The sequence below is a fragment of the Bos javanicus genome, chromosome 16 (assembly GCF_032452875.1).
Source record: "Bos javanicus breed banteng chromosome 16, ARS-OSU_banteng_1.0, whole genome shotgun sequence".
Lineage (NCBI taxonomy): Eukaryota > Metazoa > Chordata > Mammalia > Artiodactyla > Bovidae > Bos > Bos javanicus.
The window spans coordinates 26,969,670-27,258,027 of NC_083883.1; the positions used below are offsets into that span (position 1 = coordinate 26,969,670).

Genomic DNA, 288,358 nt, shown 5'->3' on the forward strand with positions numbered 1-288,358 from the left:
AAAATAATTGATGAAATGATAATATCGGAGTCTACTTTGAGTTCATTTACATCAAGCAAAATACATTTACACACACACAGGCTTTTCCCTAGATTTCTCTTGGACAGTTAGGCTCATACTAGGTTGCTGCTGCTGCTGCTGCTAAGTCGCTTCAGTCGTGTCCACCTCTGTGCGACCTCATAGACAGCAGCCCGCCAGGCTCCCCCATCCCTGGGATTCTCCAGGCAAGAACACTGGAGTGGGTTGCCATTTCCTTCTCCAATGCATGAAAGTGAAAAGTGAAAGTGAAGTCGCTCAGTCGTGTCTGACTGTTAGCAACCCCATGGACTGCAGCCCACCAGGCTCCTCCATCCATGGGATTTTCCAGGCAAGAGTACTGGAGGGGGTGCCATTGCCTTCTCTGCAGGAACTAGGTTATCTGGTTGAAACTCTCACTCATTTCTCATTAAAGTAATGGCGGCAGATGGTCACTCAGCTTCTGCTTGAAGGCTTCAAGTAATTGGCCACTCCTTCTGCCTGTTTTGAGTTGCTTTTATTTCATTGACTTACTTATTTGTTCATGTATTCATCATTTATTGAACACACTATGTCGATCACTGCATTAAGGCAGTGCTGTGAAAAAGATTGTCATCTTTTTTGATATATTTCTTGTCTCCCTGGAAGTCTGAATTCCTATGCTGCTGCTGCTAAGTCGCTTCAGTTGTGTCCGACTCTGTGCGACCACATAGACGGCAGCCCACCAGGTTCCCCCGTCCCTGAGATTCTTCAGAAAAGAACACTGGCGTGGGTTGCCATTTCCTTCTCCAATTCCTATGAGGAGAGACAAATAGTGTGGTCCTTAAAGTCTTCAAGATATGAAGTCCTTTAGTGACAAGAGTCGTTACTTGTTCTGGGAGGGCACTGGGAGGCTTCAGAGTCATATCTGGGATGGTCTTGAAGGTTGAGTGGGCACGTGTGAGCTGAAGAAGGGGCAGAAGGAGGACATTCCAGGCACAGAGGAAAACACATGTGCAGACATTCAAAAGGAAAGACTCGGAAGACATTGGTAGTGGTAATAATGGTGGTTAGAGGTTCATTTCATGGGAGCTTTTAGCAGGGAAGTAGGTTTTGTCAGAGGGAATGAAGAGACAGAAAAGTATGGGGAAATGTAGAGAGGAGAAAAGTGGAGGATAAATCTGGAAAGAAAGTTAGAATTTGGAAAGAAACCCATACCTGCTAAGGAATTAAATTTTACCCCATAAGCTACATGAAGTTGGCGAGTGTTTTCAAGTGTAGTGCCCCTTGGACTGCAAGGAGATCCAACCAGTCCGTTCTAAAGGAGATCAGTCCTGGGTGTTCTTTGGAAGGACTGATGCTAAAGCTGAAACTCCAATACTTTGGCCACCTCGTGCGAAGAGTTGACTCATTGGAAAAGACTCTGATGCTGGGAGGGATTGGGGGCAGGAGGAGAAGGGGACGACAGAGGATGAGATGGCTGGATGGCATCACCGACTCCATGGACATGAGCTTGGGTGAACTCCGGGAGTTGGTGATGGACAGGGAGGCCTGGCGTGCTGCAGTTTATGGGGTTGCAAAGAGTCGGACACGACTGAGCGACTCAACTGAACTGAACTGAATAATTGCTGTCACCTATGTTGCAGTTTCAATATGCTAGGCATTGTCTTTTAGATCTATTAACTTATTTAACTTTTATACCAATCCTATGAGGCAAGTACTGTTATCATCCCCATTTTAAGATGAAGAAGCCAAGAACAGAGAGGTTAATCAAATACTTAAAGCCACGCAGCCAGTATATGACAAAGCTGAAATTCGAACTAAGTGAAGGAGTTTTGGAACTGAGAGCGATGTGGACTGTGATCCAGAGTTAGTGGTGAGAAGTCCAGTCTGCAGGCTGTTATAAACTGCAAAAAATGGAGTTTATACTGAGACAGCAGTTGAGATGGAAAAGTACATCAAAAGGATTCTGTGCCAAAATTCTCTCTCTCACATGCTAGTTATGGGATTCAAAGCACTCTGAGTTCTCTAGGATGATTTCATCGTCGATTATAACCTTGATAAAGAGTCTCATTAGAAGAATTTAAAAAGTATTCATTACATGCTTGCTGCATGCAAGGCTCTGGGCAACTTTGCTTTACTTTCAGGTATCATTCGCTTCATTTTTATTACAACCGATTTTCCTTGCAGGAATATAGTTTAGATTTAAACTGTGGCTCTGTATTTTCTCAGTGCACAAGTATTCCCAGAGAGATGTTCTTTTATACTTTCTGACCAAACTAAAATAAGCTGCTCAGTGTCTTGCTACGAATCCCTGTCAGTAAGAGGCTAGGGTTTTGGCAGGGTTTTGGTGGACAGTGGACCAAACACTAATGCTTTTAGTAAGTAATTTTAGCCCAAACACTCTCTTCTTGTTTCAAACTTTCCCTGGGCTAGTGGTAGCCTGCCTAAGGACTGATTGTTCCTGACTTCATTCTCTGCCCGTGCCCTCTTCGTTCTGCACAAAATCCCTCTGTGCAGGGAATGGGAATGGGAGGAGGTTGAGTGTTGCTGCTCACATTAGGATCCTCCAGTTGGTCTACTCTGAGGAGGCAAACCAAGGCGATTGTCTGACTTTTCTTTAAGGAGATAGGTTGGCTGTCACTGTCCAGGCATTGGCTCAATTTATTTTGCCTGTGAGCAGATATGATATTTGTTTGAGATCCTTTCAACAAATGTTGACTGAGCACTATTAAATGCTAGGTTTTCTGCTCAGTGCTTTGAGTCAGAGATGAATAAAACATGGTTAGTGACTTTAGGTAAGTTACATTCTAGCTTCCTTATCAGCCAAGTTCCAGTCAAGAGAAAGGAACCACACTAGTTATCTCAACAGAAAGAATTTAGTATTGGAAATGTGTTAAATGGGTGATAGACCACTGCAAACAGAAAAGGGAGCCTTGAAATGACAGAGAGATAGTGGATGCAGGAAGCAGCTCAAGACTTTAGGGCTCTGGAAACAAAGGGAGGAACAGAGTCTGTGGAACGAGGGTCTGGGACTTGGAAGTGAGGCGGCATTTCTGTAGGGGATACTCTGAGGGGCCTGATGAGGCTGGCTCTGGGAGTTGGGTGAAAGGTGGTAACTCATTGCAACAGCCATTCCAAAGGGAAGGGCCACCATAAACGATGCTGACAGGAAATAGGAAGTAGACAGGAAGGAACAAGTCCCTTCCTTGTCTCTTTCTAATGTCCCCTACTGGCAAAACCTAACAGAAAGCAACTGCCAAAGGAGAAATGTCGGCCAGGGCTGACAGTGGAGACAGAAATGCAAACAAATCAGTCCTTCTAGGAGGGAGTCCAGGGTGAGCCTAAGCTGGAACTGAGACACCTTGGAGCATGTTGCAAGTTGGATTTCCAGAATTTGATTTGTATGCTCCTGTGTCAGAGCCTTTGCCCTGTCTGTTCTTTCTGTCATGGCAAGCTTTTTCCCAGACATGCCTTTTTTTCACTTTTCAACCCTCTGCCCCAGTGTCACGTCTTGATGGCTGTAATTGCAACCTCCTACTCTTTTGTTGTGCCCTATTTTTCCCTAAGTTGTTTATCACCATGTTACATAAATGTTGTGTTTAGTTGCTAACTCATGTCCAACTCTTTTGTGACTCCGTAGACTGTAGCCCACCAGGCTCCTCTGTCTATGGAATTCTCCAGGCAAGAATACTGCAGTGGGTTGCCATTTCCTTCTCCAGGGGATCTTCCTGACCCAGGGATGGAACCCACGTCTCCTGCTTGGCAGGCAGATTCTTTACCACTGAACCATCAGGGAAATAAACATTAAATTATAATAAACATTTATCATCATGTTAAATAAATTAATATATTAAATTGTAACAAATGCAACATATTTATTTATTCCTTTATTGTTTATTTCCTTCTCCTCTCATCCCCTGCCCTTCCTATTAGAATGCAAATTCCACAAGGAGCTTTTGCCTCTTGTTTACCGATGGATCTAGAACTGTGTGCTCTCTGGATATCTGTTGAATGAACAAATGAATCAATGCATGCTTGGTTGAGGAGGAATAAAAATGTTGTATGGGGCAAAAGACTAATAAGACTGATTTAAGAGTACTTCCCTGGTGGTCTAGTGATTAGGGTCCTGTGATTCCACTGCAGAGGGTGTGCATTTGATCACTGGTCTGGGAACCAAGAATCCGCATGCTGCGGGGCCACTGAAAAAAAAAAAAAAGACCGATTTAAAAAGACTAACAAGGACAGTATGCTGTCTTCGATAGAGTGATTTCTGTTCTATGGAGAGAGAGAAGTTGCAAGAAGGAAATGAAGGCAGTGTTTGACAAACTATATTTGCTGAGATGGGTTTCAGCCGTGCTCCCTTGTGTTTAGGGGATAGAGTGAAACCTGAGTGGGCAGAGGACGTTGGCAAGGACCTCCACAGTGGCGCCTCAAGGCCTGGCATCTTAGACGACAGATGTAGACAGGTTCCTTGGCCCAGGGTAGCAGCAATGTCTCAGAAATTATTTTATATATAGTTTATCTCTCTTTGGGGTGAATACTAAACTGAGTGTGGAGGCACATAGGTCAGCAAAGATCATATCTACTTGTTAATGCTTTTTAAAATTTTATTTCCTAAAATTTATTTATTTTTAAGTGGAGGATAACTGCTCTACAATATTATGTTGTTTTCTGCCATATATCAACATGAATCAATCATAGGTATATGTCTATTTGTTAATGTAATCTCACTTCTCCATTTTCCAAAAATGCCGTATAAATTTCTCCAACATTCTTCGGGCTATAGTCCTCTGATACCAAATTTCTACTTGATTGCCAAAAGAAAAAAAAAAGAACAAAAAATACAGAAAATAATTAAAAACAAAACAAAACCAACCAAATCCCCCGTACAGAAAAATACTTTAAAAGTAACTACAGTGAAAAGACTAACCTGGTTCAGTAGTACTCGTCCACTCTGTGCTTAGGTAAAAACTAGACTCACATACTAAAGAACACCCAATCCGTAAGTTATTACCTTTTAGCTACATGAAAATCAGATCGGTTTCTCTAATTCAGTCTTATATAATTTCCATTAATCCTTAACAATATTTACCACAGATCTTTGATCTTGCTTCTCTTCTTTTATAATTGTAAAATGTTAAGATGGATACAAAAGTGGGCACTTGCCATGTAGTGTGTTAACAGTCCAATAGTCTGTTCATGGTTTTGTGGGAGAAAAGTGGCCTTGATGTATTTAAGAAATCTTTCCTTTAGTAATGTTTAACAAATTTTCTTGTGTGCAAAAGGGGTACTAGATTTAGCAAGCAAAAATACAGGATTCTCAGTTAAATTTGAATTTCAGATAAGCAATAATAATTTCTTGCTAGAAGTATGTCCATGCGATATTTGGGAACATATTAATACTTACATGAAAAAATAATCTGAAACTCAAATTTAAGTGGGTGTCCCATATTTTATCTGATGACACTGTGCTCAGGGTACTTTCCTGGGCAGTGAGTATTTGCCATGGAAAAAGTCTACTTCAGGATGAAAAAAAAGAGGACTCAGAAAATAAAACCCTCTATGATTCTGTCATGGCTACTCAAGGCAGAAACATTCAACATGTACAGTATTGTTTGATTTGTAATGTTCAGGAAGCAACAGTTAGAACTGGACATAGAACAACAGACTGGTTCCAAATAGGAAAAGGAGTACGTCAAGGCTATATATTGTCACCCTGCTTATTGAACTTATATGCAGAGTACATCATGAGAAATGCTGGGCTGGAAGAAGCACAAGCTGGAATCAAGATTGCCAGGAGAAATATCAGTAACCTCAGATATGCAGATGACACCACTATTATGGCAGAAAGTGAAGAACTAAAGAGCCTCTTGATGAAAGTGAAAGAGGAGAGTGAAAAAGTTGGCTTAAAGATCAACATTCAGAAAACTAAGATCATGGCATCCGGTCCTATCACTTCATGGCAGATAGATGGGGAAACAGTGGAAACAGTGTCTGACTTTATTTTTCTGGGCTCCAAAATCACTGCAGATGGTGATTGCAGCCATGAAATTAAAAGACACTTGCTCCTTGGAAGGAAAGTTATAACCAACCTAGACAGCATATTAAAAAGCAGAGACACTACTTTGTCAACAAAGGTCCGTCTAGTCAAGGCTATGGTTTTTCCAGTGGTCATGTATGGATATGAGAGTTGGACTATAAAGAAAGCTGAGGGCTGAAGAATTGATGCTTTTGAACTGTGGTGTTGGAGAAGACTCTTGAGAGTCCCTGGGACTGCAAGGAGATCCGAGTCCATCTTAAAGGAGATCAGTCCTAGGTGTTCATTGGGGGCACTGATGTTGAAGCTGAAATTCCAATACTTTGGCCACCTGATGTGAAGAGGTGACTCATTGGAAAAGACCCTGCTGCTGGGAAAGATTGAGAGCAGGAGGAGAAGGGGATGACAGAGGATGAGATGGTTGGATGGCATCACCGACTTGATGGATGTAAGTTTGAGTGAACTCCGGGAATTGGTGATGGACAGGGAGGCCTGGCGTGCTGCAGTTCATGGGGTTGAAAAAAGTCGCACACGACTGAGTGACTGAACTGAACTGAACTGAAAAATAAAGGAGGTGCAGTCTTCCCTGGTGGTTCAGTTAAAAATCCTTCCAATGCAGGGGACTCAGTTTCGATTCCTGGTGGAGGAACTAAGATCCCACTTGCTGCAGGGCAACTAAGCCCGAGCCCCATAACTAGAGAACCTGTCTGCCACAACTAGAGAAGCCTCCTTGCATGGCAACTAGAGAAACCTTGCACATGGCAACAAAGACCCAGTACAGCCAAAAAAAAAAAAAAAAAGGAAGTGACTTCTTACCAATTCATCGTGATACTTTTGTAGAAAGGGCATATTCCTCTTTAAGACATACTCCTATTGTTTTCACAAGGAAAGTTTTATCTCAATCTTCTTAGACTGTAGTTTATTTCTTCTTGGGAAATAAGTTTGTATAATTGAGACCCTGAAGTAGAAAATGGTGACCAACTCCAGTATTCTTGCCTGTGAAATCCCATGGGCAGAGGAGCCTGGAGGACTACAGGTTGCAAAGAGTTGCACACAGCTTAGCGACTAAACAACGGAATTGAGATTCAGGGCTAAACATTCAGTCTATTACTCTACCTAATGTAAGATTTTTAAGTTAGAAGTAGAACTGTGTGTCTGTTTCAGTTACCAGGCCAGGTAGAGAAATCTTTATTGAAGAGGAAAGGCTTATTTTCCTAGACTTGTTGGAATTTAGCAGGTGAAGCTTTTTCTGGCAGGAGCATTCCTGTTTAGTTTTGATTTTGTTGGAAAGAAAACAAAGTGAGGCTTGTGCCCCAGTCAGATGTGTGGAATGTCCACGGCTTTTGCAGAAAGGAAAACAAGGCTTGCAGTTTAAAATCATTAACATGTATAAAAGTCCTTCCAAACATACCCACCCAAACTTTCAGTTCATGAGTATCATGTCAAGTGTCTCTGGTGTGTTTTTCCTTTACATGTGGAATTCCCATTGGTGTGGGTTTTAAAGAAGTAGAAATATCTGATTATTGTACAATGTGTCCCCATGGAAATGATATGTTACATTTGAATTCCACAGGGGAAAAGAGGTGAAAAAGGCATTATTTTATTTCTGGTTTATAAATATGTTTACTTCAAGACAGTATGAATTAGTGTTGAAAATATTTTAATGAAATATACAAACCTATAAAATTCGACCAAAATTAGATTTAGGGGAGGGGAGAATGGGGAATCATTGTTTAATAGGTATAGAGTTTCAGTTTTGGAAGATGCAAAAGTTCTGGAGATGGATGGGAGTGATGGTTATTCAACACTGTGAATGCACTTAATACCACAGAAATGCGTAACTGAACATGGCTCAAATGAGCAATTTTATGTTTTGTATATTTTACCACAAAAAATTTAGACCAAAATATAAAAGATCATGTTTTCAAAAATATTTCAGTTAAATTGAAGCATTTCTGGGGCAGCTCCCCCTTTAGGAAGAAAACACCACCCTCAATGTAATAAGACTCATCTTTCACTTTAAGTGATATTATTTGAGCACAGAAGACTGAAGTCTTCACAGAAAACACCTTTATTTGGTACCTTGCAGTAGAGCTGGGAATTACTAACTGGAGAGCATTGGATGACCTTAATTGTCATTCAATTCATAATCTTTTACTAATATAATTTTATTTATACCTCAGAGAACATGCTATTGTGATTGCTCCCAACTATAGGCTAGTTTTGCCTGGAGAATCCCAGGGACGGGGGAGCCTGGTGGGCTGCTGTCTATGGGGTTGCACAGAGTTGGACACGACTGAAGCGACTTAGCAGCAGCAGCAGCATAGACTAGTTTGGGCTTCCCTCGTGGTTCAGGTGGTAAAGAATGTGCTGGCAATGCAAGAGACCTGGGTTCCATCCCTGGATCAGGAAGATCCCCTGGTGAGGGGCATGGCAACCCACTCCAGTATTCTTGCCTGGAGAATCCCATGGACAGAGGAGCCTGGCAGGCTACAGTCTACAGGGTTGCAAAGAGTCAGACACGACTGAAGCGACTTAGCACACACGCAGGTAGACTAGTTTATTTTGCTACAAATTACTAAACTACTGCAGGTGCAAGGGGAAGAGGATGTGGTTTTGGATGTGACTCTTAATGACATTGTTGTTTACACTGGTGGTGAAACAAACAAAGAAAGACGATCAGGTATGAACTAAAGAGAATAGAGAATCTGTGAGTAAACTTCTTAAACATCTAACCTTATTAGCTCTGTTAATTAACCCTTCTATCTGTCTGAGCCAGTCAGAGAGTACTGAAAAAAAAAAAAAAAAAAAAACTAGGAAAACATTCCTTAGGATGTTCTTTCCTGGTTCAGAGGAACTATCTATTACCAGTGACACTCACAAGTGTCTTCTAAACAGTTGTCATGGTTCTGCAGTCAGACTGATGCCATTATATAGACATGAGTGAACTCCAGAATCCAGGAGAGAGCAGGCTGGATAGTAGTGTACTTTTTTAAAAATATATTTAATTATTTTGGCTGCACCAGGTCTTAGTTGTGGCAGGAGAGATCTAGTTCTCTTACCAGGGATCCAACCTGGACCCCCTGAATTGGAAGTGCAGAGTCTTAGCCATTGGACCACCAGAGAAATCCCTATAGTACACTTTTAAGGTTTTCACGATAGCCTTTTGAGAGTATTAGACTCTTTTACACCAAATAATCAGGTAAGTGGACTGGGAGAGAGATTTTTGAACTAGTCCTATCTCTGGGACTATTGAATTATTCAACCTTAGAGAAATTGCTATGTTTAGCTGGACTTTAGCTCCCGCCTCTGTATAATGAAGAATTTGAAATACTGGTTTCTATAGAAAGACTCATAGACTTAGAAAACGAACTTACGGTTGCTGGGAGGAGGGGACAGTTAGGGGGTTTGGGATGGTCATGCACTCACTGCTATATTTAAAATACCAGCAAGAACCTATATAGCACATGGAACTCTGCTTAATACCTTGTGGCAGCCTGGATGGGAGGGGAGTTTGGGGGAGAATGGATACATGTATATGTATGGCTGAGTCCCTTCGCTGCTCACCTGACACTATCACAGCATTGTTAACTGGCTATACTCCAATACAAAATAAAAAGTTCACAAAAAGAAGTGTGGGTTTCCAAAATCTTCCTCCATATTTACATACTGATGGTGGTATGATTTGCTCCATTAACGCCATGGTAACTCTGACAGTTTTCCTGTAGGCAGCAGTGGAGGTGTGAAAATCTTGCTCCTGCTGTTAATGGCAACCCACTCCAGTACTCTTGCCTAGAAAATCCCATGGATGGAGGAGCCTGGAAGGCTGCAGTCCATGGGGTCACAAAGAGTTGGACACGACTGAGCGACTCCCCTTTCACTTTTCACTTTCATGCATTGAAGAAGGAAATGGCAACCCACTCCAGTGTTCTTGCCTGGAGAATCCCAGGGACGGGGGAGCCTGGTGGGCTGCTGTCTATGGGGTTGCACAGAGTTGGACACAACTGAAGTGACTTAGCAGCAGCAGCAGTTGGGCCTGGGGTGAGAAGCTGACTCCAAAGTTCTGGGGAGAAGAGAGTGATGCAGAAAAGAGAGTGAACAGGCAACCTTGTGTCTTGTGGACTGATGTCTTGGAATTTCATTTCTAGGAATAAAAAGCTACTAACACTAAGCCAAGTCAAATGGGAAATTTACTGGAAGGACACAGAATTTCCATAGAATTTAAGGACAGAAAGTTTAGCTGGACCCCATAAGGGTTTGGATTAAAAAACTGAAAAGATAGAAACTAAGATGACCTAATTATTTTTCAGATAATTATGTCTTCTCTTTCCCCTTCTTTCTCTCTTCCATATCGCTTCTCTCTCCTCTTCCCTCTGGTTCCCCTACCCATTTTTTTCCTACCAGCGTGGGACACCTTGCTCACGCCTAACCCAATCCTGGGTTTACGTCACATTTCTATTTCAACATGAAAGGGAGACCAAGTGGAGGGCTATATGTCAGTGCTTAAATCCATGCATGAGAGACCCTCTTAGCCTATTTGGGTTGTGTCTACATCCACCTCAGCTTCCCAGGTAACTCAGTGGTAAAGAATCTGCCTGCCATGCAGGAGACACAAGAGAACCAAGTTTGATCCCTGGGTCAGAAAGATCCCCTGAAGGAGGAAATGGCAATTCATTCCAGTATTCTTGCTTGGAAAATCCTATGGACAGATGAGCCTGGCGGGTTACAGTCTATGGGGTCACAAAAAGTTGGGCATGACTGAATGCATGCTATATCCATTTCAGTTTGCTGTGGCAATGAATGTGGATCATTTGACTCAGTGCCTATTCAACAGGAACTCTGGGAGTAGATTGTCTTAAGCAAAATTACTTTGGTTGCAAATAGCAGAAATCTTTCTTGCCTAGTTAAGCAAAACAAAAAAATATTTCAGAAGTACACAGGAATATTTCCTGTAATCAAAGAAAACAGGTCAGGTCCTGGGTCCTTGGTAAGGGGTGTTAATAGATCTTTTCTGTAGGGCACTGCCACGTGACTCAGCTTTAATGGCCACTTTCTCTCTGTGTTCCTTCAGTTCAGTTCAGTTCAGTTGGTCAGTCCTGTCTGACTCTTTGCAACCCCATAGACCACAGCACACCAGGTTTCCCTGTCCATCACCAGCTACTGGAGCTTACTCAAACTCATGTCCATTGAGTTGGTGATGCCATCCAACCATCTCATCCTCTGTCATCCCCTTCTCCTCCCACTTTCAATCTTTCCCAGCATCCAGGTCTTTTCCATTGAGTCAGCTCTTCACATCAGGTGGCCAAAATATTGGAGTTTCAGCTTCAACATCAGTCCTTCCAGTGAATATTTATGACTGATTTCCTTTAGGATGGACTGGTTGGATCTCCTTGCGGTCCAAGAGACTCTCAAAAGTCTTCTCCAACATCACAGTTCAAAAGCATCAATTCTTCCATGCTCAGCTTTCTTTATTGTCTAACTCTCACATTCATGACTACTGGAAAGACCATAGCTTTGACTAGGCAGACCTTTGTTGGCAAAGTAATGTCTCTGCTTTTTAATACGCTGTGTAGGTTGGTCATAGCTTTTCTTCCAAGAAGAAAGCGTCTTTTAATTTCATGGCTGCAGTCACCATCTGCAGTGATTTTGGAGCCCAAGAAAATAAAGTCTCTCACTGTTTCCATTGTTTCCCCATCTATTTGCCATGAAGTGATAGGACCAGATGCCATGATCTTAGTTTTCTGAATGTTGAGTTTTAAGCTTAAATCTGTGTCTTTCTGCTCCATCCAGAGATGATACTATGCCCTCTAAGTACAGATGTTCTACAAGATGTCCAGTCTTCCTTTTATTTTACCATAGTTCTATCTCCATATATTGGAACATAGTTTGTTGCTGGCAAAAGGAAAAGAATTGGAAAAAACTGCTATACCATTTATTTCTAAAAAGGAAAAATGGGGTTTGGTGTGCAAGAGGGTACTGATTAAACAGTAGTAGTAGCAAGTAAGAGAATAGAGGCAACAGTCCTCATTACTGTAGCTGGTAATGAAGTTTCTTCCTTCTCAGCCCCTTCATCCCATAGTTGCCACAGCTTCAGCTGGCCACTCAGTTGGTTGGGGTGATTTGCCCAGTAGACAACCCCAGGGGTCTGAGCTCTGGTGGCCTTGCCTGTGTAGAGTTGTTATAGTCATCCATTGTTTTTACATCTGGGTATAACAGTTTAAATTGATGCTTTTGTACTATGGTGTTGGAGAAGACTCTTGAGAGTCCCTTGGACTGCAAGGAGATCAAACCAGTCAACCCTAAAGGAAATCTGTCCTGAATATTCACTGGAAGGACTGATGCTGAAGCTGAAGTTCCAATACTTTGGCCACCTGATGTGAAGAACTGACTCATCAGAAAACTGACCACTTGATGCTGGGAAGGACTGAGGCAGGAGGAGAACGGGTGATGAAGAATGAGATAGTTGGATGGCATCACTGACTCTATAGACATGAGTTTAAGTAAACCCCAGGAGATGGTGATGGACAGGGAAGCCTGGTCTGCTGCAGTCCATGGGGTCACAAATAGTTGGACACGACTGAGTGGCTGAATTGATGACAGCTTGAGAAAACACCCTCACAGGTACAATGTTCTATCCATGATCTTTCAAGTTATTTTCCTTTGATGAGTAGGCCAATCATCCTAATCAACCCATGAGTCAGTGTTTTGTCTGTTCCCCTACAGATAATGCGCTGATTCCCTGTTGCCTGGAGTCTAAAGTCTAAATTCCTTAGTATAACACAAAGCAGTCTTCCAGATCTGGGCTTGCCTCCTGTCACTGCTTCCTCCCGCTTTTCCGATCGCAGACCTTGCTAAATTAGGTGTACCCTCCTCCAGATCCCTAATTAAACCAAGCTCTCTCTGGCATCCTTCTCCTCTGCATGCCCTTCTCTACCTTGTTTGACCTTTAACTCTTAGTCATCGTTCATTTCAGACTCACTGAGGAGCCAGTATTTCTATAGTCTTGTGTCTGCTCACCTTCCTACCGCCACCACTGCCTTCAGCTCGGCCATAGTTCCTCTAACGCGCGATGGTTTCATTGCACTTATTTGTTCATATATCTGTCCCTATACTACCCTAAGTTTCCCGAGGGACGGGTCGCTGTTTGATTTACTCTCTGCCTAGTTCATTGCCCTGAGTGCCTCCCTCGCTTCATAAGACAGGGGTTTGCATCTGTTTACAGCCTAGTCGTTCAATAAGTGATATATAGCAGGTGATAAACATCTGGATTAAGGAATGAAGCAGTGCTGCCTTGTGGTGTTATTCATCTCTGTTTATATTTATGTCAATTTTCAACTAGATTGTGGGGGCAGGGGTCAGGGTCTGAGTCATCTTGTTCCTCTGGGGGCGTCAGCAAGAACAGCCCCTTGGTCAAGCGATTGCAGGTGCGTTGGCTCATCGGCTGTAAAGAGAAGCTGCAAGGAGAAAGACTTTTGGCGCCTTGGCCCTTCACGGTAAGCCTTTTTTCTCTCGGCCGGGTGCCCACGACCCCTGTTAACCCCCAGCGAATCCTCCTGACGTTCTGGCTAGACCCCACGGTGCGGTCTTTGCCCGCCGGCCGGCGGGGAGCGGGCGGGACTTCCGCTCCCGCTCGCGAATGCCTTCCGGCGCGAGGCGGAAGCCCGGCTCCGGTCCAGATCGGAGCCGGAGAGTCCCCAGGCACTTGTCTCCTCAGTGGATGCTTCTCGGCGCCCCTGCCGCCGCCCCGCGTCCCGGGACGCGGAGACCGGGTAGGGACGGGAGAATCGGGACTCCCCGCGCGGGCAGAGGGAGAACGGTGACCCCAGGTTTGAGGGAGGGGAGTAGAATTGGGGGTCGGGGACCGGGGGCGGGGAGCTCAGGGCAGCCTGGAGGGTCTGGGGAGGGAGGCACTGGGGACCCTGAGGCCGGAGAGGCCCTGAGAAGGGGAGGGGGAGTGGCGGGTGACCCTGGGCAGGAGGCGTCTCGGAGGAAGGCTGTCTCGCTTGGGGGAGTGTCCCGGGACTTTGCAGAGATCGTCGGTGAGGGTGGCATGAGTTGGCAAAGGTTGGCTTGCTGAGGAGGTTTGAGAGCAGGGAGTCAGCCCTTCTCTGAGGGTCGTAGGTGAGAAGGACTCTTGACCTAACGGATTAGAAAGATGATCAGACCACCTATTGGATGCTGAACTCCTGTTGCCTCATTTGCAATTAATCCTGGTTTACTGATGCGGCTTTTTTTTTTTTTTTAAAACCCTTGTGAATTTCGGGGAAGAATTTACATTTCCAGGGAAAACTTGAGCTCTTCCGCACCCAGGTTCAACTTATGTTGCATTTCTTTGTCAAATAGATATTACTTTAAAGTTATCCTTATACTAGTAAGCCAGCCGAAGTTTCCCTTTTGGAATCTTTGCTACCTTGCAGAGTTTAGACTGTCTTATTTCCTTTGTCATGCAATCAGCTTCTAAATGCATTTAGAATTACAGTGATAATTACATGGAAAGCCAGTGCAGTCACGTTGTCAGTTACTGTTCATTGTTTTTCTGCATAACTTTGTAATGTATTTTTATTACAAGTTATCCGGTTGTATTTAGTTTTTGAGTAGCAATTCCCATGGGTTTACTGTTACTTTTTATTTCTGCTACAAGGAAAACATGTATTTTCCATTGGTAGATTTTTTAAAAGTATTGATAACCCAAGATCTGTTGTTATATACATATTAGCATATTTAGTTTTCCTTATTGGCGATTGTGTAGTGTGTGGGCTTGGTTTTATCATTACCAGAGGTAATTATTATTAATTTTAGTTACTGTCTGCATTTTATTTATGTTTTATGGACTACAATTGATATGTACTTCCTAATCTACATCATTATAGTGTCTCACTTCTATGTACTTACAAAGACTGTTTTAGCTTTAGGTAATGGCAAATTTTGTATTTTTGTCACAAACTGGGCAAGGTACCTAGGGAGAGCATTGTCCTTGGTGGAGGGTGATATCTGATGATTGAGTCTTTTGCTTGTTTCAAGCAGTTTATATTTCAAAGGTTAACATTTTTTTATTTTTGAAACTATAGTATTGGTTTGTAGATCTTTTAGATCTGATTTAGTGATTTGACTTGCACTAATTCAAGTAAACCTGAGCAGTTTATGTTTATTGATGGCTTGGTGTCTTGCTAGCTTGTAAACTCTTTTCCTCAGCTTTCATGAAGCATACTTGACAAATCAAAATTGCGTATACTTGAGGTGTATAACGTGATAACTTGACATGTATGTATATTGTGAAATGATTATCACAGTCAAGCTAATTAACAAACCATCACTTCACATAGTTACTAATTTCTCTCTTTCGTTTGTGGTGAGAATGCTTAAGATGTACTCTTTTAATAAATTTGAAGTATGCAACATAGTATTATTAAGCTAAACTCTTGATGGCCTTGAAAATGTATGCTTGCATAAGATTGTTACAACTTCCTGTGTTTAGGGGCACACCTGAAACTTTGAAGTGGAAAGCATTACGTAAACATAAATAATGCTGTAACATGAAAGGGAATTGAATAATTTTTCAAATTAGAAAGTGAAAAGATGACACTGATCTTTAAAGCTATTGAATTAAATGTCAAGTAGATTTCTGTATGTTTTAATTTAATCTTATTTCTTTAGATAGTACTGTTTTTCTGAAAAGGCCTTTTCTGATTTTTCCATATATTGTTGATTTGAAAATGTGTTCTTTTCCCCTTTCCTTTGGGTTTTAGGAGAAAGCCTGTAGGTTCTTGGACATTAGTTCACAGGAGGGGAAGTGCTCATTTTTGAAACATAAGAGTCCTGCTTTCTGTAGCAAGTTTCTAGTTATGTGTCTGAGTAGTATGTTTGAAGTTTGATTGCTTTGTGTTCTGGATTATCTTTGGAATTTTTGTCTTTTGTTCTAATGCTGAGTAAATTTCTTAGCCTTCTCTAGATAAATTCTAAGTATTATTTTGTAGGATTTAGATGTATTTTACAGTTTAACCAGTAGTGGCATTTTAAAAAAAAATCAGGGTGTGGCTGATTACTCATTATTCTTATGAATTTACTATTTTTTATTTCTGCTGCACTGAAACATGTATCTGTGCATTGGAAGAACTGTTAAAACAGCTATAATCAAAACTGACTTGATATATACATGCTGGCACATTTCTTTTTAATCATCAGTTTGTAGTATGTGAAGTAGTAGCTTGTTACATTGAGGTTTTTGCTTCTGTACTCTGATTGGGCTTTCTTGGTGGCTCAGTGCTAAAGAACCCATCTGCCAATGCAGAAGATTTGGGTTCGACCCCTGAGTGGGTAAGATCCCCTGGAGAAGGAAATGGCAACCTACTCCAGTATTCTTGCCTAGGAAATCCCATCAACAGAGGAGCCTGGCGGGCTACAGCATGGGGTTGCAAAGAGTTGGACATGACTTAGTGACTAAATAACAACTCTCTGATTATCAATTTTATGATTGTGTAGTCAATTCTCAGTTATCTGCATACCCTAGTGGGCAGCCATTCCCTGCCTTTTGATGGAATCAGGAGGATTTGTTACAGCTGAGGAGTACAGCTTTGAACAGGGGGATACCAAGCAGAGTGTTGATCTGCTGATTTTACCATCCAACTGTGTACTGCCTTTGATGCAGGCCCTCGGCAAGATTAACGGAGGCATAGTCGACCCCTTCTTTTAAAAGCTCTTTCTGTCCTTTTTCTTCTCTGAGTTAGACCTTTTTTTTCATAGTGACTATGATGACATGGCCCTCCGTATGATGCAAGGCGAACAGAGGCCGAAAGGACTGCAGTTATGTTAGTAGAGCCTTGTTCATTCTGCTGAGTCTGAGCCCGTAAATCTTGGCAAATTTTACAGTCTCCAGGCATTGGGTTATGGCTGTGAACCACTTGTTTACATTATTGTTGTTTGAAAAATAGTTTTAATGCTAAATCGTAATTGATTGAGGTGATATCTAGAGACTCTACTTCGTTCTGTTTGAGAGAGGCATCACATTAGATTTTATATGAGCTTTTCTATTAAAGTGATAATGATATGCTTCACAGTTACAAATATTGTAGAAAGTACACTGATTGCTTTTAATATTTGTTGTTCTTATTATTAGCTTTTGTTTTTATTTTGAGATTCCGAGGTAAAGAAAAACTATTGGATAAAAGATTTGGGCAGAGGTTGAAGAGGCTGACCATTACTGGTGACATGTTAAGGGGTAATGTTTGAAGCTGTCTGCAGTGGTTGGAAGGAGTGTCTAAACATTAAGGTTGTTTCATATTGCCAGTGCCTGGTGATGATAAGAAACAGAAAGACTTTTAGTTGCTTTTATTATTGTTTTAAAATACCCTGCTGACAGTGTGCTCCCTCATTGCCTGTAGTGGGCAGGGAAAAAAATCCCTTCCATCTCTCCCACCTCTGTGAGAATGACCTGGCACAGGCTGGGAAGTAAAAGTTTATATGGTAATTAGGAGTGTTGGAGAGGTTTAAGGGAAGGATTGAAGGTTCAAGAAGTGTCAGTCGCTTAGTCCTGTCCAACTCTTTGCCATCCCATGGACTGTAGCCCACCAGGCTCCGCTAGTCCATGGGGTTCTCCAGGCAAGACAAGAGGGAGACAATATATATGTATGTGTGTATATGTGTGCAAGTCACTCAGTAGTATCTGACTCTTTGCGACCCCATGGACTATATAGTCCATGGAATTCTCCAGGTCAGAATCCTGGAGTGGGTTGCTGTTCCCTTCTACACACACACACACACACACACACACACACATCCATCCATGAAATTCTCCAGGCACACACACACACACACACACACACACACACACACACCGAAATACATCCATGGAATTCTCCAGGCCAGAAAACTGGAGTGGGTTGCCGTTCCATTCTCCAGATACACGTGTGCGTGCACACGCGTGCACACACACACACACACACACAATTTTGATTTGCATTGTTGTATGGCATAAACCAACACAACATTGTAAAGCAATTATTCTTTAATTAAAAAACAAATTAAAAGGACATGTGAATAAAAAACAAATATTGAAGTTTATTTGCAAAATTGAGAGGAAGTAAACATTGGGATTGATGAGAACACTGTAGATGCCAGAAGACCAAGCACTATTTATGAGTGAACTTGTGTTAATTACAGCAGAGGAGGGCGGGCAGGCCCTAGGAAGTGATACATAAGCAAGTTATAGGCTTTCCCACAAGAACTAGTAAGATAAGCAGTATTAGTCAACTCCTAATATTTTAAACCTAAATAATGACTATTTCATAGTAATTGAATAAAGTTGCAAAAATAAAAATAGTACAGGGAACCACCTGTATAGTTAACTCAGATTCACCTATTTTTAACATTTTACCTTATTTGCTTTATCACTTAAGTAAGAGCACTTTGATGAAAGTAGAAAGCTCATATAAAACATGCTCCCAAGTATAACTGCTAACTTTATTTCTTTTCCTGGTAAAGTTTTTTTATTAGTTCTAACTCTGAGTTCTAGAGCTGGAAAGGACCTTGGGAAATAATCTGATTTGACTCCCTTAAGGATATTAAATGTTGACCAATCCAGGACAAGTAGGTTTTGAGTTCTAAATCTCTATAGCCTCTTCCAGGGTCTTATCATCCTGACATGTTGGATTCGTTTCATTTGATCTCAAAAAAAGCATGTAAAATGTTATTCTCTAGACCTGCCTGTAATCTTGCTTGCAACCATTTAAGTCCACCTCTTCTAAATCTCATTTCCTTTTCCTATAGAAAACAGCTGAACAGCATTCTTTAGAAGAACACACAACTTATTCTATAATAAATACCTTGTTACTATTCTTTGGATAAGACTCTCTTTTCCTTGAGGTTTTCTACTCAAAACATGCTTTCTGTGTCTTACTTAAATCACAAGGTCTGAACTTGGTTGATTTTTATGATAATAGGTTTTTCATATCCTTTTTAAAGTCAGGTGAACAGAGCTTAGAAGAGTCAGACTAATGTAGAACAATAACAGTGATAAGTTATGTATAAATTATTTAGGTAGTGCTTCTCTTATTTGGTCCTTTGATCCTTGAGGCAGGAGAGGTGGTATCCTTAGTTCAGAGGTAGAAAAACTTAAGCCACAGAAAGGTTCACTGACTGGCTAGGCTGGGCTGGAACTGGGATGCAGCTATTCAGCATTTTTGAATGAAAACACTGCACTTGTATAACTGAATTTTAAATTGAGATGCATGACTTTACACTTGCTTCCTGTTAAATTTTATCCCGCCTGTGTTTCAGCTGTTCACCATTTTAAAGGAAAAGTCTTCCAACCCTAAATACAGTTCTCTTTTCCACCGCGTCTCACTTTGAGGTCCTTACATACCATGTATTTTAAAATGTACCTTAAAATCACTTGGCTGTCTTATTTCTTCTCTCCTTTCTCTAACGTAACTTGCTACTAGGGAAATAAAGAGTCTGTTGCCTCAGCCTGTACTTTTTCTTCTGCACTTAAAAGAATGTTATTGCAGAATTGGATGAACCTGTAACAGTCCCTTAATCCATTCTTCTACCTGATTTGTGTACCCTGATAACACTTCTTATCCCAAAGGACTTTAGGCCCTTGCCTGAATACATAGAGTGACTAGGTGTTCACTTCCTTTTTATGCAACAGATCCAAATTACCTATTGTGTGTATTTTTTAAAAATCTAGTTGGTTTTAGTTGTAGAGAGACACAGAAGAACTATTTCCTCTTTGCTATGTAAAGTTTTGTCATGTATTTAAAGATAATTATGTCTTATTATCTCTTCTTCAGGTTAAATAATGCCAATATCTAGATCTCTCACTAACCCAGTTGTCTTATTCTGGATGCAGTAGATTGTCAGTATTTTGAAAATGCAGCTTCCATAACTGTCTACACTAGTTTAGATGTCTGATCAAGGCAGCAAATAGTGGGACTGTTAACTTCCTGTAAGGTGGATACCATACCCTTTTTGTCCAAAATTGTGTTAATATCCAAGCAGACACATCTTGCTCTTATATTAAGCATTTGGTAAGCCAAAGCCCCCTACATTTCTGCAGGAACTCTCTGTTAGTGTGGTCCTTGTACCTGTAGAGCTGATTTTTAAATTGAAATGCATAACTTTACACTTACTCCCTATTTAATTTTATCCTACCTGTGTTTCAGCTATTCAGCATTTTAGCTTATAAAGACATACATTGGTCTCAGTATTCTTGTTTGTGTATTAGCCATCGTTTTCAGCTTTGTCCTCTCTATTTATAATACTTATTTCTCTGAGATTGTGTAGAGTCAGGGCTGGCTTTGGGCTATTTGTGGCTAAGTAGCTAATGCACCTTGTAGGTTTAGAAGTGGGTCATATAGAAAGTTCTCTGCAGAGAAATGTGAGAAGTGCTAGTTCCCTGGACCTGGTTGCCTTATTCCCTGGGAGACTCAAGAATTACTTATAGACCATTTCAAAGCCTTGCTGTTATTTTTTCCTCTTCCTTCCACTCACTTTTACATGCATGTCTCTGAAGAGTTCCAACGTGCCTGTCTCTCTTAGCTCTCAAAACTGAATGTCACCACTTAACCTAGAATAGTTGGAAACTTGGTTTAAAGAAAGTATCTGGGACCCACCCTTACTTATGTTTATGGTGTTGCTTTGGGATTTAGTCTTTGAGATACTTAAAGACTATAGATGGGGAAACAGTGGAAACAGTGTCAGACTTTAGTTTTCTGGGCTCCAAAATCACTGCAGATGGTGATTGCAGCCATGAAATTAAAAGACACTTACTCCTTGAAAGGAAAGTTATGACCAACCTAGATAGCATATTAAAAAGCAGAGACATTACTTTGCCAACAAAGGTCCGTCTAGTCAAGGCTATGGTTTTTCCAGTGGTCATGTATGGATGTGAGAGTTGGACTGTGTAGAAAGCTGAGTGCCGAAGAATTGATGTTTTTGAACTGTGGTTCAACTTGGAGAAGACATGGAGAACTTGGAGAAGACTTTTGAGAGTCCCTTGGACTGTAAGGAGATCCAACCAGTCCATCCTAAAGGAGATCAGTCCTGGGTGTTTATTGGAAGGACTGATGCTGAAGCTGAAACTCCAATACTTTGGCCACCTTGTGCGAAGAGTTGACTCATTGGAAAAGACCCTGATGCTGGGAGGGATTGGGGGCAAGAGGAGAAGGGGACGACAGAGGATGAAATGGCTGGATGGCATCACCAACTTGATGGACATGAGTTTGAGTGAACTCCAGGAGTTGGTGATGGACAGGGAGGCCTGGTGTGCTGTGATTCATGGGGTGGCAAAGAGTTGGACACGACTGAGCGACTGAACTGAACTGATGGGCTCTTACTTACACTCTAGGGCTTCCCTGGTGGCTCAGTGTTAAGAATCCACTTGCCAGTGTGGGAGATGTGGGTTCCATCTCTGGGTTGGGAAAATCTCTTGGAGAAGGAATGCGAGCCCACTCCAGTAGTCTTGTCTGGAAAAATCCCATGGACAGAGGAGCCTGGTGGGCTATAGTCCACGGGGTCGCAAAGAATCTGACATGACTTAGCCACTGAGCATGAGCACGATTCACACTCTAAGACTTAAAATTGCCATGAACTATAAAAAGGTGTTTAGAGAGACTTGTACTTGGAAACAATAATTAACATTCTTAGAAACTAGGCTTGCTGTTGGCCTTAGTCCATTATACATGTGTGTGTATAATATGTAGACTTATGTGGAGATTATTTCCACTTTCAGTCAATGTCAAACCTTAACATTTTTAATCTAGTAATCTGTTACAGTTGCATATACTGAACATTTCTGCCCTCTTGAATGCGGTTCTAGAGCTGTTCTGTGCAGAACAAGAGACAGCTCTCAATAACATAATTGAATGTGGAAAATGGACTGGCTTAGAGTAGAATCTTTCTGTCTGATGCTCAAGGGCAGTTGCCTCGGTGATGACTGGGTTCTTTCATTGGCTCTGTAACACTGCCAGTTCTCTTCACAATTGGTTGGAAATAATCACAGTGACAGCTCCAGTGTGCTGGAGGACTTAGAGGTCCTAAGCCATTTCTTGTGTATTTAATACAGCAGGGGAGAGGAGATACAGAAACTGCACCTACATTGAGAGATCTGTGTTTTTCTGTAAAAATGACTTCAGCTAGCCAGTGAAAGTTGTGTTTAAACTCTTGAAACATGTTAGATTTGTTTCAAAATTGTGGGCAAGATTAGTGTCTTTGTTAGTGAAATTTGGTCAAAAAGATTTCATTAGTTTAGACCAGTGGTTCTTAACCCGGCAGAGCCAATAAAAACAAATGTCTTGTAGTCCCCCCTTTACTATGCTGAAGTGAATTCATAGATATATTGTAACTACTTGGAAAACTGACTGAAAAGAAATGAACATAATGTTCTAACTGTAAATATAAAGGAGAAATAAAGTCATTATATATATTTTTCAAAACATATATGCTCTATACATAGCAAGTGGTTAACTTTGTTACCTGTGTCTGGAGTTATTGTGACTGAAATAAGTAAAAATTCAGGTTTATTCAGATAAATTGTACTTACGTACACTGAATTCTATTGCAGTCATTGAGATGATTTTCCAAAATGTTGAATTAACTCTTGGCAAAATTCAGAAAAAAATTTAAATACAGTCTTGCCTTGACTTTCAGAGCAATTACACTTTGGGCAAGCTTATGTATTATTAAAAATGTGAAAAAGAATTCCTGTTTGTATGTTAAATGGAGTTAGAGTCTAGACTTAGATAATTTAAACAGGTCTATTTCTAGTGGGATATTAAACAATCGAGGAGGATGCAGGATTATCCTCTGTTGTACAGCAGTGCCCCTCATTCCTCAATGCGCCAAGTGCCCTCCGTGGCCCCAGTCATTGTCAAAACCAAGAAATGTTCACACAAACTTTCAAAACATCCCATAGGGTTTAAAATTAAATCATATTATTTTTCAGCTTCATAAGCTTAAAGGAAGCCAGTTTCTTTTCAGTGTGTGTGTGTGTGTGTGTGTGTGTGTGTGTGTGTGTGTGTGTGTAGAACTATCTTTTTAGATTAGGGATAACAACTATGTTTTAACGTCACAGTTCTGGTTCATTGGTGATGGTTGCCTTGAGCATTGTATTAAACATTCTGAGGCAAAGTCCAACCTCAGTAGGAAATAGTATTGTGATTGATTAGTCATGTCTGCCCTAGGTAGAAGGGGAAATGGCTGTGTGGACAGCTGCCACATATCCCATCTCAAGATAGTACAATATATCTTCACCCACTGGGTACCAATACCCCCACCTTATGAGGTTTGGGAACACGTGGGGAAGGTTTTGGTTGTCATAGTGATGGATATGTATTTGTGACTGTTCATGAAACCAGGAATGCTAAATGACCTACAGTGCTCTAGATAGTTCCACACTGTAGGAAAATATCCTATCCAAAAAGCATGAAGTTACTTATTGAGGAATAACCAATCTAGCTTGGAAAACAGTTCATTTATAGAACCTATTCTGAGCCAGGTGGTCACTGGTGTTGGATATAGAGATATCTTGGCATTGAATGGGAGTTTGCCATATGATCTCCAGGGTCTTTTCTAGCTCCTTGATTTCATGTGTATAAATCAGAGCTTAGCAAACTATGGTCCACAGGCCACATCTGGCCTGTTTTAGTAAATCAAGTTTTATTGGAATATCAGCCATACTCATTCATTTATGTACTCTCATTGGCTGCCTTAGGGCTACAATGGCAGGGCTGAGTAGTTGCCAATGAGACTTTATGGCCTGCAAGGCCTAAATACTACTGACCCTTTACAGAAAAAAAGTTTATAGGTACCTAGAATCAGTAACACTTTTTGAATGGAACCAGCATATGAACTGATATTTCTAAATATGTCATTCTATGTCTTTAGTAGTTTCTGTGTATCTTGGGATTCTAAGATCTTTTTCTGTGTCAGTGTACCATGGCGGGCTAACTAGTTGATGAATCAACAATAAAACTTAGAGCTGGAAAATTCCCAGCTTGATTCTGTAAATATACCTCAATAAAGTACTGCAAAGTCTACTACTTCTCTTTGCCTGATTCCTTAGTCTTTAAAATTGGGCTGTAAGTGACTTTCTTCAGTAATGTTATATAATGTCTAGTTATGAAACTCTTTGAAGGCCATGAAAATGAGAAAAGAAGTTGAATCTCAGAATTTTCTGAAATCAGTTTTGGAATTTAACAGTTCAATGTGGAAAACATCACTATTCTTTTTCTTCCTATGTATTTTAATAAAGAAAAGCACAGTGAGATAATCATTGCGGTAACATTCTGAATACTTATTTAAAATGCTTTAATATTTTAAAGAGGTTACAAGAAACAGACATCTGTTAATTCTTACTTAAAAAAGAAAATACTAGTTTGAGTATTTAGTATGTTAGTGTAGCAGTCAGGGTTCTCAAGAGAAACAAAACCACTCTCATTTGTAGTGCATATGTGTGTTTTTAAAAAGAGATTTGTTTTTGTGAATTGACTCATGACATGGTGGGGGGACAAGTTCAAAATTTGTAGGAAAGACTGCCAGATTTAAGGTCAGGTGATGCTTCAGTATTGAGATAGGATTCTTTCTCTGGGAAAACTCTTACTCTTAAGCCCTTCGACTGATTAGATGTGTCCCACCCACATTGTCAAGGGTAATCTTCTTTACTTAAAGTCAACTTACTGTAGATATTAACCACATCTACATAATACCTTTACAGTAACACCTAAATTAATGTTTGATTAAGTGACTGGGTACTATAACCTGGCAAAGTTGACAGATAAGACTAATCTTCACAGTTAGTATGTGGAATACTTTTGGTGTATTAAACAAATATGTGGTGTATGAAATATTGCAGTAGTGATTAGTTAATAGGAAAGTCTGTATGTTCATAGCCTAGTAGTCTTTAAGGGATTACCTGGGTTTTCAGTCATGTGTCAAATAGAGAATGGAAAATGGACAACTTAATCCACCTTGTCACCCTTTGAAATTTACGTTTTTCTCTGTTTTTGTGGTTTTTATATGTTGTATATTAATTTTTTAAAAATGTAAGATGCCTTAAGTAAGTTTAATCATTTCATAACAGTTTTTCTGTTTTTACAAGTTAATGGCTTTTGGTAGCCTTTTTATAGGAAAGAAAAATGTAGATCTAGGAATTAGTCTTGAACGTATTTAGTCTAATTCCCTTCATTAACAGTTGAGAAACTAGTCTCGGAAAAGTGGAGTGATTTGCCCTGGTAACATGCTATGCTATGCTAAGTCACTTCAGTCGTGTCCGACTCTGTGCAACCCTGTAGATGGCAGCCCACCAGGCTCCCCCGTCCCTGGGATTCTCCAGGCAAGAACACTGGAGTGGGCTGCCATTTCCTTCTCCAATGCATGAAAGTAAAAAGTGAAAGTGAAGTCGCTCAGTCATGTCTGACTCTTAGCGACCCCATGGATTGCAGCCTTACAGGCTCCTCCGTACATGGGATTTTCCAAGCAAGAGTACTGGAGTGGGGTGCCATTGCCTGGTAACATATCCTACTGTAAAAGAACCAAGATTAGAAGCCAGATCTATCCAGTTCTGGTTTCCAATCCAGGGCCTTTTCTGCCACCAGAATGGTTACAGTTAAATGATGCTAATCATGGGCAGGTTTTCTGAAGAGAAAGTCATTTTGAGTCTTATTTAAGGGAGTGAATATGAATTAATAGTTGAGAGAATAGTGGTGAAATTCATGCCATTCAATGACACTGAAAGGAGGGGGAGGGCAGAGAGAAGTGTGATACTGTAAGATATTTCCAACTGGACTACGCATCCACCTGGGGCACACAGTGACATGGGATACCCCCGGGGCTTGAAGAGATTTTACTAGGAAATACAATACAGCCTAGCCACTGGATGATTCACAGGGGATATTCCCAAGGATCTTAAGAGTAGGTAACACTTGGACCAAGATAAGTTACTGAAAGCTTTCTTTGTTGAGGAGATTGAGAATAGAGAAGAATGTAGCTGTTGTAACTCAAGTGCTCTCTGTAAACCCGCATAGGGCAAGGGTTTGGAATTCCTCTAGGAGGGAATTTTAAGGACCTTGGGGCATAGAGAAAAGTTGTAGGATGTAAAGGGATCCTTTAGAAGGTTGCCAGGTTTCAGGTATAATCTGAGCTTCCTTATCTGTAAAATCATAATACCTGGATGCACATAGTTGTTATAAGGAGTAAAGGGGATACTGTGTGTAATGTGCTTAGCAACGTCTGGCACATAGGATTCAGTAAACAATAGCATTTATTTTATTATGTCATAGCAATTGGCTGAGGGTCTAGAGTGAGATCCTTTTTTCCCTACTTCCTTATTCTTTACATCTCCTCCATTGCTCTTTATCATGCCTTTTCCCCCAAGTATTTTTTAATTTATTTTTAATTAGAGGGTAAATGCTTTACAATATTGTGTTGGTTTCTGCCATACATTGGCATGAATCAGTCAAAGGTATATTTGTCCCCTCTGTCTTGAACCTCCCTCGCACCTCCCACCCCACCACACCCCTCTAGGCTGTCGCAGAGCACCAGATTTGAGCTACCTGCGTCCTACGGCAGATTTCCACTGGCTGTATCTGTTGTACGTACGGTAATGTGTATGCTTCAGTGCTGCTCTCTCAGTGTGTCTCACCCTCTCCTTCCTCCCCTGTCCGTAAGTCTGTTTTCTTTGTCTGTATCTCCATTGCTGCCCTGTAGGTAGGTTCTTCAGTACCATCTTTCTAGATTCCATACATATGCACTTGTATATGGTATTCTCCTCTCAACAAAGGAGAAAATTATATTAACAAGAAACACTAGGGGACTCCTCAGCATGCTTCTTGTTTCAGGTTTCTTACTTCTGGGCAGGTGCAGGTCTCTGACTCTGTTTAGTACTTCTCTACCTCTGTGATCCTCAGGCTAGCTCTTTTTTGAATAAACTGTGCACTTTTTGGGGGGAGACCATATTTCAATTTCAAAATTCCATCTCATCAAATTAAAAGGATGTATTTTTCTAACAGCACTATCTCCAATTAACTTTGTTGCCTTTCCCCCACCCCCAACACTCTTTGGAATTTAATTGTGAAGATATGGTTGGGAAGGGAAGTGGAAAGTATAAGATTTTGGAGTAACTTCTCACTTTCCTCTTCAGAGGGTTATTTCTTTTAGTTTTGAGAAAAAAGCAAACTATTTGATGGATGTCAACTCCAAAGATAACTGGTTTAAAAAAAAAAAAGGAATTTTCTATGTTAATTGTGTGTTAAGATAGAAAAACACTTAAGAATATAGACTTGGTAATCAAGTGACAGATTTTTTCAGTGTGTAGGCTTATGGGTTTTTTGGTTTGTTTTTTGGCTGTGTCTTAGGGCATACAGGATCTTAGTTCCTTGACCAGGGATTGAACTTGTGCCCCCGGAAGTGGAAGCACAGGTTATAATCACTGGACCGTCAGGGAAGTCCCATGGGCTAAATATGAGGCTTAGAGTATCTGTCTCAACTTTACTGCGACTGTTTCTGAACCAGACCTGGAAACCATTGCACTAGTGTTCAGAGGCTGGTAAAGTTTACACTTAACTTGGAGTGACTTAGTATGTTATCATTCGAAGGAGCCTTTGCAGTGCTTGAAGATCTGTTAAAAAAGAGTTCTTTCTTGGAACACTTAGAGGTGAAAGAGAGGTTCTGTGCACAATTTTATATGCTAGGCTTTTAAATTTAAACTGAGAAATGTGTTGTATGTCTACATTCATAAGCAAAGGAGTTCAGAAAAGCTTGAAAGAGGCCTTTAAGGAGAAGTGAATTTGACTCTTTCTTTCTAGAGATCCTTATTTTTTCCCCCAAAGATGCAACTAAATAAACATTACATTTTAGTGATTTTTGATTTTTCTATAGTTTGATCATAAGATAGAACAGCTTTTTATTTTCAGGCCCCAGTGTTTCAAATTGTATGGTATTCTGTTTCACAGTCCTACAGTTGATAAGTATTGGTGGTCTACAGTAGCATTTGGTCAGTGAGACATGCTGGTAATTATTGTCTCAAAAAAGTAAATGCTGTGTTGATCATTAGTGTTTGTTCTCTGATGCACACTTGCCTGCAATTTCTTCCTTTCCTGGCTGTTATTTCCTCCATTGGATAATGACGCTTTCTCAGCTCACAAGTGCCCTATGCATTCATAACACTTGTTTTTCTTTCTTTTGTCTTTTAATCTCTCCTCCAAATGAAATCTCCGTTTCTCTCATATCTGATAGCTAATGTGTAATTATTTGATTAAGTTAATTCAGAGTAGGAGTGGAATGATTGATAGACCTAATCACAAGGTATATTATGTAAGTTAGATGTAAAGTGAAATTTATGAAACTAAACAAAAAAACCTGTCAACTCAGAGAAATAGCAGATGGTTTCATATTTAGAGATGGCATGTTTCCTTTATTCCTTCTGACTTCCTTTTTTTTTTTTTGATTCCCAATTTCTGTGAGAACATATTTCTTCCCTCCAGAAATTGAGAAAGAATAAGAGGAAGAGACAAGATGTTTGACCAATAGGGATAGCTACTTCTTGACTCTTCCTTCTCCAGGCCTTCCCTCTGTAATGTCGCTATATGTTTTTTGTTTGTTTAGTTAGATACTCTTCTTGTGAAATATAACTCATCTCTTAGTTCAGGTTCTTGTCTTCCAACTTGTCAAAAGAAATTCTCCTTATTTAAATGTTGTCAAATTATGTGTTCATCTATGAAACTTATGATTTTACTTTGTTTTTCAGAACAGTTTTAAGTGACATGATGAATTTTTTCCATCAAGGAGTAAAAGTCACTACTAAGTGTGTCCTGTTGTTGAAAATGTCTCTAATAATACTAGTCTCTATATATTGATAATGTATTCAATACTATATGCCAGGCGCTACACTGGGCATTTAATATATATTATATTCAATCCTATAGCGCAGGCGGCTGCGACATGGCGCGCCATAGCTCAGGCGAGAGGAGCCACCCCACGTCCGAGGTCAGGGGCAGAAGCCGGGAGGACCCCATGCCCGAAAGGCGGCAGCCAAGAGGAGTTACCCCACGTCCAAGGTTGGGCAGCGGCGAGAGTGCCACACTGCGATGGTGCAAGAACGGCCGAGAGGAGCTACCCCGTGTCCGAGGTCAGGGAGGGGCGGCGGAGAGAAGATACCCAGCATCTGAGGTCAGGGGCGGTGGCTGGGAGGAGCTACCCCACACCCCATGCCCGAGGCCAGGGGCGGCGGCCGGGAGGAGCAACCTATGCCCAAGGCCAGGGAATGGCAAACCACTTCAGTATTCTTGCCTTGAGAACCCCATGAACAGTATGAAAAGGCAAAATGATAGGATACTGAAAGAGAAACTCCCCAGGTCAGTAGGTGCCCAATATGCTACTGGAGATCAGTGGAGAAATAACTCCAGAAAGAATGAAGGGATGGAGCCAAAGCAAAATCAATACCCAGCTGTGGATGTGACTGGTAATAGAAGCAAGGTCCAATGCTTTAAAGAGCAGTATTGCATAGGAACCTGGAATGTCAGGTCCATGAATCAAGGCAAATTGGAAGTGGTCAAATAAGAGATGGCAAGAGTGAATGTCGACATTCTAGGAATCAGCGAACTGAAATGGACTGGAATGGGTGAATTTAACTCAGATGACCATTATATCTACTCCTGCAGGCAGGAATCCCTCAGAAGAAATGGAGTGGCCATCATGGTCAACAAGAGTCCGAAATGCAGTACTTGGATGCAATCTCAAAAACGACAGAATGATCTCTGTTCGTTTCCAAGGCAAACCATTCAATATCACAGTAATCCAAGTCTATGCCCCAACAAGTAACGCTGAAGAAGCTGAAGTTGAACAGTTCTATGAAGACCTATCTAATTTAAAACTAATACTCAAAAAAGGGGTCCTTTTCATTATAGGGGACTGGAATGCAAAAGTAGGAAGTCAAGAAACACCTGGAGTAACAGGCAAATTTGGCCTTGGAATATGGAATGAAGCAGGGCAAAGACTAATAGAGTTTTGCCAAGAAAATGCACTGGTCATAACAAACACCCTTTTCCAACAACACAAGAGAAGACTCTCTACATGGACATCACCAGATGGTCAACACCAAAATCAGATTGATTATATTCTTTGCAGGCAAAGATGGAGAAGCTCTATACAGTCAACAAAAACAAGACCAGGAGCTGACTGTGGCTCAGACCATGAACTCCTTATTGCCAAATTCAGACTTAAACTGATGAAAGTAGGGAAAACCACTAGACCATTCAGGTATGACCTAAATCAAATCCCTTAGGATTATACAGTGGAAGTGAGAAATAGATTTAAGGGCCTAGATCTGATAGATAGAGTGCCTGATGAACTATGGAATGAGGTTTGTGACATTGTACAGGAGACATGGATCAAGACCATTCCCATAGAAAAGAAATGGCAAAAAAAGCAAAATGGCTGTCTGGGGAGGCCTTACAAATAGCTGTGAAAAGAAGAGAAGTGAAAAGCAAAGGAGAAAAGGAAAGACATAAACATCTGAATGCAGAGTTCCAAAGAATAGCAAGAAGAGATAAGAAAGCCTTCTTCAGTGGTCAATGCAAAGAAATAGAGGAAAACAACAGACTGGGAAAGACTAGGGATCTCTTCAAGAAAATCAGAGATACCAAAGGAACATTTCCTGCAAAGATGGGCTTGATAAAGGACAGAAATGGTATGGACCTAACAGAAGCAGAAGATATTAAGAAGAGATGGCAAGAATACACAGAAGAACTGTACAAAAAAGATCTTCACGACCCAGATAATCATGATGGTGTGATCACTGACCTAGAGCCAGACATCCTGGAATGTGAAGTCAAGTGGGCCTTAGAAAGCATCACTACGAACAAAGCTAGTGGAGGTGATGGAATTCCAGTTGAGCTATTCCAAATCCTGAAAGATGATGCTGTGAAAGTGCTGCACTCAATGTGCCAGCAAATTTGGAAAACTCAGCAGTGGCCACAGGACTGGAAAAGGTCAGTTTTCATTCCAATCCCAAAGAAAGGCAATGCCAAACAATGCTCAAACTACTGCACAATTGCACTCATCTCACACGCTAGTAAAGTAATGCTCAAAATTCTCCAAGCCAGGCTTCAGCAATATGTGAACCGTGAACTTCCTGATGTTCAAGCTGGTTTTAGAAAAGGCAGAGGAACCAGAGATCAAATTGCCAACATCCGCTGGATCATAGAAAAAGCAAGAGAGTTCCAGAAAAACATCTATTTCTGCTTTATTGACTATGCCAAAGCCTTTGACTGTGTGGATCACAATAAACTGTGGAAAATTCTGAAAGAGATGGGAATACCAGACCACCTGATCTGCCTCTTGAGAAATTTGTATGCAGGTCAGGAAGCAACAGTTCAAACTGGACATGGAACAACAGACTGGGTCCAAATAGGAAAAGGAGTTCATCAAGGCTCACCCTGTTTATTTAACTTATATGCAGAGTACATCATGAGAAATGCTGGACTGGAGGAAACACAAGCTGGAATCAAGATTGCTGGGAGAAATATCAATCATCTCAGATATGCAGATGACACCACCCTTATGGCAGAAAGTGAAGAGGAGCTCAAAAGCCTCTTGATGAAAGTGAAAGAGGAGAGTGAAAAAGTGGGCTTAAAGCTCAACATTCAGAAAATGAAGATCATGGCATCCAGTCCCACCACTTCATGGGAAATAGATGGGGAAACAGTGGAAACAGTGTCAGACTTTATTTTTGGGGGCTCCAAAATCACCGCAGATGGTGACTGCAGCCATGAAATTAAAAGACGCTTACTCCTTGGAAGGAAAGTTATGACCAACCTAGATAGCATATTCAAAAGCAGAGGCATTACTTTGCCAACAAAGGTTCGTCTAGTCAAGGCTATGGTTTTTCCTGTGGTCATGTATGGATGTGAGAGTTGGACTGTGAAGAAGGCTGAGTGCCTAAGAATTGATGCTTTTGAAGTGTGGTGTTGGAGAAGACTCTTGAGAGTCCCTTGGACTGCAAGGAGATCCAACCAGTCCATTCTGAAGATCAGCCCTGGGATTTCTTTGGAGGGAATGATGCTAAAGCTGAAACTCCAGTACTTTGGCCACCTCATGCGAAGAGTTGACTCATTGGAAAAGACTCTGATGCTGGGAGGGATTGGGGGCCAGAGAAGGGGACGACAGAGGATGAGATGGCTGGATGGCATCACCGACTCGATGGACGTGAGTCTGAGTGAACTCCGGGAGTTGGTGATGGACAGGGAGGCCTGGCATGCTGCGATTCATGGGATCGCAAAGAGTCGGACATGACTGAGCGACTGATCTGATCTGATCTGATCTGATATTCAGTCCTTGTAACAACCTTTATATAAGGTAAATATTTATATTTCACTTTTAGAGGTGAGTTAAGTTTGGAGAGAGTAAATCATTTGTGTAAGTTTATACTACTTGTAAATGGTGGAACTAATTTTAAAACCCATCTGCTTTTGGTTGTACACTGTTTTCCTCTGCATTTGAAAAGCACCTGAAATATTTTGGGGCCTGTACCTACAGTACTTTTTAGAGAGTATGAGCAGCATGTTGAGTCTAGAATTTTTTTGTTTTGTATATCCTTGTACTCCTGAAAGTGTTTTATGATTCATTTGCTCCACTTTAAACTTTTATTAATGCAATCAGTTTATTACTGATAAATGTGTTATTTTTGTTTGTTTGTTTCCCAAGGATGGTACTATAATTAATGTAGCATCTAGCATAAAGAAGTAGATGTCTAATATTTGCGGCATGAATAGAAACAACAATGAAAAGAGAAGTGACAGGTAATATGAGGGGGGTGTTCACATAAAAATTCATTTCTTTTGGAATGTGAAGCAGGAACATTCCTCATATTACAGCATGCTACAGGGCAGGGGTAGAATCCAAGCTTTGATTAAAATCATCCAAACTCTTTTATTTCTTTGCTTTACTACCACAGATTTTTGCAGGCTGAAAAGAATAATGGAGAGAGTAATGATAAAATACATTTCCATCTGCTGCAAAAAAAACAACAAAACAACATTTAGACAGTTTCATTTTTTTTTAACCTAGATTAAAAAGGCTGCTTTGAAATGAAGAGTAAATTAGTGGCTACCTAATAAGTAGTTATTACATTCCTGTGCTGGAAGCCTGTTCAGGTGATACTGAAGGTGCCGGCTGCCAGTTAACAGTTCAGGCTCAAATAGTTTCTCCCTTGGGGATAGTATAAGCATTCAAGCATTCTTGAGAAGGTTTCCTTTTCATCCCCAGTTGAGAGGTTTTAGATAAAGGTGTTACCTTCCCTGAACTACTTAGGTTTTCTTAGGCTGTCAAGGTCAAAAGCAAACCAAACATTTAGAATTATCTGCAGTAGATCATCGGAGAAGGCAATGGCACCCCACTCCAGTACTCTTGCCTGGAAAATCCCATGGATGGAAGAACCTGGTAGGATGCAGTCCATGGGTAGCTAACAGTCGGACACGACTGAGCGACTTCACTTTCCCTTTTCACTTTCATGCATTGGAGAAGGAAATGGCAGCCCACTCCAGTGTTCTTGCCTGGAGAATCCCAGGGACGGGGGAGCCTGGTGGGCTGCCGTCTATGGGGTCGCACAGAGTTGGACACAACTGAAGCGACTTAGCAGCAGCAGCAGCAGTAGATCATTTTACTCACTGGAACAAGAGAGAATGAAGCTGTTTTGAATAGCTACTATCTCGAATATATTTCCCTTCTCACCAGCCACTAGAGCTATCGGGGGTTAGGGGGGCATGTTGAATCGCTGTGTTCACAGAATAGTTGATGGTTCTTGATTCTTTTAGACATTGTATAGTTTATCATGGTTGCCCCTCAAGATTACTTTATTAGCAATATGTTGTTGTTTAGTCGCTAAGTCATGCACAACTCTTTTGTGACCCCATGGGCTTCCATGGTGGCTCAGATGATAAAGAATCTGCTTGCAGTGCAGGAGAACATATTTAATCCCTGAGTCAGGAAGATCCCCTGGAGAAGGAAATGGCAACCCACTCCAGTATTCTTGCCTGAGAAATCTGGTGGACAGAGAAGCCTGGTGGTGTATAGTCCATGGGGTCGCAAAGAGCGGACGTGACTGAGCACTTTCACTTTATTTCACTTCCACTGTAGCCCACCAGGCTTCTCTGTCCATGGGATTTCCCAGGCAAGAATACTGGAGTGGTGTGCCATTTCCTCATCCAGGGGATCTTTGCAACCCAGAGATTGAATCCTGGAACCCGTGTCTCCTGAACTGCAGATGGATTGTTTACCACTGAGCCACCTGAGAAGTAGCAGTATAGTGTAGAAGAAATTCATTAGTCACTTAATACTGTAATCTAATTATTAGTAATTAGATCTCTGAGCTCAAGTGAGTAGATTAGTAGTCACCTTTATGCTTTACTAATTTTTAATGATTTAATTTGTGGTTCTTTGGTGTTGGCTTCGAGGTTATTATATTTGCTGAATGTTGTATGATGGGCATTAGGATTATCTAGTCCCATCAACGAGTGAGAACATAATTTCTTAATTTAACTCCTTCAGGTGATTTTTTTTGACACTTCTGCTAGTGTGGTGCCACAAAGCAGTTTTAGGTAGAGGATAATAGTTATACAACTAGCTAATAATAAATATTTACTATGTGCCAATCATTGTGCTCATTGGTTTACACCTGTTTTCTAATTTAATCCTTGTTGCAGTTTTATTAAGGACCCTTATTATGCCAACTTCTGCTGCTGCTATGTCGTTTCAGTAGTGTCCGACTCTGTGTGACCCCATAGACGGCAGCCCACCAGGCTCCCCCGTCCCCGGAATTTTCCAGGCAAGAACACTGGAGTGGATTGCCATTTCCTTCTCCAGTGCATGAAAGTGAAAAGTGAAAGTGAAGTCGCTCAGTCGTGTCTGACTCTAGTGACCCCATGGACTGCAGCCTACCAGGCTCCTCTGTCCATGGTATTTTCCAGGCAAAAGTACTGGAGTGGGGTGCCATTGCCTTCTCCGATGCCAACTTCATAGGTACAGAAATTGAATCATATGGAGGCTAAATAGCTTGCTTACGTTACACAGAAATTAGAGGTGGGATTTGAATGGGGACAACCTGACTTCAGGGCTTTAGCCCTTAACTGCTCTATTGTACAGCAAGTTGATGCCTTCTGTTTTATGCATAACAACTCTATTATTAAGATTTCCACTCGTAAAATTCTCCCATGTTGTTTCCTGTTAGAGTCTGTGTATACAGATTTTCCAACCAGTCCATTCTGAAGGAGATCAGCCCTGGGATTTCTTTGAAAGGAATGATGCTAAAGCTGAAACTCCAGTACTTTGGCCACCTCATGCGAAGAGTTGACTCGTTGGAAAAGACTCTGATGGTGGGAGGGATTGGGGGCAGGAGGAGAAGGGGACGACAGAGGATGAGATGGCTGGATGGCATCACTGACTCGATGGACGTGAGTCTCGGTGAACTCTGGGAGTTGGTGATAGACAGGGAGGCCTGGTGTGCTGTGATTCATGGGGTTGCAAAGAGTTGGACACGACTGAGCGACTGATCTGATCTGATACAGATTTTCCATTTCTATTCTCATAAAACTTTCATCTTTAGTTTTAGAGGTTACCAGTTGGTTTCCTGCAAAACTTTTAAAGTTTTTACCATTTTTATTCCAGGTAGGAGGGTTGTGTCACCTTGCTATTTGACATATGTGCTTTAAAGTTGGCGGTAGTTGATCCTTTGTCTCAGTAGAAATGAACAGTTAAAGTACTTAAACTTTATTTCGGATTAGAACAGTTTGTGGGTAGATTTGCCATTTTATGTTTATCTTAGACACATGTAGAAGTTCATTTTTATTCTGTAAATGTTCAGATGGGGAACTTCTGGAAGCATCCTTATGCAAAAGAGAAAAAGAATCCCCTCAGAATTAAGAATTGGTCATGCTGAATTTAAAAAGTGAGTGGGAGTGTGGATAATCCATATGTAGGTTGTTGAATGAAGAGTTTTTCACTCTTTTGTCCTTAGTGTCAACGCTTATAACACCGTTACTGGGAAAAACTTGACTAAACTTTTACTTAGGACCTTAATTTTCAGAGCACAATATCTAATCCATGAAATAATCTTCATGCAACAAGGTATTTTATTTTATTATAGGATTACATGCTCATTCTGAATTTCAACAAATTGATTAACTAAAGTGAGTTACACATCTTTGAGGTGACATAACTAATAGCCATTTCTTTTTCTCCCAGCAAGTTATAGATAGGAAGAGTAGGTAGCTATTTAATAAAGCAGCCCCTGGGTTTTCTTTGTCTTATATGAAGTGTTAACCTTTGCCTTTTACTATGGAAGAGGTATTTGCTTCAGGTTAAACTTAATCTTTCTTTGAAAACCTAAATATGTTTAAGCATAGTTTTGAAGCAGTAATAAACTGGAGGTACTTATACATAATGTGATTTTATTTGGAAGCTTTTTTAGTCCTGAATAAGGAAGGAGTATAGCAGAAAACCAAGGAAGCAAGGATGACAGTTGTATGTAATAGTTGTGGAGTTCATGATTAAAGTGTCTCATTTAGTCTAAAACAATGACCTGCTTATTAGTGAATGTACTTCGGTGTCATGAAAAGAAGGGAAAGGAAAAAGGTATTTATGCATCTTTATGGCAGGCACTGTGCTACTATTGAATGTTTGCACAGTAACTCAGGTCCTGGGTTTAATAACTTTGGGCTTTTATCTCTTTTTTTAAAAACGAGGAAATGGAATTTTAAATAGCACATGATTTGTCTGTGGTGAGAACTAATACTTGGCAGGGCTGGGATTTGAACTCAGAAATATCTTATTCTAAGGTGTGAATTCATATCCTGTGCTGTCTTTTTTGTTTCCCCTTGTTTTCTTATTCTGTTTTTACCCTTAAACTCTGTTGGAAGTTTTCACTTTTATTTCTTTTCTTTTAGTGGTTACCCTAAGATATATTGATATGTATACTTAAAAAGTAAATGTCGCTCAGTCGTGTCCGACTCTTTGTGACCCCATGGACTGTAGCCTACCAGGGTCCTCCGTCCATGGGATTTTCCAGGCTAGGATTCTGGAGTGGGTTACCATTTCCTTCTCCAGGAGATCTTCCCTACCCAGGGATCAAACCCAGGTCTCCCACCTTGTAGGCAGACACTTTACCATCTGAGCCACCAGGGAAGTCACCTGTATACTTAACAAATTCTAATATGTATACTTAACAAATTCTAAATATGAGTAGTATTTTTACCTTCTTCCTGAACAGAACCAGTAATGTGGAAGAAGTTGAATGGTTCTATGAAGACCTATAAGACCTTTAAGAACTAACACCCAAAAAAGATGTCCTTTTCATTATAGGGGACTGGAATGCGAAAGTAGGAAGTTAAGAAACACCTGGAGTAACAGGCAAATTTGGCCTTGGAATACGGAATGAAGCAGGGCAAAGACTAATAGTGTTTTGCCAAGAGAATGCACTGGTCATAGCAAACACTCTCTTCCAACAACACAAGAGAAGACTCTACACATGGACATCACCAGATGGTCAATACCAAAATCAGATTGATTATATTCTTTGCAGCCAAAGATGGAGAAGCTCTATATAGTCAGCAAAAACAAGACCGGGAGCTGACTATGGCTCAGATCATGTACTCCTTGTTTACAAATTCAGACTTAAATTGAAGAAAGTAGGGAAAACCACTAGACCATTCAGGTATGACCTAAATCAAATCCCTTACTATTATACAGTGAAAGTGAGAAATAGATTTAAGGGATTATATCTGACAGAGAGTCCCTAAAGAACTATGGTCGGAGGTTCATGACATTGTGCAGGAGGCAGGGATCAAGACCATTCCCAAGAAAAAGAAATGCAAAAAGGCAAAATGCTTGTCTGAGGAGGCCTTCCAAATAGCTGTGAAAAGAAGAAAAGCGAAAGGCAAAGGAGAAAAGGAAATATATACCCATTTGAATGCAGAGTTCCAAAGAATAGCAAGGAGGGATAAGAAAGCCTTCCTCAGTGATCAATGCAAAGAAATAGAAGAAAACAATAGAATGGGAAAGACTAGAGATCTCTTCAAGAAAATGAGAGATACCAAGGGAACATTTCATGCAAAGATGGGCTCAATAAAGGAGAGAAATGGTATGGACCTAACAGAAGCAGGAGGCATTAAGAAGAGGTGACAAGAACACAGAGAAGAACTATACAAAAAAGAACTTCACGACCCAGATGATCACGATGGTATGATCACTCACTTGGAGCCAGACACCCTGGAATGCGAAATCAAGTGGGCCTTAGGAAGCATCACTATGAACAAACCTAGTGGAGGTGATGGAATTCCAGTTGAGCTATTTCAAATCCTGAAAGATGATGCTGTGAAAGTGCTGCACTCAGTATGCCAGCAAATGTGGAAAACTCATCAGTGGCCACAGGCCTGGAAAAAGTCAGTTTTCATTCCAGTACCAAAGAAAGGCAATGCCAAAGAATGCTCAAACTATCGTACAATTGCACTCATCTCACATGCTAGTAAAGTAATGCTCAAAATTCTCCAAGCCAGGCTTCAACAGTATGTGAACCGTGAACTTCCAGATGTTCAAGCTGGTTTTAGAAAAGGCAGAGGAACCAGAGATCAAATTGTGAACATCTGTTGGATCATTAGAAAAGCAAGAGAGTTCCAGAAAAACATCTACTTCTGCTTTATTGACTATGCCAAAGCCTTTGACTGTGTGGATCACAACAACTGTGGAAAGTTCTTCAAGAAATGGGAATACCAGACCACCTGACCTGTCTCTTGAGACATCTGTATGCAGGTCAGGAAGCAACAGTTAGAACTGGACATGGAACAACAGACTGGTTCCAAATAGGGAAAGGAGTATGTCAAGGCTGTATATTGTCAACCTGCTTATTTAACTTATATGCAGAGTACATCATGAGAAACGCTGGGCTGGATGAAGCACAAGCTGGAATCAAGATTGCTGGGAGAAATATCAATAACCTCAGATATGCAGATGACACCACCCTTATGGCAGAAAGCAAAGAACTAAAGAGCCTCTTGATGAAAGAGGAGAGTGAAAAAGTTGGCTTAAAACTCAGCATTCCGAAAACTAAGATCATGGTGTCTGGTCCCATCACTTCATGGCAAATAGATGTGGAAACAGTGAGAGACTATTTTGGGGGGCTCCAAAATCACTGCAGATGGTGACTGCATCCATGAAATTAAAAGACACTTGATCCTTGGAAGAAAAGTTATGACCAACCTAGACAGCATATTAAAAAGCGGAGACATTACTTTGCCAACAAAGGTCCGTCTAGTGAAGCTATGGTTTGGTTTTTCCAGTAGTCATATATGGATGTGAGAGTTGAACTATAAAGAAAACTGAGCACCGAAGAATTGATGCTTTTGAACTGTGGTGTTGGAGAAGACTCTTGAGAGTCCCTTGGACTGCAAGGAGATCCAACTAGTCCATTCTAAAGGAAATCAGTCCTGAATATTCATTGGAAGGCCTGATGCTCAGGCTGAAACTCCAATACTTAGGCTACCTGATGCGAAGAACTGACTCATTTGAAAAGACACTGGTAATGGAAAAGATTGAAGGCAGGAGGAGAAGGGGACGACAGAAGATGAGACGTTTGAATAGCATCACCGACTCAATGGACATGAGTTTGAGTAAACTCCTGGAGTTGGGGATGGACAGGAAGGCCTGGCGTGCTGCAGTCCATGGGGTCGCAGAGAGTCAGACACGACTGAGCGACTGAACTGAACTGATGGAACTGAGCAATAAAATCAATCTCCTTCTGGTATAAATTATTTTTATTAGAAGTTATATTCCTCAGACTTGATCTTTAACCACAGAAATGACGGAATAATAGTGTTTAGATTTACCTGTACTCATTTATAATTTCTTTTTCCTTTTGATCGTATGCCTGTTCTTCATGCATATTAGCTGGAAGATGAATTGGTTTTTAGCCACCCCAAATTCAGGGTTCCCCCAGCTCCCTGGTTCCCCAGCTTCCCTGTGGAAAGGCTGCTGCCCTAGCTCTCCACCTTGAACAGGCCCTTGAATTCTGCCTCTTGTTAACCTATGTCATATGACTTCCTTACTTTCCTCAATCAGAAGAATTTTAAACTATTGACTCTAGCATTTTTAGGCGATTTCCAAGCATGAGATCTACACTGCCAGAAACAGAAGTTCATGCTATCGTGCTTGACTGGAGTGTTTTGCATTGACCCTGGGAGGTGGGGAGAGGACCTTTATTTTAGTCTACCATACCTATTCCTAGTAATTGGCAAAAATCTTTTATTGAGAGCATAAGAAAGAAACTATTTAAGGGAGAATGATGGGATTCAGGACATTCTATCCCCCAAATATGACACCTAGACATATTGAATATTTTAAGCTGAAGGGGTTTGAGAAATGGCACGTGTAGCTCCTAACCTTCCCCTAGGCAGGTCATACGACACCTCAGTCTATGAGGTGTCCTCTGTGTACACTAAGGAAAAGAGCATCCTTATCGCCTAAGGTGGAGGAACACCAGAGAAATCTAAATGTACAGTCCTTACTAGGTTTTCCCCAGTTCACTACTCTTAGCTCATAGAACTTTTTGTCCTATCATATTTTTCCATGACTCTTCTTTTCATCAAACTTGGTATAAAGGCGCAGGTTTAACCAATTCTTGGTCTTGATTTCCTTGTGAAGGCTCCTTTGTTACATAAAACTTAATTTGTATGTTTTTCTTTGGTTAATCTGTCTTTTGCTACAGAGAGCCAGCTGAGAACTTAGAACTTCAGAGAGAAAAGATAGTTTTCCTCCCCTACAGTTTCTGGTGACCAGGAAATGATGACTGGGGCACCCTGTTCGCTCCAGAAGCTGCAGATGGAATCTTGGGAAAACTGACAAAATTTAGAGGAAAAAAGCGATTCTTAACCAGTCAGCACTCCCAGATCTCTGTCTATAGTGCTTAGTCAAGAGAGGAGGGTAAAAATTGCTTTGTCCATTCTTTTCCAGTTTCAGATTAGCAGGAGAAAAACAGTTGTAACAATTAGTTCTTTGAAGTTTGACTCTTGTGAGTTTGTCTTCTACTGGCTACTGATTATTAATCCTGTCCCTCTCAGGTACTGCTGTTGTTCTCTTCCTTGTCTCCTTTTGTGTCCTGAGAACTTGGCTTGGCTTTCCTCCTGCTGGGGCATTCGGGTTGTTAAACCTGTGTGAGTGGGCATCAGTTGTCAGATTGGAGGTACCTAGAACGTGAATGGCACCTGGAATGGGTTTCCCTGGTGGCTCAGATGGTAAAGAATCCGCCTGTAATGGTGGAGACCTGGGTTGGATCCCTCGATGGGGAAGATCCCCTGGAGAAGGGAATGGCTACCCACTCCAGTATTCTTGCTGGGAGAATTCCGTGGATAGAGGATGGGGTCGAGAAGAGTCAGACATGACTGAGCAACTAACACTTTCAGGATGTGTCCGGATAGAAATGTGGAATGCACCCCATTTGTGGGTAATGTCCTCCCCACCATTGCCAGTTCTTGGGCAGAGTGAGGGGTTGGGATCTTGGGAGGGCTATATCTCCTGCACCCTCTGAGGAAGCCTCTTGTGTCTATGACTGAGCCGTAACAGGCTCAATGGTTTTAAGTCATGAAAGGCTTAACAGTTTTGAGTCACTTGAGATAGGCATACCTTTGGTTTTAAAATCAAAACAGAACAAAAAACACGCAAAACTTCCAGATATTTACCGTTTGCCTTATGTGATACCTGGTTTTAAGATATTTGAAAGGATACAAGAGCTCTATGGTCAGAAGTTGGCATAATTGAAAGCTGATATTCAGCACTCTATAGGAGTTTTTTGGTTTGTTTTTTAAAGTCCTTTCTGTTTTTCCTCTTTGATCCTGCTCTTCACATGGAACTTCTAAATTGAGTGAAACTCCCTTCTGGAACTCTTGCTGACTGTATGTTCCACCAGCTTTGTCTAATTCAGTTCTGATTGGCACAGTTTTGCTGAGGATGGTTTAGAACTTTGCTGGCTTCTTTGAAAGACTTAAGATCTCAAACTGGCTCTTCTGAGACCTCCTTCTTCCTTCGCTTATGATTCTGTTTCCTCCTTTTGCCACCTTCGCTCTTCTAGTTTCCTTGAATCCTTTGATAGGTCCCTCTTCAAGCCCCTATCTCTTCCACCCTTTATTTTTCTCTGCCAGATATTTTCCACTTCAGCCCCTCAGTTACTTAAACTCTGGTCTCCTGCTCTCAGGGGACACAGGGTCCCCCCCACCAGAGTAACTATCTGAGGTTGGAAAGGAAAAAGGCTAATTGGGTGGAATATTTTATATCCTCAGATGAGCTTTAGATACATCCAGACAGCTGCTCAGTGTCTCCTCAATCACCTGCCTAAAATGTAGTTCACAGGCTGCATCAGAGTATATATCAGAGAAGGTGAAAATTTTAAAAGTCTTCTCCACAAATATTGATAAAAAACATTAACTTCATATTGAGTAAGTTACCTCAACTGATCCCATTTGCCAGAAATATAAAATGAGTAAAATCCAGTGATTTTTGTATTACTATGTTTTACTGACACATGGCTAAAATTTTATTTATTTATTTATTTTAATTTTATTTTTAAACTTTACAGTATTGTATTAGTTTTGCCAAATATCGAAATGAATCCACCACAGGTATACATGTGTTCCCCATCCTGAACCCTCCTTCCTCCTCCCTCCCCATACCATCCCTCTGGGTCGTCCCAGTGCACCAGCCCCAAGCATCCAGTATCGTGCATCGAACCTGGACTGGCAACTCGTTTCATACATGATATTATACATGTTTCAATGCCATTCTCCCAAATCTTCCCAAGTTATAAAATCTTTGTTTGCATTTATCTATGTGTGTATATATGTCTATGTATGCATATTATGTATATGTGCTATTTTTCTTTCTTTGGAAGATATTACCAAATTAATTTATAAGATCCCTTAAAGAAGTTCTGTTCAAATTGGCTTAGAGATGAATGAACATTTATATAAACTTAAGTATTCCTAAAATTCTCAGGAGTATAGAAATTAACCCCAACTTTAAAAAGAAGTTAACCCAAACTTTTTAAAGTTCACGTTATCTGGGATACCCTATGGTAAATAAGGCTAGTTTTAGTATTCTTGGTAAAATAAGAACAGGTGTGTTCTCATAGTTTTCAGTATTAAATATAATGCAGAAGTACACTTTTTTTTTCTACCTAGGTTTACTAGTCAAACAAACCTGTATTAGATATTTAAGATTATGAAACTAAGTCCAACCTAGCAGTAAAATATGTAATAAAAATAAATTGCTTGATGTATGTTAAGCATAACAGGTTAAAAATAAAAACAGTTGAAGGGAATCATGTTTAGCTTTTTGGGTTCTTTGTGTTTGTGATATTTTTTATATTTGCCTGTTTTATCAACAAGAAAAATAAAATGATGGCTAGCTTTGTTTAATGTCTCATGAAATTTTCATGAGCAAGTCAGGCATAATTGTTAAGAATAAGTGAGTTAATGTAAGTAGGATAAAATTTATAAATGAAATTTTCAGTGATAATTATATTTTATAATATGTCTACTTAAGAATAATTTCCAAAATCTTTTTGGTAACTTGAAACCTTAGAGCGTACTAAGTTATGTTCAAATGATGGGTGTTCATTGAATATCTGATCATTTCCACATAAAATGAAATACTGAAACATTGATCGCTGGATATAGCTTATCTTCTTTTGGCATCCTAAATTTTGTAGAGGCTAAAGATACTTCATTCTATTAGCAAACATCTTCTTTGCCACATGGAAAAACTATACAAAAAGGAAGTATATGCTTCCAGAAATTGTGAAATGGCGTGTTTATAAATTTTCAAAGCTACCACAGACTGTTAGTATGAGGTAGGCAGTTCACAAATGTATGCTTTTTATTAAGTTTTCACTGAAAAATGGAGTGATTAGGGATTAAAAATTTTTATCGATTATGTTAATGAAACTTCTAAGAATAATAAGGACAAAGGAAAAACATCTCTGTATCCAAAGTATACAAGGAAAGTAGGATGTGTTTCTGATAAGGAAAAATATACACAGTATGAAGAATATGTTTCTGTTAAGGGGAAAGGAAAGTAATTTTATCCTAAAATAGAATGACTGGCTATTCCACAATGAGAAAGAGGAAAAGCATGGGACCAAAACATAGTGTATGTATAGAAAAAAAGCAGTAGTGTAAAAGGTTTGAGGGAAAGGAATTTTATTTGTGGTCAAGCTTCTAAGATTGAATAGATTTATTTATAAGTTAAAAATAAAACAATAAGCCTTAATATCAAAAGGATACTGGATGTAACTAGAATGACAACATTGTCTTGGATTACTGGTCTTCCCTTATTAAGAAATTGTTAAAAAGTTTTTCTCTTAAGTAATCTGTTTGAAGAACCAAATTTTTCTGTTTTATCAGAATGATTTCCTGTACTTCACAGTTGTCTTTATCAGATCTTTGATTACTTCAAGATTAAAAAAGCTAAGGGTTTGTTGACTATATTATCTTCTGGATCTGCCTTTAAGATTTTTTTATTGTCACTTTGGTTAAGTAGATAATTAAGTATTATTTTATAATCATCTGCATTCCTATTTAATCAGCTGCTCAAACCTTTTGACATTTTTGACAAACTTCCCCAAATCAAATTCTAACTGAAGTGTTTTTTGTTTTTTTTTTGCTTTGGGGTTTCCCAGAGAGTCCTCAGAAAAATCTTAAAAAATTTGTCTCTCATCTTATTAAAGGAAACTAGTTAGGTTTATTTGATATATTAAGCTGCGTAGGAAGCATTGTCAAATAAGAAGTGATGATGTGCCTTCTTTAGGCTGTATTTGTGTGGGTGTATGTTATATAAGTATTTCAGAAATGGTATGAAGTTCATAGCAATTTGTCAATACTTGGTGTTCATATGTTCAGCATTATCAGTTATTATGTTATCAGTCATATTTCTGGTTATTATGTTAAAATATTGTATGTCACTGAAATAAACAAAGTTCCTTGTCAAATATATTATAATGACCTCGCATCAGATTTTTAACCATGGACATTTCAAAGTCTTTTGTCATTCCCAGACAGTTCTGTTTTACTCCTAATGCTTCTCTGAAAGTGTTTACAGTCAGCTGCTCTCTGAAAGTGTTTACAGTCAGCTGCTAGCGAGACAGCTCCGTGATGCCATCACTTGAATAACTTTGAGACCAGGCCAGTGGAATAAGAATTTTCTGAACTAATGAAGTTCATGGATTCACAAAACTGCTAATCCAAGATCAAACAGAACAAGTATTAATCACATGAGACTGAATGAACTGATGAGGATGATTATAATTTTTTAATGACATTTGTTTGAAACATTGCCTATTCCTTAATGTTTTGTTTTTCTCTTTTCTCTTAAGCTATCTATAAGTTACAGCAGTTTGGTAAAGTATACATTTGTGAACAAAGACGAAACAATTTATTTTCTCCCTACCTGATCCCTCCAGAATTCAGAAACTTATTAAGTATTTTTATTTTCATGGCAATATAGTTATTTGCACAAGTTCAATAAGAATCTGTTTTCCTTGTAGTAGAACATAATAAAAACATCACTTGTATTACCAAGGCTTTAACTGGACTTTTATATTTCAGAATGATGTATAAAATCAGATACGACCAGACAGCTTTAAGGAACTATGGTGGTCTTTATGGAACTAATGCTTATAAACTCTCTTGGAAAAAACAAAACAAAACAAAAAACTGGCTTGGTACCTGGCTTACAGGGTACTCAGCATTACAGGTAAGTGACGAATGTCACTTCTAGGGAGACCCAGTGAGTCAGTCAGTCAGTTCAGTCGCTCAGTTATGTCCGACTCTTTGTGACCCCATGGACTGCAGCATGCCAGGCCTCCCTGTCCATCACCAACTCCCAGAGTTTACTCAAACTCATGTCCATTGAGTTGGTGATGCCATCCAACCATCTCATCCTCTGTCATCCCCTTCTCCTCTGGCCTTCAATCTTTCCCAGCATCAGGGTCTTTTCAAATGAGTCAGTTCTTCGCATCAGGTGGCCAGAGTATTGGAGTTTCAGCTTGAGCATCAGTCCTTCCAATGAATATTCAGGACTGATTTCCTTTAGGATGGACTGATTGGATCTCCTTGCAGTCCAAGGGGCTCTCAAGAGTCTTCTCCAACACCGCAGTTCAAAAGCATCAATTCGGTGCATTCAGCCAAATCTGCACGTTTGAAGGGAGGTCTGGTGGCAAGTTTCTGGCTTGACTTCGTAGCCTTGAGAGGCTTTTAAAAGTCTCATTTGAGATTCCTTATTTTAAATTCTAGCAAACTTAAAAAGAGTCTGTATGGTCTATCACTATTCTTACTGCACTTATGTAAATATCAGGCCAAATTTAAGAAGATGAGGCTGATTTTGCAGAGTAGTCATTTATTATCTTTGCTAGAAATCGGGGTGACTACGAAGATCATGGCATCTGGTCCCATCACTTCATGGGAAATAGATGGGGAAACAGTGGAAACAGTGTCAGACTTTATTTTTGGGGGCTCTAAAATCACTGCAGATGGTGACTACAGCCATGAAATTAAAAGACATTTACTCCTTGGAAGGAAAGTTAGGACCAACCTAGATAGCATATTCAAAAGCAGAGACATTACTTTGCCAACAAAGGTCCGTCTAGTCAAGGCTATGGTTTTTCCAGTGGTCACGTATGGATGTGAGAGTTGGACTGTTAAGAAAGCTGAGCACCAAAGAATTGATGCTTTTGAAGTGTGGTGTTGGAGAAGACTCTTGAGAGTCCCTTGGACTGCAAGGAGATCCAACCAGTCCATTCTGAAGGAGATCAGTCCTGGGTGTTCATTGGAAGGGCTGATGCTAAAGCTGAAACTCCAATACTTTGGCCATATCACATGAAGAGTTGACTCAGTGGAAAAGACTCTGATGCTGGGAGGGATTGGGGGCAGGAGGAGAAGGGGACGACAGAGGATGAGATGGCTGGATGGCATCACTGACTCGATGGATGAGAGTTTGAGTGAACTCCGGGAGTTGGTGATGGACAGGGAGGCCTGGCATGCTGCGATTCATGGGATCACAAAGAGTCGGACATGACTGAGCAACTGAACTGAACTGAACCAAGAGAAAAATAATGTTTCAATAGAAAACTATAGTACACCCTTGTGTGTCTTAAGTTCTAGTTCTGACCATTGTTTTTAAGGTTTTATCTACCTGTTAATTGGACTGGATCCTGAATTCTTCTAGTTGCCTCCAGTGTTTGGCTATAAGTTAGCATTTCCAATTTTTCTCCTACTCTTCTGACATGGAATCATTGAAAACTAAAACTGTCCTTTTTTCTGAATCCTGGAATCTGAGGCTGGCTGACTTGATTTAAACTTCAGAGAAATCACGACAATAGATCGTGTATGGGCAACTTTCATGCCTGTTGCTGTGTAGGCTACTCAGAAAGTTCATGGAGTATTTGATGACCTCACTACAGACATTTTAAACAGCCAACCAGGAAAATCCATCAGATTTCTACTGCCTGTCCTCACTCTACCATCTAAAGGTACTTTTAAGCCCAACATCGAGATATTTTAACTGACTGCCCTCTGGACTCAAAAACTGAGTTCATGTTCTAACCATGAACCTTTATATATTTTTCTATTTGTTTTGTCCCTTATTAAGTGTTTGCTTGCTCATACTGTATAGAGAACTAATAGGTAGGCATTTACTCCTATCTATGCCACCACCTCCTGAAATGAGACACAACTGTTTGAATGGACTGACCATTTTCCAGGACTGAAATTGATTCATTGGGTTATGGGATAGTCTATCAACTCAGCTTCTGGGAATGAAACTTCTCTGGGAAGTTTCATATGGGAGAGTGACAGGGTTTAGGATATGCTGCCCCCAAATATGGCATCTTGGCATGTTGACTGTCTTAAGATGAAGAAATTCAAGAAATGACAGGTACGGGACTTTCTGATTTCCCCCAAAGCATGTCATAAGATCTTATGTAAGAGATGCTCTGCCTATACCCAAAGGAACAGAAGGATTTGAACAAACTGGACTTGCTAAGTTTCCCCCTGTTTACTACTCTTAGCTTATACTCCTTTTTGTCCTGTAATACTTTTCCATAACTCTCTACTCTTCATCAAACATAATATAAAAAACTCAGGCTTAACCATTGTTTTGGTCTTTATTTCTTCATGAAGGTTCCTATGTCACATAAAATTTAAGTAAATTTGTGTGCTTTTCTCTTGTTAATCTGTTTTATTATAGAGATCTAGCTGAGAACTTAGACGGGTGGAAGGAAAAGATACTTTTCCTCTCCTACAGGACCAGATGGTTTCCACCAAAGGACTTTCCAAAAAACTTTTTAAAAGCTCTCTTTACTGGAGACTTACGTTGACTGCCCTCTGGAGGAAGAAAAAAATATTTGAAAACAAATCTTTTAATGAGACATTAAATTGCTTTCTCTTGCATCTTATTCTGAAATAAACAGGAGCTAAGGATTACTTGATATGAGCATTGATTGTCACTTGTAAAGCTGAAGTAGGAGCAAATGTTCTAGGATTTATTTAAGCTGAAATTCCCTGGTGGTTCAGATGGTAAAGAATCTGCAATGCAGAAGGCCAGGGTTTGATCCCTGGGTAGGGAAGATCCCTTGGAGAAGGGAATGGCTGCCTACTCCAGTATTCTTGCCTGGAGAATTCCATGGACAGAGGAGCCTGGTGGACTACAGTCCCTGAGGTCACAAAGGTGTCGGACACGACTGAGCAAGTGAGTGACTAGCACTGAAATTACAGTGAACATGTAAAAATGCATTGGTATTGGAATTTTGCAGAGTTTATATCTTCTTCAAGGGCCTCAGTAATCTTCAAAGTGAAGATAACCATACTTTATCAGTTCTCATTCAATTTTAAGCCCAAAGGTAGTTTTTAATTTTTTATAAAACATTTATACAAGACAAGCTTTTCTCATGTGTTTTAATTGATTTTCAAGTGAAAAAATCATGCATTATGAAAAATAGTGCCTCCACTGCTTTTTACGTGTTCTCCTTATTTATTAGTAAATCTTATGAGTATATCTAGAAGTAGAAAATAACTTTAAAGGAGTATTTTCTTTATTGTTCTTTCTTTCGTATAAACCTGTGACCTAGTTTCTATATAAGATGTATGTGTTTTTCTTTGCCCACTAGATAAACACTGTAAAAATAATATTTTAATTGAAAAGATACTTAAACCATATTTTTTAATAGTTAAAGTTTTATCAAGTTATTATTTTGTAGTGGGAAGTGCTAATTTTGTGTTTTTAGCAGTGACTTTGTTAGTGCTAATACAAAGGATGAGCATTCGAAGGGAAGGAATTGCTTGCTTTATGAGTGGTGATGGTGAGTAATGACTAAGTACATTCATTTGCACTGCCATTATAGACTCCAGACAGATATTTCCATGTCTTTTCCACAAGTGGGTTGTGTGATTTGGTGTTCATCACGGACTTAAATTATCTTCAAGTCTTAGAAATCATATAACTTGACCATGAAATCGAGCAGCTGTTTCAAAGGACTCTTTACAAGTAGATTTTATTTTTAATATTTTTTGGCCACTGCATTGAAAAGAAGTTGGTGCAATTTGTGTATGCATATTGGAACTTTGTTTCTCTCCCTCTCTCCCCTCCTTTGTCCATGGAATTCTCCAGGCAAGAATACTGGAGTTGGTAGCCATTCCCTTCTCTAGTAGATCTTCCCAACCCAGGGAATGAACCTGGGTCTCCCGCATTTCAGGCAGATTCTTTACTGTCTAAGCCATCAGGGGGCTTTCCAGGTGGCAGTAGTGGTAAAGAACCCACCTGCCGGTGCAGAAGATGTAAGAGACGTGGGTTTGATCCCCGGGTCGGTCCCATGGACAGAGGAGCCTGTCAGGCTACAGCCCATAGTCGCAAAGAGTTGGACATGACTGAAGTGACTTATCACGCACACACGCTCCCTCCTTTCCTTTCTTCCTTTCTTCTTTCTTTGAAGCAAATTTCAGTGGAAGGATTTCTATAGTACTTTTTGACTGGTCTTCCCCACGTGATCCCTGCCATTAGTAGAGTTGGCTTTGTGCTAGGGCTACTAGGCCATTATGTTTTTATAGATCTGAGTCAGCATCTGTGATATTGCAACCTCTGCATTTTATTTAAATCTGCTCTCCGTGCTTTTGTTTTATGGTTAATGGAGAAGCCTATTCTCTATAAAGAATATAAAGTATCTAAGTTTGTGAAGAACCTGCCAAGGTTGTTGCGGTGGCACGTGTGATTGGTGAATCTTTTAGATTTAGATACCTTTAGTGTTTTCAGCACATGTTTAGTATTAGAATTGTTCCTAGGTCCTTTCTTTTGCAGGATATATATACAGATTGATTGTATAGAATCTTTAATATGCTGACCTTCAATTGTGTTACAGTGAAATGATTCTCTGACCTCTTGCAAACTAGGTTATTTCTTTTTTTTTTTGACTGTGCCACGTGGTTTGTGGGGTCTTTGTTCCACATCCAGGGATCGAATCCATGCACTTCCAGTAGAAGTGCAGAGTCCTAACCACTGGATTGCCAGCGAAGTCCCTAGGTTATTTCAAGATTGAGAATTTCAACATTATTGTCTGGTAAAAGCTATTACTCTATTTTAAGTATTACACAGTTTGGCATTTACATACACACATACATATGTGGAATTTTGAATTAAAGTTAGGTAAAAAAATGGGACAATTATATCAGAGGCATTGTTTAGTTTTTGATAATAAAGGCATCTTAAGTTCATTTGACAGATATAAACTAAATGCCCATGTAGAACTTGTTTGGTACTGGATAGAATTTATAAACAGCCATAGCTTCTTATTCCTTAACCTTAAAAACCCTATAGCTGAACTTGGTGAATATAAGTGTTGTAGTAGTTGTGATGAGAAATTATCACAGGACAAAGAGATTAGAGAAAACTTTTTGGACACTCAAGATAGGATTTGGAAGGTGTAGGTGTAGAGAAGGAAGTACCCAGTAGAGGGAGCTGAGGTGAAGGTGAGACATCGCAGATGTGTGTGCACATTGCAGTTGCTTGCAGTGCTATGAAATGCATGTTAGGGAATAGAGAAGATAAGACTGGAGCTGGGGTATATAGGGCACTGAATACCATCCTGAGAAAACTCAAAGTCTTGTAAAACTATGGGTTGATTGAGGGCCTAAATTGACGGTGTGAAACTACTTCCGGTTCTGAGTCCTCATTCACTACTTGATGGCTTAGTAATCTTGTACAAGTGTTTGGACCCTTTCTGACAGAGATAGATTGGTTCTAGGTGACACATTTGCAAATCACCAAGTCATTGATTTTACCAAAGTTTCTAATGTTTAAGGTCATAATAGTTCCTATAAGACCCTACATTTGGGGTTACTGATCATAAAATATATAGAAAATTATCTTCTCATCGCTAACAAAAATTTTATTACCTAGCAGTTTTCTAGTTGAAGATTTTTTAAATAAAGGACTGTTTTATATAGTTTTGCTTTCTTTTGGATATTGTTGATTTAATTTTGAGTTAACTTTAAGGTGAAAGTAAATATAAGTTAAATTAGATTAACATTTTAAGTTTAAATATTAAGTTAAAGTTCAAAAGCACCCCAAAGAAATCAGAGCTAATAAGAACAGTCTTGTACCCATCCTGTGGATGGAATGAGAACATTGAGGGTTCTGTGCTTGAAAAGAACCTTGTCTTTGAGAATAGACATTTAATGAAATGGTATGGATAGCTGAGATAAGTCACAAGTACAGCTTCACAGGACTTTATATTAGAGTGGCCACAGTGTGGGTATTAAGTAGGTCCTTCCAGACTGTCTCCTTTCCTGTTTAGGGCTACTCTGTGGGCTCTGATCTTGGGTTGACAGTAGTGTTTGGATAATCCACAACTACCCTTTTGTACCCTGCTTTCTGTGACCGTAAACTACCTTTTGACCTCTGAGACTGTTGGACAGTTTAGTTATATGTTCAGACTGCATGGAGAGACTTGTAATGGAGAGTGGTAGACGGGGCTTTGTTCAAGGAGAAAGGGGGTAAGAGAGGCTTGGGCCTACTGCTGTACCTCAGTCTTTAGAATCTGTCCCTTTGGCTGTTGACCGCTTTCCTCAGATGACCACTGGCTTGCCACGATGGGTGTGAAACTACGATATGATGCGTGGGTTATGAGGAATTCATTTCAGATGTTATAAATTGGGCTCTAAATTCACCTGACAGAAACCGGACTTCTCTTCAGAGATCATTAGTGAAGGAGAATTGGAGCCAGAGGACCTGCTGCTTGGCTCCTGTTCTTACTATTTGTGTCACCCTGCAAAAAATGTTGTTTTTCTTAATCTCTTTTGTCTTGAATAAAGGGAGGGATAGTCATTTCTATCGCAGGTTGTTGCTTAGATAGGATGCTAAGAGAGGATTTTATAAAATTCTAAAGAGCTAATTAAATGTGAAGCATCATTGGTAGATTGTGAATCTTTGGAGGCAGGCATGTGTCAAGAGTACCCACAGTGCTAAGGCACAGGTCTTGACCTTGTGAGTTCTGTGAGGGCAGGAGCTTGTTTGTTGCACCACCATGTACCTAGTGTTTTAATTTGGTTGTACTTACATCATGTTCTCTATTTCTAAGTTTAAAAACTTGTACTCTTTTTTTTTGTTTCTCTGTTTCCTGAGAAGTTTTATTATCCCTTCTCCATCTTAGAGAAGATTCCCTGGAGAAGGGTAGACTGCCCACTCCAGTATTCTTGGGCTTTCCTGGTGACTCAGACGGTAAAGAATCCACCTGCAATGTGGGAGACCTGGGTTCGATCCCTGGATTGTGAAGATCCCCTGGAGGAGGACATGGCAACCCACTCCAGTGTTCTTGCCTGGAGAATCCCCATGGACAGAGAAGCCCGGTGGGCTACAATTCATGGGGTCGCAAAGATTTGGACATGACTGAGCGACTAAGCAGGCAGGCGCATCATAGAGAAATAGTGTAACAGAGCATAGCACCATATTCTGTGGCTGGAGAGATAAGCTAACTCTTTGTGGGCTAATCCCTCGAGTAAAGAGGCAGGATCTTAACAGCAGGTTCTCTGTCTGCCTCAGATAAAAAGGAGCAAGACAGTAGGTGGGAATCTGGAGGACACAAATATTGAAAAAGAATGTTTGGGTCCTTCTTTTAGGTAACTTTGGCATCTGTTGAGAAATTTAGCTTAATTCAGCAGACATTCTGGATTTCTGTTTTGTATTTAGGACAGTAGCAAAAAGTATCAAACAGAGTAAACAGACCTTGTATTAGAGTGTGAATAATTTTGACTGTTGAGATGGAAGGAATATGGTGTTTCATTCTCTGAGGGAAAACTGGTTACTGGACTCTTTCGGTGACCATGAAGGTAAACACAATTAAGAGAAAAATCAGACTTCAGTTTTTCTATTCTAGTGATGTTTGTAAGTGAGCACACTAGATTTTAGAAATAGCTGTACAGACAAACTGTTGACTGTGAAGGTTTCCTCCTTTAGCTTTATGTTGGTAAAATAACATTGCTTGATAAATTTTCAGTAAATGAACAGAAGTAGTAATGTGTGGCCAAACTTTAGGATTTACTTGGGACTGGAGCTTTATTATCACCTGGAAGAAAAAATTATCATTTAAACTGTTTAACATCTGGGAATGCCTATAATTGTGATAGACAAACCTTACTTCCACTGGGATAGTGAAAAGAACACTGGAATGGAAGTCAGGAGTCTCGAATCTGTCTACTTACCTTGTATATCCAGCAGAAGCGTCTGTCAGCCAGACCCAAACCTCCTCTTCCTCTCAGGTGACTGACTGCATAGGTGCAGGTGCAGGGGGGTGGGGGGAAACAGAGGCAGCGTAGCAGGAGTGGGACCATGAGCATTTGGGCTGCTTCTTCATATATTTTACCTGTGCCTTCACGGCCTGCTGAGCCCAATCAGGTGCACGTTGCTTCCATTTGACAGTGACGTGTTGCTGTGCACGCCCAGCTTTAGGGCTCAGGGGGTCATATAACACTCAGTTTGTATTGGGCAGCTCAGGTCTCATGGTAACTTGGTAGCCCGTGGTCAAGCATTTGATTTGAAGCCCAGTAGCAGGCCAAGAATTGTCTCTTAAAGGGAGAATGATTATCTGGAGATGATGTAGGGTCTTGCTCCCACATCCTAAAGTTCCGTGCTGTGATTCAATGTGAGGGCCTGCCGAAGGCTCACGCTGTCTGCCAGGGTCCTTCAGGCACTGTGGGATCTGCTGCATCGTGTGGCCCCGGTGCAGTGCTTGCCCAGCAGCCGAAACCTGTCATAAACCTTCTGTTATTCTGGGACCCCTCAAACCAGCAGCTCTTCTGATCACTTGGTAAATGGGCTGGAGTAACACAGCCATGTGAGGACTATGTTGCCTTTAGAATCCATCGTGGTCCCCTAAGCATTGTGCCTCTTTCTTGGTTGTGGGAGGGGCCAGATGCAGCAACCTATCCTTTACCTCAGGAGGGATGTCTCAACCTGCCTCATACCAATGCCCCCTAAAAATTTCACTGAGGTAAAAGACCCCTGAAGTTTAGTCAGATTTGTCTCTTGTCTTCTGATATACAGATGTCTGACCAATTAGTCTAGAGAAGTTGCTGCTGCTCTGCAGTTAGCGTCATGTCGTAGGTACAATGGGACGATGTAATGTCTTGTGGAAGGGGAAGACAGTAAGATCCCTGTGAAGTATACTGTGACACAGGGCTGGAGAGTTGATACACCCCTGAAGTAAGACAGTGGAAATGTATTGCTGGTTTTACCAGCTGAGAGCAAACTCCTTTTGTTGGGTCTTATGGACAGGATAGAGGAAAAGGCATTTGCCAGGTCAATAGCTGCATACCACATCCCAGGGATTGTATTAACTTACTCAAGCAATGAAAACACATCTACTGAAACTCCTGCTATTGGAATCACCACTTGGTTAAACTTACCGTTGATCCGTCACTCTCCAAGATCCATCTGTCTTCTGCACAGGCCTAACAGGAGATTGAATGGAGAGTGGTGGGAATTGCAACTCTTGCATTTTTCAAGTCCTTGTTGATAGCCTGATTTCTGAAGTCCTCCCAGGAATGTGGTATTGCTTTTGATTTACTGGGTTTTCCTTGGTAGAATCAGTTTTAGTAGCTTCCACTCAGCCTTTCCCCATATGATAACCCCGACTCCACAGGTCAGGGAGGAGACAGTGTGAAAATTCTGCCATCTAGTAAGTAGGTGTGTTACAATTATGTATCCTGGAACTGGGGAACCCACGGAGTGGGTTTGGGGACCCACTGGGCCCACTATGAATGGACCTGAGCTAAAACTCCATTGGTAACCTGTCCTCCGTAAACTCCTACTCTGATTGGAGGGCTCTTGTTTTGGGTTCCTGGAATCAGCGTCAGTTCAGAGCCAGTGTCCATCAGTCCCTGGAAGGTCTCGTTATTTTCTTTTCCCCAGTCCGTAGTTACTAAGGTTGGAAGAATGATTAACAGCATACGTTTTCAGTAGTCTACTGGGGTCCTTCTTCAAGAGAACTGACCTTTTCATTTAAGGGGTTCTGGGTCTGTAAACTGGCTCAAGTCTGTGATCAATTGAGGGGCCATGACTCTTTGTTTTTATGATTTGAATTAGAATTTTGTTCCTTTGACCTAGACTTTTTTGCTTATTCAGAACAAATAAGAAGTTAGTAAGCTTCCTATCTATTTTACTTCTAGCAATACCACGATTAGCCAACACCGTAGGTCTGTATGAATCATACTATTCCAGTTGCTTTGACTCTTGTTCATTACGGTGACTATACCCACCTTGCTTTGGCAGCTAAATGCTGCCAGTTGGTCCCTGCCACCTTGGGACCCAATTACTCCCATTGTGTGTAGGTTTTCTGGTTGAATGGTTGCAGTTCCCAGTGGAAGGTCTAGCTTACAGAGAAGAGTAATCAGAAGGCTTTTCAAGGATGTTGGGGCACCTGGCACAGATTTATTTCTGACTCTTCTGGATCCTCGCACTGTGGGCAAGTAGGCTTTAATTGACAATTCACTCTTAACATTTCAATTTTCCTAAGCCTTTGAATCCCTTCTGCATTAGACCAAAGGGGACCCAGGGGTGGGGTGTTTTAAATTTGCTCATGGTATGCCATCTTTTGATGTTTTGGCCAACCAGCCAAACTGTTAGAGCCCTTTCTAATGACCCCAGCTAGAACATTAAAGGCAGAATCTTTGCTTAGTGAGCCCTTATCAAGAAATACAGCCTGATTCAACTTTATGTTCCTTGTACCATTATCCCATACCCTTAAATACTCATTTCCAGACATGTTCCCTCAGTTTCTGCAAGCATAAATTATAATTGAAAACCCAAGTAGTTCTTTTGGAGTGTACATAGCAAACCTCCTACTTTGTACCTCACTTTTAGGGACGTGCTGGGACTTGAGTCTAATTATAAATCTAGAAGAAAAGAGGGGTGGTGGAGGTGAGTCAGCATTGTCTTACATGGCAGCTCCCACTGGGGAGACCCTTGATGTTTCATTAGGCGGAATGGGGTTAATTCCCTTAGAGGTGGAAAGGGAATGGGGTTAATTCCCTCAGAGGTGGAAAGGCTGATAACAGTGTAGGTGGGGTGGCTGCTACTGCTGGACACCCAGGATTATGGTTAGAATCAATCCAGTTCTGCCACATTTAGTGAAAATTTTTATAGTATATATACATTCCTATTGTTATTTAATACGATACAGGAGACATAAGAAATATATGTTTGATCCCTGGGTGGGGAAGATCCTCTGGAGGAGGGTGTGGCAACCCACTCCAGTATTCTTGCCTGGAGAATCCCATAGACAGAGGAGCCTGGTGGACTACAGTCTGTTGGTTTGCAGAGTCAGACAAGACTGAAGCAACATAGTATGCCTGCACAGTAGAACTAGTACAGGATCAAGATAGAGTTGAATCGTGGCTTAATTATTATTAGCCATATGACCTTTAGGTAAACAGCTCTGATGTTTCGGTTTCTGCATTTATAAATAGAGATTATAATACAGACCTGTGACAAAAACTGCTAACTGCCCTTAGAGCCATTCTTTTTTTTTCTCTTTTGAAAAATGGAATTCCCAGCCCCACCCCAAGTTTTAGCCAGCATGACCACTCAACTACAATTGCATTTCTCAGCTAGATGTACCTGAAAGGGGCCTATGACTAAGTTTAAGACCATAAGATGTTAAAGGAAGAGATGTGGACAACTTTTGGGGTGATCTTCTTAAAGAAAAAGTCATTTGCCTTGGATGTCCTCTTCTTTTTCTCTTTGGGAAAGGACAAGAATTGAAGCAGGAGCCTTTATCCAGAGATGGACCCCAGATAATGGAGATGGCAGAACCAGCTAGCTAGTGTGGGTTCCCTGGAGCAGAGCTGTTCACTTGCCCTAGAGTACTCACTTACTTTCCAACTATTATGTGAGAGAGAAATAAACTGTCTTACGTAAGCCCTTAAATCTGTTTTTCCTTTATTAGAGCTGTTGACGGTTTGTTACAGTCTGCCTAAACACTACCTGAAAGAGCTGTGAAGATGAGAGATTATAAATGGCCTAGTTCAGTGTGACATAGTGAGCGCTCTGTCGGTGTTTTCTGTGGTTTGTTAAATATTTACTTTCTACCTGTTGTGGGTGAGGCACAATGCTAAATATAAGGATAATGAAAATGATTTTTGTTAACAGTGGATTTAAGAAAATTAAAACCAAGGGTTCTTTGAATTAAAAATATGATAAATAACTAGCAATAACCAGTTAGAGAACAAAATTTTTATGGTGTCATTCAAGACAGTAGCCAAAAATATACTCGTCTAGAATGAAATAATAAGAAATGGGCAAGAGGATCTGTATGAGAAAAATGTTTAAATTTAAAAGAACTAAAAAATGAATAGATTAAAATATTTAATAAAATATTTCCATTGTTTTATGCTACTTAATGTTATAAAATATCTCTTACAGAGGTTAGTTTATAAGTTTAATTAATGTTAAAAGCTCAAATAATGAGGTAAAGTGTGTAATGAAAAATGTTGATCCTTGACTAGTTCTTCTCAACCTTGGGTTATTATCCCTGGTGGCAACTATTTTTATTAACAGTTTCTTTGGGTATATACTTCCATATTTTTCACTGTATTTATGAGCTCATTTCTTAATTTTTCAATTTTAGTCACTATATGTTGACTTTCTAATAAGACAAATGAAGATTTAGTTCTTTATACCTGCCTTCCATTAATTCTTTGCCTCTCCCCATCAACGTTCTTCTTCCATAATAGTACAGTTTTTGGTTAGTCACTGTCTTCATTATTATAATTATGTATTATTCGTAGATGAGCCACAAAGTGATTATTATGACTATACTTACTTTTCTTTGTAACTTATTTTTCTTAGAATTTATGGGAAATTTTCTTTTATTATATCTTTGATAATTTCTTCTTCTTTTTTCTGTCTTCCAGAATTTCTGTAGTCTAATTAGCTATTGTAGATTTTGATCTTCCAAGTTTCTAGAGTCTGGGTGATTTCCTCAGCTTTATTTTCAGCCTTACTGTTATATATATTTTTAAAGTTTCTGCTCTCATTTAAATTTTTCAAAAGTTTGTTTCTTATTTTCTAGGTTTTCCTTTATGTATCCCCTATTCTTGTTTTATGGATACAGTTTCATCTCATCTTACTGAAGGTATTAATTTTAATTAAAAAAAAAAAACAGTTTATTTGTGTACTGTATAGTTTTTTTTTTTTCTATCTGATTTGGTTTCTTTTTTATTCATGATAGAATCATGTCCCAGTTGTTCCTCAAATGTTTAGTTAATGCAGAAAATTTTAGTGGAATCTCTGTGCATATGATTTGCACTCTAGGACCATTAATTGAAAGCAAGATTTATATTATTGAGATATCTCTTGACTCTTAAAACTTACAGTATTTTCTTCTGAACTGATTTTTCTTCACAAGGAGGAATCATTATCTCCTGCCTAGGCAGTAAAAGGCTCGTCTGACACTTGAGTAAGAGAAGAGAGCTTGGGAGTCAGGGGTGATCTCACTGCTTAGTAAGTAAATTTGTATCACTGCTTAGTAAGTAAACTTGTATTTACGCTTCTTGTTTTCAGTACAGTATCTTATCCTCACACCCAGTGTCTTTAGTTCCTAAGTCAAATCTGTCACATTCAGTTTTTACCGGAGAGTAACTGCTTTTCTCTTGCCGGAATGAGTGTTCGTGGGAGAATTAGAAAGAAGTGTCCAGCGTGTAGTTGTTCCTTATGAGAAGTTTCATCATTCTCCTGATTTTAGCCCCACTCATTACTCTGCCTCATTCTGTGCCTTTCTGGGATTCTTTATTTGTGGATTACTTTCTTGTTGGCATTGTTCTCTTAACTACAGGTTGTTAAGTTTCCAGTCTATCTGTTCTGCTAAGTCAGAAACTGTTCAACTCTTTGCTTTCCATCTTCCAAAATTTTATTAGCTTCTTTTGTCTTTAATTTCCTCCAGTCTTTATCCCAAGTATTTAATACTTAAAAAATGTTTCCTTTACTGTCTTTTTAGTGGAGTTTTGGGAGTGAGTGATGATAAATGCATATATTATGCATATAAGTAAGAGATCTTTCAATTTTTAAAAATAGTAAACAAAGTTTAAGCAAATAGCATGAAAACAAAAAGACTGGCAAGAGGAAGTAGTTTCATACTCTCTGGATTTCTTTAGAGGCAAACCTCATTTAAGAATGTCTTGTTTTCTCTCTGGCTCCAGCATCTTAACTCTCATCTTCACAATTGTCTTAGGACATGCAGGGCCTCTGGTGTTTGGAATGCTCAGTTTTCCTGGCTCCTGCAAATTACTTTCTCATGACTAGTGAAAATCTCCCATACCAAGCATTTTCTCATTTTTTTCCCCTAAGCCATTTCTGTATTGTATCTTAATAAATTTCTAGTCTAAAATTTGTTTTGAGTCTAAATCAGTGGAAATTTTAGTGATAAATCACATAGAGCTTTAACCATGTATCATATATATCAGATAATGTTTCTAGTTACAAATAACTGAAAACTTGACTTGGTAAAACAAAGGGAATTTGTTTCATTTACTTAACTGGAAAGTTTAGAGACAGGTCAGTCTTCAGATGCTATTTGAGCAGGACCCTGGCTCTGTTTCTTTGTAATTCTCTTGGCTTTGCTCAAATCTTCATGCTGATTTTGTTTTTAGGCTGGCTTTCCTCATGATTGCAAAATGGCTGCAGCAGTTATAGGCATCATATTTTATACCACCATCATACACAAGAGGAGAGATGTTCTTTTCCAAAAGTTCCCAGGAAACTTCTCCAGACATCAGGGTGAAGTAGGGGATATTACACTGAATACCTTGAACTTGAGTCCTCTGCCTTATTGCTAGAGTGAATGTGGTTGCCTCCCCCCTAAACATAAAGGCTGTGTGAGGCAGGAGTAGTGCTCCAAAGGCAAAGTAGGGGACATGGTTGCTGGGGGTGCAACCACAGTGTCCATTACAGTGTTAAGTTTTAATATTTCTGCTTTCTCACTGTATCACCATTTTTATATTTTATATCATTATGTTTTTTATAAGTTCAGTTCAGTTCAGTCGCTCAGTCGTATCCGACTCTTTATGACCCCATGAATTGCAGCACTCCAGGCCTCCCTGTCCATCACCAACCCTCAAGTCCATCGAGTCGGTGATGCCATCCAGCCGTCTCATCCTCTGTCGTCCCCTTCTCCTCCTGCCCCCAATCTCTCCCAGCATCAGTCTTTTCCAATGAGTCAACTCTTCACATGAGGTGGCCAAGGTACTGGAGTTTCACCTATAGTGTCAGTTCTTCCAAAGAACATCCAGGACTGATCTCCTTTAGAATGGACTGGTTGGATCTCCTTGCAGTCCAAGGGACTCTCAAGAGTCTTCTCCAACACCACACTTCAAAAGCATCAATTCTTCGGCGCTCAGCTTTCTTCACAGTCCAACTCTTGCATCCATACATGACCACTGGAAAAACCATAGCCTTGACTAGACGGACCTTTGTTGGCAAAGTAATGTCTCTGCTTTTTAATATGCTATCTAGGTTGGTCATAACTTTCCTTCCAAGGAGTAAACGTCTTTTAATTTCATGGCTGCAATCACCGTCTGCAGTGATTTTGGAGCCCAAGAAAACAAAGTCTGACACTGTTTCCATTGTTTCCCCATCTATTTGCCATGAAGTGATGGGACCAGATGCCATGATCTTCGTTTTCTGAATGTTGAGCTTTAAGCCAACTTTTTCACTCTCCTCTTTAACTTTCATCAAAAGGCTTTTTAGTTCCTCTTCACTTTCTGCCGTAAGGATGGTGTCATCTGCATATCTGAGGTTATTGATATTTCTCCCAGCAATCTTGATTCCAGCTTGTGCTTCTTCCAGCCCAGCATTTCTCATGATGTACTCTGCATATAAGTTAAATAAGCAGGGTGACAATATACAGCCTTGATGAACTCCTTTTCCTATTTGGACCCAGTCTGTTGTTCCATGTCCAATTCTAACTGTTGCTTCCTGACCTGCATATAGGTTTCTCGAGGGGCAGGTCAGGTGGTCTGGTATTCCCATCTCTTTCAGAATTTTCCACAGTTTATTGTGATCCACACAAGTCAAAGGCTTTGGCATAGTCAATAAAGCAGAAATAGATGTTTCTCTGGAACTCTCTTGCTTTTTCGGTAATCCAGAGGATGTTGGCAATTTGATCTCTGGTTCCTCTGCCTTTTCTAAAACCAGCTTGAACATTGGAAGTTTATGGTTCACGTATGGCTGAAGCCTGGCTTGGAGAATTTTGAGCATTACTTTACTAGTGTGTGAGATGAGTGCAATTATGTGATAGTTTGAGCATTTTTTGGCATTGCCTTTCTTTGGTACTGGAATGAAAACTGACCTTTTCCAGTCCTGTGGCCACTGCTGAGTTAGGATTCCCCTAATTATTCAAATTTCATTAGTCTTACCCATAAACAAAGCATTTTTGTCTTCATCCTAGAGGCTTTCCGTGAAAATTTGTTTTATAAAAATTCTCCCCCAAATTCTTTTGTCTTTAGAGACTTTTTTATTCTATCTTATGATCATCTCTTACAAGGAAAGAGAATTTTTCTTCTCCCTCCTTACCTTCTTTCATTTTACTTTACCTTCCTTCTCTCATCTAAGTGAAGCCCAAAAAGAAAAAGAATTGTATTTTTACTGCTTGACAAGCGCTCCCTCCTGGGAGGAAGAAGTGTTCTGTGGTTCCTTCTTTCACATTCTGTTTGATCCTGTCTTCCCCTCTGCTTTCTAGATGTGCTTATTGAATGACAGGAATATCAGCATAGAGCCTTCCTTTGTCTTACTGTGTTTAATTTTGGTTTGCAGTGTACCATTTCATTTCTTCCTCTTGAGACCATGTTCTCTGATTGCTTTTGAGATAATCTCTTTGTCTTTGGTGTTTGTATAGTTTGTTGACAATGCATCTTAGTGAGATGTGTATGTAGGAGGTTTCTCAGTCTGATGATTAATGCTTTTCATCATTTTTGGAAAATTCTCACCTATTTCTTCAAATATTGCTTCTCATTCTGTTCTTTTCTTGATTTGCTGCAGGTTGTTACTAGGTCTTTTTTCCTATGCTTGGTATTTCTTAATGCCATGTTTCATTTTCCACGTCTCTGTTTTGTATCTGAGTAATTTCCTAAGCTCTTTCTTTTTCCGCTAACATTCATTTATGTATTTGGCTGCGCTGGCTCTCAGTTGCAGCATGCAGGACCTGTGCTGTGTCATGCGGGATCTTTCACTGCAGTACGTGGGCTCTCTAGTTGTGGCACATGGGCTCTGGAGCTCGTGGACTCAGTAGCTGTGGCACTCGGGCTAGTTGCCCCACAGCGTGTGGGATCTTAGTTCCCCCACCAGGGATCGAACCTGTGTCCCCTGCACTGCAAGGCTGACTCCTAACCCCTGAACCACCAGGGAAGTTCTAACTCTTTGTCTTTTTTTTAATGGTTTCTTAAGCTGTGTCTTAACCTGCACCTTGCTATGCTGTGCTTTAGTCGCTCAGTTGTGTCCGACTCTTTATGACCCCATGGACTGTAGCCCATCAGGTTCCTCTGTCCATGGGGATTCTCCAGGCAAGAATGCTGGAGTGGTTTGCCATCTCCACCCAGGGACTGGACTGGGGTCTTCTGCATTGCAGGTGGATTCTTTACCATCTGAGCCACAAGGGAAGCCCAAGAATACTGGAGTAGCTAGCCTATCCCTTCTCCAGGGGATCTTCCTGACCCAGTATTCGAACGAGGGTCTCCTCCATTGCAGGCAGATGGATTCTTTACTAGATGAGCTACCAGAGAAGCCCAACCTGCAGCTTAGTAAAATATATACATATATATATATTTTTTAATTTCAGTGCTTATAAAACTCCTATTCCCCCTCCCAAATCTGTCTGACATTTTTGATATGTTTTATAATGTCTTTTAAATAATTTTAAGCATGCTTATTTTGTAAGTTCTATTTGTACTATTAACTGAAGTTTTTAATTGTCTAATTCTATTGTCTTTTATGTCTTCTGTTTATCATATGGTGGGTTATTTCTTCAAGTGCTTTGTAACTTTGGATTATAAGCTCATCTTTAGTGAGGCTTTATTTTTAGAAATTCTCTAGGTCCAGAGTAGTTTTGCATTTGTTTTTGCTAGGTATCCCAGGAGTATTATTGGCCTGAGATGAGTTTTTTTGATAAGTTTCTGAGCCTCGGATTTCTTGACCCATGCAGCTAATATACGTTTGAACTTCAAACCTCTCTAAAGGCTGGGCCACAACTCTCAAGTTCTCAGTGTAGGCTGTTATTGTCCATTAGAACCCTGGCCAAGATAGTTAAGCCTCTTAGCTGGGCAACTTGGTTTTATGAGAGCATTTTATTCTAACTCTCTGTTTCTCAAGGTTAAGGCCCCATTTCCAGCTACTTAGTAGGTGTTAAAATTCAAGCCTTTTGGTTATTGAAACTGGCATGTCTCCCCACAGCAACCACAATCAATTCATGCTTATGGCTCTGGTTTTCTCAATTCCTGTCTCTTATTTTTGGCCTCTCACTGCTTAATTTCCTTCTGTGCGGTTAAAGGATTATTGTTTTATTTCATCCAGCATTGTGAAATGTTTAAGATAGTCTTAGGTCTGGTTCTCCAGGAAATAAGAGAGTTGAGGCAGAGATTTGCATGGAGGAGGTTTTTGAGGCAGTTCTCTTGGGAACAGCATCTGTAGGAAAGTGAAAGATTGTGAAGCAGGATTGAGCAGAGGGAGAAGCTAACCTACAGTGCAGTTGCAACCAGAATTTCAATTCTGTGGAGAGCTCTGGGCTGGGCTCAGTGTTCAGAGATATTTCAGATTCAGGCATGGGGCCAGATCTTTGTACCTCAGGGAACCCCGCTCTCTAATAATATTTCCTCTGGTCAAACTGGCCTATGAGGACAGCTACCGCTGAGCTGGATGATGCTCACCAGCGCGTTCCTTACTGCTTTGGGGATATAGTGTCTTTTGGGCCCTCCTGTGGAGTATGGTTGGCAGGCACCTTTTTCTCAGCCTAAACCTGGTGTGTGCTCTCCAGGGTCCCACTATTCCTTCACTTTACCATCTGCAACAGCAGTTCTGGCATTTTCCTTTCACTTACAGTAGACCTTTACATCATCCAAGCTTTTAAGAGCTATCTTAGTAGTAGACTAGTATCATTTCCAAGGTCCTTGTCTAGGTGTTAAATTCTGTATCATGGGAGGATACCTGCTTTCAGCTAGATGCATGCTCAGTCACTCAGTTGTGTCCAGCTCTTTGTGATCCTATGGGTTGTAACCTGCCAGGCTCCTCTGTCCATGGGATCCTCCAGGCAAGAATACTGGAGTGGGTTGCCATTTACTTCTCCAGGGGATCTTCCTGAACAACAAATTGAATCCACGTCTCCTGTGTCTCCTGCATTGTCAGGTAGATTCTTTACCACTGAGTCACCTGGGAAGCCCTTTCAACTAAGCTCTCCTTTATCCAACTTTATATTCTATCTCCCTTGATCAGCATTTTCAGGATCCAGCCCTACATGTACTTTTCCAGGTGCTGTGGGTAAATGTTGGCTAAGTCAGTCCTGCAGCTCCTTCAGCATATAGCCTGTTCTACCTTAGCACATTCTGCACTTCCCAAGCATAGTTGTTTGTGATTGGTCTGGAGGCTGGAAGGGGAAGTGGAGGTTGATTGTGGAGGACATAGGTTGTCTTGTGTAGTAGAAACCTTTGCATCATCTTCAGGCAAGGAAAAGTGTTATTAATAATTCCTCAGGATCAGACAGATCCTGGGAACCTGGAGATTCAAGATTTTCAAGCACATGACTCAGATATCCTCATGTTAAGCCTTAGGGTTCCATGCCTTTCTAATCAGAACCCTGACCTTGATGTAGTTGATTTGAGGGGATTGAAAATCCAGCCTGGAGCTCAGCTACCCTTATGTTGAGTCTTGGGCTGAAGCTTCGGTTTTCTGTTGTTTTTGTCGTTGTTGTTGGAGATGAGAGGCTTTTTATATGCTGCCAAGATGTCTTTTGACTTTTGCACTTTACGTTCAGTTGGTGATTAATCAGTCAGTTGCCCACAGCACCAATAGCATCTAGCAAGAGCCATCTGATTTCACAGTCCTTATAATTACTGCTTTACTCTTAACTTCTCAAATCCTGAAACGTGATATCCACCAGCTCATTCATCTTATACTGGTGTCTTATTCCAGATTACTAGTGGTGAAAGTTTTAACTGTCCTGCCACCTGCCAGGGGTAATGGTACTCCATCTCCTCCTAGTGATGGGAGTCTTTGGGTGAGGGCAATTCCTGGAGAGACTCTTGGCTGTGAACCAACAGTAGCTAACATTCTTGGCAGCTGGGGAAATTGAGTCTTTAAGCGCAAGACCTGGGAGATGAATCATAGTGTCCACTCCAGAAGGGTTTCTGGTATCTCAGTGTGTAGTACAGCCAGAAATAAGAGCTAGCCCAAACATGTAGAACATAAATTCTTATGTGGACTCTTTTTCTTAGTAGGTAACAAGTTTGGATGTGATTTCTTTGAGTCATTCAATCCTCAGCAGAAATTCCATTTTCAAAGTGTATAAATCATTAATCATATTACTGGAATGAGAGATCATGATTTTGCGATAAACCTAGGCATTATTGATTAATTACTTTAAGGGGTAGATAACTACTTTTTGGTGATATAATTTTTCTTAGAAAGTTTTGTAATGGGGTGTCATCTTGCCAGCTTATTGAAAAAATACTTATTTACAGAATCTATTCCTATAGCTTTAATTATGGACATTCATGGAAAAGAAAAGTTAGAAAACATTTTCATCCAGTCTAGTGGTTTCCCATTTATTCACATTTGGTTATGTGACCATTACATCTAAGTTTTGAAAATTTTTAACACTCCTAAAGAAACCCCATACTTGTGAGCAGTCACTCCTCATCCTGCTCCTTGCCCTTCCTCCCCCACCTCAGCACCAGAAAACCACTAGTCTCCTTTCTGTTGGTATGGATTTGCCTCTTCTGGACATTTTATATAAATGGAATCATACAATATGTGACTGACTTCTTTTACTTACAGCCAATACCTCTTTATTCCTCTGTAGATTAAGCCTAGTAATCATTCTCTGTCTTATAGTGAGAGAAAGAACATTGCACACCAAAGCTGAAACCCTTCTAATACCACCTCTACTTTATGCCACTGCTGTTCCATCAGCTATGGCTTGGCGAGAAGTTTCTAGTTATGGGTAGCAACCATAGTATATCATTGAAGTGGCTGTATTTCAGCAGTCTCACGAATTAAGCAGTAATGAATGAAGTAATTTCAGAGATTTATTTATTTACTTAATTTGTTCATTGATTCATTCATTCACTTATTCATTCAAACTGGCTTTGTGGAAGGAAAGGAATGAGGTATCATATATATTTCAGTCTGCTCTAATGAAGAACTGCATTCCAAGTAATAATGGGTGGTGGTTTTGACTCTTTTTTTTTCTAGAAAGGAACATCTCAAGTATTTTTTTTCTTTTAGAGAACTAGAACAGTTTAATTTCCCTTCTATTGTTATCTGATTATAAGAGAAGAAAAGTGCCTGTCATCATCATAGTTGTAATTCTAATATCACTTGTTGGCTGCTTATAAGCTGTTAGCCTGTTGGACACTGTACTAAGCGAGTCACATGAATTATTCTCTATTATTTTAACAGCCTTGTCAGTTAAGTGGTATTATCTTCATATTAGAAATAGGAAAAATGAAACTCAGAGATTGAATAATGTTCAGATTCACATCTGTGCCAGCTTGAGTGTTCACGCATTTCTAGATGGCTGTTTTCTGATTATTCTTTTAAAGTCTGTAATATTAATGTTAACCCCTACAAAGCATCTGTGTAATGCGTTGGTCATGATTCAAATGATACCTTCATGAAGGCCCATGGAACTCCATAGTTGTGTGCCCTACAGCTCAGTAATGGTGTTTCTTCTTAATAGTGTGCCTAGAGAGCTGTTTGTTCAGATTTATCGCCGCATATTAACAGTAACCTGTTTTAGGCTAACATTTATTGGGTGTTTATATGTGCCAGCCTCTATGCCGAAGGCATTGTCTCATTTGAACTTTAAAACAACTAATGTGACTGTGACTTCTGATGTCCTCATTTTCCAAATAAAGCAGCTAAGCTTTGAGAAGTTAAGATAGCTCCCTTTGGTACCCTAAGTTTATATCTGTATAAAGAGACAGCACTGGGATTTGAAGAATGTGTGTTAGCACACTCTTAACACACTGTGCTATGCTGGCTCTCTCGTTGGATGTTGGTAGCGGTCATTTTTACTTGTCTTTGGTGAGCTTAGTCTTTCCATTCCTATGCCGTTTCTACTTATTGATAATCTGTCTTCTTTCAAGACCACTTGTTCATTTGCTAAGTTGTGTCCAACTCTTTGCAGCCCCGTGAGCTGCAGCATGCCAGGCTGTCTTTCACTATCTCCCGGAGTTGGCTCAGATTCATGTCCGTTAAGTCAGTGATGTCGTCCAACCATCTCATCCTCTGTTGCCCCCTTCTCCTCCTACTCTCAGTCTTTCCCAGCGTCAGGTCTTTTCCAACGAGTCAGCTCTTCACATCAGGTGGCCAGAGTATTGGAGCTTCAGCTTCAGCAGCAGTCCTTCCAGTGAATATTTAGGGTTGATTTCCTTTAGGATTGACTGGTTTGATCTTCTTTCTGTCTAAGGGACTCTCAAGAGTCTTCTCCAGTTCCACAGCTTGAAAGCATCAATTCTTTGGCACTAAGCCTTCTTTATGGCCCGGCTGGTCTTGTCTTTTTAATTTTGATGGAATGGTGAACTGATGTGTTGTTTATACTTGTAGATTAATTGTATTTTTAGTCAAAAAATTTGAAAGATAATACGTGATAAAACCAATTAAAGTATTTATAAATTTTTTTCATTGGAGAAATAACATATTCACTATAATAAAGGGGAAAACACTTAAAGCTATATGTATATTTATTCCTTTTTCTTGGAATATTTACTCCTTTTTCTTCAAATTTTAGTTTCATTTTAAATGTTCTTTATCTGTTATCATCATAAGAAAGTAATTATCATCTCAAAGACATTTTAATCATCAGCAGATAAGTGGAAGGAAGTTATTTTAAAGTGGCTGTGCATTAAAAATTGCACTGTTTATATGTTATATCCCAAAGGTAAAACTTGATTCACCTTTAAGGTTGAAGACAGGGAAGGGCATGCTCTAATCTATTAATAGTTTCTTCCCCTTAATTCAGATAGCCTTTGGCATCTTGGAGGAAGATAAGCCCAGAGGTAGAGATCTGTATGTATTAATATTAGAAGCATACTTTTCAGAGGTGCTGGGTGAAGGAGAACGTATCCTCTGCTTACTGGCTCCTATTGGGATTTGTATACCTCATGGCCCCTTAGCATATTAATGACAAGAAGGCCTTCTCCCCTTCCTCCCTTTCCTACTGAGTACAAGTTACACTTTCCTAAATCTCAACTTTTCCTGCATACTCCTGGTTATAATCAGTAGATTTCCTGGCACACTTGTACATGCTCTAATATTTAGTAATGTTTTCTTAAGGAAATCCCTTTTCTGGAATGTTGGAATGCATTTCTGTGCCTCTCCATTTTTTACCTCCTATACAAATTTTTTGATAAGGAAATATTTCACTAGAAAACATAGAGCTTTTCCTTATGCTCGTTCTTTTCACTCAACTTTCTAGGCTAAACACCTAAATGTTTGTGCTAAAAACATCAAAAAAGTTGTAATAATTTATATGTTCTCCCTTTTTCTCCTCCTAGTGTAATTCAAGCATATTTTAAATAGACTAGGTTTTAAAATAGAATCATCGGTAAGTGATTTGACAGTATTTATCCATACTTTTAGTACCTGTTCTCTGGACCTTATTATGTGCAATTTGGAGTACCACAGTTAAAATTTTAAAGGGGCTGATTAGAGTTGAGTGCATCCTTTTTGCCTGTAAGATAGAGAAACAGGAAATTAATGATACAATGTATACATGTGTGTGGGGGGAGTGACTTTGTAATAATATAAAAGATTAGAGAGTATATTGGTGGCATTAAAATTTCATGGGTGAGCATGATTGGGGGAAAATGTCTAAAAAGGCACCTTAGGGAGATGATAGAAACAACGATGTTATATATTGTTGTTCAGTCACTAAGTCATGTCCGGCTCTTTTGCAACACCATGGACTTAGCCCTCTAGGTTCCTCTGTCCATGGGATTTCCCAGGCAAGAATAATGAAGTGGGTTGCCATTTGCTTCTTCAGGGGATCTTCCCCACTCAGGGATCAAACCCGTATATCCTGCATTGGCAGATGGATTCTTTACCACTGAGTTGCCAGGGAAGCCCACACCTATATAGGGTAGTTATTATCTCTTAGTTCATATATAATTACATTTTTATGTCAGTGCATTTTTATATTATGTCAGTACTCTTGTCTGGAAAATCTCATGGACGGAGGAGCCTAGTGGGCTGCAGTCCCTGGGGTCACTAAGAGTTGGACATGACTGAGCGACTTCACTTCCACTTTTCACTTTCATGCATTGGAGAAGGAAATGGCAACCCACTCCAGTGTTCTTGCCTGGAGAATCCCAGGGACAGGGGAGCCTGGTGGGCTGCCGTCTATGGGGTCGCACAGAGTCGGACACAACTGAAGCGACTTAGCAATAGCAGCAGTACATATTTATATGTAAAATATGTACTATTTTGTATACTATGTATTTTATATGTATATAAAATACACATATACATATGTGTATAAAATATACACGTGTATTATATATATAATTTATATACATATAAAATATGTACTATGTTATACTTAATATAGCATATTTTATATGTTAATACATATTTATATGTAAAAATGTACATTTTTATATTCTGGATGCTGCTGCTGCTGCTGCTAAGTCGCTTCAGTCATGTCCGACTTTGTGCGACCCCATAGACGGCAGCCCCACCAGGCTCCTCTGTCCCTGGGATTCTCCAGGCAAGAACACTGGGGTGGGTGGCCATTTCCTTCTCCAATGCATGAAAGTGAAAAGAGAAAGTGAAGTCGCTCAGTCGTGTCCGACTCTTCGAGACCCCATAGACTGCAGCCTACCAGACTCCTCTGTCCATGGGATTTTCCAGGCAAGAGTACTGGAGCTAGCCTGCTTTAAACAGCAAAATATCTAATATTGAATAGAAAGCCCTGTAATAACATGGCATGTGTTGATTTCATCTCCCAAATCTGCATTTATCATGTGATTTAGCATTCTTAGAAGTTTTAAAATTTGTTTTTTATTATCCTGCATGAACTTGTCATTTGAAACTAAAAGTACAGATTTCTTTTTTATTTAGCATACTTATTTTTTAGAGCATTTTTAGATTTATAGGAAAATTGAGTGGAAATACAGAAAATTCCCATATTCTTTTCCCACTTCCATCCCCACCCCGGTAGTTTCTCCTATTGCTAACTTTTTGTGTTGTACAAGTCTGTGAGTTTTGATGACTGCATAATATCATATATACATCATTGTAGTTTCATACAGAATAGTTTTACTGCCTTAAAAATGTTAAATGAATGTTAAATGAAAATAAGTCCTTTTTTCGACCCACCTTTCCAGTCTGACTCCAAGAAACTACGGTTAATATTTTCTGGCATGTATTTTCAGAATTGTCTTGCAATTTGACTTTTTAATGAAGCAATGAATTTTGGACCTCTTTCCATATGCTCTGTGGAGATACTGCCTATTTTCCAGTGGCAGCCGAGTAAACACTCTGGAACCCTCTTGAAAGAATTTTGAGTGACTGTGGGGACCAAGCCCACAGTGCATTTGCTTGGAGCAGTGCTCTTAGGAGGAGACCGTAAGGTGGCATAGCTAAATGCTACACAATAATGACACTTTGGTATGAAAATTGAATGTTACAACATAGTCATGGTTTTAGGATTATTGAACACATAATAACGTATTATTAACTGGAAGATGAAGAAGTGCTCTGACATATAGGCATACATGTATTACGTTCACTTCATGAGTACCTTTGTCTAAATAGAAAAGCTTTTACTTAATATTATTCAAGACTTAATAATAGTTCCTCATTCTGGATATTTTAAACCTTTAAATAGCTTTCATTGATTATGTAATTAAATGCTTGTCAAAGAGTGTATTGTGTTTTCTCTTTGAAATATGGAATTTGAGAAAAATGTCATTCAGTGAGGTTATAAGGATGTTTCAGGAAAAAAAAAAAATCAGTCATCGTTTTAAGCTTCCCCATAAAGTTATAAGAATATTTGCTGTGGAAAAAAGATTTCTGAATACTCCTGCATGATAAATTCTTCATATGTGTTAATTTTAGATATAAAAATTAGGCATTGTTCAATTGACCTGGTAGACTTTTAAAACTAATTATGAAAGATAGAGAACTTAGTGACAATTCAAATATATGCGGGCCTTTTGCTGTGTTCTGTTTACCAGTTTTTAAAAATAATTTTATTTATTTATTTGTTGTTTGGCTGTGCTGGGTCTTGGTTGCTGCACAGGCTTTTCTCTAGTTGCGGTGCTGCAGGGGCTTCTTGTTGCGGTGGCTTCTCTTGTGGAACATGAGCTCTAGAGCCCACACACCTCAGTAGTTGTGGCACATGGGCTCAGTTGCTGTGGGGTATGTGAGATCTTCCCAGATCAGGGATTGAACCTGTGTCTCTTGCATTGGCAGGCATTACCAGTCTATTGAATGGAAATGAGCACCCTTTATTAGAAAACCAAGTGATAATTTGTTTTGGTGTTTTTCTTACCTTTCATATTCATCATTGAATAATTTAGTAATATGTACTTTAAATGAGTCATTTAATTTACATTCATAGCAGCATTATTCGTGATAGACAAAGGAAGCAACCCAAGTGTCCATCAGTGGATGAATGGGTTAAACAAAATGCAGTATATACATACAATGGAATATTATACGGCCTTAAGAAGGAAGGAAATTCTGACACATGCTATACAACCTTGAAGACATGCTAAATGAAATAAGCTGATCACAAAAAGGCAAATACTGTATAATTCTACTCATTAGGTAGCTAGAGTAGTCAGAGTCATGGAGATAGAAAGTAAAATGGTGGTTTCATTTATTGTTTAATGAGTGTAGACTTTCAGTTTTACAGGATGAAAAGTTCTGGACACAGTGTGTCCACACTGTACACAGTGTGCTTGTATTTAACACCACTGAGCCGTACACTTAGAAGTGGTTCAGATGTTAAATTTTATATGTATATTCTACTACAATTAAAAAATTTAAAAAATCAATTTCAGGATAGACACAAACTAATTTTTTCCCGTGGAGTAGTCTAGCAAGGAGTAGAGAAGTCTAGCCGTTTGAGAGACTTTTCCCAAGATTGTACTATCTCATTTCCTAAATATTTGGAAATATGTTGCTGGTTCAAATTGCTATGACAGTGCAGAGGGAGAGGATTCGTTTGGTAAGTACTGTCTGTTCTTAAAAGGATATATAGACTGAGACAACATGGCGGTGGCAGCTTCCGCGGCACCTGGGGCCTTGGGCACTTTGCAAGCCAGCCGTGCCCGCTTGGTGGCCGCTTGCTGTACGCGGCTAGGCGCCAGGTGCAGGCTGCTCGGCTCCTGGACGTGCCCGCGGGTCGACTCGACATGGGCCCAGGGCTGGACACCCGCGGCCGGGGGAACGGCCTGGCAGAGGGGCTACAGCGCAGAGGTGAAGACTGAGGACGAGCTGCGGGTGGGGTACCTGGAGGAGGAAAACCGAGGAATTGTGGTGCTTGGAATAAACAGAGCCTATGCCAAAAATTCACTGAGTAAAAATCTTATAAAAATGCTTTCAAGAGCTGTGGATGCTTTAAAATCTGATAAGAAAGTACGGACCATAATAGTCAGAAATGAAGTCCCGGGGATATTCTGTGCTGGTGCTGATCTTAAGGAAAGAGCCAAAATGAGTTCCAGTGAAGTTGGTCCTTTTGTCTCCAAAATAAGAGCAATGATTAATGAAATTGGGGGAACACAGCGACTGCCACGTGCCATTGGGATGTCCCTGGGGAAAGAGCTCATCTTCTCTGCACGTGTGCTTGATGGCCAAGAAGCCAAGTCAGTGGGCTTGATCAGCCATGTTCTAGAACAGAACCAGGAGGGGGACACTGCCTACAGAAAGGCCTTGGACCTAGCAAGAGAGTTTTTACCTCAGGGACCTGTTGCAATGAGAGTGGCAAAATTAGCAATTAATCAAGGAATGGAGGTTGATTTAGTAACAGGATTAGCCATAGAAGAAGCATGTTATGCTCAGACCATTCCAACAAAAGACAGACTTGAAGGTCTTCTTGCTTTTAAAGAGAAAAGGACCCCTCGCTATAAAGGAGAATAGAAGAAACAGGAATCTTTAAAATGCCAATGTAATAAATAATACTCCTGGAATTACCTTTCAGATCCACATATGCCTCAGCACCTGGAATTGCAGTGACCAAAGTGAAGAACGAGTTATCTGTGTACTGAATTAAGTACCTGGAGTGGGCCCATATGTGTACTTTTTTCAAATATGTATCATCATACTCATTCAGATTTGTAAGCTAGTTGTGTATACTGTCAAAAACACCAATTCAAAATTAGGTATACATTTTTAAATACCTCCTGCATATGAGGCTTTCTGTTCTTTTTTTTTTTAATGTGAATAATTTATATATTATACACTCTAGGAAAACATATTGATTGTATGTCTCCTGTGCTATAGTATGAAAATAAATTTTATTTCTATACACCAAAAAAGAAAAGGATGTATAGACTTAAAGCTTTAAAAATTTCTATATGAGAGTTTTCTTTTAAAGACCATTTATTTGACTATTTTATTTGTATCCATTGTTTTGTGTGCATGGTGTCTCCAAGTCAAATAATATAATCTAGAGGTTATGAAGCTACGTAGATATAAGGTCAAGTTAGAAGATTTCTGTGTCATAATGCTAAGATGCGGGTTGAAAAGTATAGCCTACCCACAACAAAAATGTGAGGATATAAGAGCAACCATAAATCTGCTTCAGAGAAAAGAGGCAAATTGCATGCTTCAAATTACTCCTGTTCATTTTTCTCAGAGTGATCAAATTATTTGATAACCGAAAACCATATTAGTTTCTTTCAAGTTTAACCACCACAGCCAGGCTTTCATATCCAACATTCTTTAATTAGCTGCTCGGTTCTGAGAGAAGAGTAATGAGAAAATGTGTTTGGATACACTTGTCTGTCTGTTTCACCAGCCTTCAGCTTTTATTTGCAATACATTTAGAAGGGTTCTTTAAAATATGATGACAGCAACAAAACCACATTACTGTGCGTAGTTACACCATTTAGTTAAATACTATGTAAGTGTCACATTTTCTTTAAATTCTTAATAAATTCAAAAGTGAACAGAGTACCTGATTAGTCTTGGGTCACAGATTTTATCTTAATTATCTCTTATTTTATCGTGTTTATCTCTTAATACCTAGCCCAGTGCTAGGAAAATAAGCTATTAGTAAATGTTTGAATGAATGAATGACTAAATCAATGAACATGTACTCATTTGTGAATTGGAATAAATGCAAGTTTCATCTATAAATCTTTCTTTTATGAATATAATGTTTCATTTGCCTTCCCATGATTGATCTCACCCTTATGGATTCTGTGTCTGCTTATGCTATCAATTACTGTAAAAGAAGTATTGAAGTCACAGTTGGAAATGTGAATTTGTCTGTTTCTTTTTTCATTCTCTCCAGTTTTGCTTCATATAGTTTGAATCTCTTTTTTGAATGGGCATGCATATTTAGAATTGCTGTGTCTTTTTGATGAATCAGCCCCTTTGTCATTATGTAGTGTTCCTCTCTACCCCTGGCAATATTCCTTATTCTCAAGTCTACTTTGTCTCATTTTAATAAAGCCACTCTACCTTTCAATAAGTAAGTAAATAAAGAAAAATGAAAGCTTTTTACCACACTTTCTTTAAAATAATTTTCTTTTGTAATAGGATTCTATAACAACAACCTTTATTTGCAAATGTGTATTTAAAGGTATATTTAACAAAAATTTGTATAGTGCTTACATGTGCCTTGTACTGGTCTCTGTAGGTCATGAAAACTCCTTGCCCAGTTTGTCCAATGCTGTGATCTAAGGAGTTCTGAAGATTCAAACTTTAGTCGAGTTTGAGTTCGATTATTTCACAGATCAAGACACCAATTCATATTAATGGTTATATGCAACCATTCTTTAAAGCCTTTTGGGATACTTCTTAGTACCTTGGTTGTTTGAAGTCCCTAAATAGTTACATTTTTAAAAAGTCTGAATTCACTGTGATATTTATTAAACAAAACCTGTCATCTTTTTGAAAAATAAGGAATCATCTATTACATTCAAATATAACTATAGCAGAAGGCTTAAATATGAACCGAGCACTATTTGTCTTATCAGGTATAGCTGCTTTAGAGAAGAGTAATACCTACGTTTCTGTTTTTTAAACCTCATACCTTCCCTTTTCACCCAAGTAACTAGTACTCTCACACATACAGTGTCTGACAGAAATTGCTTTGTTGTTGTTGTTCAGTCACTCAATTGTGTCCTGCTCTTTGTGACCCCATGGACTGTAGCACACTCATGCTTCCCTGTTCTTCATCATCTTCCAGAGCTTGCTCAGGCTCATGTACAGTGAGTCAGTGATGCCATCCAACCATCTCGTCCTCTGTTGTCCCCTCTGCTTTTGCCTTCAATTTTTCCCAGCATCAGGGTCTTTCCTGATGAGTTGTTTCTTTGCATCAGGTGGTCAAAGTATTGGAGTACTTTGACTGAAGTACTGAAGCTTCTGCTTCAATCCTTCCAGTGAATATTCAGGGTTGATTTCCTTTAGGATTGATTGGTTTGATCTCCTTGCTGTCCAAGGGGCTCTCAAGAGTCTTCTCTAGCACCACAGTTTGAAAGCAGCATTCTTCTACTCTTTATTTTCGTGTTTTAAAAATAGCATTTATGCATTTGTTTCCTAAAATCTTGCCAAACCAGTGTTCTTACCAGGCTTTAATAGACCTGACGTGTTCAGGTTTCCTCCAGCTCCTTTCACTTTCTTTGATATTGTATATTCCTTGTGGTAAGCGAAGCATGGTGTAGTATCACCTGTTTTGTAGAAATGGGGAAATCAAGGCAAAGGTTAATTGGCTATTTTAGGAATGGAGGGAAGGAGGCTTTCAAATGTCACTCAGAAGCCAGGAATTTGGTATTTTTATAGGGAAAGAGTATTATGGCTAATTGAGCAGACTTTATGAACTTAACTTTTTAATGCTTGATTCTACACTTAAGTATTAAATCTTTCAAGTATTATCTGTATCAGTACTAACTAATCTGCCTTTCATTATATAATGGATAGCTGATCCAGCCTTTCCTTTTAAGAAAATCCTTGATGTATTAGATCGTTAAAACAAATTCTAACATTTGGTGTTCATTAGTGTTGTGACCGAAACAAAAACATTTTAATGGTTGATCCCAGAGTATTTTGAAGTTAGTATAACTTTGCTGGAAAGGTATTTAAGCTCTAGTATCAGTTGCAAATAGGCCATGAGCCAGTTTTCAAAGCTGTTTCTAAGACATTGAGTATGTCAGACTGCAAAAAGTACATTATGTGGCACTGTGCCATGTGGCAAGGAGACAGAATGAAACAATTACAGTGGGATTTGTATCGATAATTGTGTTTCTGAGTAAGTAGTTTAAGATACTATGAAGCAAAGTTTAGAATAACTCCCCATCCTGTTCAACAGTCACTTTATTTGTTTGAAAGAGGTGTTTTGAATATAAAGAAGAATGAGAATTGTTTGATAAATGGTTAAGACTTCAGGCTCAGCATTTAGGATTTGTATCTAATTGACCTGGCTATAAAAAACTGCTGATTATCATTTATCTAGCAAGGTAAAATAATGACTATGTAATCTAGTGATTTAAAAGGTAAAATTTTCACTGAAGGTAGCTCACTGCTTATTCTTAACAAAAATAGTTCTTCTTTTAAAGAATACTCAAATAATTTACTTGTGGTACATGCCAAAAAAAAAAAAGGGCACAGTTAATGTTATATGCACATTTGAAATTGAAATTTTGTACTTCATTTGCCATCCTAATGCAAACAAGAAACTGAAGAGAGAGTAATTGGATTGATAGTAAATACAGCCTAATAGTTACATGTGTGTTTTGGCATTTAACCATAGACATTATTACTTGCAAGAGCTCTTTTAAAAAAAAAACAAAACAAAAAACAGCGTATTTTTTTATTCAGAGTTGTCTTCATTAGTGTAATTTTTCAATGTAAGATAAAAGGTTTAAAATTCACATAACTATCAGATCTGTTTTCAACAAATGTTTTTGAAGCATATGTAGATTTGCAGTGTTATTCACATTACCACAATAAACATTTCCTAACACAGTCCTTTATGAGTTTCTGGTTGTTTGAACATGTTTAGGTTGTTTTGAATTATTTTTATTATGACTGAACTGATTTGTTTTCATATGTGTATTTGTGTATTTTGGCTTTTCCAGATCTCGATAGTTTAATGCCAGTTCTGTCAGAAGATAATTTTGAAGCCTTACTCTTCACTTTTTTTCCCCTCTCTGATATACAGCTTTTTGGTTGGAAATACATTTGAGGATGTAGTATTTGGAGCGTGTGAATCACTTGGTGAGCTTCAATATTTAGACTAATTTATAGTGAAGCTGAATTTTCAGTGGCTAATCAGTATCCTTTATTTGATACTTTTACTCAAGTAAACTGCAAATTTGTCAGGTTGAATTTAAGGGTACTTTGAAAAAATATTGATTTTCTATCTTTAATTTTGAAAAAATTCAACTCAGTTAAAAATTAAGTTTTAGTTTTTAGCTTATTAATGGGTTTTTGTGTTGGTTATTATTTATTTTGTTCTCAATTCACATGATAGAACCTTGCTGTTACCATAAAATGTCATTGTATCCAAATAGGCTTGAGTAATTTTTAAAATCACCCTTATGATATTTCAGTAATTTTCTGTTGTTTCTTGAGCCTATTCTTTTGAGTGAATGTTACCTTCTGACTTTTCCTGTGTTAGCCAGTATGATTTGTATGCAGAGTAAGAGCTATGTGTGTTGATCAGGGAGAAAAAAAATAGAAGATGGGTCAGTTTGTTGGAAAGCATTTTCAATGATGTAAACACTGACATACTGACTAATAAAAGTGTCATTTTTATGATGATAAATAAGTGTAGGTAGCAAAAATGAGAGAGTTTAAGAACTGGTATCAACTTCTGACACTCTATTCAAAGGTGCAGTAAAGCTGGAAATCTGTAAAGCTGTAAGAGGAGATCATCTCCCATTTTCTAATTATGGTAAATATCGCTGTTTTATGAGTAATGGCTTATATATATTTTAAATTACTTTTAAAAGTAGATGCCATATGCACATGGTACAAAATTCAAAAAGAATAAAGGTTGAGTATCAATCTCTCTAACCTTGCCCTTCAACCCACTTGTTCCTCTCCTTAAAGGCAACAGTAATACCAGTTTCTTAAATATCTTTCCAGAGATTTTATGTGAGTACAAGCATATATATAATGTGTGCATATATTTTATTTTACAGTTTATTATTCAAATTATAGTAAACTAATAACAGTATAATATCCTTTTTTTCCTTTTCCCCCATTTAACAACATATCTTGGAGATCATTTATTTGAGAGGTGTTAATTGAGTGCCTAGTCTCTCTCCTGGGAATACAGCAGTGAACAAAACAGACAAGGTCTCTGCTCCTATGGTGCTCAGGTTCAAGTAAGGAAGATAGAAGGGGAGAGAGAGAGAATACTAAGTAGGGTTATATGGTAAAAAAAAATGACTAGATTAGGTGCTTAGGAAAGGTCTCTGAAGAGGTGACTTAAAAAAAAATTCTCTTTAATTTAATGTATATTAACTGTTCTAATATTCAGAATACTTCTGAAGTTCATATTATTGTTAATCTTTCTTGTATTTATGAAAAACAAGTTGTGAGTGAAGTAGTATTTGTATCATGAGTTATAAGAGAGGGGCACCTGGAAGAGCCTGATGGATTTCAGAGCCTGAGATCTTCCAATTTTAGCAGGAAGAGATATGCACCCCGCCATGAGGCATGCCCATTAAAAATTTCTTAATGGATCTGGGGTTTGTTTTCTAGATGTTGACAGTGTTCTGCTGTTAGTGGTGATGGTTGCAAAATGTACTAAAAATAACTAAATTGTACAATTTAAAATGGTCAAATTGGCAAAATTTATGTTCCGTCAATTTTATCTCAATAAAAAATTGTGTAAATAGTAAATGTAAAAAAAAACAAGCAAAAACATTATTTATTTTAAATTGAAAGATAATTGCTGTATAATATGGTTTTGGTTTCCACCAAACATCACCATGAATCAGTCATAGGTATACATATATCCCCTCCCTCTTGAACCTTCCTTCCACCTCCAAGATGGAGACTGGAATGACGCAAAGGGACTGGCTGATGAAGATCAGAGGAAAGAGGCTCCAGGGGCTTTAGGAAGGCCAGTGTAGATGGAGCATGGGAGGTGAAAGGGATTAGATGGGCAAGAGCTAGGTGGAACAGGGCCAAGGCAAAGATTTCATTTTTAAGTGTGATGAGAAGGCATTAACAGGTTTGTTTATTTGCTCATTTGTTTTTGTCAAGACTATGATACCTGTTTTAAGTTTTTAGAAGGTAATTCTGACTGCAGTGAGAATTACAGGTTGTAGATATGGGTGTGTGCAGAGCTGCTTGGTTTCCATTGTACAGATGGATGGAATGTATTTACTTAGTCCCCTTTAATGGACCTTTAAGTTGTTTTCATTCTTGAATTTTTTTTTATATGAACAATACAGTTTGTACATTTTTAATGTACAAATCTTATTTGAAAAATTTAAAAATAATTTGGAACAGTGTTGAAACAGGATGATTCTTATAAAAGAGAACTAATAATATGCACCTAAACTTTGTACTACCAAATAAAATTTTGCAGGCGGCCAAATACCTTTACCCTGAACACACAGTGTGGGGGCCAGGGCAGTATCAGAAGCATTACAGGACCTCAGTAACCAGTGTGGAATGAACGTTTTTGAGTCTCTCAATTTTATTTTCTTTTAAAATTAACTTTATTGAAATGTAATTTGTGTATAAAATGTTAAGTGTATAGCTTTAGGTATTTGACAACCACGTAACTACCACTGCAATCAAGATACAGAATATTTCATCCCCTAAAAAGTTCTATTGCACACTTGTACCCTTCAGTTCCCCCTCCTGCTGCTGGCCCCAGGCAACCACTGATCTGCTTTTGTCACAAATTTAAAAGAAATGGCACTATACAACATGTCCGCTTTTGTGTCTGGCTTGTTTTGCTCAGTGTAATATTCTTGAGAGTCATCCATGTTGTATATGTGAGTAGTTTGTTCCTGTTTATTGCTGAGTAGTTTCTGTTTTATGGGTATATCACAATGCATTTATTCACTTGTTTGTTAATGGACATTGGGGTTATTTCTAGTTTTTTTGGCCATTATGGATGAAGCTTCTGTGAACATTGGTGTATAACTCTTTGTGTAGAAACATATTTTCATGTCTCTTGGGTTAATACTCAGAATTGCTGGGTCACATGGTGAGCTTATGTTTAACTTGAAGAGAAACTACCAAATCGTTTTCAGAGTTGTACTGTTTTACATTCCCAGTAATTATATATGAAAGTTCTAGAGGCTTCACATCCTTATCAACTGATGATAGTGTTAGTCTTTAATTTTAGCCATTTTGGTGGTTGTGTAGTGGTGTCTCATTTGGTCTGAACCTGTATTTTTCATGTGTTTATTTTCCATCCATATAGCTTCTGTGAAATGTCTTTTCAAGTCTTTTGCCTGTTTTTGACTTGGGTTTTCTTCTTGTTATTGAACTTTTAAGAGTTCTTTATATATTCTGGATACAAGTAGTTTGTTGAGTATTTGTATTGTGACTATTTTCTTCAGTCCGTGCCCTGCCTTTTCATTTTCTTGATGGTGGTTTTTGAGGTATACATTTTTATTTTGATGAAATTTAGTTTACCTGTTATTCTTACATGGTTTGTACTTTTTGTACCTTCTCTTACCTTAAGAGATCTTTGTTGAGCGTAGGGTTTTGAAGATTGCCTCTCAGATTTTCTTTTGGAAGTGTTATTAAAGTTTTTAGCTTTTATTTTTAGGTCTGTAGTCCACTTTGAGCTGATTTTTGTATAGATTGAATATGAATTTGTGTGTGTGTGTGTAGTCAGTAGAAACCTGCTGAAAATGGTTGTATACGGAGACAGCTTTAGTGACAGTGTAAAGGTTGTAATGAGAAGGTGAAAAGGTGAATGGTGTGAGTTAATAATGACCTGAACGAGAACACCAGTCATGCACATGGCATTTTAGAGATAGCATTGGATCGGGAGGAAAGATGAGGCTAAGCTTAAGGTTCTAGGAAATAGTATAGTCTGTAACCAGGACTGGAATATAGGATAAGGAAAAGATTTATGATGAATGGACAAGGGTCCTGTTTTCACACTACTGAATTATGTGATAGCTGGATCTTTAGTCCATGTTCAACACATGCACACATGTTGGGGCATAGCCAGATTCTTAGAACACTTCTTTCTTTAACTCACTATAACCAGTTTTCTATGTTGTTACATAGTCTCCATTATGTTAATTTTTATGGCTTTACAATTTTTAAGTTTTATAGTGAAGCTACTCAGAGAAGGCAATGGCAACCCACCCCAGTACTCTTGCCTGGAAAATCCCATGGACGGAGGAGCCTGGTAGGCTGCAGTCCATGGGGTCACGAAGAGTCGGACACGACTGAGCGACTTCACTTTCACTTTTCCCTTTCATGCATTGGAGAAGGAAATGGCAACCCACTCCAGTGTTCTTGCCTGGAGAATCCCAGGGACAGGGGAGCCTGGTGGGCTGCCGTCTATGGGGTTGCACAGAGTCGGACACGACTGAAGTGACTTAGCAGCAGCAGCAGCAGCAGTGAAGGTACTATATTTGTAGTATAAAAGAATGATGTTAAAAGTTGTTTCCACTGTGTTTCTCTCCATCCATCACAGCATAACTGCTAATAAAATTATTCTTTCAGTTTTTGTCTAGATATGCAGGTATACACTTTTCACATAAGTAAGATTGTGTTATTTTTATTTTGATTCTCCAAATTATCCTAGAAATGGCCTATGAAAATGGGTTACTTCAAGCTGACTTGTGTCCTTTTAACATGTCCCTGGTGGCTTAGACGGTAAAGCGTCTGACTGCAGTGTGGGAGACCCGGGTTCAATCCCTGGGTTGGGAAGATCACCTGGGGAAGGAGATGGCAACCCACTCCAGTACTCTTGCCTGGAAAATTCCATGGACTGAGGAGCCTGGTGGGCTGCAGTCCATGGGGTTGCAAAGAGTCGGACACAACTGAGCGACTTCACTTTCACTTTGTGATTGTTTGAACACTTTCTTATATTCTTTCATAACGACATATTCTCAGCTCATTTTGCACTTTGCCTGCCTAAGCCCTGTACTCAGTCATTTCTCCAAGCATCTCTGGTTCTTTTTAGTGGAGAATGGTACTTAGAAACAAAGATCTAGATATCAACTATGATCATTGCTACTAAGGCCTCATTGTTTTTAGGTCCTATCATCATACAGAAGATGGAAATTATATATAAATGTGTGTATATACATATAGGTATATATACACACACACATATATAGAATGTACATATGTATACTTACTTTTATATCTGCCTATTTATATAAATAATCATGAGTTCATACCTATACCTTTAATTGTAGTCCAATGTCATGGGCTTTTCCCCTTGGTTTTCCTCTTTCCTTGTAAGGAAGCCTGTCTTCCATTGACTGCAGTATATTTGCTTATTTGCTCAGTTCCCTTGTACATCACAAATCTTGTGGGTACAGATGGCCAAATTTTTCCTGCAGGACATGCCAACTCTTCTTTCTCCAGCGGCTGTGTCCAGCCCAAGGGAATGGGGAAAAAGATGAAAAAGAAGGGGGGTGGGGAAAGGTCTTCCTCGTGAAATTTGGCTCAATTACCCCATTGGATTAAGAGAACTAAAGAAAGGGACCATACAGAATTTTAAACTTAAAAATAGTAAATCTATCTTTTAAAAAATATTTTTTCTTCCATCTCACTTTTTTCTTTTCTTTTTAACATTTTAATCTTTAATAGACCTAAGATTTTAGAGAGCTATTTTAGGATCTAATTGTATTTTGTTTTTCCAAATGTATAGTTATTCTAGCATTAATATTAACTAATCTGTCTTTTCCCCAGTGAGGTGAAATGCTCTCTCCATTGGATCGGAGAGAACAACATTGTTTTATGTTGTTCTGTTTCTATACTTTTGTGTTCTGTTTACATGTTTGTTTCATCCATCGCATGCCTGCTAGTGGGATAGTGTAATAGTACCTTGTAGGGTGACTGTGAGCATTAGATGAGAATTGCACATAAAATGAATAGATACCAGTGATATAGTAGACAATAGTCAACACATATTAGCAGTTATTATTATCATCTCAATAGAAAATGAATCAATTTTGGGGGGGTTATTTTTAATTTATTTATTTTTAATTGAAGAGTAATTGCTTTACAGTATTGTGTTGGTTTCTGCCAAACATCAACATGAGTCAGCCGTAGGTATACATGTGTCCGCTCCCTCTTGAACCTCCCTCCCTCCTCCCGCCCCCTCCCACTCCTCTAGGTTGTTACCAGGCCCTGGTTTGAGTTCCCTGAGTCATACAGCAAATTCCCATTGGCTGTCTGTTTTGCAGATGGTAATGTCTGTTTCCATGTTGCTCTCTCCATGCACCCCCCTCCTCCTTTTTACCCCTCTCCCCCATGTCCACAAGTCTCTTCTCTATGTCTGTGTCTTCACTGGTGTCCTGCAAATAATTTCATCAGGACCATCATTCTAGATTGCAAAATGGATTAATTTTTTTAAAAATAGGGGAGTAAATTGCAAAAGGAAAAAGTATAGTAAGAGATACGGACATCTCTTTTTTTTCCATAAAAGCTTAGAGCTCCTAATTTTTTATACTATGCTTATAGGAATGTCAAGAACTCATATTCTTTTTATACAGATAACTTATATTTTAAAAAAGTACAACCGAGATTAAATGATAGGTGTTGTAGATTACAAGCTCTTTGAGGGCGGAGACTATGTCTTAATTCATTTAACAGATGTTTATTGAGCACCTCAGTGTGCCAGGCCCCGAGCATAAAACAAGATATAACATCCATCAGTCTTAAGCAGCTCACAATCTAGTTGGGGAAACAGATAAATACAAATAAATAAATACAAACACACACACACACACACACGGATGTTTTTAGTTGCCTTCCACTAATGTGGAAATATTTATGTCAGAACTGCACATATTCAGTCACACATTTTCCTAAACATAAGGATGGGATAATGAGAATATTTAAACAGTGTTCTTATGCTGTCTTCCTGTGAACTGTTTGTCAAAGTGCTTATTTGACCCTCAATCCCCTACCCGCTCAACCTTTTATTATATGTCACAAAGAAGACAAAAAGTCACATTTTTGGAATGTTTCTTTTGTATATTTTCTGCTTTTAAAGATCTTAACTCTATTACTGCATGTTTAATCCTAAATAGTGAATGCATATACTGTACTACGTATTAACAAAATGATGGTGATTTCAGTACTCATTCTAATATTATTTTCTATGAATGCTTCCTCTAGTTCTGTGACTAAAATCATGTAATTGATTTCTGTTTTTATAAGATCAAGTTAATGAATTTTAAAATCCAAGCATCTGTTCTATATATGTTCCACACCTGTGACAAGATGATTTTCACCATTCACTTATAAAAGAGAAACACATTTTTAGGAAAGGGTCCCCCAGCTTTGATGCCTATGTTCTGTTTTTTGCTTGGTAACCATGTGAAAAATACCAATTACTGAAACTCTGAGAAGAATGAAGTTACTTGTAAACCTAGTATTCATACAAAAAAGGCCCTCTAAATCAAAACCATACCAAGATGCAATAGACCAAATCTGTATAACATAAAACTTTCAGGATCAATGTAGCTAAAAAAAAATCCATGATTTGGGAAGGCAGCTTTAACAAAACAGTATTGTGAAAAATAACTAAAGCGAAACAGCTGGCAGCCAATCTGACAAACACGGACCACGTCAGGAAGTTGGGGGCTCAAACCACTGAAGTGAGTATTCAGGTAAATATTAGTGGACCATTAACAGGCCATATTTCTGTACATTTTTGATAACCTTTTAATGCATTTGAAGTGTTTTGACAAGTGGAATTATGTAATTTTCTAAGATTAAAAACCTAAATTTTCAGTTGAAATGAAAATCATGACACACAATGTTACATGGCAATTGTTTCTTAATAAAGCTGGGATAAAAAAGAAAATCATAACAATTTCAAACTTTGATGAGAGTGTAATTTAGGTTTTGGTATATGGGAGACCCTGGTTTGATTTCTGGGTTGGGAAGATTCCCCTGGAGAAGGGATAGGCTACCCACTCCAGTGTTCTTGGGCTTCCCTGGTGGCTCAGACAGTAGAGAGTCTGCCTGCAGTGCATCATACCTGGGTTTGATCGATCCCTGGGTTGGGAAGATCCCCTGGGGGAGGGCATGGCAACCCACTCCAGTATTCTTGCCTGGAGAATCCCCATGGACAGAGGAGCCTGGCGGGCTATGGTCCATGGGGTTGCAGAGAGTGGGATACAACTGAGCGACTAAGCACAGAGCACACACACAGCGTCTATTAAGAAAGATAATGTAACAAAGTGTCACTTTCATTATTAGAGAATTTCTTCAAGAGGAATACAAATATGAGAGGTCTAGGAATGCCTTTCAAGTGGCAGAAAAACAGGTTGTATTGTGAGTATTGCTAAAAAATGTAGAGGCTGGCTTTGGGAGCAGACAACAGGTTGTTTAAATCCTAGCTCTGCCTTTAGTCTGTTGAACAGTATAGTTAACCTTTCTGTGCTTCAGTTTCTTGAGCTGTGAAATTTATAAAATAGATCCCTTAAAAGTGGTTGTGAGATTTATGTGCGTGAATACATGAAAAATGCTCAGTCTGTTATTAGCACTCTAGCAGCACTTGGTCAGTGCTGTCAATAAAGTTCAGTGTAAACACACATTTCTCCCCTCATGCATTTTCACTCCAACTTTCTTCTCTCTGCTTACTCTTATTTTCCCCTTTCTCTTCGTTTTCTAATTTTCCCACTTCTCTTTTTACTCCACTCCCTCCTTTGTTGTTCATGCTTTCTCTCTTTCTTTTAACTCTGCTTTCTCCCACTTTACCCCAAGATTTTATCTTTGGAAATTTCCCAGCTCCTATTCCTTTGTGTGACAGACCTGGTGGCTATACTTTTTATCCTTCATAGGTCTTCCTGTATCTCTGCCTTGGGGGCTCTTAAACCTGAGATCTTTGAATGTCCTTCAGAGGGCCTAAAGAACCTCTGAAATTGTATATAAAATCTTATGAAGAAGCGATTTTTAAGGGGCAATTTCCATTTCCACTGGTTGCTCAGAAGGTAAAGCGTCTGCCTGCAATGTGGGAGACCTGGGTTCGATCCCTGAATCAGGAAGATCCCCTGGAGAAAGGAAAGGCAACCCACTCTGGTACTCTTGCCTGAAAAATCCCATGGATGGAGAAGCCCGGTAGGCTACAGTCCATGGGGTCGCAAAGAGTTGGACACGACTGAGCGATTTCACTTTCACTTTTCCATAGTTCATTACCAGGGTTTTAGAGAGTTTCACAAATTCTCCGAGGTTGAGAACCATTGCTTCATGGAATATAGCAGCTACCCTCCCTTCCAGATGGTTTCTTGGGCCTTTGACCGTTTGCCTCACCGGTATTGGGGCACGTCTCTACACATGGAAGAGTGCTCACTACTCTGTTTTCTGTGCTCAGAGGGCACCTGAGATTTGTACCATAGTAATTGTTATCAAGGAACTTAATTTCCAGGTGATTCATCAATTGTTGCATTACTGTGTTGTGATTTCATATTTATATGTATCAGCTTCATTTTAAAAAATGCTAGTGGTTTTAGAAATACAACATTACGTATTCCATAAAATTATTTTCCCTGTTTCAAATATTCATAACAAATGGCCAGCTTAATGTAAAACAAAGTAGATATTTCTCAATTTATTCTTATTTTCTATTTCTGGAATCAAAGCTCAATATTCTGGAAACTCAATATTTTGAAGCCAGTTGTACAGTGAAAAAGTATATTTGGAATCAGTTATAAATTCATTAGGAAAAATATCCCATATTGACAAGCATTTGGGGTTTCTTTTAAGCCTTTGAAGGAAGGCATGTCAACTATGACAAAACAGTAATGTAGACTTTTAGTGTTTTTTTCTAGTTGGTCAAAGAGCCAAAATTGTTTCCTTAACTAAAATCGGCATTCACATGAATCATCACGACAGCTTGAAAATTTTAGAACTCCTCTAGGAAAAGGAGATACCCAAGTATCACATTCTTCATATATCTTATCGTGTGTATAAAAGTCTAGAGAAGAAAAATATTCCTTTGAAAACAGTGCTTCTTTCATCTCTCTCGTGATTATTCTAACCTCAAAAATAAAACACCCATTTTCAAGGGCTTTGATTCTACTGGGGAGTAATCAAACCAAATTAACAAGCACAAACCCCATGTCCTATCCCACCCACCCTATCTCTTTAAAAAATTACTGGTGACCAGCATTGGAGAAGGAAATGGCAACCCACTCCAGTGTTCTTGCCTGGAGAATCCCAGGGACGGTGGGCTGCCGTCTATGGGGTCACACGGAGTCGGACACAACTGAAGTGACTTAAGCAGCAATCCTGGCTTCAGTTCAGTTCAGTACTCAGTCATGTCCGACTCTTTGTGACCCCATGAATCGCAGCACGCCAGGCCCCCTGTCCATCACCAACTCCCGGAGTTCACCCAGACTCACGTCCATCGAGTCAGTGATGCCATCCAGCCATCTCATCCTCTGTCATCCCCTTCTCCTCCTGCCCCCAATCCCTTCCAGCATCAGAGTCTTTTCCAATGAGTCAACTCTTCGCATGAGGTGGCCAAAGTATTGGAGTTTCAGCTTTAGCATCATTCCTTCCAAAGAAATCCCAGGGCTGATCTCCTTCATAATGGACTGGTTGGATCTCCTTGCAGTCCAAAGGACTCTCAAGAGTCTTCTCCAACACCAGAGTTCAAAGGCATCAATTCTTCGGCGCTCAGCCTTCTTCACAGTCCAACTCTCACATCCATACATGACCACAGGAAGGACCATAGCCTTGATTAGACGGACCTTTGTTGGCAAAGTACCTAAAGTGTCATAATTGTGTGGAACTTAGCTAACACAGTGCCATATACATACCTAACAAAAATAAACCAAGTGCCTAGTAGGTGCTAGGATATTGTTGTACAGTACTAAACACGACACCTAAGGTTCTTGCCCTTGAGAAGAACAAATACATGTATATGTATATGATATATATACACACGTATATGTACATATATTTACATATATGTAAATATATGTATGTATGTCTTCATATACAAATAGTTAAAAGTGCAGTGAAGAAATGAATAGGGCCTGAGAAGGAGTCAATTTGGCTTTATAAAGCCACCTACTAATAGTTATTTGATAGAAAAGTAGAGCTCCTCCCTTAGTCCTGATTAATCTGTTTTCTGTGTCGTAATAAAGTTGATGGCAGCCCATGATTTTTGGCTGTACCACAAAGAAGGCACTCTGGTAATCCAAAAACTTTTTGTACCTTGAAACATAAAATTTGCTCTGAAGTGAAAACATGTAGATACACATTCAAGAGATGTTGGCCACAGCCTATAGTGGGGAATAAGGCTGGAAGAGCTTTATTATTTTTCATCACTGTGTTTCCGTAACTAGTAGATCCTTTAAACAAGGCTGAATCATAGAAGCTGAGGTCCTAGAGTTCCTGTTTTGGAAGTAGCTATGAACCCTGGGCTCTAAGGAATAATTTTAACATCACCAAAATTAGTCTGACCCTTTCACTTTTCAGGTGTAAAGTGAAGTGCTTTATTGCCCTCCTTTTGTATTAGTTGATTAGAGGGGGGTCTTATTGCAGATCCTAAATATTCTGATCCAGTGTTTTGTTTCTTTTTTTCATTGTAAATGGCTACCCAGAAGACTGTGCTTTGAAACCTGAGTGTTAAGGAGGTGAGATAATCCCAATTTCTTGAGATAATCAAAATTTGAGGCAATAGGAGAGTAGCTTCTCTAGGATGCCAACAATTCTGTTTCCTGGGGAACTGAGGCAGTTCAGTCTAAATCATTTTCAAACTTTGCTTTGTAGCTTGCTGCTGCTGCTAAGTCGCTTCAGTCGTGTCTGACTCTGTGCGACCACATAGATGGCAGCCCATCAGGCTCCCCCGTCCCTGGGATTCTCCAGGCAAGAACACTGGAGTGGGTTGCCATTTCCTTCTCCAATGCGTGAAAGTGAAAAATGAAAGTGAAGTGGTTCATTCGTGTCCAACTCTTCGCAACCCCATGGACTGCAGCCCACCAGGCTCCTCTGTCTATGGGATTTTCCAGGCAAGAACACTGGAGTGGGGTGCCATTTGTCGCTTAGGGACCCCTTGGAGAACCCTTGGCGCTCTCAGTGGAAGTAGGTTTGTTGAGAAGGGAGAAGTCTCTGCCTGTGTCCCTCCACCCTTAGCTAGGGGGCAGATGCAAAGCAAAACAAAGAACTTGAAAATAGTAAATGAATTCTTTGTCACAGAACCTTCCTGAGATAGAGGATTTGTTTACCAATTCTTGAGGATTCCAAATGAAAAGGAGCCTTATTAAGACCTTTAAGCTGGACTCCCATCTTCTTTTCTCTTTCTGCCATTCCTCCTCTGCCCCTCTCATCAGGCAGCCCTTTTGTGCAAAGGGAAATAAGAAAAAGAAATACAACAATTGAACTTTCCACACTGTGGGAGCTGTATAATATCGGTTAGAGATGATAGATGTAAACAATTGATATTTGAAAGCCCGGAAAGTTGTGTTCTTAAATTACCTAATTAAATGGGAAAATATATTATCTTCATTAAGAATATATGTAGAAGTAACTAACATGCTGAACTATTTAGAAAGCAACATATTTTAGCAACATATTTAACGAGTGTTAACCTTCACAGGATTAGCACATGGAAAATTTTTATGTACCGGTAGATAGCTCCATGTCACCATACTTGTCAAGGATGAAGTCCTCATTATGTCAGGGCTTTCTGCTTTTTGCAGTGAATCTTAGTTGGTTGATAAGTGCTTTCCGTGCTTAATGAAACAAAACTTAGAGAGATAATTAACTTAATTTTGCAATGTAAAATGCTTCCTCCTTTTTATTTTCAAAACGTGTTTTTCTCCCTACCTTTTGAAGATATTTTGACTTATTCAAATTTTGCCTAGTATTAGAGTACCATAATTTATAAGCTGTAATAGTTTGTGATTTTAATGCTTTCTATCTAATATGCTTGGAATTTTCCTCCAATTAGAAGAGAGGCAAGACCATCATTCTCCAGTTTCAAACAAAAGAATGCAGCTGCTTGCAAGGGGAAAGCTAAACTAACAGAACATTTAATATTTTGAAAAATATGTCCTGGGGGAAAAGGCTTTTCTGTTCAAAAAGATATTAAATTATTTAGCTTGGCAGCTCCAGGGTGTGAATATTTTGAGCCCCATCACTGTCATTTATTTTTTTATTGCATTCAATTGGAAAAATTGAAAACTGTTCTGACATGGAGCCCTTTATTAGATCTCATATAAAGCTTTGGCTGCAGCTGCCTACTTGTTACTGAGATCTGCATAGGCACATTCCATTTTTAGTGGATCAGTGTTTAATTTTCAAAATTCTCAGCAAATAGCAGAGCTGCAGCCAAAAATTCCTCCACTGAGATTCCTTCCGGCCCAGATGAAACTAATAGTTCCAAGCTGTGTTGCTGTCATTCATTACTAATCCAGGTATGGCTGCTTTACTGTTTTTAATTTTCTTTTTCTGAACTTAAAGGCAGTGTTTGCCTTTTTCCCATGAGAAGCCGGTGATAATGTGCCTGAAATTCCAGCAACTGGAGATAGTGGATCTTTTTCACACCGACATAACTAGGCTTTGTTTTAGGGCTAGTATAGATAGGAACTTGATGATAGACATAATACAATGGAAGACAGGCTTACAGTAGGGTTTTAAGGAAAAATAAGGATGTATTAGGGATTTGTCCCAAGTTTTTGAAGTTGGTGTCTTGGAAAGCAGCTGTTTGCTACCATGAGATACCCTTTGATGCCACTCGCCATTTGGGGACAGAATGTTGAATTGGGATAGACAATATATTTTCATGTTTTTTAGAGTTCTTGTTATAAAATTAGTAGAACTTTCAGAAACATTCAAAACATTATCACCATTACCATATTGTTAAAATCAGAGTCATACTGCATTTTAACCTGTTTTAATTGATACTGAAAAATAGTGTGTACAAAATAAAGATCATAGAATTTGAAATTGGACAGTTCTGACTTTATCTCAGCTGGCTCTGTCCTTAGGTCAATTATATAAAGTCTTTGAGTCTCAGTTTTTTCATTTGTAAAATGGGATAATAGATTAGAGATTCTGGTCCCATCTTTGAGTCGGAAAGATTTCCTGAAGGAGGAAATGGCAACCTACTCCAATAATCTTGCCCAGAAAAGTCCCATGGACGGAGGAGCCTGGTGGGCTACAGTTCACGAGGTCGCAAAGGAATCAGGCACAACTGAGTGGTTAACTAACAACAACAGCAAATTGATACTGAAAAAACAGTTTGTACAAAATAAAGATCATAGAATTTGGGATTGGACAGTTCTGGCTTTATCTCAGCTGGCTCTGTAACCTTAGGTCAGTAATAGAAGATCTCTGAGTCTGATTTTTCATTTATAAAATGGGATAATAGATTATAGAGTTAGTGTGAGGATTAATAATATGGTAGATATAAAAATATGCCCTATGTAAGGCCTAGGGCATATTTGGTACTCAGCACATGGTATATTATATATTTATTATAAATTACCTGTCCAGTCTGTTCACATGTCCACCCATGTGCCTATTTACTTATATTTATCTTCTAGTTCTTTTTTGTTGTTGTTCAGTCACTAAGTTGTGTCCAACTCTTTGCGACCCCATGGATGCAGCACACCAGACTTCTCTGTCCTTCACCGTTTCCCAGAGTTTGCTCAAACTCATGTCCACTGAGTCAATGATGCCATCCAACCATCTCATCCTCTGGCTTCCCCTTCTCCTCCTGCCTTCAATCTTGCCCAGTGTAAGGGTCTTTTCCAATGAGTTGGTTCTTCGCATCAGGTGGCCAAAATATTAGAGCTTCAGCAGCAGTGCTTCCAATGAATATTCAGGGTTGATTTCCTTTAGAATTGACTGGTTTGATCTCCTTTTTGTCCAAGGGGCTCAAGAGTCTTCTGTAGCACCACGGTTTGAAAACATCAGTTCTTTGGTGCTCAGCCTTCTTTATGGTCCAACTCTCAAATCCGTACATGACTACTGCAAAGACCATAGCTTTGACTATATGGACCTTTGTAGGCAGAGTGAAGTCTTTGCTTTTTAATATGCTGTCTAGTTTTGTCATCTGCATATCTGAGGTTATTGAAAGAAAGTGAAGAAAAACTAAAGAGCCTCTTGATGAAAGTGAAAGAGGAGAATGGAAAAAGTTGGCTTAAAGCTCAACATTCAGAAAACTAAGATCATGGCATCCGGTCCCATCACTTCATGGCAAATAGATGGGAAACAGTGGCTGGCTTTATTTTTTTGGGCTCCAAAATCACTGCAGATGGTGATTGCAGCCATGAAATTAAAAGACGCTTACTCCTTGAAAAGAAAGTTATGACCAACCTAGTTCAGTTCAGTTCAGTCACTCAGTCATGTCCGACTCTCTGCGACCCCATGAACCGCAGCACGACAGGCCTCCCTGTCCATCATGAACTCCCAAAGTTTGGAGTCTACCCAAACTCATGTCCATTGAGTCGGTGATGCCATCTGACCATCTCATCCTCTGTCGTCCCCTTCTCCTCCTGCCCCCAATCCCTCCCAGCATCAGGGCCTTTCCAAATGAGTCAGCTCTTCACATCAGGTGGCCAAAGTATTGGAGTTTCAGCTTCAGCATCAGTCCTTCCAATGAACACCCAGGACTGGTCTCCTTTAGGATGGGCTGCTTGGATCTCCTTGAAGTCCAGTGGACTCTCAAGAGTCTTCTCCAACACCACAGTTCAAAAGCATCAATTCTTCTGCGCTCAGCTTTCTTCACAGTCTAACTCTCACATCCATACATGACCACTGGAAAAACCATAGCCTTGACTAGACGGACCTTTGTTGGCAAAGTAATGTCTCTGCTTTTTAATATGCTGTCTAGGATGGTAATAACTTTCCTTCCAAGGAGTAAGTGTCTTTTAATTTCATGGCTGCAGTCACCATCTGCAGTGATTTTGGAGCCCCCCAAAATAAAGTCAGCCACTGTTTTCTACTGTTTCCCCATCTGTTTGCCATGAAGTGGTGGGACCGACCGGATGCCATGATCTTAGTTTTCTGAATGTTGAGCTTTAAGCCAACTTTTTCACTTTCCACTTTCATTTTCATCAAGAGGCTCTTTAGTTCTTCTTCACTTTCTGCCGTAACAGTGGTGTCATCTGCATATCTGAGGTTATTGATATTTCTCCCAGCAATCTTGATTCCAGCTTGTGCTTCCTCCAGCCCAGCATTTCTTATGATGTACTCTGCATATAAGTTAAATAAGCAGGGTGACAATATACAGCCTTGACGTACTCCTTTCCCTATTTGGAACCAGTCTGTTGTTCCATGTCCAGTTCTAACTGTTGCTTCCTGACCTGCATACAGATTTCTCGAAGCAGGTCAGGTGATCTGGTAGAATTTTCCACAGTTTATTGTGATCCACACAGTCAAATGCTTTGGCATAGTCAATAAAACAGAAATAAATATTTTTCTGGAACTATCTTGCTTTTTTGATGATCCAGCGGATGTAGGCAATTTGATCTCTTGTTCCTCTGCTTTTTCTAAAACCAGCTTGAATATCTGAAAGTTCATGATTCACGTATTGCTGAAGCCTGGCTTGGAGAATTTTGAGCATTACTTTATTAGCGTGTGAGATGAATGCAATTGTGTGGTAGTTTGAGCTTTCTTTGGGATTGGAATGAAAACTGATGTTTTCCAGTCCTGTGGCCACTGCTGAGTTTTCCAAATTTGCTGACATATTGAGTGCAGCACTTTTACAGCATCACCTTTTAGGATTTGAAATAGCTCAACCTAGATGTCATATTAAAAAGCAGAGACATTACTTTGCCAACAAAAGTCCGTCTAGTCAAGGCTATGGTTTTTCCAGTGGTCATGTATGGATGTGAGAGTTGGACTGTGAAGAAAGCTGAGCACTGAAGAATTGATGCTTTTGAACTGTGGTGTTGGAGAAGACTCTTGAGAGTCCCTTGGACTGCAAGGAGATCCAACCAGTCCATCCTGAAGGAGACCAGTCCTGGGTGTTCATTGGAAGGACTGATGCTGAAGCTGAAACTCCAATACTTTGGCCACCTCATGCGAAGAGTTGACTCATTGGAAAAGACCCTGATGCTGGGAGGGATTGGGGGCAAGAGGAGAAGGGGACGACAGAGGATGAGATGACTGGATGGTATCACCAACTCGATGGACATGAGTTTGGGTAAACTCCGGGAGTTGGTGATGGACAGGGAGGCCTGGTGTGCTGCGATTCATGGGATCGCAAAGAGTCGGACACTGAGCGACTGAACTGAACTGATACCTTTTAAGTATTTGAATAAATGAATCAGTAAATAGCCCTGTTGTTAACTCTGTATATCCTCATGGCTGTGACTGGTGCTTGGCATGAGGTAGATGTTGGTTAAAACTTTGTTGAAGAAATGGTTCTTTACTCTCCAGTATCTTCGTTTTTAACTTTCAAACAAGGTGAGATATGACTCCATAAGAATATTCTTGTTTTCTCCCGTATACAGAGTGAATCTAGTTAGATTACTCAATGAATATAAAGTCAGTCCTTTTTCCAATAAGAAAAAGTCATAAATAAAAACAAAATTGCACTATAAGAAAAATAGTTCCTTTGTTTTGTTTAAAAAAGCTCAAATGTGGCCTTCACCATTGAAAAGTTTCAGCATTTCTAGTTACAAAAATTGTAGCTTGCGGAGTCCGTCTGGCACATTTTTCACATTTGTCAGCTCTGGTGATGTAAAATATGTTCTTCATCTGAATTCTCTTCCTATACCCCCTGCCGTCAGGCAAAAAGAATTTACATTTCACTGCTGCTTGTCATTAAGCTGCTATAAACAAGAATGCTTGACGATAACTTACGAGCAAGGGACTTGAAATTTCTGATAACCTTAAGACTCATTGCCAAATTATATTACTAACTCTGTGAATAATCTGGGGAAAACAGTAGGGTTTCATTCACCTCTGCCCTCAAAGCTTATAGATTTACAATTTAGGACAGCCATTAGTGATGGTACCTCTTGAAGTGGATTTTTTTCTCCCTTAAACCTCAGGAAATGTGGTCTATTTCTCTCTTTGATGTAATTAAAACTAACAGCTCCTTGCACATAAACTCTCAGTTTATCCCTAAAAAGTTGCTTAAAAATTACTCTATGTTTAATTTTTCTGTTTAACTAAAGTATGTTAGATACAGCATGTGCAAGGTAGTCTATACTGTAGCATTCATAATGTATAATTTCTCATGTCATACAACCAGAAAAGTAGGAAAGAAAAAAGAGAGTTAGTTTTATGTTAAGAATGACTTTTCTATCAGATTGACTGGGAATTGATTATTTTTGTTTTAAATAAGTTTTTCTCCAACATAGCTTCTTTAACCCTTTATGGAAACATTTATTTTAAAAAATTTCCCCCATGCATATAAGGGGAAGTATCAAGTTTCCTTTAAATTAAATAGAAAAATCATGACATTTAAAGCACTTCAGTCTTGAAAGCCTATAAAGAAAAACTATAGCAGTTTATATAAAGTCTTCTTTCCCAAGATTGAATTGTTGAAGGCAAGGTTTTAAAGTTTCTATGGATTCATCTTTTCTTTTTTAAAATTTGTGATAGTGTTTTGTTGCAGTCTAAAGGTTATCTTCTTTGTTGTTGTTTCAGGCTTTTTTTTTTTCATCCAGTTTTATTGAGATATAACTGACATACAGCGTTGTATAAGTTTAAGGTAGAGCATATTGTTTTGACTTATATAAATCACAAAACGATTACCACAATAAGTTTAGTAAACACCTATTATCATATAGAAACAAAAAAAGAAAAGGAAAAGACATTTTTCCCTCCTGATAAGATCTCTTAAGATTTACTCTCTTAACTTTCATATATAATATGCTGCTGTTGCTGCTAAGTCGCTTTAGTTGTGTCCGACTCTGTGCGACCCCATAGACGGCAGCCCACCAGGCTCCCCCGTCCCTGGGATTCTCCAGGCAAGAACACTGGAGTGGGTTGCCATTTCCTTCTCCAATGCATGAAAGTGAAAAGTGAAAGTGAAGTCACTCAGTCGTGTCCGACTCTTCTCGACTCCATGGACTGCAGCCCACCAGGCTCCTCTGTCCATGGGATTTTCCAGGCAAGAGTACTGGAGTGGGGTGCCATTGCCTTCTCTGCATATATTACATAAAGCAGGGTTAATTATATTTATTATGTTATATTTTACATCCCTAGTACTTATTTATCTTATAACTGGAAGTTTGTACCTTTTGATTGTTCTCCCTCCCTGTCTCTACCTCCCACCACTGGTAACCACAAATCTGATCTCTTTTTTCTATGAGTTTGTTTTGGAAGTATAATTGATATACATCATTATGTTAGTTCCTGGTGTACAACATAGTGATTTAATATTTCTATACATTACAGACTGATCATCTCAAGAAGTTTCGTTATTATTTCTCACCATGCAAAGATACTACGTTATTATTGACTTGTATTCCCTACACTATGATTATACAGTGGAAGTGACCAACAGATTCAAGGGATTAGACCTGATAGACAGAATGCCTGAAGAACTATGGATGGAGGTTTGTTACACTCTACAGGAGGTGGTGATCAAAACCATCCTCAAGAAAAAGAGAAAAGAAGAGAAGGAGAAAAGGAAAGGTACACCCATCTGAAAAGGCAAAGGAGAGAAGGAAAGGTACACCCATCTGAATGCAGAGTTCCACAGAATAGCAAGGAGAGATGAAAAAACCTTCTTTGGTGATCAATGCAAAGAAATAGAGGAAAACAATAGGATGGGAAAGACTAAAGATCTCTTCAAGAAAGTTAGAGATACCAAGGGAACATTTCATGCAAAGATGGGCACAACAAAGGACAGAAACGGTGTGGACCTTACAGAAGCAGAAGATATTAAGAGGTTGCAGGAATGCACAGAAGAACTATACAAAAAACGCTTTAATGACCTGGACAACCACCTAGAGCCAGACATCCTGGAGTGTGAAGTCTAGAGGGCCTTAGGAAGCGTTATTACAAATAATGCTAGTAGAGGTGATGGAATTCCAGCTGAGCTATTTGAAATCCTAAAATATGATGCTGTTAAAGTGCTGCACTCAATATACCAGCAAATTTGAAAAACTCAGCAGTGGCCACAGGACTGGAAAAGGTCAGGTTTCATTCCAATCTCAAAGAAGGGCATTACCAAAGAATGTTCAGACTACCGCACAATTGCACTCCTTTCACATGCTAGCAAGGTAATGCTCAAAATTCTCCAACCTAGGCCTCAGTAGTACATGAACTGAGAACATCCAGATGTTCAAACTGGGTTTAGACAAGGCAGAGGAACCAGAGATCAAATTGCCTGTGATCTACATCCGTTGGATCATAGAAGAAGCAAGAGAATTTCAGAAAAACATGTACTTCTGCTTCATTGACTATGCTAAAACGTTTGTGTGGATCACAACAAACTGTGGAAAATTCTTAAAGCGATGGGAATACCAGACCACCTTACCTGTTTCCTGAGAAACCTGTATGCAGGTCAAGAAGCAACAGTTAGAAGTAGACATAGAACAATGAACTGATTCCAAATTGGAAAAGGAGTGCATCAAGGCTGTGTATTATCACCCTCCTTATTTAACTTATATGCAGAGTACATCATGTGAAATGTTGGGCTGGATGAAGCTCAAGCTGGAATCAAGAGTGCCAGGAGAAATATCAACAACCTCAGATATGCAGATGACACTACCGTTATGGCAGAAAGTGAAGAGGAACTGAACAGCCTCTTGAAGAAGGTGAAAGAGGAGAGTGAAAAAGTTGGCTTTAAACTTGACATTCAGAAAATGAAGATCATGGCATTTGGTTCCATCACTTCATGGAAAATAGATGGGGAAAAAATGGAAACAGTGACAGACTTTCTTTTCTCAGGCTCCAAAATCACTGCAGACGGTGACTGCAGCCATGAAATTCAAAGATGCTTGCTCCATGGAAGAAAAGCTATGACAAATCTAGATAGCATATTAAAAAGCAGTGACATTACGTTGCCTACAAAGGTCTGTCTAGTCAAAGCTATGGTTTTTCCAATAATCATGTATGGATATGAGAGTTGGACCACAGAGAAGGCTGAGTGCCAAAGAATTGATGCTTTCGAACTGTGGTGCTGGAGAAGATTCTTGAGAGTCCCTTGGACAGCAAGGAGATCAAGCTAGTCAGTCTGGAAGGAAATCAGTCCTGAATATTCATTGGAAGGACTTAAATTGAACCCTGAAGCTCCAATATTTTGGCCACTGATTGAAAGAAGATAACTCGTTGGAAAAGACCTTGATGCTGGGAAAGATTGAGAGAGGGACGAGAGGGGGCAACAGAGGATGAGATAGTTGGATGGCATCATTGACTCAATTGACGTGAGTTTAATCAAACTCTGGAAGAGACTGAAGGACAGAAGAGCCTGGTGTGCTACAGTCCATGGGGTCACAAAGAGCTGGATACAGCTGAGCGACTGAACAACACAAAGTTCCCTACACTGTGCATTTCATAATTGTGCCTCATTTATTTTGTAACTGAAAATTTTTACCTGTTTTTAATCTCCTTCACCTATCTTTCTTACCCCTACTCCCCTCTTCTCTGGCATATACCTGTTTGTTTTCTGTATCTGTGACTGTTTCTGTTTAGTTATTCATTTGTTGTTGTTGTTGTTTTTATATTCCACATCTAAGTGAAATTATATGGCATTTGTCTTTCTCTGGCTTATTTCACATAGCGTAATATTCTCTAGTTTAATCTATGTTGTTGCAAAAGGCAAGCTTTCATTCTTTTTACAGTTCAGCAATACTCCATTGTACATGTAAGCACAACTTCTTTCTCCATTCATCTGTTGATGGACACTTAGTTTGCTTCCATATCTTGGCTATTTTAAATACTGTTGTTATGAACATAGAGGTGCATATATCATTTCAAATGAGTGCTTTCATTTTCTTTAGATAAGTACCCAAGAGTGAAATTGCTGGATTGTATGATAGTTTTATTTTTAATTTTTGAGGATTCTCAGTACTGTTTTATATAGTGACCACACAAATTTACATTCCCACCAATGATGCATGAGGGTTTCCTTTTCTTCACATCCTTGTCAACCCTGGTTATTGTTGGTTTGATAATTGTACCAGGTATAAGGTGATTTCTCATTGTGCTTTTTATTTGCATTTCCCTAAGGATTCATGGTGTTGAACATCTTTCCATGGCCATCTTTATGTCACATTTAAAGAAATGTCTATTCAGGTCTTCTGCACATTTTAAAATTGGATTGTTTGCTTTTTGGATGCATGAGTTCTTGGTATATTTTGGATATTAATCCCTTGTCATAGGTATCATTTGTAAATATCTTCTCCCATTTAATAGGTGGCCCTTTTTGTTTTGTTGACATCCTTCACTTTGTAGAAGCTTTTTAGTTTGGTGTTATCCCATTTGTTTATTTTTTGCTTTTTTCCCCTTGCCTGGAGGGTGGGGGCATAGACCAAAAAAAAAAAAAAAATTCTAAGACCTATTTGAAGAAATGTACTACCTAGGTTTTCTTGTAGAAGTTCTATGACTTCAGGTCTTATATTTAAGTTTTTAATCCATTTTGAGTTTATTTTTGTATAAGGTGTGAGAAAGTAGTCTGATTTAATTCATTTGCATGTAGCTGTCCAGTTTTAGTAATACCATTTATTTAAGAGACTTCTCATTTTTGCATTGTATATTTTGGCCTCCTGTGTCATAGATTAATTGCCCATATAGGCTTGGGTTCATTTCTGGGCTCTCTGTTCCATGTTTATTGATCTGTGTATCTGTTTTTATATCAGTTCCATACTGTTTCGAGTACTGTAGCTTTGTAGTATAGTTTGAAATTAGGGAGCCAAATACCTCCAGCTTTATTCCTCTTTCTCACAATTGTTTTAGTCAGTCGGTATCTTCTGTGGTTACATATAAATTTTAGAGTTATTTGTTTTAATATTGTGAAATATGCTATTGGCATTTGATAGGGCAATTTTGTATCCTGCTGCCTTACTGAATAAATTGATGAGTTCTAGCTTTTTGATGGTGTCTTTAAGATTTTCTATGTTTAGTGTCATGTTATCTGTAAACAGTGACAATTTTACTTCTTTTCCAGTTTTGATTCATTTTATTTCTTTTTCTTGTCTGATTACTGTGGCTATCTTTGTTTTACTCCTGATCTTAGAGGACATGCTTTCAACTTTTCACCACTGTGTATGATGTTAACTATGGTCTTATTACATATGATCTTTATAGTGTTGAGATAACATTCTCTCTACATGCACTTTGCAAAGTTTTTTTTTTTACCATAAATGGATGTTGACTTTTGTCAGAAGCTCTTTCTGCATATCTCTTGAGATGTTCATAGGATTTTTATCTTTTAATTTGTTAATGCCATTCATCACATTTTTGCAGATATTGCACCATGTTTGTATCCCTCCTACCAATCTCGTTGTTGCTCCTATTTTATATCTTTAGTTACAGAAGAACTTTTCTGCTAGTCTCCAGGTTTTTCTCACCAATAGTTGCTCTTTAAACAGTTATAACTTTGGTGTGCTCATGGGAGATGGTGAGCTCAGTGCTTTCTATTCTGCCATCTTGGCTTCTCCTCGGGTTTTATGTCTTTTAAATATAGGGATATAAAGCTAATATCCTAAAATTGTTGCTTAAGAAGTATTTGGGGGTGGATGGTATTGTCATGTCATTGATTCCTTGTTGCCTGTTTTGGTTATCTCTATAAATAGAAATAGCTCCAGCATGAGCCTAGTATTAATAAACTTTATACAACCTAATATTAATGATTTTCATATCACACATGTACACAGTACCAACTATTAGAGTCTGGTATTCTTGGCTTATTTCCAAAAGTATCTCTGCACCTTTAGCCAAAGTTATGTTTTTGTTTTCTCCTTGAATTTTTATGTAAGAGCTCTCTTATCTTTTTCCATTTGTTAGTCATTTTGTCTGGAGCAAATAGCATTTTCTCTCCTTCACTCTTTTTACTCTTACCTCCTTTTTTATTTTTACTTCTTTCTTTCACAGAAGAATGGTGCCTCAGAAATATGATCAGTGCATGGTATTCTTAGGATATTTTTATATTTTCTTCTTCTATATGTGTTTTTAAGTCAAAGATCAAACAAAGTGAAAATCCAGGTATATTTTAATATTGCTTATGAGCTAAATATAGTTATGGATATTAAATTACTAATTCCCACCTCTTTCCTATAAGTTTGCTAAATGTTTCTGCTAGTTGAAGTGACGACTAATTTTTCTGTTGTTGTTCTTTAACAGTGCAGTGGAATGTTTGCAAGAAAATGATACATGAGTATTTTTAAAGATATATATTAAAATTTAAATGAAGTTGAAAGCAAGGGCCAGTTTGAATCAGAAAACAGTCTGAAGTGCAGAATCATAGAATGATACCATCTTAGCACCAGGAATAGTTAGGGTGGCCATGTTTTTTTTTCCACTACTGTATTCTTAGTCCAGCAGCAGAATATCTGCCTGGAACATGGTAGATGCTTGGTAAAGATCTTTTGAATGAATAAGTGAATCCTAAAAGCTTTGGAGATACTTTTTAATTTTACAGATGAAAAAACTTAATCTAGAAACTGAATAGCTGAGGCAGAAGTGGAGCCCAAGTCTCCTGATGACCATTCAGTACTGGCTACATTTTTATTTATTTATTTATTTTTAAAAATTTATTTATTTTTTAATTGAAGGATAATTGCTTTACAGAATTTTATTTTCTGTCAAACCTCCACATGAATCAGCCATTGGTATACATATGAAAGTGAAAGTGAAGTCACTCAGTCGTTTCCGACTCTTTGCAACCCCATGGACTGTAGCCCACCAGGCTCCCCAGTCCCTGGGATTCTCCAGGCAAGAATACTGGAGTGGGTTGCCATTTCCTTCATTTTTAAAAGAAATTAATTTTATTTTTAAGGTCTGTAATAATGGGACCCAAGCCAAGCATATATATTAACATAAGAATTCTCGGCCTGCTGTTTCAATGAATTGGCCATTGTGATTAGCATATTATTTGTCTGTAAATATTTAATTATGTTCTTGTGGAGATTCTTAAACTTTGCTTTCTTGTTTAGTTACAATGTTTTTTTTCTTTTGAGTATTGTTTGTACTGTTAATTTGTTAGTAAACCCTTTGTGGAAGTTATATAGAGTTTCCTTTAGTAAACTTCTTTCTCTGGGCTATCATAAAGTCTGTATTCATTGGAACAGTACCATTATTATTGACTTTAGTGTGAAGTGACTTTGGAAACTTTCTAGTTCAAGCAATTCATTCTTTAGAGGAAGAGATGGACATGGACCTCTAAGTAGTTAAATTACTTGTCAACGTCACATCAGTCATGCAGAGCAAAGCTGTAAGTAGGGCCCAGGTTTTATGGTTCTCTGTTAAGTGTATCTTTTGCTATTAAAGCGATCTAACAGACAAAAATTAAAAACAATCTATAGCTTTTTGTGTATGTTATTTTTTTAATGAGCATGTAATAGTGAAGCTAGTTAATAGAATTTCCCACAGGAGAAAACATACGGATTATCTGGCCACAGGATTGCTGAACTCTGGTAGTTTCTGATACACTTAAGTTCTTCAGTAATAATGTATATACAGAAAGAAGCATCTTGAAAATGATTTTTAGATATGCTTTTTCTATGATCAAACTTTTCTAATGGTAATATTCTTGATTTACATAATGTTAAGTATTTTTCAACTTATTTTATTTTAGAAATCTTTTGTGTTTAGCAGTAAACTGATACGTATATTCACTAATGAAAGGTGAATATTGTTTTCATGTGAAAGCAGGCTAAAATATTCTCATAATGCTCTTGAGTCAATTAAGACTCAGACCTTCCCTTTGTCAAGAAAGGTATATATATGTAGTGTAATTAAAGTTTTTATTTAAAGAGGGGGCAAAATAAACTCTTTGCATCTTGAGAATTTTCATAAATTCTAAGTCTCTGAGCCTTCCAGTAACTCTAAATAAGTGTAAATGCCTTGTACTTTTCCACCATCAGAGATGTCTCAGGTCCTAAGTGGTTGTTTGTTTGTTTTAAATGACAGGTGCTAATAAAAGAAAAATATTTTTGAATGTAAATATTTACCAGGAGTCTGTTAGTCATAGGTTTCATGTAACACTAACAAAGGAGTTCTTCACATAAAATCTAAAAACCATAAGAAAAATACCAGTAACAATTTGAGTGTATTTGGGATGGAGAAAACAAAATACTAACCTTTTTTTTTGGTTAAGGTGTGTGTTATGAGTTGCTCTTGTAGCAAGCTTTTATTTTTTTTCACTAAAGTAGCTCCAAATGAATATCTTTAAAACACCATAAGATTGTAACCCAGACCTGATTCAAGCACTACATTTTTAACAAGGGAATTCTTTCTCTCTGAGGAGCTAGTAAAGCTTGCAGAAACCATGGCCATCTGATCTAAAAGCTCATGATAGCTCTAAGGATTAGTTGATTCAGGCTACAAAGAAACAAAATAAATTACACATGATGAAACAGTTATAAAGAAAAATAGGGTGATCTGGTCTTCTTCTTGGTCTTTTCCACGTTTTGAGGTGTAACTTATAGGCATCTAAATTTGCATAGATTGGTTTTATAAATTATAAATTTGTATAGTTTCCATTCTAGTGAAACATTAAAATTAACCCTTCATGACTTCTGACCATCTCTTATACTTAACTATTTTTATAACTCTAAGTGAAAATTAGATAATTGTCAGGTCAAAGGAAGCCATTACTTTAATATACTAATTTTTTGAAAGGGGTAAGGTGAAAATAGAAAATGAGAGAGAATTCTGGGCTGGAAATGGGGTGGGGCTGGTGGGTCATTGAGCTTGGGCCTTAGTTAATATTCTTTGGAGGGCCTTAAATTTAAGTTTTTAATATTATCACCAAATAAGGTCCACAATGTATAATTATATGTGTTTTGTCTCTGTTTTAAAAACATTACACTGTGGAATATACTATAAATTATTTGAACTCTATTTTGGCTTTTTTTTTTTTTTTTCCCTTTTTCATATACGAGGATCCCAAAATGAGTGGAAAGGTCTGAGCCTCTTTTGATCTTGTAGAGGGGCAAAGGTATTTTTGGATAGGGAATAACATCAGAAAACATTTTTTAAATGTTTTTATTATGAATTAAATTTAAATGTTTTTGATCTTGCCATTGCATTTTAAGATATGCACGTGATTGTAAAGTTTACCTGGAAGAAAAAATATGAAAGCAGCCAGGAAAATTTTGAAAAGGAGAGTTATGAAGGGAGACTTGATCTATCAGATAACAAAATGCAATAACAGCACTATTTACTTCTTAGGGTTTTCATGAAAATTAAATGGGGTATTACTTATTTAAAATTTTCAGAATAGTGTCTGACATAGTACAAATGTTTAATAAAATTTTAACTTCTATTCTTACCTGATTTGGATATTCATTTTATTTCATAAAAATTCATTACTTGCAGTGTGTGTATGGGGAAGAGGTATGACTGATCAGTCATGATGAGGGGAGAAAAGAGTAAGATTCAGCCTCTGGAGTATATAATGTGATTTGTCTTTAATAAGTAGATTAAAAATGGAAGTAGAGTACCAACACTTTGGTGAGCAGTTTTGCCTTTTCTGTGCACATTTTTTATTTTTTCTTACCAGCAGTTTCACTTCTTAATGAAATACACTGGAGAAATTCCTGCATCTATATGGGAGACATACATAAACAGATTTTTTACAGCGCTGTCTGTACTTGTAAAATATCAAAACTACCTACATGTTCATAAAAAAAGAATAAATAAATTTTGATGTCTTTATATTGTTAAGCAGTTAAAAAGGATGAAATAGAGCTGTATGAACATAAATCTCAAAGCCAGCATTGAGTAATAAGGTTGCAGAGTGATAGATACCATATGATAGTATTTCTATGAAGTTTGAACACATGCAAAATACATGTATTACTTATAGATACATATGTAGTAGTCATAGTAGTATAAGATAGGCTTCTGTGCACGCTAAGTCGCTTCAGTTGTGTCTCTCTCTTTGCGACCCTATGGACTGTAGCCCACCATGCTGCTTTGTCCGTGGGATTCTCCAGGCAAGAATACTGGGGTGGGTTTCTGTGACCTTCTCTAGGGGATCTTCCCAACCCAGAGACAGAACCCACGTCTCTCATGTCTCTTGCATTGGCAGGTGGGTTGTTTACCATTAGCACCACCTGGGAAGCCTAGTATAAGATAGGCATGGAATGAAAACTCTGAATTTAGGATAGTGGTTACCTCTTTGGAAGGAAGAAAGGAAATAGGATTCTAGAACCATCCACAAGGTCTTTGTTTTGCTTGTAATGTTTTACTTAAAGAAAAGCAAAGAAGTCAAAAGATTTTTATGAATCTGGGAAACAAGTACATGGATATTTATTAGGCTTTTTATTTTTCTTTGTTGAAATATTTCACATGCATGCAAATTAAGATGGATATGTGAAGATGTTCTACAAGCAGTACAGAAAGAAGCTGGCCTCTGGAGTCAGAGAGGCATAGGTTCATCATCTCTCCCTGCTTGCCTCTGTAGCCTTGGGCAAGTTGCTGTGTCTCTCTAAGATTGTTACCTCATCTATAAAATGAATATAACAATACTTCCATCCCAGTTTATTGTGTGAAATAGATTACACATCTAAAGTGCCTGTTTTAGCTCTTGAGATGCGGAAGTGTCAGGAATACAGTATGAATGACAATAGGCATTGTCATGCCACCCTTATATAACTTTAGAGTCTAGATGGGGAAGTAAGTGATCAGTTGATCCCCCAAATAAAGGTAAATGGTATCTGTGATCTGTCTCTTAAAGGACAAGTGCAATGTACTATGAGTTCTTCTAATAGGCTGTATTATGGATTGTGTATTTGTGTCCCCTGGCCCAAATTCATATGTTGAAACCCTAATTCCCAATGTGATGATATTTGGAGGTGGGGCCTTTGGGAAATAAGTACTTAAGTCTGAATGTGGAGTATTCATTGATGGGATTAATGCTCTTAGAAGAAAATCTAGAGAGCTTGCTTCCTCTCTCCCAGCTGCCATGCGCAGAAACCAGCAAGGGGGCTCTCAGCTGAACCCAGTCGTGCTGGCACCCTTATCCAGGACTTCAGCCTCCAGAGCTGTGAGGAATCGGTGCTTGTGGTTTATGACACCCTTTTGATGGTATTCTTATTATAACAGGTCCAACTGACTGGGACAAGGGGAAATCTTGAAAGGGCTCCCTGAGAAGTGCCTTAGAGCCGGGTCTTGAAGAAGAACAGGAACCTCAGTGCAGAGGAGAGAGTTCAGTTCAGTTCAGTTCAGTCGCTCAGTTGTGTCCGACTCTTTGCGACCCCATGAATTGCAGCACGCCAAGCCTCCCTGTCCATCACCAACTCCCGGAGTTCACTCAAACTCATGTCCATCGAGTCAGTGATGCCATCCAGCCATCTCATCCTCTGTCGTCCCCTTCTCCTCTTGCCCCCAATCCCTCCCAGCATCAGAGTCTTTTCCACTGAGTCAACTCTTCGCATGAGGTGGCCAAAGTACTGGAGTTTCAGCTTTAGCATCATTCCTTCCAAAGAAATCCCAGGGCTGATCTCCTTCAGAATGGACTGGTTGGATCTCCTTGCAGTAAAAGGGACTCTCAAGAGTCTTCTCCAACACCACAGTTCAAAAGCATCAATTCTTCGGCGCTCAGACTTCTTCACAGTCCAACTCTCACATCCATACATGACCACAGGAAAAACCATAGCCTTGACTAGACGGACCTTTGTTGACAAAGTGATGTCTCTGCTTTTGAATATGGAGAGAGTAGCGTGGTCCAACCTGAGGGAGCAGCCTGAAATGTTGTAGGAGGGAGCAGAGCCATTAGAAGGAGCTGAAAGGAGGCAAGGGGGATGGAGCAGAGAGTTCTAGGCGGAGAACAGATGTGCCCTGTAGTACTGAAGAAGTAGGAAGGCGGGGTCTGCAGAACTCTGTAGGCCCCGTTGGGTAATTAAGAATATGAGAAGAGCAATTAGAAGACACTGCTAAGCTGGAGTTTCGTGAATCAGGGCGAAGGGAAGAAATGCTTGGAAGACAGTTTGGAAACCACTTTAAACAATGCGACATTGTTAGGGGTTCTAGAAAGTGGTCAGCTGAACTGGTCCAGAACAATCAGAGCTAGTGTTGATGGCCTATTAGAAGACAAGAATTAAGAAGCTGAAGTTGCATATACAAACCAGTGGGTAGTTTAACTTTTATGCAATCGGAAGGGTATTGGTCACCGAATAATCCCTTTTTTTTAAACCAATAATTGCTCACCTTATTGGCCATCTTCTTTAAATATAGAGTCCTTAGTTGTATAGATTCTGAATTTATGCTGTATTGTACAAACACAAAGTTAGAGTCTTAAATAAATAATGAACCAATACCAAGGAATTTGACAGTATTCAAGATGAATTCCATTGTGTGGAACCACTGTTACCAAAATGACCAAAGATATGCTTACCCCTCCATCAGCTGAAGTGCTTAGTACATTAATGTTTAAAATGTTTTCCATACATTAATGAATTAGATAGATACTTGTTGAGGGTTTATTATATCTGTGTCACATGTACAGGTGATCAGTAAATGAGCTTGTTGGTGTTTGTTTCTCACTCTGAAAGGCTATTCCCTTCCCTTCCCCTGCTTTGGAGCTGCTCCCCTAGTTTCTGAAGCATTTGCATGTTGCCTCCAGCAATAAAGAGGTAACCAGAAATTGGAAGAGAGAAGGAAGGAGGGAGTGGGTGGGTTGGTTTTTAAAATTATCTTCAAAGAAAAAATCTCTTGCCTCATTTGTCAAATTTAGAGGATGCTAAGAAACCAACTTAATTCTGAAAACTGGTGGCTAAAGGAAAAGAAAGAATAAAGGTTTTAAAGTATAAATTTAAACATAGAGAAATATGAAGATAAATATTTTTTTCATGGCTACGTAACAATTCTTTTACAGGAATGGACCTTAATTTATTTAACTACTTCCCTGTTGATGGATAATTTCTTTCTTTTCTCTCTCCTCTTCCTTTTTTCTTCTTTTTCTCCTTTACTAAATAAAGAATAGTACCACAAACATCTTGTATCTGTTATTTTGATGAACTTTTAGGTTAGTCATAGGGTAAACTCCTGTGGTAATGGGATTTCTGGGTTACAGGTATTTTTAAAGATATATTTTTAAACTGTTCGTAACGATCGCTGCGCGTCCTCTAGACAGGTTGCACTCGTTTACATTACCTCCCACAGGCACAACAGTGTGTACATGTTCCCACACCTTCGCCAGTGTGAGGTGTCAGCAAACTTAAATTTAGCCTATGTGACAAGGAAGAATAGCATCTGAATGTTTGATTTGAGTGTAATGTAGTTACGAGTAGGTTAATTTTACTTTATTATTAATTTTTGGCCAATTGTTCACATTATTTAGGTAGTGCTTCTAATTTTTCATGTCTAACCAGGAGTCCTTAGGTTTAATGCTTAGTTTGGCTCCAAGTGGTCAGCAGCTTTCATTATGCTTCCAGACATTGGACTTTTTAAGCAGGCACAGTGGGTGTTTCAGAAAGATCTTGAGGGTAGGAGGTTTGGTCTGTGATTAGCTCTATGGGGAATCGTGTACTGTTGTCAGCGTAGGTGCCCTCTGTTAAAGTTAGGGATTATAATGATCAACTACAGCATCTTATGGCAAATGCATTTTTGTAAACCCCAATGTAACATGGAAGTATGACGTGTTACATTTTTTCTAAGTTTGTTTACTTTGAAAATAAAAATCTCCAGATGTTCTGTTTTATTCTTAAAAGATCTTTAAGGGAGCTTCTGTAATCTTAAAAAGTTAATTTCAGGAAAGCGGAGATCTGTCCTTTAATACAGGGCTTCCTAGGTGGTGCAAGCGGTAAGGAACCCATCTGCCAATGCGAGAGACATTAAAGATCCAGGTTTGATCCCTGCGTTGGGAAGATCCCCTGGAGGAGGAAACGGCAACCCTCTCCATTATTCTTGCTTGGAGAATCCCATGGACAGAGCAGCCTGACGGGTTACAGTCCATGGGGTCACCAAGCGTCGGACACGACTGAAGTGACTTTTATACACTAAGATTTTATGTGTAAGGAGACTAAATGTAAATACCTGCTTTGGGGGTATAACTAAAAGCAGCATTTTATTAATAATTGATGTCTGCTTGTGTGGCAGCTTGGTCTTTTGATTTTTTCTTCTCTTCTTTTGTGCAGTTAAAGACTCTGCCCTGTAATAGACGAGGGGCTCTAATAGTTCTACTTTATACTGAAATTGACTCTCTCAAAAAAGGACTTTTTAAAAAATATATATATATTTTATTGAAGTATAGTTGATTTACAGTGTTTCAGGTACACAGTAAGATGATTCAGTTATACATATACACCATATATACATATATACATATACACCACGTACATTATTTTTCATATTATTTTCCATTTTTAGGTTATTATGTGATACTATTGTTCCCTGTGCTATACAGTAAACCTTTGTTGCTTGTGTGCCTTTAATTAGAAATCTAACATTCTTTTCATACTAATTCAAACAAGTGGAATCAAAATGTCATCAATTTTTTAGCTAGGTAAGAAATTTGTAAGTTTTTAAAAATATATTTTTACATACTATTTATATATATATATACACAAAAGCTTTTCTACTATGCGTGATAAAGGCTTGAGAAAGAACATCAAGTGAAAAAGAAGAGATGGAGAAATTGGAAAATACAAGCTAAATGAAATGGGAGCACTAAATATGAAATAGAGAATGTGAAACAAACTAGATAAAAGTAAAAGATCATTATATAGCTCAGTTGTTGTGAAACATGACTGCTCATTAGAAACACATCTGGAGCTCTGGAGGAAAAAAAGCAATACCTAGGTATTTGTATTTTTCAAAAAATACCAAGATAATTCTGATATGCATCTGGATTTAAATAAGTTATTATAGGTTTTTCTATTAAATGGTAGTTTTAGTGATAAAGAATTCTGTTAATTTCTCTTGACCAGTTATGATACAATAGTATTAAGTGAATAATAGTAACATAGTCACAAAAGTAAAATATATTTATCAGTTTTCACAATCAATAGCCAGACAAAAAAATGAAAGATAATGACAGTTGCAAGCCATAATGGAAACATGAGTAACCTAACAATATAAAATAATTACATAGATTTGAAGGGTTAAGTAGAGTGATACGGTTAGTGGAGGTGCATACATGCACGTGTTTTCATCCCCCCAGCCAGTCTATGTCTTTTGGTTGGTGCATTTAATCCATTTACATTTAAGGGAATTACCCATATGTATGATCCTACTAGGATTTTCTTAATTGTTCTGGGTTTATTTTATGTATGTCTTTTCCTGCTCTGTGTTTTCAAGGATGGACTCTTGACTTTAGTTTTTAATTTGTACTTGTTAGTGTAACATTTCAGAGAAGGAAATGGCAACCCACTCCAGTGTTCTTGCCTGGAGAATCCCAGGGACAGAGGAGCCTGGTGGGCTGCCATTTATGGGGTTGCACAGAGTTGGACATGACTGGTGGGCTGCTGTTTATGGGGTTGCACAGAATTGGACACGACTGAAGCAACCTAGCAGCCGCAGCAGCAGCGGTGTAACATTTGTTTTAAAAACAGAGTTGTTTAATATCTTGAGGGACCATCTCCTCACTGGTGATAAGACATCAGGCCTAGTTGTTTGAGACCTATGTGCAGTATTTTTACTTTGCCATATAAAATATATTGATGTGCTTTAAACCCAAGCAAGCAAATTTGGTGCCTGTTCATTACACTTGAGTATGTTTAGCGTGGTTGTTAAGAAATGGGGAATAACCATGTTGGTGAAGGAGGTGGTAATGATGTAACGAGTGAACTATGTTCTGTTTACTTATTTTTTTAAACCTCATATGATATCGTGATGACTTGAACTGAGGAAATTTTTGAAATTATATAAGGAATATCTATATAATAGAATTTTCAGTTTCTGTAAAATGCAGTTGTCTACATTTTCCTCTATAGATTATGAAGAATGTATTTTAAAATCATTTTTTAGGACATAAAATTATAAACAGAGAAGACAGAAAGCTAGCTAGTAATGCTATAGTTGCATCAAAAATGATGATTGATATCTATGAACTATAAATTGTTAAAAATACAGATTGATAAGACTAAAATTTCAAAAGACAAAAAGGCAATTCACAGAAGAGGACATATATATTACTTGTATATAATGGAAAAGATTTGGTTTTCCTAGTGATCAAAGAAATGTACATTTTTAATAAGATACTGTTTTTACCTAGTAAGATTAACAAAATATATTTTAACACTCCATATTGTTGAAGATTTATTGAAATGAATATGTATCAAGACTCCACTTCTAGGAGTTTTAAGGAAACAATAATAAATATGCAAAAAGGTCATGTTTAAAGTATCCATTGAGTTTTTTTTATTGTAATGAAAATCAGAAGTGATCTTAATGTTCATTCACAGCAGGGAATGTTTGAATAAATTACGAAGTGTCTATATGATGAAATATGCAACTGTTGCAGTTTAGATTTATAAAATTTAAATTAACTTGAAAAAGTGACTGTTGTGATATTAAGTGGGGAGAAAGCATAAAGCACAATCTCAGTTATATTTTAGAAAGACATGGGTATATTAAAAAAGACTAAAGATGCCAAGGTGTTCAGAAGGTATTCAGGCGTTAGGATCACGGATGGTTATGTCACTGTTCGTGCTTTTCTGCGTGATCCAGTTTTTCTTCAGTTTGCATGTGCTACGTTTGTAATTATAGAGAGAATGGACATTATTTTCTCAGAATCATTTATTTGTGTGATGACATTCCATGCTAGGGAATTCAGTCAGTCCAGGCTTTTGTAGCAGATTCTTTTTCCATGGGGTAGGCTGTTTATCACAAGGGAGAACTTAGTTGTTTTTTTTTTAAGAGAGGGCAGCATATTCCTCTTTGATTGAACCACTCAAGAATAAATATATTTCTGTGGAAATTATGACTATGCTGAGTTTGGAGAGAGAAAGCCACATGTGTAACTTGGTGGATAGTCATCCTAAAATGTAATGTCTAGAAGAGTTCTAGAAAAGTGTTATATATAGGAAAATTGATTTTAACTTGTATAAATTGGATAAACTTCTAAAGCAGAACTTGTCAGTTTCCTTGAGTTGTTGATAAAGAAACATTTCAGTTCACATTAATGGATTTTAATAAAGGAACAAGATGGTCACACAAGTGCTTTTATTTTTCCTTCCTTCTTGCAGTTCTCTTTACAATGTTGAAGTAAGAGCTGTGTTTGCAGCTTCATAATGGATTTATTGACAAAAGCCTGCTGACATTAGGGATCATTCAAACTTGTAAAATTAGCAACATTTATTTTCAGTTGTTATGCTCAAAGGTTTTTACAGGCCATTTATATCTTTAGTTTGGTTTAAAGGAAAAATACTGCTTTGACAGTTTTTAATTCTAGATTTTTGGAAGGGACACAGAAGATACTTTAATGAGAGTGGGCTGGAACACTTTTTTGAGTACTTCATATGTATTCATGTGTGTTTGTGTATCTGACATGTACACATAAAGTAAGACTGTTGCACTAAATTAAAACATTTATGAAGACAGTTAACAAGACTGAACCAACAAAAGGAAAATTTTAAGGTGGGTGGAGAGGGTTATGGATTTTAATCTGAACATTTAGAGAAAACAGGTATTTTCATTTCTATAAAATTGGCATTTTGACAGATATTTAAAGGAAATGTATGAACATCCAAGAAATTATCTAATTTGTATCTGAAATTGACATGAAGTTTCAGATTTTCTTAAATTTTTATTGTGCTTTATTTACCATATGTATTCCATGTTATGAGGTAATCAAGAATAAACTACTGTACACTGCAAATAATTTTAAAATGTACATTGCAAATAAAAATAATAATTTAATTTTTAAAATAATTTTGTCTCCTCTTTTAAAATTTACCCTGTAAATTTAATTCCTTCTTGAAGCCATGTGAATTTTGCTTTACTTCTAGAGGGCTATTCCATCATCTGCACTACAAAGGAGCAGATTCTCATTCTATTTTAGTAATCTGGGAATGGCAAATATTTAGAAGAACTCCAATACAATGGCAGAGAGGGAAATTGAAGTGTGGTGGGATCTTGTCTTGTCTGTGCTACATTTAAAAGCATCTTTGTCTAGGGAGAGAAGAAGAAATATTGCAAATTTGCAGGTTAATATAAAAGAATTAATTTTTTCTCTTTTTAATTTATGAATGAATGGAGAAAATTATTCTCTGTATGTTTCTTTTGTTCCAATTTCAAAAATCCCTGTTATGTGTTTGACTTTTAGGCTATTTCTCATGTCTCTGACTTGGTTTTCTATAGAATTTGACAGAGCAGAGAAAGCATTTTATGATGGAATTATATGAATTCCTTCTCTTCTTATGACAGGCTAAACCTACTGGAAATAAATGGATGATGATAATTAAGAATATCTTTAAACATCAGAATAGTGCATTTATGTGAATATTTAGAAACTAATATATAGTGAAAAAATTGAATATTGTGGAAACAAGGTAAATTTTTGTCAAGAAATTTTTCAGGAAGGATGCTGAAGTCTGTCACATGTAAAACTTCAGTGAAATAGGTAAGACTATGATTGGCCCAGGCTTTAGAACACATATGTGTATATATATATTAACATAGAAAAAATGCAGAATGTATGTAAATATAGAAAATATGTATATTTCCACATAGCAAAGAAGCTTGTGGAATAGCATCATTACTTAAAGAAATGCCAGTTAAAATAAGGTAGGAGAATAATCCAAAATCAATGCAGATGGTGATTGCAGCCATGAAATTAAAAGACGCTTACTCCTTGGAAGAAAAGTTATGACCAACCTAGATAGCGTATTGAAAAGCAGAGACATTACTTTGCCAACAAAGGTCCATCTAGTCAAGGCTATGGTTTTTCCAATGGTCATGTATGGATGCTAGAGTTGGACTGTGAAGAAAGCTGAGCGCTGAAGAATTGATGCTTTTGAACTGTGGTGTTGGAGAAGACCCTTGAGAATCCCTTGGACTGCAAGGAGATCCAACCAGTCCATTCTGAAGGAGATCAGCCCTGGGATTTCTTTGGAAGGAATGATGCTAAAGCTGAAATTCCAATACTTTGGCCACCTCATATGAAGAGTTGACTCATTGGAAAAGACTCTGGTGCTGGGAGGGATTGGGGGCAGGAAGAAAAGGGGACGACAGAGGATGAGATGGCTGGATGGCGTCACTGACTCGATGGACATGAGTTTGAGTGAACTCCAGGAGATGGTGATGGACAGGGAGGCCTGGCGTGCTGTGATTCATGGGGTCGCAAAGAGTCAGACATGACTGAGAGACTGAACTGAACTGAAAATAATTTAATATCTTTTAAACTAAATTTTTTTTTGTTCTTTAGGTGATAAGGCCTGGTATCTGTCAGATTGTTGGATGCCAAGTGCAATTTGACAGTGCAATTTAAGCTCTATAAATATGTTCATATCCTCTGACCCAGTGATTCCAAGCATGAAAATTTATGCTAAGAAAATAATTTAAAAGATGACAAAGAGGAAAGCAGCAACAACCAAGGGTGTACATATGTACAAAGCTTTTTACAGAAACATTACTTTTTTTAGTGTCCACATTTTTCATGATAAAGGTCATACATTGTATTTAGAGACAGACTATACAAGAGTTACAAGAAACAGTTGCATAGGTATAAGCATACACCAGTTAGTTAATTATACACATGTAATTAATAAATGTGTTTGCAAAAGGTTTATTGTGTCTCATAAATATATATGAGACTGGAAATACACAATGTGTCGTGATACATTTCTGTCCTTAAACAAGGGAACTGGACAGTATGCTACATTTGCTTCAGTCCAGTTCAGTTCAGTCGCTCAGTCGTGTCTGACTCTTTGTGACCCCATGAATCGCAGCACGCCAGGCCTCCCTGTCCATCACCAACTCCCGGAGTTCACTCAAACTCACGTCCATCGAGTCAGTGATGCCATCTCATCCTCTGTCATCCCCTTCTCCTCCTGCCCCCAGTCCCTCCCAGCATCAGAGTCTTTTCCAATGAGTCAACTCTTCACATGAGGTGGCCAAAGTACTGGAGTTTCAGCTTTAGCATCATTCCTTCCAAAGAATACCCAGGGCTGATTTTACAAGTAGACAAAATGCAAAATACATCTTCTGTACTCAAATGGAGGGCTATCACAGTAAAAGCTGAGAGGTCCTCCTCTGACTGTAGGAAAAGCTACCAGACTGACAGCACTTTGATGACAAGAACTCATTTTGTCTTACTAATCTGGAGTAAGACTACTCACCTGGAGAGTAGTTAGTTGACTAGCAGTAAATGATTTCTATTTGGATCTGTCGTTTTTTGTTTTTTTTTTCCCCTCAAAATCCTGGTCCCTAATTAGGTTCCCAAGGCCCTACTGGGTGACTGCATCACAGTCATGTGGGTTATTTAAAGATACAGTTTCTTAGGTCTCCCGCCTCTGGAATTCTTACTCATTCACCTAAGCCCAGAGGCTTTTTTTTTTTAACCTTTCATTTTTGAAATAATTTAAAACCTTCAGAGACTTTACAGAGTTTCCACTGACCTTTCACTCAGGATCCTTTGTTACTATTTGTATTCAGTTTGGGGTTTTTGTTTTTTGTTTTGTGATTATGGTGAAACATCTTAGACATCCTATGAGTCAGAGCAGTACAAAACAGTACACTCTGAGAAGTGTGAGTCTTATTTTTAAAAAGTTCCCCAGATGATTCTGATATTCAGCTGTTTTCAGAACCACTCAGTGGTTTAGCACATAGGCTTTGAAGTCAGACCTGAATTTAAATGCACTTTCTCTCAGGTAGGTAATGGGGGTGAGTTACTTTCCCTCTCTGAGCTTCTGATTCCTACTTCTATGGGTTTTTGTGAGGATATAAAAATATACATGAAATGTTCATGACAATGCCAGCAGAGAGTGGGAACCCACATAATAGTTGTATTTGTTCTCTCATACATCAGTTAGCAAATATTGATTGCAATGCTGCTAAGTACTGAGGCACTATACTGTTTCCCAGTGATACAAAATACCTAAGACATGTTCATGGCCCTTGAGTAGTTCACATTTTAGGGGGCTCGTAGCAGTTTTTCAGAAAATACAATGACTGTTTCTTACACGAATGTGCAGTGTAAGAGGCTAAGGTAATAATTAAGTCATGATTTTATGGAAGCTTTTCTCTAGAAAGACTAAGTATCATGGTTCAAAAACGTCTAGAGAAACACATAGTTATGCATCTCTGACTCTCAAATACACATCCTTTTAGGGTTTTAAAAATGTATAGATATCAGACCGTTTGAAGTTGAATTTTCCAGTGAGTGCCTGTAGACAGGTGATAAACGTTCTTAGGTACTTAGGTTCTTAGGTACTAGACTTTTAAGTGATAAATACGTCACTTCTTTTAGAGCAGTGTTTTTATTATTTTTTAACAGCATTTCTCCTATGACTTTTTTTTCCAAACTTATTTTTTTTTTAACTTTGAATTTTATATTGAGATAAAGTTGACGTACATAGGCTTCCCAGGCAGTGCTAAGGCATCCACTTGCCAATGCAGGAGATGCAAGAGATACAGGTTTGATCCGTGAGTTGAGAAGATCCCTGGAGTAGGAAATGCAACCTGCTTCAGTATTCTGGAAAAGTACATGGACAAAGGAGCCTGGCAGGCTATAGTCCATGGGGTCACAAAGAGCTGGACACAACTGAGCACACACATGCACACATAACACATTGTATACACTTAAGGTGTACAGCGTAATGATGTGATATACATACATCACAGAGTGATTACCGCAGTAAGTTTACTGAACTTCCATTACCTCACATAGATACAAAATAAAAGAAAACTAAAAAAATTTTTTCCTTGTGATGAAAGTTCAGGATTTACTTTCTTAACAAGTTTCATATATATCACAGAACAGTGTTAACGATATTTATCATGTTGTACATTACATCCCTGATATTTATCTTATAATTTGATCTTGTATATGATTCTCTTTGCTTCCTGACCTGGATATCCATTTTCTTTACCAGGTTAGGAAAGCTACTACTACTAAGTCACTTCAGTCGTGTCCGACTCTGTGTGACCCCTAGACGGCAGCCCACCAGGCTCCCCCGTCCCTGGGATTCTCCAGGCAAGAACACTGGAGTGGGTTGCCATTTCCTTCTCCAATGCATGAAAGTGCAAAGTGAAAGTGAAGTCGCTCAGTCGTGTCTGACTCTTAGCGATCCCATGGACTGCAGCCTACCAGGCTCCTCCATCCATGGGATTTTCCAGCCAAGAGTACTGAAGTGGGGTGCCATCGCCTTCTCCGGTTAGGAAAGCTATTAGCCATTATGTCTTCAGATATGTGCTCTGCCGTTTTCTCTGTCTCTCTCCTCCTTCTGGGACCCCTATAATGCAAACGTTAATATGCTCTCTGTTGTCTCAGAGGTCTCCTAAACTGTCCTCAAGGTTTTCCATTCTTTTTTCTTTTCTGTCTCAGCTTGAGTGATTTTCCCTGCTGTGTCTTTGGTTTAATCATCTGTTCCTCTGTATAATCTAATCTACTGTTGATTCCTTCCACTGAATTTTTTATTTCAGTTAGTGTGTTGTTTAGTTATTCTTTGTATTTTTGAACTCTGTTGAAGTTTTCACTGTATTCTTCTCCCAGGTTCATTGAACTTCTTTATGATCATTACCTGGAAATCTTTATCAGGTAGATTGCTTATCTCACCTTTGCTAGTTTTTCTTTTGAGGTTTTATTCTTGTTCCTTCTTTTAAAAAATATTCCTGTATTGCCTTATTTTTTTCCCGATTCTCGTTTTTATTTGAATATATTAGGTAGGTTGGTTATGGTCCCCATCCTGGAGAAGTGGACTTATGTAGGTGATGTCCTGTGGCATCCTGCAGCACACTCCCTTCTGTTCACCAGAGCTGTGTTCTCTAGGGGTGCCCACTGTGTGGCTGTGTGGGTTCTTCTGTCATGGCGGGGTTGACTACTGTGGGAATGCTGGTAGTTGTGACTGGCTCCCAACCCATTTGTTGTTCAGGCTCTGCCTAGTGTGAAGGCTGCTGACTACTGGAGGGCAGAGCTGGGTCTCGGGACTGGTCTGCTCATGAGTGGAACCAGTCTGAGGTGACTGACTGTGAGTCTGGGTCCCAGAGCTGGCGTTGGCCAGCTGGTGGATGGGTCTCTGGTTGGGGTTGTCCGAGGGCTGGTGCCACCCACTGGTGGGCAGGGCTGGGTTCTGGGGAGTACTGATCCTGGTGCAGGCTCTTGAGAGGTGGGGCCATGTTCCAGTGTGTCTGCCTGCACAGCCTGGGGAGTTCTGGTCCGAGTGCCAGCCCACCGGTGGACAGAGCTGAGTCTCAGGGTCTCTGGCTGCAGGCCTGGGGTTCCAAAAGCTAGTGTCAGCCTGCAAATGGGCAAGACTAGATTCCAGCTGCTGAGGGACTCCTGAGTGTCTCCTACTCCTGCTGGTTTTCTAGTGATTAAGGCTATGTTCCTGTGCAGCCAGCTACTTGACCTAAGGGGCTTTAGGACTGGTGCTGACCAGCTGCTGGGTGAGTTTGAATCTTGGCACTAATAAGCTAGAGGGAATGCTCCAAAATGACGCTTGCCAAGACCAAGATCCTCCTGGTAGACTGAGCTCCCCAAATGGCAGTTGCCAGTGTCTGTGTCTTTAGAGTGAATCTTTGCCTAAGCAGTTGCCTGCTGCTTCTCTGAGGGGCTCTCCTAGATCTGAAAGTAGATCTGATCCAGGCTCCTTTCAAATTATTGCTTCTGCCCTGATGTCAGAGCATGTGAGATTTTGTGTGCACTCATTAAATTGGAATGTCTGTTTCTCACAGCCCTCTGCCTTTCCCAAAAGCAAGGCCTTCTGGCCTTCAAAGCCAGACATTCTCAGGGCTCATATTCCAGTCTTAGGACCCCCAGGCCAGTTAGCTTGAACCTGATGTGAGGCTTGGACTTCTTGCTTCTAGGGGAGAACCTCTATAGTTATCCCATTTGTGGTCACTTCCCTGGGGGTGTGGATCTTGACTATCCGTCTCCACCTCTCTTATCTCTCTTTGTGTCTTCCGTTGTAGGAGATCTTTTTCTGTTAGTCTTCCCTTTTTCATTGCTAGTTTCTCTGTAAACAGTTGTAACTTTGATGTGCCCCTGGGAGAAGGTTTGCTCAGGATCTTCCTGCTCTTACCATTTTGGCTGCACACCCAGTGCTTCCCAATTTTAATATGCATACAGATCATGTGAAGGTCCAATTTAAAAGATTTCAAGTCAGTAGATCTGGCGGAGGGACTGAGAATATGCATTTACAACAAGCTGCGGATTCAGTGACGTGGGTTACACTTTGAATAACTAGAGTTTATTGCACTGGCTTTGAAATCATATACTTTCTGGCCTTGAAACTCAGTTCTTCAGCTTCTTAGATACATGCATTTATTAAGGATTAATTTCACTCTATGTGCATATTGTACTTTGAATTATTAGCTATTGAAGTTACCACTTACGGTGTTTTAAGATTTTAAATTAACACTTGGTACGTGAAGGCAAACCTCTAACAACAAATGGGTAGAATTGAAAAATAAGTGCCAACATTTGGTAATGCAGCTAAAGATGTGTGCTCCTTCAATTTGGATCTGTATATCATTTGTGAGATTTTATTCCCCACTGTGACAGCCACTAGAAGTAATTAATAAACTGAAATTGGAAGCTGACTTACAAATCCCTTTATCACAAAGGGTTAAATCAAGATTTTCTTTAAAAAAGCATATGTAACACTCGACCACTGTATTAATATATAAATAATAAAACAGTGTTTTGTGAAACAGTTTTGGAGCCATTAATAAATACAATGCTTACTTTAATGTGTTATTTCCTTCATCTTTCCTTTAAAATTTTCTAATTTGTATGTGTTTAAGTTTATCTAATTTCTTGGTATAGACGTTCACGTCTATAATTTACATTCTAAACTGGGGGTATGTGCACAAGAATACTTTGCTCATGGTGGGGTGGAAGAAAAAAGTTTAGAGTCTTCCGCTGTGTAGCACAGAAAAGATGACTTTCTTTTGGAAACAAACAAACAAACAAACAGAGGGCAGATGTTAATAGCTTGCCACCTCTACTAAATAAAAATCTCATTAGGGTACTTTCAAGGTGTCTGATACTGAGACGTTCTTTATGACCACCCCATGTGGTTTAGCTTGAATTTGGTGCTTGTCATTCAGAAGTAAATATTTATGGCAATACAGGATCACTTCCACCATAACACATCCCCCCCGCCCCCGCCACAACAGAGGAAAATGGATCTTTAAGTGATTAATTAGTGTGTTACATTAGTTAAATTAATTTGTCCTAGTCCCAATTAATGAGACTCCTGGGATCCTCAAAACACAAAATAATTATTATAGGGATATTATAGGGCTATAAATATAAATGAATTAACTCACCCAGACACTGTGAAAATGCAAGTTGCTTAGGTTTTATTTATTCTAAGCCCACATCTAAGTCTCTGACATATTTCTTTTCCTTAGCACTGTCCTTTCAATCTTTACCTAGTCGTTTCCTCCTCTCTAAACCAGAGGCTGTCAAAAGTTTTGATCTGTAGAACCCTTTATACTATTAAAATTGGTTGAGGACCTCAAGGAGCTTTTGTTTATGTGAGTTATATCTATCAATCAATCTTTGCCATGATAGAAATAAAAACAATTTAAAAGTATTCAGTAAGTCATTAAAAAATAAACCTGTTACATGTTTACATAAATAACATATTTCATGTAAAATAACTATTTCTCAAAATAAAAAATTAGAGTAGTGGCATTACTGTACACTGTTTACAAATATCTTTATGATATGGCTTAATAGAAGACATCTGGGTTTTCCTAGCTGCCTTTACATTCCATTTGTTGCAATATTGCACATCATGTGGCCTCTAGAAAACTTCATTGGCCACTCAAGAGAGAAAGAGTGAAGAAGGAACGTAATGACTTGATATTGTTACAGTTTTGATCTTTTAGATCCCCTAAAAGGGTCTCTCAGACCTACAGGTGCTGCCTTCCTCCCTAAGCTAAGGAGGGTGTTGCCATGGCTGCCCAGGACCTCCAAAAAGCTCGATCTGCTTTTCTGAAGAGGTTTGCCAGGAGCATAATTAGGGGGTGCTTTGGAGATGCAGCCATCCCCTCCATTTTACTCTCCCTGATTATGTCATAACTTCATTCTCAAGCACTCTGATGTCTCACAAGCTCCTGGTTTATATCTCTGCTAAGTACATAAACATGACATGAGTATCACTGACTCAGCGGACATTGAGTTTGAGCAGACTCAGGGAGATAGTGAAGGAAAGGAAGCCTTGCGTGCTGCAGAGTCACAAAGAATCTGACACAACTTAGTGACTGAACAACAAGTACAGTAATGGTGGTCTTTTCCAAGTTGGCTGAAAATGACAAATGGATAGAATTTGCTCAGTTTTTAATTTTCTCGTAAGTTTTCACGTTACTACTTTCTGTTAGTAAACATTAAATGGTAAGACAAATGAACAGTTAAATCATATTATCCTTGATGATCATATAAAATTCATAAGCTTATTTTGTATTGTGATGTATGAACCCTTGGTTGAGTTTTATTAAAAAAATATATGCAGTAATATTGTCTGCTGTGAAATCATCCCTGATTTGTATGGCAGAATTAAACATACCCTGTTTTATAATCTCTCTCCAAGAGTCAGCATGATATCTCATAAATAGCATCATGATATTCTGGTGCTATTCCCTATAAGTAAGAAAACCCTTGTAGAAGGCAACTTGGAAGGAGATGTATAAGCTTAAACCAGTGTATTTAATATAGTATATAGAGTCCTGCCATCGCCATCTCCAGTATAGGGAGATAGAGAGATGAAGGAAAAGATTAGTCAGTGATACCTCTCATTGGATAATGGTGCTGATGCACTTTTTTCTGCTGCAGATGACGAGGAGAGCTTGCTACTGCTACTGCTGCTAAGTCACTTCAGTCGTGTCCGACCCTGTGTGACCCCATAGACGGCAGCCCACCAGGCTCCCCGTCCCTGGGATTCTCCAGGCAAGAACACTGGAGTGGGTTGCCATTTCCTTCTCCAATGCATGGAAGTGAAAAGTGAAAGTGAAGTCCCAGTGGCAGATGTGACTTAGTGAGTGCTGAGAGATCACCTGAGACAGGAAGCAGAGCAATATCCTGAGGTTTATTAGGTAACACTCCACATGACGGGGGCTTCTCCTGGTAGCTCAGCTGGTAAAGAATCCGCCTGCAGTGCAGGAGATCCTGGTTTGATCCCTGGCTTGGGAAGATCCCCTGGAGAAGGGAAAGGCTACCTACTCCAGTATTCTGGCTTTGAGAATTCCATGGGATCCAGATGATGTGGGCAGCTGCCACACCCATTAGTTTGCACTTGCTTTAATGTTTATTGAGTACTTACTATGTGCTTTAAGATTACATTGAAAAAGTCAACAAAGCCCCCAAATTTATTTTCAGACAAAGCTCCACTGACTCTAAAAAGACAGAGTTTAGACCTTTCTGGTAAATAATACCTGCATTTCTTCCCTAGGGAGGATTAATTCAGTATTGGAGGCTACTGAGCACAAATGTGTGACTGGCTGGGGGCCAGCTCTTTGAAGTTCCTTAACTTGCACAGACTAACCCTGTCAATTCCAAAGGTATAGGAAGCTGGAGTGTACTTTGATGTCAGAACTGTTTTGAGAGACCATCTTCTGTTGCGTTTCCTTTGAAGCAGAGTCACTCAAGGCAATCTTTGCTTACATGGGGCCAATCATCTGACCTAGAAAGCCTAGAAAGAAAAAAATCCTTTGCCAAAAGGGAGTTGAAAATAGCTACAAGTGATTTGAAACATCATGTTTACTTAAAGAGTTTCCAGAGAGATCATTTGGAGTTAATCTGATTTACTTAAAGGCAGAGGATTAGTTGTTCAAAATGATTCCTTATGGGAATTTATAGTTCGATGTAATCCGTCTCTCAGAATTCTCAGGCACCGACGCATTTAACATCAGACATTTTTGGGACGGGCCAGTTTATTGATAAATGCACAGCTCTACGTAAACACAGAGTGTGTAGTTGAGATATTTTTAAAAGTCAGCCAAAAAGGACTTTAAATGAGAAAAAGAAATCACAGAAGCTGAAGGTCCAGTTGCACAGATACCAAGTGATCAGGTTTCTTCGTCATGTCAGGTTAATGGGAAACTGGAAACTGAAAGCTGGTGTGTGTTACCCTCTTCCACCTTAAAATGTTGCTTGTTAAGACAGGCACATTTTTAAAATACTTGTTTGAATATCTGAAGTACAAGCCCTTATTTTCCTGCCTGTTTGTCATCCTTCTTATTGGCTTTTCTTCTGATCATAGCCAGAGCATCTGGATATTTTTGGGATAGTCGAGATTAAAAGAAACTTGTCAAGGTATTTTCTTCTTCATTATGCTGAAATTTGTGGTTTAAAATACTTGTTAGTTTCAGGCATAAAAATTTCCTGAACTAGATAATTATTTATAAATATTCATTTTATTTTTAATATTTTCATTTTTAAAATAATGATGTCTTTGAGAATGGAAACAGTGCTTTTGTCCTAATTTAGCAGGTCAGGACAGGGTGTAGAGGTCATAGTAGCAGAGAAGTGACACTGCTGACCCGTTATCATTTGATTGTGTCAGTCAGTAATCTGAGTTATTGACCCTGCGTTCAGACTGGTGCACTTCTGAGTCCTTGGCTACAAATCCTTGGAATATTATTGACTGTGGGACTTCAAGGAGTTCACAATTTTGGGTGGGTTTGCAAAGTGGCTCTACCTGAATGTTAGGAAGAGGTTGGCATTTAATACCATTTGTGTCATTTAAGAGCCTTTCTCTGGGATCACTGATTCAATGGACATAAGTTTGAGCAAGCTCTGGGAGATGGTGAAGGATAGGGAAGCCTGGTGTGCTATAGTCCATGGGGTCACAAAGAGTTGGACATGACTAAGCAACTGAACAACAACAAAGAGCATTTCTAGGAGATGGTTCTATCAGTTCAGTTCAGTTCAGTCACTCAGTCGTGTCTGACTCTTGGCGACCCCATGAATCGCAGCACGCCAGGCCTCCCTGTCCATCAACTCCCGGGGTTCACTCAGACTCACGTCCATGGAGTCAGTGATGCCATCCAGCCATCTCATCCTCTGTCATCCCCTTCTCCTCCTGCCCCCAATCCCTCCCAGCATCAGAGTCTTTTCCAATGAGTCAACTCTTCGCATGAGGTGGCCAAAGTACTGGAGTTTCAGCTTTAGCATCATTCCGTCCAAAGAAATCCCAGGGCTGATCTCCTTTAGAATGGACTGGTTGGATCTCCTTGCAGTCCAAGGGACTCTCAAGTGTCTTCTCCAACACCACAGTTCAAAAGCATCAATTCTTCGGTGCTCAGCCTTCTTCACAGTCCAACTCTCACATCCATACATGACCACAGGAAAAACCATGGTTTTATAGAGTTACCCAAAACAGTCACAACATGGCCCTACTTGAGTTTCCCCCATTCACTGCTAAGTGATGGGTGTGCAGTGGAGAGAAAGGCCCACTAGTAATCTTTAGTTTTATACTAGCCGGTTGTACTAGCCAATCATAATAAGCATCACTTGTGATATACAGGCTGAGTACTACCTGTAGGACATGAATGAGTTGAAGCATATCGCTACATGCAAACATATATAATATGTTTTATTAAACCACCTTTTAAAAAGTAAACATGTCAAGCTATTATGTGTTGGACAAACAAATCTTAAGAAGGAAAGAATCTTTTAAAGCAGAATTTTTTGTGATGTTTTTGTTGATTGAAAAGAGTTAAAAGTTCTACTTTCAGTAATTTTTTTTCTGGAATAAGGGAATGCTGAGGGTGTAGAAATTAGAATTTCAGTAATGGGAGAGTATTTTTAAATTTCGAGTTTTTCAATGTTTTTATCAGAGTGTATTCTGATAACAGAATAAATTATGCTGCACATTGAAGATAGCAGATAAACCAGGAAGTGTTTAGATAATCCTTGTTTTCTCCCACAACTGGGAGAGAGCAACTAGATCTTCCTAAACATCAACAGTGTTAACTTTTATCAGAACTATGAAAATTTTAAGATTTCTTTTTATATCATTTTGTTAACTACCTTATCTTGAGTGACTGGTTTTGTTCAGGTTTTTTTTTTTTTTTCCTGTTTGAAAGACTTTTAAGAAATTTCTTAATTTCTTTGGTTGTTTGCTTCTTTTTAATCTTAAAACATGTAATAGAAATGTTTTTTCCTGAGATTCTGATAAAAATACATGTTATACTTTGAGTAGCACCTGCTTTATATTTCTGATAATGTGATTTGGGGAAAAGGTGTTGGGATCTTTGTGAGGTCAAAAATGTTTAAGGTTAAGAGTGAGAGAAGGAAAAACTTTCAAAATCTAAGGAAGCTAGTATTAAATAAATTGATGTTTAATCTACTGAAAGCCAGGGTTTTGTTTGGTATCCAGATAACTTTTATGCTTTGTCTGTTGAACGGAATAATGATAGAGGAATCTGTTTTCCCCCGAATAAGTGCTTTTCTGCAGTTCCTAAAGATTTGTGTTTAAAAGGAACTCTTTCAAGAGATCTTCAGATTAGAGGTGACAGAATACAAACAGTAGCATTTGGACACTATCTCTTGGCTTTTGTAGTACTGTTTTTCTTCCAAATGTAGTTTTTAGTTGGTTTATCATTTTCTGCATGTGACGATTTTTCTTATAGTTGTAGTCACATACTCTTCAGCTACATGAAATATATACGCTTGGGGGCAAAGTGTACAAGAAACGTAAAAAAAGGAAAATACCTATTGCATTAGAGACACAGGATAATGGCTGAAAGTAATTTTTAAAAATGTCTTAATGTTGCTGGTATTACCTCAGCAATACATAGCATTCAAAGGAAGACAATTTATGTTTTTGACAATCTTGAAAAAAAATTTTTAGAGCCTTTTCCATTTTGCTGTTTTAGAAAAGAAATCTTTACGAAGAAAATGGTAAGTTTTATATCCTCATTCCAAGAATTTAAATAATTTTGAGATCAGCCATAGCTGGGCCTTTTGAGTTCTTTTGTTGGCAAATATTCTTAAATATTAAATATCAAGTGGAAAGCAGAGGCAAATTGATAAATAAAATATTCTTACTGTAAAAGATTTACTATATTATATGAAAGGTTACAATCTCCAAACTTTTAGTATATTTAAACTTCCTGATAATGATATGCTTGTCATTATTAAATAGGTTCATTCATTCATTTATTCAACATATATAATTATTATTTTTATTTGTAACTTATAAGTTTAATATTATATATATTTGTTACTTTAGACATTCTAGTATAGCTTGGTAAAGCTATTTTCCAGGGTTAATATCTCTATACCAATGTAAAAAGGAAGATGCATTATCTAGAATGATTGAAAATGGGATATTTTAAAATTGAATGGTAGATGAAACTTATCTATTGTGAATTATGCAAACTACAACCTGTCAGAGTGGGAAATGACATAGCTCATAACTCAAGAATAGGGAGGGCATCCTGGGAATACGTTAAGTTTTGAATTAGTCATGTCTTTTCATGGACATATTCCTTCTGTTTGGAGCAAAGATTACCATTGTTGTCTGAACATATATAATTACAGAGTGCTTTCATATGACCATATAGCTTCCTATATATATGTTGAGCACTGGAGACACAGTCACTAGTGAGCAAAACTGTCACAGGTTTTCATCTTAGAGTGTATTTATGCCTTAGTTCATTTAATAGATAACTACTGAACACCAACCATGTACCAGGCGCTGTTCTACAAGCTGGAGTTATGCTCTGTGAAGGGAGAAACACGTGATAAATAAGGATGTAAATAAATGATTATGATCATTTCAGGTGGGGATCAGTGCTTCAAAGACAGTAATGCAGGGAAAACTAATCATGTACATGTGCTGATCTATTTGATGGACTAGTCGAGGAGATAAAAACCAGTACAGTGAGTCATGCAGACAAGTCTGATGAATGCCATAAAAGAAGAGTAAAGAGTGTTGTGAGACCATGTCCATTTTGAGGGAGTCAGGGAAAACTCTCTGGAGGAAGTGACATTTGAGCTAAGATCTGAGTGATGTCTGCATGTGTTAGTTTCCAAGGGCTGCCATAACAAGTGCCACAGACTGCATGGCTTAAACAATAGAAACTGTTTCACAGTTCTGGAGACTAGAAGTCTGAGATCAAGGTGTCCGCATGGTTGGTTGCTTCTGAGGGCTTTGAGGGAGAATGGGTCCCATCCCTCTCTCCCAGCTTCTACCGATTTGCTGGCAGTCCTTAGTGTTCCTTGCCTTGTAAACACATCACCTTGACCTCTGCCTTCATCTTCACATGACAGTCTCCCTGTGTGCATGTCTGTGTCCACACACTTTTTTCGTAAGGACACCAGCCATATTGGATTAGAGGCCCACGCTCCTTCATATGACCTCATTGTAACGAATTATTCTGCATCAGCCCTATTTCCAAATGAAGTCCCACTCTGAGGAACTAGGGATTAGGATCTCAACATATACATTTAACGGGAATACAACTCAATCCATAGCAGCAGGAGTTAGCAAAGTGAGGAAGAGGAGAGGGGAAAACATCTTTTTAGGAAGTGAGAACACCTCTTTGAAGGTCTTGCATTAGAAAGAAGCATGGCTCATTCAGGGAACAATCTGTAGCTGAAGCAGAGAAACTTCAGAGCAAAGGTGTAGTGAGATGATTCCAGAAATATTTTGAAGGTAGAGTAGATAGGTAGGATATCATGGCCCACTGAATATGGTGTGAAGGAATGGATAATCAAAGATAACTTCCTGCATCTCTAGTCTTGTTGAGTCAAAGTGCTATTTCATTTCCAGGTAAAGATACTCAGGAGACAGAAATTTGTATCAGCAGGTCAAGAGAGAGCTGAGGCTACAGATAAGGATTTAGAAGTCAACTGAGCTTAGTGTTAGTGTTAGTTGCTCAGTCGTGTCGAACTCTTTGTGACCCCATGGACTGTAGCCCACCAGGCTCCTCTGTCTATGGAATTCTCCTGGCAAGAATACTGGAGTGGGGTGCCATTTCCTTCTCCAGGGGATCTTCCTGGATCACGAGTCGAACCCGCATCTCCTGCATTGGTAGGCGGGTTTTTTGTCACTGAGCCACCAGGGAAGCCTGAGTGATTCACTTGTTGCTTGCTAAGTCGCTTCAGTGGGTGTCTGACTCTGTGCAACACTATGGACTGTAGCCCACCAGGCTCCTCTGTCCATGGGATTTCCCGGGGAAGAATACTGGAGTGGGTTGCCATGCCTTTCTCCAGGGGATCTTCTCCACCCAGGGATCAAACCTGGGTCTCCCGCATTGCATTGAGGTCAGAGTTAGCTAAAATGACTCGGGAAGAGTGTTCTAGATGAAAGGGCTGGGACTTACTTAAAACCTTGAAAAAAACCCATATTTAAAGGGGAGGCCAGAACAAAAAGCCAACAAAAAGGCAAAAAGCAATATGCAGTTAAAAAAAAAAAAAAAAAGCCTGGATGAAATACTACTTAGAAAACCAAGTTAGAAGAGAGTTTTGAGAAAGACTAGTTTGGCATCAAATTCTATACAAAGATCAAGTAGAGTAAGAACTGAAAAGAGGTCTCATTTGCCAATTCATTAGCAACCTTTAGTAAGACCAGACCCTGTAGAATGGTAAAAGTGGAAACTAGGGTTTCGTATGTTGAGTAGTGAAAGGCAAATGAGAAAGCAGAGGAGTAAAAATAAAAAATATATTTATACACTGTATTTATATACTTACACTGTAATCATACATTTATTAAGAACTGGTAGTGAAATGAAGGGGATAAGTAGGGGGGCACAAAGTCATGTGGGTTTCAATCAACCACGTGATCGGGAGCCAAGAGCAGAAAATCAGTGGGAGGGGGGGTAGGGGTCGGGGTGGGCAGTTATCGATAGGGAACCTAAGGAGAAGTGTTTTCATGTGGGGTTTGCTTTGTTTTTATCAGACGCCAAATAGTGGAGAAATCAGCAAAATGGAGAAAGTTACAATGCTCCTATTAGAATTAAGGTTTAAGAATCAAGGCAGAGATTGTGGATTTAAAGGAGTTCATTGATACTGAGTCCAGAGCAAAAGCAGGAACCATTGACCCAGGGGGTTACAGGTTAAGATGCACATTTCTGAGAACCTGGATAGGAGCACAGAGGAGAAAAGGGTTCCCAATCAGTCTTGCTTGTGGCTCTTGCCATGTTTTAGTGTGTATTCCTAGTCCTGTCTACTGCTTATTGTGAATCATTCTTGGAAACAACATAAATATTAATAAGTTTATCCACATAGTCCACTTTGTATAATTCCAATGAGTGATGTCCCAAGAAATAACAAGTTTCAATAGCAAAATAAGTTCTTAAATTGGCGATTCAGACATGTGTTTCTATGTTATGTTATTAACCTGCTAGGAGATCCGAACATTATGTACTTCCCATACTGTCTAATAACGTTTAGGTTTCCAGTGTTTGGTATTTTCCACAGGCTATAATTATTTGTAAATACATTAACAGAACAAATGCAAAGAAATGTGAATGTGGCCATGTAATACTTCACCATGAAATCAGAATCTGATGTGTCATCTGAATTAGCAAAGCACCATAGTATAGTATGACTTACCAGGTGGCGCTAGCGGTAGAGAATCTGCCTGCCAATGCAGCAGATGCAAGAGACACAGGTTTGGGTCGGGAAGATCTCCTGGAGTAGGAAATAGCTACCCATTACAATATGCTTGCCTGGGAATCCCACGGACAGAGGAGCCTAGCAACCCCCATGGGGTTGCAAAGAGTCAGACACGACTGAGTGACTGACCACACATGCTCACAAGTATAGTATATGGTTCCATTTACAGAGTTCTAGAACCGGCAAAAGTATTGTATGAATGCAGAAATGAGATCATTGGTAGCCTTGAGTGGGATACACTGGGGAGATTGACTATAAGAAGGTACAAAAAAACTTTCTGTGGTGCTGGAAATATTCTGTAGTTTGACTGGGTTTGTAGGAACATGGATGTATCTATCCATTTGTGAAAATTCATTCTACTATATACTTAAAATCTGTACTTTCTATTGTGTATTAAATTATATTTCAGTAAAGTTGGTTAAAAATAAGAAAATGATGAAATTGTTTTTAAAATAGTTAAAATATTGCTAGCATCTAGTTTTGTGTATTTTTGAAAAAGCATCTGTCACTTAAATTTATAGGGAGTTGGTCTGTATTTCTAGGATGCTTTATTAAACTTTCTGAGAGGCAATTCAATGATCCTGTCATGAATAATTTAATTTTGCACCTAATAGTTATAGTTAAATCCAGAAATAATGAGGTAGACCCCATTCCTTTGAGAAAACATTTCTTAACATCCATAGCTTTCACTTTGATTTGAATGTTTTTATATCTTAAAAATATGTACCAGTTTTATTATATTTACTCTGTTGTATTTTCAGAGGCTAAAGTTTTGGGGAGTTTTAGTCAAACTACACATGCCTTAAAAATAAGAGTATACCATTTTCGATTTACTTTCAAAAACATTCTAAATCTAATCTGAATCACAAGAATATGTCTTTTTCAATCCAAGTCTTAAATCTTCAGTCAGTAGTGCATTTTTACTGTCATTTTTTCTTTGGCTTTGTGTCTTGATGTCCTACAGATGAATTGTTGACATCCGATTTTCACTAGCCATGTTCTTTGAGGAAAAACATAAGCTTTCTTATTAAATCTTATTTGTAAAGTTCTGGTCACTTTCTCAGGGATTATAGCTCTTAGTAGATGGAAGAAATTTAACTGCAGGGACATAAACTTTGTTTTGAATGGAATAAGTCCATACTAGCTGATATATTATAAAAGTTTAAACCAGTATCAAAGTTTCTTTTTCAGAGGTGGTAAAGAGAATTTTTTTTTTTTAATTGAGGTCATACAGCAGAGAAGGAAACACAATTATTGAAGTTTCACCTTTATTTTTAAGAATGTGGCATAGAGTGTTCTTTAAAGAGTAAAAGTGATTCTGTTGAAAAACAAACGGAAAATTCTTAGATAATTTATAACTTCATAATTTATAACTCTCCTCCTGCTGAATTTTTAGTTTAATAATAGCAATAATAATCTTTTTCAATTAAAAATGCCTAATGGCTTAAAACATGTTTAGACGTGTCATCTCATGACCTACACATCAGAGCAGCTCACTGTGAAAGATATGGTTTTCATTTTTAACAGATAATGTGTGAGGTTGCATCAGGTTTGGCTGTATTACATTACTTTCATTCCCTTACATCTGTCTCCTATATATCTGAGCTCAGCTTTTGACTAGCTTAAATTAAATTATCCAGTTAGTGTACTTGGGTTTTTATTCTGGTTTTTCTAAGCACGCACTTAATGCTGAGTTAGTTTAACTCTTATACTGTTTAGTCTTTAATGTTTCTGGAAAAAAGACTTAAATGTTTTCTTAGTAAATAAATTGTAAATACCTTTCAAAGCAGCTTCTATGTAAAATAACACTTTATATGAATATAGCCTTTTTTAGTTGATTCCGACAATAAGGCCATAAGAAAACCAAAGTTCACAGAAATTAAGTTTAACACAGTCTTTCTATGTCATTGTGCTCTCTCCCCTAAATTTCAACCTATTGATTTTAGAGGGGAAATCAAGAAAAAAGTGTCTCAGATTCTAATGCTAAGAAAAAGTTTAAGATACTTTTTAAGGTGATTTGCTTTCAGTATCTGCCTGAGAAAATTAGAACATGTCTTCTAAGTTGAGGACTTATCTGTGATTTTCAAGTTGTGAAATGGTCAATAGTAATTAAAAAATGGTTGAGAGTAATTATGAGCATTAATTCTGAGTTTTATGTGGACCGAGTATGCAAAATAAAATCTCCATTTTAATTATGTGTTCGCTGCAAAGGGTGAGGGCCTTGTATTATATTGTCTGCCTTGAAGGAATGAGGGTATTTAATTAAAGCAAGAGGAAATTCAGTGTTATGTACTGTATAAAGCTGGCTTTTGCTGTAAGAAAAAATTTCAAAAAGCAATTGTTTAACACCCTCAAAGATTTCTGACTTTGAATTCAAATAATTTTATTATGAAGTTTAATAAAAGTATAATATATACTGTATAATTAAGAATTTAGTAAGATTAATTAAAATAAGTAAAATTCAATTGGTTTAATTCCTAAAAGTACTAATAGGATTCATGTGTTGGATAGTATACATTTCCTTATTAACATAAATCCTGAGATTGAGATCGATAATACAATGGTTAAGAGTTTAGGCTCAGGATTCAAACTGCCTAGGTTTGGGGATCAGTCCTGCCACTTTCTCATTGTATAACCTGAGATAAGTTTTATTTTTCTCATTGAGAAATGAGGTTAGTCATAGTAATTGCCTCTACAGGTAACAATGAGGATTAAATGAGATAATATATGTGAAGAATTTATATCATACATTCAAACTCAACATGATACAGTTAATGTGGATTATTATCTATGATATATGAGATACCTAAAAAGGAAATCTAGTTGATGAGTGGTTTTGACTTTACTGCACTCTTAAGTTTGTTGATTTTCAGTACTTCTGTTTTCTTTCTTCTGTTGGAAATCCTAGTAATGGATTAGTCAGAATATGGAAAAGTAGTGACTCTCAACAAATTAGCAAACTGGATGACACATAACTGGAGAGCAACACCCAAAATAACCAAGAACCTACTTTAAAAAAAAAACAACAGACTTTATTTTTAGAGCAATTTTTTAAATTAACAGCAAAATTGAGAGGAAGATACAGGGATTTATCATACAACCCCTTTCCCCACACATGCACAGCTTCCTCGGCTTTCAGTACCCCCACCAGAGTAGTATGCTGTTACAAATGATGAACCTTTGTTGACACATCGTAATCACCTGAAGCCCAGAGCTTACATTACAGTTCACTCTTGGTGTTTACATTCCATGGGTTTGTATAAGTACTCATCATAATAGTATTATATAGAGTATTTTCTCTGCCCTAAAAACCTGTGCTTTGCCTTTTCATCTTTCCCTCCTCGCCTCAACCCCTGGCAACCACATTTTACTGTCTCCAAAGATTTGCCTTTTTCTAGAATGTCATATAGTTGGAACCAGTCAGATTGGCTCCTTTTACTTGCTAATATGAATTTAAGATCTCTTAGTTCTGTATTTTCATGGCCAGGCAGCTCATTCGTCTTTAGGGCTTAATAATACTCCAATGTCTGGATGTACAGCAGTTCGTTTATCTACTCATCTACTGAAAGACATTTTGGTTCCTTCCAGAATGTACTTTTAGTGCATTAAAATAATTCACCTGAAAAATTAGAGAAAGGAGATCAAGATAAAATTAGTGAACTATGATCTCAATTGATCACAATATGATTCCAATTAGGTTAACTATGATCTTATTGTAAATAAGCTATTATCTCAACTAATTATATGAACAGAGAACTGAGGGGGAGCTGAAGTTAGGTGCTTTGTCTGGAGATTTGGGCAATAGCTCAAGGGAGATGTGGACCAAGAGAGGTTTTGGTTTGTTTTGTTATTTTAAAATGGGAAAAGTAAAAGCATGTTTGTAAACTGATGGGAATAGTCCACTAGAAAGAGAAAATTTTATGAGGAAAATGAAAATTGTTTGACAGTGTTCTTTAGTAGGTAAAAGGAATGGTATCTCGTACACATATGTCATGGTTAGCCCTAGATATGAGAACAGTTTACCTCCAGAGGAGATGGGAGAAAATGAATTTGTGTAGGTGAGTAGCTGTGATGACAGGCAGCCTTGGAAGTTATCTTCTGATTGTTTGTGTAGTGAAATAGATACCCAGGTCATGAACCCAACATGAGGATAGAGAAGGATTTGTCAGAGGGATGAAGGGCCAAGAAAAGGTTTGAAATAGTCGTCTCTAAGAGAAAATATTAACAGTGACCAGAGACGAAAGATAGGTTTCGTACCAAGAATGAAAATTAATATTGACCCCAGACTTCTGGTCGCTCAGATGGTAAAAGTGTTTGCCTACAATGTGGGAGACCTGGGTTCGATCCCTGGGTCAGGAAGATTCCCCTGGAGAAGGAAATGGCAACCCACTCCAGTACTCTTGCCTGGAAAATCCCATAGATGGAGGAGCCTGGTAGGCTACAGTCCATGGGGTCACAAAGAGTCAGACACGACTGAGCAACTTCACTTCACTTCAGACTTCTTGCTGCTGCTAAGTTGCTTCAGTCGTATCTGACTCTGTGCGACCCATCGATAGCAGCCCACCAGGCTCCCCCGTCCCTGGGATTCTCAAGGCAAGAACACTGGAGTGGGTTGCAATTTCCCTCTCCAATGCATGAAAGTGAAAAGCAAAAGTGAAGTTGCTCAGTCGTGTCCGACTCTTAGCGACCCCGTGGACTATAGCCCACCAGGCTCCTCCATCCATGGGATTCTCCAGGCAAGAGTACTGGAGTGGGGTGCCATTGCCCTCTCCATCAGACTTCTTAACAGATGCCAAAAGGCTGTGGAATAATGTCTTCAAAATACTGAGGAAAATATTTAAGAGTATGAGTGAAAAGAAGGCATTTTGAAATGTGGAAAGATTGAAGATATATACTATTCAAAGATTTTTGCCAAAAGAGCTACAAAAGCATATGTTTCAACTGGAAAGAAAGTGAACCCAGATGGAAAGTGTGAAATGCAAGAATCAATATGAGCGAAGAAAAATGGGTAAATATGTTGCTGTGTCTAAGTAAGCATTAATTGTAAACAGTAGGTTTTTTTTTTTAAGTAAGTTTTAAAATGTAAAGTTGTATATTTAAATATAACTACTAATACAATAACGTGAAGAATTTGGAACATAGCTTTTTATTTTATCAAGTACCTGAGTTACTGTGTTTTCCCTTTAGGATGAGAGAGAAAACAAAAGCTCCATAAGCTGGTTTTAAAGATCTGGTGTTATTTAGACTGGAAAGGAAAAAGAGTCTGTTTATTCCTTTCCCTAATCAGGGAAGATGAAGCTAATAGTTGTTGGACATTGGCTGAAAAATATTCTCATGTCCTTTAGATAAAGGCCTACACATCCTTAGAAATCACTTGAAACATGGAAGGTGTTGGATTACCTGCCATTGTGAAGTTTTTCGTCTCTTATTTTTCCAAAGCTAAAAAGTTATCTCCAAAATATATTTATGGGAGCCTTCCTAAGCCTCTGCTCTTAAGTGATCATTCAGTGTTTGGTCTGTTACATTGTAAGTCATTACTGAGCCATTTATTGTTATGTATATACTAACATGTTTTTAGACTTTTTCATTCTCAATTAACACTAGCATTCTTTTTAAATTGATTGATTTTTACTTTTGGCTGTGCTGGGTCTTTGATGCTGTGTGTGGGGTCTCTCCAGTTGTGGTGAGCAGGGGCGTACTTTCTAGTTGCAGGGTGCAGGCTTCTAACTGTGGCTTCTCTTGCTGTGGAGCATGGCCTCCAGGTGCACCAGCTTCAGTAGTTGAGCGTGAGGGCTCAGTACTTGTGGCCCATGGGCTGAGTTGCCCTGTGGCATCTGGGATCTTCCCAGACCAGGGATTGAACCAATGTCCCCTGCACTGCAAGGCAGTTCTTCACCACCGGACCACCAGGGAAGCCCAATACTAGCATTCTTAATGTTCAAAAGAGGCTAAAAGTTCATTTCTGAAGTCTTTTCTCTTATTATGGTACTTATATTAAATTTAGAAGGAATAATTTATCTTTAATTTATTCAGGAGCTCGTGTCCTAATAAAGTGATTTCTACTTATTATATTATTGGAATAGTTTATTAACCTTATTAAACTATATTTTACTATGTTACTAGAAAAATATAAAGTATACTCATGCTGTGAGTGATGTATGCTGGTAAATGCAAATCCTGATTTATGTTGAGGCTGATCTTATTGACATTTTAGATGAGGATTTAATTGTTAATATTTCTAAAATAAAGAAATTAAATAGCTGCCATAAACCCTTTTAGGAACAAGTTGGAACATAAAAATGCAAAAATGGATTATGACATAGTAAGTGTTCTGTTGGGTTAACATTTTATTTTAGTATTAGTTGAATGATTTAAGAAAAATTTCTTCCCTTCAATGTTAATTCCAAATCAGGCTAGTATGAAATACATGTTAGTAATGCTCAGAATGGAAAATATACACCTGTGGTAGAAGAATATGTCATAGTAAATATGTTTATACAGCTGTGTGGTAATGTTAGTTATTACAGAGTACATTTACAGAATCATGTAATGAGACTCATTTTCAAACAACCATTAACTTCGGCATAGAAATAGCTAATTAAAGAATAACTTCATTTTTCAGATGCAGACTATATAAGCAGTATCTAGCATCACTGTAGCTATCTGCAAACTCTGAATGCATAAGTTTGATTATAAGTATATGTTAGCTAATTTCTGAGACATTACAGACTTCTATAAGACTATGTTTTATTTATAATTTATGTTTTCATTGAATATAATGCCTACTCTTAGTACCAGACTGAGTTTCCATTAAACTTTATTGCACTTACATGGACTCTTCTGTCATGCTTTAATAAAATTATAACATTGATTTAATTGGGTCTGTGTGAAAGCTTCTTTTAGCATTAATAATTCCATTTATTCCATGGGGTTATTAGTTTTGGATAACTTGTATGACTTCATTCAGATTTGTGCTAGAATATGAATAAATATTATTTAAAATTTAAGTAAGCATGAGTAAAAGCAAATTTTAAAATGTACTCATAGGACTTTGAGGATTTAAGAAATATTTGATTCAAAAGAGTGAGTAAAATGTTACCATTAAATATGTATTGCTATAGTGTTATCTATAGAAATATTTTATATGAAAAATTTAAAGGGCATTGAGTAGTTTCATCCTTTTGTCTAACTTCTGAGCAATTGTTGTGTGATCTGTGAAACTCCAGAGACAACAAGATGTAAGGTTTATTTTCTGCCCTCAAATATTTCAGTTTTCTTTTATCTGTAGAGAATACCAAGCATCAACTTGTAATTACTAGCACTTTTTTTAAAATTTTATTTTATTTTTAAACTTTACATAATTGTATTAGTTTTGCCAAATATCAAAATGAATCCGCCACAGGTATACATGTGTTCCCCATCCTGAACCCTCCTCCCTCCTCCCTCCCCATACCATCCCTCTGGGTTAGCACTTACTTTTTTAAAGCCTATTACGTGAGAAGAAGATATTGCAAATCTATTCAGCTTATACGTAATGGCATCTTTTATTAAACCCTTAACTCTTTTTACAGTAGATTCTAACTTATAAGAGGATCCCCTATCCCTTCTCCAGAGGATCTTCCTGACCCAGGAATCAAACAGGGGTCTCCTGATTGTAGGTGGATTCTTTACCAGCTGAGCTACCAGGGAAGCCCTTATAAGAGGATAAGGAAAGAGAGTATAGTAAGTTAATTGTATATCCATTTCCACTTCTGGAAAAACCACTTCAAAATGCTTTTGGGGGGTCAGAAGTTTTTGATTGTTTAAGGAATCTAATTTCTAAGAGAGATTTAGAGTCATGGGGTATTTGGTGTTGATTCAAGGTTAATTATGGAAGATTTGACCTCAGCTTTTTTCACAGCACCAAGCATAGTAACTAACCCATAGAACCCACTATGGTGGTACTTCACAAATATTTATTGAACTACTGAATGAATAAATAACCATTGATTAAGAAAATAGTAAAAATTTATTGGCAGAAAAAGAGAACCTCCTTGCAGAGGGTGAATAGAAGTAGCAGAATTGTGAAAGGGTTTGCTCGGTTGGACAAGAGATGAGGTCAGAATGAATGAGGCATCTGATTTATAGAGGGGCTAACATTAAATGGAGTAGCTTTAGTAAGAGAGTGGTAGATACTACATAAATGTCTGGTCTGAGGAGAATTCATTTGATTAGCTTTGTTAGTTCAGTTGCTCAGTCATGTCCGACTCTTTGCGACCCCATGTATCGCAGCACGCCAGGCCTCCCTGTCCATCACCAACTCCCGGAGTTCACCCAGACTCATGTCCATTGAGTCAGTGATGCCATCCAGCCATCTCATTCTCTGTCGTCCCCTTCTCCTCCTGCCCCCAATCCCTCCCAGCATCAGAGCCTTTTTCAATGAGTCAGCTCTTCGCATGACGTGGCCAAAGTACTGGAGTTTCAGCTTTAGCATCATTCCTTCCAAAGAACACCCATCAGCTTTGTAGGATATAGTAAAAAGGGAAAGAAGCTAGAGCAGTGCTTCTCAAAGTTGGCGCCTCAACTAGCCATTTCAGCATCCTCTAGGAGCTTGTTAGAAATGTAAATCTCAGGGCCCTAGCCTGAAACTAACAAATCAGGATCTGGTGGGGAGTGGGGAAGGGGAAGACCCAGTGATCTGTGTTTTAATGGATCTTCTAGAGAATTCTGATATCAGTAGGCTCATCAGGTAACAGCTAACAGTTATGAGATTAGGAATTCTATAAAAGAGATGACCACTGAGGTCATTTCCAACTGTAAACTGAATGATATAACAATTTGATGACCTAGTGTAGCTGTGCTGAAATTACTAATCGCTGAATGTACAGAGTTTTAAATGAAGTAGAGATGTTTGTACTTTGGTGCAGTAACCTCGGACTTTCATCACTGCTGGTGGAAGGACACTTGTCTGTTTAGCCAGTAGTAACTGAAGACTTATTTGTGAAGTATAATGTCAATTTTTTTATGTTATGGTGGGAACAAAACTAGCTCAGAGCAGAACAATACACTTCCATTTGCTGTGTTTACTCTCCTAAAAGGTAAACTTCTAAGTCAGAGAGGTCCTATGATGGACAGAGAATTAAAGGCAATTGGGTATTTTTAAACATTATTTCTTTTGAAATCAATAATCTAATGAACTTGCTTTCTCTGTACCAAGCATATGTCAGTGAAAAATAAAATCAGAAGACCATTTCCAAAATCAAAGACCATTTTCTCTTGGCCAGTGCTCAAGACCCTGGATGGATTTTTTTATTCTTTGACCTTTTCTTTTTCTTTCTTCCCCTCCTTTTTTTTTTTTTTCCTTTCTTTAAGAATACTTGGGGATAATAGCTCTACTTTCTGTGATGTTATTGTACTACACTTTGTAAATGTATTGTATCCTGTTGTTTCTTGGTGTGCTTTGGAATACCTTTTCTTCTTCCTTAGAGTATACTCCTCTTACAAAAAAGCTTCTTGGGGTGAGTTTCTTCTGGGAATGATATGTGAATGAATTTGCTAAATGAGTATGGATTGATGCATGTTAATTTCTGTTTCTGATTCAAGATAAACTTTTCTTAGAATGATATCACCATTAGTATATTGTATGTAGAGAACAAAGGGATTCAAGAAGAGATAAATCAGACACTATGGTTAGTGTTTTATGCCAATTAGCTCACTCATTTTCTTAAAATTATAACTATTTCAAGCTTATTATGAATTACACAGAAGTTATCACATTCATGTGATTGACATGCACAGTATGGTTATTTTTAATCAGAGCAAATAAAACATATTCTACTATGATTGTTTATGAATGTGTTAGTGCTCCTCTATTGTGATTCAAGATTCCATTGACATATTTTCATATATACACATTTATTTGTACTTTTTGTGTGAAAGTTACTTATTGAGAATCTCTTCTATGTTTGGCACCATACTGGGCACCGAGGTTCAGACAAAAGACACAGGAGAGTTCTGGTCAGGCTTGGTCCAAGTGACCTGTTTCAACACCATCCTCCACATGGCAGTGGCCGAATATAAAAAGAACAAAAATGTCATAGCTGACTCAAAATCAAAACAAACATTTCAGATGACCTGAAAGTGATCAGAAATAGAAAGTTGTTGGTACGACCGGAACTGTTAGCCTGCCAAGCTCCTGGCCAGAAGGCAGAAGGTTGTTCAGCTGCTCCTCAGAAGATGGGAAAGGAGCCAAGCTTATTGCTTAAAGGAAGGAATGGAGTGAGGAGAACCCTTTCTCCCCAGCCTGATTTCCATTATTGTGTCTGAAGCCTGAAAAGTTGCCAGCACTGCCAACTTTGGGAAACCATAGTGTTGTTAGAAGCTGTGAGTTAAATGAAGAAAGTAGGATAAAAGCACAGTTTAATGATCAGAAACTGAGTTATTTTGTCTGCTGGCTCTATATATCCCTAATATCACCGTAGAGGTATAGTTTTTAAATGTTATCGTCTGGACTGTTTTAGAGCTAAGAATTGTACAAAATCCGGTTAGGAGAGGGAGCAAGTGCAAGCAACTGCAAAAACAATTGTCAGGAGAGGGGAAGAAAGGAAAACTGGGTTAAAACAAAATAAAAAATACTCCCATTAAAAAATGAGCCTGCAGTACCAAAAATACAAGTTTAAAACTCCCCCTCTGCCAAAAAAATTTTTTTAATTAGAGTTGAATTCACTACTATGCAATTTTAACGAAGGTTGTAAAATAAGTATGTTCAAAGAGCAGAGGAGGTAATATCTCAGATTTTCCAGAATTGCTGAAAGCTATGAGTCATCACATCAAGTGTACCCGGGTACTAAACAGGGTTGTTGTTGAGTCACTAAGTCGTGTCCGACTCTTTGTGACCCCATGGATTGTAGCCCTCCAGGCTTCTCCTGTCCATGGGATTTCTGGAAAGTTCATGGGATTTCCCAGGCAAGAATACTGGGGTGGGTGCCATCTCCTTCTCCAGGGGATCTTCCCGACCCAGGAATCAAACCCGAGTCTCCTGCATTGCAGCTGGATTCTTTACCCCTAAGCCACCACAGAAGCACCCCTTACCCCCACACTAAACAGGGTAAATAAAGCTAAATCCACATCAAGAAACAATAATAGTAGAACTGCAGCAAACAAAGGAGAAAATACGAAAACAGTTGGGAGAAAAAGGCTTTACCTAAAGGGACTTAGTTAGACCTATACTAGATTTCTCATTGGCAACATAGATGCCAGAAGACAGAACTAACAGCTTCAAAGTTCTGTTAGAATAGATAGACTTTTGTATTCTGCTTAAGTATTATTCCAGAATGATAGCAAAATTAAGAAAATTTCAAGTGTATAAGAGTGTTCACTATTCACCTAACCTCCTGAGAAGAAATGCTAAATTAAAGGTGCACTCAACAATCAGAAAAGTTATCCCAGAGGAAGGGTGTGGGCACAAATACAAAACAGTCCTGAAGTTGATTAAATATGTCAGCAAGGTGTAGGAATCCTGTCTTTGAGAATGTATGTACATAATATATTAAACAAGAACATTAATTATCCTCACTACAAAAAAAATGTGCTATTATAACACTGTGAATATCCAATACATGTTATAGAAACCAGTTGTTTGGTAGACAGAAGAGAGAATGATCTCTGTGAAGCAGAGCAGTCTAAAAAGAGAAAAGGAAATTTACCTGTACCTTGAAGAAATAGGTAGAATTCAGCTTTGTCAATGTCCTGGAGGTGAGTAGGGAGAGAGAAGGAGCAATATGAGCAAATTGTATGTAAGTGATAAAGTTGAGAATAGTTTGGCTGGGCTTGAGAATTTATGTAAGAGCATGATTGGGAAGGTTCTTTTTAACCCTTTGGAACCCTTTTGGTAGGCAAGGGGGAATCTCTGTATTGAGAGTAATGGGATGGCATCGTTTTTAAAAAGTTGACTTTGTCTAGTCAAAAATCTAGTATTTGTACTCTATAAATGATCTATATACATTTCTTTAAGATTTAATAGTAATTGATTTAGTGGCTTTCCTTTTTTTTTTTTTTCCGGTCAATTCTTTTTTCTCAAGCCGTGTTTTCTTTTTTCCTGATGATTAGGTTATTTGAAAGCCTCCATCTCTCTTATGTTATTTTAATGTACAGTTAAACCTATTTTTCATTTTGTCCCTAAGTTGATCTTTAGACTGAATAAATGCTCTCTAGGTAACAGTAAAGGTATCATAGTATCAGAGATTGTCTTCTCTAAACCAAAATCTCTTGCTGTTTCCAGTTTGAATTGTCTAGGAGACAAAAGGACTGGGAAAATGTGGATTTACATTTGTTTACATTTGTGGATTTACATCTGTTTCAAGTATTATGAGACTGTATAGAGCAAAGCTAAGGAACTCTTAAAAGGAAGGATGCCATTATCTGGTGCCTTTTTATTTCTTTGGCAGATGGAAGAGACTATTTTAATGAAGAAGTGAGGTGGTGATTGCCACCTCGAGAAGTAGCGAGGAGTGGGTGCATGGTGGCAGACAAGAGTTAGCACTCAATATGACCCTTGTCCATAGGTCAGAGGAGGCTGACTCCCATCTCTGGTAGTCCAGTAGTCCTCTGTTTTTCATAAGCTCTTACTAATGTGCTTTAATCAAGTTCCTGTGTGTTCACAATTACAATGAATGTTATGGGGTTATACAGAAAGTAGGCTGGAATTTCAAGAGGAACCATAGTGTACAGTTCAGTTCAGTTCAGTCGCTCAGTCGTGTCTGACTCTCTGCGACGCCATGAATCGCAGCACGCCAGGCCTCCCTGTCTATCACCAACTCCCGGAGTTCACCCAGACTCACGTCCATCGAGTCAGTGATGCCATCCAGCCATCTCATCCTCTGTCGTCCCCGTCTCCTCTTGCCCCCAACCCCTCCCAGCATCAGAGTCTTTTCCAATGAGTCAACTCTTCGCATGAGGTGGCCAAAGTACTGGAGTTTCAGCTTTAGCATCATTCCTTCCAAAGAAATCCCAGGGCTGATCTCCTTCAGAATGGACTGGTTGGATCTCCTTGCAGTCCAAGGGACTCTCAAGAGTCTTCTCCAACAGCACAGTTTAAAAGCATCAATTCTTCGGCGCTCAGCTAGTGTACAGGAGTGCTTAATTATACCTCTGCAGTAACCGTAGATATGTGGAATGTTGTAGTTTCTTCATTTGTATTTTTTTCTCCTAATAAATTGTTTTTATTTATTAAGCAAAGCAAATAAATTGTTTTTATTTATAAAAGCAAAGATTACCACGCTGTGTTAGGTTACAGCATGAAACACCTAACTTTTCTTCTGCCCTATCTATTTTCAGTGTTGTATTTTCTCTTTTTCCTCCAGTTTTCAATTTTCCTCTCACTGCCTCCATTTCTGCCTTGCTTGTTTTCATCCCCATTACTTGTGTGTGTCTTGAATTTATCACCCCAATACTACGGCCATTTTCCATTTCCCATGTTCCTTTTACCATTTGCCTTCTGTTACTCCTCTCTTTTATATCCGTTGGCTTTAGTTTCCTCATATGTTAAACTCTCTTTCTGTACAAGAGATTTCTTAAAGTTAATTATAGGAGGTTGACTCATGTATTAATCAAATTGTTCCTTTTAATTTTATTCTCAGAACTTATGAGGCAGTAGAAAATAAAAGGCAATCATACTATATTCCTAAGCTTCAGTAAACTTTTGTTGAACTTATTTGGTTATTTGAGGTTTCACTAAAGAATGTGAGCTAGAAAAATAGCAGAGTGATAGGAAAGTGCTTTCATGTCTGAGTATTGACATATGAGGTAGTGGGAGCAAGAATGAAGTATCGCCGCCATATGCAGTGACGTGATCTTGGGATACGAGACAGTGTGCAGGACTCAGCCCACAGAACTAGATTTTCATAGCAGGAATGCTAAAAACAGAAACACAATTGTACTTTAAAAAACTTCAAACTATACTTCAGAGTTTTAGAATAAAGTAAAAAATATTGACTGGAATTTAGAATGTTAAGATTTATTTTGATGTAAAAAATACTGCCCTCCACCCTTTCTCCTTGATTCTTTTTTTTTTTTTTTCTCCTTGATTCTTGATCACTTGTATTCTCCTTAAAAACTTAGCTATGAAATAGTTTGAAGTGAAATATAAAATTAAGACTGAATCATTTTATAAAAAACATTAAGAATCAAGCAAATACATTAATAGATCAAATTTGTTTTTCATGGATAATTTGCTTTCGCACGTTAGCTTGTATGTATATATCTGTAAAGAGCAGAGAGAGCAGACATGTTACTCTTATATCCATATTATCTAAAATATGAACTTCCATGTTAGAGAGTTTATTTGAAAAAGAAGTTGGTTCATAGCATATTAAAACTACCTGAACTATATTCTCTTTATTTGCTTAGCACAAGATTTTACCCTAGCTGGTCTTCCTTTGCCTCTTTTCCTCTACTTTTATTTAAAAAAAAAAAAAAATCACTTGTCTTAAAAAAAAAGTGACACCAAGATGTTAGCATTAAACATTTAGTATAAAAGTAGATGAAAAATAAAATAGGAATCTTTTCTTAGTATTCATCTTAGAGATAACTTTTATGAAATTTGAAATTCAAACATTCCAGAGCCAAGGAGAGATAACTTGTTTTATTCCCAAATTCATACTTGAAATGGAAATAGTTTATTTTTTAAAAATTCTAAACAAAAAAATGGATATGGTCTGCTCGTATAACTAATACTGTTACATGTTTCTCTTACCCATGTCAGTATAGGCTTACTCTGATGCCAGCTGATCCAGAGAAAATCATTAAAATCTTTGGGCTGTTATAAAATTCTTTGCTCTTCTATTTGAAGTTAGTTTTGATCAAAGGGACCAGTATTTAATTTTTTTAAAGGAACTTTTAAAAAATAAAAACTCTTCTAGGGAGACTTCGGCATATCCACAGTGAAACCTTTCATGTATACTAGTACCAGAAAACAGAAATAAATGTGTATTTCTATATACAAACTTAGTTGATTTCAAAATGTATTATACCAATGAGATATTAGTTTTATGCTCTGAAGTTGGGATCAGAAAAAAGTATTTTTCTTGTGACCTGGTGAAATCTGTGCATTATTATTAATTTGGATTCAAGTTTCCTTTGGACTAGTTCGAGGGGCTTTGCCCTCAAAGATAAGATAACATGAACACCAGGACCTTACCTCCTTTTTCAATCTTCTCACCTCCCCCCTTTTTTTCACTCACCCTCTTGGCAAGGATACAGAGTTATTTATCACTGTGAGAATAAGCACTGCCAATATTGTTGCCCTCTTAGGAGGTATAAGGACAGAGCTTGTAAAATTTAATCTCTGACAGTGTCAAAAAATATATATAAGGAAGTTTAGGTCATAGTAGCAAAGACTATCTTTCATATACTCCTGGATATATAAAATCTGAGTTTAGCTCTAGCTGTCCTGGATACTGTTTGAATACTAGTTGTCAAGTATGTATCAAAAGTAACCATCATTGCAAATAATCAGAGATTAAGAAAAGCAGTTATTTCCAAAAGTTGGGCTTTTTTGATCTAAGCAAAAGATGTATCTTAGCTTTATGCAAGATTAGGGATCATTTTAGAAATTTGTGACTGTTATACTTGTTGCTCTATAGAGGATCTGAGTTGGATCCTTGATGCTGGGTTTGACTTGTTGCAAAGCCAACAGGGTGTGGATGCATATTACTAAGGCATTCCGCTTGGCAAAGAAAGGAATGAGCACGGCATGGCCTAATGTCCCAAAGGGATGGTGAGGGGGAGTGTGTGATGTTCCTTCACTGTGACTGACGGCCGTGCTGACAGTGTACTATGTAAGGAACTGTGACTTGAGGCTATTAGGTAAAACACATACTTAGCAATTCTTGGTCATTGACTGAGATATCCAGGAAAGCAGTCTGTTGGGTGACTAACAAGGTGGATGCCATAATTTAGAAATAAAACAAAGAACTATTTAGTTCAGTTTCTCTGACTCTTCAGTTTTTTTCATCCTTCATTCTCCTGAAGTATGACACTTCCGTTGACAGTTCTTTGTGAAGTCTAAACACTGAATAATAACATTGATAAATTGGTAAATATTGATAAATATCACTTCTCTGTTTCTTTTTAAGGCAGAGGTTGTCTTGGTGGTATTCTGTTGTTAACATAACTTGGAACTCAGATACAGTGATCTGCTTAGTAAATAATGTACTTTCTTGATGTCAGTAATTGTGTAAGTTTATTTCGTTGCTTCTGTTGCTTTGTATTCAGAGTAATGGAATTCCTATCTCCTTTGGTGTTTCTTTGCAAAGGCAATGCTTGAACCTATGCTTGTTACGTATCTGTCATGGTAATTTTTAATATACAATTAGGTTTTGAGTTTTATTATAAAGGAATAGAAATATTTAAATTCGCTTTAAATATTTTTTCCCTATGTTTTTGTCAGAAGTTTTGTGATCTTGAATTATATGAGTACCTGGAACAAGTTAGCAAAGAAAGTTGTGGGCTTGTGTTCTCTCAAGATGTTTAAGGTTAAGGATGCCTCAACTGGCTTGTTTTGTCCATCCCCAGTTATAGTATCTTAAGTTTTGGGGGATGCCAGAATCTAATGATACATGTCACAGCCCACACATGCTGGTTTGGTATGGGCATTGGACAGTTGTCTTGTTGTGTCCACACTTCCCAACACTGGAGCTGGAGAATTTACCAGTACATACCCAGGAGGTCCGTTCTGGCTGACAGCCCAGAAAGGTCTACCATTCAGGGATGGTAATGACCATCTAGAGCGTGCTTATACTTTCTTCATTTGAGGTTATATGAATGTGCCAAAGATGCCTTGTTCTTGAGGAGCACCAGTCATGGTGATGATTTTTGTTTTAATGTTTTTAAAGTAGCATTTGTCATGCTATTAATAAGTTACTATGTTAAATACATTAAGATAACCTTTTACTAGGATAGAAACAGAGGGAATATTTCCTAACTCATTCTATGAGGCAAGCATTATCTTAATACTGAAACCTGATAAAGATATTACAAAAAGAAAACTACAGATCAGTATCTCTTGACATACATGAAAAAAAAATTCAATGAATTATTAGCAAATTAAATCCAATAATGTAGAGAATTAGAGTTGACCCTTGAACAACATGGGGTTTAGGAGCCCCAACACCCCGTGAGTGGAAAATCATGTATAACTTTTGACTTCCCCCAGACTTAACCAGTGACAGCCTGCAGTTGACCAGAAGCCTTACGAATAACATGAAGAGTCAGTTAACACTCATTTGGTATGTTATTTGTATTATATTCGTATTCTTATAATAAAGTCAGCTAGAGAAAAGAAAATATTATTAAGAAAAATCATGAGGAAAATACATTTTCCTACATTACTATATTTATTGATACTGTAAATTTACCTTGTCTGTTTACAAGATGAATTACCTTTCAGTACTTACATCAGTGTTGCTATATATGTTACAAAACACTGTAGATGTTATGCACGTTAATAACACTAGAAATAAAAAATAACATGGGAAAAAGAGATAACCTTTTATTGTCCATAGTCACTAATTCTAGATTCTAATATAACCCATTTACAAATGTGTTCTTTCAGCCACATCTATATTTTGAATCTGACTGCACTGCTATATGGAGTATTTTAGTATTCTAGTATATGTCTCATATTCTTACAGTCTTATAGAAATAAGTATTCTTACTCCTTTCCCACTTGTTATTACATTATTTCTAATATTTTTAGTCATCTCACAGAATTTTATTTCATGTAGATGACTTTTTGAAGCCACACATAGCCTGAGTTTCATAATTTTGAACTGCTTGAAGTGAATAACTAATGTGTGTGCTTTCATCGTATGAAACAACTCCTGCTACTTTTGTGAAATATCTAACCGTAATAAATATCTTCTGTTTTAGAGTTTGGGTAGTTTAGGGTTCTTTCCTTGCCAAAAATAATATTGCCACATGTTACAAATAGTATAAGTAAATAAAATAGGATTAGAATTTTCATTTACTTTCTCCCGTACAATTTCATTTTATATCAGAGAATGCAGTGTGTCATAGTGGTTCTTGATCAAAGCCTTTCATAACGACGATAGGTATTTGTACGCAAGTGACGCATATTTTCCAATAAACTCTGACTTTTGGAAAATTAACTTTCCTGTATTTTTATTTCATGACATAAGGAAAGTTAGTGTCATGTTCTCCATCAATATTAGAAGTCTAACTTACAGAAAAATTTCAGTTTATTGGTCATAATTCTTCCTAACATATGCATACTGCATTCATTTTTAGATTCACTTCAGGTTTAGTAACAATACAGCTGTAACCATTATAATAATGTTCTAATTAGATTATAGTTAAGACACACTAATCTTCATTCTAGGAGTATATTTCATGTTAGGGGCATCTGTGGTAAAAGTGGTAAAATATCTTATTTTGAAATCCTATATTGCAAACCAGAAATATTTTGGAACCTCTCCAGAGCCCGTGACTGCTCTGTGCTTTGCTTCTAAATCATCACACATCACAAGATTATATTCTCAGATGATCTGCAGTCTCGTTATTTTGTTATGGCTGAAATGATCCAGCTTGTTTTTTATATAAAACTATCAAATCTGAGCCTTCTCTCCTCCTCTAAAATATGAAACATTCTTTATGCCTTGTGTGGGAGAAAGGCTCTCAGGCAGCATGCTGTTTATGCTGCTCATGTCAAGACAAGATATTGACCAGAATACCAACGTGAAACCTACAATAAACTAACCTGCTTGAGTTATTTTTCACATTTAAAAAGTTCTTTTTAATAGTAATTTTTTTTATCTTAGGAGAGCTGAAATGTTTGCCAATTTTTTTTTGTATTGCGTAGTAAGATATTTTTTCTTCACAGAACAAAGACCTACATTTTCTCTAAAAGTTATTAATCTCTGTGCTTTTTGCTTAAGATATATTTTCCAGCTTCTGATCTTCATTAAAAATTTTGGTAGTGTATGGATTGATAAGTAAATTTCATTCTGGATGACCAAAATGCTCTCTGGATTGTTGAGAAAATGCATATGATTACCTAGTTTCTAATCCAATTAAGCAAAGGATGTAATGAATACAAAGATTTCTCAGATTAATTAATGCTTGTTTCCAAGGCATTTTATCACAGAAGTTGTATTTGCTACAGTAAGATCAGTCGGCAGTTAAACAGAAAGTCTACTGTTCATTAAATTGAATGGCTCGCTGCGGGGGAAAACTCATTTATTTTCATTCCTTAAAAATATTTTTTGCTAATGCCAAGGAGAATCTTACCTTAGAAACAAGACAAAAAGAAATTTAAAACTTGTCCAGGAATAAGCTTGCATCTTAGCTTCTGGAGTGACCTCTACTGGTTTGGAGAACAGGGTGAGAAGCCAGTTACTGACATCTCTGAGTATTTAGCAGAAGTTTAGTACTCAGAGTTTAAAAGTAGAGAACAGTGCAGCATGTCGCAATCATATTAAAATATATTGAATCTTGGCTATTGTTTCTTTCCTACAACCACAGTGGACGTGGTCCTTGGGGCTCATATAAATCAGCAGGAAAAATAGGATTTTGTGTACTGAGTTTTACTTTGCAGACTACATTCCAAAGGTACATTTATTCTGTTTAATAAACGATAGTGGTAATAGTAACACATTGTAAAAACAAATTAAAAAAATCACTTCTTCAGTAAGTATCTGTCAAGTACTTGCTAGCTACTAGATCTTCCTGAAGTATGTAAAAATTATAATAATAGAGCTTGTGCTGCTATGTGTAGGTAAAGAGGGTAAGAGAGGGATACAAATGACCATGAGAAAAAGTTAACACGTGTTGAGTGCCATAAGAGCGCTCTCAGGGTCATGTAACTTAGAAGAGGATGAAAGAATTCCTGTCTTAGGCAAGCACAGAAGGCTTCATGGAAGATATGTTATTTGTCATGTGTTGTAAAGAATGGATGGGATGGTGGAAGTTGGAAGTGTGAACAAAAAGCACTGCAAACAGAAGGAAGAGCATAAGCACTGAGCGGTTGTGTGCCACTTTCTTTGGACTAAAGCACATTCTGTCTGACAAGGGCACTGAATAGGAAGGGCAAGGACCCAGATATTGGAGGGTCTTGCATGCCAGCTAAGTAACATGTTTGAACTTTCCTTAGTGCATGCAGGAGCCATTAGTGTTTTCTGTACTGAGGAGCATCTTGATCAGATCTATCTGTTATGGTGAGAAATCTAAAAGTTTTGTGTTGCTTAGATTGGAATTTTAGGGTACCATAGATTAGATCACGTCTGGTAAGCTGTTGCAGGTTTCTCTAGTGGCTCAGTGGTAAAGAATCCACCTGCGGTGTAGGAGATGAGATTTCGGTCCCTGATCCAGGAAGATTCCCTGGAAAAGAAGATGGCAGCCCACTCCAGTATTCTTGCCTGGGAAATCCCATGGACAGAGGAGCTTGGCGGGCTACAGTCCACGGGGTCACAAAGAGTTGGACATGACTGAGTGCCTAAACAAGTAGGCTGTTGCAATAATTCCAGGGCACAGTACATAGAAGGTAGGAGAGGAAACGGAGAGGAAAGGAGGGTTTATGTGACAATGGCTATCTTGAGAACAAATAAATAAGGGTAGATAGTGGTATAAAGGTCAAAGGTACAGGTCAGGTGTTCAATGAATAAATATTTAAGTTAAAATTTGGGGCTTAAGTGACTGAGTAAATAGAAATAGGAAAATCAAGAAGCTGTTTGAAGATGATAAGATAATTTGTAGTGGACATTACTGAGTTTGAACTGTCGACAGGACATATATATTGAAATGTCCTTAGATAGCAAACATTGCAAAAATGGAACTTAGAAAAGAAGTTGAATGGGATGACCTAGGCAGGAAGCATAGAACAGAAAGGACAAGTGACAGAAGGCTTGGACAGTGCCTAAGAATTAAAATAAGAGAGTTCAGAGGATCTGCTAAGAAAATGGAATAGATGTTAAAGAAGTCGTGAGTGTTAGAATGGTGGAAACTGAGCAAGGAGAAAAGGAGATTGCCAGCGGGGTTGGGAAATGAAGACACGTAAAGAAAATGAGTATTGAGAAAGGAATTTTGTTTCTGAAGAAACAGTTCTATTAGATGGTGAGTAAGATTGTTAGGGGCTTCCCTAGTGGCTCAGACGGTAAAGAATCTGTCTGCAGTGCAGCAGATGCAAGAGACATGGTTCCATCCCTGGGTCGGGAAGATCCCCTGGAGAAGGGAATGGCAACCCACTCGAGTATTCTTGCCTAGAGAATTACATGGACAGAGGAGCCTGGTGGGCTACAGTCCATGGGGTCGCAAAGAGTCAGACCCTGCTAAGCGATTTTCACTTGGGCTTCCCAGGTGGTTTAGTGGAGAAAAGAATCAGCTGCAATGCAGGCGACCTGGGTTTGATCCCTGGAGGAGGGCGTGGCAACCCACTCCAGTATTCTGGAGAATCCCAGGACAGAGGAGCCTGGTGGGCTGCAGTCCATGGGGTCACAAAGAGTCAGACACAGCTGAAGTGACTGAGCATGCACTCACGCAAGATTGTTAGAAGTTAAGGAATGAGAGGAAGTGAGGCTTTGAGTATTGCCTGGCAGTGAAAGGAAAAGAAGAGAGAGACCTGAACACCAGCAGGCCAAGACAAGGAATGACTTGGTTAGGCTGTGGGAAAAACTAAATATTTTTTTTCTAAGGAAATAAAGAAGTTTCTGAGGGAAAAAAAAAAGTTGTAGATGGACTTGGGGAGGAAGGGTGAGACAGGTTAAAGAAACATAGCAATCTGGAGCATGTGGATCTAGAGGAGAGCTGTTCAGTGAGCCTTCACAGTGATGGGCATCTTCTCTCTCTGCTCTGTCCAGTGCAAAAGCCATGAGCTGTGTGCAGCCCTGAGCACGTGAAAATGTGGCAAATGCACTCGAAGCATGAACATTTTAATTGCATTTGATTTTAATTACTTTAAATATAAGTAGCACATGTGGCTACTGGCTACCACATTGGGTAGCACAGACCTAGTATGTAAGTAGTTAATTTAGGAAAGAGGCATGGACATTGTGAGAGATAAGGGATGAGTTTCAGAAGAAGTGTGAGGTAGAGATGATAATACTTTCAGGCACTCATGGTACTTTCTTTTTCATAAAATAGATAGCATTTTTCACGGAGGACGTTAAGATAGGGAGCATGGGAAAGATTTCCAGCAGTCCCTGTGGGGATTTCAGTGAAGAATCTGTGCTAGATGAGATGAATCTCAGCAGCTCGGGGAAACCTCCAGAGGTGAGTCTGCATTTGGTTTAGGTCTCCACCTTCCTGTCTAATGACTTTTTTCAGTAGCATTCCCAAACCTGGAAGGAAGAAAAGATAGTGGGAAAGCAAGTTGAGGGGAGACCTTCGAAGGGCCAACACAGTAGAAGGCTTGTAAAGTAAATAAATGCTGACCATAAAATCTGAATCAAGGAAGTGCAAAGCAAGGGAAACTAAAACAGGCCTTGGTAAGGACTCGAGGGCTGGAGTGAAGAGCGAAAGAAGGGTGAAGAGGTTCACCCTCAGGTTCCTTAGAGGGGTCATCACATTTTCATTTGTAAGCATTGTAGTTTTTGAAGATAGTGTTTTCAACAGGAAATAAGATGTGAAAAGAAGGTGTAAAATATTTAAATGTGAATTATCAGGTGAGAGGAATATGTAAGACTGATGTACATATTTCGATCTTGATGGAAAGGAATTTTAGCATCATGGTTATTTTGTTTCTGCTCCAATTTGCTTACTTTATTGTCTTTACTCCAAACTCACTGATTCAACTTTGACGGTATAGGTTTTTTTCTTAATCCAAATTTGAATAGTAAAACTGTGGTTCATTTTGTCCATTTGAGTGATATGCAAATTCATAAAAACTGAATTCATAGTCGGGAGGGACCTGTGAGATTATTTCATCTAAGGTATGAAAGTGAACATGTTGGTTGCTCAGTCATGCCCGACTCTTTGCGACCCCATGGACTGTTGCCCACCAGGCTCCTCTGTCCATAGATTTTCTCCAGGCAAAAATACTGGAGTGGGTTGCTTTCCCTTCTCCAGGGGGTCTTCCCGACCCAGGGATCGAACCTAAGTCTCCTGCATTGCAGGCAGGTTCTTTACCTTCTAAGCCACTGGGGAAGCCCCCATTAACTTTATAAATAGGAGGTCCTAAGCTCTGGATCAGGTGACTAGTTCATGGGTACAGAGCTGGTGAGTGGCAGAGCTGTCGGTGCACCTCAGGACCCCACTGAGTTCCCAGTTCTGACTCTGACTTGAGCAGCATAATGTTCCGGGCTGAAGTCTTTCGTGTACCCAACAGTCTGTACTCTAAAAACCCTAAAACACAAGGTGGGATGCTATCTGAAGAACTTTCTTGTCATTACTTTTCTGAACTTGTACTTTCCAGTTACAAAGCTATTGACCTGACCATACTGAAATAGAAATCTGGCTGAAGCAGAACGCTACCATCTACCTTAGATCACAGTTTATTCACAGCCAGCTATTTTGAAGTTTAACACACACACAAAGATTAATAGGTGGGACTTTTAAATGTCAATAAGTATAACAACATCTGGAATCACATTTTGGACTGAGTTCAGATGTGAAAGAGTTTGTTACCCAGTGGGTGTTTTTTTTCTTCACTTTTTAAAAAGTACCACCTGTTGTGCCTCTCTGGCCAGTTCTTATCTCTCTGTCCCTCTCCTGTGCTGTTCTATCTTCCTAGTAATGAAGAAAGATACCTAAGTAATGTGATCTGAGAAAAACTAGGATTTTGTTTTCAGAAAACATCAGAACTTTGTAAGGTTACTAGTGTTTTCTTTTTCATTCTAATATGTTGAGAAACATACAAACCGATTGGAAATAATCCTGATTATTATTTATAAAATAATGGATTTCACATGACAGTATAAGAAGTGGACTTTAAATTGTAACTGTATTTTAATGTAGACCCATTTTTAAAAATTAACTTTCACTGAAGTATAGTTGCTTTACAGTGTTCAGCTAGTTTCTACTGTACAGCAAAGTGAATCAGCTATACATTTACATAGATCCCCTCTTTTTTTGGGTTTCCTTCAACACAGACCCATTTTTTAAAAAACTTTTTACTTTGAATTGGGGTATAGCCAGGTAACAATGCTGTAATAGTTTCAGGTGAACAGCAAAGGGACCCAGCCATACATATACCAAATCCATAATGCCCCAAAGTCCTCTCCATCCAAGCTGGCACATAGCATTGAGCAGAGTTCTTGTGCTACACAGTAGGTCCTTGTTGGTTATCCATTTTAAATATAGCAGTGTGTATATGTCTATCCCAAACTCCCTAACTACCCCTGACAACCATAAGTTCACTCTCTAAGACTGTGAATCTGTTTCTGTTTCGTAAGCGTATTTGCATCATTTCTTTTAAAATTCACATATAAGGGATGTCATACAATAGAACATAGACCATTGTAAAATAAAGTGATTAAATGTACAAATCAGTGCCTTTGGTAAAAGCAGAAATAAGAGTTTACATATTTATGCGTTGGGAGTTCAAGTCTTTGGTTTCTGTGACACCTTAACTAAGTTCAGAGGTTTCCTGGAGTAATTTATGGGATCCACACTCTAGAACCTTTGTTTACATCTCTTGGAACGATGAGCATAGTGAAATGGGGTTAGCTTTTTTACTAAACTAAACCAAAGTACTATTCAGATGACCAAAGAATGATTAAATACCTTCATTTTCAATTTTTAATTAGAGGATAATTGCTTTACAATGTTGTGTTGGTTTCTGCCATACAACACTGCGAATCAGCCATAAGTATACATATACTCCTTCCCTCTTGGACCTCCCTCCCATCGCCTAACCCCGTGCTGCCCCTCTAGGCTGTCACAGAGCACGCAGCTGAGCTCCTTGTGTTACACAGCAGCTGCGCACTAGCTATCTGTGTACACAAGGTAATGTGTATATCTCAGTGATACTCTCTCGGTTTGTCCCACCCTCTCCTTGCCCAGCTGTGTCCACAAGTCTGTTCTTTATGTCTGCATCTCTATTTCTGCCCTACAAGTAGGCTCATCAGTATCACTTTTCTAGATTCCATATTTATGCATTATATACAATATTTGTTTTTTCTTGTTCTGATTTACTTCACTCTATAACAGGCTGTGAGTTCATCAACCTCACTAGAACTTACTCCAATTCATTCCTTTTTGTGGCTGAGTAATATTCTTTTGTATATATGTACCACAGTTTCTTTACCCATTTATCTGTCAGTGGACATCTAGGTTGCTTCCATGCCCTAGCTATTATCAATAGTGCTGCAATCAATATTGGGGTACATGTTATGGTTTTCTCAGGGTATATGCCCAGTAGTGGGATTGCTGAGGCATATGGTAGTTTTATTCCTAGTCTTTAAAGAAATCTCCATGGTGGCTGTATCAATTTACATTCCTACCAACAGTGCAAGAGGGTTCCCTTTTTTCCATATCCTCTCTGGCATTTATTGTTTGTAGATGTTTTTATGATGGCTGTTCTGACCAGTGTGAGGTGATACCTCATTGTAGTTTTGATTTGGATTTTAATTCTTTAATTCTCTGGGGTAGATTTTTAGGTGTTAACAGCCTTTGCAATACATAAGGCATGAAGTCAGCATACCATAAGTTTGCAAGGACTGACTCTTTCAATATATTTACTTCATTAAATATTTCTTATCCCTCCCTCCCTCTCTTTCTTCCCCAAGATTGGCTCTTTTTAAGGGAAATTTAGAAGATACAGAGGTGAAAGTTACCTTTCCTGCCCTCCAGAAGCTTATACGTTGTCTTTAACACACTGGTTTTCAAAATGTGGGTTTCATACCAGCAGAGTCAGCATCACCTGTGGTCTTTCAGAAAAGCAAATTCTCAGGCCCCATCCCAGATCCTCAGAATCAGAATCTTTGGGAATGAGCTGTAGCCCTCTGCCTTCTCCCAAACTTTCTAGAAGATTCTGGTGCACACTCAGGTTTGAGAACCACTAGTCTAATGACTAGAATTTTATACCTTTCTTATTTTTCTATCAGGAACTTCCCAGGTGGCACTAGTGGTAAAGAACTCGCCAATCAATGCAGGAGACATAAGAAATGTGGGTTCGATCCCTGGGTCAGGAAGATCCCCTGGAGGAGGAAATGGCAACCCATTCCAGAATTCTTGCCTGGAGAATCTCATAAACAGAGGAGCCTGGTGGGCTGCAGTCCATGGGGTCACAAAGACCCCATGGGGGTCATGGGGTCATGACTGAAACAACTTAGCATGTACACAAGCATTTTTCTATCAAGGTAAAATCCACATATCATAAAATTCACTATTTTAAAGTGTACAATTCAGTGAGTTTTAGTGTATTTACAAAGTTACGAAACCATCAGCACTGCCTAATTCTAGAACATTTCTATCACCCCGAAAGAAACTCAATACCTGTTAGCAGTCACTCCCTCTGTCCTCTGTCTCTGCCCCCCAGCCCCTGGCAACCACTAATCTATAGATACATTTTATCTCTATGGATTTGACTGTTCTGGAGATTTCATGTAAATGGAGTCATATGATATGTGACCTTTTGTGTGTGGCTTTCACTTTGCATAGTGTTTGCAAGGTTCACCCAGGCTGTAATATGTATCAGTGCTTTTATTCCTCCTTATGGCTAACAGTATTCCATTGTATACATGTACTACATTTTGTTCATCCATGGAGCACCTGATGGACATTTGAATTGAGCTGATGCCTTAGTTGTTGTGAATAATGCTACTGTGAACATTAGTTATGAGTTCTTTCATGAACATAACTTTTCAGTTCTCCTGGGTATATACAGTTGATTCACCTTATTTGTGGTAGTTATATTCTTTAAAGTCTCTGCAAACACTGCATTAATGCATACTAAGTCACTTCTCTGCAGGTAAAAACAGGCTTAGGTTCCTTCAAGCCTCTGGTCACATTTGTGACATCCAATCAGTACATGCCCTTGTTTTGTGTTTCTGTTTAAAGATATCTTACCAAATATATGGGGCTTCCTCAGTGGTGCAGTTGATAAAGAATCCGCCTGACAATGCAGGAGACACAAGAGACATGGGTTCGATCCTTGGGTCAGGAGGATCCCCTAGGGCAGAAAATGGCAACCCACTCCAGTGTTTCTTGCCTGGAAAATTCCATGGCAGAGGAGCCTGGTGGGCAACAGTCTGTGGGGTTGCAAAGAGTTGAACATAACTGAGCATGTGTCTAATATCTATTGTTGACTCATTAACACTGAGCTCATATCCAGCAGCACTATAACTCACTCCTAAATAAAGCTTTTTGAGCACATGTATTTTCTCTATAAGGCACATCACAGCCTTCTTGAGCTTTGAAACTCCAGACAACACTGTACATGACACTTCAGGACCATTTTAAACAGTGAAATTGCCAACAAAAGGCATGAAAATTTGAAAAACGTGGCACCAGAATAGACTGCAAAAGGAACACTTGTTTTCAGTGTGAGAGCTGAAACGAGAAGGCAGTGTGTCACCTTGCTGAACCTCGCCTGGGACTTGAGTGCTGCTGCTGCTGCTGCTGCTAAGTCGCTTCAGTTGTGTCCGATTCTGTGCGACCCCATGGATGGCAGCCCACCAGGCTCCCCGTCCCTGGGATTCTCCAGACAAGAGCACTGGAGTGGGTTGCCATTTCCTTCTCCAATGCATGAAAGTGAAAAGTGAAAGGGAGGTCGCTCAGTCGTGTCTGTTAGAGGACTCAAATTTCCCCCTATTCTGTGTGTGATCACGTTGAAGGACTAAGAAACACCATGAAGATTATTTGGGGATTACAAACAAATTTTAGCATGTAGGCATATTTGCAAATATGGAATCCACAAATAATAAGGATCAACTCTACCTGGGAGTGAAATTGCTGTGTCATATGGTAACTGTATGTTTATTTTTTGAGAAACTGCTGGACTGTTTTCCATAGTGGCTGTAAATACTGTTTTACATTCCCACCAATGTTGTATGACACTCCAGTTTTTCCTTGCCAACTCTTCTTCTCTCCCTCCTTCCCTTCTCCCTTCCTTCCTTCCCTCTCCCCTTCCTTCCTTCCCACTCTTCTTCCTTCCCTCCCTTCCTTTCTTCCCTCCCTCCTTTATTCCTTCCTCGCTTTTTTTGACCATAGCTATCTTGTGGTAAGTCACTTTGTGTCCAACTCTTTGCGACTCAGCTTCCTCTATCCTTGAGATTCTCCAGGCAAGGATACTGAAGTAGGTTGCCGTGCCCTCCGCCAGGGGATCTTCCCGATCCGGGGATCAAACCGGAGTCTCCTGTGGCTCCTCCATTGCATGCAGATTCTTTACCTCTGAGCCACCAGGGAAGCCCTGGTATCCTTGTGGCTGTCAAGTGGTCTCTCATTGTGGTTTTAATTTGCATTTCCTTAATAACTAGTGATGCTGAGCATCCTTTTATGTGCATATTAGCCATCTGTATATTTTCTTTAGAAAAGTCTCTATTCTAAAACTTTGCCTGTTTTTAAATTAGATTATTTGTCTTTTTATTGTTGAGTTGTAAGTTTTATATATTATAATTACTAGCCCCGTAGATATGCGGTTTGCAAATATTTTCTCCCATTCAAAAGGTTTTTTCACTTTCTTGATAATGTTCTTCAATATATAAAAGTTTTTTATTTTCATGAAGCCCAATTTCATCTATTTTTTCCTTTGACTGCTTGTATTACCTTCCTTAACTTTGAAATTGCTATCAATACAGCCCGTTGTAAGAGTTGTTTACACATTTTTATTAAAGTCATAAAAAGTTAGATTTCATGGATTCAGTAAATTATCACTTATTTGCCAGTAGCTGTCATAGGTAATTTTAAAGCATTTATTTGAAGGTATTTGTAAGCTTTTTATGTTGTGACTGTGGAATTTTAAATACTGGCATCAATAGGACCACAAATTTATAAAAAGCAGTGTCAAATTCATTTAACTGTTTTTGTTAAGGACAATTGAAGAGGAAACACTTAAAACTGCTTTAAATAATACTTTCTTTTGTAATAAAGAAGGCTGCCTCTTTGAAAAACTATGAACTTTCTGCCTTAAAAGCAGAGTCTCAAGAGCCATTTGTGAAAGAACACAAGAATCCCCGGAACTTGGAAATAAACACGATTGGTGTTTATTTGTGTTAGTTTAAATGCAGTAGCCCTATGTGTCAGAAAACTGAATCTGCAACACTTAAGTTAGGCTAAGCAAGCAAATAATGTCAGCTAACATGGCTTTAATCTACTAAGTAACTTTAAGTCCAAAAGATCAAAGGAAGTTATAACTAAAAACAGTCCTTCGTGCAATTTCCCTGTAGAAGCAGGAAAAGGCTAGAAATTACATGTCAGCTTCATATCCTGGCTTGCTGACCTTGTGCTCAGATCAAGCCCCTCTGTATGCCAGCTGTTACCATTACGGAGACCTTGCCCCCAGGGGTTAAGTAGGAGAAAACCTCTCCTGTCCTATAGGAGAGCAAACTCGGAAAGTTCCAGCCCCTAACATGCCTAATTCAAAGCAATCTGCGTGTGCTTGTCATTGGGTCTGTCCTGCCGCTCCGAGGAGCTGCTCCTGCGACTCTGTGGTCGCCCTCTGCTGTGCCGTGTTCCTGCGGCCACTGTCGGCTGTTGCTACTGCAGTCACTTGCAGACCAAACCGAACCAGGAACGCTGCTTCTCTTAACAGAAAGGTAATACATTTATTCATGCTTCTGTGAATGTATTTGGGGAGAATTTCTTTTAAAGCTGAACTTTGCTGTGTGCTTCTCAGGTTGAATTTAGAATTCTAGCTCACAGTTTTCTTTCAGTGTAAGCTTTGAACGGCATCTGAATGCATTAAAATCCCTCATGAAGTGTTTTGAATGTTAGTCTAGCACAGTATGGTAAGGTAAGCTGTTTCTTAAGGTTTATTCTAATGTGCTTTCTTTACGAAGTTGGGAAGAAACCTCAGATGTCAAGCTGTTCAGCTGTTTCATGCTTTGAGGTTCTTTTTTAATCACTTTCTAATCAGAAAAGTCAGAAAATAAATGCTTCTCTCATTGCCAGTTGGTCAAAAAATAGATGTAGAATTGTAGGAAGTGCCTTAATCACTTTTTGTGAATTAAATGTTGTAGGAAAATAGTAAAATATTAGCATCTTCCAGCTTTTAAAAAGAGAAGTTGGGAGCTAAGCTTGGGAGCCAAGCTTCCATACCAAGTTTAATTTTTATCAATGTTCGTTTTAAACACAGAGCTTGCTCTACACTCTCAAGTTGTTTTTGAGATGATAAAATGTTTCATGTATTATGGTCATTTTAATGGTGGCAATAATAGCTACGTTATAATTGGATTTATTACTCATCATAGAAAGCAGAATGTATTTGCCATGTTTACTTTTGCTTAAAATTAAAGTGGATGATTTATATGTGACTGGTAGAAAATTTCAAACTAGAGTAACTTGTGAAATATTTTTATGTTTTGTAGCGAAATGTGAAAATTTTCTAAACCAAGTGGGTAAAATATTTGCAGAAACTGGAGTATATCATGCAAATCATTGACAGAACATAAATGATTTTTTCAGGGATAATGTAAAAAATGGGCAGCATACTTTACAGTTTGCTAAAATTTTCTGTAATAGGTATTCCTGTTGAAAGGGAAAGAATGAATATGTCCTGTTTATAAATACTATTATCTTTATCTTAGATAATAGTATTTATACTTAAGAAAACTCCAGTTCCCTTTGATGGCTGGGAAGTCACTAAACTATGTAAATAAACTCTAGAATGTTCCACTGGTAGACAGTGGCTTTACCACTTCCCATGGTTTTAATGTCTGCTGACACATTTCTACTTTTTAAAGTGTTAAACAGTCTTGGCATTATTTTTAAAATAGGATTTAAAAAAATTATTGTACTTTAAAAATTACATCTTGATGAACTATCTTATGCTTTCATTGCCAAATCTTGAATATTTTATTGGTTGATTATACTTCATTTTGTTTTAGTATACAAAGATAAGGCAGAGTATTTTTTATGTGTCTTCCATGTTTCATATAGCTTGCATCTTAGACATGGATTATAGAAGTATGAGCATGAGCTGTTTGCATTGATTATGAAAAGTGTGTAATGTTTAAGAGTCTGAAATGATTGACCTACAAAGCAATGTAGTAAAATACATGTTAACCTTTCCTCAGTCCAGGAAATGATATGTATTATAAAATGGATTCGTCCAAAATTTTAGTCTCGTTCCAGTTGTCTTTTCACTGTGTCTTAAACCACTCAACCCCTTTTTGGTAACGGGGGATCTGCCTTTCAGTGTTTGCCGTGAGTCAGTTCTTTGCCTTTCATTCTGACTACTTTGATTTCTGGGACTGGATCAGAGCCACCCTCAGCAGTACAACCCTTACAGCTCAGTATGGGTGATGGAAGCCTTGACACACTGACTATATGAAGATTTCCGATTTTTCAAAAATTGCAGGTCCTTATCACACTAACACGGGAAAGAAAACTGAATGTTGAGGATCAAGACAAATGAACTGCTTAATCTCTCAGTCTTTTGGAAAAATATAAAGCAAAAGAACTAAATATATGAATAAAGCAAGACTGGAGAACAGGGTGGCCTTTTGTTCTCTCTCCCTTAATTTCTGTTCTTTTATCATTTTAATCACTATTCAACAGGCTCACTTATTTCAGGCTTACATATTAGATTCCAAAAACACTATTCACAGGGAACATGGTAGGTACTTATCATATGCTTGCTAAATAAGGACACTCACCTATTGAACTGAAAAATACAATTTAATTATCTTTGTGAGCAAATGAAATTCCCACTTGAACAATGTAAATGGAATTTCAGTTCACCTAATACATACAGGAAAGAAAACAGCAGAATTCACAAGCATTTATAATGGTAATTTAAGTAAGGAATAGAAAAAGATTTATAAAAGGTGTACCCAGACTCTTGCTAAGGGTTACTTTACTGATCCAATTCAAGTAAGAAAAGCAATCAAAATTTGATGTATTTCTAAGCTGAAAGTAAATCTCAGTGTCCTTTATTTAAGTAAAAAGATGTCTTCAATTGTGTCTCATACAAATACCTTGAGATATGTCTTCCAAGTTGCTCAGTAGACTAAAGGATACCCCTGAGACTTGATTTGCTGAACTCTGCAGGGAAGAACCCATTTGGGGAGCTGCTTGAGGAAATTTGATTTGCTACTTCTCAAACTCACGGAACAGCAGGGAGCGGAGCCTGGTGTCAGATGCTTAGCATTGGTGGGAAAAGCTTAGATAATTCTTAAGTGTAGGATGAAGAAACAACAGGTTACCATTTAAATCAAACAACTTTCAAGCGCTTAATGGTGATTGATCTTAGGTTTTGGCTTTATGAAAGACGTTTTAAAAATTCCTTCACATTCTTTTGCTTCACAGTATGTGGATGTAGAATTTTTGTATTTTGATTTATCTCTGTGATGGTGTTTTCCTTTGAGCTGCTAAATTTTGAGGTTTTGAGATGTGCAAAATATTAAACATTCATGGTGTCTTTAGACTTGATTGTGTGATCTCTGTTCAACAACATGAGTCAAGCTCAGTCATATGATTCTGTTTCTACTGGGGAAGAGCTGTAGTGATACAGACAGATTGCTCAATGCTTTGTGATTTTAGTTAGAGCAAAATAATTTCAGGTGAAATCTTATGACTTAAAGATAGATCTATCACATCTTGGGGGTTCTGTTTATTACCAAAGCATCTTGTGATTAATTGGGTTTTTTTTGTTGTTAGTGGGATACCAGGCTAGATTAGTAGGTCTGGTGTCTGGAGGCTGTCTGACTCTAGAATTGGAACGTTTAAAATGCAGTCAGAAGGCTTTTTCTTTCTTTTTCCTTTCCTTTTCCTTCCTTCCTCCCCTCTCTTTTTTTTCCTTCTTGCTTTCTTCCTTCATTCTCTCTCTCCCTTTCTTTCCTTCTCTTTTTGGTACAAAGCTTTAGGGAGCATGCTCTTTTAATAGAGAGGGTTGGGACTTCACATTGGAGATTGACCAGGTGTTGGGGAGATATTTTTTTCTTGAGGGTTAAATAAACTTGTTAGTCAAATTGGCTATATTCTAAACTCTATTCAGATGATCATAAGTATGGGCTTGGCCAAAGAGTTCATTCAGGTTTTTGCATAACATCTTATGACCAACCCAGTAATTGAGACCATGTGACAAGTTGTTTTGTATTTCCACAACATTGTTCCACATGAATTTCACACTGTTGCCTCTCAAACTAATGTGTTATTGAGGATTTCTCTTCCTGGCATCCTTGTCCCCACCCTTATAACCTCAAGGGTAACCCAGAAAGAAGTAAAACTAATCCAAATACTATAATACATTCTAACATGAAGTACCAGGTCCAAATGTTTTAGAATATACAATAACAGTCTGCATTTCAAGCAATATTTTCTGAAACAGTATTGAATATTTTGAGAGTTAGTTGCTTGCACTTATAAATTAATCAGCATTAATTAAATAAAGTATAAATCAGTAGTTCTCAATCCTAGCTGCACATTAGAATTATCTGGGGAGTATTTAAATAATGCTAATGCCCATACCCCATTATAATATGAATTAAATCATAACCTCTGGGACCAGAGCCCCGTGTCTGTAATTGTTTCGTATTACCGAAGTGACTCTAGTATGTAGAAGGAGTTGAAACCACTGTAATAGACTTGTAACTTTGTGAATATTTGTTATATTGATTATGTTCCCTTCAAGACTTGCAGCAGAGTCCAAATGAATGTCTCAGCTGGTTCTTGAGTTAGATAACAACTTTTTAGGGGGCTTTCTAGAATTTTTTTGAAAGACCAGAGATTGATATTTTTTTTTTTAAATTGAAGTATAGTTGATTTACAGTGTCGTGCCAATCTCTGCTGTACAGCAAAGTGCCTCAGGTATACATATATATACTTTCTTGTTTTAAATGTTCTTTTCCTTTATGGTTTATCACAGGATATCCAGTATGGTTCCCTATCCTGTACAGTTGGACCTTGTTTATCCATTCTAAATGTGGTAGTTTGCATCTACCAACCCCAGACTCCTTCAACATATCTGATTATAGAAACTTCTCTAGCTTTATTTTGCATATTTTTAGTTATGCAAATGAACATACAGTCTTCAGATTTAGGGTTAAATTGTTGCAGCATAACAGAATTGAAACTCATCTGAAATAGGAATCTGAAAACAAAAGAATACTTTCTCTTTTTTAAGAGCATTGATGCTTATGGATATAATATTTTTTAAGTGTGGGGAGAAGTGGTGAGTATTTTGTGGAATGATGATTTTGGTGGATGAACCTGGAAAGGAGAGCTCTAAAAACTGCTTTAATAGCTACAGTATAGTGATAGGGCTCTTGAAATGTATTTTTAGATAGAGAAGTGTTTATATTGGAAAGAGAATGTTCTCGACAATCATTTATCCCAGACTATAAAAGATAAACTTTCTTACACCCACATTTCTCTTCTCACATAGACCTGCTACCAAAGGTACATCAAATATAAAACACAAGAAAAATGAGAGTAATGTTTCTACAGCAATAAAACTCCTATCACTCAGTCCTATAATATGAAGCTCAGCTAACTCATATCTAGCAATAAGACTGTTTTCCAAATTCAGGGTCTTCAGATTTGCTATGGCACTATAATATCTTCCTAACATTGTTTAACTCTTATCTGTCAATACAGTTTTGTAAATCTGGGCAAGGGCAAAACTATATCTGTTCATTTAAATTTTTCTTCTGATTCATTGAGCTGTTTGTAAATATTATGATTGTTGTTTAGTTGCCAAGTCGGGTCCAACTCTTGTGCAACCCCATGGACTGTAGCCCACCAGGCTCCTCTGTCCATGGGATTTCCTGGGCAAGAATACTGGAGTGAGTTGCCATTTCCTTCTTCAAGGGGATCTTCCTGATCCAGGGATCGAATCTGTGTCTCCTGCATTGGCAAACAGATTCTTTACCACTGAGTCACCTGGTCAATGGACATGAATTTGAGCATACTTCAGGTGATAATAGAGGACAGAAGAGCCTGGCATGCTACAGTTCATGGGGTCACAAAGAGTCGGACACTACTTAGAGACTGAACAAAAACAGCAAGTATTATGAATGGTTTTTGTAAAAGTAAAGCATATAGCAATTTATTGGTGCCTTTAGCAATTTGTATCTTGTGTGTAATCCTATTTAAGAAGTTATATAAAAATGTTAGGTGTATTTCATTTTCAAAGATGTGGTTTGTTATTATAAGTTGAAACTACCTTCTTGATAATATAAAGTTAAAGGAAACAGTGAGTTTTCATTGTAAAAGAATAGTGAGTCCTTGCTTTCAGACTGCCTAGAACTCAGTTTGCTTTCTCATGGTGTGATGGAAAGCATAGTAGTACCTAATGGGTTCTTATGAAATGTTTGTTTAGTAGTATAGATTCTCAAAGGTATAACATTGTTTCCTTGAGAAAATGGCTTCTGATTTATTGCAGTTTATGATTTATGGGAAATGATATCAATAATGCCTTATTTCTGTAGAGTTCTTTGCAACACATAAAATGCTTATAGGTGATTAAATGAAGATATTTAAAGTGCTCTTATTGAAGGAGAGTTTTACCATAGAAAGTTCATGAACTCAAAGAAAAATTTAATTTGTCTCAGAAGGGAAGAAGATTGTTTCTTTATTTAAGACTACACTTTTTAGTTCCCTAAAAGGACCTGATTCATTGATTAAAGATACAGATTTTGCTGCCAGGTAACAATTATGTTATTTTAAAATAGTCCAAATACTACATGACAACCAAAATCAATCCATCACCTTGCTTTTTACTGTTTGCATTTTATGATACATGGGTGGATAGCACTTCTTTTAATTCAGTGAAATATGTCTTTCACACTCTTGAATGCTGAATTGTACCATTTAAAACTGTCTTGGGAAATATTGAGTTCAGAGGATATTTTTCATGTGGACCTTCAGACTGAATTTTATATCAGTATCCTTCAGTGGTCCTATAAAAGCTAGTTGAACTTGGCATTGCCCTAGAAGCATCTTGAGATTGTTAGAGAAGCGTTACTTTCAGAGACATGCTGGTCTGAGATTAAATCCCAGCATGTGATTTGGATTAGTTACACTATATTTTTGACCTTCAATTTTCTCTAAAATGGGTTTAATAAGATCTTTGTAGAGGTATTGTGAGGGAAGTGTCTGACAGAGTGAGATGCTAAAACACACACACACACACATTTGGATAGCCCTTTGAAGGGTAATATGTAGTTAGAGACAAAACCTGGCTGGTGTCTTTCCACCATCCAGTTTTAATAGCTCCACTCTAGAAGTTACCTCAGATATTCTTTGTCAATTTCTCTAGTGCATTTAGAGAAGCTATTTATTCTCTGGCTATAGCACTAAATATTAATAGGTCATTTTGGTACCAGTGATAAGAAATGAGACCATTAAACAATTTTAGGGGACTGATTTCATATTAAAACAAGTTTGGTTCATAATGAATAGCTGCTGCTGCTGCTGCTGCTAAGTTGCTTCAGTCATGTCCGACTCTGTGCGACCCCATAGATGGCAGCCCACCAAGCTCCTCCGTCCCTGGGATTCCCCAGGCAAGAACACTGGAGTGGGTTGCCATTTCCTTCTCCAATGCAGGAAAGTGAAAAGTGAAAGTGAAGTCGCTCAGTCTTGTCTGACTCTTCGTGACCCCATGGACTACAGCCTACCAGGTTCCTCTGTCCATGGGATTTTCCAGGCAAGAGTACTGGAGTGGGGTGCCATCGCCTTTTCCGCATAATGAATAGAGGTACTCCCAAACTGGCTTTATACCTGATGTGGAAAAAAAAAAAAAGACTTCAGGTACTTTATATCTGAAGATCCAGTCTTCCTCTCTAGGAAGGAAGGATTCCTATTTTCCAGTATCTAGTACACTTGAAAGAAAAAGATTGTCACATGCAGTTACCTGGGCAAGGTGCTTCAATTCACATATATTACACTAAAAAGATTAAAATCTGATTGGTTGTTATTTCTATGCACACAACAGTTTAGGGGCCTGAAATAAGCCATAATTAAACTTGGTTATCAGTTAGAACTTCTACTATTAAAATTTGTTACTCTTCTCTGTCTTAATTAGAAAAATGGGCCTTTTGTTTCTCTGTTGTTATCTTGTCTGCTTTTATTGGGCATCATTTTGCCATTGCTTAAGCCTAATTCTCTTGAAGCCTTCCCGCCTAGTTGTGTCTTTGCCTTGCTACACAAAGTGTTTTTTCGAACCAGCAGTATGGAAGGTTGGAAGATTTTGTCGCCCCACTCCAAATGGACTATATCAGAATCTACATTTGAAAAACACCATATCAGTGTTGTATATTTTGTCTAATACAACTGTGTTATAGGGAACATCACTCTTCTTGAAAAAGCTGATTGTCTACAATATGGAATCTTGTTTTTGATACAGTCTTGCCATTTATTGTTAAGTTTGGTGTTATGAATCTAATGAAGCAAAGGGTTGTTCTGGATACATTGAGCTTATGGAATGTAGTTTAGCAGAAAGCCCTCAAACCTCAGCATCAGACTTCCTGACCCTAACCATTTGAGACTCTGTACTTCAAGTTTTTCTTTTGCAAAGTAGAGCCATAATGCGTGCCACACCTGTTTTTCTGAGGGCTATTAGGAGGATCAGCTCGAGTGAGATCATGTGTGTGAAAGTGTTTGGCAATACCAAAGAGGTGTGCCATCGTAACTGTTGACGTGGATGAAGACGTTGTTCCTTCAGGCTATCTGAGCCTCGTGTTTGTCAAGGATAGGGATGACTCCGCTGAGTGGTTACTGTGGTAATTGGAACATGTCTGTGTAGTCTCTTACGTGTAGATTTTAACTTGACAGTTTTCTGGCTATACCAGCAGTTCTGGCTTCCAATTGCAAGGAGTTACCATGAGGTTTTTGTAACCCTTTTATTAATATTAATAGTAAGATTGCATCTTTTGGGTAGGTTTTGTGTCACTAACAGACTTTAATACATGATATGTTGATGAATAACATTTCCATAATTTCCTCACTTCCTACTATGATTATATGATAGCATTTTCAATGAGATACTACTCTTAGTCTTAGAAGCAGGGTAATTTCCTTTTATCTTACAGGTGTTAGTGTCCTGAGCCCCAAGCCAGAGTAGGATGTAATTGTTTGAACCTTCTAATATGTGAATTCTGATGACTTTTCTCTTTACATTTCAATATGATTGGAACACCTCTATATTTCTCCTCTGTTTCTCTGTTTAATGCTTATGAAACTAGTCATAGTAATTTTGGTTCACAGATAGCTTTGGTCCAACAAATAATAATTTATGTTTCCCCAAATTTGGAAGCAATGAAATTGAAAACCATTTTCTAAAAGTTTGTATTCATCTGTTCTTTCTCCTTAGCTAGGTTTTGATTTCCTGCTTTATCCAGTTATTTGATATGTTGTGTAGGGTGTTATCGGAGAAGGCAATGGCACCCCACTCCAGTACTCTTGCCTGGAAAATCCCATGGATGGAGGAGCGTGGTGGGCCACAGTCCATGGGATCGCTAAGAGTCGGACAAGACTCAGCAACTTCACTTTCACTTTTCACTTTCCTGCATTGGAGAAGGCAATGGCAACCCATTCCAGTGTTCTTGCCTGGAGAATCCCAGGGATGGGGGAGCCTGGTGGGCTGCCATCTATGGGGTCACACAGAGTCGGACACAACTGAAGCGACTTAGCAGCAGCAGCAGCAGCAGTGGGGTGTTATTATAAGACAGCTGATATATACTGGAAGAGAAACAATTTAAAATGTGTCCAGTGAATAGATGACTATTAATCCTTTAAGGTAAAGTAAGTTTGTTTCTGTTCTTGCATTTTAATGATAATTATCTTCTGTTCATTATTAGTCACCATGCTAGAAACTTTCTATGTTGTTTCATTAATATTTTATTACTATGAAGATAGCACATTTATAGTAAAAGTTGCAAGCAGTACAAAAAGGAAAATATGAAAGTCTTCTCTACACTTCCCAGTGCAACTGGGCAGTGTAGTGGGCAGTCTAGTGGCCCAGTGCAACACTCCAGCAGGAAACAATGTTAGCATTTCCCCATATTCTTCTAGAAACCAGCTATGTATATACACTAACCATATATGTGAGTCTTCTCCCCTTTTTCATTGAAATGGATTCATACCACATTGGCTCTTCTGCAGCTGGATTTTATTCACACATGAAGAGGTATTACTTTGGACTTCTTTCCCTGGAAGTAATCCTGATTTAACTCACTCTTTTTTATTGTACAGAATACCAAATTTATGGATATGACAGAATTTAAGTCCCTTATTGATCATTTAGATCATTTCCAGTTTGCCCTGTCACGGGCAGTGGTGCAGTCAACATCTTTCTCTGGACATTTGCGTTTACACATTGCTCAAGGATATCCAAACTGTAAACCCTAGGAGAATTGCGAGTCAAAGGATGAGGGTATTTTACATTTTGAATAGTAATGCCATGTTGCTCTTTCAGAAGGTTACATTAGTTTGCTTTTCAAACAATTTAACTCTAAAAAGAGTAAAGACTTTGAGACTCTAAGAATGTAAATAATTTGACCCAAGTACTCAGTAACTAGTAGAGTCAGCTTTAAAATTTAGACTCATCCAGGCCATTTCTTCTAAGCTACAGATATCACTGATGCCATTTTAAAACATAGTTTTGGCTTTGAAACTAGGAAGCATCATTTCATGTTTTTTAAATATTCTCCTCACTTAAGCAATAATAATAATTCTTTCATTGTAAATACATAGCCTTTTATGGTTTTAAATATATTTTTACATTCTCAGAGTAGTCATATGACGTGGACATTGATTTGTATCCTGATTTACACTTGTGAAGAACTGAGGCCCAAAGAAAAAAAATCTTAAATTTTAAAATGTAATCAAAAGATGGTCCTTGGCCCAAGGCCGTATAAGCCTCAGAACCGGTAAAGCACTCAGGACATAAAAATGCTAGTAGAAAGGTTGAAAGAGGAGGTGTGAGATTAGTGGCTTTGGGTATATTGATATTGGCTTGTTATACTCATGAACAACAGGAAAGGCACTAAAATACTTGCTATCGGGCCTCACCACACCTCAAGCCAGCGCCTCAAGAATAGCTTTCTTTTGGCAATCCCTGTGTGTTATGGCCCTGGGGAAAACAGGTGATTTCAACATAGCTCTTCTAAAGTCATTCATTATATTTGATCCAAGACTTATTTTAAACTTCCACGGTAAATAATAACTGTCACTGCATTTGTAATCACATAGCATTACATTTATCACAATAGTTCCTTTTTATGATGTTGAATCTTCCTCTAGCTCATCTCTTGCGCTGTTCTTTCTGACTCTGATCGAATTTTTTTTCACTTGTTTCAGTGAAGAAACTTCGGTGAAAGTTCTAAAGAAACAAGGTCTTTCTCTTTGTGGCCTTAAAGTCAACTCTTGACTTTAGGTGGAAATTTTGCCATTGTCCTGGTCACCTGAATTCTTACACAGATACACTAATTGAACTTAATCTGTAAACATTTCTGAGAACAATTTTGTGCCAGCTTTTGCTTTTTCATCATTTTTAACATAATCTGCAACTTATTTATAAAGGCAATTTGATTGTTCCCAGTTTATGCTTAAAGAAACTGAATCTCAGAAAGCTCATGTGAGTTACTTCAAATAAAACCAAAGTCATAGTTCAATTATTCTTTACTATCCACTCATACCTACTTCATTACAAGAAGTCTCCAAGTTACCAAACAAGTTATGTTCCAAAAGTTCATTTGTAAGTAAGTTATTTGGCACTTGAACTGCAGTTTACCACACCGCTAGAAAAAATGTTGTAAATCGTGATTAGGTCCTTTGGCTGACCTGCAAAAATCTATTTAACTCTTATGTAACTACAAAATGATGCTTTGGCAATAAAAATAAGAGAGAATGATAGCTGTCATTCTTGTTACACAGAAAAAGAGAAATTATTTTTCCTGATGAGAAACAGAGTCAATGAGAAGACAGGGAAACAGAGACATTTTGGAGCGTCTAGAGGGGGTCTCAGGGTACTTTCACGCGCATTCAAGGTTGAGGTCACTCTGTCTGAAAGTCAGTTTCACTTGAAAACCTTGAGGATTTTTGTTAGATACTTCTCACTAGCCTAACTCACCGCTATGATTAGCGGCAGTAGGACTGATTGAATTAAGCCAAAATAAACTCTCTGAAATGATATTAACCCACCTAGTATGGTCAGACGGAGAAGGCAATGGCAACCCACTCCAGTACTCTTGCCTGGAGAATCCCAGGGACAGGGGAGCCTGATGGGCTGCTGTCTATGGGGTCGCACAGAGTCGGACATGACTGAAGCAACTTAGCAGCAGCAGTATGGTCAGAAGAAATCAATAGACCAGAAAAAGAGTATTCCTATTCTGTCTGTCTGTCTTGATAAAAGGGCCAAGAGGAGGTCCTGATTTTCTCAGCAGATCTCATCAGCTCCAGTAGCCTGGCTGAGGTCCGTAGAGGAGTCTTGGGAACATGAGTCATGGGTAAAGGCAAGAGAAAGCATGTGCCTTCCGTAATTTCTCTAGAGCATTTGTACGAGAGTTTCTGATGCTGAGAAATGACTACATTTTTATCTCATCAAGTGATTACTTCTTACATTTTCTAGGTGGTCTTTCACTTAGCCGTGAAAATAAACATCTTAAATTTCAGTTAACTTTCTATGAAGTCCAGTGCCTTTTTAGATGGCCCTTGATTAGTATGTTTTATCATTTTCAGAACATTTGCACACAGCTTTTTGTTTTGTTAACAACAGAAGAAAGGATATATCCTTCAGTAAATGGAAACTTAAGGGCGCAGATCTTGCTGAGATGGCAGATTAAGAGAGAGATAGAAAATTAGAGTCTGTGCCTCCAGGATCAGTTTAGGGCTCTTAACCAGTATCTACAGTGTCTTCCCACTAGTTGGATAATACATTTAACTACAAATGCTCTGTGTTGGGGATATCATTTAGATGTTTTTTAGTGGGTATTTATACCTGGAGTGATTTAACTGAAGGACAGGGCATTTTACTACAATTCAAAATCTTTCTCAGTGGTCATTACAATAGGAACTTGGGACTGGCAGACCACTTTCAAAAGTGATGGTAAGGCTGATGAGAGAAGTAACATCTACTTGATTTATATATATGTTTGATATTTATAAATGTTTTATCTTTTCCACTAAAATCATGGGGTTGCAGAGTCGGACACGACTGAGCGACTGAACTGAACTGAACAATGATGTTCCTTGGAAGAATAGCTGTGCCAAACTTAGACAGTGTTTTAAAAAGCAGAGACATCACTTTGCCAACAAAGGTCTGTTTAGTCAAAGCTATGGTTTTTCCAGTAGTCATGTACTGATTGAGAGTTGGACCATAAAGAAGGCTGAGCACCAAACAATTGATGCTTTCGAACTGTGGTGCTGGAGAAGACTCTTGAAAGTCCCTTGGACAGCAAGGAGATCAAACCAATCAATCCTAAAGGAAATCAACCCTGAATATTCATTGGAAGAACTGATGCTAAAGCTGAAGCTCCAGTACTTTGGCTATCTAATGCAAAGAGCTGACTCATTGGAAAAGGCCCTGATGCTGGGAAAGATTGAGGGCAAGAGGAAAAGAGGGCAACAGAGGATGAGATGGTTGGATGACATCACTGACTCAATGGACATGAGTTTGAGGAAACTCAGGGAAATAGTGAAAGACAGAGAAGCCTGGTGTGCTGCAGTTCATGGGGTCACAAAGAGTTGGACTTGACTTAGCAGCTGAACAACCACCACAACAAAGAGTGTCTTCTGGGTATTAGTATTCAGATTGAAACATTATGCATTGTTCTGGCATTCTCTGCTCAGAAAGGTCCCTGTTGAGTAGTTTATAATCTGGGTGAAAACATGCATAGGAATCGTCCTCATGAGTGATGATTTCTTCTGGTACCTGTGTGTCTGCCAGAGGTGGGGAGGGACTGGAGAGAGATTTCTCCTGAAGTTGTTTTGTCTACTGAGAAGAATGCTGTGCCAGAAGGGTTAGTGAGCCAAACAATTGTTTTCTTTTTTATTCTTGGCATCATGTGTAGGTCAAATAAACCAATAGCATTTGATGACCCATTTTTCTTACTGCATTTCCAGATTTTGTATGTGTGTTGGTCAGAAGGTGGTAAAGTAAGAAAGAAGGTTGTTTTTGCTTTTGTTTGTTGACCAGGCAGAAAAAGATGTTACTGGTAATTTGAACACTAATTTTTCCTTTATATTTAAGGCCTGGACCCTTTGATGGGAAAAAATTAATAAAAAAATCTCATTTGAAGCAAATCCCAGCCATAGGACTATTTTTCTTACATGCAAGCAATACTACCCTATAGGACATAACATAGAAAACAAGTTAATAAGATCATGACAACTTACATTTATTATTTTTTTTTTAGCATTATATTTGTTTGTTTAGGGGATAAAACTTTTGCATCTGATGTCTTGGTAGCCACAATTCTTAGCTTAGCTGATTGGTTTCTATTTTCTTTTATTTATTCTTATTCTAAGACCTAAGTGACTTAGACGGAAAATCATATTTCCTTGACATTTTTAAAAGATGTAAGACATTCTTAAGATTATTCACATTATCTTAATCCACACAACTAATTGCCCTCACGAATAATCACCTTCGCCCTTCATTTTGCCTGTTGTTTCTGTATCAGAACACCCCAAGCATGATATTATTGAAAAGCTAAAGAATGATATTGGTGAAGTAAATAGTAAATGTCGTGTCCGACTCTTTGCGACCCCATAGACTGTAGCCTACCAGGTTCCTCCGTCCATGGGATTTTCCAGGCAAGAATACTGGAGTGGGTTGCCATTTCCTTCTCTAGGAGATCTTTCCAACCCAGGGATAGAACCCAGGTCTCCCACATTGTAGGCAGACGCTTTACCATCTGAGCCACCGGGGAAGTCCCCTCTCTATTCTACCACCTCCCCACCCCCATCCTAAAATATTCTAATTCTTTTTTTTTTTTTTAATTTATTTGATTACATCTCGTCTTAGTTGTGGCTCGCGGGCTCCAGAGCATGCTCAGTAGTTGGGGCTACAGTCCATGGGGTTGCAAAGAGTCGGACATGACTGAGCGACTAAGCACACGGGGAGGAAGTGGTCAATGGGACAGGAGAGGGGTTCTGCCTGGTGTGGCTGGGAGGAGACAAGAGGAGGGCTAACTTACCAGCTGGTTCTGTTGCACACGTGGCAGGGCTTCTCCTAATGCTTTCACAACTCCTGCAAGAACCCTTGTTTTCAAAGAGCTGTTTTAAAATATTTTTCCTGTCTTTCCTACATAATTGTCTGCCTGACTGTAAGTGGTTGATTTTATATCGTTTTCTTTCTTAGGGTCAGGAAACTGGAGCATGGCTATGAGCAACGGAAACAGCGATTTTATGGTTCTGAGCAATGGCAGCATCGCAACCAGAGCTACCACCCCTACTCCCCTCAGCCCCTGTGATGGAGACCCTGCAGCCCAGCAGCTCGCATGCAAAGAAGCACCCAGAACAAAAGTGAGTCCAAATGGATGCCTGCAAGTTAATGGCACTGTTAAATCATCCTTTCTGCCTTTAGACAACCAAAGAACGCCTCCGGTGTTACCCCAGTGCTGCCATCCTTGCCCATACCATCACCCTTTGACTCCCCATGACAGTCACCAAGAGTGCCATCCCGAGGCTGGCCCTGCAGCACCTCCTGCTTTGGCCTCGTGTTGCATGCAGCCACACTCAGAGTACTCTGCATCTCTCTGTCCAAACCATTCACCTGTTTATCAGACAACGTGCTGTCTTCAGCCCTCTCCATCCTTCTGCCTGCATCATCCGTGGCCTGACCATTTTCAGCATCAGCATGTGCCGCAGCACATAGCCAACATCAGGTGAGTGGTCCGCAAGGTTTGCTGGACTTTAGCATTTGACTAATTTCATGTGAATGTGACTGCTTGTGTTGATTTCTCCAAAAGGAGGAGAGAATAATGTATCAGGAAAAGGGAATTAATGAAACTGCTTACTTTGTGGATTGTGTGAAGGCTGTTAAAATGCAAATGAAGTATTATTCTATTTGTTTTATCCGGTGACTTCTTAGTCAGTTAAACCCTCTCTTCCTTTTTTTCTTATTGGTGAGCTGGTTAGGTGTCCTTGCTAGGACTTGAAATATAAAGTCCAGTAAAAGGTTTTATTGTCAGTAATTTTATTATTAAACATGGGAGATGGATATTATTTGTGATGAGGCTGCCTAAACAGGAATCCTTTTTGCTACTATTGATAGTGATCAACATTTATGAAAAAGAAGTATAAAACCAAGTGCTTCATTATAGCTGTACTCACAGTTTCTATTCAAATGGTTTGGCTGACTATGTAATATATTGAGATGATACAAAAGCAACAATTTCTTTCATAGCAGGTAGGAGAAGGCAATGGCACCCCACTCCAGTACTCTTGCCTGGAAAATCCCATGGACAGAGGAGCCTGACAGGCTGCAGTCCATGGGGTCACGAAGAGTCGGACAAGACTGAGCAACTTCACTTTCACTTTTCATTTTCATGCATTGGAGAAGGAGATGGCAACCCACTCCAGTATTCTTGCCTGGAGAATCCCAGGGACGGGGGAGCCTGGTGGGCTGCCATCTATGGGGTCGCACAGAGTCAGACACGACTGAAGTGACTTAGCAGCAGCAGCAGGACCTATAAATCTGTAGCATAGGACTTTTAAAAAAATGTACTTTGTAAAATAAAGCATGTTCAGACCTGGTAGGTTGAAAAATACTAGAAAATCTCTGCCATTGCCAGTTCTCCTTCCTGTCTCAGGCCATGATTTCTCTGATATATGCTTTCCAGCTTTTTTTTTTCCCATGAGTAAGTTTAAAGTCACACACACTGCAGGTAAGCAATCATAACATAATTTATAAAATCCTAAGTACTTAACAGAGACCAAGAATTGTATTTTTTGGTAGTAAAAAGTCTTAAAAGAGCTAGAAGAGGACATTCTCTTTTAAAATTAGGGTATGATTTTTATACAGGGAAATGCATATATCTTGAGTGCATGGTTTGATCAGCTTTGACTAATGTATACAGTAGTATAATGCATACCTCGGTCAGATGTAAAACATTTCTGTCACCTCAGAGAGTTCCTTTATGCCACTGCTTAGCCTTTCCTTCTCTCTTGACCAGAAGCACTATTCTGAGTTCTGTTACCATAGATTATTTTGTTTGCTTTAAAACTTCATATAAACAGGATCATCGGAGAAGGCAGTGGCACCCCACTCCAGTACTCTTGCTTGGAAAATCCCATGGACGGAGGAGCCTGTTAGGCTGCAGTCCATGGGGTCGAGAAGAGTCGGACACGACTGAGTGACTTCACTTTCACTTTTCACTTTCATGCATTGGAGAAGGAAATGGCAACCCATTCCAGTGTTCTTGCCTGGAGAATCCCAGGGACGGGGGAGCCTGGTGGGCTGCCATCTATGGGGTGGCACAGAGTCGGACACGACTGAAGTGACTTAGCATAGCATAGCATAAACAGGATCATACAATATGTACCCTTTTGTATCTGATAATTTTGACTCATAACCTTTTTGAGACTATCTAACTGCTATGTGTGTTACTTTCCCTTTTTATTCCTAAGTAGTAATTCATTGTGTGCAGGTAGCAAATTCACTTATAGGTAAAGGAGTACAAAGTTCCAGTTCTAAAATAAATAAGTCATGAGGATGTAACGTATGGTGTGGTGACCATAGTTAATAATACCATATTGTAAAGTTGAAAGTTGCTAAGACAATAGATCTTAAAAGTTCTCGTCGCAAGAAAATTAATTTGTAAATATGTGGTAATGGATGGTAAGCAAACGTAATGTGGTGATCATTTTGCCGTATATGCAAATATCGAATCATTATGTTGTACACCTGAAACTAATGTTATATGTCAGTTGTATCTCAATTTTTTTTTAAATCACATCCAGACAGGGATTAAGTAATAAATACTTTGCACTTTTATCAGGTTTTAGATGCTGCTGAGATTATCTGGTTTCAGTCCTTTGAAAAGAGAGGAAGAGAAAGGTGGGGAAAAGGACAAGGGATGGGAGAGAGGGCGTGGGGATCCTCTGCAGCGTGTTTCTGCAGTTGCTGAATAGTTTTTTCGTATCAGATGCAAGAATCTTTTAGTTTATAGAACTACGATGAAAGCACTCACCGAAGCCGTTTCTTAGAAGATTGGTCCTGACAGCATTGTGTAGCATCGCTAGTTTCAGACTCTTTCCACTTTGAATGAAATAGTATAAGTGATTAATTTTAAAATTATATGGTCATAAATATTGATATTTTAGAATCATAAATTATATGGTTTCAGGGTGTGAGATGATATTTTGAAGCTGATCCCTCCTTTAAAAACTGTCACAAAACAGTAGAACAATGGGCAAGAAAACAATTGTTTCAACATGACAGACATATCAGTACTTTCAGCATATCAGTACTTTCAGGATTCTGATTTAACATTTCTCAATGATCTAATTTTAAAGGAATGCAAGTCCTATATGCATATGACTTTAAATACAATGGTATTAAAAAAACAAACTGATTTTTTTAAAGTACCATATTTGCCCATCAGGAAAAACTGTAGAATAAACTGGAATATTATGTGAAAAAATTTTCATATAAGAATTTTATCTCAAGAATTTGAACCTTTTGATGAACCGTTTATAACAGACATAGAATTTTTCAAAGATGCCTGTGAAGGAATGGTATGTGTCCAGTTGTGTATAGTACATACTTTATTGTAAAATTTGTGCTTCCAGAAAGTCTTCCCTATCTGCTACATTTATGTATTTAACATGTATATAGTCAGTAGTATTTACTGAATATTTACATGTGCCAGGTACCAAAGATATAATTCCAAATGAGATGAGACTTTTTTCCCATCATAAAACTATAAGCTAGTAGGGAGGGAGACAGAAAAGCAAACAGGCAGCTACAGGCAGCTCTTATCTCTTATTGTGATATGAGATACCAAGAAGGGATGAAAAATAAAAATGTTGCAAATGGAGAAGAGGTGGTCTGGTCGACAGTGGGAATGGTCTGTGTAAAGACTTACAAAGTGGTGTGAACCCAACTCCAGCATGGCTGAGTATGACTAGGCGCTAGAGGAGAAAGTGTACTAGCAAGGGGAGAGGTATACTGGGACTAAATCCTGAGGGGCGTGTGAATCACCTGAGATTTCTGGACGGTATCCTGAGCCAGTGAGAGGCAGTGTGGATGTTTGTGTGTGCATGACTTTTTTATTGTGAAAAAAATATGCAGAACATAAAATGTATCATTCGAATCATTCCTGTGAGTACAGTTCAGTCGCGTTAAGTACATTTGTATTGTTGTGCAACCGTCACCACCATCCCTTCTCCAGAACATCTATCATCTCCCCAAACTGAAACTCCGTACCCATTAAACAATAATTTCCCATTCTTCCCTCCCCAGCCCTTGGCAACCACCATTCAACTTTCTATCTCCATGAATTTGGCCACTCTAGGTACCTCATATGAATGGAATCATACAGTATCTGTTCCTTTGTGACTGATTTCACTTAGCATGTCTTCAAGGTTCATCCAAATCGTAGCATGTATCAAAATTTTCTCCTTTGGAAAGGCTGATTAATACCCCCATTGTATGTATATACCGCATTATTTTCATCCACTTATCTGTCAGTGGACCCTTGGATATTGTGAACAGTGCTGCTCTGAACGTGGGTGTACAGATACCTGTTTGAGTTCCTGCTTTCACTTCTTTTGGTTACATACCCAGAAGTTAATTACTGGATCATGTGGTAATTCTGTTTAACTTCTTGAGAATCCACCACACTGTTTCCACAGCTGCTGGGCACATCCTTGCCAACACTTGTTCTTTTCTGTTTGTTTTTTTTAATTGTTTTATAATAGCCATCCTAATGGGTGTGACATTATAGATTTTTAAGCAGAAAATAATTCAGATTCATATTTTAGAGAGGTCTGTAACCTGCATTGTGGAGAGTAGATTGAACTGGGTCAGGACTGTCGTAGAGAGAAAGATCTTTAGAAGCCTTTTTGCAGGTGAGAGAAGGTGATGACTTGATCCAAGATTTAGAAATAATTTCACACTAGAAAGATTTATGAGGTAGAATCTACTAGGTTTGGTGAGCCACTGGTTATGGGGGAGGAAGAGAAAGAGAATCACAACTAACTTGCAGTTTTCTGGTTTGAGCAACTAAGCAGGTAGATGGGGATGCCAGTCACTAAAATGGGGAGGACAGAAGAAGGCTTAGCAAGCAGAGCTTCTGGGGTTGGGGTGGGGGGTAGTAACAATGGAAGAGTGCCGTCCTTTGAGCTTTCTTGAAAGAATAAGGATGCTGCGTTATACATGACAGTTACACTGAGGGTAACGATACTGTTGGAGGCGATCGTAGGATGAAAACTGGAGGTTTAGACTCAGCCCAGCGTGCATGTATTTGCAGCACTGTACTGTGGACAAGGCACTAAGCCAGCTGCTGTGTCTGTCGTTCCCAAATCAGGAAGACATCCACGGAAACAAATGCGGATGTGGATATAGCTGCTGTGTAAGAGCAGGGCAGTTTGGGATAGAATTCACAGGATGGTCTAACTAGGAAATTCTGAAAATGACAATGTTGTGTGATACTTTGCTGCCTTTTATTAGTTACTCTACCCAACACTTTTAGGACAGTTATTAGATCAAAGATTCTAGAGGCTGTTCCTCTACCAGGAATGCTGATTCTCTAAATCTTTTTATTTTCTTTTTGTGATTTCTTGCATGTTGCTATTTTAAAAATTGATACTCTCAAATACTTGAATATTCAATTAAAGTTATTCAATTAATGTTTGAGATGTACTTCTGACTTGATAATAGTATAGAATGTTCACATCACTTTAAGACTATCCTAAAGGTTGACAGCCTTGTAGTAAAATTATGTATAGATGGAAGATCCCAGATACTTTCAATTGCTGTTCCTTTTAGGACCTACAAATACACCCACCTGGTTGGTATTTTAAAGTTGTTACTTGTTTATAAAGTACTTAAGCCACATAGAATGTCTTAAAAAGCCAATCAAATAGAAAGTATAATTTTATGCCAGCTCATTTGCCACCTCCTTTCAGTTGTTCATATTCTCCTTTCTCTTTTCCCCACCTTCTGTACTACAGTAGATTTCTTTCATTGTTTCTTGACTCTCTAAGCTGTAATAAATCTTTCTAAGAGATTCGTTATAGTCAATCACTCATGTGTGTTTTTTTTGCTGTTTTTAAAATTATCTGTTAATCATCTGACTGATTAAGATCATTGCAGGGGTCACATTTAGTATATTCTCTTTTGATTCTATTTATCACCACATATTAAGTAGTTCAACTTAATCTCATTTTAAAGCTTCTGGCTTTTTCATGTATAGATTCCTATCCTCATGCCCATCAATCAGCTGATAATGTGACTAATTGAGAACACTCAGGATTATTTTTTTAAACTTTTTATTTTGTATTGGTATAGCCAATACACATAAATGTACAATAAATATATTTATTTGTATAGCCGATTAACAGTGCTGTGATAGTTTCAGGTGAACAGCGAAGGGACTCAGCCAGACATATACATGTATCAATTCTCCCCCAAACTCCCCTCCCATCCATAATATTGAGCAGAGTTCCACGTGCTACGTAGTAGGTCCTTGTTGGTTATCTACTTTAAATATAGCAGTATGTACACGTTTATGCCAGTTTCCCTAACTCTGCCCCCATCCTTGCCTCCTGGCAACCATGATTTCATTCTCAAAGTCTGGGAGTCTGTTTCTGTTTTGTAAAGAAGTTCATTTGTATCATTTCTTTTTAAAGTCTACATATAAGGGATGTCATGTGATACTTCTCCTTCTCTGAGTTACTTCACTCAGGATGACTATCTCTAGGTCCATTCATGTTGCTGCAAATGGTATTATTTCATTTTTAATGGCTTAGTAATATTCCATTGTATGTATGTACCACATCTTCTGTATCCATTCCTCTATCAGAGAACACTAAGAATTTTAAAAAGGCAGATAGTAGTCTCTCCCTACCATGAGACGGAGCCTATATCCACAAGTCCTAAACCTAGTTGATTATCAGTATCCACCAGGGGAATTAAAGAATAAGATAAGTATGATAATAATGAGAAGTTTAGCTTGCAGTAGAAACGATAAAGCATTCAGGAGTTCAGAAGTGGGAAGGATTCCTGTAGGTTGATAAAGTTAGGGACAGTCTGACAAGAGAGAACTTGAGTGACCCTTAAAGGGTGACTGGGAAGGATAAAGGGACTGCCTGCATAGTGCAGAACACAGAATGTGGTGGGGAAGACTGGACGGGGGAAGCACACAAAAATAAAAGCCTACATAAGGAAGAGTAAGGAGAACAGGATGGCCGGGGTGAAGGGATCATTTGTACTGTCAGGAGGGACAGCTTTTCCTAATTTTACATCCCAAGTACAGTCAAGTCCTCTAAAAGGCTGCATGGTAATGATCTGCTCTTTATCCTCAGAGCTCTGGAAAAACCTCTCAGGAGCCAGTCACATTCCATGTGTGCTCACTGAAGCAAAGTTTTGAATGATTCATTTGGGAATCTTCTTATTGCCGTATTAAAGTGAAAGGGTAATGGTATTATGACAATTAATAAGGAGTTCTGCATCCAAAAATAGCATACAAGATTTCTAATCTAAACTATACTTACCTTTTAATTTGGTGTTGCAAAAAATGTTCCTGATGTTCACAGAGGGCTGCATAAAGGATACTTGGCAATGACCAATAAACTCGTTATCATGGTAGGGAACCTGTGATAGTTTTGGGTGCCTGCCAAATGCATTTTTATTTCTCTGAGGGTGATTTCATAGACAGATGGTCACTTTGAATGTTCCCCATGGCACTCTGGAGGAATTAGGGCTATACCGAGTTAAGAAGACTTGGCACAGAGGGGGACCATGGAACCCTACCATTAGTTCAGCCCCTGAAAGGTTAAACAAACATTGTCCCTACCTCCACATACATTTGACTATATAATTTTTGTAACCTATATTTCCTTTCTCCTTGAGTTCTTTATTAGTTTTCCAATTTCAGACTCGCTTTTCTCCGAGGTTTTCTTTTTGTTTCCCCTTAGGGCACTAGTTACTTTCTCTGAAGGGAACAATTTTTCCTAAAAAGTAAGACCTGAGAATTCTTGTATTTGGTTAAAAGAGATAGAATCTACCACTTGGAATCTGGTTCCTTTGTGTATGTTGTATCATAACGTCCAGGGGTTAAATTATAGACCTGAGCACCATTTTCCAAAGGGTCTTACTTTGCCGCACCTGGCCTGCAACGCTCCACCCTCCCCCTTCCCTAAGCCTGCCAATGATGTTATTTTAGTTAGCTAGGAAATTTGAACCAAAAGTCCCTCTGAACACTTCATCAGCAGTGTAGCATGAACTTGGCATTGACACAGATCCTGGAGTCTCTGATTTGCCCAGATCACCAGACTCAGCTCAAATGGCTTTTCTGAGATGTTGGAGCAATGAGTGGAGAAATTTCAAGGTTAGTTACTCACTTATTTAATAAGTATTTAATAAATACTAAGTGTTAATTGCTGGAGACAGGGGTAAAAACTGCAAGCATGGGTCCCAGTTTCCAAGATGGAGAGGTAATGTGGGCAGGGTAAGATGCTCAGATTTCAGCATGAGTTGACCTCAGGTAGACAGCCCTTTTTGATCAACAAATATTGACTGCAGAGCTGCTCTCTTCTCTGGAGCACAGAAGTTAAATATCAGTGCTTTTACAGAGACACAAGCAGGGTTTATATATTAACAAAAAAGGAGAACGGGACTGTCTACTATTTTATAAATTCATTTTCCCCTCTTTTCCTCTCTTACCATTAGAAGGTTGTGTGCATGTGTGCTAAGTTGCTTCTGTTGTGCCTGAGTCTTTGTGACCCTGTGGACTGTAGCACACCAGGTTCCTCTGTCCATGGGATTCTCCAGGCAAGAATACTGGAGTGGATTGCTGTGCCCTTCTTCTGGGGATCAAATCCGCATCTCTCATGTCTCCTGCATTGGCAGGTGGGTTCTTTACCAGTAGCACCACTAATAGCTAAACAATCATTTGTCTTTATATACAATTGCTATAAATTATAACCTGGCCAGGACTGCAAGGCAGGTGTCTTGGTTCAGGATCATCCAATAAAATGAAAAATTCAGCTCTTCAGTCACACTGGGCACCTTGCAAGTGCTCAGTAGCCACATGTGACTAGTGACTACCATATTGGACAGTACAGATACGGAACACATCCATTATTGCAGAAAACTGTTATTGGAAAACTATCTTGACTCTGTTAAAGCAACTAGAATCCCTTTTTAACCTCTGTGGCAGCAAATGGAGCATGTATGATGTAGAGTAACAGCAGTATTTGACAATGAATACCCTTTTTGGTCAACATAATTCTAATTCATTGGAGTATGGTTGCTTGTATTTTGTTTATAATAAGGAAATGACAAAAGATAAAATTCCCTTTCTCCAAAAATCTGAAAGTCTAAAGCCCCATGTTATTATTATTATTTTTTTTTAATGTAGCAGGTCAGCAATATCCTTCAACATCTTCTAGAAGCCATAGTTAATGTCTAATAAAAACTACTGCAGATCAATCTGGAGACAAAAGTGCCAGGGTATTGAATTTATAGTTGCCTGCACTTTCTATTTGTGGATCTAAAATACAAATGTTAAAACAAAGTTTTCCTGAAAGGTATAAGTAAGTACAGCTAGCCTAGATTACTCCTAGAGGAGTAATCATTGCTACTACATTACAGCTCTCATTTTTCTTTGCTCAATCCTTCTTCCTTTCCTTCCTGTACAACATGAGGTGGGAAGAGCATGGACTTTAGAAGAGAGGCCCTGTGTTTGAATCCTGGCTCTACCATTGAATAGCTTTGTGCTCTTGGGTAAATATTGCATCTCTCTCAGCCTTCATTTCTGTCTCTATAAAAATGGGAGTAACAGTGCCTGTGTACTTAAATCACTCAGTCGTGTCTGATTCTTTGTGACCCCATGGACTGTAGCCCACCCAGCTCCTCTGTCCATGGAATGCTCCAGGCAAGAATACTGGGGTGGGTTGCCATTTCCTCCAAGGGGTCTTCCCAACCCAGGGATGGAACCTGCGTCTCCTGTGTGTCCTGCATTGCAGGTGGATTCTTTAAAGTTGAGCCGTCAGGGAAGCCCTAAACCAAGCATAGTGCCTAGAACCAGATTATCAGTCTCCTTTCTCTTCTCTTTCTGCTTTTGTTCCTTTCATTTTCTTCCCTTAAGTTTTTGTCATTGTTGTTCTTTGCTTTGTGTACTTATTTTTGTTAATATTGTTTCAGAAATCAGGTTATTATTGAATCTCAATTTAAATAAATACCTGATGTGTTGCTTTTCACTCTCATTTATGAATTGTGTATCTTTTTTACCCCATCAACCTACAGGAAAGGGCAAATGGGAACGATGGTCACTAAGTTGCCTTTTGGAAGAGGAAAGGGGAGTTGTTGAGAATAAATGGGCCTCTCCAACCCCAAGACTCAGAGCCTTTATACCTTATACTAATTGTATAATCTGATTATGACAGTTAATTTTAGAAGTCTGGTAGAATTTAATCTTGATTTCACTGAAACCAAGGTTTATTTTTACATTCCTCAAAGTAGTCAAAATTAACTTTTTAAAACAGGATAATGTTTGTAAAATTTAAAATGTTCCAAGCTTGCTTGCCAAAGTAAGTCAGTTTGGCAGTCAAATTGAGTAAAGGCCTATTTTATTAGTAGGACGTCTTTTAGAGACGTCTATATACTATAAATGAACCGATTTTAGAGTGTGCTATGCCTCATGGAATGCATTGCACAGTCTGTAATACATTTCAAAATATGAGCCTTGGTCATCTTTTACTTTAATAATAAATGTCAGGCAACAATACCCTCTTTATTTCTTAAAATTAATTAATATAACATTTTGGAATGAAGCAAATGAATTCTCCAATTGCCCCCTTTCTATAGTGTTCCTACTTGTTTAGCAGATTCTAGAGACTGAAGAAAAAGAGGAATGGTTCAGTTTTTTCTTTTTCATTAAAAAAAGTTTAAAAAGGTAAAATATTTAGCAAACAGCAAAACATAAAAGATATTGTTATGAATCAGTTATATCTCTAATTGCAGGAAAGAACCAACTGTACTACTGAATCTTCTTTCCAAACTTAAGTGGATTGTTAGGTGTAATTTAAGAGACTTTCTAGGGCTTCCCTGGTGGTCCAGTGGGTGGGAGTCCACCTTGCAATGCAGGGGACACTGGTTTGATCCCTGGCCCGGGAAGATACTGCATGCCACAGAGCAGTTAAGTCTGTGTGTCACAACTCTGAGCCAGTGCTGTAGAACCCACGATCCTCAACTACTGAGCCCAGGCACTGCAGCTGCTGAAGCTCTCATGCCTAGAGCCCAAGCTCCACCACAAGAGAAGCCACTGCAATGGAAGGCTCTCACACACAGTGAAGAGTCGTCCCCATTCACTGAAACTAGAGAAAGCCTGCGTGTGACAAGGAAGACCGACCACAACCAAAAATAAGTAAGGAAATCTTAAAAAGAAAGACGTAGAAAACATCTGAAAAAGGAAAGAACTTAACATTTGTAGGAAAATTTTCATTGCTATACTATGTTGTGGTCTTTTCAGCAAAATTTATTCTACAAAATTGTATCTTAAAAAACAAAAACCAGAGAGCTAGCTGCTTAGCATTTTAGAGTTTGAAATGCAGCCTAGTCTGGGACATATTTGGAACTCAAATATTTATTGAATGACGTATTACTGTCTCCCCCCTGCCCCCAATTCTCAGGGCATCTTTTTTTTTAATTGTGAAAAGTTGATAAAGCTTAAATTTTTTAAAAACCTCACAAAGCCAGATTGGTCACTGCCATCAAGCCGTTTATTATTTAATAGAGAGATTGGGGCAAAAATAAACCACTGGCTTCCCCAGTGGTTCAGCAGTAAAGAATCCGCCTGCTATGCAGGAGACGCAGAGAGTGGGGTTCGATCCCTGGGTCAGGAAGATCCCCTGGAGGAGGAAGTGGCAACCCACTCCAGTATTTTTGCCTGGAAAATCCCATGCCTGGCAGGCTACAGTCCATAGGGTCGCAAAGAGTCAGACACAACTGACTGACTGAACAGCAACAGCAGCAACAAAAACCACAGTCTCTGAAAACCAGAATCAGAGTTCAGAGGGTTATGTGAGTCCCAAAGAGGAAGGCGGAGTCATAAGACAGCTGAGAGAAGCAGCCTTGGAAGATGGAGTCTTTCAAAAATAAGACAGGAGACCAGTTGCCCAAAATGTGGGGAAGGAGGCTGGGAGGAGATGAGAGTGGGTGCAAGTGTGAGGGCAGCCTGGCAAGCAGCGTCCTCTGTCTGGGGAAGAGCCCAGAGGGGGCGGCACATTGTGACCATTGGGCTTATTTCATTTGACCTTTGGATAACAATAGGCTATAGTTTGTCAAAGACTGCTCCCCTGAAACAGTGGATTCTGAATGTTGTGGAGTCAACATAAAGGACTTGGGAAATATCTGAGTACTTTATGTGCAGTGATGTCTATAGTTCGATACCTTTGATGCACTGGTATTTCCTTAGGCTCGCTTGTTGAACTATTTCTTTAGTACTGCTTTTGGGTACCAGCTACCAAGATGCCTAGCGTTTAGCAAAGACTTGGAAATTGTTGAGTGAAACGAATAAATAACTGAACACCAAGCAAGTCCTTCTTATGCGGAGCTTGATTTTATGATGTTTAACTTTGATAATGAAAATCAGACACATTGGTCTCCTGGAATAAGGTATTTCCCACACAGTGGCAAAGGTTTAAAACGTTTTGTTCCCTTAAAGACCCTATTTTATCAATTGTCAAGTCTCTTTGGGGGGATATCACCTCTGGTCCTTTAAATCCCCGCTCAGTGCATTGGTTTCTAACTTGAAAAAAAAAAGATTACAGCCTCATTCATGAAGAAGTAAGAAAGGAAAGGTAAAACAAGATGGTGGAGGAGTAGGTGGACGTGGAGTACATCTCTCTCCACGGACACATCAGGAAAGCACCTTCAGACACAGAAATGCATGCAGAGCACCAGCTGAGAGCAGACAGGAGAACCTGACCAGTGGAAAGAGTATATAACACCACACAAAGCTTGGTAGACAAAGGAACTAGGGGGGAAAACAGGAGTGTTAGTAGGACTTGACCTGTCCTCGGCTGGTGGGGAACTGAGGCAGGGGTCCTATCCCCACATCAGGGCAATTGTCTGAGTCAGAGATGAAACATTTAAGGCTGACAGTGAAACAGCTGATCTGTGGCAGCCTAAATGGAATGAGAATCAGACAGTCCTTGCCGCAGCCAAACATACCCAGGACAGGGATGCAGGTCCCCTGGAAGGTGCAGCAACTGGGAGCTGGAGTTCAGGGATTGTGGAGCAATCCCAGGGCGAGGGCTGCTGCTAACTGCAGAGAGACAGATCGAGAGGATGTGAGGGAGGAGACTGTGGTGGGAAATGCCTGTGGAGGAAAGCCAGGCAGCCATGGAAGCAAGGCAGTATTGCTGAGTCACATGTAGGGGGTAGAGCCATCACCATAGCCTCTCTTTCCCCACATCTGAAGCTCAACAAGATAGGCTGGCCCATCGAAGGCCTGACTCACCGAACTACAGAGCAGTACCCTACCCAGGGGACCCCTTTAAGTGCCTGATGCACCACAGATCTACAGAGAAGGACCCCAGCCAGGGGGATCCCTCTATGTGCCTGAGTTGCCAAACAATGGAGAAGGACCCTAAGAACCCCTAAGTGCCTGAATAGTCAGAGCTACCGAGAAAGACTAGCCAAAGAGGCCTTCTGTTTGCCGCTACAAGAGGCTAGAAAAAAGACTCTGATAGGGTCATAACTCCTGGGGTGGAGGCAGTCCATGTCCCTGCACACTTGGCGCTGCAAGGATCCCCACAAGCCAAGCAGCTGCACCACCTTCACACTCAACTTTCACTGAGGCAGAGCTGCCGCAGGCAAAAAAAATCTTGCCTCTCTGCGTGCAGGATCACTTCAGTCATGTCCAACTCTGCAACCCTAGAGACTGTGGCCTGCCTGGCTTCTCTGTCAGAGAAGGGGGTTCTCCAGGCAAGCATACTGGAGTGTATTGGCCAGTACTGGTCACCATACCCTTCTAGAGCACTGTATTTCCTGCTGCCCCAGCCACCAACCCCCTGAGTACCTGGTGCTGCCAGAACCCCTGGGACCCAAGCAGCTGCACCGCCTCCACACCTGGCCCTCACAGGGGCAAACCCAAGTCCTCCAGGGCAGCCTCAGGAGTAAACCCCAGTGGACGACCCACATGCAGAGGTGGAAATAAAACCACAGTTGAAACCCAGGGGGAGCGTGGCTAAGGAAGAAGACCCAAAACCCTCCCACCAGCTGTACGAGCTGCAGGTTAAATCCACACAATCAACTAGGCAGACTCTATGAAATATATAAAAGGCCATTGAGTGCTCCCACAAAAGAAAACGCACTAGTTCTGATAGCTGTGGACATTGGAGGCAAGAACACACAGGAGTGGGACCAGATTAGAATCTGAGTGGCCCCCACAGCAGGTCCGGAGATCAGCACGGTGTTGGAGGGCATCCTAGGGAGGAGAGGCGGCCTGTAACTCCCAGCAAGGGAAGGGGCTCTTGACAGCAGTGACTCAAGAAAAACATTTATTATTCTTATGTTTTGACTTGTTCTGTAGATTCTTTTGGATTTTTTTTTTCTGTTTTTCCTTTTTTTAACCTCTCTGTTGTAGTTGTCGATGTTATTGGCACTATAAAATCTAATTAAGCTTTTGAGTCTTGTTTTTTTCTTTCTTTTTTTTCTCAGCCACATTTTTTAGTGCTGTTATAAACCTCTGCCTCTACATTGGGCTTGTCAGTTCTGTTGAGTTTTCCTTTTTTTTCTTCTTTTCTCTTTTTTTAATTTTAATTTTTTAAACCTATTATTATTTTTTCTGCATTTATTCCTTTGTTTGCTTTTCCTACTGTTCTTTTCCCCTGCAGTTAATCTTTAATGTATATAGATCTTCTTCATCTACTTCTATTTAAGACACTAATGAAAGAAATCAAAGATAACATAAACAGATGGAGAGATATTCCATGTTCCTGGGTAGGAAGAATCAATATTGTAAAAATGACTATACTACCAAATGCAATCTGCAGATTTAATGCAATCCCTATCAAATTACCAATGGCATTTTTCACAGAACTAGAACAAAAAATTTCACAATTCATATGGTAACACAAAAGACCCCCAAATAGCCAAAGCAGTCTTGAGAAAGAAGAAGAGAGCTGGAGGAATCAACCTTCCTGACTTCAGATTATACTACAAAGCTACAGTCATCAAGACAGTATGGTACTGGCACAAAAACAGAAGTATAGACCAATGGAACAAGATAGAAAGCCAGAAATAAACCCATGCTCCCAAGGGTACCTTATTTTTGACAAAGGAGGCAAGAATATACAAGGGGGCAAAGGCAGCCTCTTCACTAAGTGGTGCTGGGAAAACTGGACAGTCACATGTGAAAGAATGAAATTAGAACACTTCCTAACACCATACTCAAAGATAAACTCAAAAGGATTAAAGACCTAAATGTAAGACCAGAAACCATAAAACTCTTAAAGGAAAACAGCCAGAACGCTCAATGACATAAATCAAAGCAAGATCCTCTATGACCCACCTCCTAGAGTAATAGAAATGAAAAGAAAAGAAAACAAGTGGGACCCGATTGAACTTAAAAGCTTTTGCAGAGCAAAGGAAACTATAAGCAAGGTGAAAAGACAACCCTCAGAATGGGAGAAAATAGTAGCAAATGAAACAACTAACAAAGGATTAATTTCCAAAATATATAAGCAGCTCATACAACTCAATACTAGAAAAACAAACAACCCAATCAAAAAGTGGGGGAAAGCCCTAAACAGGCATTTCTCCAAAGAAGACATACAGATGGCTAGCAAACACATGAAAAGATGCTCAACCTTTCTCATCATTGTGTGAGTGTGAGTGTGAAGTCGCTCAGTCGTGTCTGACTCTTTGCGACCCCGTGGACTGTAGCCCGCCAGGCTCCTCTGTCCATGGGATTCTCCATACAAGAATACTGGAGTGGGTTGCCATTTCCTTCTCCAAGGGATCTTCCCAATCCAGGGATCGAACCCGGGTCTCCTGCATTGCAGGCAGACGCTTTATCCTCTGAGCCACCAAGGAAGTTCTCATCATTAGAGAAATGCAAATCAAAACTACAGTGAGCTATCACCTCACACCAGTCAGAATGGCCATCATCAAAAAGTCTACAAACAATAAATGCTGGAGAGGGTGTGGAGAAAGGGAGTGCTCTTGCACTGTTGGTGGGAATGTAAATTGATACAGCCACTATGGAAGATGGTATGGAAATTCCTTAAAAACTAGGAATAAAACCACCATATGACCCAGCAATCCCACTCCTAGGGATATACCCTGAGGAAACCAAAATTGAAAGAGACACATGTATCCTACTGTTCCTTGCATCACTATTTACAATAGCTAGAACATGGAAGCAACCAAGATGTCCATTGACTGATGAATGGATAAAGAAGTTGTGGTACATATACACGATGGAATATTACTCAGCCTGAGAAAGGAGTCCCTTTGAGTCAGTTCTAATGAGGTGGATGAACCTAAAACCTATTACACGGAGTGAAGTAAGTCAGAAAGAGAAAGATAAATATCGTATTCTAACAGATACATGGAATCTAGAAAAATGCTACTGAAGAATTTATTTACAGGGCAACAATGGAGAAACAGACATAGAGAATAGACTTATAGACATGGGGAGAGGGGAGGAGAAGGTCAGATGTATGGAAAGAGTAACATGGAAACTTACATTACCATATGTGAAATAGATGGTTTAGTCACTAAGTTGTCTCCAACTCTTGCTATCCCGTGGACTGTAGCCTACCAGGCTTCTCTGTCCATGGGATTCTCCAGGCAAGAATACTAGAGTGGGTAGCCATTTCCTTCTCCAGAGGATCTTACCAACCCAGGAATCGAACCTGAGTCTCCTGCATTGCAGGCATATTCTTTACTGACTGAGCTATGAGGAAAGACCCTAAATAGATAGCCAGCGGGAATTTGCTGTATGGCTAAGGAAACTCAAACAGGGGCTCTGTATCAATCTAGAGGGGTGGGAGGGGGAGAGAGATGGGAGGGAAGTTCAAAAAGGAAGGGATATATGTACACTTGTGGCTGGTTCATGTTGAGGTTCAACAGAAAACAACAAAATTCTGTAAAGCAATTATCCCTTCAATAAAAAAATAAATTAATTTTTTAAAAAAGAAAGGAAAGGTAGAGACCCAGTTCACTCCCACAGTGGCTCCTAAGCCTCTTTCATAAATGATTCTAGAGCCCTTTTGAGAAAGACAGGGCGGGGCCGGGAGACTCTGTGCCCAGGGAGAGTCAGCATCAGCCCAGAATAACCTTTCTGTTTGCTCAGCTCTAGCCACCTTCAGGATATTTGCAAATCTAGTAAAAGTGAGTTTATAAGCAATCAGCAGATCATAGAACTGATGGATGAAACATAAATTCCTAAATAATAGTTTGGACTTTTTTTGGTCCATATGTATTTTATGACTTAGAATAAAATGAGAGGATACAGGGCCAGATTTGATGCCTTAATCTCTGTGAATTTGCTAAGTTGTTGGTTTAGTTAAATCAGTTTATTTTCTCCATTTGAATGGTACAGGGCTCTGATGGTTATCAAATAGCTTGAGATTCAAGCATGATGCTTTCTACAGGAATGTGAGCAATTTACTGTTTCTAAACACTATTTTGTGTGTCTACTGAGAAGCAAGGATGGACAGTTAACACATTCATTCCTTCAGACCCTCGTTCTGTGCCTGTGGTCACTTGAATCTGCCCACCTCCCTCTGCCTGAAACACTGCTTTCATTATGTCACCGCTCTGCTCAGAAATCTTCCATGGTTTCCCCAAACTCCTTGGCCTGACATTGAAAGTCCCTTTAAAGGGATGGAGTGTGTTTTGTGGGGGAAGGAAGGGTAGCTCAGGGAGGAGGAATCTTCTAGCCCTGGTCAGGAAGAAGGTGACAAATCTCAGTGAATGAGATTACTGTATCAGATTTTTCCCCCTGCACTTTAGAAGCTTAAACAGAAATCTGATCAATGATTGCATCTCCATTTCTGTTTATATTAATATGTAGTTGAGAACTAGACTCAGATAATTTTTTTGGTCCTGGTCAACACTAAATATTCTGGGTCTTTGTTTTTAGCTCTCTGTCATTGGCCACTCTTATTGGCTACCAGAAACTGAAACTACTTCATTGTAAAGCAGTCCCCAGGAGAGATTTATTTAAATGTATTATTTGATTGTTAAAAGGTCTCCCTCTAATGCAGAATTAAACCCTACCTTGAGCTCCAAATTGTATTAATTTTTTTTTAACCTCCTTACCCGTGACCTCCATTTCCCAAAGCTCAGAATTCTGAGTAAGCAGCATTAGTATCTGGTGAGTATTTTGGCTTGAGGATTTTAAACTCCATTCCAGCATTCCAACCTCTTAAGTTAGTTAAATTTAATAAGATTTTTCTGGCTTTCTTATGAGCTTTTCTTGGATCTGCTATTAGTGATTATTATTCACATCTTATTAAGAAAAGTATATACTATAGTCTCATTTAGCATGTTTTGTTTCGGGGCTTATAGCAAGTCTGGCATGGAAAGGCTTGAGTTTAAGGGCAAGTGCTTTATAATTTAGTATAACTTTAAAATGTAACACATGGAGCTGTTCAGTTTATAACTCCAGCTAAACTATGCAAATTTAAGTTCATGGGCTGAGGAAGAATGTTTCTTTTAAGCAAAGATACTTTTCAACCGTTAAAAAATATTTTTAATTAACCAGTTGTCTTTTTCAGAATGCTCATTGTTTTAAACTATTTCTTTTAAAATCATTCTTAGATTCCTCTTGGGGTGTGCATTGCATAGGACCAGAACCATGTGAAATTCTGGCCTCCAGTACTACAGGGACAAATGTATTTGAAAGTGGCAAGGGCGAAATGTGTCTGAAAATGAATTTCCCATACTCTGCTTCCCTCTTCTTTGAATGAACGGCAGAATAGCTGCCCTTTGACGACTGATCTGCCAGGCCTAGAACTCCACCTTTTTAAGAAGAAATAATTATTTAATTATATAAGAGGAAATTACCCCCCTCCCTGTTCTCACCCAGATCCGTATAACACAGTTCTTTTCTTATTTATTGCAATAACTGGGGAAAAAACAACATCATTTCTTTCTTGCTTATTAGGGCCAGGCTCTACTAATAAGAGAAAAATTTCTTTTTAACTTAAATTGGAACTCAAGCTGTTACATGAAAGTCTGATTCGTTCCAGCTTTATAGGGTTTTGAGTCTGAGTGGGACAGACAGGGAATATTGTACATTATGTACAAAGCATATTTTTCTTATGGAACATCACACAGAAATGCCTTTGTGGGCTGCCAGTCTCAATCACTAATTGAAGTGACGTCTAGTAGATCCAGTGAGTGGGCAGTTTCGCCTGTCAGTTTTCCCATTGGACTAACTTCCTTAAATACCAGATAGTTGTCTTTGCCAGCAAGTTTAGTAAAGTTAGCATGTGGATTTATAAATATGTGGAAATGCACATTTTTATCATTGTTCACAGCAATCTTTTATCACATCTCTGAGGTATTCCTAATGTCTCTAGGGAGAAAATTGAAAATTATTTAACAGCTAAATTGGAGGTGAGTTTTTCTTAGCTAATCAATAGCCGCTGATGGCTTAAGCAATAGAAGGAGGTGAAAGATGGCAAGGGAAATTCAGCTGTAGGATTGCCTATAACCCATGGACATTTCTTCTGCCTTTGGCTGGCATGTTCCTGTCAGTTATCAAAAGAACATACATTTTTATATTCAAAGTGTAGACATTTATTATTGAAGGTAAGAATGGTCATAGTCAGGGGTCTAGATATATCTTGAGAGAGAAATTCTACATGGGTGTAAGTCTGATTTTAGTATCGCATAGTGCAGAAATTAATTTTTTTTCATTATTTAAAATAACTAATCTCAGGTGTTCTGTTTAAAAACTGTGATTTAAAAGAAAAACGATTCATCACTGAATAAAGTCTGTAAAATTTATAGAGTACACCTAAGCCGAACATTATACGTGTTTCATCACAGTTTCAAAATGGAAAGAGACGAAGAACATTTTGAAGAGGTGTATCTCCTTTTCTCACCTACAGATGTAGGCTTTGCATGGAAATATAATTACCTGTAAATTGTTTCTATATTACTGGAGTACTTGACTATATCTGACTGGTCCTGTAAGCAATTAAGAATATTTAGTTCTCTATCAACATTGCAATTTAGACTACATTTAATTCTTATTCTGCTATCACATGAGTGTCTCTTTTGTGTAATTTTATAAAACAATCTTTCAAAGAATTTTTAATAGTAAGTTTTATTATTATTACACATATTCTAAAAGATTCCAAAATAATAAGTCTCTGAATGTACAGAATTTTTTTTAAATTGTGAATTGGAACTGATCTGGTCATGTGTTGTACCTGTATTTGGCGAAGAAACATGGACATTAATAGTATAAAGTCTCAATTAAATTTACAGTAGCAGTATTAATGATTTTACTGAACCCTTAACTATACACCAGACGTGGTGCTATATTTTACACATACTCTCTGATTTAATCCTGAAAACGACCCAAGGAATTCAGAGCTATTATTGTCATTTCCATTTTATAGATGAAGAAACTATGGTTAGAAAAAATTAAATAGTGTTTAAAAGATCAGTTCAATAGTTAGTGATAAGCAGTAGAGCCTGGAATTGAGTCCTGGTCTGTCTGATTGGGAAGCCTGTCTTCTTAGTCACATCTATGTGCTTCTCAAATGTAAGAGAGAATTTTGTTTTTGTTTTTACTGATTTTTTTTAGCAGTATTTCAAGAAACAGTTACTGAGTGCTAGCTACATAGTTGGATGGCATCACCGACTCAATGGACATGAGTGTGGGCAAGCTCCGGGAATTGGTGATGGGCAGGGAAGCTTGGCGTGCTGCAGTCCATGGGGTTGCAAACAGTCAGACATGACTGAGTGACTGAACTGAACTGAACTGAGCTATATAGTAAGCACTGTGCAGATTCATCCTTGAAACCACAGAGCTAAGATGGCACAGATCATAGATCACAGTCATGAGAAGCACAGATGACTTGCCCCGGGCTTTCCAAGTCCTTTTTAGATCACAGAAAGGACGTATTCACAGCAGTACCTTGTGCAGACCCCAAGGAAGAATCCCGCGTGATTTCTCCCATCTGTTTGTTACAGGTCCACTCATAGGGGGACACCCAGATGGTGCAGTGGTAAAGGAATCTGCCTGCCAATGAGGGAGATACAGGAGATGTGTGTTTGATCCCTGGGTCAGGAATATTCCCTGGAGGAAGAAATGGCAACCCACTCCAGTATTCTTGACTGGAAAATTCCCTGGACAGAGAAGCCTGGTGGGCTACAGTCCACGGGATCGCAAAGAGTCAGACACGACTGAGCGATTGAGCATACGCTCACAGGGGGACACACAGCAGGTACTTGGACAGGCTAGTAGTAAGAAATAGATTTTCCACATTTTAGGTATAACATTTTCTTTGTGCCTAAATCATATTTTCTAGTCTAAATGTCACACTCCATGCTATCATCCTCAGGATTTTGGATGCCTTTGCTCTGGCTCCCAGACTGCCAAACAATGCTCGCTATAACAAGATGGAAACTGTAGACCTTCCTTATTATGATTTCATGTAGTCTGGTATAACTCGGTCCTCACTGCTAACTCCTAAATATACTTTCTCCAGCAGCATTTTCCATGTGCTCTTCTATCTGTCATTTACTCAAACCATAGTTGACTCTCTCCACCCCTGATCCGTAGGCAGCATTACCGACCACTATATTATGAAAAGAGTGGAAACTTCTGTGGAGTGCACCTTTAAGATTAAAAGGGGGAACCTTGTAGTCAATTGCCTGGGTCTGAATCCTGCCTCTAACACTTACTGTGTGAGCTTGGGCAACTTATTTAACCTTTCTGTGCTTCACTTCCTTATCTATAAACTCAACTGCCTAGGATTGTTTTAAGAATTAAAAAATCTTTCAATATATGTCAGGGCTTCCCTGGCGGCTCAGACAGTAAAGAATCTGCATGCAACGCAGGAGACCTGGATTCAATCCCTGGGTTGGAAAGATCCCCTGGAGAAGGGAACTGCTACCCACAACAGTATTCTGGCCTGGAGAACTCCATGGACAGAGGAATCTGGCACACTACAGTCCATGGGGCCACGGAAGAGTCGGACACAGCTGAGCCACTTCCACTTCAATATATGTCAAGTGTTCAGGACAGTGTTTGGCACGTAGCAAGGTTCTATAAATGTTGACTATTGGTTTGTTTTAAATATTAGTATATTTAATGCTTTTAGTTTGTATTACCTCTTTCCTTTTTAATGCTTTGCAGTCTAATTTATGCCATCACTCCTTTCCTGGCGGTCCTGGGGTCAGTGACCTCTTTTGACAAATTCATTTCTTCTCCTCCTTCCTTCAGTGGCATGTAATTCCCATTTACCATCACTTCTTCAGCTGTCCTCTTTTTTGCACTCTATCACTGTATGCTTTTCCTTCTTATCTAATGTGTTGTGACCATCCTGACCTCTCTCACTGTTGATGGAGACTCCTTTTCCACTCTTTCACATGACTGTCATTTCCATAATATCTTGCTCACTGTTTTTTTTTTTTTTCATCCACTCTCAGCTGTTAAAAATTTCAGATCCCCATTTCCTGTCTGAGTTCTCACTGTAATGGATATTCCCATAGTTCACAGTAGCATGTAGGACATCTTTATTTAAATATCCTGCCAAAGTGTCAGAGGATGGGTATTGTATACTCCTTCAGTTGAAGCACTTGCACCCTAAGTAAGCATAGCCATTTACTGTAGATATTGTTGGGGAGAAGGCAATGGCACCCCACTCCAGTACTCTTGCCTGGAAAATCCCATGGACAGAGGAGCCTGGTAGGCTGCAGTCCATGGGGTCGCTAAGAGTTGGACACGACTGAAGTGACTTAGCAGCAGCAGCAGCAGCAGATATTGTTGACTCAGGAAAGATCTTGAACTTTGGAAGAAGCAGAGCAATAGGGATTTTAGGACTAGTTTGCTGTAGATCAGTGAAATTCTGTTGCTCATCAAAGGCCATTTATAGGTAATCTAAGGTCTGTACCTTATAAGTCATTGGGACAGATATTTCTAAAACTTTCAAAAAGAAGTTGACTTATGACTCATCCAGGAGTTACCCATTTAAAATGTTATTGGAACTTCCTTTTTATATGTTTCCCCAAACTTGAGCTAACCTGAATCTTAGCTATCTAAGGTTCAACTTAAACTTTTGTCTTTGGCTATCTTGAAAAGGGATACTTTAGGCAAAACTTATCTGTGGTCATACAAGCCTGCATGTTGGCTACTTCTGGTTGTGATTATTGATTGGAAGGGGCACATGCAAGCCTTTTGGGTTTCTGGGAAATGTTCTATGTCTTGATCTGAGTGGTGGTTCCATGGATGTAAAATCCATCATATTGAACACTTAAACTTTGTGTCTCGTATCAAAGAGTTGGTAAAATAGGAAGGGTTTAAAAGAATGACATAAGGGATTTAGGAATCTCTCCTCTTTAATTCTAAAATATCCTTTCACATTCTTGGCCAGTCCATATATACACTTGGAAGCAGAGATAACATTCTCTTAAATTTTATATTCCCGATTATGCATTGGGAGAGAGGTTGGAGGTTAGGAGGAAGGCTTAATAACAGCTACCATACTCACCTCGTCCCAGCAGAGTTTCTTAATAAACCAAGCTCCACTCTGAGCTGCCACCTTGCTGTTTAAATATGTATGTTTTTTCCTCTTGATTTGAAGATAGTAAAGTTAAGCTGCATTTTTGAACTTTTACATACTTTTATTTTATTTTTAAATTTTATTTTATATTGGAGTATTAACCATGTTATGTTAGTTTCAGGTATACAGCAAAGTGATTCAATTATACTTATACACGTATCTATTCTTTCTAAAATTCTTTTCCTGTGTAGGTTATTACAGAGTATTGAGCAGAGTTCCCTGTACTATACACTAGGTCCTTGTTGGTTATCTATTTTGAATCTATGAGCTACATTTTTATTTCAGAATCTGAAAAATGGAGTCTTTTGTGACATGCTCACATTCTTGCACACACCTTGCCTTATTTGCTTCCCCACTTGCATCTTCTGTCAGCCTTCCATCTTCCTATTTTTGTATTTGAAAGTAGAAATTGCATTTTTACTTTTTACTGCTCAAAAGTGCTTAGCAGACTGGAATTTCTCGGGTGGAGAAAAGATAACAAAATGAATGATTTAATAATGCTGAGAAAATCAAGGGCTGTCCTTGGACAGTCTTCCTTAGGGAAGGTAATAAAGCATCTTTCCCAGCCTTCTGCCAAACATTTCATGATAGAGGTAAGCCAAGATTATAAAAAGATTTGTTTTCCATGTGGAAGAGACAGATTTAGGGCCAGGAAGAAGGAAAAGAAAGGGTGTTTTTAACATTTATGACAAGAGAGAGCCCTTGGATTCTACATACGTAAGCCTTTTCCTCCAAAATACTTCAACCTATGACATAAGTCAGGTTCTGGGAAAACTTACTGTGCTCAGTTGACTTAAAATTGAATGTGAGTTTACTTTGCAAGAAATACCTGTGCACAAGGAAACCATAGGGGAAACTTGCTGTAATACTGCCCTTGAGGTTCATGCAGTTGTCTTGTTATGAAGTTTTTCCAAATGAGCTGTAATTTCCTTTAGAATCTTTGTTCTAGACTATCATTTAGCATGTGTATGTCATCAAAGGGTTAAGTTTCCTATATTTGGTTGGGGACCCATTTAAAAATCTCTTTCAATCTTTCACTAACTGAAATTGTTTTCAAATTACCAACGCAAGAATAATACTATGAATCTATTAATTCTTCAAAGGAAATTAGGATTTCCTAAATATATTCCATCCTGGGACTTCGGCTGTCTTGAAGCCAGAGTAACTAAAACATTGTGATTCTATGGAAATAATTGAACCAAATAGACCCTAGTATGTGTAAAACTTTAAAACTCCTTAGAAACTCAGTGGGCTCCTGGCTTCCACCTAACCCCTATTCTCAAACAGGGCCAGACCCAAATTCTTATCATCTGATCATAGGCAACCCTCTTTCAGGAAGTGAAAGAGCTCTGTATTTGTGTTTCTCTCTCAGCCCAGTTTCTCCGCATCTAGCTAACAAAATGGGTGCCAACTAACCGGGAGATTTCCATTACCACTATGATAGTCCTGGAAGGCTGAGCCAAGCTCCACATGTGTCCCCACTGATAAGTAACCCAAGAGAACAACCGTTACTAGATGGCGCCAGACCGTGTGCTGGGGTGGATTTGGGCGCTCCAGCCAGACCGTGGACATCTGTCTCCCAGCTGAACAGGTGTACCATGCTCAGCTTATTATTCTCAGTTTCAAATGCCACATACTTTATAAAAATGAATTTTTGGACTCTACTTTTCCCCTTGAAGTGAGACCCTGTAGAAAATGATAATTGAAGCATCACAAAATAATAGGCCTGGCCTAGATTATCAGTAAGTAGAATTGGAAAAAACTGACATCTGGATTAAGCATAATTCTTTAATTATAAAAGTAGTCACCCAAATTACAAAGGAAAACACAGCCATTGAAATTTTTAGAACGCATGTCAAAAATCGTGTTAAAAAATGTATCACAAACTAGGAAAATTTTGATGTTTCAGAGCTTTTATACTCTTTCATAAATAAGTAGGAAAGATATATATTAATATAAGCAAAAGAGACATAAAATAATATGTTAATGTGATTACAGCTATATGCATATGTTAAATGAATTTGGGGAATGAAACATTATACAGCTACTAAACTCATGTTTTTCCTGTTTTTAGAAGGTTTTAATTATTGATACATGGGAAAGACTCATAATCAAAAGTGGTAACACTTCATGCATCTAGTATGATCCTAAATGTGTGCATAGTTAAGGTGTATATTTAGGCACAAAGGAAAAAATACTGAAAGGAAATAGATCAAAAAGAATTACAGAGGTTAGATTGGTATAGTAAGAATATGGCTGATTTTTGTCCCTTCATAATTTTCTGCATTTTTCAGAATTTTTTGAAAAAGTGTGTGTTTGTTTCATAATCGGAAAACAAAGCTAACATTAAAGCAGAAGATATGTCTCCTCAGAATAGCTCTTTTAACTTGAGCACTTTGTCATGCGTGTTCTTCTGGTAAAATGTATTAGGCTGGTGAACTAGGTGGTTCCTCACCACTTCTTAACCACCAGCATCTTCGATAACCTGGCATGATTCCCTACAGTGTTTTCTTCTTCCTTTGACACATACTAGCAAAAATGTGTTACTGGCATCACAGTTCATCAGTCTTCATGTTCATTAACCCGGAGCACCCTGCCCCATCCTCCTACCTACTCCCTTTTTTCCTTAAACTGTTTATCTAGCTATTTAGAAAGCCAGTCTCTCGAGCTATTCACATAAGGAGCCAGCAATCATTTTAAAACCTAAGTTCATTCTTACCTATGTTATGGGGAGGGGTGTTGTTTTTTAATTGATTATTCACATGAAGTATTTCAACATGGGAATTTTGATGAGGGTAACCTGGCTTCCCAACTTTTGGCATGGTAGAGTATTGAAATACTTAGGTGATAACTTGGATTCTCTGAAATTCCACATGAGCATACAATAGAATTTCACAGCAGGAAAGGACCTTAGAAATAACTTAATCCAACTCTCTTTCAAAGATGAGGAAATTGAAGCCAGAGAAGTTAAAGCTCCAGATTAATCCCCCAAGTTAGTAACAGGTCTTCTTACTTCTCGCTGTGGTCTTGTTAATACATTATTCTTAGAATAAGTTCCTCAACCTGGTTTAATGGTTTTTGGTATGATAGGTTTTGGGGTTGCAGACAGAATCTGCACCATTATGAACTGAATACAGCACCTGATCACCCTCACACCAGAGTGGAAAGAGGCCCTCAGCACAGCCTGAGGACACATGGTCCCATCATCCTGGGGGTTTCCTCATTTTTCTTCAAAAATTATCGTTTCTTCTCAGTCTAATTCTTTTAAGCATAGTTGATTTTTTTTTTTTTTAACCTTGACTTTGTCTAACAAGACTCTTTTCCTGCCAGTATTATTTTTATAAAAACTGTGTTGGAGTTTTGCTTTGATCTCTTTTAGTAAAGCTTCTAGACCGTTGAGTTATATAAATATAACTTTTTAAGTTAAAGGATAAATATGAGAAAATTTAGTTAAGGAAGAAAAATCAATTTCACTATATGTTGTTCTGAAAAGCATAACTAAAGAATTTCTATAGTAGTTGAGGGAATAGTCTATCCTCCTGGCCAGTAAAATGAAGATATCACAACAGCTGCAAGGTATTGGTTACACCGTTGGAATTCATTTTGATACAGTGGATTTTTATTATTTTTTTAACTTCCCCACCCTCCCCGCAAAGTTTTTGATAGCAGGTGTGACTTTTAACCTTCCAAACTCAAACTTGTTTGGTACTGAATAATTTTGTGGGGGCCAAAATAATTCAGAATATATGGGAAATGAATTTAAGAAAGATTAATAATCTTCTAACGTGGAGTTTGAATACCTTTTGCTCAGTGTAAGATCTTTAGTTCTTACACTGAACAAAATGCAGATGTGTTATACTAAAAATTGAAAACCAGCAATATTGGAGAAAATAATTGGCAAGTTTTGGGATTATGATTATGTTTATACTTTTGATCTCCAGTCTAATTGATGAAGGTCTTGTCCTATTAATAAAATATTAATAGATAACTTATTTTCAGGAATGCAAATAGACCTCACTGAGGTTTTAATTAACATACAAACTCTTATTTGTATACTTTGTAATAAAAATGCCAAACATTTTTACTTTTTTACAGATAGTGAAAGTGAAAGTCACTCAGCTGTGTTTGACTCTTTGCTACCCCATGGACTGTAGCATGCCAGGCTCCTCTGCCAATGGAATTCTCCATGCCAGAATACTGGAGTGGGTAGCCATTCCCTTCTCCAGGGGATCTTCCCACTCAGGGATCAAACAAAGGTCTCCTGCATTGCAGGTGAATTCTTTACCATCTGAGCTACCAGGGAAGCCAAGATCCATAAAATTTTGAAAGTGGTGAAATGTTTGTGTAACTTACCTTGATGAAAGTAAAAAAATGTATTTGTTGAATCAGGCTTAATGGAAACTTCTCAAATATACGTAAAGAACTATGCCCTCAACTTCCAGACTAACCTTTTGGACAACCCCTTTGTGTTGTAATTCAAATTATCTCTAGCTTCATTTCAGTAGGTACTGCAGCAACTTTTAATTCCTTATGTAGAGATAAGTGAAGTTTTAGGCACTTCTCATTGTACTTAAAGTTCATCATTATGTATATTGAATAAATATTAATGGGCTTCCCTGGTGGCTCAGATGGGAAAGAAACTACCTGCAATGCAGGAGAACTGGGTTCTAAATAACTGAGAGTATGAAAGTGTGTTATACATAGAAGATATAAATTTATCCAAAAGTTCACCAGAGTTTTCTTCGTGTAATATATATTTTTTAATATTATTGAATATATAATTACATATTAACTACATCTATATATTTTATATTAATAACATAGATAATAAATATGTAATTAATAACAATTATATAATAATTTATGTTTTGTTTTTCCAATTTTTATTTACTTTTAATTAATTTTATTGACATATAGTTGATTTACAATGTTGTGTTGGTTTCTGCTGTACAGAAAAGTGAATCAGTTATACATAAATATGTGTGTGTATGTGTGTGTGCTTAGTCACTCAGTTGTGTCCGACTCTTTGCAACCCCACGGACTGTAGCCCACCAGGCTCCCCTGTCCGTGGGGATTCCCCAGGCAAGAATTCTGGAGTGGGTTGCCATGCCCTTCTCCAGGGGATCTTCCTAGCTGAGATCTAACACAGGTCTCCCGCATTGCAGGCGGATTCTTTACCGTCTGAGCCACCAGGGAAGCCCATAATATCCACTCTTTTTTAGATTCTGTTCCCATTTAGGTCATTAGAGCATTGAGTAGAATTCCCTGTGTTATAGAGTAGATTCTTATTAGCTATCCATTTTATATATAGTAGTGTGTATATGTCAATCCCAATCTTATTATATATTACATAATAATGTATTTATGACAATAGTTCCTCATATTTTGATTATGTATGTATAAGATTCTTAGAGGCTTTCTGAATCATTAAAGGAAGATTAAACTCTTCGTTATTTCTTTTTCGCCCCACACTGTACACCTAGAACACTACACTAGCTCCCAATCTGGTCCAGTAGCGCTCTGCACTATTCCCTCATTAAGTCCTGTTGCCGTTGCTCACGCTGCTACGGGAAGGTGTCTGGCACAGGACTTAGTACTGTTTGTTTCCAGGGAAACTGTGCCTCCTATTTATCTGTCTGAAATCTAACTATCCTTGAAGACCTAGTTCAAATTCTACTCATGTCGAGTTCAGTTGCTGTTCTTTGTGGAATACTCTGTTCCAGTATTATCTCCCCTACTCAATATTTTGTACTATACCTTTAAGTTTTTATTATTTTCTTGTACTATTCTCTAATTGCTTCTTGTCTGAAAGTCACATTTTCCTGGCAGATTGTCCTAAGCAGTGGTTCAAGTTCTGACTGTGTAGGCTCTATTCCAAGACCTACTGAACCAGATCCCTGAGGACCCTGGAAATCGCTTTTTTAAATAAGCTACCCAGGTGATTCCAGTGAAGATCAGATTACGTGGTGTCATTTAAACTGTGCAGTTAATATTTGAATTGAACAAAATTAACTGTAGATTTTGTATTAAATGTATTTTGTTTTAAGTTCTTTGATAATTTATGATCTGTGTATAGTGTTAGCTATTTTCATCTAGTATATAGTTAGCTGGGATGTTTTCATCCTTCCTAAAGTCTATGTCAATGAGAGAAATTTTCAAATAAAATATTTCAAATAAAATATTCAGTCATGTGTACCTAAATGAGTAAGTATGCAATTTCTCTCTGTAAAGTTCTCTCCCATTTCTTTGTAACTGTACAACGAATATATGAATACGTTCTCATGAAGGATTCAAAAATATAAAGTAAAACTCACTCTTGATTCCTTCTCTCATGGTAAACAAGGATATTGATTTGCCATGTTCCCTTCTGAATTTTTACATTTACGTATTTTATATAGTTTTTCTCAAAAACACCATATGAAATTATATTGAACTCTCTCACTTTGTCTTGGCGCCCTTTCTGTATCAGTATACATCTGTGTAAGTGTACCTCTGAGAATTTGTTCTGTGCAGTGTTCCACAGTATAGATGCACTACCATTAATTAAGCATCCTTCTATTAATAAATGGGCCTTTAGGTTGCTCTCACTTTTTTCCTTACTGTAAACCATACCTCAGTGAACATCCTTGCAAATGCACGCTTATGAACACGTACCATTTGCTCTTAAATAAGATCTTGTTCCGCCCTGCTTTCCATTTTGGTTCACAAGCAGTATCTCATAACCTCCATCAGTGTACTCTTTTCCAGGTTGTGGTCAAAAGTACAGGATCAAGGCAGAAAATTCACATTCTAGACCTGGCTCTTCGTTGACTTTCTCTGTAACCTTGTACCTTTTTCTCCTTTGTTATATGAAAACAAAGATTAGAGGGAAGACTTTTAGAGTTTCCTACAGTTCTAACAATTTCTTGTTCTAATTAGGCTTGCGGGTATGATACCATTTATTTTTATTATATTCAGCCAGTAGCAAGTGCCATTTGAATCTTGTAAAGTAAATCATAAAGGTTCACTATGCTTATGAACAAAAGCACAGTACACTTTAGTCTTCTGCATTACTTCCTTACTGATGCGTAAATGCCATTTCCGGACGAGCTACTAGTAATGTGGTGGTGCTGGTAGTGGTATTAACAGTAATGGTAGTAGTAGTAACAGAAAACTATTACTCACAGAGTCCATTCTTTGTATTATTCATTTCTCACAAATACTGAGAAATTAAAGGACTTGTTCAAGATCGTTCAACTAATGAGTTTCATTGGTTTAGACTTTAACTCACATTTTTTAATACAGGCATATATATTCTTTTTCAGATTCTTTTCCATTATAGGTTATTACAAGACATTGAATGTAGTTCCCTGTACTATCCACTAGGACCGAGTTATTTATCTTTAACTCACATTTTTTGATTACTAAGTTCACCTGTTTTCTTAAAGACAGTTGCCTCATACTCAAATATTTAATTTCTGCTCAATTTCTTTTTTAACATTTATAAAGAGATGTCTATTTATTACATGCTCTCTAAATATTAGTCCACATCCAACCTTTTCCTTGCTCTCCTCGTTTATTTTTTTTAAGATTTTTTTATGTAGACCATTTTTAAGGTTTTTATTGAATTGGTTACAATATTGCTTTTGTTTTATGTTTTGTTTTTTTTGGCCCCAAGGCATGTGGGATTTTAATCCAGGAGATGGTGATGGACAGGGAGGCCTGGCATGCTGCGATTCATGGGGTCGAAAAGAGTCAGACACGACTGAGCAAATGAACTGAACTGAGGAGGGATCAAACTCGAACTGCCTGCTTTGGGAGCAGAGTCTTAACCACTGGACTGCCAGGTCTCCTAGTTTATATTTTTTATGGTAGTGGGACTCTGGTCAGTTACAGCAGTTTGAGATGTCAAAGTGACCAGTACTTTTGAGTCAACATCTCTCGAGCAGTCAGGACATGGGTTATGCAAGTAGTTGCGGTTATTGTTATCTTTCAAATCACTCGACACAGACCATAAACATTTAGCTCTGGTGCATGAAGATGAATTAAAGGCCAAGCTTAGCTTGTCTACAGGGTATCTGTTTCATCTTCACGTTAGACCCCAAGCGTGCCAGTGATGATTCATGGAAATACTTAGTGATGAAGACTGGTTTTGTTTGTGTTGGAAATCTTTTAAAGAATGCTTATCAAAGTGTGGATTCTTTATTTTCAGATACTTTCTCCGTAACATGCCAGCATTGAACTGAAGTTATTAATTGCAGAATACCCCTTTTACAAAAAGGCAATGTGGCACAATCCTGTGGGACTAAAATATGGAACTACTGAGACTAAAATATGCTACTTTGAGCATTTTTTAATTTAAATTTGGTTACTACCATAAAGTGGAAAATGTATTTCCTTCACAGCATTTTAGTTGTTCAGAAATATACAGAACTCTTTTTTTCCACAGCTTTGGTTTTCCTGAATGCTAGGAAGAGCTATTTGGAATTTGTGAAACTTGATACTGTCCCTTTCTAAGTTGTTACATTAATTCTGCAGTTACCTCAACAATTGAGCTCTCTAGATGGGTGGAATGTTTTCATGTTTTAGCAGTCCCATTTCCCTCACCCTACAATCTGCCATTCTTTTCCCAAAATTTATCAAAAGAAAGAGGAACAGTGAGGGAAACCAAGAAACAGACCATTTGTAGCTTTTCTACATTCCTTCCTGTTTCCTATTAACTTTTTCCCTCCCATACTTTTTTTAATGACCTTTTTAAAAGATCTTCCTTCTGTATTTCCCCCAACCCCCATTGTCATGATTACCCTTCTTTGTACCCCCCACCCTCCCTTCTTCTGAGAACTCTACACTCTTGTTAGTTGGTCCCTTGACCAATATATGTGCACATACCACAATTCACTGGTCATCTGAGCTGGAGCCAAGGTTCTCAACTGCTATTACAGATCTCAAATGTGAAGTGCCAGAGGCAATTAATTACTTAGCATGAGTACTGAGTTTGCAAATGCTTTATTTCTTTTTTTGAAAGAAGAGTTGAATTTAGCTCTACAATCATGTCACTGTTACCCAGTCACATACAGAAATATTTTCTTGAGTGGGAGAGAGAATGACACTCCAGCTGGTCATCTGGGGATTGTGCACAACCCAAGCTTATTTACAATACAGCCTGCAGAAGTTGTGTCGTGGAGCCTGCAGATGTCATCCACCTTGGGGCTTTTTCTCAGCAGAACAGAAAATGTCTACAACCCTAACCAAAGAACAAGCAGATGTTTCCACCTAAGATTATTATTTTTTATTTGTTTTTTTTTTGCATGGGTTTTGACCAGATGCTATTAAAAGGTGAATGAACCCTGGAAAAACATGGTTTCTCTCTTTTGTTTTTACCAGTTGTTATTTAGCAACACAAGACTGAGGTTAGGAGGGAAAAAAATCATTCTGCAGATTTTATTAGATAGCTATTAAAAGTAGCAAATCAGAAAGATGGTACAAATGAAGAAAGACCAGTTTTGATCATGAAAGTGTATGTTGGATTCCCTTGCCTGCCTCCTTAAACAGCTATGTGCTGGTAAGAGACTGTAGGGCAGAATTCAAGATGGCAACACCTTAAACCGTAAATCAAACAGGTTTCATGTTTTACCTGCAGTTGTGGTTTTGGTGTTTCAAACATCTGTTTGTCATGTCCATTAGTATAAAAACTTCAAAGGGATCTAATGTTTTCCCAGAAGGTATCTTTGCAGTAACCTCAATTTTTCTTTCTCAACTGATGTCAACAATCTCTACTTATTGTCTCAACTTTAACATAAAATGAAGTTTTTCCTCAAGCAGAAAGAATGTGATGAATACATAGTTGACAGAAAGTCCCTTGGGAATAAACTAGTTGTAGATCCATGAATTTCTCAGTTTAAAAAAAAGTTAATGGGGGTGAATAGGAGGGAAAAGAATATTTATATTTGTAACAACCCAAAATGTATATAATAAAACATCTTTTTTTTTTTTTTTTGCAACTTCTGGGTATGATCCAGCCCAGAGCTATGGCTCTGGGGATCACCTTAAGTCTAAAGAAAAATCTGTTAATTTCTTGTGGAAATTCAAGAGGTAGTTTTGAGGATGTGTAACTTGAAAAGTGAGAGTGACAAATTAAGGTTTTGTGTACAAGTTAAGTGACTGGCTTCTTTGGTCATTGTCTCCCTCTCTAAAAATAAATCTTCTTGCAAAGCTCATTAATAGCTTCATCATTGGAGTTAAGATAGCATGTTCTTTAAAAAGCAGTGTGTGGTTGTGGTGATGGTCACACAACTCTGTGGAAGCACTAAGACCCATTAACTTGTAGGCTTTAAATGGAATAATTATCCTTAGAAGGAAAACTGTATCAAACCTAGAGAATATATTAAAAGGCAGAGACATCATTTGCCTACAAAGGTCTATATAGTCAAAGCTGTGGTTTTTTCAGTAGTCATGTATGTAAGAGTTGGACCATAAAGAAGGCTGAGCGCCAAAGAATTGATGCTTTCCAATTGTGGTGCTGGAGAATACTCTTGAGAATCCCTTGGACATCTAGGAGATCAAGGCAGTCAATCCTACAGGGAATCAACTCTGAATATTCATTGGAAAGACTGATGCTGAAGCTGAAGCTGAAGCTCCAATAATTTGGCCACCTGGTGGGAAAAGCTAACTCTTTGGCAAAGACCTTGATGCTGGGAAAGATTGAAGGCAAAAGGAGAAGAGGACAGCAGAGGATGAGATGGTTAGATAGCATCACTGACCCAACAGACATGAATTTGAGCAAAGTCCAGGAGATAGTAGAGGACAGAGGAGCCTGATGTGCTGCAACCCATGGGGTTGCAAGGCATCGGCATGACTTAGCAACCAACAACAAATGTGAACTATATCTCAGTAAAACCTATTTTTAAAAACATCAGTATATAATTATATTTGAGAAGACTGTGGGGGTTTTCCCTTGGTAGATTTCCCTTGGCATCTGTGTATGCATTGGGGTTTCCCTGGTGGCTCAGACAGTAAAGAATCTGGCTGCAATGCAAGAGACCTGGGTTCCATCCCTGGGTTGGGAAGATACCCTGGAGAAGGAAATGGCTACCCACTCCAGTATTCTTACCTGGGGAATTCCATGGTCAGAGAAGCCAGATGGGCTACAGTTCATGGGGTCACAAAGAGTCAGACATTACTGAGCATAATTAGATATGTAAGAAATGTCTGTGGCACTTTTAAAGAAGATTTTACTTTAACCTTTCTGATTAGCCACCAAATTAATGATTCTTGCAGCATTGAATAAAAGGGCCTCTATTATAGGATTCAGAGACACAAACGAAAACTTGCAAAATGTAGTAAAGTGGGTAGTAAAGCTTAGTAGTAAAGTTTAGGATTCATAGATATGAATGTGTTTAAGTTACAGAGGGTGCGTTTGTGTCTATGTATGTGTTTAACAGGTAGATAAACAAATAGAAAATAGAACTAAATTTACTTGTGTTGATATTTATGTCTTCATTTTCTTGCTGTCCATTGACTACTGATTTCACATCTGTCGAACCTGAGAAAAGTAATAAAAGATTCATTAATTTTCATTAATAAAAGATTCATTAATTAACTAACTCATTAATTCAGAAAACTCTGAAAAAAAAAAAAAAAGAAAACTCTGATCTGACATCTACAAGGGACCCTGCATTATACTAGACTCTGGAGATGTGAGCACAAATAAGATAGGTCCCTGTGTGTCAGTTTTTAGCTTGTAAAGGGAATTCTCTTTATTGTATATGTATTTTAAAAGAATACATTTTAGAGTTGATTTCTTTAGTAATGCTAAAGAATATTCACAAATATTTGGTCTCATATTTATTTGTGAAGCAACAAGGTCTCTTATGCTCTTCTTACTAGAAACTCCAAATTCCGTATCTCCCCACTGAAATACTACTTATTTTCATATATGACAGATGAATACTTTATGATTACCCCTATGTCATTTTCCCCCCTTGGTATTACAGACTGACACACACAAGACTAAGAACAGCAAAGTGGGGATCAGGAAACATGAATTCTCTCTACAGCTCTGTTCCTAAGACCCTGAACGACCAAAGGCAAACAGAGGCTCATCTCTGAAAATAGGACTGGGATGGAATTGGGATATGTCTTCTCTAAGACTGTTTCCAGTGCTTACAATCTCTGGGGTTGTTTCATCTCCTTGAGTATAATATTAAGGGGCTTAGAGTCATCAACGAGGACATGTACAAACCACATGAAATTTAGAACATATGCATCTTTTCTGTAAGCAGATTGATACAAAGTGCATTCTGGAATGTGAGTTCCATGAAGTTTGGGACCCTGTTGGTCTCATTCATGGCAATACCAGGAGTTAAATAAATATTTTTTAAAGAATGAATACATATATATTACTGAGACATATAAATAAGAGAGGGAAGAATAAGAAAGGAAACTTTAGATCACAAAGAAAATCTAAAACAGAGGTCTAACTACTGGAAGAATAATAGATTGAAGTAGAAAAACCAAAAATAGATGTTTCATTTTGTTTTGTTTCCTCAAAGTATGGTACAGCCTGGTGGTAGATTTCAGATTAGGAGAGAGTACACAGGTAGGAAATTACTCATTTATTAAGCAAATATTTAAGTATCCTCTCAGTATTATTGTAATGGTTATCAAACCTTTTGATCTCACAACCTTTTTACACTTTCAAAATTATTAAGGATCCAGAGGTATTAATATTTTATGTGTTATATCTGATATGTACCACATTGGAATTAAAACTGAGAAATTTAAATTTTTTAATTTAACTCTTTTAAAATAATGACTATAAGCCCTTTACATGTTAACATAAGTTATGAAAAATAATTTCCAAAATGAAAAAAAAAACTGTAGTGAGGTGATTAGCACTGTTTCACATTTTTGTAAGTCTCTTTGATGTGTGGTTTAATAGGAGACAGCAGGCTTCTCATACTTGCTTCTGCAGTCAGTCTATTGCAGTCTGCTGTTTGGTTGAAGTATATAATATTATGGACGAAACCCAGCCTTAAAGAGGTATGGGGTTGGAAAAGGGAGGCCCTGAAAAACCCTGTGAAAGATATGAGGAACTCCCAGGGGTCTTCATCCCATACGGGGAGAATCATTGTCTTCCAGCATGGTGGAACATGAGCAGTGAATTTTGTAACTGAAGAGGTGATATGATATTTCTAGCTGAAGAAGGTATTGATGTCCAAATTAAAAGAAAAAAGATGTAAGTAAGAAGCAGCTCGGATTGGAGAGAGGTATGTGGCTTCCTGTTGTGAGAGAGATGAGGGAATCTGTAGCTGTAGGTTTGGAGAATGTCTGGTATGACTATGACTCCCCTAGGAGTGAGTGATGAACATCTGAGAATATGCCACCTACTGGCATACAAGGTGGTCAACATTCATTATTAAATCCAAAATCTCTCAAATAGAAATGTCTTTTTTAACTCTTCAAGGATTCTTTCATAAGGAGAGATAATAAGTGAAATGTTATATGTATATATAAAGCATTTGTTTGTATTATGATGACTTGTTTCTGATTGTTTTTCCTTTGCTTTTTTCCAGACCATCCAGACCTTTCAAGTTACCAAAAAGGTAAAGTAGTCTGGATCATCTTATGAAATAAGTATGTGCTTTTCCCATTTTAGTATTTTCTTTACGTTTTCCTGCTGTTTTTGCCTTCCTCATTTGTATTTTTATGAAGGAAAATTATATTTCCTCTGATTTGGCTGCTTGAGGAATCCTGAACTCCAAAAAGTGGTTTTAATCCCAAGGGAGTCTTTTAGCCTTTAAATTCTAGATGGGTATGATCATTTATGGGCTTCCCTGGTGGCTCAGCTGGTAAAGAATCTGTCTGCAATGCGGGAGACCTGGGTTCGATCCCTGGGTTGGGAAGATCCCCTGGAGAAGGGAAAGGCCATCCTCTCCAGTATTCTGGCCTGGGAAATTCCATGGACTGTACACCATGGGGTCGCAAAGAATCTGACACGACTGAGCAACATTCACTTTCACTTTGATCATTTATATTTGCATGATTATTTTGAATTCTTTCCTGTATGGCTTGGCTTCTCAATGTCTTACTTATTGATGAGAGAGAAACCATCCAGCCAACTGCCATGACTTGAACTCACAGCAGTTTATTTCAGATGGCTCATCTGTGTCTCTTTATAAAAATTTTGTTGTCATGTTAAGATGGAGGTACTTTTTTATGTGAAAATTTTTAAGTTTGCATTTTTTAGTAGAAAATCAAAGTTTTAAATGGACAAATGTTTCCCAAAAAAAAGCATTGTCTCATCAGATGTCTTTTTGCATGGTGATTCCAAATATGAGATTGTTAAGAAATTCTTCATGATATTTGAAATTCCTTTGCTAAGGAAGCTCAGATGCTGATATCTCTGAAGGCTTCCTCAGGAGAGTTATTCTTTCTTTGGAATAAGATTGCTACATAAATTTTAATTAGTAAATTCCTTTTATATTTAAAAATATTTGTAAATTGTAATCAAATAGACATAGCATAAAATTTACCATCTTAACCATTTTAAAGTGTACACTTCTCTGGCATTAAGTACATTCACATTACTGTACAAACATCACTACCATCAGTCTCCAGAACTTTTTTCAACTTGCAAAACTGAACCTCTGTACCCATTAAATAGTACCTGCTCACTTCTTCCTCCCCCCAGCTCCCGGCAACCACCATTCTTCCCTGTCTCTATTAATTCCATTACTCTAACACCTCATATGAGTGGAAGAGTACAGCATTTGTCCTTTTGTGACTATCTGATTTCACTTAGCATATTGTTCTCAAGTGTCATCCATGAGCATGCATCAGAATTTCCTTCCTTTTTAAGACTGAATGATATTCCATGGTATGCATATACTACATTTTTTTTACCCAATTTTGCAACAAAAAATATGGAAAAAAGATGAAGGAAAGAGGTTATACGAAAATGTGTCATAAAGTAACTATGACACATGAAGAAAATGAATTTCCATTTTTCTGGAAATAATAGGGTCTTCTTAAATGACTAAAAGTCTTACATTTTGAAAGAGTCATATGTATTTTTCTCTGTTAAAAGATTTGTATTTTTAAAAGTTTTCATTTCTTCTTTTCAATATACGCACATGTAAATACAACTTCTTCCTAAAATTAGCTTTTTCTGATTCCCCTTTCCCACCCTAGCTGGCAGTAATCTTTTCCTTCATAGAATTCACAAAATTTTTTATCTGTATCCCTGTAAACATATACCTCTGTTGACCTAGTTCTGTAGGTATTTGTGTACCTGTCTGATTTTCTGAATTAGGCTCTAAGTCCCTTGAGGATAATATCCATATCTACTATGATTTTATTCCCAGAAAACCTGCGTCCTTACTATGTAATACTAACTGTTGAATGAGTTTATTACTTCACAAGAAAGAGTTCTGTACTGTGTTCTTCTGTGAAATTCCATAAGCTTCAAATATTCCACTAAATTGATAGTTGATGCCACTAGAAAAGTTAGGATTAATAACATTTAGAAACGCTTACCCTTAGAAGAGGGATAAGGAACATATGTTAAAGGAAACAGAAGGGAAGAAACACAGGAGGAAGAGATTTTTTTAGGAAGCAAGCAATAGCTAAAGTGTTAAATATTTCTTAGGTAAAAGAAGATGAAAACCAAGACAGTTGACATTGGCAGTTTCAGAAGACTCACCAGAGCAAAAGCCAGGCTATTAAGGGTTAAGGACTGGGTAGTTGGTCAGGAAAAGAGGCCTCAGGTCCGAGGTACTCATACTCTCTAAAGCCTGGCTCTCTGCTTGGAAAGGAAGGGGAGAAAGAGGAGACGGTTTCCAGAAAGGCAGCAAAAGTCAAAAGAAAAAGATCTTTGTATACTAAGAGAGGAAAGTTTACTATGGAGGGTCTTATTGTAATACAAATGGTCCATTTAAAACAGGTCCCCCTTATAATGTCACATGAGCATAAGTTCGCCCTCTAAGATACTTCATTTATTTGTTTTAACAGTTATTGCTGATCTTTTTCCAGAGTAAACCCAATAATAACATGATTGAGAATCTGTGAGTATGTTTGAGGGACTTCCCATGTATACGTGTGTGCTTAGTCGTGTCCTACTCCTTGCGACCCCATTGACTATAGCCTACCAGGCTCCTCTGTCCATGCGATTTTCTAGGCAAGAATACTGGAGTGGGTTGCCATGTTCTCCTCTAGGGATCTTTCCGACCCAGGGATCAAATCCAAGTCTCCTGCACCGCAGGGAGGATTCTTTACCACTTGAGCCATCAAGGTCGATATACCTCATGAAAACTTTAGCAGGGCAGGAACAGCTTGGACCAGGGTGCTAGGCAGCCTGCCCACTCACTCAGATCTGCAGTTCACCCACAAACGCAATCCATTCTCCCTGCTCCTTCTGTTATCTGTCATTTTATAGAAGGAGAATGAATCCTTCATATCTGTACTGTTTGATACGTGACCTCTTGAGATGATGATGTGCTCTTTTATATTGGGTTGGTCAAAAAGTTCATTCAGGTTTATCTGTACCAAATAAAAAACCCAAACCAACTTTCTGGCCAATCCAGTCCAACAGTGCCATGGGTAGTGCTGCGGGCCTAACCTAAGCAGCTGATACAGCAGTAGGGCCTTGAGGAAAACCATCACCTGGTCAGTCAGTCATTAAGAAAAGACTGCCTGCTGTCATCCAGGAGCCAGAGAAGTGGATGGCACATACAGTTATGTTGTAGTGTGGTCTAAAGATGTACAAAATTAGATCAGGCAGATGAAAGACAATTACTACATGGTATACAGAGGAACATATTATAGTAAAAGAGTGGTCCTTTGGGAAATTCTTCCAATGCATGTGTAGTTGACTTTTCAGAGAAAAGAATGCACAGGTCCTTTATTCAAATTTAAACTTAGAATATGTACCTTGAACTCAGATGCATCATGAAGGGAATTAGCTAGAAAACTGTAGCTGTAAGATTTATAGGTCATTTTTAATTTCCTTTACTTCTCCAATTTTCCTGCTTTATTAGATTTTGTCATAATATTACAACCATTGTCTGGGTTTCATATTATATATGAAACTTTTGTTTCCCACATGGTGCCCATAGTTACACAACATCTTAGCATAGACAGCAGGAAGCAGAAATGGCCTCAGTTACTGTGTGATATTTAGCAGAAACCACTGTCTGAGTAATATTTACTCAAAAGAGTTAGGGCTTTCCCCCCGTGGTGCTTGATGTCCTCAGGATAGTGATTCCATTTCTTAAGTGCGAGCAGTTGTCTCAAAGAAAGGTTAGCATGTGAAACATGTGCTGTGTGAGGAAGTGGATTTGTAATAGGGTAAGGTTAAATGTGTTTGGAAGAAATGTGCTGAAATCACTAATACCGTAAAGTTTCCATATGTAGTCCATGCACAGATATGGTAGAGACCAGTGCTGTAAAATCAAAACCAAATGTTTTCAAAAGCAAGAAAAAGCAATTATTGAATGAGTTTTTAAGATTGCTGTGCATGTGTGCAGATTTTTCAAGACACAAACAAAAAGTCATTATATAGGTAAATTAAACCACAGTATGAAAACTAAGCAATTTGGGGCCCATGGCCTTCTATTGATAACATGTTTGTAGGTAAAAATGCATAACTTCTGGTTTATTTGAAAGAAAATTGATCCATTTAATATAAAGTATAATGAGTAATTGTGTAAGCCTGGAGCCCTTTTCACTTCATAGGGCTGATATTTTAAAGGTCTAAAATGTAAAGGACTTTTTTTTAAACCTGAAGCAATGAACAGAAAGTCTCAAACGTGCTATTGACAAAGGATTTTATTGCTTCAAACCAGTTACTTTCATCTTGGTTTGCATTTGGTGGAGGAGGAAATAAAGTATAGAAAATATAAGCATTGGGTGTGTTCTGGAAATACGGACGATTCTGACCACTTGGTGTTTACATTTGAATAACTACAATCAACATATTCTGATTTATGTGTTTTCAATACATTCAGGATTATTCTTAAGTTATTCCACCTTATCTGGCATAATTTTTCCTTAATGAGTTTTTAAATGCAGAATTTACGTTAGTGAATTATGTTCAAACTTGAAGTCCTTTGGGTCTATATGATTTTGCACAGAGAAATTAAGAGTGTGGCTTAGGAATTTAATCCTAAATGACAGTTTTGGAAAGCATCTGTTTGTGGCAAGTTGACTTATTCTTGATGGCTTTTGTTTCTCTTGTGTTCGAAGCAAGAGATATCATAGTAGCTAAGAAGCCAGACTCTTAAACCAGACTACCTGGCTTCCTAGCTTCGTGACTTTTTTTAAAAGATATAATTGATATGTAACATTATATAAGTTTCAGGTGTATAACATAATAATTGGATATTCATATGTATTGTGAAATAATCACCACAATAAGTCTAGTTAACATTCATCACTACACACAGTTACAAAATTTTTTTCTTTCTTGTAGTGAGAACTTTTAAAATCTACTCCCCTAGCAGCTTTCAAATATACAGTATAGTATTATTAACTATAGTTACTGTGTTGTACATTACATCCCAAGGACATACTTGTTTCATGACCAGGGCCAGCTTGTGACTTTGAACAAGTTATTCAACCTGACCATGCCTCAGTTTCATCTCATAAATTTGTTGTGAGAATTCTGTGAGATGATAATCTATGTAAAGCATCAGAGCAACTGGAACTCTTAGTGGGTGCAAGCTATTATTCTTTATTCTCCTAAGGTTGCTTTTAAAAGAAAAATAATGAAAAATGCCTGTGCAAGTGCTGCCTTAAAGCATAATTATGTTATATTTTATTTAATGTGAATATCTCCATGAAGCCAGATCTATGAAGTTGAGCGATCAGAATATAAAAATCAGCCATCTATTCTTAGAGACATCTTGTAGCTTTTTTCAGAATTGTAGAGCCACAAGCTTTCTTTAAACTGCCAGCGTGATTTTGAAGAAGAAACTCAAAATATCTGAGCAAGAAGTCTATTTCAAATAAGCCAGAAATAGCCATCACAGCAGCCCAATGAGCTAACACTGTTGAGACTTAAAGAGTTATTGTCCAGAAGTTAGATGTTTCTTTTCTTCTCTGATAAAAATTCAAGAAACCTGAAGTTGGCAGAATACATTTTGAATTTTAGAAGAGTTCAATTTAGTCAACTTCTATTAAGCAGTAAGTTGTTAGCAAGATCTGCAAGCATCAGGTTAGGAAGGCCTGGTCCAAGATCTTACGGAAGGGCCCAGAAACAGGTCTTTCAGTGGAAGATAGTGAAGGAGGGTATGGGAAGGGTATTGGGGGAAATGACTTGACTGTGGGATTTGGTAACAGAGAGGAGTTTCTGAGATGTAGTAAGAAACCACAGCCAGGCCATGGTGATTAGAGAATTGAGGGAAGATAGATACATGGGTGTTTGTTCATCTAATCAACAGATAGTGACCAAGCACCTTTTAAAAGACACTGTTCTGCAGACAGGATCATCTATATTAGTTTTCTATTTGCACAGCAGAAATAGAGACACAGACATAGAGAACAACTGTGTGGATATCAAGGGAGAAGAGGGGATGGGAGGAATTGGGAGATTGGGATTGGCATATACATACTACCGATACTGTGTGTAAAATAGATAACCAATGAGAACATACAGGGAACTCTACTTAGTGCACTGTGGTGACCTGAAATGGAAAGGAATTCCGAAGGGAGGGGATGTATATATGTGTATGGCTGATTGGTTTTGCTGTACAGTAGAAACTAACACATATTGTAAAACAACTATACTCCAATAAAAAATAATTTTCAAAGAAGAAAGTATATAAATGTTTAGCAAAAAGAAGAAGGCACTAATACTGTACTAAATCAACCACTCAATCAAATCAAAAGTCTCTGCCCTCATGTAGCTCACAGTCTAGTGGGTAAGTTCACTATTGTTCTGTGTCCAACTTTTTGTTTTAACTAAAAGGAAGGTTAATAGGTTTATGGGAGGTTTCAGTTTGGTTTGGTTATTCTTAAGGCTTACAGGCTTTCCCGGGTGGCTCAGCAGTAAAGACTCTGTCTGCCAGCGCAGGAGACGCAGGTTTGTTCCTTGGGCCGGGAAGATCCCCTGGAGGAGGAAATGGCAACCCACTCCAGTGTTCTTGCCTAAAGAATTCCATGGACAGAGGCGGCTGGCAAGCTACAGTCCATGGGGTCACAAAGAGTTGGACATCTAAAATAGCATCTAAAATAACAATTCTTAAAGCTTTACCTGAACCTATTTATGGGCTGGGTTCTTTTTCAAGAAGTGATGGAGTGAAAGTAGGAAGAAAGGAATAACTGGAGAAACAAAAGTTCTGGAAGAGACTGCAAAGAGGATGGAGCCTCTGTTAAAATATGTTTTTTTCCACTTAGAAAGTGTAGATTCAAGATCTTTTTCCTAGGCATAGATACAGCAATGAAATATTACTTGTCAGAAATGGACATTATGCTCACTTTCAGTTGGTTAGATAGCATGACTGACTCAACAGACATGAATTTGAGCAAACTCCAGGAGATAGTGAAAGACAGGGAAGCCTAGCATACTACAGTCCGTGGAGGCACAAAGAGTCACACACGACTTAGCAACTGAGGAACAACAGTTTATAATCTCATTAGCTCTTTCATTGATAAATACCTGTACTATGTCTGAAGTAGGAAGAATTAACAAATTGCTGTTAGGTAGTGAAAAAACTTTACTCTGCTTCTAAGTGGCTTTCTCTGTGATCTCTCTCTGCTTTTGTAGTTACGCAGCCCTGATAGCAGACTGGCCTGTGGTTGTCTTGGGCATGTGCACGGTGTTCATCGTGGTCTGCGCCTTGGTTGGAGTATTAGTGCCAGAGCTTCCTGATTTCTCTGATCCATTGCTGGTAAGGAAAACTGAGCCAATAGAATCTGCTCATCTATTTTATTTAGCCTTCGATCATCTCAAAAGATTAAGCATTTTAGGACACTTTGTCTTATGCTATCTAGTACCCTCTCTTTTGAAACCTTCTCAAGCCATCAGTAAGTATAGTCACTTTCTGAAAGAGGAAAGACTTGTTTGTATTCTCAGGTTCTCAAAGGCGGTCAAGGAACTTGCCCACCTTCAAAAATCTGGAAATCTGTTTCTTGGTCTCCATGTTAAGCTAAAAAGCTGTAAATTGGAGAATCTGCAGACTATAAAAACATTTTCACAAAATCTTTAAAACCAGAATATCACCTTTTTTTTCCCGAGGAAGTTAAAGGAATTTCAGTGTTACTAAGAGAGAGCAAGGAGAAGGCAATGGCACCCCACTCCAGTACTTTTGCCTGGAAAATCCCATGGATGGAGGATCCTGGTAGGCTGCAGTCCATGGGGTCGCTAAGAGTCAGACACGACTGAGCGACTTCACTTTCACTTTTCACTTTCATGCGTTGGAGAAGGAAATGGCAACCCACTCCAGTGTTCTTGCCTGGAGAATCCCAGGGACGGGGGAGCCTGGTGGGCTGCCGTCTATGGGGTCGCACAGAGTTGGACACGACTGAAGCGACTTAGCAGCAGCAGCAGCAAGAGAGAGCAGGGTCTGTTTTTAAGTTTTGAAAGATGTCCCTTGGGTGTGGAATAGGGAGGAAAATATGAATGAGGATAATGATAACAATAAACTCTTTGTAAAGCATGCATAACATAATTTAATTTGACCATGATGTTTTATAATATAAAAATAAGTATTTACAAAAAAAAAAAATAAGTATTTACTAAATGCTAGGGATGCATATGGAAGAGAAGCTTCAGATAAGTTTTTTATCCTCCTCTTTGCTGAGATATGTAACATACCAAAGAATCAGGCCGTTTTGTCACAGTAAATAGGTGATCATTATTATGTCAAATCATCTTGTTTTAATGCAGTTCACCTCTGGAGTAGCTGTGAGGAACGTATTTATTTTCTGTTGAAAGCTATCCATCACCTTGACATTGCCTTCCCAAGCTGTTATAACTATACTTAGCCTGAAATGAAGTACACTAATGGGAATTTGTAATATTTTGCCTTAGGGTTTTGAACCAAGAGGGACTGCAATAGGCCAGAGACTGGTCACATGGAATAACATGGTGAAAAATACAGGATACAAAGCAACATTAGCAAATTACCCCTTTAAATATGCAGATGAACAAGCCAAAAGGTAACCATTTATTAACTTTTAGACAAAACACTGCTAATGAATTCCACTTATAAACACTGCCTGCGCAAAACGATTACATCTAAAATGTGTGGCTCAAAATCTTTACCACTGAATGTGTCGAAATTGTCAGTGTCTTTTAAGATTGTGTTGTCTGTTAGTGAATGTTTGGGTTTGGGTTTGTTTTGTTTTGTTTGTTTTTTTTCCTTTTTCAGAAGTGAGAAAATTAATGGTGGTTGCTTATGCCCATCCGTCCAACTTCATACCAAGCACTAAATAGGTCATGACTTTGAGGCAGTATTGTTACCAGTAGGCTTCTCATCCTTGGAATGGTGAGGACTTGACTGAAGATCAAATTGTGTTCTATTTCAGCCATCGGGATGATAGGTGGTCAGACGATCATTATGAAAGAGAGAAGAGAGAAGTTGACTGGAACTTCCACAAGGACAGCTTTTTCTGTGACGTTCCAAGTGAGTAGCATCATAAATGACAAACCTCTCTAAGTTTCCTGGGATTGAACGTGACTGATAACCTAGACTGTCTGGGTGTATGTGACTGGTCACACAGCTTTACTGTTTCTATCATGCTTCAAGAGATTTTGTTTAATTAACTTGTAATTTTACTTCTCTAGGTTAGTCAACCACTAATCTGAACCCACTCCAGTGTTCTTGCCTAGAGAATCCCAGGGACAGGTGGGCTGCCGTCTCTGGGGTCGCACAGAGTCGGACACGACTGAAGCGACTTAGCAGCAGCAGCAATCTGAATTTATTTACCTATAATTAAAAAAAATAATGAGCGAAAAAGAAAAAAATAATAAGAAAGAGAGGATTGTGTTATAGCCAGTTTTAAGACAGATATAAATCTAATAAAATTATTGACCTTGCTCAATATTTCAAGTCATTTTAAAAAACTCCTTGTACATATTTTTAGATTGAACCCTGAAATAATCTACTGTCAAAACACCTGTATTAATAGCCTTCTTGTGCCTGCCTTGTCATTAGGCATTAGTGGAAGAAAGACGAACAAATAAAGTCCAGAGGTTCAAAGCTTGCGTGCCTCAGCGACTCAGCTTATTTATGGATGAGATAAGTGAACTGAGTTAAGACAGTAGGAAGTGATGGTGATTGAAGAGTATATGGCAGAATATGGCCTTGAAAAAATGAGGGCCCATATATTGTAAGAAATCCCCAGAGGCCAGGAATCCTGATTTCAGTATGGCATCACAGATCTCTAAATGTTGGCAGCAAATTCACTAAACAAAATCTGCTGTCGCCTAGAGTCAGCCTGGTTCCTCTGTTGCTGTTGCTGCTGCTGCTGCTAAGTCGCTTCAGTCGTGTCTGACTCTGTGCCACCCCATAGATGGCAGCCCACCAGGCTCTCTCGAGCTGCCAGGAAAGAAGAGTTCAGGGCCTCAGAGAAACATGTTTAATTTTGTATGTCATTGATTAGCCCTCATGGTTACAAGTGAGGAATTGTGATAACTTCAATTTCTGATTAAGTGAATATTAACATCGAAACTCCTTTGGTTTCAGCTTTTTTTGTTGTTGCTGAAAATCCTTCTAAGATGTGTTTTTTGTCTTATCTTCTTAGATCACTAGGGGACCTGATTGGGTCTTAGATGTTTCTATATCTATTCAAACTTCAGGGTCTTTGTCTTGAAGACAGGAGTTTACTAAAGAAAACTTTGTGACCATTAATAAATGCTCATGTAATAAAGCTTTATTCATAAATTTGCAAATTGATTTTCTTTGTTCGCACCATTTGGCATTTTCGATCATATGAAATTAACCTACTTTGTTTCAATTCACTTATGTTAATTTTTTAATGGCTGAGGGAGCAGAAACAGTACTTATTGAGCACCTGTTTTTCAGTATCTCATTTAATTCTCAACACCTTCTTGAGAAAGTGTTGCTGTCTTTATTTTACAGATGAGGAACTGAGGCTCAGGGAAGCTGTTAGTTGCCTAAGATCACCTAGCTAATAAATGACAGAAGCTGGTTACAACCCAGTTTTCACTCTAAAGACAATGGTCTTCCCAGGATATCACACAGCCTCCCTTGTTCGGAGATGTATTTTGTAACAGTATGATTCTCAAAATATTTTTTCTAGAACTCGGAGCACTTAGCAAGAATGACGAGTATGTCTGTGATCCTGGCTAGCATTCTGTGTTTAGCTGACTTTTGTTAGTGCTTTAAAATTGATCGCTTGCCATCTTTGCTCTCTAGTTAGCTGCCACAGAGAACACCCCTATAATCCATTCTTGATATGCACTGGTGCCTCATTCTTTGATTTTATATACCACTGTGGTGATATGTTGTGAAATTAAGAGGGAGGCATTCAATTGATTTTCTGCCAAAAGTTCTTATGTATTGTTCTTCCTAATTACAGTCTGATCAGAACTAGATATGTTACATAACTGCTATGATTTTTAAGATGCAGTGAGTCTACAAAGGCTTTGAGCTAAAGCAATATTTTAAAAAAAAATTTTTTTTTACATTTTTCTCCTGGAATTTAATGAAAGACAGGATTCCCCACTGCTAATGAATTGCCCATGTGGTTTCCCAGTTTGAATTATTTCTGAATGCTGAGTCTTCTGAAATAAATGAATAATTTATAAACTTTTTTCTTTTTTTTTTCCCCTGTCACCAGGTGACCGATATTCCAGAGTAGTGTTTACTTCAGCTGGAGGGGAGACATTGTGGAATTTACCTGCAATTAAATCAATGTGCAATGTAGATAATTCAAGGGTATGTAAAGTAAAACTGAAATCTGTTCAGCACAAATAAGGTTATATTTCTGAAACTCCTTTTACTGCTGAGCCTGGTGCCTGATCAGATGAAAGCACTTAAGTGGCTTACCTACTGAAGAATAAACACCAGGAGAATGGCTTTGCATTCTTTCCGACCCCAGGATCAAAGTGTTTCTGTTTCCCCACCTTTAAAACATACCATCTTCCTTAATAAAGATCTCTTTCTTTCCCACTCATGTTCTTTGTCCTTGATAGTCTTTTGTGTTATTTCACAGCTTATTTCCTTTCAGGATAATAGTTAAGCCTTTTTCTTCTTTTGTTGTATTTTCTCTTTCCTAGTTTCATTGTTCACTCCACTTTCCCCCTGAGGCAATTGTCAGCATCTTAATTATGCAATGAAATGCTCACCTTTCTGGCAATCAATGGATCCTTTTGGCCGGTGACCTCAAAGGAAAATTTAGGGCACAGGCTAGGAGAGGACATCAAAGAACATAAATACAATATCTATGGAAATGGCCTGAGTAATCCAATCCAGATTGTTCTGAATTCTGAACACCTTAATGCTTTAACAGGACATAAAGATATAAGAAGACAGGCACTTCCACTCCTAATCTTCTGTAGAGCACCAAAAAAAAATAAAGTCACCTACCAGGCTTGGAAGAGCAGTCAATTTCATGTGTTCAGATGTAGGTTCTCCAAGTAGAAACTGCTGTCTAAGGTCACTAATGGCCTCGTCCAAGCACAGTAACAAGGCGGAAAAGGAACTTATATTCTGAGCATATTTCTATTCTCAATTAATGTCTCAATTTGATCACTATCAACTTCGGCTGGTCTACCTGACCATGGAGCATTGTCAAGTGAGAAACTCCAGCATGAAACCCAATAAAATGTAAAATCACTTGTCAGTTGAAAATCTAATCACATGCCCTAAGAGCTAGCCTGACAATCCAGGGAAATCACCTGTTCTATTAATAGAGTTCTTTAATGCATAGGAGGCGAAAGGACCCTTTGAGGTCACCCACAGACCAGCACTATCCCTGTGCGGATAAAAGGACCTTCTGAGAACTGAGTGGCTTACCCAGGTCACCTAGTTAGTTGGTCCCAGATCTCCTGACCTCATTCTTCATTCCAAGAGGCCATTTATATATTTTGAAAATAACTTTTGCATTGATGAGGATATCAGGATTTTCTGTGAGTGCCATCTTGTCTCTGTGCAACCCCAAATAGACCAAAGTCACAAACCATCTATAAACAGCCTACAGTTTCTTCATCAGTGAACCATTTTTGTCGTATTTTGTTCTGTTCTACAACGATCAGTGGATTTTTGAAAGCTACTCTGAGCATATTTCTCCCTGTTATGGGTTACAATCATTCTCATACAGAAAGTTGACTCTAACTTTGGAGAACACTTGCTGTGTGCGAGGCTTTATGCTGAGAATTTTACATCTCCCACTGTAAACCTGTGACCTTGGAATAATACCTTTTAACGGATGAGCAGTTAAGCTTAGAGAAGTTAAGCCAGTCTGGTTACTTTATAATCACACCTTGGATGAAAACAATTCATTAACCTCTTAGACCCTGTTATTCCTATCCTTGAAGTTCATCTTTAGACCTTCCCTCCCTTGAAGACACGAAAGTGATTGAATTCACTCAGTTGATTAACAGTTGATGTTTTTTGAGTGTTATTGATATTTGTCAGGAAGTATTCTAAACACTTTAATGAATTATTTCATTTAATCCCCACAACAGTGTTAGGAATGAAACACTCATTTTGCCTGTTTTGCAGATGAGGAAGTTCACACAAGTGGTAACTGACAGGTGCAGGATTTGAACCCAGATAAGTCTTAATGCCACTGCCAATACAGGTGATGCGGGTTCAATCCCTGGGTCAGGAAGATCTCTGGAGGAGAAAATGGCAACCCACTCCAGTATTCTTGCCTGGGAAATCCCATGGACTGAGGAGCCTGGCAAGCCACAGTCCATGGGGTCTCAAAGAGTCGGACATGACTGAGCAACTAAACAACAACAAAAGTCTAATTCTAGAGTCTCTGCCTTTACCCTCCATTCTTTATGCTCCCATAATGCAGGTTACTGCTCCCTCTCCCATTTATCTTTTGCATTGTTCTGCTATATGTACCATTTCCCACTCAAATGAACCTCAAAGAATCATCATGGCCTAGAATAGAATAAGTACCTTTTTTAAAAAGCTAGCAATTTATTCTATGAGCACATCTTAGATTTTTAATAAACTCAAAAGCCAGTAAGCAGTACTGTGCCATTACAGCTTTCATAAGTGAGGAGTATATTATATATACATATATGAGTATATTTCAGATGATAAAATATCAGCACCAATAGGAATCTTACAAAAAGGCATACAGAAAGGATAAATAATTGAATGAATTACTTGAAGGAACAATAGTGGGTGGAAAATAAAGCTAAGGATGAGATTGGACATACAATAATGCATACCCCACAATTCTGTGTATTTGCGTGGTGGTGAGCTTCAAATTTGTCTTTAACCTTCCTGGCAACCACAGCAAAGAAGAATTCATGGTCAGAGACAAAAGTCACTTAAATAGAGTGACAAGTTTGTTTTTTAGAAGAAACCCATCTTGCCTTCATACTAAGACAGAAAAGGATTGTTCCCATACTTCCAAAAGAAGTATGATATTCTGAAGAAAGTTCTTAACAGAAGGTTTAGCAGGTTTACGAGAGGTGCGGTATTGATTCTTACTTGGTTTGTAAACCATATCTCAAATAGGTTGGTACTTGAGATATACAGGAAGCTTTTCTACAAGAGATAAAGCAATGAAATCTCAATACGTGGTTTCTAATGGTTTGGCTTGAAGCATCTGCAAAATTTAAACTACTGAAAAAAGTAGATGTACTTTGCTTATCTTTTTTTCCCTCTACTGAGCTCATCATAAGAATGTTTAGTTGTGACTTCAAGCCTGTACTCCCTGGGAAGAACATAACGATTTGTAGTGCTCTTGTGAAAATGTGAGGAACAGACCTAAAGACGCATCTGAATGAATGGTCAAGCCACTGACAGATACATACCAATAAATGAATAAACATAACCAAGGTCCTGAAATTCTACCTCAAGGAATATGGTTGTAATTTGAGCATTTTAAATTAAATGCTATTTTTGCCAATTGCAAATGTCCTTGTATTCTAGCCTCAAACTCTTGCTGTGAACCTAGAACAACATGTTTCTCACAGAGATAATATATTTAGTGATGTCTTGTGTGCACACTCAGTCGTGTCTGACTCTTCGACCCATGAACTGTAGCCCTTCAGGTTCCTCTGTCCATGGGATTTCCCAGGGAAGAATACTGGAGTGGGCTGCCATTTCCTCCTCCAGGGGATCTTCCCGACCCAGGGATCAAATCCACGTCTCCTGTGTCTCCTGCATTAAAGGCAGCTTCTTTACCGCTTGAGCCATCGGGGAATAATATCTAATGGTTAATGGTTTAGATTTCAGATTATTACTGTACCTTTTTGAGTCTCCCAGGTCAAGACCCTTTGGGTATTTTTATTTGTTATGGTGCTTTAAGCAAACAAATTTTTATTTGTTATGGTCCTGAGGCCACTTAACAGCCTTTCCTTCCCCCCCCCCCCGCCTCAAATCCTTGCTATCGTACCTAAGCACTTGATTATTAAGAACGATCAAGTTGAATGAGACACATATGAAATGATCCAGAGCAGAAGAGCTTAATCGTTGGTCAGTTAACTCCAGAAAGCATCCAGTAATCAGTGTAATGTCACCATGAGACCAGGTGTTTCAACTGTTTTCTGCCTGTGTTGATAGCACATTGAGTTCAAACACCAGTTCCCATTTAAATTACATGGCACTTGTACTCACAGTTCAGATGGTACTAGTTTCCAGAGTGTAGAGCTTCTGTTTCTGATGCTACACCTGTCTCCTCACAGAAATGCTTGATGTCTGAGACTCTCTCAAAAGGGGACTCAGTTGCTTCCCCTGATCTTCCTCATTACTTTTTCTTGTACTTCTGCATTCCTGTGGGGCATGCTGGCAGAGAGTCATTAGTAACAAAGATGTTTGTGCCTCTAATCTTGACTCTGCTGGAAACTCTTTACCCTGGTTTTAGTCTTTGTACACTGTAGACGTTGGTGCTCAGAGGAATCAGCTTGTAGTAGGGATTTGAAATTTGGTACCTAAAACCGTTTTTACTTAAGTAGCTTTTGTGGACAGCTGGAATACACCCCCCTCCTCTGAAGCTTAGAAGATTCTAGAAATGTGTTTCTTGATGCTTGGAGATTTTGTTTGTTTGGTTTTTTTTTTTTTACATTTTGGCTGCACCATGCTGCATGTGATGGGGGAATCTGAGTTCCTCAACCAGAGATTGAACACAAACCCTCTGCAGTGGAAGCTCAGAGTCTTAACCACTGGATTGCCAGGGAAGTTCCCTGATGCTTGTTTTAAAGAGAGCTGTGGAGCCCTTGCTTTTTCTTTCATCTCTAGGCTCCCTTCAACTTTTATACATGAGGAACTTAGTCACGTGGGGAGTGAGAGTCCAGCAGTTGATTGAATCTGGTATTAAAGGCTTAATTTTCTTGCCTTTATTGTTTTCTCAGCGTCTTACCATATCTCCAACTTGGCCATTAGATTTGAAAGTTAAGGTATCATTTAAACTATGCTGGTTTCTTCTTTTTCTCTATTTGAAGGCAACTCCACCCCTGCTCCCATCTGACCAGGGAAGTGTGCAAAGGCGTGTTATCACCACACAAGCAAAATGATTTCCTAAAACTCCCATCTGTGAATACCTAGAATGAAAAGGGCATCCCTCATGAGAGCTGCAAGATATGGCTCTCAGAAACTCCATCCTTATTTTTATAAACTTCAAAGATTTCAAAATCATTCCTATGATGGCAAAAATATGCAAAGATACAGCTGCGTTCTGCATGAAGATACACCTGCTTGCCAAGCGCTTTCAGCCCCACAGTGTAACATAATGACTCTCTATTGGGGTGTCTCCATCCCAGATGACTAAGCCGTGCTTCTCTCTCATTGCACTTGCAGACTTTGGCACTCTGTCTACAGGTTCACATAGACTCTTAAACATAATATGTTGCTTCTCATGTGAATTGTCATCATTGCTTTTCTTGTCTGATTTCCCCACCTCACCACGAGCAATTTGAGGGCAGGAGCAGTTTGCCTTGTTTGCCTTGCCTGCTGCTGCTGCTGCTGCTAAGTCGCTTCAGTCGTGTCCAACTCTGTGCGACCCCATGGACTGCAGCCCACCAGGCTCCTCCGTCCATGGGATTTTCCAGGCGAGAGGACTGGGGTGTTGTCTTGCCTAGGTGCTCAATAAATATTTTTTCTTTTGGATGGATGGATGGATGGGGACATACAGCATCACTCCCTGAAAGCCTAGATGACCCTTGAGCTCCATGCCTTTAGATTTAGGGCACTGGCATCCAACTCAGGATAAATGTCTATTCTCTGCCCTTATTTTTTACCCTCTAAAGCAGTCCTCAAAAACTGTTTTCCAAAGGTTGTACATCAGCCAGCATCACCTTTGAATTTGAGGATTGGCCCTCCAGAGGCTCATTAGCATTTATTTTTTATAGCAGCCATCAAAGTTGTATTTGGTCTGTGTTTATCATGTCCAACTTTTTAATCTCTGGTCAGATACACACATAAAAAACCCTCTGCAATTCTTTGAAAAGGTTAGTCAAGGACAGAATTCTGTGCCTTTTTCCCAGTTTTAGCTGGCAACCCTGTTTCCTTTATGTTTGGCATTTGGTTATTGGGACAAGTACAGATATGTTCCTTCTAGCTGATAGTGGGTTTTGTAATGGATACAGTTCATTTTCTTCCATCTGAAAACTGTCAAACACTATGCATTACCTTTCTTTCAATTCAGTGGGCTGAGCCCAGGGACTTGCCTGTTATTTCTTTACGGGATAAAGCTGGTTATCTGAGAGATGCTATTCCAGGATTTCCTGCTATTTATTAGGTAGTTCAGTTCTCCCTGAGTGAGCTTATGTGAATGTTTTTACCTAGGAACAATTAAATGTTAATTATCCTGTTTTATGAAATGTCCAGTAATTATCACTCTCTAAAAATGAGCTTGAAAATTAAGCCTTTGTTAAAATCAGCGTTATTTTAGTACACTGTATAACAACCCTTTGATTCATTTTTTTAAACTCCCAATAGAGTATCTTTTTGGACTTTCCTGGTGGCTCAGACAGTAAAGCGTCTGTCTACAATGTGGGAGACCGGGGTTTGATCCCTGGGTTGGGAAGATCCCCTGGAGAAGGAAATGGCAATCCACTCCAGGACTATTGCCTGGAAAATCCCATGGACAGAGGAGCCTAGTAGGCTACAGTCCATGGGGTGGCAAAGAGTCGGACACGACTGAGCGACTTCACTATACATTATAGAGTATCTTTAAAACACACACACACACATACACTTTTTATTATGGAAATTATCAAACAGATGCAAAAGTAGAATAGTAGAATGAATCCCTACATGCAGGTCGGAGAACTTCAGCAGTTCCCAGTATGTGGCCAATCTCCTTTCATCTACACTTTGCCCCTTACAGGATAAGTCCCAGTAAAGTATGCTGATCGCCAGGGCTTAGGGTGTTACAAGTAACTTAGTTCTTGGATAAGTCTGAGTTCTAAAGATGACTTGTCCCAGCGTCTCTACTTTGAGAAAATATTTTAGCACATGATTGATAAAATGGCAACCCACTCCAGTATTCTTACCAGGAAAATCCCAAGGACAGAGGAGCCTGGTGGGTTACAGTCCATGGGGTCGCAGAGAGTCGGATATGACTGAGCACGCACACACACACTTTAAAAAAAAGGGAAAGGGTGGTTTTAGTCTCATTAGGAAAAAAATACTGAAGCCCTTCTTGAACTTTGGAGTTTCTTCCCTGGAACAACCTTTGGTAGGTAGAGATGAGGAAAGTGATAGGGGTGGGTCGTCTTTAGCCCTGGCGCTTCCAGAGAAGTCTCCGACAGGCTCTAGAGCAGGAGGGTATTTCTTACTCTCAGCCTCAGGGTAGAGGGGCCATTCATGTACTTTGTAGTTTTTAAAGCAATAGGATTGTGCAGGCTTCACTCTAACCTTACCAATGCCACCTTTGGCATTGGAACAGATTTCAATTTTCTATAAGAACAGCCATAAGAAGAAAAGCCTTCTCCAAGAATAGTGTTCCAAATGAAATACTGTCCACATTAAATCCAGAATTGTTACTTACTAATATGCAGCAGACCTCTGTTTACCACACAGAAATTTCCCCAAAGAGGGAGGGGTGGTTAGCCAACTTGAATAAACTTTGAAGGCTGTGGAAGAAATAAATTCCCACTTAAGTATTTTATTACCTGTATATGTTTATTTAAAATCATACATATATCATTTTAATTTAGGAACATTTCCCCTTTCTACTTATGTATCAGGAAACCATTTTATTCCAGGTTTTTCATGTATCTTTAGCATCTGCTTCTGATATTATTACCAGGATCACTTTTTGAGGTTCACTGACAGTTTTCTAGAGAATATCATCTTTGCCTCCACCTAAGATGATGGAAATATAGTACCTCTGTCACCAAATATTTCATACTGATCACCAGAAATTTTAGGTAAAGCCACAAATTCATTTCATGTATCAATTGGGCAATTGTTCTCTTAATTAATCCAGTAGGTGTTCATACATATGCTTCACAGCCTATCCATTTAATTGCTTTTTAAAGTGACTTTGAAAGGGCTTGTTTACCAAAGAGGTGTTAATTTTATCTCCTTTTTGAAACCAAACTGGCATTGATTGAAATTGTTTCACACTTGGATGTCATCCCCAAATAGTAGTTTACTGTTCAAAATGAAGTGACCTAGCAGGAAAGTCTGATGTGCTGCAGTCCATGGGGTCACCAAGAGTCAGACTGAGCAACGGAACAACAAAGCCTTCTGTATCCGGAGAAAGCAGACTGGGGACAGGGGTGGGGTGGGGTGGGGTGGGGGAGGGAGTCTCACCTTGTAGTCAAACTGACACGTCCAGAGGATGATTCTGTAACTCCGGTAACTTTCCTGCCCCTCAAGGCCGCCGTCCTTCAGACCTTTGCATGAACCGATTTTAAACGGCAGTCCTTCCGCCTGTCTCTGTCTCCGCAGATCCGATCGCACCCGCAGTTTGGCGATCTCTGCCAGAGGACCACGGCTGCTTCCTGCTGCCCCAGCTGGACGCTGGGGAACTACATCGCTATTCTGAACAACAGATCATCCTGCCAGAAAATCGTGGAGCGCGACGTCTCTCATACCTTGAAGCTTCTCCGGACCTGCGCCAAACACTACCAGAACGGCACCCTGGAGCCAGACTGCTGGGACATGGCGGCCCGGAGGAAGGACCAGCTCAAGTGCACCAATGTGCCGCGGAAATGCACCAAGTACAACGCCGTGTACCAGATCCTCCACTACTTGGTGGACAAGGACTTCATGGCCCCGAAGACAGCCGATTACACACCCGCTCTGAAGTACAGCATGCTCTTTTCGCCCACCGAGAAAGGCGAGAGCATGATGAACATCTACCTGGACAACTTCGAAAACTGGAACGCATCCGACGGCGTCACCACTGTCACCGGCATTGAGTTTGGTATCAAGCACAGCTTGTTTCAGGATTATCTTCTGATGGATACGGTGTATCCCGCCATCGCCATGGTGATCGTCCTTTTAGTCATGTGCATCTATACCAGGTCCATGTTCATCACCCTGATGACGATGTTTGCCATCATCAGTTCTTTGATCGTGTCCTATTTTCTCTACCGCGTGGTGTTTAACTTTGAATTTTTCCCTTTTATGAACCTCACCGCGCTCATTATTCTGGTGGGCATTGGAGCAGACGATGCTTTTGTCCTATGTGACGTCTGGAACTACACCAAATTTGACAAGCCTCATGCGGAAACATCAGAAACAGTGAGCATCACGCTGCAGCACGCTGCCCTGTCCATGTTCGTCACCAGTTTTACCACGGCAGCTGCCTTTTACGCCAACTACGTGAGCAACATCACAGCCATCAGATGCTTCGGGGTTTATGCGGGGACAGCCATCCTCGTCAATTACGTGCTGATGGTCACGTGGCTTCCGGCGGTGGTTGTCCTGCACGAGCGGTACCTGCTTAATATCTTCAGCTGTTTCAAGAAGCCCCAGCAGCAGATTTACGACAACAAAAGCTGCTGGACGGTGGCCTGTCAGAAGTGCCACAAAGTCCTTTTTGCCATTTCAGAAGCATCTCGAATTTTTTTTGAAAAAGTCCTGCCGTGCATTGTTATTAAGTTTCGCTACCTCTGGCTATTCTGGTTCCTGGCCTTAACGGTGGGCGGGGCCTACATCGTCTGCATAAACCCAAAGATGAAGCTGCCCTCCTTGGAGCTGTCCGAGTTTCAGGTGTTTAGGTCGTCCCATCCTTTCGAACGTTACGACGCCGAGTACAAAAAGCTGTTCATGTTCGAGCGCGTCCACCACGGAGAGGAGCTCCACATGCCCATCACGGTCATCTGGGGTGTATCCCCAGAGGACAACGGCAACCCCCTAAACCCTAAGAGCAAAGGGAAGCTGACCTTGGACAGCGCCTTCAACATCGCCAGTCCGGCTTCGCAGGTCTGGATTTTGCACTTCTGTCAAAAACTGAGAAATCAGACCTTCTTTTACCAGACCGACGAACAGGACTTCACCAGCTGCTTCATCGAGACCTTTAAGCAGTGGATGGAAAACCAGGACTGCGATGAGCCTGCCCTGTACCCATGCTGCAGCCACTGGAGCTTCCCCTACAAGCAGGAGATTTTCGAACTGTGCATCAAGAGAGCCATCATGGAGCTGGAGAGGAGCACAGGCTACCACTTAGATAGCAAGACCCCAGGGCCGAGGTTTGACATCAATGACACCATCAGGGCAGTTGTGTTAGAGTTCCAGAGTACCTACCTCTTCACCCTGGCTTATGAAAAGATGCATCAGTTTTATAAAGAGGTGGACTCATGGATTTCCAATGAGCTGAGTTCTGCCCCTGAGGGCCTCAGCCACGGCTGGTTTGTCAGCAATCTGGAGTTCTACGACCTCCAGGACAGCCTCTCCGATGGCACCCTCATTGCCATGGGGCTGTCCGTGGCCGTGGCCTTCAGCGTGATGCTGCTGACCACTTGGAACATCATCATAAGCCTTTACGCCATCATTTCGATTGCCGGAACTATATTTGTCACCGTGGGTTCTCTCGTCCTGCTGGGCTGGGAGCTGAATGTTTTGGAGTCAGTCACCATTTCGGTGGCTGTGGGCCTATCTGTAGACTTTGCTGTCCATTATGGGGTGGCTTATCGCTTGGCCCCAGATGCTGACCGAGAAGGGAAGGTGATCTTCTCTCTGAGTCGCATGGGCTCTGCCATCGCCATGGCTGCGCTGACCACCTTCGTGGCAGGGGCCATGATGATGCCCTCTACGGTTCTGGCTTACACTCAGCTGGGCACCTTCATGATGCTCATCATGTGTATTAGCTGGGCTTTTGCCACCTTCTTTTTCCAATGCATGTGCCGGTGCCTTGGGCCGCAGGGGACCTGCGGTCAGATCCCTTTACCTAAAAAACTCCAGTGCAGTGCCTTCTCCCACGCCTTGTCTGCAAGTCCTGGTGACAAGGGACCAAGCAAGACACACACCCTGAATGCTTATCATTTAGATCCCAGGGGCCAGACATCAGAAATGGAACACGAGTTTTATGAATTGGAACCTCTGGCAGCCCACAGCTGCACAGCCTCTGAGAAGACCACTTATGAAGAGACCCACATCTGCTCTGAATTTTTTAGCAGCCAGGCAAGGCACTTAGGGCTGCCTGTCCACGCAGCTTACAACAGTGAACTTAACAAAAGCACCAAAAATGAAACGAGCCCTGCCTTGTTGCAGGCCTCTCTTGAACAGCACACCATGTGTCACTTCTTCTCTCTGAATCAGAGATGCAGCTGCCCAAATGCCTACAAACATTTGAAATATGGCCCGCCCTCTTGCCAGCAGATGGGCGACTGTTTGTGCCGCCAGTGTGCTCCCACTGCCGGCAGCTTTGTGCACGTCCAGAACAGCCTGGCGCCTCTGAAGGCAGCACACCAAGCCCCTGAGGGCTTCGTGCATCCAGCCCCACACATCCACCCCTGTCCTGGCCTACAGTGCAGGGCAAAACCGCCTGGAGCCCAGAATGCTCTGCCCAGGAGTTTCTTCCTCCACCCAGTGCAGCACATTCAGGCCCAAGAAAAAATCACTAAGACCAGTGTACACAGTCTTCAGAGCCTCGAAGAGCATCTTCCAAAGACGGTAGAGCCATCATCTTTGGTCTGCAGAAGCGCTGGAGCCTTACACAAAGCCTGCTGTGGTCCTGAGACTCACCCAAGGGGAATCTGTAAAAACAGAGACCTTGGGACCACAGAGGGCAGTGGCGGGGCCACCGCCAAGGACTCCGTTTCAGTGAGTCAGACCAACAAGGCAGAAAGGCAGGTGGAGCCGAGCCCATCACAGACTGATGTCATTGTGAGCTCAGAACATTTAAATCAGAATGAACCCAAATTTCTATTTAACCATTTAATAGGGGAGGCCAGTTATAGGTCCTGCCCAAACAATCCGCAGAGCTGTGGCAGAATTGTGAGAGTTAAGTGCAGTTCTGTGGACTGTCAAATACCAAACATTGAAGCCAACGTGCCTGCTGTATTAACACCCTCGGAACTTTCTGGCGAAAGTTTGTTAATAAAAACACTTTAATAAATATAGTATTAAACCAGTGCCTCAGTCCTTCCTTTGAAATAGAAGTAAAAATCTGGAAGTTTAGAAACAGTCCCAAAATACAGGAACAAGCAAGTTTCACTTTGTTAAAAATCATGAAGATTCCATATGAACAATCAACAAACTCACAGTATCTAATGAGTGTTAAGAGGGTTAGCTGTTTGGGGTTTTATATTTTCAAAAAGCACAGTTGTTTTTTGACATTTATACTCAACTTGAACAGTTATTGCCTCTTTCTCTACCCTCTTATGGCAGTGAGTCAAAGATTTAGGGTCTGAATTATCTAGAACTTTCCTTTCTCCCTGGCAGTTGTATTTACCTGATAACCCTTATTCTGGTGCCTTTGGTTGTCAGTAGTTAGGGCTTTTGATGACTTAAGATAAATACTGATTTTTAAGAAAGCTACTTCAGTTAGGATCCAGGAACTAAACAACTTTAAAATTTCTAATTTTGATGAGACCTCATTCAGAAATGAACTGCCAAGCATTTAAATAGTGCCTTCCACCTGTCCGCATGGGTAGACTGTCCATAAAGCCAATGAACCATTTATATCCAAACTGGTGTCTTTCTTTCCACATTAGCCAAAATGTACAGTCATTCCATGGTTACACCTGTTCACTCAGGAGTCATGGGCATCAACTTGGGTCTGGCGACAATGATGTTAGGGCCACAGAAGGAAGAGCACAGATGTAGAGAGGTGATCCCCTGAAATGATAAGTTTCATCTTGACCAAGAGAGCCCCAGATCAGATGAAGCAGTCAGAGAAGAACTTGTTCTATGCAGGTTTGTTTCAATCTCTGCCCACCCCCCAGGGGATGTGTTCAGAGGGCTGCGTTCTCCTGGGCTAAGGTGTCTTGGGATATGCATGGATGATTTTATTGTGCAACTAACACCTAGAAATGCTGAACCTGCAGGCAGCGTCTTAACTGACACTCCTGTATCTTGTGTTAGATCAGTCCTTGAGCTGTCGGAGCACGCTTTCTGGGTAATTCTTCAGATGACAGAGCCTCCTTTCAGGCTGTCATCTGACACAGTACGCATTCCTGTCCCAGGCAGGGAGCCTTCCACTGCGTTCTTCCTTCTGGATTCTGCCTCCAGTTTGATCCTCTGAAGAAAACTGGAGGGAATATTTCTAAGTACAATGTTCTTTCCAAAAATTCTGTTATTTTCTCAGAATGGTTTTCCATCTTAGATCTGCATGTTATTCAGGACCTGAAAAGGCTGTCAAGAGTTGGAAAGGGTCTTACGGTTCATTGACTCCACTCCACCTCCACCACACCACCTTTCTGTGAAGCAGCTTTCCAGCTTTTGCTTGAATACTTCAGTGACAAGAAACTTACTTCCTTACTACCTTGCATGTGTGCTCACTCACTTCAGTTGTGCCTGACTCTTTGCGACCCTATGAACTGTAGTCCAGAGGGCTCCTCTGTCCTTGGGATTCTCCAGGCAAGAACCCTGGAGTGGGTTGCTATGCCTTCTTCCAGGGGATCTTCCCAACCCAGGGATTGACCTGCGTCTCTTGGGTCTCCTGCATTGGCCAGGTGGGTTCTTTATTACTAGCACCACCTGGGAAGCCCCACCTGACTACCTTGGTTGAACCCAAATCTGTTGTCCTATGGTTTTTCTACGCTCTTTGGTTCTCATTCTGTTCTCTGAAGTGGAAACACATGGCTCTCATCTTTCTGCCAGATGGCATCCCTAAAGAGATTTGAAAACAGTAGTCCTGTCCTCCCACTCACATCCCCAGTTCACTCTACTGTTCTTCTCATGACCAGGTTTTAAGTGATTGAGCAATTACTCTCTCTGGATAAGTAAAGTTGTTGAACTCCTTGCCCAAATACCAGATCCAAACAGACTCCAGTAGAGCACAGGAAGGAGGGCCAACCCCAGGGAGACAGGATGGTGCTTCTGGTAGCTCACTTAGAGATGGAAATAACTTCTGGCTCAGGCCTGACAGCTGCCTCACACTGCAGCTTTGAGGAACCTCAGCCCACTAAGTCTCTCTCCTGTACTGCTGCCAAGCTGCCCCTTCACACTGGTTCCTTTCTGACCCTGATATTTGGGATCATATGTGCATACCCAGTGCACTCAACCTCCCTTAGAAAAATCCAAGGAAGAGAAGGGAACACTGAAAAACAGGACTCACAATCCCCAGCACCATCTCCTTTGTTTTCCTTCTGAAACGTGTAAATATAAAGTTGGCCACTGAAAATGTAGTGATCTGAAGGCGCTTCTATTTTTTATGCTGAGCAGGGACACAGATTGAATTAAAGGGCAACAAGAGAAGCAAATTTCTTTACCCAGAGTCCAACCTGCAAGACTCCTGTGAACTAAGGGCTATTTCATGTAGAAATTAAAAACTGGAATGAAAGGGACTTAGGAGGAGGAGCGAAGTCCTTTGTCTTTTCCCGTGGGCCTCTGTCCAGCACCGCTCTTGATCTGCCCCAGCACCTGCTCTGGTTTCGGGGGTCTGGAGGGGCCTCTCTTCCCTCCCACACCACCCACCCTGTTTCATCACCCTCAACCTTGAATGCTGTCAGAACCTTTTCACATTGATTTCATCTACAGACTGTGAACTGTGAATTGACTGTATTTTTTATGCAAGAATTTTCTAGAGAATTTGTTAGCTGGGACTAGAAAGTTGTTTTCTTTTTAATTATTCCTCACTCTGGGCAGCAAAGGAACACTATTTGTAGCTCCGTTTCACAAAGACATTTTGTCCACTGTCCTCTTCTAGAGGGACTGCAGAACAGAGGAGGCTAATTCATACATAGGGGGGAAAGAGTCCTTTTACTGTGAAAAATATTTATAACTTGGAGGGTATTTGCTTATGAAAAGGATGTTCTTACACTCCTGTACAACAGAACACACCTGAGATTTGATTCCATGTTACCAAATTTGTCCCTAACTTCTTCCTTGCAAGGTCACTTTTTAAATCCCATTTATAGTGGTGTAGTCACTAAGTCATGTCCAACTCTTGAACCCCAAGGACTGTAGCCCGCCAGGCTCCTCTGTCCATGGGATTTCCCAGGCAAAAGTAGTAGAGTGGGTTGTTATTTCCTTCTCCAGGGTTTTAAATCCCTACTTGATGGAAAAGTGGAATAGTCCAAGAACACAATTTTTCACAGAGAAGTGTTATATTGTTTGAAATAAACTGCACAGCCTTGTCTGCGGATAGTCATTTGTGTATCATTGTTATAAAATGCACATCCTCCTAAAACAATGTTCTTTGAAGTTTTGCTAAGCTGTTATTATATTAAATTTCATGACGATAATCTATGCCCCAGCCTTAATCATTCCCAATGTTAAAACTTTTGCAACGGGTGATTTGAAGAGTAGTTTTACAAATGTGGTCTTACAGGAGATTAGGAAATGTTCCTCACTCACATTGTCTCACATGGAAACCATCTTTCTGCCAGCAGTTTAGGACAGATTCTGAAGGAAATATGAGGAAACAATGACTTTGAAAACAGCTGCGTCTTTTTAATGAGGAGAGTCATTTTAGAAAAAAAAGTTAAGCCTATGTTAAAAAAAAAATCTGAAGATTCCATTGGGTTTTCTTCATAAGATTCAGACGTGGCCATGAAAGGAGAAATTTGTTGACTCATGAGGGGATTTTTTTTTAATGCAGAAAGAACTATCATGTTCAAATACCCTTAATACCCTAGTGGATCTTTCCAAAATGTTTGCTAGCATTTAGTTTGTTTATCTCCAGTTGTTATATTAATCTACAGTGTTTTTTGTGAGACAGCCACTTTAATTAATGTTTGATTTTGTGCCCTAAGAGGTTTCCTATCTTTGCATTAAATATATACAAAAAAAGATAGGCAATGAATATTCATGGCTGAGTAGTAGAATCTTGTGCCTTTTGTTCTTAACAATGTTATAAGGGCCCTCATTTTGGATTTTTCATGGGGAAAAAAGTGTCATTTCTCTTTTCATCAGCTATAGAAACCACAGCATGCACACTTAAAAACAACTCATTAAGTAACCGAAATCAACAGAGTGTCTGTCAACTCCCCTAATCCATCAGTCAGAACATGATCTTGACAACACAAGTGCCAGCGAGGACACGATTTCCTAACTCAGCAAAGCCTGATGGATATCTGTTGCCCATAAGTCTGACATCCTAATATTTGAGGCATGAGAGTGCTGTGTTAAGTTCGGGGCAAGAAATAAAGCAGTGATGTTCCGAGTTCAGAAACCATAGTATAAGGAATGGCCCCTCCAAGCCTGGATATTCCTCTAGGGTTTTCTTTCAGGAAAATTTGGGAACCATATACCTTTTTTTAAACTTGTTATTTTGTATTGGGGTATAGCCAATTAACAAACAATGTTGTGATTGTTTCAGGTGAACAGTGAAGGAACTCAGCCATACATGTACACGGACCCATTCTCCCTCAAACCCCCCTTCCATTCAGGCTGCCACATAGCTTTGAGCTGCATTCCCTGTGGGTCCTTGTTGGTTATCCATTTAAATATAGCAGTGTGTACATGTCCATCCCAAACTCCCTAACTATCCCTTCTCCTCACCCTTCCCCCCAGCAACCTTAAGTTTGTTCTCTAAGTCTGTGAGTCTCTATTTTCTAAGTTCATTTGTATAATTTCTTTTTAGATTCCACATATAAGGGAAGTCATACCAATATGTCTCCTTCTCCGTCTGTCTTTCTTCACTCGGTATGACAATCTCTAGGTCCATCCATGTTGGTGCAAATGGCATTTCTTTCTTTTTAATGGCTGAGTAATATTCCAAAGTATACAGGTACCACATCTTCTTTATCCATTCCTCTGTCAATGGACATTCAAGTTGCTTCCGTGTATTGGCCATTGTAAACAATGCTGCAATGAACACTGGGGTGCATGTATCCCTTTGGATCAAGTTTTTCTACAGATATATGCCCAGGAGTGGGATTGCACGATCATACTATAGCTCTATTTTTAGTTTTTTAAGGAACCTCTTACTGTTCTCTAGAGTGGCTGCACCAATTTATATTCCCACCAACAGTGTAGGAGAGGAACCATATACTTTTAATTTTGAGCCTAAATTGTTGATAGGAACTCTGTAGAGCACATACCCTTTTCTAAGGAGTCTTAAGCAAAGCTTTGAAATGGTGGTCAACCCCTCCACTCTTCTCACCTGACACCTAAAATTGGATAATTTCATGATCTTGTGCTTATTATAAATAGCTCTGTGGTATCCCTGACCCTGAGACTAGTGCAGTGAAATTAGAGTTACACTTGATGTCATCAGATCAACTGGAATAGCTATACTATGACATTTACCCTTCTAATCATATTTTTTCCATGTAACTCTGCAGTGTAATCTACACCTTCCTAAAAGTGAAGGGTAGACTCTTTATAGTAAGATATATTTTCTTTTGGAACCAGCTCTTATAAGAGCTGGTTTTAACCTGCAACAAAGTAACAAAAAGTGAAATTTGTTCAACCTCTATCCACTCAGTTCAGTTCAGTTCAGTTCAGTTGCTCGGTCGTGTCTGACTCTTTGCGACCCCATGAATCGCAGCACGCCAGGCCTCCCTGTCCATCACCAACTCCCGGAGTTCACTCAGACTCACGTCCATCGAGTCAGTGATGCCATCCAGCCATCTCATCCTCTGTCGTCCCCTTTTCCTCCTGCCCCCAATCCCTCCCAGCATCAGAGTCTTTTCCAATGAGTCAGCTCTTTGCATGAGGTGGCCAAAGTACTGGAGTTTCAGCTTTAGCATCATTCCCTCCAAAGAAATCCCAGGGCTGATCTCCTTCAGAATGGACTGGTTGGATCTCCTTGCAGTCCAAGGGACACTCAAGAGTCTTCTCCAACACCACAATTCAAAAGCATCAATTCTTCAGCGCTCAGCCTTCTTCACAGTCCAACTCTCACATCCATACATGACCACTGGAAAAACCATAGCCTTGACTAGATGGACCTTTGTTGGCAAAGTAATGTCTCTGCTTTTTAATATGCTGTCTAGGTTGGTCATAACTTTTCTTCCAAGGAGTAAGCGTCTAGTTGGACGTTTTTGATTAATGAACTGGACTTGAGATTTCCACTATTTAAAGGGGAAAGGATTTGCTATGTACATCAATAATCTAAACAAGATTACAAAGAGCCTGTTCATCCTGCTTAAGAAAACAAACCCCTAAGAGTTTAAAAAACTACTCTAGTGTTACTGCCTTTGCAATATAACATGATCATTTACAAATCTCATTGATTTAAAAAAAAAAAAAAAGGTCTAGTGGGAACATCTCTAGGCAAAACTTTACCAGATGTTTTCAATACTAGTTGAGAGTATTAAATAATATCTATTTTTAAATGTCTTAAATGTGATCTTTGATGGATGCTCTGCACTCCCGTGAGAACCATTGTTCTACCTTGGGAAACTCTCTGATCTGCTGGGTGACCTAGTTCTCTGCATTTTGGCAGTAAGGAAGTGCTTAAATCAATGTAGCCTTAAAGGATGGGATCTGTAAAGCCACAAGCTTTATCCTCCCTCTGGCAAAATTTCCTTTCCTGCAGAGATCTGAGGAAAGGCTGTGAGAAACACGCAAATCTCTGGCAACACCCTCACTCAGACTTAAGTCCACTGATGTTTGTTCTTTTCTGCAGTTTGATCTCTTTACCTTCAGTGTTCTGAAGAGTGTATGTGTTATGAGTCACATATATCAAGTGGGAGAGATAGACACTGAATAATCCTGAATTGTTTTAATAATTTTTTCACGGGTCCCTTCTTGAATTTCTTTGCTCTACCCTGAAAAGAACCCTGGGCTGTGACTGGCAGGTGCAGTAAATTTCCTTCAGTGAATGACTTCCCTGCCAATCACGACAAATTATACAGCACTTTGGTGAATATCTACACATTACCAGAGAGTAAGCAGAGGTTAGAAAAGCCCATTTTGAGACAAAATTCAATCCTTCCTCTAAATCACTATGATTCAGAAAACTAATTTAGGCACAAATCCTGCCTTGGAAACAAAAGCTGTGATTTTTCTCATCTATGGGTTGATTCTTTAAAAACACTCTGGGCTGGAGGAACTCATCTTGAGTCCCTTCAGAGATGGAGGGAAAATTTCATTTTCTCTGTGTTTTGATTTCATTATGTGGGTCTTAAAAAGCCTAATGAATCTTTTTAAGCAGTTTGGGCCATTCTGAAGAGGACTACAGGTAACCTTACTTGCTCAAATTCCACATTTCTGTTAGAGTAGGGAGTCTGTCTGACACCAAGGTTCACCACCAGCATCCATCACCTACTGTTTTCATTGTCTGGTTATCTGCCTCTCTCACTAGTCTAAGCTCTTAAGAGCAGGCACTCTTCAGCACCTTGCTGTGCTGAAGTAACAAAACTTCACCCAAAGTCCACTATGTTTGGGACACAGTGGTGGGCCTCTAATGATGAAGAACCTCTGCTTTCAAGATAGCTACCATCCTTAAAAAGCAAAATGGATGCCCTCCAAGAGAAAGGAATTTACAAACAACTGCACAAATAAGACTTTTTTTAAAGTGGGAGATATGAAAAATGTTGAAACTAGGATTTCAGTAGCCTCAATCATTTTAGAGTCATCCTGGTGTGAAGCAACAAGGCCTTAAAACATCCCAAGGGATTTGGAGTTTAAAATCCAAAGACTTAGGTTGAAGAGTGAAGCCAGCCACGGTCTAATACCTCAGCTTCCCCATCTATAAAGCTGATGATACCTACCTCATAGGATTGCAAGTATAAAATGAGTGACCTGGTAAAAATATCACTTGTAGACTACTAGAGTAGATTCTGTTGTCTGCAACTTCGAACCCTGATCAATAACATGTGAATTCTAAGGAGAGAGAAAGAGGTTTCCTACAGTCTTATCAGTCTCAGCTTCATACAGGGAATGAGCAAGAAATGAAATAAACATGAAGAGCACTGGCCTCTCTGCCAACACTGGTCTTCACATCCCAGAGGTCAGTGAGCTCCAATCATGTTTAGGATTTACCCTGGTGTTTTAAGCTGTACCCAGAAGCCATTGATTATTTTATTTATTTACAAGTATGCTCAATATCTAATAATAATGTTTGGCCCTCATAACCTCTGAAACATCCACTTCTCTAGCAAATGCTAATAGTGGAAACAACTCCATCCAAATAGGTAGCTGCAGGGCTATGCCTAATTCCCCCAGCAACTTCCCCATGAAGTTTACCCATCTGAAAAAGAATGTGAACAGCGGAAGCTCTGGAGGACAAGAAATGGGGTAGATCTTTTGAGCCAACAGTGTGTGAGCTCTCTCTTCACCACATTCAGAAAGCAAAGACTGGGGTCACCAGCTTCCCTAAGGTGCAGACACTGGGCTGGCAGGGAAAGGCAGAGAACTGCAGTGCCCTCTTGGAGCACCAGGGATCTGTCTCTGCTGCACCCAGGAGGCACCAGCCAGGTAGACCATTGCCTGGCCAGGTCTGCCTGGTATCGTTACCGAGTCCAAGCCTGTACTGTGAGCTGCACCATAAGCCAATAAGTTGAGACTCAAGTTGTTGGGGTAAGGAACAGTCACTTTATTTGGAAAGCCAGCAGACCAAGAAGATAGTGGACTAGAGTCCTAAAGAACCATCTTATTCAAGTTAGAATTTCAGTTCAGTTCAGTTCAGTCGCTCAGTTGTGTCCGACTCTTTGTGACCCCATGAACCACAGCATGCCAGGCCTCCCTGTCCATCATCAACTCCTGGAGTCCACCCAAACCCATGTCCATTGAGTCAGTGATGCCATCCAACCATCTTATACTCTGTCGTCCCCTTCTCCTCCTGCCCTCAATCTTTCCCAGCATCAGGGTCTTTTCAAATGAGTCAGCTCTTTGCGTCAGGTGGCCAAAGAATTGGAGTTTCAGCTTCAGCATCAGTCCTTCCAATGAACACCCAGGGCTGATCTCCTTCAGGATGGACTGGTTGGATCTCCTTGCAGTCCAAGGGACTCTCAAGAGTCTCCTCCAACACCACAGTTCAAAAGCATCAATTCTTTGGCACTCAGCTTTCTTTATAGTCCAACTCTCACATCCATACATGACCACTGGAAAAACCATAGCCTTGACCAGAGGGACCTTTGTTGACAAAGTTAGAACTTAGGCTTCTTTTTTACTAAAAGGATGGGAGTGTGGTTGGTTGTTGCAAACTTCTTGGCACAGGAATCCTTTTTTTCTTGCAGCTGTTCAGGTGGGTCTTGTCATAATATTCCTATAAACCTCCATCAAGATTGTTATTCTCTGTTCTGCAACTTTTTATCTTTACGAATGGAAACATGTTATATCTTAAAAGGTCAGAGCCTTGAGAATGGGCTTTCCTGTATATTTCAGGCTATAGGCAAAATTCTTTTATTAATACAAAAGATGCAGAGCCACCATGACTAAGCACAGGCTACAGAGCACCAGATTAGAGCTAAAAAATAAATCCAGTATGGAGCCAGCTTTGTTCTTCTCTGTTACAGTGTCAACTGACTGGGTGGCCAGTGGGTTGGTTGGTTTCTCATATGAGCTGCCATGAAGTGCATGGCTGAGGGGGCCCTGGGTGGGGAGAAAGGGCCTGTCTTCTGCAGAAAGTGAAGCGGTTTCCCGTGTGTTCATTCTTACAGGGTGCCCGGGGCCAGATCAGCTGGGCCCTTTCTTGCCACCATCCTGCTTGCTGTCACTTCCCTTGGGCTCCCTGTCCCCTGCCTTCTCATGCTGAAGGTCTTGTGGCACCCACCCCACCCCTTGGGAAAAAGCCCACTGGGAAGTGGCTGCCTGCAGTCAGGCAGGAAGCATGCAGGGCGCGGGCAGAGAATGGGCTGCTCTTCCTTATCTGTGGCTAAAGCAGGTTGAGAGGAATAAACAGGAGGCCGTCCAGCCCTGGAAATTCCTGAGCACAGTATTTCTTTTTAACTGAAAAGAAGGGATATCCTGACATTGATCGGTGAGATGGGCCTTGCTCGGCATCTTTTCCAGACCACAAGAGGAAGGGCCGGGACACAGGCTATGTCCTGTGAACTGAAGGCCAGGACACTCCCAGGCCAGGCGTGAAGGGACAGAGCAGGGCAAGTCCAAGGGCCCGAGAGCCTTGGCTGCGGGGATGCAAGTCCGGCCCCCACCCCTCACTAGTGACAGCCCATCGCTTCACCTGCCTGGGTCTGGGTGGTGAGTGGGAATAGCACCTCTGCCCTCCCCGGGCTGTGTGTCACCTTGGCCCCAAAGGGACACCCTCTAGGGCACCCACAGCCTTGTTCTCTCATCATTCAGAAGCGATGGCTTGACTATGAAGGCAGAGACATGAATGGGGGACCACGTGTCCCAAGGCACTTGGTCCCTCTTCTGCTAAGACCCTGGAGGACAGAGCCTAAGGGGACATGGTGGCCACTTGGTGACCAGCAATGCAGGTCTGGGCTGGAGCCCGAGTGGAGCTGGAGATACCAGCTGGGAGTCGGCCGGTGTCACTGGTCCCCGTGAGATACACACAGACCTCCACCAAGTCTGCAAGGGGGGACCCTCTGAGAATGCAGGAAGGACCACCTGGCACAGAATCCCTGAGGAGGGGACATGAACCTCTTCTGTATCTGGGCAACAGGGCAGAGCTGGAAACCAACCTCTCAAAGGGACAGTGAGGCCCAATAACCACCAGTCCCAGGTGCCAAGTGATCACTTAAAACACGGCTCGGGTGATTGAGGAGCTGAATGTTGAATTTTAATTTAATTCCTCCCAAATGGCTAGCAGCTGCCACAGTGGACAATCCAGCCCAGGCATCACTGGTTCTCAAACTTGCATAAAAACAAGCATCACCAGAGCAGCTCAGTGAGAAGTGGCCTCTCAGAGGCTGGGTTTCCGCAGGTTGCAGGTCGCAGGTCGAGAGAGAGGCCCTGAGGGGCGTGAGTTGTCCAGCTGACTCAACTGCTATCCCCTCTGCCCCTCCCCCTCCTGCCTTTCTCCCCAGGTCTCAGCCTTCTCTGTCACCCTCTTCTTTCTCCTTTCCCTCCATCACTTGGTTTGCATTCTTCTCTGCAAATCTAACCGAACAGATGAATGAGTGCTGAAGGACTGTGATGCAGGCTTGATGGTGGAGGGCTGGGGTGGGGAGGCCGGATTGTGGTCACTCAGCCTGAGCGGGGGAGGCTAGATGGACTTGTGAGCATGGACACTAATTCTCTGAGTCTCAGTGTCTTCATCCGAAATGTCAACAACCTCAAATATGCAGATGATACTGCTCTAAAGCAGAAAGTGAAGAGGAACTAAAGAATCTCGATGAGGGTGAAGGAGGAGAGTGAAAAAGCTGGCTTAAGACTCAGTATTAAAAAAACTAAGATCGTGGCATCTGGTCCCATCACTTTATGGCAAATAGAAGGGGAAAAGGTGGAAGCAGTGATAGATTTCCTCTTCCTGGGCTCTAAAATCACCGTGGAAGATGACCGCAGCCATGAAATCAGATGATTGCTTCTTGGCAGGAAAGCAATGACAAACCCAGACAGTGTGTTGAAAAGCAGAATCACTCCGCTGACAAAGGGCTGTATATTCAAGGCTATGGTCTTCCCAGTGGCCATGTACAGTTGTGAAAGCTGGAGCATAAAAAAGGCATAATGCCAAAGAATTGATGCCTTCGAACTGTGGTGCTAGAGAAGACTCCTGAGAGTCACTTTGACAGCGAGGAGATCAAACCAGTCAGTCTTAAAGAAAATCAACCCTGAATACCCAATGGAAGAACTGATGCTGAAGCTGAAGCTCCAGTACTTTGACCACCTGATGCAAAGAACCGACTCATTGGAAAAGTCCCTGATGCTGGGAAAGATTGAGGGCAGAAGGAGAAGAGGGTGTCAGAGGATGAGATGGCTGGATGGCATCACCAGTGCAATGGACATGAACTTGGGCAAACTCTGGGAGACAGTGAGGGACAGGGAGGCCTGGCGTGCTGCAGTCCATGGGGTCACAAAGAGCAGGACATGACTGGGCGACTGAACAACAGCAGTACAGTTCAAAACATCTGCAAGCGTTCAGTGGCACATGGTGGAATTCAACAGCGGGTCCTATCAGCATCCAGCTACCCCTCGCTCTCCTCTGGCCCCTTCTGGTGAACTAGCACCCCTGTAAATTCAGCATCTCACCTCATACCTCTCACTGAGTCTGATCACAGACCCACCAGCCAGCATCCTCTTTTCCCCACTGTGAACACTGCCTCTACGTGCCCTTCAACACCTTTGAATTCTAAACTTTTGGGGTTTTCATAAGAAAGGGTTTAGCAGGTCAACTGAGGCTTGGGGTGGGAAGAGTCCTGCCTTGGACTATCTCCAGGAGGCGGGGAAGCCCCCCATCATGGTAGATCAAGGGAGTCAGAAACATCCCAATGACCCGGGCATTTGACGAGGGTGAAGTGGGGAATGACAGGCTGTCCTCAGAACCTGGCAGCAGCTCTCTGAAGCCCCAGGCCCTCAGCAACAGCCACTGTGTCTTGGCAATGGCCCAGGGGGAGGTGTCAGTCTGGGCCCCGTCGTGAGGTCTGGCAACCATCCGTCTGTGCTCCAGGGCCCCCAGGTTCCTGCTTCCCGAGTGAGAGGGAATCACTTTGCAGTGAAGAGATGACTCTTTCATCCCAGCACCGCCCCCTCCCCAGGGTCACAGTGGAGGCTGGTGGTTTCTGTCCGCCAAGATCTTCTCAATAAATTATAGGCTTCTCAGCTTTCTCAGAGTGATCTTATTACCCCTGGTGTGTTTCAGGTTCAAATAATGCAGTCCACCTTCCTGGAAACTGGATATTGGGCTATTCCAGGGCCCAAGCACAATTGTTCCCTGATGTGGTGAAGGAGCCGGGGAGGCGGCCGGCAGCCTCACCTCTGACTAGCTGCTCTGAGCTCTCTGATGGCCCAGGGTGGTGGGTGTGCTGAGGTCAGGGGGCCAGAGGAAGCCTGAGATTCCTGAGGAAGGAGGCAGCCAGCAGACCTTAGGGGATCCAGATGCCGCCCTGGAGCTAGGACCAAAATCAGGTCAGCCTGTGATCCTTGAGCTCCTCTCAGCTCCCAGGACCCTCGTGGAGAGAGCTGAGAGGTGAGGAAGGCTGGGCACCCCCGGAGCTGGCCTGGCCTCTAGGATCAGGGCTGTAGAACCACCTGGACTGGCCTGCTTCTGCACCCTGACCTTACATGAATGACCGGCTTGCACAGACCAGAAGTTTGATCTCTTTCAAATTCAGTGGAAAGATTTTTGTGAGAGGACTTGGGGGACCACATGGCAACCTAGGGCAGGCTTCCAAGAGGATCTGGCACCCAGGCTCGCCCCCAGGCTCCATGGCTACTTCTCTGGGGTGACACGATCACCTGTGCATTTGCCTCTCTCCATCTCTCCTCTTCCTCAGTGTGAATCCGCTCCCTCTGCCCTTTGCCCAGGCCCATCGGGGCTGCTCCAAAGTGGGCCTTCTTCCCTAAGCCCACAGCTCCAGCTGCTCCCTGCCCTGGATTTCTGGAGTCTTGGTGGCAAACTGCAAGCCTGACAGCCTGCAAACCCGGTTCAGTCAGTTTGTGGGGAGTAAGGCCACCAGGACATGGTTTTGGTCTCCCTGGGCAGCATGGGCAAGCTTGGCAGGGGCAGGAGGGCTGTGAAGGCAACTCTGTGAAGCCGGTTGCCAGCAGCTTCCAACACCCTTTCAGCTCTGAAGCTGCAGAGCTCTTACCTACATTTACCCGTCAGGAGGCTGGCTAGGCCCAGAGAGGGCTGGAAGACCAGCAGAGCAGTGGAGTGGATGGTCCTGCCAGGCCTTGCTTTTCTGGCAGCAGGAAGCACACTGCTCTGGCCTGTGGCTCCCTTATTCCCACCAGCCCCTGTTCGAGGAGTGAATTCCACCCACAGGTCATCGGCCCCCAGCTAGCCCATCCCCGGGTTCTGACCCCTTCTTCCCAGGAGGGTTGCTCAGGTTGTATTCAGGGACCAGCCCATCTGGGTGGTGAAGACCCCTGAAGTTGCCATGGTTGTCGCCGCTCCCTAATCAAGGCCCCTGAGGCTGAACCTCCTTCTGCACCAGATTCCCTGGTCTGTCGCCTGGCCTGGTCGGGGTCTGTCTCCAAGCTCCCAGTTGCTGGGGCTGGCTGTCTCTCCGGGTCCCCACTGGCCAGGGAGACAGCTGCCCCTGTCCATCCCTCAGTCCCTGGTTTGCATCCCAGAGGCCATGAAACTCACAAGGGGAAAGAAGGCAGAACTGTCCCTGGGAGCAGGAGAAGTCAGTGGGGAAAGAGCGGGGGACAGCAACAGGGGGCTGACCCAGAGCCTCGGGGACAGCCGGGCAGCAGAGATCAGGCGGGGGTCCCCACAGTGCACCCCAGCCTGGAGTGTCCCCCCTCCCCTCTGCAGGTATTGGGCCCCCGCCCCACACCATCTCACCACTGCATCCTCAGGCTTCTTGCTGTGACAGGCTGGGATGGAGGCCTGACACGAAAAACAGCTGGAGCCCAAGGCGTTCACACTTGCTCAGATTTCACAGTGTTGTGATTTAGGATTAGCAGGAAGGAGAGGCGGATCAGATGCTGCCGCCATTAGAGGCTTATCTCCCCCGGGGACCAGCCCTCAGCCCTGCCCTTTCCTCCTTCCGGCTTCTCTCCTCTCTGCTGGGCCCACCCTTCCTTAGGGAGCGCAGGACGGCAGCAGCTGGTGTAGGTTTCAGGCCACAGGATGTGCTTTGTGAGTCTAGTAGCCTTGAAGCTCTGGCCCCATGTGGCCAGCGGTTCAGGCAACCAGGTGGGCTTCAGGCTGTCCATGGAGAGGATGTTGGGTGCTTCCAACAAGCAAGAAGCACCTGGATCTGCCTGGAGTAGGAGCAGGACTGTAGATCTGCGCACTTTGAAACTCATTCGGTTCAGTTAATTACTTGATGCACGCATGCGCACAGTGATTGAACACTACCTCGTGCTATCAGCGTGGTGGGCGAGTGGGGACACAGTGGCGAGAGAGGCTGTGGCCTTGCCCTCAGTCTAGTGAGAAGGTAATGAGCAATCAGACTGTAAAGAGTGTCCAGCTGCGGCTGTACACAGGGCAGTTCCCCAAAGTTCCAAGTGTAATCTAGTGCAGGGATGGGATCTAATGCCTGATGAACTGAAGTGGAGCTGATGTAATAATAGAAAATGAAGTGCACAATGCATGTAATGCACTTGAATCATCCAGAAATCAACCCCCCTCCATCTCAATCCGTGGAAAAATTGTCTTCCTCAAAACCGGTCCCTGGTGCCAAAAAGGCTGGGGACCACTGGCCTAGTGTCTTTGTTATTTAAAGTGAGCCTGTGGACCCAGCCGGAGCAGGCCACTTTGGTGCCTGTTTGAAGTGTAGAACCTCAAGCCCTATTTTCTCCTTACTGATTCAGACTCTTCTGTTCAACAAGATCCCCACGGGATTCTCACACACGCTGTAATGTTTGTGAAGTACCAGCCTGATACACGGGTTCTTCATCCTGCCCTGGAGGTTGGAAACATACACATAACTGGCTCCCTCCCCATAGATTCTGATTGGTCAGGATGCGGCTGGCACCAGGGTGTTTAAAAGATCCCATGGTGATTCTAATATGCAGCTAAGACGAGAACCACTGGTCTAGAGGAGAATGCTTCTGGAGGAAATGACATGCAAGCTCACTGACTCACTCATACCCTCTCTCAGTCCTTCGTTTGAACAATACCGTTGATTCAGCTTCAAGAGCGTGAAGAGAAATCAGAACACTCCAACCCTTCACAGCTCATGAGCGGAATACAAGCGAGAACAAGGAGCAAGGGCACAATTTGCAGAAAGCTTTTTAAAGCCCCCAAGGCAATGCAGTGACCCCCGAGGGTAGCAGTGGTCAGGAGGAAAGTTGGGGTGCACTGGGTCTCCAGGCCAGGGTCATGGGCACAGTTGTGGGTTTGGGATCTGGGAGGCTGGGGGTGGGGGCAGGGAACAGGATCTGCTTCTTCTGGGCTGTGGTGGATGGAAAATGGGCACCAGAGTGAAACTGCCCAGTAGGAGAGAACTTGAGAGCCACCCTGGACTAAATGGAGCAGGGCTCACTTCTCTGGCAGAGCGGGTCAGGGAGTTCCCCTTTCCACACCCAAGATGGTCTGTCTCCTTGGCAACAAGCATCAGAGAAGGGCTCAGCATCCCCTCAGACTGGTCAGCCTCCTCCTACGGACTAAGCGTCTGGCATGTCCTCAGTCGGTGATGTGGGCGGTGGGGCCTCGCGTTACTGTTGCGGCCACTGCAGAGCACTGCCTCTCTCCGTCCTTCCCTGCAGAACCCCCCGTGCTCAGGACTCCAGGGCCTGGACCAGGCCTGTCACAGACAGATGTTGGGAAAATCCAAGTGGCCGCCAGAGTCTGGTCACCTTAATTCCTGCAACTTCCTTGGAATTTTCTTCCTTCCTGGGGATGGAAGGAAAGTTGTGTTTTTAAACCTCACATCCTAGTGACCCTTCCTTCCTGGAAAGAAACACTCTCACCATATTGTGGAAAGTGAAAGTCAAGCTCAGTCCTGGGTCTGGCAGGGCGGGTGGGGGTGAGTGCAGGGAGAGGGGGCTGCCTGTGCTGGTGGCCCAGGAGCACGTTGCCCAGGGACAAGCACGTTCCGGTGCTCTGCAGATCTGCACCACGTCATCCTCCGCCCCAGCCAGCCCGTGGTTTCCTAGCCGGCGCCCTACTCTCCCAGGTGGAGTCCTGGCCTGAACACACCCAGGACCCTCAGAGAATTTCCAGGATTCAAGCTCATGGCCCTAATCGCTGGTCTGTCCTCTCTTCCTCCGAGGAACTTCAGATGGTTGGGAAGATTTTCTTCCCCACTTGAAAAGAACGTAATAACTAAGCGTTGTGAAGGGCGGATGCTTGTCTAAGTTGAGACTGGATGCTCTATTGGGAAATGACAGCGGCTGCTGCCAAGAGGGGGCTTCCCTTGTAGCTCAGTCGGTAAAGAATCTGCCTGCAGTGCAGGAGACCGGGGTTCAATTCCTGGGTGGGGAAGATCCCCCGGAGAAGGAAATGAGAGTCATAGGCAGGGCTAGTGAGGAGAGAGGTCATGTACCACAGAAGCAGGAAGGAAAGCACTGTGGACCCTCAAGGGGGTGCACAGCCCCTTCTCAGCACTGTTGCGAATTCCATGTCTAGTCCTGGGTCAAACAGATCCAAAGGCAACTGGAACCTCGCCTCCACCCCTCAGAAGTCCCAGGCTTGGGGGGTGTGGGGCAGGCTGGCCTGACATCGCACCTCCAGACCCAGCCCTCCCCATACCAAGTGGGACCAGGACCCCGAAGAATACCCCACTGAGAGGCGTTCGCCAGCACGAATGTTTCCTCTCCTTCTCCCTAAGGTCCCAGGTTGTGGAATTGCCTTCCCAGAGGCCTCTGGGCTGGGAGACACACTCAGGTCAGCTGTGTCCCCAGCAGGCTCCATCTCTGAGCCCGAGGCTGGCTTCTCAGGCCTGCTAGGAGCTCCTGCAGTTCTGGAATTCTCCAGTGACCAGACCAACACGTGGGGCAGGTAGATGAGGTATGAGGGTGTCAGGGCAGCACTTGCCATGTGGATGGCAGGAAAGCACCACACCCACACCTCCCAGGGTCTCCTAGGCAATCACGGTGGCTCTGGGTCACTTCCCCATCCTTGGCCAGATCCAGAGCCAGGCCTGCTGCTCACCCTCTGCCCCCGGAGCCAGGCTCTAGGCCTGCTTGCCCAGCAAGGGCCTTCGTGGAGCAGGACTTGCTTGAGGCCCGTCAACTCCTTGAGAGAAGGGGCAAAGCTGGGTCTTGGACACCCCGTTCATCACAAGGCAACCACTAACAAGCCAACAACCAACATGAACGCAGCTGCTATTTGTTCAAAGTCCCTGCCTACCTGGCACTTTATATCCATGGTTCCTAGTTATTCAACTAGGGCAATAGAATTTCCATCTCCAGATGAGGAAATTGGGGCTCTCAGAGGTTAAACGACTTCCTTAAGGACAGAAACAATGAGAGCTGGAGCTGAGCTTTGCACCTGGATTTGTGTGCACAGCCCATCTGGTTTCCACTCGCTCGCTCCCATATTGAAGCCATTAGGGGCTCCTCTCCCTGCCCCCCCTCCCCCTCCCCATCTTACTCCCATTTTCCTTGCTCACTCTTCTCTGGGAAGAGCACAATGAGCTGCCAGGGAAGGACCATAGCAAGCCAGACATCATCCAGCCCCTCTCACTGGCAGGGGCAGAGGGGCCGGGGCCCTGGGGCTCCCCGCTGGCAGCCTCCTAACAAATACAATGCGGGCCCTACTTGTAGCCCCCCAAATCCATTATTTATCTGACATTCAAATTTGACTGGGAGTCCTGCTATTTGCCTGGCTGCCTGGCCCTGCCCAGAGTCCTAGTAGGGAGGTGAACTGGAGGTTCAGGCAGGGAAAGGAGAGATGGAGGTGGGGGGTGCAGGAGGAAAGAGAGGAATGAGAGAGGATGGGGAGGGAGGCCCCTCAAGTAGCCCAGCCTGGTCCCTGTCTATCCGAAGGCACAGGTGAGGAGAGCTGGGGGCTGAGATCCCACGGCTGGCAGGCCGGGGGTGAAACACAGTGCCACTGCCTCTGCCCCCTGAAGCCCTGAGGTGGTTCCTTTCTCGGAGAGAGGATGGAGAAGGGGGCGTCCAGTGGGCGACCTCTGGGGTTTGCACCCTGGATGAGCCAGGGATGAGTGCCGCCCAAAGGGAGAGCCAACAGTTGTGTCTGCTCAGGCCTCCTACCAGAGAAGCAGTTCCAGGGACAGAGCAGGGACAGTGAAGGAGGGTGGAGCATGCGTCCCCACCTCATCCCATCTGGACTAGAGGTGACGGCCCTGGGGCTTTCACCCCTTTTCTGACCAAGAACAGCCTCTGGTGGGCCCTGGAGCGGGATTGTGCAAGGCTGGCTCAGGGCACTCAGCTTCTACCCTCGAATCTTCCTAAAGTTCCCCTGGCTCCTCCTTCTCCTGGAAACATAGTCTCTGCAGCTTTTTAAGGGGTGATTGCACGTTTCACCTTGTGGCTTTTTCAACTGGGTGTTTCTGCTTTCAGACAAAATTGGGTGACTTCTACCTCTCCGGTCTCGCCTCTCTCTGCGTTGCTATGTTTGTGGGATTCCTGTAACCAGGCAGACCTATTTCCAGATTCAAGAAAGGGTGGCAGCCCGCCTGTGTAAACGCCTCCACTGCGTGTGGGGGACGGGCCCCCCAGGGCCCGGTGCTGGTCGGCTGCCCCTGAGCATTTCCTGTGCGGCTCACAGACGGCCTTTGTGTGATGAGCGGCCTCCACAGGACTGTGATCCTTGGCCAGTGGCAGCAAGGCTGGGTCCATGGGGCCCAGAGGGGCGTGTGGTGTCCAGTAGAGACCGATAATGTCCGGGAGGCTCGGTAAGGACCAGGCATATGGACATGGGACTCCGCAAGACATCAGAGTTAGATGAAACAGGGCCCTGGAGAGGGTGGTGGTGGGGACCAGAAAGGCCGGGTCAGTGTTCAGTCGTCCCACCAGACGATGTTGCTCACAGGGCCCTGGGAAGAGTGTCTGAGTCCATCGTTCTCTGGTCAGGGTTGAGATTAGGGCAAGGGGGGTGAGGTTTAAGGGTGCAAAATTTAAGAAAGCATCACGCTCAGGATGGACCCTGCTCTCGCAGGATCTCAAGACCTAGGAGTGAGTACCTCCTTAAATTTGTGCCTCACTCACCTCCTCCCAACCTTGGCCCCCTGGCTGTGTCTTGGGTGACCCATCGGCCACTCCTTTGGCTCCATGTGACAGCGCAGGTGGGGTGTGTCATGGCCTCTGGGGCCGGTGGAGTCTTCGTCCTGGTTTTATGCACCCGTCCTGATGGGACAGCTCCATGGGCCCGCTGTGGTGACTTCTGTGTGTCCCCATCTCAGGGAAGGGCAATATCCATTCACCCAATAGATCAAAACAGATGCTGGGCGACCTTTTCCTTCCTTCTCACCTGAATAGCTGTCTCAGTTCCTGATTGGTCTCCTGCTCTCCAGCCCCACCCACTGCCCTTCACTCTCTCCAATCATCAGGGAGAACTTTCTAACTCCCAAATCTGGCATCTCCCCACCGCTTCTGCTTGAAATCTAAAGTGAAGTGAAAGTCGCTCAGTCGTGTCCGACTCTTTGTGACACCATGGACTGTATCCATGGAATTCTTCAGGCCAGAATATTGGAGTGGGTAGCCTTTCCCTTCTCCAGGGGATCTTCCCAACCCAGGGGTCGAACCCAGGTCTCCCGAATTGCGGGCGGATACTTTACCAGCTGAGCCACAAAGGAAGCCCAAGAATACTGGAGTGGGTAGCCTATCCCTTCTCCAGCGGATCTTCCCGACCCAGGAATCAAACGGGGTCTCCTGCATTACAGGCAGATTCTTTACCAACTGAGCTATGAGGGAAGCTTGAAATCTAAAGGAAAGAACAAAGCCCTCTTTGTCAGGGAGGGTTTCCAACAATTCTTTATCCAATAGAGTGTTGTTTTCAGACTATAAAGGTAATAAACGGGGAACACAGTGAAGTACAGAAAAATGCAAAGAGGAGGATTAGGTCTTTTGGACCCCATGAAGCTCAGCTCTGGTCACATGACTTACTTTGGCCATTGAGCTGTCAGTGACTTGTGTTACATCAGGCAGAAACTCCCAGAGCCAGTGCTTGATTTTCCATGTTCTCTTTCTGCCACTTGGAGAGTATGTATGTGTCTGACATAGATAAGACCTCTCGCTGGTGAAAGTGGCCTGGATGGAGGGTAATTGGGCCACATCTCCTGATTAGCCTCCTGCCTTGACATGTTAGCTTTGTACAAGAGTCATCCCATCTCAGGGGAGATACCAGTCCTGACCCAGCAGCAGGAGAATGTGGATGGTTCCATTCATGCCATTTCCCCTTCTGGAAATTGAACCAATCCCGTTCAATGAACCAATGAACCGTTCATTGAACCAATCCCGAAGGTGAGACCAGGCGCTATCTGGCTTTCCAGGACACAAAGGCTGAGTAAGCCGACAAGGGCAGGTTCCCACTGTCCTAGAGCTTACCTTGGTGGGGACCAGGACACAGAGGTTAAATAAAATAATGCAGGGACTTCGCAGGTGGTCAGTGGCTGAAACTCCACACTCCCATTGCAGGGGACCCAGGTTTGACCCCTGGTCGGGAAAGTAGATCCTACATGCCACAACTAACAAGTTTGAATGCTGCATGACAAAATGAAGACCCGAGTGCCACAGCTAAGACCCAGCACGGCCAGATCAATAGGGGTTTTTCTTGAGGAAGTGACCTGAACTGAGGAACCAGGACAAAGATCCAGCCATAGAAAGACACCAGAAGGAGGACCCTAGGCTCTGGAACACATTTGTCATGCTCAAGGTACAGGAAAGGTCTGCTGTGTTGCTGCAAACGAGGGCCAGGAGGCCAAGGCTGGAGGGAGGCAGCAAGGGCAGCTCTAAGTGTTGTTGGGAAGCTCTTAGAAGCGCTTACACGCTGAGTGTGACCTGCTCTAATTCACCTTTACTTACCTTCTTGGGCTGTTGGTAGAAAACTTGATTGTAGGGGGAAGAGAGAGAGGGAGTGGTAACCTTGACTCAGGTGGTGGCAGCGAGCTGGGGAGAAGCACACACACTTGGGAAGTCCTTTGAACACAGAACCGATGAGATTGCAGATGAACTGAATGTGGGAGGTAAGACACAAAGGCATCGAGGGTGACTCCTGAGCTTCTACCTTAAGAAGGTCCAAATGCAACTGAAACTCGGACAGCAATATCTCCAAGTGGAAACAACATGAGATCTTTACATTTCCTCAGCAGTTTTCCTAAGAGGTCATTCTTAATGAAGCCAGGTGCAGGCTGAGGTCTGCATCCCTTTTGCACTCTTTTTCTTCACCTGGAGGAGTGAATGTACGGCCTGCGATGAATCTTGAGAAGAAGGCAGTTCATCTGTCCACCTCCTGCCACGTGCCCAGAGGCTGTGGTTTATTGCTGCTGGTTTTGACATGAGTCTTGACTGGCATCTGATCAAGCTTGAGGAGGTCAGGGGTTAATTTCATCCTGAAGGCAGGCATTATGCCTGGCATCTGCCAAGAATGTAGAGTATGTTGAGAACTCTCTGATGTCCAGCTTTGAGTGGAAGTGTGCTCAGGGCTACGCTGGAAATCAGACTTGCTCTGCTCTCCAAGTCGTGGGACATGAGATGACCAACAGGAGAACTCCTGCTCTAGGAGGTTCCTAAGGCCCCAGGTGAGCTATTTGTCCAGGTGGAGCTGCAGAGAAGTGTGGTATCTGTGCCTGGTTGGCTCCCTAAGGATTCAGGCTTGTCCTGGACTCAGCTTCCCCTCCCCGCAAGAGGGAGAGTACTAGCTCTTCTCTTCTCAGTATCTTGTGGGGAGAAAGATTAGAGAATAAAACCATTGCATAAGATGCTGAGGTGACACAGGGCTGAGGTGGGGGCACAGGTAACAGGTGTTCTGTTGAGATGTGTTATGATCGTTCCTTTGGTGCCAGTTCCTATACTTCATCGCTGGCCTTGAATGTGGGACTGAAGCAACCACATGATATGGCTGTGAAACAGGTCTATTTCTCTTTTGACATTTCTCCTCTCATCCTTTCGTCTTTAAAGACACAAATAAGCAAAATGAACAAAAATCCCTACATCAAAAAATATATATTCTCATTTCTAAAAAACAGTTCAAATGTCCCACAGCTATTCAGCCTTATTACCCAGTTAATTACAAGTAGCAAAAGCATTCTTCTAGAAATTTTCATGCATGAACAATATATATATATATATATATACATATACATACACATATATGGAACATTTATATAATACATAACATTGTAATATAATTCTGAAATATAAATGTCAGCAAACTATAAGGTTCTTCTGCATCTTGCTTTTTTCCCTCACATAGCTTTTTAGCAAGTTCTGTATCAGCATATATAGATCTAGCTCACTTTTCTGTAACTGAATAGTACGCTACCCAATGGATAAACCACAATTTATAGTTTTAACTAGTCTCCTGCAATGGATCATTAGATCATTTCCAGCTCTTTGATGTTGTGAGAACCATATCAATGAACACATACAAAAACACATATAGTTAAAAAGTGAAATAAAGACTCCACTTCACTCAGTTATGTTGAGGTGAAGTCATACTGGAGTAGGCTGAGCCCCCAGTCCAGTGTGACTAGTGTCCTAATAAGATGGCCATGTGAGGAGTGAGTGAGACAGAAGGAGCACCATGGGAGGACAGAGGATTGGACTGATGCATCTATAACCCAAGGAACATCAAATATTACTCACCAACCACCAGAAATTAGGAAAGGGCTGACCATGGAGATACCCCCTAAGGACAGTCAATCGTAGACTCCTGCTGCTGTTTCTGCATTTTGAAGAAGTAAATAAAGACTCCAGATCAATGAGAAATGTCTTTTTTTTTTTAATTGTTTCTTTTTGGCTGCACTGGCTTGTCACTGGTGCACACAGGCTTTCTCCAGTTGCGGTGAGCGGGGATCACTGTCTAGTTGTGGTGCAAGGGCTTCTCATTGCAGTGGCTTCTCTCGTTGCAGAGCACAGGTTCTAGGTGTGCGGGCTTGATAGTTGCAGGGACTCAGTGGTTTGGACTACTGAGTGCGAGCTCAGTAGTTGGGGTGCGTGGGCTTAGTTGCCCGACAGCCAGTGTAATCTTCCTGGACAAAGGATTGAACCCATGTCCCTGCATTGCTAGGTGGATTTCTTAACCACCTATTTCTTAACCACCTTAACCACCTGTTGTTCAAAGTTGTGTCTGACTCTTTGCAACCGCATGGACTGCAGCACGCTAGGCTTCCCTGTCCTTCACTGTCTCCCAGAGTTTGCTCAAACTCATGTCCATTGAATCGATGATGCCAACCAACCATCTCATCCTCTGTCGTCTTCTTCTCCTCCTGCCCTCAATCTTTCCCAACATCAGGATCTTTTCCACTGGACCACCAGGGAAGTCCTAGAGAGTTCTTTTTAACAGTGGCTGTGGAGAGTCTAATGGCTCAGCAACTGGGGCCGGCAGTGTTAAAGTCAAGCATGCAGGGGTGATTATAATGGCCCTGGGCTGGATGCCCCCCTCCCCTCATTTCCTGGTCAGACATATGCTCCAGGCTTCCATAATTCTGTGAGCTACTGGTCTTTCTCTACTTAATCAGAGGCTATTTCTATTGTTTGAAACATGGAACTATGCTGAGTGTTTTATATCCTGTAAGGTTCCTTTCAATTTTAAAGGATGAAAACTCTCCATAATTTTTTGTCTTTGCTGTTGTCCAGAGTTGTGTCTGACTGTTTGCAACCCCATGGACTGCCCTCAATCTTTCCCAGCATTAGGATCTTTTCCAACGAGTCAGTTCTTCACATCAGGTTGCCAAAGATTGGAGATTCAACTTCAGCATCAATCCTTCCAATGAATATTTAGGACTGATTTCCTTTAAGATTGTGTGGTTTGATCTCCTTGCTATCCAAAGGACTCTCAAGAGTCTTCTCCAGCACCACAATTTTTATTCTTAATTACCAGTTAATATTCAATCCAGAACCCACAAAATGCCAATTCCTAATCAGGGGGCCATGATCAGAGAAAGATTTTTCCAGGATAGGAGGCTCCAGCAGTGTGCAAAAGGACCAGATTTCAGTTATGACAAGCAAGCACGGTTATATGGGCTATGGAAAATTCCAGAGATCATCTCATTCAATCCTGTTTTTTCCAGTCAAGAAAAAATATGAAAGCCTTAAATGGGTAAACAAATGATTACTGAGTGTCCTATTAAGTGCACCTGTTACAGCTCTGTAAATTGTAGAAAGCTTAATAATGCAAATGATTTTTCTCTCCCCCCTCCAAAAAAAAAAAAAAAGGAAATTAGTTGTATACAGTAGGATGCAACTGATTATTGACTTGCTTTGGATCTATTTGCAAATTCGTTTCAGCACCTTTTATCTGCCCATATATACTGAACCAGTAACATCAGATGGGTTCCTTCACCAGTTAGTGCACTAAATAAAACGTCTGACTTATTTTCTTTGTTTTTATTTTATGTCGATAACAAGAGTCTCAAGTAGATCCTCTCTTAACACAGCAAATGAGAGCTATGGTCCTGAGATAGTGACTCACCGAGGGTCAGAGTGTTTGTCTGGGTTCTCTGAAAAGTGTGTAACAAGATGGGATTAACAGTGCATATATTTTATTAAGGGAAATGCCTATGAGAGAAAACGAGGAGGGGACTTCAAAGACTGGATTGAGTCATCAGACCACAATGCAAGTGTGACCATGAGTGAAGAAGAGTGGAAGGCAAGTTGGGTGGACGTGTCCTCGACCTTGTGTAGTCTAAGGTGGGCTTGTCAAGGCTATTGGGAGCCCTTGAGCCACTGGGACTTTGGAGGAATCCTGTGACTCCTGGCTTTTCCCAGAAATCTTTGGCATTGCTTTCTTCCATTTTTCTGCATTCCTACCCGTTTCATACATTTCCCACAGCTGGGCTTGAATATTTGGGATTTCTCGCCTCTTCCCTGGTGGTTCAGATGGTAAAAAATCTGTCTGCAATGCAGGAGACCCAAGTTCATCAATTGGGGAGATCCCTTGGAGAAGGGAATGGCAACCCACTCCAGTATTATTCTTGCCTGGAGAATTCCATGGACAGAGAAGCCTGGCGGGCTGCAGTTCCCAGGGTCACAAAGAGTTGGACATGACTGAGCAACTAACACTTTCTTTCTTTCTCTCTGGAAGAGGGGATTTTGGAACTGCTTCTGACTCTAAGTTCTCACAAATGAACTCCCAAGAACATACCAGAGCCCCCACCTCTTGGTGAGGCAGCTTCCTGTTCATTGGAAAGGCGACTTTTGTTTCCTGGGGACTCCTGGTTCTTAAATGCTGTGGGATAAAGGATGTCACCCACGGTGGGTGGTGGGAGGTGGGGTGGGGGGTCAGACTGTATTCTTTCCACACACAGATCCTAGTCATTTGGGACCATTCTGTGGAACTTTCGACTTGTTGGTTTGATGTCTTCTGGTTTTTACCACACTGTCCCAGGGGCTCTAGTTTGGGGTGAAAGGAAGACGGCTAAGTGCTTATCAAGGTGGGAAGAATAGTCCTGTACTCTGTGATGTTGGGTGCTTCATGTTATTATGTTTGTTTTAAAGATGAAAATCAAGCCCTGTAAGATAAAACTCTCCTCTAGCTTTGTGGAGTCTGGGACTGAACTCCCTCCACTCCCTGTCCCTCTGTGCGTGTGCTCCCTGGACTTTCATTCAGATATGTGTGCATTCACTTTCCAGCGGGCATTGGATTACAAGTGCTCAGCCCTGGTGCACAGGAATAACCCCACATCTTCTCCAGGTGCTCCCATCTTGGGAGAGAGAGAAACTGAGAGGCTGCTGGGGGACCAGGAGAGAAATGCTATAGGATCCAGAGGGCACCAAATCCAGGAAGGCATTCTGGAGGAGGTGACATTTCAGCTGAGTCAGGAAGGGCAAAGGGAAAGTGGCCTGGCCAAGAAGCAGGAGGTGACATTTCAGCTGAGTCAGGAAGGGCAAAGGGAAAGTGGCCTGGCCAAGAAGCAGGAGGAGATTCTGGGATCGTGGAAGGAGGAGGAAAGAGGGCGTTGGATGCAGATGGTGGGGGAGTTAGGGGGTGTGTAGAGGAAGCTAAGGGGTGAGTTTGAGGAGGTAGAAGCCACAAAGAGGCCTGAATGCCACTCCAAAGAAATTTTTCTGGAATCCAGGGGCACTGGAGGCTTGCAAGCATGCCACAACACGATCAGATTCATGTCTCTCTGGGCACACAAACTTATTCTTGAAGAATCTCCTTTGTCTTAATCTGACACTTTGAACCAGCAGGAGGAGGAACCACACACACACACACACAAAAAAAAAAACCACACAAAGGGCTGCACCTGACTCTAGGGACAAGCTTTTACTCCTTTTTAGGCAGATTTACTCTCACATTTGTGGAACTCAGGGCAAGAGTCCCATACATCATAGGTCTAAATATTTCAAAGTTCTAAGAAGCCAACAAACCATAATGTGTTCTATTTTCCAACTGTGATAAATATACCTTTGTAACAACTGGTTGGCCAGGTTTTATAAGTTTTGAATTCTTTGGTGTTTGTGCCAGAAGGAAGAGATGCTCAGAGAGCCCACCAAGCCACCCCTTCCCTTCTCAACCTCGTTCTGTCCTGCATTGTTGCGGGGCCTTTCAGGCATACACGTGCCCCCACCTCCAGCCCAGGGTCTTACCTTGTTTCCATCTCCCACAGATGACTGCTTTTTGGCCATCCCTTGTGAGAGATGGGCCAGAGGCAGAGTCCTGTGATGGTCCCAGAAGCAGCTCAGGACCATTTGGATAGGACATCTGGGTCCACGAGCAGGGTCTAAATTCTAAAGGCAGAGCATGGCTCTGGGCAGGGCCATCCCACTGGTCACATTGACTCTGCCTCAAGGCAGGCGGCTGTGGTTCGAGGAAGCCCTGGGGAGGGTCCTCTACGGCACAGGTTTCAGGGCAGGAAGACTTCTTGTCTGAGGTGGCAGGGACACCGGGCTTCATTTGGCCCAAGGATAAAGTGGCTGTGACGTGGGCAGTGGCTCATGATCCCCGCAGAGGGTTTGCACTTGGAGACAGGACGGAAGCCCTGGCTGGGGACCTCTGTCACTTGTAGAACTTTGGCTTCTACCTCCAACGGCTTAGCTCAGGTACTGTGGTACCTGGGGTGGGATCTCTGACACCCCAGCGAGGCTCCTGGGCTCTGCGCTCTGGGCCTTGTGGGAGGACGGCAGCAGGAGGAGGACTCTCCACACAGCCCGGCCCAGCCCATCTCTTCTCTCTCGGATTTTCCTTAGATTTGTTTACATGCATTTCTGCTGTTCGTCCTTTTACTTCCATCGGGCTGGCTGTTCTATTTTTGAGAATCTGGGCAGGGACCAGGGCTGAGCAAGGAGAGCCAAATTAAACAGAGCTTTATCTGCCTCCTGCAGCCTTAATCACTGCTTATCTTCCTGCCTCAGCCTCCTCTCTCTCCAAGAAGAAAGGGTCCTGTCTTCACACTCCAGGCATCTCACCAGAGGATGAGTGGGTGAGGGGGAGCCTGAGAGGGAGGAGAGTTTGGTTGGGCCTTGGAGACCCAAAGATTTATTCCATCGACTGAAACTGAAATATTTTTTCTGGGTTCTCTTTCTGGGAACACTTACGTGTAGGATTAATTTATGACTAGACCCCAAACAAAAACAGTCCCTAAGCCCAACACCCAATAAAGTCCCCATTTAGTTCCTCCTCACATTTCTTCCCCACCTGGCAGGCTCGGGCACTGAGGCTGTTGGCGTGTTTACCTGAGGGCAGGTCCTTCCTGGGCCTCTGCTGTTGTGTGTCTGGCTCTCTCCACAGCTTTGGCCTCTGACCCGTTAGTCAACATTCAGCCAAGCATCCTGCCTTGTTCATAAACGCTTGTGAGTTCCCTGCTCTTAATTTATCAACTAGTTATTATGCTTGGTAGATTGCGGGTTCTGCTTCTGCTCCTGGGAGGCCCTGAGCCAGCCTCTGAGAAGCACTGGCTTACCATCCTTCGTGTGGCAAACTCCACACGGAAAAGAGACCCTGAGAGGCAAGGAACGGGGTACCAGCTGCCTCAGGATGTCTCCTCCATGGCACCCAGACTCTTCTACGCCTAGACTCACAGATTCAGAGAGCCAGAACTGAAAGAACCTTGGGAACCAGCTGATTTTACAGAGAAGGAAACTGAGAGAGAAGTGAGTTGCCCAAGATCATACCTCAAACAAGGACTCAATGCCAGTTTCCTGTTGTTTTCGTGCCAACCAACCTCAGAGGCCTTGGGTGATGCAGTCTGCTTCCTTAATGGGCCTTTTAGGCATCATTCACCCTTGGCCTCTATCCTGGGATGGTGGTAGTGGTGGGGGCTGATGATAAAAGTAGATACCGACTATGTCAGGCTCCTGGTCTTCCACCCCAGGAAAAGCAGGCTGTTGTTCGAGACCTGGAAAGGGAAGACAGCATGACATTTTCCAGGAGCTGCAGGAATGTGGGGGTGGGGGGTGCAGAGTCTACAGTGATGACCTGGTGGGACTGAGGATCCACCCAAGCCCTGGCAGGGGTAAAGGTTAGGTGGGCTTCCTAGGCCAGACCCTAGGAGTGGGGCATTTCTGTACTAGATTCCCTGCTCAGCAACTGAGCCCACTCTGTTTTTCATTATCAACCTCCTCTCCCTCTTGGATCCTTACAATTGCATCGCAACAGGCCATAATGTCTTTCACTTTAAACAACTCTCTTTAACCCTATCTGTATCTGCCTCCAGCCACTGACCCCGTTCTTTGCTTCCTGTCGCAGCAAAACTTTTCACAAGTCTTTCTTTGCCATCCCCCCTTCATCTCCTCCCATTCTCTTTCTTTTTTCTTTTCTGATTTTTTTTTGAGATAATCACATATCTTAAGCATATGAATCTTAAAGTGTACAGACCAGTGACATTGTACAGATATAATCACAACCCAGATCAAGACATTCAATTTCCAGCTCCCAAGAAGGCTCCCTCAGGCCCTTTCCCAGTCAATACCTGCTGCTCAGCCTCCAACCCCACCCCCGAGGGGAAATGACTCCTCTGGACTCCAGACGAAAACTTCAGGGGTGGTGGCATCGTCTTAGGAGGTCAGCTGGTGTCTTGCTTAGGCAGAAGATGACCACCTGTCCAGAGACAAGAAATCATGTAGTCTGGGAATATTTCCACATAGAAGAGGAAGTCTCCGGGAGATTTCCAGGAGTGAGGTGAAATCCCAGCATGCGTGGATGTGTATATGGATGGACCTCAAGGGAAAGACATCCGCATGAAAACACTGAAGAACATTCGTGGGAGGCAGAACCCTTGGGGACTTGAGTTTACATGGTGCCTTTCAGCAGTGGATATGTTTTCCTGTTGTCTGGGCCGGCAAGGGAACGCTTGCGTTTTATTGCGTTTTTCTTATTATTCATTTTTTCCAAAATGTGCGTTTGGAAGCCCAACTTGGATTAATTCTTGAAATCTCATAAGCAAACCATATTATTTGGGGGATATACTTAGGAAATTTGGTGTTCAAATGGAAATCACATGTTCTTTGATTCATGGTTCATTACTTCCACATGTAACAGAATAAATTTTCCTAAAACTTTCACACCCTTCCCTCTGTAATTAAGTTCCATTCAGGGCATAATGTTTTACCATTCCAAATGCTCTACTTATTTGTCAAGTATTCATTTGTTTCCCTGTTTTTGTAGCATTCTTTTTATTTTATGCTTCTTTTAATAGGCTCCTTTTTTATCAGTTACCTTAGACATTATAATGGAGAAGGCAATGGCACCCCACTCCAGTACTCTTGCCTGGAAAATCCCATGGGCGGAGGAGCCTGGTAGGCTGCAGTCCATGGGGTCGCTAAGAGTCGGACACGACTGAGCGACTTCACTTTCACTTTTCACTTTCATGCATTGGAGAAGGAAACGGCAACCCACTCCAGTATTCTTGCCTGGAGAATCCCAGGGACGGGGGAGCCTGGTGGGCTGCCATCTATGGGGTCGCACAGAGTCAGACACGACTGAAGTGACTTAGCGGCAGCAGCAGGACCTATAAATCTGTAGCATAGGACTTTTAAAAAAATGTACTTTGTAAAATAAAGCATGTTCAGACCTGGTAGGTTGAAAAATACTAGAAAATCTCTGCCATTGCCAGTTCTCCTTCCTGTCTCAGGCCATGATTTCTCTGATATATGCTTTCCAGCTTTTTTTTTCCCATGAGTAAGTTTAAAGTCACACACACTGCAGGTAAGCAATCATAACATAATTTATAAAATCCTAAGTACTTAACAGAGACCAAGAATTGTATTTTTTGGTAGTAAAAAGTCTTAAAAAAGCTAGAAGAGGACATTCTCTTTTAAAATTAGGGTATGATTTTTATACAGGGAAATGCATATATCTTAAGTGCATGGTTTGATCAGCTTTGACTAATGTATATAGTAGTATAATGCATACCTCGGTCAGATGTAAAACATTTCTGTCACCTCAGAGAGTTCCTTTATGCCACTGCTTAGCCTTTCCTTCTCTCTTGACCAGAAGCACTATTCTGAGTTCTGTTACCATAGATTATTTTGTTTGCTTTAAAACTTCATATAAACAGGATCATCGGAGAAGGCAATGGCACCCCACTCCAGTACTCTTGCTTGGAAAATCCCATGGACGGAGGAGCCTGTTAGGCTGCAGTCCATGGGGTCGCGAAGAGTCGGACACGACTGAAGTGACTTAGCAGCAGCAGACATTATAATCTCACATACCCAGGACTCATTCTGCATATAACATGGATGTTATTCTGAGCAATAAAATGGTTTGGGGCCATAAGAGAAGGTGGAGAAGAGACAGTGTTCCTGGAGAAAAAGAAAGGTTTCATTAGATGGAGGACGGAACCTGTGAGTGGGAGAGCTGGACTCCAGAGGTTTTCTTTCAGAAGCTAAAAACAGTGAGCAGTCATGGGTGAATACATAGTGGAGACTCTGGAGACTGGACGGGAGTTAGAGAACCCACGAGGCTCCCATGGACGTCTTAACGCCCAGCTGTGATGTCAGGAAGCCAGTGCTGGCCTCAGACTTGAAGTGGCCAAGGGTCTTGTCATTTAAGTCCTCTTTGTACTTGCAGGAAAGTTTGGAGGTACTAACGGATCAGTGGAAGGATCACATTTTCCAAGCTGATGTCCAGGGCTACATTTACAGGATATACCCAGGATATAACCCCTGGGTTGTGTGCCCATACCTGTCCACAGCCTGTTAGGAACCTGGCTGCACAGCAGGCGGTGAGCAGTGGGTGAGCAGAGAAAGAAGCTTCTGCAGCTCTCGAGTTCAGGCCTGCATTACTATCTGAATTCCTCCCGCCCCTGCCATGCAGGGGAAAGTTGTCTTCCATGAAATCGGTCCCTCCTGCCAAAAAGGTTGGGGACCGCTGCCCTGGCCGATAGTAAGGGAATCCTTCACTCAATGTAATACAGTTCTTGACAAGATGGATTTGACAGCTGAAAACAAATTCTATCGTAAACCACCACATAATGCCCTGCTCCAGGGTCTCCTGTATCTGTTATATTTTCACCGTCCCTTATAAAAGCCTCGTGTCATACTTTCTTCTGGAGAAGGCAATGGCAACCCAGTCCAGTGTTCTTGCCTGGAGAATCCCAGGGACAGCGGAGCATGGTGGGCTGCCGTCTATGGGGTTGCACAGAGTCGGACACGACTGAAGTGACTTAGCAGCAGCAGCATACTTTCTTCTTAGAATTTAGTGGTAGGAAGATTCATCTTTCCTAAAGGCCTTGTAGGCTTCCTGTGACAACCGTGGAAATATGCCACTTGGATCTCCCTCTAAGAAAGGACTTGCCAGTCAGCTCTGAGGTGTGCAGCCAGCTGTCAGCCTCTGGTGGCAATGTTTGAGCTAATGCCACACTCTTCCCAAGCAGCCCCTGGCCAATGACAGGGAAAGGTGAGGGCCCCAGGGAATGACTCTTTGTGTCCAACCTGGGACTCTACTAATGACACTTTTTTGCCAGAGCTCCCCTTTGGACTGGCCAAGATTTCCTTGGAGCTGCACAGCAGCTGAAGGCGTTTCCTACCCCTTTCTTCTTCCTCCCCCAGTCCTCTCCCTATCACAGCCCTCACAATGGGGAGGCTTACTTCTGCTCCTTCCTTCCTTTGTCTTTCACAAGCATCACTCCCAATAAACCTCTTGCACTTCTAACTCCATCTTAGAGTCTGCTTCCCAGAATGATCCAACTGACACATTGACAAAATCATGACTTCTGCAATTTCTTGGAATCTAGTTAAACTCCAATACTTTGGGCACCTGATGCGAAGAACTGACTCATTTGAAAAGACCCTGATGCTGGGAAAGATTGAAGGCGGGAGGAGAAGGGGAAGACAGAAGATGAGATGGTTGGCTCTGGGAGTTGGTGATGGACAGGGAAGCCTGGCATGCTGCAGTCCATGGGGTTGTAAAGAGTTGGACACGACTGAGCGACTGAACTGAACTGAACTGAGTTATACTTAAAAAAATATTGACATTTATTTATTTATTTGGCTGTGTTGGGCCTTAGTTGCGGCACGAAGGCTCTTCTCTGCATCATGCAGGATCTTCTGTTGAGGCGCACAGACTCTCTAAACGTGGCGATGTGGGCTCCGCAGTTGCAGTGTGTGGGCTTAGCTGCTGCACAGCATGTGGGATCCTAGTTCCCCAACCAGGGATCAAACCTGTGTCATTGCAAGGCAGATTCCTAACCACTGGACTACCAGGGAAGTCCCACTAATTATACTTTTAAGCATATCATTCCAAGTCAGCAACTCTGAGACTGTGTTTTTCAGAACAACGTTATGCTCGAGCTAATGGTGCAGCCATTAGGTTCCTCAAAGAACTGAAACGGAACTACCATGTGGTCTGACAACTCCACTCCTGGGTCTATATCCGAAGAAAACAGAAAGACTAATTTGAAAAGGTACACAGCACCCCATGTTCACGCGTGCGTGTGTGCTAAGTTGCTTCACTCATGTCCAACTCTGTGCCACCCTATGCACTGCAGCCTACCAGGGAGACTCCATGGGATTCTCTAGGCAAGAATACTGGGGTGGGTAGCCATTCCCTTCTCCAGGGGATCTTCCTGACCCAGGGATTGAACCCAGGTCTCCCGCATTGCAGGAAGATGCTTTACCATCTGAGTGACCAGGAAAACTCATGTCCATAGCAGCATTATTTATAGTAGTCAAGATATGGGAGCAACTTCAGAGTTCATCACCAGATGAATGGGTAACAAAAGGGTGGTATATATATATATAAGGAATACGACTTAGTCATAAAAAAAGAATGAAATCTTGCCATTTGCAGCAACATGGATAGTTGGAGGGAATTATGTTAAGTAAAATGAATCAAAGAAAAAGAAATACAGCATGATATCACATATGTGGAATATGAAAAAAAAAGAATGAACATAACAGAAACAGACTCACAGATATAGAGAAAACACTAGTAATTATCAGGGAGGAATAGCAAGATAGGGGTAAGGGATTAAGGATTACAAACTGCTATGTATAAAATAATTAAGCTACAAGGATATATTGCACAACAAAGGGGATATAACCAACATTTCATAATAACTTTAAATGGTGTATAATCTATAAAAATTTTGAATCATGTTGTACATCTGAAACTACTATAATATTGTAAATCAATTATCTCTCTATAAAAAATTTTCTTTTCCAATTCTTTGTTGCTAGCATATATTTAGAAATATGATTAATTTTTTATATTGACTTTCTATGCAGTGATATAGTTAAATCCACTTATTAATTCTATTAATTCTAATTAATCTAGTTCTAATTAATTCTAATTCTAATTGTGGATTGTTCTGAACTTTTGACGTATACAATCACAGCTGCTAACAGAGGTAGTTTTACTTCTTTTCTGAACAGTTTCTTCATTTTTCTTTCTTTTGCCTTATGGTATAAAGTTAAATGGAGATGGTGACAGTGGGTTTCCTTGTCTTTTTCCCCAGAATAATGGTAGAAAGTGCTTTGATGATAAAAGCGCTATTGTTGTGTAAGGTAAAGTAATTGCATTCGACCCCATGCAATCCCATCTTCCCTGCACTGAGAGAGCAATCCAATCAGCATTGTTAGGTCTTGCCAAAGACTGCATTAGTGTCTTGGATATAGCTAGGGCCTTCATCTCTCAGCAAGGAAGGAAAGGGAAGATACTGTTACCACTGTATAAATGGAGAAACTGGGTCACAGCATTAAATCAAAGCAGACCTAGGGCCAGAATCTACGCTGCCTACCACTGCCCAGTCCCCTGAGCCAGGCTGTCCGGAGACATGAGTGGGTAGAACCGGGCTGGGCTGGTGCTTGACCTCAGGCCTAAATGTTCAGTTTTGTGATCAGAAATTTTGAGTTGAAATGGTTTTGCTTTCTGTGACAGTCACCATTTCGGAGACTCTCAAAATCCAGCACTCTGTCCAGCAGCACCGGGAAGAACTCAAACACAGCTCTGCCCCTCTGGCCCCATTTGTAGGACGGGCACATCAGTCCTTGGCTTGAGTCTTTCACAGTGATTTTGGCCATCAGATCCGAAAAAGGGCTTCAGACTGGTCCTTGGCTGAATTCAGAGCAAATTCGTTTGTACTGTGATGGTGCCCATAGCTTTGTTTCCGTGTGATTTCATCACTTTGCTCACGATATTTGATAACAGTCAGACATCACGTCATTGTGCCTTTCTAGAGCATCACCACTGGCCCCACTCATGATGCTGGCTGTTGATTTTGGACTAGCAAGTTGAGCTGAGAGAGACTGACCCTGGTTTTACATCTTCTGTCCATTTCTAGACTAAATCGAGAGCATGTCTGAGTCATTCACCTCATCACCTTTCGGCTCTACATTTGATCTCATTGCTTCTTACCACCCCAGGGCTAGGACCCCCGTCTTCTCTCCCCAGAGTGCTTGTAGAGCTGACAAATATTTGCTGTCCCCTCCACACAGCCAGTGTGAGCGATCAATCTCAAAATCCTGGAATCGTCTCTCACGAAGACAGCCCCACTGCAGACAGAGTGAGCACAACTTCCTCCCAGAACTCACCAGGTCCTGCAGGAAAGTGCCTCCTCTGTTCTGTGCCAGATCATATTTGCCCACTCAGTGATGGCCCTCTGACCTCTCTGCTCTCCCCCAAATAGTCCATGCTCCCATCCTGAGCACTTGCTGTTTTATCTGCCCTATTCAATGCTCTTCCCAGACACTCACCCAAAGAGCTCACCTTCCCAGGTCTGTCTGCTCAACAGTCACCTCATCACCACCTTATTCAAAATAACCCTTCTAATCACTCTATGTCTATATATATGCTTTAAGAGTTTATTTTCATCACAGTGAGTATGCTTTCTTGTTTAATTGATCACTGTATGTTGCCCTATTTTAGATTATATACTCCTTGAGGTCGGGCTTCCCTGATAGATCAGTTGGTAAAGAATCAACCTGCAGTGCAGGAGACCTGGGTTCAGTCCTTGGGTTGGAAAGATCCCCTTGAGAAGGGAAAGGCTACCCACTCCAATATTCTGGCCTGGAGAATTCCGTGGACTATAGAGTCCATGGGGTCACAGAGAGTCGGACATGACTGAGCGACTTTCACTCACTCACTCCTTGAGGTTGGGGATGTGTCTGCTTGATTGTAACTCTGAGTATACAGAACAGGGCTTATCATAAGTGCTTAATAGATGAGTCTTGAATAAATGGATGATGAGTCACAGATGATGATCCATGCTGGCAATTTCTGGTTCAGGCAAGGAGTTTGTGTTAAAGGAGATCACATGGCAGATGTCCCACCCAGGAAGCAGAGCTAAGCCTAGGAGGCTCCACGGTGGTTGGTGGCTTGGAAAATAAGGTCAGCAGACAGCTGGTGGCTGGACTCAGGAAGGCAGATCTGTATCGTACTGAGTTAGTTGTGCACTTGTCTCCTTATTACAAGTTTCTTGAGGACCAAGCCTGTGTTTCATTCATCTTTGTATCCTCAGCACCAAATACAGTGCCTGCCACAGAGAGGATGCTCCATAAATATTTCTTGAGTGAACAAAAGATTGACTGAATGAGCAACTGGTGTTTCCTGAGCGATACCAATTTTGTGGAATGAATTGTGTCCCCTTCCCCCAAACCCATGGTTGAATTCCTAACCCTTAGTTCTTCAGAATGTGACTGTGTTTGGAGACAGGGCATTTACAGAGGTAATTAAAGTAAAATGCAATAATTAGGGTGGACCTTAATCCAAGATGACCGATGTCCTTATAATGAAATTAGGACATAGATATGTACAGAGGGAAGACTGTGTGAAGACGCAAGGAGGGATAACCCTGTCGGTCCAGTGGTTAAGAATTCACCTTCAAATGCAGGGGATGCGGGTTTTATCCCTGGTCAGAGAGCTAAGATCCCACGTGCAACTAAGCCCACGCACTGCAACTCAGACCCAACACAGCCAAATAAATAAATACTAAAAAAAAAAAAAAAAGTTCACATCCTTAAAAAAAATAAAAAGACACAAGGAGAAGACAGTTGTCTACAAGCCAAGGAGGTCTCAGAAGAATCCAGCCCTACTGACACCTTGATCTTGGACTCTGGCTCCAAAACTGTGAGAGAAATGTATTTCTGTTGTTTACCATACCCAGTCTGCTGTGTTTGGTTATGGCAGCCCAAGAAGACTAACACACCAGTCTAGGAATAAAATAGTTCACAGTCACAAAGCATGATTTCTCCACATTCATGCCCACCCCAAATTGTCCTCCAATTGCCCAGAATCCCTCAGGAGTCTAAACAGATGTCTCCCCCTGCTCTTGCCTCCTGAGCCGATGGCCATCCACCCTCCTACCTGTTGTGATGTTTCACATTTCAGCCGACCTTGAAGCCACGTGAATTGAGGGGACTGGCCCGGCTGCTGCTGCTACCCCATTGCTCAGCAGGCCTGGCTGTGGGCTGCTGGTGCCAGTGGGGAGGGCCCAGTACAGCTGGCTTTCGCCGCTGTCATGTTGATGGTGGCTGGTGACTGCCAGGCCACTGATGTTGCCATCATGCACCCTGCTGCTTTTACACTTAGGTGCCTCATATATGGGGGACCTGGCCTAGACCCCAGGGTGATTCCATGGGGCCAGGACAGAGCCCAGGGAGCATCAGATTTGGTGCTGAAGACAGATCCAAACTTCTCCTCCAATCCTGAGTCATTGATATTCTTTGTCAGTTTTTAAAATTTTGTTCTTGTTTTAAAACATTCAAATATGACAGATAAAGCTAAAGTCCCCCGCTTCCTTTGAACTTTACCAACCCTACCTTCTTCCTATGGAGACTCACTGTAGTTAGATCTTCTTCTCTGCATTCACTCACACACCTAACAGAAATATACAATTTTTAAAAATGTATTTATTTATTTTTGGCTGTATAGGGTCTTTGTTGCTATGCGGGCTTTTCTGTAGCTGTGGTGCGTGGGCTTCTCATTGTGGTGGCGTCTCTTGTTGGGGAGCATAGATTCCAGGGTATTTGGGCTTCTGTAGTCGCAGCACATGGGCTCAGTAGTAGTGGCTCCTAGGCTCTAGAGCACAGGCTCAGGAGTTGTGGTGCATGGGCTTAGTTGCTCTATGGCACGTGTGACCTTCTCAGGATCGGCAGGCAGATTCTTTACCATGAGCCACCAGGGAAGCCCCGCAATTTTGGCTTATAAGAGTTTTAATGCAAATGGGGTACTACTATTATTTTCTAATTGGTTTCTGTTACCTAACACTATACTTAAGAGATATTTTCACGTTAGTAAAATGGAAAACTACTAAGGATAGTATGGATGTACCATGATTTAACCATTCCTTTTCTTTTAGTGGTCCTCGTTTCCAGTTTTTCTAGTTTCTCTTATTGCAAATAATGTTTCAGGAAACAACTTTGCATGTGGGTTCATGCATTATTATTTCTTTAAGATTTCACACCTTCAAGTGAAATTTCTGCATCTAAGGTAGTGCTGGCTAATAGAATATTCTACAATGATATAACTGTTCTATTCCATGTTATCCAAGATGGTAGACACTTGCTAACATTTAACTCTTGAGCACTTGACATGTAGTTAGTGCAACTGAGGAAGTGAAATTGTAATTGTGTTTGTTGTTGTTCAGTCACTCAGTCGTGTCCAACTCTTTGTGACTGCATGGACTGCAACATGCCAGGCCTCCCTGTCCTTCGCCATCTCCTGGAGCTTGCTCAAACTCATGTCCATTGAGTCGGTGATGCCATCCAACCATCTCATCCTCTTCATTCCCTTATCCTATTGCCTTCAATCTTTCTCAGCATCAGGGTCTTTTCCAGTGAGTCAACTCTTCGCTTCAGGTGGCCAAAGTACTGGAGCTTCAGCTTCAGCATCAGTCCTTCCAATGAATATTCAGGATTGATTTCCTTTAACATTGACTGGTTTGATCTCTTTGCAGTCCAAGGGACTCTCAAGAGTCTTCTCCAACACCACAGTTTAAAAGCATCAATTTTTTGGTGCTGAGCCTTCTTTATGGTCATCCATTCATGACTACTGGAAAAACCATAGCTTTAACTAGACAGAACTTTGTTGGCAAAGTAATGTCTCTGCTTTTCAATATGCTGTCTAGGTTTGTCACAGCTTTTCTTCCAAGTGTCTTTTAATTTCATGGCTTCAGTCAGCATCTGCAGTGCTTTTGGAGTCCAAGAAAATAAAGTCTGTCACTGTTTCCATTATTTATCCCTCTATTTGCAATGAAGTGTTGGGCTTCCCAGGTGACGCTAATGGTAAAGAACCTGCCTGCCAATGCAGGAGACGTAAGAGATGTGGGTTTGATCCCTGGTTGGGGAAGATCCCCTAGAGGAGGGCACGGGAACCCACTCCAGTCTTCTTGTCCAAAGAATCCCCATGGACAGAATAACCTGGCAGGCTACAATCCATAGTGTCACAAAGAATTGGACATGACTGAAGCGACTTAGCATGATGGGACTGGAGGCCATGGTCTTAGTTTTTTGAATGTTGAGTTTTAAGCCAACTTTTTCACTCTCCTCTTTCACCTTCATCAAGAGGCTCTTTAATTCCTCTTCACTTTCTGCTATAAGGTTGGTGTCATCTGCATATCTGAGGTTATTGATATTTCTCCTGGCAGTCTTGATTCCAGCTTGTGCTTCATCCAGCCTGGGATTTTGCATGATGTACTCTGCATATAAGTTAAATAAGCAAGGTGACAATATACAGCCTTGACATACTCTTTTACCAATTTGGAACCAGTCTGTTGTTCCAAGTCCAGTTCTAACTGTTGCTTCTTGAGCTGCATACAGATTTCTCAGGAGGCAGGTAAGATGGTCTGGCATTTTCATCTCTTTAAGAATTTTCCACAGTTTGTTGTGATCCACACAGTCAAAAGCTTTAGTGTAGTCAATGACGCAAAAGTACATGTTTTCCTGGAATTCCTTTGCTTTTTCTATGATCCAATAGATGTTGGCAATTTGATCTCTAGTTCCTCTGCCTTTTCTGAATCCAGCTTGAACATCTGGAAGTTCTCGGTTTATATACTGTTGAAGGCTAGCTTGGAGAATTTTAAGCATTACTTTGCTAGCGTGTGAAATGAGTGTAATTGCTGGGTAGTTTGAACATTCTTTGGCACTGCCTTTCTTTGGGATTGGATGTTAATTAATTAACACTTAAATTTAGACAAGGACACATAGCTGGTGGCTTTTGTATATTGGATAACATAGGTCTAAGCCAGCATATGCCTTAAATGTCAATAAATTCAATCAAACTGTTCTCCAAGAGGTCTGTGTGAGCATACATTCTTACAAACAGTGCCTGTTTTCTGACAGCCTCACCAACACTTTTTATAAAAAAAAGCTTGTTGAAGTATAGGTGCTTTACAATGTTGCATTATTTTCTGCTATACAGCAAAGTGAATCAGCCATTCTTATACCCCCACTTTTTTGGATTTTCTTCTCACTGAGGTCAGCACAGAGCATTGAGTAGAGTCCCCTGTACTCTACAGTAGGTTCTCACTAGTTATCTCTTCTAGACATAGTAGTGTATATATATCAATCCCACTCTCCCAATTTATCCCACCCTTTCTTTCCCCACTTGGTATCCACACATTTGCTCTATATATCTATGCCTCTATTTCTGCTTTGCAATAGGTTCATCTGTACCATTTTTCTAGATTCCACATGTATACATTAATTTCCGATATTTGTTTTTCTCTTTCTGACTTACTTCCCTCCTTATGACAGTCTCTGGGTCCCACAAATGGCACAAATTTGTGGTCCACGTCCCAAAAATGGCACAATTTTGTTCCTTTTATGTCTGAGTAATAACCTCAGATATGCAGATGACACCACCCTTATGGCTTTCAAATCCTGAAAGATGATACTGTGAAAGTGCTGCACTCAATCTGCCAGCAAATGTGGAAAAGTCAGCAGTGGCCACAGGACTGGAAAAGGTCAGTTTTCATTCCAATCCCAAAGAAAGGCAATGCCAAAGAATGCTCAAACTACCGTACAGCTGCACTCATCTCACACGCTAGTAAAGTAATGCTCAAAATTCACCAAGCCAGGCTTCAGCAATACGTGAACCGTGGACTTCCAGATGTTCAAGCTGGTTTTAGGAAAGGCAGAGGAACCAGAGACCAAATAGCCAACATCTGCTGGATCATGGAAAATCAAGAGAGTTCCAAAAAACATCTATTTCTTCTTTATTGACTATGCCAAAGCCTTTGACTATGTGGATCACAATAAACTGTGGGAAATTCTGAAAGAGATGGGAATACCAGACCACCTGATCTGCCTCTTGAGAAATTTGTATGCAGGTCAGGAAGCAACAGTTAGAACTGGACATGGAACAACAGGCTGGTTCCAAATAGGAAAAGGAGTATGTCAGGCTGTATATTGTCACCCTGCTTATTTAACTTTTATGCAGAGTACATCATGAGAAACGCTGGACTGGAAGAAGCACAAGCTGGAATCAAGATTGCTAGGAGAAATATCAATAACCTCAGATATGCAGATGACACCACCCTTACGGCAGAAAGTGAAGAGGAACTAAAAAGCCTCTTGATGAAGGTGAAAGAAGAGAGTGAAAACGTTGGCTTAAAGCTCAACATTCAGAAAACGAAGATCATGGCATCCGGTCCCATCACTTCATGGGAAATAGGTGGGGAAACAGTGGAAACAGTGTTATTTTTTTGGGCTCCAAAAAAATAAACAGTGTTTATTATTTTGGGCTCCAAAATCACTGCAGATAGTGACTGCAGCCATGAAATTAAAAGACGCTTACTCCTTGGAAGGAAAGTTATGACCAACCTAGATAGCTTATTGAAAAGCAGAGACATTACTTTGCCAACAAAGGTCTGTCTAGTCAAGGCTATGATTTTTCCAGTGGTCATGTATGGATGTGAGAGTTGGACTGTGAAGAAAGCTGAGCACCAAAGAATTGATGCTTTTGAACTGTGGTGTTGGAGAAGACTCTTGAGAGTCCCTTGGACTGCAAGGAGATCCAACCAGTCCATTCTAAAGGAGATCAGACCTAGGATTTCTTTGGAAGGAATGATGCTAAAGCTGAAACTCCAGTACTTTGGCCACCTCATGCGAAGAGTTGACTCACTGGAAAAGACTCTGATGCTGGGAGGGATTGGGGGCAGGAGGAGAAGGGGACGGCAGAGGATGAGATGGCTGGATGGCATCACTGATTCGATGGATGTGAGTCTGAGTGAACTCCGGGAGTTGGTGATGGACAGGGAGGCCTGGCGTGCTGCGATTCATGGGGTCTCAAAGAGTTGGACATGACTGAGCGACTGAACTGAACTGAACTGAACTGAACTGAAAATCACTGCAGATGGTGATTGCAGCCATGAAATTAAAAGACACTTACTCCTTGGAAGGAAAGTTATGACCAACCTAGATAGCATATTAAAAAGCAGAGACATTACTTTTCCAACAAAGGTCCATCTAGTCAAGGCTATGGTTTTCCAGTGGTCATGTATGGATGTGAGAGTTGGACTGTGAAGAAAGCTGAGTGCCGAAGAATTGATGCTTTTGAACTGTGGTGTTGGAGAAGACTCTTGAGAGTCCCTTGGACTGCAAGGAGATCCAACCAGTCCATTCTAAAGGAGATCAGCCCTGGGTGTTCTTTGGAAGGAATGATGCTAACGCTGAAACTCCAGTACTTTGGCCACCTTATGCGAAGAGTTGACTCACTGGAAAAGACTCTGATGCTGGGAGGGATTGGGGACAGGAGGAGAAGGGGATGACAGAGGATGAGATGGCTGGATGGCATCACCTACTCGATGGACATGAGTTTGAGTGAACTCCGGGAGTTGGTGATGGACAGGGAGGCCTGGTGTGCTGCGATTCATGGGGTCGCAAAGAGTCGGACATGACTGAGCGACTGAACTGAATATTCCATTGCATATATGTGTCGCATTTTGTTTATCCATTCCTGTGTCGATGGACATTTAGGTTGCTGTCATCAACACTTTTTAACCTTTGTCAACTGATGAATAGTAACATGTAACTGGGAGATTAAATTCCTTTTGTGTTGTACATATTTTTGTGTATTAATCAGCCATCTGCACTGCCTCTTCTGTGCTCATCTATTCATATCCTTTGTTTTTATGCTACTGGATTGGCTTTCTCATATTGATTTTGTAGAGCACGTCCTGTCTTCTGGGTATTCATATGCTCCTGTTATACACATGGTAGATATTTTCCATCTACAGTAAAACTAGATCTGCCCCTCACTGCCCATCATCACAAAGAGGCCAAAGAGTAGGGAACTTGGATTAGGGAGCAAACCAGTGAGCCTGCTCTCAACAAGAGACTAACATGGGTGTCTTTGTGGCCTATTTGTCAGAATCCTGGATGGCCTGTCCTCTTGTTCTCCCAGAGCTTTGCAGTCCAACCTGAGCTCTGAGTGACTCAGTCAACTGAGCCTCAGGTAGGGCCCTGCTCCAGATGAATAAATGAGGACGAGTCCTGTGACAACGTGTGCCATCCATTTGCTGTGGGTTTTCCCGTTGGATGCTGACGCTGCCGGCTGAGCACCCTGGAGCAAGGGGTGCTGCGCAATGCCTCTCGGCCCAGAGCCCGGGAGACTCAGTGTGGGAGGGGGTGGATGACATGGCCTCAGAGGACCTTTCTAATCCTAACACTGAGTCCACACCCTTCCTTGCTTTGTCCCAGCAAAGTGCTGGGGTGACTGGTGGACTTGGACTTGTGTCAGATATGTGCTGTATGACCTTGGGAAGGTCTCTGAATCTGATTTTACTCATCTGTGACCCAGGGATGCAAAGGTACATGTGATCTGAGCACATAGGGCTGTTGTGCAGTGTGTGTGAAATACTGGAATGGCAGCTTGTGAGCCTTGTCATGAGCTATACGGGCATCTGTCCCTCAACCTGGTTCATGTGCCGGGAGTCTGGCTGCGTTTCTGTGTAGGAGTCACACAAGCTGGTGGTCCGGTGGTTAAGACTCTGTTCTGCCAATGCAGGGGGCATGAGTTTGATCCCTGGTCAGAAAACTAAGGTCCCACATGCCCTTCGGCATGGCCAAAAATAAATAATAATAATAAAGAGCCATCCCAATTTTAAAAAAGCAAGCTGGAGGCTCACCTTGCCTGTTAGCCTGTCTGTTTCTATTTTCACAAGGGGTTCCTGAGAACTAAAGGGCCACCCCCCTGTTTGAGCTCGCCTGCGGCTTGGCAGAGATGGTTGACCCCTTTTCACAAGGCTGGGGCCGACTGAAGTATGTGGCCTGGGCATCTCCACTCCTGCTTCTCAGGCACTAGGCTTCTCCCAGGAAGGTCAAGGGCAATTTTGTGGCCTCTGAATCATGGGGGACCCATGGCAGGCAGTTCTGGGGGTTCTGGAGGCCGGAGGAGGCCTGCCCTCTCACTAACAAATGCTGTGTCTGGATGTTTCTCAGAGCAGGAGACTATCTATGTTCTTACTTCCTCTGACTCTCCAATCAAACCTCGTAGTCCCTTTAGCTTTCCCCTCACACCTCCCCAGGCAGCCAGCTTCTCATCCTTTTGCCCAGAGTTGGAAATAAGATTCCTTTGTGGAGTCAGCCTTACTTTCAGCATGGACTGGGTTTGTTTTGAAGCCAGGGTCTGCCACTTACCAGATGGAGGACTCGGTCACCTTGTTTAACCTCTTCCCTCCTCAGTCTTCTCATCTTTGAAATGGGCGTGTGGATTCCTACGGCCCAGGATGGTCCTGAGCAGTCAATGCAATCCTTAATGTAAAGCACCGAGCCAAGTGCCTGTCACTCAGAACTTGTTCATCTTTGTCTTATTATTAATGTAATTATTAATGCATGACAAATGTTAATGTTGAGTGGCTGATATGGAGATGAATAAAACATGCTCTCTGCTGTTTGGAGGCAAAATCTAGCTGGAGAAGAAACACAGGCATCTACTATTCAACTATGAACAGAGGGAAATGGAGAATGATGCTGGCTTTCCATGGAGAGGGGCAGCTGTGTACAGAGGCGCACATCTGGACAGTCGTAGATGTAGAATCTGGCTCTGGTTTATGTCATATTAGGCCCAGGCCCAGGGCTACTTCCCACCTGGGCCCTAAAGCTGTAGGACCAGGCTGCCTGCCCTTCCTGCTCCTCTCCTTGTGACATACCCCAGAGCTCCTGGGGACGCTCCTACTCTCACTGCCTCCCCTGACACTGCCTCCAGCTTATCTCCAGAGCTGCCTTGTAGAATTTAGAACTTCACTCTGATCAGGTCTTCACCTCTTGAAACTGAAACTGAAAGCAGAGCTGGTTCTTGACCCCCTATCCTAATCACAACCCTTCAGCTACACGAGTCACCACCAATGGTCAGCTCTGCCTCACCCGAGCCTTGGTTTATGCAGGGGCAGCAGGCTCTGTTTGTCTGGGTTGGGCATCCAGATAGGAATTGCCCACTCCTGGGGTCCACTGCTATACTCACATGGAGTGGAATGCATCTTTTGAGTTTCCATGCCATCTCCTTGGAGGCATATGAGATGGGGGCAGGTTTTGGATGGCAGAGTCTCTCAGCCTCACCCTAGTCATACAGAAACAGGTTGTTCAGTCCTGCCACTCTAAAACATGTCATTAAGAAAATAAGCAACTGATGGACATTTAGGTTGCTTCCATGCTTTGCCTATTATAAACAGTACTGCTATGAACATAGGGGTGCATGTGTCTTTTTGAATTAGAGCTTTGTCTGGATATATGCCCAGGATGGGCTTCCTAAGTGGTGCTAGTGGTAAAGAATCCGCCTGCCAGTGCCAAAGACTGGATTGAAGAGATGTGGGTTCAATCCGTTGGTCGGGAAGATCCTCTGGAGGAGGAAATGGCAACTCACTACAGTATTCTTGCCTGGAGAATCTCATGGACAGAGGAGCCTAGTGGGCTATAGTCCACTGGATCTCACAGAGTCAGACATAACTGAAGCAACTTAGCATGCATGCCCAAGATGTCCATCTACAGATGAATGGATAAAGATGTGGTTCAGTTCAGTTCAGTCGCTCAGTCGTGTCCGACTCTTTGCGACCCCATGAATCGCAGCACGCCAGGCCTCCCTGTCCATCACCAACTCCCGGAGATCACTCAGACTCACGTCCATCGAATCCATGATACCAAGCAACCATCTCATCCTCTGTCGTCCCCTTCTCCTCCTGCCCCCAATCCCTCCCAGCATCAGAGTCTTTTCCAATGAGTCAGCTCTTCGAATAAGGTGGCCAAAGTATTGGAGTTTCAGCTTTAGCAGCAGTCCTTCCAAAGAACACCCAAGACTGATCTCCTAAGATGTGGTACATATACACAATAGAATACTACTCAGCCACAAAAAAGAATGAAATAATGTCATTTGCAGGAACATGGATGGACCTAGAGACTGTTAAACTAAGTGAAGTAAGTCAAGCAGAGAAAGACCAATATCATATGATCACTAATCTGTGAAATCTAAAATATGATACAAATGAACTTATCTACTGGTAAAGAATCTGCCTGCAATGTGGGAGATCTGGGTGCAATCCCTGAGTTGGGAAGACCCTCTGGAGAAGGGAAAGGCTACCCACTCCAGTATTCTGGCCTGGAGAATTCCATGAACTGTATAGTCCATGGGGGTCACAAAAAGTTGTACACGACTGAGTGACTTTCACTTTTCACAAAACAGAAATAGATTCATCGACACAGAGAAGAGACTTGTGGTTGCCAAGGGAAAGGAAGGGTGGGAGAGGCATGGACTGGGAGTTTGGAATTAGCAGATGCCAGCCATTATATACATAATGGATAAACAAGGTCCTACTGTATAGCATAGTAAACTCTAATATCCTGGGATAAACTGTAACAGAAAAGAATATTTAAAAGAATATATATATATGTGTATAACTGAGTCACTTTAATATAACATAACATTGTAAATCAACTGTTGAGTTCAGTTCAGTTGCTCAGTCGTGTCTGACTCTCTGCAACTCCATGGACTGCAGCATGCCAGGCTTCCCTTTCTTTCACCAACTTCTGAAGCTTGCTCAAACTCATGTCCATCGAGTCAGTGATGTCATCCAACCATCTCATCCTCTGTTGTCCCCTTTTCCTCTGCCCCCAATCTCTCCCAGCATCAGGGTCTTTTCACATAAGTTGGTTTTTCGCATCAGGTAGCCAAAGTATTGGAGTTTCAGCTTCAGCATCAGTCCTTCCAATGAATATTCAGTACTGATTTCCTTTAGGAAGGACTGGTTGGATCTCCTTCCAGTCCAAGGGACTCTCAAGAGTCCTCTCCAACACCACAGTTCAAAAGCATCAATGCTTCTGTGTTGAGCCTTCTTTATGGTTCAACTCTCACATCCATACATGACTACTGGAAAAACCATTAGCTTTGACTAGGCGGACCTTTGTTAGCAAAGTAATGTCTCTGCTTTTTAATATGCTGTCTAGGTTGGTCATAGCTTTTTTTCCAAGGAGCAAGCATCTTTTAATTTCATGGCTGCAGTCACCATTTGCAGTGATTTTGGAGCCCAAAAACATAAAGTCTGTCACTGTTTCCATTGTTTCCCCATGTATTTTCCATGAAGTGATGGGACTGGATGCCATGATCTTAGTTTTCTGAATGCTGAGTTTTAAGCCAGCTTTTTCACTCTCCTCCTTCACTTTCATCAAGAGGCTCTTCAGTGCCTCTTTGCTTTCTGCCATAAGGGTGGTGTCATCTGCATATCTGAGGTTATTGATGTTTCTCCCAGCAATCTTGAGTCCAGCTTGTGCTTCATCCACCTCGGCATTTCGCATGATGTACTCTGCATATAAATTAAATAAGCAGGGTGACAATATACAGCCTTGACATACCCCTTTCCCAATTTTGAGCTGGTCTGTCCTTCCATGTCCAGTTCTAACTGTTGCTTCTTGACCTGCATACAGATTTCTCAGAAATCAACCATACTTCAATTAAAAAATAAAAATAAGTAGTGCCTATACGTGGCAGAAGGATGCCAAGACCCAGCCCTGCTCCCTCTTCTGGCATCATTTGCTTCTTGCTGAAGGGGAATCTGTGATGTGAGAATGAGTGTGACCTGGACTAAACGAGGGAGATGAAGTTCTAAGGCGGCACAGAAGGGGACGACACCTAATGTTAAGAAGCACTGACGGGCCTCCTTGGTGGTCCAGTGGTTAAGACTCCATGCTTACAATGCAGGGGCATGAGTTTGATCCCTGGTCAGGGAACTAAGACCCCACATGCCACGCTGAGCGGCCAAAAAGTGAAAAAAAAAGAAGCATTGAAGATTTTGTATAAAAAATAGCATTTCCATAAGTGATGATTTTTAAAAATCATTTACTCCTAGAAAGTCTGGCTAAGATCCAAGCATTGGCTAAAAGTAACATCAGTCAATTAATGAACAGACTTGCAGGAACAAATGGAGAACTGTGACACCATCATCACCATATTAGCATTGCTAATTTCAGCACACCGAGTGCAGGGCACCAGCTTTAAGCACTGCTAACAGAGAAACTCTCTGTGTACCCCCCTCAGATTTAACTTTGTTCCGGCTGTGGCTGAAATTTTATTTTTTAGAATCAGTTAATTATTGTAAACGGAGAAGGCAGTGGCACCTCACTCCAGTACTGTTGCCTGGAAAATCCCATGGACGGAGGAGCCTGGTGGGCTGCAGTCCATGGGGTCCCTAGGGGTCAGACACGACTGGGTGACTTCACTTTCACTTTTCACTTTCATGCATTGGAGAAGGAAATGGCAACCCACTCCAGTGTTCTTGCCTGGAGAATCCCAGGGACGGGGGAGCCTGGTGGGCTGCCGTCTATGGGATCACACAGAGTCGGACACGACTGAAGTGACTTAGCAGCAGTAGCAGCAATTATTGTAAAACTCTCCTTCTATTGAGATAATAGACAGTGAATTAGAAGTAATTGAATTAAAAACACTTTTGAGTACAAAAACAGTGAGACTGATTAACTTAATTGTCTTGTGCTGTTTTCAAGTCACTGGAAGCACGCTCTCTCCTTTTAATTAACCTTCTGGGTTTGTTTTTGTTTTTTTTTTTTAAGCTCTAAATCAGGCATTTATCAGCTCTTTGCTCATGAACAAACACCTAAGGAGACCATGTAGGGCAGAGGCCAGATGATACCTAGGCAGGTCCCATCCATCCAAGTGTGAACGCTCTGGGGTCTGTCTGTGCATGTTATTGAGGATGCCCCATAGTGGTTGTGTGTGCTCTGTGTTTCCACACAGCTGTGAGGTGACTGGGATCAACTTGTGGAGGTACAAACTGACAAGAAGGGCTGAACTCAGGAAAGGCCTACGGGGACCTCCTCTTTATAAATGCGACAGTCTCACTGTCTGGCTCTCAGCCTCATACGCCCTGAAGCTTTGCCTTCAGCACATTAAGAATGGCTCTGTCTCTTGAGTCATAGTTACGTTAGCCAAACTCAGATGTATAGACAGGAATGACATCCTTAACCATTCAAGGATCTGCTGAGTGCTTTTGAACTGTGGTGTTGGAGAAGACTTTTGAGAGTCGCTTGGACTGCAAGGAGATACAGCTAGTCAATCCTAAAGGAAATCAGTCCTGAATGTTCACTGGAAGGACTGATGCTGAAGCTGCAACTCCAATACTTTGGCCACCTGGTGTGAAGAACTGACTCATTGGAAAAGACCCTGGTGCTGGGAAAGACTGAAGGTGGGAGGAGAAGGGGACAACAGAGGATGAGATGGTTGGATGGCATCACTGACATAAATTTGAGTAGGCTCCGGGAGTTGGTGAAGGACAGGGAAGCCTGGCATGCTGCAGTCCATGGGGTCGTCAAGAGTCAGACACGACTGAGTGACTGAACTGATCTCTATAGCAAAGCTGCTTGGAAAGCTAACTGACAGTTACAAAGTAGTCATTAAGCCTGGCAGGTCCCCAAGAAGATAGGGCCATTTGATTTATCCTTCATCTCTGGCACTTAGCACATAGTAGGTGCTCAATAAATATTTGTTAAATCAGTGAATAAGTCCCCAAAGGGTGATTCAGATCTGAACAGCTAAGAAGGGAGGGACTGTGGTGATCTGAGGGTGATTAAGAAAGATCGTCCTGAGAAGGTAGGTAAAGGATGGGCAGAGGCTGGGTGGGCAAAGAGGAAGAAGGGTATTCTTAGCATGGGAACTTGTAAGGTGACTGACAGAACAAGATCTCAGGATGTCATGAGAAATCAGTCTGGACAGATGGGGACCAGATGTGTGGGTTGGCAAGTCCCTTAAGGGGCCCTACTTGTAGCCCCAAGAAAGGTAGTGAAATTGTGAGGAATGGTTAAGTTACAGAAGACTTGTTATCTCAATCCCATATACACCACCAGCATCACTGGTCTGCAATGAGGTGGTGTGGCTGAAGGGGGATGTTGTCACTCAGCACCAAGTGACAAGAACAAGCAGACACTCAAGGAGAGGCAGGCAGTGTACGGGGTATAGGGGACAAAGTGTCCACTCTCAGGGGCCCCGCCATTCACGAGTTACTGGTCTGCCTGCACTGAGTCATAATCTTCAAAGACCAAACTGTGTGATGTTCAGAAGACCAGAAACCAGGACTTCTTGCCTTGCCAATCAGAGCTGCCCAGACTTCATTCACCAGAAGTCTAGCTTTTCACAACTGTCATTGGAGCTTCCTGTCTGGCAAATGACAGTTTCAAGGATGGATGCACCTTTCCTGATTGTTAACAGATTTTCTCTATCAAGTAGCTGGATTCTCTGAGATCAAGCCACAGGCAAAGGGTTATTCTAAAATTAATCAAAGGACTTCCCCAGTGGTCCAGAGGTTAACACTCTGGACTCCCAATGCAGGGAATGCAACTAAGGCCTGGTGCAGCCAAAAAAAAAAAAAAAAACAGTATGCTAAAAATTTTTTTTAGATAAAAGTAATCAAAATAGTCTTTATTTGTCTCTAAAATAAGAAGTAGGCTACACCTCTGGACTGATTTATCTCTCGCTCTGGGAGGATGACTTTGATGAGTCCTCTTGTCAAACCGGTGTAGGTGGGCCCCTGTTCATTGTTCTTGGGACAAACACTGGAGAAATGAAAAGAGACAAGACCTGCAGCCTGGGTTGTTATGTTTCCATTTAAAACCATAAAGGCTATATAGGAGAGATATTTTTGCAAGGAAGAAACTGGCCAGATGGCAAGCTTTTGGGGGTCTCTGGAATAGTGGAGGGGAAATTAGAGAAGGAACTCTTTAAGTTGAGGATAAGATTGTCAGGGTTGGGGTTATAATTCCCCCAAACAAGGGCAACCATTAAGGGGCTCATTCACAAGCCTTGTTGTTCAGCATCACAAGCCCAGAAATGGATGTGGAGCTCACCTCTAAACCATACAAATTTGCTGCTGAAAATCACAAGATTTTAGACTTTCCCTGCATGGGGGGCCTTCTGCAAGGTTAATGACAGTCCAGTTCCTCCCCATCAGGCTTCGGCCTCTACCCCTGCCAGCTCCCCTGTTCCCCAACTGCAGGCCAGTGTGGGGAGCTGGTTTTCCCAAATCTTCCTGGGACTGCACCACATGGATATCGGGTGCCTATTTGTCTGTCTGTCCATAATCCTGGGGATGTAGACGACAGGGGTGCTGTGGGGAGGGGAGGCAGGGGCAAAGGAAAGTTCTGAGGCCCCGCCAATTCCTTCCAGTCTTGTAAAATTCCAGGGCCAAGTCCAAGCTCCCAAAATAGAAGCTGACAGAAAGCTAACTTCCTGGCTTCAGAGGGGCCCCTGGTGTGTGGAGCCAAGATGTTGGTCTGTAGGGTCTGGGAGGGTAGGTGGGTGGGGGCAGGTGGAAAGGAGCCTGGGTGACCAGAGGTGACCATGACCCTGGGGGACGGACAGCACCTGGAGTGTGACCTCAGTTGCAGGAGCTCAAGTGCCCTGCATCCTGTCTTGGCAGTCATTTCTTTCTTTATAAAGACATAGTTTGCTCTTTTGTGGCCTTGGGAAGCCAACAGATGACAACGCGATCACAGGCTCTGCGAGGTCTGGGTGACGTGTCTTTGGCCCGGGGCAGCATATCTAAGGACGTGGGCACGGTGTGGATGCGCTGTGTCCACCAGCAGCCCGCAAATGAGATGCGTGCCTGGGTTACTGCCTCAGTTCTAAAGGCCATGGCTTATTTATTCAACTGTCGTCAGAAGGCTCCAAGTTCATCGGCATTGTGTTAAAAATTTACAGCTCAACAATTAGCCTTTAATGTATATTTTTCCCCCTCACAATTTGTTAGGTTTAGGGAATGCTATTTTTGATGTCTTCATGGTATCTTGTGAAGACATCAGACACAGTTAAATAAAAACAAGCCTCAGATTAAAAAATCAGGACAGCCCTGCAGAACCAATTTGCTTAATGTGATCGGATGGGAGATGAATTAACTTGAATCAACTGAGCATTGCCCAAATCTCCAGATGTGCTCTTGGATTTTGCAAATTGCTTGTGTGAGCAGGTGGTGCAGTGGTAAAGAATCCTGCCAATGCAGGAAACTCGAGAGGCATGGTTCAATCCCTGGGTCTGGATGATCCCCTGGAGTAGGAACTAGAACCCCGCTCCAGTATTCTTGCATGGAAAATTCCATGGACAGAGGAGACTGGTGGGCTATACAGTCCACCAGTTGCAAAGAGTCGGACATGACTGGGCACGAGCATGAGAGTGAGTGAGCAGGAGGCGTATGCTTCTTCCTACCATGCCTTGGTTTCCTTCTTTGTTAGCTCTTCCCC

The 288,358-nt window shown here is 40.3% G+C and overlaps 2 protein-coding genes across 10 annotated transcripts; both read left to right on the forward strand.

Annotated features, from left to right (window-relative positions):
* The first annotated feature begins 13,664 nt into the window (after positions 1-13,664).
* Positions 13,665-235,678, forward strand: DISP1 (dispatched RND transporter family member 1). Of its 9 annotated transcripts, XM_061382284.1 has the most exons (9): positions 13,717-13,803; positions 148,180-148,252; positions 175,381-175,906; positions 212,567-212,596; positions 219,757-219,880; positions 221,023-221,150; positions 221,520-221,617; positions 223,797-223,894; positions 232,046-235,678. In XM_061382284.1, exons 3-9 carry the CDS (start codon positions 175,398-175,400, stop codon positions 235,655-235,657), a joined length of 4,599 nt encoding a protein of 1,532 aa, XP_061238268.1. In that variant the 5' UTR covers positions 13,717-13,803; positions 148,180-148,252; positions 175,381-175,397; the 3' UTR covers positions 235,658-235,678. The 9 variants fall into 9 exon arrangements, with proteins under 9 accessions (XP_061238265.1, XP_061238268.1, XP_061238270.1 ...); XM_061382281.1 differs by lacking the exon at positions 148,180-148,252 and having other exon boundaries at positions 13,665-13,803; XM_061382286.1 differs by lacking the exons at positions 13,717-13,803; positions 148,180-148,252 and adding an exon at positions 152,370-153,248.
* Positions 70,526-77,648, forward strand: LOC133227613 (methylglutaconyl-CoA hydratase, mitochondrial-like). The gene has a single exon (XM_061382291.1). The coding sequence runs from the start codon at positions 73,082-73,084 to the stop codon at positions 73,946-73,948; it is 867 nt and encodes a 288-aa protein (XP_061238275.1). The 5' UTR covers positions 70,526-73,081; the 3' UTR covers positions 73,949-77,648.
* Positions 235,679-288,358: the final 52,680 nt, after the last annotated feature.

Bases quoted from the DNA above. Each gene is read 5' to 3' on its own strand.
- LOC133227613 (XM_061382291.1), top strand. From the start codon at position 73,082: ATGGCGGTGGCAGCTTCCGCGGCACCTGGGGCCTTGGGCACTTTGCAA.
- DISP1 (XM_061382281.1), top strand. From the start codon at position 13,671: ATGCCTTCCGGCGCGAGGCGGAAGCCCGGCTCCGGTCCAGATCGGAGC. The intron at 219,881-221,022 runs GTAAGGAAAACT...ATTTTGCCTTAG, and splicing joins ATTTCTCTGATCCATTGCTG to GGTTTTGAACCAAGAGGGAC. The intron at 223,895-232,045 runs GTATGTAAAGTA...CTGTCTCCGCAG, and splicing joins GCAATGTAGATAATTCAAGG to ATCCGATCGCACCCGCAGTT.